This window comes from Nothobranchius furzeri, chromosome 4 (genome assembly GCF_043380555.1).
Source record: "Nothobranchius furzeri strain GRZ-AD chromosome 4, NfurGRZ-RIMD1, whole genome shotgun sequence".
Classification (NCBI taxonomy): Eukaryota; Metazoa; Chordata; class Actinopteri; order Cyprinodontiformes; family Nothobranchiidae; genus Nothobranchius; species Nothobranchius furzeri.
This window is the reverse complement of record NC_091744.1, coordinates 64,379,312-64,609,416: the sequence shown is the minus strand read 5'-3', so window position 1 is coordinate 64,609,416 and position 230,105 is coordinate 64,379,312. Positions and strand designations below refer to the sequence as shown.

At 41.2% G+C, this 230,105-nt stretch overlaps 21 protein-coding genes, 1 long non-coding RNA gene and 1 pseudogene across 37 annotated transcripts; 8 read left to right on the top strand and 15 right to left on the bottom strand.

Moving 5' to 3' along the window:
* Nucleotides 1–2,161: 2,161 nt before the first annotated feature.
* tmem276a (transmembrane protein 276a) lies at nt 2,162–5,356 on the bottom strand. The gene is made up of 4 exons (XM_015964255.3): nt 4,496–5,356; nt 4,037–4,150; nt 3,811–3,948; nt 2,162–2,990 (listed from the first exon to the last, which is right to left on the bottom strand). The coding sequence occupies exons 1-4, from the start codon at nt 4,899–4,901 to the stop codon at nt 2,743–2,745; spliced, it is 906 nt and encodes a 301-aa protein (XP_015819741.1). The 5' UTR covers nt 4,902–5,356; the 3' UTR covers nt 2,162–2,742.
* A 1,383-nt stretch (nt 5,357–6,739) lies between these two features.
* LOC129153565 (piggyBac transposable element-derived protein 4-like) lies at nt 6,740–9,936 on the bottom strand (annotated as a pseudogene).
* Nucleotides 9,937–12,046: 2,110 nt separating this feature from the next.
* spi1a (Spi-1 proto-oncogene a) lies at nt 12,047–14,060 on the top strand. Of its 2 annotated transcripts, none has more exons than XM_015964254.3 (5): nt 12,047–12,199; nt 12,519–12,612; nt 12,676–12,860; nt 13,382–13,511; nt 13,591–14,060. In XM_015964254.3, exons 1-5 carry the CDS (start codon nt 12,176–12,178, stop codon nt 13,899–13,901), a joined length of 744 nt encoding a protein of 247 aa, XP_015819740.1. In that variant the 5' UTR covers nt 12,047–12,175; the 3' UTR covers nt 13,902–14,060. The 2 variants fall into 2 exon arrangements, with proteins under 2 accessions (XP_015819740.1, XP_015819739.1); XM_015964253.3 differs by having other exon boundaries at nt 13,349–13,511.
* A 2,543-nt stretch (nt 14,061–16,603) lies between these two features.
* LOC107388510 (protein regulator of cytokinesis 1) lies at nt 16,604–28,809 on the top strand. Of its 6 annotated transcripts, none has more exons than XM_054732977.2 (14): nt 16,604–16,753; nt 17,522–17,654; nt 17,750–17,872; nt 19,973–20,206; nt 20,275–20,445; nt 20,517–20,666; nt 20,735–20,882; nt 20,971–21,107; nt 21,187–21,282; nt 21,393–21,539; nt 21,634–21,744; nt 21,831–21,938; nt 26,821–26,988; nt 28,428–28,809. In XM_054732977.2, exons 1-14 carry the CDS (start codon nt 16,743–16,745, stop codon nt 28,497–28,499), a joined length of 1,809 nt encoding a protein of 602 aa, XP_054588952.1. In that variant the 5' UTR covers nt 16,604–16,742; the 3' UTR covers nt 28,500–28,809. The 6 variants fall into 6 exon arrangements, with proteins under 6 accessions (XP_054588952.1, XP_054588951.1, XP_054588955.1 ...); XM_054732976.2 differs by having other exon boundaries at nt 16,622–16,753; nt 19,961–20,206; XM_070550348.1 differs by lacking the exons at nt 16,604–16,753; nt 17,522–17,654; nt 17,750–17,872 and adding exons at nt 18,519–18,633; nt 18,717–18,759.
* On the bottom strand, nt 28,725–30,692 carry LOC129153487 (ubiquitin-associated protein 1-like). Its single transcript, XM_070550747.1, has 7 exons — nt 30,678–30,692; nt 30,539–30,576; nt 30,325–30,466; nt 29,545–30,144; nt 29,292–29,462; nt 29,094–29,195; nt 28,725–29,001 (listed from the first exon to the last, which is right to left on the bottom strand). Exons 1-7 carry the CDS (start codon nt 30,690–30,692, stop codon nt 28,867–28,869), a joined length of 1,203 nt encoding a protein of 400 aa, XP_070406848.1. The 3' UTR covers nt 28,725–28,866.
* Nucleotides 30,693–31,131: 439 nt separating this feature from the next.
* On the top strand, nt 31,132–35,957 carry LOC107388509 (protein regulator of cytokinesis 1). 2 transcript variants are annotated; one of them, XM_054732982.2, is made up of 14 exons: nt 31,132–31,273; nt 31,904–32,036; nt 32,132–32,254; nt 32,833–33,066; nt 33,136–33,306; nt 33,378–33,527; nt 33,596–33,743; nt 33,832–33,968; nt 34,048–34,143; nt 34,254–34,400; nt 34,495–34,605; nt 34,692–34,799; nt 35,009–35,176; nt 35,755–35,957. In XM_054732982.2, exons 1-14 carry the CDS (start codon nt 31,263–31,265, stop codon nt 35,824–35,826), a joined length of 1,809 nt encoding a protein of 602 aa, XP_054588957.1. In that variant the 5' UTR covers nt 31,132–31,262; the 3' UTR covers nt 35,827–35,957. The 2 variants fall into 2 exon arrangements, with proteins under 2 accessions (XP_054588957.1, XP_054588956.1); XM_054732981.2 differs by having other exon boundaries at nt 32,821–33,066.
* A 10-nt stretch (nt 35,958–35,967) lies between these two features.
* LOC107388644 (ubiquitin-associated protein 1-like) lies at nt 35,968–37,941 on the bottom strand. Its single transcript, XM_070550349.1, has 6 exons — nt 37,856–37,941; nt 37,642–37,783; nt 36,862–37,461; nt 36,609–36,779; nt 36,411–36,512; nt 35,968–36,318 (listed from the first exon to the last, which is right to left on the bottom strand). Exons 2-6 carry the CDS (start codon nt 37,762–37,764, stop codon nt 36,184–36,186), a joined length of 1,131 nt encoding a protein of 376 aa, XP_070406450.1. The 5' UTR covers nt 37,765–37,783; nt 37,856–37,941; the 3' UTR covers nt 35,968–36,183.
* Nucleotides 37,942–38,708: 767 nt separating this feature from the next.
* Nucleotides 38,709–49,804, bottom strand: clpxb (caseinolytic mitochondrial matrix peptidase chaperone subunit Xb). 3 transcript variants are annotated; one of them, XM_054732975.2, is made up of 16 exons: nt 49,580–49,715; nt 49,379–49,458; nt 48,704–48,779; nt 47,935–48,095; nt 47,729–47,843; nt 45,468–45,622; nt 45,227–45,386; nt 42,741–42,782; nt 41,738–41,914; nt 41,486–41,650; nt 40,789–40,877; nt 40,488–40,652; nt 40,104–40,403; nt 39,882–39,974; nt 39,694–39,800; nt 38,709–39,600 (listed from the first exon to the last, which is right to left on the bottom strand). In XM_054732975.2, exons 3-16 carry the CDS (start codon nt 48,756–48,758, stop codon nt 39,510–39,512), a joined length of 1,875 nt encoding a protein of 624 aa, XP_054588950.1. In that variant the 5' UTR covers nt 48,759–48,779; nt 49,379–49,458; nt 49,580–49,715; the 3' UTR covers nt 38,709–39,509. The 3 variants fall into 3 exon arrangements, with proteins under 3 accessions (XP_054588950.1, XP_015819733.1, XP_015819735.1); XM_015964247.3 differs by lacking the exon at nt 49,379–49,458 and having other exon boundaries at nt 49,580–49,804; XM_015964249.3 differs by lacking the exons at nt 42,741–42,782; nt 49,379–49,458 and having other exon boundaries at nt 49,580–49,804.
* Nucleotides 49,805–51,222: 1,418 nt separating this feature from the next.
* LOC107388639 (serine-rich adhesin for platelets) lies at nt 51,223–61,686 on the bottom strand. 2 transcript variants are annotated; one of them, XM_015964244.3, is made up of 25 exons: nt 61,170–61,686; nt 60,513–60,564; nt 60,410–60,427; nt 60,272–60,334; nt 59,317–59,418; nt 58,645–58,725; nt 58,463–58,555; nt 58,315–58,389; nt 58,102–58,194; nt 57,933–58,004; nt 57,747–57,833; nt 56,611–56,703; nt 56,451–56,528; nt 56,333–56,371; nt 56,163–56,249; nt 55,998–56,069; nt 54,438–54,527; nt 54,263–54,352; nt 54,118–54,186; nt 53,093–54,040; nt 52,736–52,816; nt 52,558–52,602; nt 52,331–52,456; nt 52,099–52,249; nt 51,223–52,002 (listed from the first exon to the last, which is right to left on the bottom strand). In XM_015964244.3, exons 1-25 carry the CDS (start codon nt 61,491–61,493, stop codon nt 51,540–51,542), a joined length of 3,492 nt encoding a protein of 1,163 aa, XP_015819730.1. In that variant the 5' UTR covers nt 61,494–61,686; the 3' UTR covers nt 51,223–51,539. The 2 variants fall into 2 exon arrangements, with proteins under 2 accessions (XP_015819730.1, XP_070406448.1); XM_070550347.1 differs by having other exon boundaries at nt 58,315–58,383.
* A 1,747-nt stretch (nt 61,687–63,433) lies between these two features.
* Nucleotides 63,434–68,552, top strand: cyp19a1b (cytochrome P450, family 19, subfamily A, polypeptide 1b). The gene is made up of 10 exons (XM_015964243.3): nt 63,434–63,563; nt 64,472–64,651; nt 66,385–66,535; nt 66,624–66,778; nt 66,853–67,029; nt 67,145–67,259; nt 67,338–67,452; nt 67,526–67,688; nt 67,762–68,003; nt 68,084–68,552. The coding sequence occupies exons 2-10, from the start codon at nt 64,513–64,515 to the stop codon at nt 68,324–68,326; spliced, it is 1,500 nt and encodes a 499-aa protein (XP_015819729.1). The 5' UTR covers nt 63,434–63,563; nt 64,472–64,512; the 3' UTR covers nt 68,327–68,552.
* Nucleotides 68,553–71,159: 2,607 nt separating this feature from the next.
* Nucleotides 71,160–90,006, bottom strand: ap4e1 (adaptor related protein complex 4 subunit epsilon 1). Of its 2 annotated transcripts, XM_015964242.3 has the most exons (22): nt 89,708–89,794; nt 89,036–89,125; nt 88,595–88,666; nt 88,381–88,504; nt 87,834–87,907; nt 86,661–86,782; nt 86,416–86,575; nt 86,161–86,327; nt 86,013–86,086; nt 85,821–85,943; nt 85,620–85,729; nt 85,398–85,537; nt 75,067–75,179; nt 74,853–74,971; nt 74,365–74,667; nt 73,925–74,036; nt 73,708–73,846; nt 73,387–73,636; nt 72,723–73,247; nt 72,443–72,633; nt 72,214–72,374; nt 71,160–71,523 (listed from the first exon to the last, which is right to left on the bottom strand). In XM_015964242.3, the coding sequence occupies exons 3-22, from the start codon at nt 88,595–88,597 to the stop codon at nt 71,363–71,365; spliced, it is 3,171 nt and encodes a 1,056-aa protein (XP_015819728.1). In that variant the 5' UTR covers nt 88,598–88,666; nt 89,036–89,125; nt 89,708–89,794; the 3' UTR covers nt 71,160–71,362. The 2 variants fall into 2 exon arrangements, with proteins under 2 accessions (XP_015819728.1, XP_015819727.1); XM_015964241.3 differs by lacking the exon at nt 89,036–89,125 and having other exon boundaries at nt 89,708–90,006.
* An 8,188-nt stretch (nt 90,007–98,194) lies between these two features.
* gnb5a (guanine nucleotide binding protein (G protein), beta 5a) lies at nt 98,195–103,869 on the bottom strand. Its single transcript, XM_015964240.3, has 11 exons — nt 103,498–103,869; nt 102,896–103,032; nt 102,764–102,805; nt 102,292–102,368; nt 102,082–102,214; nt 100,609–100,752; nt 100,434–100,525; nt 100,300–100,348; nt 100,133–100,229; nt 99,286–99,452; nt 98,195–99,202 (listed from the first exon to the last, which is right to left on the bottom strand). Exons 1-11 carry the CDS (start codon nt 103,631–103,633, stop codon nt 99,191–99,193), a joined length of 1,086 nt encoding a protein of 361 aa, XP_015819726.1. The 5' UTR covers nt 103,634–103,869; the 3' UTR covers nt 98,195–99,190.
* A 1,012-nt stretch (nt 103,870–104,881) lies between these two features.
* myo5c (myosin VC) lies at nt 104,882–115,356 on the bottom strand. Of its 3 annotated transcripts, XM_015964237.3 has the most exons (40): nt 115,217–115,355; nt 114,863–114,973; nt 114,582–114,753; nt 114,346–114,490; nt 114,111–114,267; nt 113,865–114,008; nt 113,718–113,799; nt 113,509–113,616; nt 113,319–113,425; nt 112,989–113,254; nt 112,832–112,913; nt 112,621–112,761; nt 112,422–112,544; nt 111,202–111,285; nt 110,976–111,104; nt 110,800–110,897; nt 110,626–110,712; nt 110,447–110,558; nt 110,162–110,373; nt 109,913–110,078; nt 109,706–109,852; nt 109,474–109,638; nt 109,307–109,400; nt 109,143–109,206; nt 108,800–109,074; nt 108,652–108,715; nt 108,489–108,566; nt 108,232–108,412; nt 108,051–108,144; nt 107,899–107,962; nt 107,652–107,820; nt 107,492–107,576; nt 107,315–107,413; nt 107,078–107,232; nt 106,541–106,630; nt 106,314–106,464; nt 105,941–106,226; nt 105,690–105,864; nt 105,523–105,603; nt 104,882–105,448 (listed from the first exon to the last, which is right to left on the bottom strand). In XM_015964237.3, exons 1-40 carry the CDS (start codon nt 115,241–115,243, stop codon nt 105,296–105,298), a joined length of 5,223 nt encoding a protein of 1,740 aa, XP_015819723.1. In that variant the 5' UTR covers nt 115,244–115,355; the 3' UTR covers nt 104,882–105,295. The 3 variants fall into 3 exon arrangements, with proteins under 3 accessions (XP_015819723.1, XP_054588949.1, XP_070406447.1); XM_054732974.2 differs by having other exon boundaries at nt 107,315–107,576; nt 111,193–111,285; nt 115,217–115,356; XM_070550346.1 differs by having other exon boundaries at nt 107,315–107,576; nt 115,217–115,356.
* A 630-nt stretch (nt 115,357–115,986) lies between these two features.
* On the bottom strand, nt 115,987–136,203 carry LOC107388634 (unconventional myosin-Va). Its single transcript, XM_015964236.3, has 40 exons — nt 135,955–136,203; nt 135,602–135,712; nt 135,081–135,252; nt 133,689–133,833; nt 133,414–133,570; nt 133,188–133,331; nt 132,941–133,022; nt 132,717–132,824; nt 132,529–132,635; nt 132,183–132,448; nt 132,032–132,113; nt 131,813–131,953; nt 131,552–131,677; nt 131,197–131,280; nt 130,800–130,925; nt 130,566–130,663; nt 130,397–130,483; nt 129,480–129,588; nt 129,188–129,399; nt 128,961–129,117; nt 128,016–128,255; nt 125,277–125,525; nt 124,963–125,056; nt 124,737–124,879; nt 124,207–124,320; nt 121,302–121,430; nt 121,137–121,193; nt 120,819–121,046; nt 120,621–120,688; nt 120,101–120,175; nt 119,820–120,018; nt 119,644–119,737; nt 119,425–119,568; nt 119,190–119,344; nt 119,020–119,109; nt 118,797–118,947; nt 118,435–118,714; nt 117,046–117,220; nt 116,876–116,956; nt 115,987–116,795 (listed from the first exon to the last, which is right to left on the bottom strand). The coding sequence occupies exons 1-40, from the start codon at nt 135,979–135,981 to the stop codon at nt 116,643–116,645; spliced, it is 5,460 nt and encodes a 1,819-aa protein (XP_015819722.1). The 5' UTR covers nt 135,982–136,203; the 3' UTR covers nt 115,987–116,642.
* A 1,687-nt stretch (nt 136,204–137,890) lies between these two features.
* arpp19b (cAMP-regulated phosphoprotein 19b) lies at nt 137,891–139,380 on the bottom strand. Its single transcript, XM_015964235.3, has 3 exons — nt 139,206–139,380; nt 138,711–138,833; nt 137,891–138,625 (listed from the first exon to the last, which is right to left on the bottom strand). Exons 1-3 carry the CDS (start codon nt 139,245–139,247, stop codon nt 138,476–138,478), a joined length of 315 nt encoding a protein of 104 aa, XP_015819721.1. The 5' UTR covers nt 139,248–139,380; the 3' UTR covers nt 137,891–138,475.
* Nucleotides 139,381–141,615: 2,235 nt separating this feature from the next.
* Nucleotides 141,616–148,230, bottom strand: rsl24d1 (ribosomal L24 domain containing 1). The gene is made up of 6 exons (XM_015964234.2): nt 148,072–148,230; nt 147,042–147,155; nt 146,894–146,966; nt 146,734–146,797; nt 146,507–146,592; nt 141,616–141,974 (listed from the first exon to the last, which is right to left on the bottom strand). The coding sequence occupies exons 1-6, from the start codon at nt 148,150–148,152 to the stop codon at nt 141,898–141,900; spliced, it is 495 nt and encodes a 164-aa protein (XP_015819720.1). The 5' UTR covers nt 148,153–148,230; the 3' UTR covers nt 141,616–141,897.
* A 1,221-nt stretch (nt 148,231–149,451) lies between these two features.
* Nucleotides 149,452–163,330, bottom strand: LOC107388508 (protogenin B). Its single transcript, XM_015964081.3, has 19 exons — nt 163,187–163,330; nt 162,507–162,806; nt 159,034–159,178; nt 158,777–158,910; nt 158,395–158,691; nt 158,131–158,290; nt 157,766–158,013; nt 157,073–157,237; nt 156,650–156,955; nt 155,781–155,966; nt 154,098–154,193; nt 153,816–154,002; nt 153,600–153,727; nt 153,332–153,502; nt 152,805–152,987; nt 152,547–152,670; nt 152,335–152,473; nt 151,731–151,838; nt 149,452–151,652 (listed from the first exon to the last, which is right to left on the bottom strand). Exons 1-19 carry the CDS (start codon nt 163,251–163,253, stop codon nt 151,239–151,241), a joined length of 3,558 nt encoding a protein of 1,185 aa, XP_015819567.2. The 5' UTR covers nt 163,254–163,330; the 3' UTR covers nt 149,452–151,238.
* Nucleotides 163,331–167,971: 4,641 nt separating this feature from the next.
* On the bottom strand, nt 167,972–179,593 carry LOC107388630 (DNA-binding protein RFX7). Its single transcript, XM_015964233.3, has 9 exons — nt 179,240–179,593; nt 176,862–176,895; nt 173,773–173,858; nt 173,481–173,603; nt 173,272–173,388; nt 172,730–172,814; nt 172,434–172,641; nt 171,458–171,753; nt 167,972–171,371 (listed from the first exon to the last, which is right to left on the bottom strand). Exons 1-9 carry the CDS (start codon nt 179,368–179,370, stop codon nt 168,108–168,110), a joined length of 4,344 nt encoding a protein of 1,447 aa, XP_015819719.1. The 5' UTR covers nt 179,371–179,593; the 3' UTR covers nt 167,972–168,107.
* Nucleotides 179,564–183,822, top strand: LOC139069758 (uncharacterized). The gene is made up of 3 exons (XR_011520453.1): nt 179,564–179,698; nt 183,572–183,617; nt 183,684–183,822. It is a non-coding gene; the product is annotated as an uncharacterized lncRNA (long non-coding RNA).
* A 3,863-nt stretch (nt 183,823–187,685) lies between these two features.
* LOC107388629 (transcription factor 12) lies at nt 187,686–195,118 on the top strand. The gene is made up of 13 exons (XM_015964232.3): nt 187,686–187,869; nt 189,633–189,732; nt 190,554–190,696; nt 190,782–190,887; nt 190,958–191,028; nt 191,367–191,463; nt 191,550–191,623; nt 192,690–192,866; nt 193,530–193,623; nt 193,724–193,877; nt 193,969–194,198; nt 194,642–194,798; nt 194,981–195,118. Exons 1-12 carry the CDS (start codon nt 187,801–187,803, stop codon nt 194,794–194,796), a joined length of 1,470 nt encoding a protein of 489 aa, XP_015819718.1. The 5' UTR covers nt 187,686–187,800; the 3' UTR covers nt 194,797–194,798; nt 194,981–195,118.
* Nucleotides 195,119–197,056: 1,938 nt separating this feature from the next.
* Nucleotides 197,057–209,041, top strand: LOC107388627 (cingulin-like protein 1). 2 transcript variants are annotated; one of them, XM_015964230.3, is made up of 19 exons: nt 197,057–197,209; nt 198,873–199,769; nt 199,869–199,936; nt 200,726–200,831; nt 200,920–201,015; nt 201,105–201,253; nt 202,419–202,560; nt 202,642–202,854; nt 202,934–203,140; nt 203,214–203,318; nt 203,401–203,553; nt 203,726–203,896; nt 204,085–204,237; nt 205,309–205,398; nt 206,172–206,255; nt 208,175–208,299; nt 208,379–208,487; nt 208,566–208,729; nt 208,818–209,041. In XM_015964230.3, the coding sequence occupies exons 1-19, from the start codon at nt 197,072–197,074 to the stop codon at nt 208,894–208,896; spliced, it is 3,249 nt and encodes a 1,082-aa protein (XP_015819716.2). In that variant the 5' UTR covers nt 197,057–197,071; the 3' UTR covers nt 208,897–209,041. The 2 variants fall into 2 exon arrangements, with proteins under 2 accessions (XP_015819716.2, XP_015819715.2); XM_015964229.3 differs by having other exon boundaries at nt 199,842–199,936.
* Nucleotides 209,042–209,375: 334 nt separating this feature from the next.
* Nucleotides 209,376–213,390, top strand: LOC107388628 (aquaporin-9). The gene is made up of 6 exons (XM_015964231.3): nt 209,376–209,568; nt 209,701–209,827; nt 211,063–211,200; nt 211,322–211,440; nt 212,625–212,842; nt 213,050–213,390. The coding sequence occupies exons 1-6, from the start codon at nt 209,491–209,493 to the stop codon at nt 213,255–213,257; spliced, it is 888 nt and encodes a 295-aa protein (XP_015819717.1). The 5' UTR covers nt 209,376–209,490; the 3' UTR covers nt 213,258–213,390.
* Nucleotides 213,391–217,678: 4,288 nt separating this feature from the next.
* LOC107388626 (disintegrin and metalloproteinase domain-containing protein 10) lies at nt 217,679–229,273 on the bottom strand. 2 transcript variants are annotated; one of them, XM_015964226.3, is made up of 16 exons: nt 229,095–229,273; nt 226,705–226,855; nt 224,810–224,928; nt 224,529–224,687; nt 223,878–223,978; nt 223,317–223,469; nt 220,490–220,582; nt 220,231–220,414; nt 219,826–219,989; nt 219,541–219,724; nt 219,279–219,429; nt 219,006–219,189; nt 218,794–218,902; nt 218,483–218,703; nt 218,266–218,392; nt 217,679–217,923 (listed from the first exon to the last, which is right to left on the bottom strand). In XM_015964226.3, exons 1-16 carry the CDS (start codon nt 229,159–229,161, stop codon nt 217,733–217,735), a joined length of 2,358 nt encoding a protein of 785 aa, XP_015819712.1. In that variant the 5' UTR covers nt 229,162–229,273; the 3' UTR covers nt 217,679–217,732. The 2 variants fall into 2 exon arrangements, with proteins under 2 accessions (XP_015819712.1, XP_015819714.1); XM_015964228.3 differs by having other exon boundaries at nt 223,317–223,466.
* Nucleotides 229,274–230,105: the final 832 nt, after the last annotated feature.

The following is a 230,105-nucleotide window of genomic DNA, read 5'->3' as shown; positions in this document are numbered from 1 at the left end:
AGAGCTTTGCATTCTGGCTCAGGTCTCTCTTCACCACGACAGATCGGTACAACGCCCGCATCACTGCAGACGCAGCACCAATCTGACTATCTATCTCATGCTCCCTTTTACCCCCAAGACCCCAAGATACTTTTAATTTCTCCACTTGAGGCAGGCAGGAACTTGTCTCAGATTTAGAGGAGCCAATTCTCATTCCAGCTGCTTCACACTGGCCTGCAAACTGCTTCAGTAAGAGCCAGCAGGACCATCATCTGCAAAAAGCAAAGACTCAATCCTTCTCGAACGCCTCCTCCAAATCCACAAAACACATGCAGACTGGACTCCCCTAAAGGTATAGAGCTGATCCAGCGTTCCACGGCCAGGACACTTTACATACACATACAGTATGTTCTCCACACACATACATACATACATACACATACATACTCTTCACATACACATACATTCTTCTCTCACACACACTTTTCACACACACATTCATCCTTTTCTCTCTATCTCCATCTCTATCTTTCTGTCTGTCTCACTCACTCACTCACTCACACACAAACACACACACACACACACACACACACACACACACACACACACACACACACACACACACACACACACACACACACACACACACACACACACACACATACACACACACACACACATTATAAACTTTGCTTTTCTGCATTTTTCCCAATTGCTGAAAAGTGAAGCCACAGCAACCTGCCATGTTGTGTTTCTTATATATATTTTTTTATTCTTACTAAGACCAGTCATTTACACCGAGGAGATGGGGCTTAAAAACAGTACTGGAACCTGTCAGGGGTGATGCTTTGACTTCTGCAGATTAAGCTATGATATTACAGTAATAATGTATAAGACAGACACGCAAGCACACACACACACTCACACACACACAGATAGAAATGCACAGACACAGGCAAACCCATTGTAGCCCATCTTTCACCTTCTTGTTTCAGAAGGTAAATCATAGAATAACAGGATGAAGCAGTACATTTCTGCAGAATCGTAAAAATGAACAAACCAATAAACATGATAAACATGTTTCTTAATAAACAAAACTATTATGTGTTTTATGTTCTGTAGCTGGCACACTGAGTTGCCTTTGTGTAGAAAATGTATAAATAAATCTGTCTTGTCTTGTTTTGGAGACAATTGCTAAAAATTCTGCTGCTGTTGTGTCCTTGGGCATGACACTTAACCCTCCTTGCCTGCTGGTGGTGGTCGGGGGGGGGGGGGGGGGGATGTGTGTGTGAATGGATGATTGATACTCTGTAGTGTAAAGCACTTTGGAGTCCTCTGACTCTGAAAGGCGCTGTGTAAGTGTGGGTCATTTATCCATTAATGTTTGTAAAAAGATATTTGTTTGTTTATTTATTTTTATTTTGGGGGTAATTTTGTGTTGTTGAGGCTTGTTTTGGGATGGTTTTGAACCTAGCCCAATAAGACTTGAGTCACCCTCTAGATGTGGACTCACAAAACTCTGTTCTCCATTTGAATATAAAGCTGATCATGTTGCAGAATGTGGATTCTACTCAAAACATGTTTTGTTTTTACATTTGATGCTATTTTAGACAGTTAAAAAGCCAGGAGTGAGTAAAGTACCATCACATAAAGCATTCAATGACTTTTTATTATCTATCAGATTGTCTTGTTTACATTAATGAGCATACCTTTAGAGAGTTCACAATCAGTTTTGGTTAGTAATTTTTTCAATAATAAAAGAGATGCAGCTGGATGGGAAACCCCGAGGATGTGTGTGAAGCCAAATCGGTTCAGATTTCAGTGTATTTAAAATATCAAAGAGCCTCGACTGGAGTCTGGACTTCGTTTCTCATTGAGCGTGTCAGTGGTGTGTATAAAAGGGGATTTTATTTCAGCGTGACACAGAGCAGAAAAGGACTTCATTGTTTGTTTTTGCTTTATTTGGATTAATCTATTTCTGTCACTTTTCCCATTTGTTTTTGGTTTCTGACTCACATTTTGGCCGCTGACATTTACACATAAATTGTTCGGAGGCGGCTGCATAAAACAGCTGTTAAACCCAAATCTCAGCTGCTGTCTCTCTGCCTGTTGAAACACCAGTAAACTCCAGTCGGGGTGGGACGCCCACTAAAACATTTAGACTGCCTTTATGCAGGAATCGTTACTTTTGCATGGCTGTTTTATTGTTCAAAAAGAAAAGACATTTCTGGATAAGGGGGTTAAGACCCTCAACACAGTTTGGTCTGAACACTGTATTTTCCCCCTTAATAAACAAAACTGCATCTGCATACATACAGTTCAAAAAAGTTCATATTTTGTTCTGAATGGGTACGTAATGATACACATGATTGCCCTTTGAAATGTGATGAGACACATCCATAGTTTATCTTCAATACAGTTTGTTTCAAAGTTGTGCTATTCATCTTCTGCCATCTTCTTGGACTTTTGTCTCTTCTTCTCAAACTAGCAGAATTTACAGGAAGAAGTAATCATGTTCTCCTCCTGGAGAGCAGGCAATGACACTGGACAGTTCATTCATAAAGAGACGACTGAAAAAAAGCACCAGAGGAACTGAAATTCAGTCAAATGTCACCTCTTTATCATGTTAATGTGAGTGGGAGCCAGGTGTTTTCCTCTGGCTGAGCAGAGGCTCGCCGAGTCCCTGGATGAAAACTGCCTCCAGAGCAGGACTCATCATGGTTTCAGGATGAGACAGGCATCTGTTAAATGTGCTGTGGGTTGTCACACGCAGCCATTCTCCTGTCTGGGTTTGTGCGCCACGGGGGTGTGTGGAGGGTAAAGGGAAGGAGCCAGTGTGCACAGAAAACCAGCCAGCAATGTCAGGCCCAGTCCGCCCCAAGCACAGAACATGGACCAGCCATAGCCGTGACTGATGTCCTCTGGGATCCCGAACATGTAGCGTGGATAGCGGGACAGTTCAAAGTTGATCCCGGCCACACATGTGCAGAGAGAGATTATGCAGCATGTCCCTGATGGAGAACAAGAAGAGACAGAGTAAAATAGAGAGGTAATGCACTCAAAGTTAGGAAATTGTTTCACATTTAGCCCCTCCTAAAAATAAAAATAAGGTGTAACATTTTAGTCACATTTCCGCCTCTTTACAAAATTATATCTAAAAGTTTAAACATGAATCAAAATAATGATGTCAAAAATATTAATAGGATCAAATTCCTATCTATTTGACTTGGAATCTTTACAATCGGATCATTGAAATGTAAATATAAACTTTATATTTAACTAACATGCAAATTGAGATGTGGGAATAGGGTAAAGAGACCCCCTACTATCTCAGAGTATGATGTAAGATTTTATGCATTCCTTTAAAAAATAATCATTTGTTGGACAAAACCAGCAGGAACATTGATAAATGACACTTGGTCTTAGAATCAGATGGACTCTGAGCATTTCTTCACCCTACTTTAACTTTGGAGGTCTGTTTTACTTTTATAATAGTTAAATGTTCAATTTCAAACATCACAGGTTTAATGTTAGATTTGAGTCAACAGCCTACAGAGTCTATGAAGGCATAACCTTTTGGATTTGATTCTAAATTTTCAGCTTTAATTTGATACATGAAGATTTAGATGTGAAATGTTATTTTTTACATATTATTTGAAGCTGAAAGTGTTAAAGCAAAGAAGTTAATTGTGTGTTTTGTTGTTTTACACACAAATCCATCCAGTTTCATCCCCTCTGATGCGTTACCAAAAGCCACCATCAATAACAAACACCACACTGCCCTCCTGTGGCGAACCTGGGCAGTGTTCTTTACGTAAAACATACATTTACCTCCCATGAGGAATAGGAGTCCAGCCACATACTGCATCAGATCATGCTCCTGACAGCAGCCCAGCACGCCTATAATCCACCCGAACAGGATGATGGAAATGGCCATGCCTATGAAGCTGGCAGTCATCCTCTGGAGGTCTGCAACGCACACACAGCTTGACTCACTCTCCACAACAATTAATCTGACAAATAATAATAATAAACAGACAACATCGTGCAAACTCACGGAGCGCGTGCCACTCATCCTGCCTGATAGTCTTCGTCAGATTGATTGGCAGATTTCTGGGCAGCGCTGATGAAGAGTAGTAGTATTTTATTGGCGTGCAGCGCAGAACCAGTCCTGAGGATGTAAACAACACAAAGAGGATCAGATGAGGAGGATCCGCTGACACCCCCCACCCCCTCCCTCCCTCCTCCTCCTCCTCCACCACCACCCAACCATCCACCCACACTATTGTGGAGTATTCGCATCTCGAGCCTTCTGTTACTACAGTTAGCCCTTTTTGTGCCGAAACATAAAACACACGCACAGACACACACGCGCGCGCACACATGCACACGGGTGCGCACACACACACACAGCTAGATGATTGCACTGTGTAGTACTGCGTAGGCCTTGAGGGTCTGTGCGCAGCATCAGCACCTCGGACAGCGCCACAAGCACAAAATAACGCAGGAAACGGACCTTTAAAGATCAGGTCCTCCGTCTCCAGGTCGAATCCCTCCCGGTGGCACTTCCGCCACAGTCCGGTGATGGTGGAGTTGAAATGCCGACTGCATAGGGACTCCATGGCCGAGGCGGGAGGCAGGAAGAAGTGTCTCTTAGCCCGCAGCAGCGCGTCGCCCCGGACGCTGGAGCTTTTCCTCCCGGTGCTCCCCTCCATCGGCAGCATCCGAAGCGGGAGGTTGTTGTTGGAGATGTAAATGTAGCCCGGGTCGTTCCTTTTGTTTGAGTAATTCTTGCAGCGCTCCCGGTGCCGCCTCGCGTCCGTCTCGTACCAGTTGTCGGTGCTGATCGCCACGGCTATCAGTCCCAACGCGCAGAATGCCAAAAAGAGCCCAGCCACGGTTAAAGTCCTCATCGCAGCCATGTTCCATGCGCGTGTCTGGCCTCGGTGCCGTGACAGATCCACGGGACGGGAGGACTCCCCTCCTGGCTGCTGCTGCTGTCAGTGGCTGCTGCGCTGTGGAGGAACTTCAGCAATACGTGAGGATGTGGAGAGCGGATCCATCACAGAAACCTTCTCCTCTCTGGATTTCCTCCTATGCTTTTGAGTAAAGTCAGATTCTGTTGCGCAAAATAAATAAACCGAGGCCTGGACGAGCTGTTCGGGTTGCTTCCCAGATGCCTCTGAACTCGGTCTATTGATGCTGCTCAGTCCAGCACCTCTTTCCAGCAGATGGAGACAGAGCAAGTGTTTGGAGACACTTCACCTAGACCTGATCCTACTGCATCATCATGGACCAGGAAGAGCTTTAGTTTGTCAAGGAAATCCAAGAGGAAGTGTCCTCCAGTCCACCCTGCTTTCAATAAGCGTCTGTCAAATTAAGACAGCTGCTGCTGTCTGTCTGACAGACCATAATAAACACTAGAAACAGATGACTGCTTTGTGTGATGATGCAGGAAACTGTTTCATCACATCCCCTAGATCTGGTAAATTTCCATTCCAGCAGAGACTTTTCAGACAGATGTAAACAAAAGCAGAACACTAGGCAATTTTTCTCAGTTATACAAAAACACAAGGATGAAAATCAGGTTTATAAGAAAAAAATACATTTAAATTTAGTACAACTTTTATGTTTTCTCTCTTTATTTTTGTTTATTTGTTTATGTAGTTTTGAAAATAACAACTTACGCTTCAAATTAACTCCTCAAGTGTAAAATGTTTTAAAATAAACAACATTTAACCCTTACCCAACGTTTAAATTTTCTAACGTTAAAGTCATTAGAGCACAAAAAAATGCACTTAGAAAGCTTCCTTTAGAAATATTATATAATATTTCATAAGTCCCAATTTTTTTACATGAATTTCATCCTTGGCTTCAGCCCTAACAAAATATAATAAAATATGTGTGTGTTTCTCAGATTTAACCCCTTCATTGCCAGGTTTATTAGCAAAACCCGAAGTTTGAAAACTGTACAAAAAATGAAAAAATCAAATCATTTTTTGTGTGTTATGTCCAGATTAACTTTTTTGTGGGTAAGTTCTCACAGCCTTGGAGTGTCACAAATAGGCATAAAAATATTTTTTGCTCACTTTGTAGTTTTTGTGGAATGTCACATTTTCTAAAATACTCACGTTAAAGTCATTAGAGCACAAAAAAATGCACCTAGAAAGCTTCCCATAGAAATATTATATAATATTTCATAAGTCCCAATTTTTTTACATGAATTTCATCCTTGGCTTCAGCCCTAACAAAATATAATAAAATATGTGTGTGTTTCTCAGATTTAACACCTTTATTGCTAGGTTTATTAGCAAAACCCGAAGTTTGAAAACTGTACAAAAAATGAAAAAATCAAATCATTTTTTGTGTGTTATGTCCAGATTACCTTTTTTGTGGGTAAGTTGTCACAGCCTTGGAGTGTCACAAATAGGCATAAAAATATTTTTTGTTCACTTTGTAGTTTTTGTGTAATGTCATATTTTCTAAAATACTCACGTTAAAGTCATTAGAGCACAAAAAAATGCACTTAGAAAGCTTCCCATAGAAATATTATATAATATTTCATAAGTCCCAATTTTTTTACATGAATTTCATCCTTGGCTTCAGCCCTAACAAAATATAATAAAATATGTGTGTGTTTCTCAGATTTAACCCCTTTATTGCCAGGTTTATTAGCAAAACCCGAAGTTTGAAAACTGTACAAAAAATGAAAAAATCAAATCATTTTTTGTGTGTTATGTCCAGATTAACTTTTTTGTGGGTAAGTTGTCACAGCCTTGGAGTGTCACAAATAGGCATAAAAATATTTTTTGCTCACTTTGTAGTTTTTGTGTAATGTCATATTTTCTAAAATACTCACGTTAAAGTCATTAGAGCACAAAAAAATGCACTTACAAAGATGACCAGTTGAACACTTTATTAAAGCACACGAACAAAGAAAAAGTGTGTGTGTGTGTGTGTGTGTGTGTGTGTGTGTGTGTGTGTGTGTGTGTGTGTGTGTGTGTGTGTGTGTGTGTGTGTGTGTGTGTGTGTGTGTGTGTGTGTGTGTGTGTGTGAGAGAGAGAGAGAGAGAGAGAAAGAGAGAGAAACACAGAGGGGAGTGAGCTAACAGCTGCAGGCTGAGCACACAACTGTTGAGTGCTCCTTGCACACAGCCTGTCCACATGCATGGCAAAAGCGTGCATGCACGCTCCTCTTCCCTCTGCAAAGGTGGCATCTTTTCTTTGTCTGCTCCTGGGCTGGACCTGGCTCCACTTGCTGCTGCACCTCCAACAGAGCTGCAGCGCTGCTGGACCGCGGCAAGCGAGTGCGCCTCGCCTGGGCTGGTCTCACCATGGAGGTCCCAAGCTCCTGCAAGAACAGCCTTCGACGGATGCTCCTCTTCTGTTGGTTCCAGGCCGGTTCCACAGACAGCCACAGGACCAGGGCATTGTAGGCGCTCACATCTAACATGTTGCAGAAGAGCGACATGGGCCAACGTCTGGTCTTGCGGCGGCAGCTGTATGTTGCAACGAGCTGGAATAAAAATAAATGAATAAATAAATTACATATGCAATTAGGTTGGTGAATTATAATAAAACAAAATAAAATAAATAAATTACCTTGTCCAAGTTGTCAACTGCCCCTTTGCAGCGGTTGTAATCGATGATTACGGTCGGCTTCTGCTGCGGTCCCTCCTGGATCTGAACCTGATGGTGTTTGGTGCTGAGGAGCAGAACGTTCCGCCGGCGCTTTGGAATGTAGCTCACCGCGGTGGCGGTGGAGGTGAAGCCGAACAGGGAGGACAGAACCGCTCTGCTTTTCATCTGGAGCAGCTGTGGGGGCAACTCTGGCTTGTTGCGCCTAACTGTTCCCACAAGACAGATTTTTTTTTTAGCAGCTCCTCTCCAAGAACCAGCGAGGTGAAAAAATTGTCCGTGGTGAGTGCGGCCGCTCAGACCCTCCGTGAGTTCCAGCACCACCCGCTTCCCTTGCCCCCTTTCTGCCGGGGCGTCTCGAGTCGTCTTGCCCAGATAGGGAATAATCCCCCAGGCATAAGAAGTGGCCACATCGCTCACCACCCACAGCTTGATGCCATATTTTGCCGGTTTTGAGGGCATGTACTGCTTGAAGTTGCAGCGACCTCTGAATCCGACGAGCTGTTCATCAACGCAGACATCTTCACCGGGGTTGTAGGCGAGAGGGAGCCGGGCCGCCCAGAGGTCCCACACTTCCCGCAGGGGAGCGAGCTTGTCCTGCTGCACCAACCGGCGGGCTGCCCTGGTCAAGCGGTCATCAAAGCGCAATGTTGCAGTCAGCATGTGGAACCTTCCCAAACTCATCGTGGCTCTGAATATCGGCCTCCCCGTTTCCTCCCCCCAGAGGCTGGCAGATGATTCCCCACGGGAACGGTGCACACCAGCGAGGATGAGCAACCCAAACAATGCCCGGAGTTCCACGCGGTCAACGTCTGTCCAATCGTCATATTTTCTTCTTCCCTCTATATTGGTGTATTTTATTATTACATCTAGGATTGTTGTAGTTAAAAAAATCGAAGCTGTCCTCAATAGTTTGGATGTAGCTGACAGCGAGGCGGGTGATCCCACAATGGCGGACGTCTGGAGCCCGAAAGGGGATCCTGGTGTCGGGTGTCGGGGACCAGGCGATCCCGCTCTTTGATTGCCACAAAGGATGGTCCCATCTCTCCTCTGCAGCAACCACCTCCTCATCTGAACCTTCTTCCATTTCTTCCCCTGAATCAGGCCCTGGGGTAAAGGCCTGATCTTCAGCCTCTTCATCCGAACAAGAGCTGTCGTCCGTGGATGAGGATGAGGCTGACTCTCCCTCTTCCTCAAGCTGCTGAAACACCTCCAGGGCTTCATTCACATTGAATCTTCTTCTCATGGTTGCGGTTCAAAGAAATGAATCCTGATCTGAGTCTCATATATGTACTTTTAGTCAATTGGTGCACCTGTGTAAGCTGCCCCTACTGAATGTAAACAAAATTCGATTCTGCAGGAATTTGTTTTGAAAAACAAATGTATGCCTTTGAAGTTTTTCAGCCTTCATCTTAGCTTTCATCCATGCAAATGCTTTGTACTTATTGAAATAACATTTTGCAAAAGTAAAATTGTGAATGAGTATCTGAAATTTAGCAGAAAATCCTTTGATTTTTGATATATAGCATGCCTTTGATGAATATTCATGAAGTCAACAGAGTGTGAGAACCTGTGCCCCCCCCCCCCCTACACTCCCATGGCCCACACCTGCTCAACCACTCCAGATAATGATCACAGATCTGTCCTTTGAAGATCTGTAAAGTGCTTTGATACCTACATACACGCATGCCTGAACAATCACACACAAAGGAACACATGTCAAAATGCTATTTTGCAGAATAAGCTAATTTTGTACATTCAGTCAGGCTTATTTTTTGAAAGAACACTGAAAAAGCACAATTACCAAAAATTCAGAACACACACATGCAAACTATTGTATGGCATCTCTAAATAACACACAAACCATTTTTTTGCAAAATATGTATTATAATGGGCAGTCAGAGGTAAAGAAATACAGCTAAATCATTCAGTTTAAATGCTGGGTCAGCCATTGCCCTGCTATATATGGAGAAAGTATGCCATGTAGTGAAAAACAGTAAAAACTGCTTCTTACATTTGTGATGAGACTGTAAACACGGGCACAATCATAATTTTTTAAAATTATGCCAATATTTATGCTAATTAAAAATATATGATTTACATGAAAGTCAATGGCACAAAAAAATGCTTCAATGTGCTTAACTGTACAAAATGATTTCCACGTTTTAATAAAGTAGGTTGAATATTTTTTCAAACTTTTTTTTGTAATTCCTTCCAAAATACACATCCTCCATAAAAATTAGATAAATTGCATTAACATAGCCAAAGTTATTCACAAAAATACACGTGTCAGCACAAAAAAATGCTCTAATGTGAGGTAAGGGTTAAGGGAGTCTATAGCAGGGGAGGTTCCAGACTAACAGTAGAGGGGGTGCAGCTGCTCTGGGAGGGCACGTTTGTAAGAAAACATTACAAACATGCTTTTAAATATTTCAGATTTTACAAAAATATAATATTAATTCAGTTACAGTTACTTTGCATACAGCAGCTTTTCAATACGATTCAAAATATAAATATTTAGCAAAAAATATTCCATTAAATGAGTTCATTTTATCTCAGAGACAGCTTGAAAGTATTTGTCTACGCATCTCTTTTCTAAATTCATTCACATGGTTCCACATCTGGCATGAAGCTAAATTATGCCAAAGAAAATCTAAACTAATTCATGCTGCACTGCTCTAGAGGGGGAGGGTGGGGGGTGGTGGGTGGGGGGGGGGTGTCCAAGCTTCCTATCACGGTGCCACTGACCCACTCTGAACCCCCTCCCCAGACACCCTCCTGGTTTACGGTGGTGTTTTAAAGTGGCAGTAATGTTTCCTGTGGAGCAGAAAGCACGCATCCTTGGCATGACTCAGACTTTGATGGTCCTTCAGGTAATCTCGTCGAGAGAATGCAATGCTGATGCTAGTTTTCTGGCGCTGTAGTTACCAGATCTGCTCAAGGTCCTCCGCCTGCCAATGACATCAAACTATGGCAAACTATGGCATCTCTTTTTCGATTCTGTTCTTTCACATAGGTTTTAGAAAGAGTTTAGCGGTTTTGTTAGTAAATTTGTGTTTCTTGCTGTCTAAATGTTTTCGAACATAGTAACAGAACTTTTGCAGGCGCAGGGCCCTGCGGACCAGAAGGAAACATGGTGTCTCATATGGCGTGCCCCAGAGACTTAGACCTATGTAACTTAGACCAGATTTTTATGGTTATACGTTGCAGCTGCCAATAATTTTCAACGACTGCACATCATTTTAGTCATTTTCAACAAAATTCTGACGAATATTTCCAGAGACTAACGGTAAAAACTACACAGACTTTTTATTGCTGTCACTTTTGTAGTGTCAAACCTGTAAAATGCCCCTCTCACTAATGTATTACACTAATGCACTATAGTGTAAACACTAGTCCAGTGTCATGCTGTTGCTTTGTTAACACAAACAGGAGAGTTCCTCTCTTTATTAGTTTAAAAGAAAAATCTGTTAAAATATTCTGTTTGCTGAACTTTAAAGACTTCTTTTCCAATTCACCTCAGTTTATCAAAACCTTTGTGATGGACTGAACTCGTTCACACTGACTTTTCTATGAATGGTTTTAGTTTGCATTTTGATTATTTTTACTGGAATGCCACTTGAGTGTTTCTACCTTTCAACTTTTGTTTGTGGTCTTGTGTTCTGCCACCAAATATTATCCTGAATGTTTTAATGTTTTCGCAGATTAGAAAGTTGTTCATTTTTGTCAGTTCCCCCAAATGACCTCTAACATTTTACCTTGAAATACAAGTCCAAGTTAACATGTGATCATTGTTAAATATCATATTTAAAAAAAACTCTGACCCACCCAAGTTCTTTTTAAATCACAGCCCAGTCTCTAAACTTTCTCAGAAACTGGGTTTTAGAACACAAACAGCCCAAAAGGGCTCGGACCATTTCAGTCACTGGTTTCATTCTCATGGTCAGAACTTCCTCTATTGAAACCCGAATGTCGGCGCTAAAGAGGAACAAGCAAGACTCCAAACTTCACTTTTGGTTTCAGCTCCTGAGCACAGTGGCTATAAAAAATAACCATCCACAAATTAATCATAAGTGTTACTTGTTGCAATAAAAAAAACTGAAGAAAGGAAAAAAATCAATTTTTCTGCAGCTTTATGGATAAACTGTTTGTAATGTATTTATTTATTTAGTTATTTTAGACCAAACACAAATAAAATCAATAAAATGACATCAGAAATGTCTTCATTCTTCAGTCTTCATTCATTAATGCAAGAATCCCTGAAGTGTAACTTTTGAACAGATTCATTAAAATGACTCAACGTGTCCCACTGATCCAAAAGCACAGGATGTAAATGTTCGTGTAAATGTGATCACCGGCCATCAGGAAGCAGCTCGTCATATGAATCTGACTACAGGGTGATATGAATGCAGACTGCATAAAGTCCAGCATAGCTGATTTCTCACTTTCAGTTCCCATTTGTGTGTTGAAGTCGACGTTGCGTGTTTGTCCGTGAAGCAACAGGAAAAACTTCACTAAAAGCCTTAAAGTTGAGACTCTCATGCTACCTTGTTTACACGATGGAAGGCTTTGTCGTGTCGTCTGTAAGTGTTTTCTTTTTGTGAAATCAGACAATTGGTTCAGTTTGTGACATTTCAGTTTTTGTTTTACAGTTTAGTAGGACTTCTGGACAGTTTAATTTGAATATAATGCAGAAAAGAGTTTTACTTTATGTGTTTTACACAATAATATGTATTTGACTGAAACATTACTCCTTACTCTAATGAAAACCCCTATTTGTGGTTTGTGTTACATTTTATTACTCTTTAAAGCAAGATAAATGTGTTTTTGGACAAATAAACTTTAATAATAACCATATTATAGGGCTAATATAGGAAAATTATTCTTTTGTTTTTCTCAAAGGCCTCAGAAGAAATCCTTTCACATGAGGCTGAGACTTATCGACTGCCTGTGGACCTGTACCCCTACCTGAGTGGTGTGGGGGAGATTTACGAAGGTGAGGAAGATAAATTATATATTTAAAGAATGGAAAGGAGTTCAATATGTGTCTTTTTGATAGACCACAGATGGAACTTCCACTCTGATCGGGTCCAACCACCAGACTTTGAGAATTCCCCCGTGAATCACCTGACAGAGCTGCAGGCAGTGTCTCCTCAGCAGCTGATACAATCCTTTCGCTACAGCAGCGAGCCTGTGCACCTCCACCTGGAACCTCCACTCGCCCCTCTCTCCCTGCCATCACAGGTGAGTCCATGTGTGCACAAACACAAAAAGAAAAACGTTTGACACAATTCCTCATTTTTATTATAAGTTTAATCAAAACATCTATTTAAAAAAAACTGAAAATGTTTATTTAACTGAACATAATGTCAGTTTTACAGGATTCTTATTGTTGGTTGACAGTAATACTAATACTCATACTAATGGGAATAGATTGTCTAAGCCTTTATTACATTGTTTGATCCACATAAGTCTTTTAACAGGTGACATGTATTCAGGAGGTTTGTAAAACCCCAATTTAATCTAAACAAACCAAGTGCAGGATGTGGAAACACTGGGATGTTTTTTCTGAAATGTCATCCACACCATGTGGTGCTGCTGAGCATTGAAAGCTATTTTGGCAGAACTTCCTCTTTTGGTGCAATAGCCACATTTAAGCAAAAATGTCAAACAGCAAGCAATTGCAAAATTGCAGGAAAGAAGTTATGGCATGCTTTAAATTTCCCCTAAAGATCCCATATTGCACCCCATCCCTGTGCTACCAGTACCCACCCTCGGCTTCACCTGCACGCTACTACTCAGAGGAGGACAAGAGAGCCGTCAGCCCACCTCTGCAGGTCTCAGAGGGGGAAGACGAGTTCGACGACTACAACTATTCCTTCAGGAAAGACACAAGTATGTATTTTTCATTCCTCTACAACAAAGAAACCCAAATTACTGCAGCTTTTACAAATGTAATGAATTTTCCTCCAAGGCAACAAGAAGAAAATCCGCCTATATCAGTTCCTCCTGGACCTGCTTCGGAAGGGTGACATGGGTGACAGCATCTGGTGGGTGGACCAGGACAAGGGAATCTTCCAGTTCTCCACAAAGAACAAAGAAGCCCTGGCAACCCACTGGGGGGTTCAGAAAGGAAACCGCAAAAAGATGACATACCAAAAAATGGCTCGAGCTCTGAGGAACTATGGTAAAACTGGAGAAATTAAGAAAGTGAAGAAGAAGCTAACCTACCAGTTCAGCGAGGAGGTGCTGAAGAGCCTCTATTTCCGTCATTATCATCACTGATGAGGAAACAAAGGCTTTTATCAAAATCACATCACTAAACTGGAAAAGACTTGGTAAAAAACCAAAGTTCAGTTTGGTTTTCCACCCAGTCTCCTGATTTATTTATTGGTGATGCCACAGTGGCATTTTTGAATAAACATTTTCCACTCAAGCTAAAGTTTTACAAAAATCAGACTATGACACATTTTTACTTTTCTAAATATGTAAATAAATATGTGAAATTCTACTTTTTAATTCGTATAAGCATAAAACTTGTCTGTGTGCATGACACTGGATATATTTTGACTGACAGGACTTTAAATTATAGCTACAAAATGATATTGTATTATTTTAGGTCCTATTAAGACCGTGTACGGAAGAAAATAGAAGCGAACAGATTTAAATGTGATGATATTGCACCCACACACTGTGGAGTGCAGCACAGAATGAACAGCTGCAGGATTCTGTAGGATCCTATTTAATGCATCATTGAAATAGAAAATTCTACAATCAATGTTGTGCAAAGATGAAACACAAATTTGTCCTGGAACTGCAGCTGCAAGTATATTGTAAATGTGTGCTGAGAGGGTCTGAGCCTCTGAGAATACATTAAATGATGTGACCCTGGCTTCACTGCTGCATCTGCTGGGCTTGGAGGACACCTGGATGAAAAAGGACAATTCAAATGGATCAGAAAGGCTGTCAAGAGTAATGAAAGGGTTATCTCAGTCTGTAAGAGAATATATGAAGTTCAACCAGAAACATTAAATGTTAGAGAATCTGATTATATTTTGCACACGGGGAACAAGACTGAAAGGAGGAAATGAGTAACCGTATATTTTGACCAAACAAACCACCGGTTCCACTAAACAAAGGTGAAGGTAACATGTGCCCGAGCATCACAGTAATTGTTGTAGGAAAAATGAGAAAGTATAACAATAAAATATTACTAAACAATGTTTATCACTATAAAGAGTTTTTTTTTGCAAATGAGGCATATGTCATGAGGAAGGGGCTGTCCTGCGATGGCCTGGGCCTCTTTAGTTCCCCACGGGGGGGGGGGGGGGCAAAGAATGGACAGAAGCCAGGGGATGGAGGAGAGTAAGCCGGAGAATAAGAACACTGAAGGAGGAGAACTAAGCAGAGCCAAAAGCCCACCAGTCCTGAGAGAGTGAGCCTCCAACCTCACCCCAAAGCCATTGAGAAGAAATGGTTGATAAAGGAGACCTTGTTAAATTACAAGTTCCAAACAAAAAATTTTTTTTATTATTATCAATTTTTGACCTAACAAAGACTCATGACCCCGAAACTCCCAGCCCACTTTTAACCCTCTCAGGCTCAAAATAAGTTTTGATAAAAGGACGAACAACTAAGTCCTTCAGGGGTACTTCTGATTTAAAAAATGCTCATGAAATACGTATGTGGAGTAACCAGGTTTTAACGTTGCAAATCTGCAACGCCTGCTTCCAGAGGGTTAAATAAGAAACTCTTTGGATGAGTGGCATTAAAAATTTTAGGATGGCTGTGTGATGGGAACTAGCACTCTGCTTAGCATATTGTCATCTATAGGTATCACTCACATTCCTCTTGCCTGGTTCACCTCCTACCTCTCTGGCCGCATGTCATATAAATCCAATATCTTTCCTGTCTCTGCTGGTGTGCCCCAGGGCTCTTTCCTGGGGCCCCTTCTTTTCATCACTTGTCCTCTCCCGCTAGGTTGCTTTTTTCGGAAACACAACATTCATTTTCATTGTTACGCAGATTACACCCAGCTCTGACTCTCAACCAAACCCTCAAACTCATTTCCACCCTCCTCCCTGACCCTCTGTCTCCAAGAAATCTATTCTTGGTTTATTTCCAGCCTCCTCAACCTGAACAGTTCTAAAACTGAAATCCTCATGGTAGGCGCATCTCACATTCTCTCCAAATCTAACAGTTTTCCCATCTCTATTGATAACTCAGCAGGTACTCCCTCTCCTCATGTTAAGAGCCTGGGTGTCATTCTCAAAAACACACTTTCTTTTCAATCTCACATCAGCGATATTACCCGGTCTGCTTACTTTCAGTCTCTGTCCATCACTTACTCCTCTTACCACTGCCATCCTTTTCCACAGTCTCGTCACATCCAGGATTGATTATTTCAACTCACTTCTCTTTGGTTCCCCAGCAAATCCCTACAAAAACTGCAGCTTTTTCAAAACGCTGATGAATGTGTCATTAGGACTCCATCATCTCATCACATCACCCCCATCCTGCAACAACTTCATTGGTTGCCCATTAAACAAAGAGTCAGTTTCAAAATTTTGCTCATCACTTTCGAAGCACCTCATAACCTGCCTCCATCCTACATATCAGCCCTCATTCACATCGCCACTCCCGTCTGCTCACTTCGATCCTCTTCTGCACATTTAAAAAATAAAATGTATTATTATTTTTATACAAATATTATGAGAATAATCAACAAGTAAAATTACCAACTTTTTCTGTAAGGAAGACAAAACACCAGAATGTTACATATTATTAAAATAAAATAAAATAAAATAAAATAAAATAAAATTAAATTAAATTAAATTAAATTAAATTAAATTAAATTAAATTAAATATGAAGGACATGTCATAAAACTCCACACCTGAAGATGGCGGTATTTTAAGATGGGCCGTGAGTCACGCGGGGAAAAAAACTCATGACGTTTACACACTGGGCCAATTAGCGCCGAGGTATTTTTCTGTGCAAATTTTAAATTTAGTTGACCAACTAACGAGGAGGTCGGAAATAAATAGTCTTCGTTTTTAAACTCGAAGCGCTGTTTACATTTTAGGAAAATATTATTTTATTTCACCGTGGTTGGCTACATTGGCGACATGAGACTGAGGTGAGTGGTTTACTGCCGTAGATATTTCATATAAAGCCTTCATTTTGAATCGGCTAACGTTAATTGTTAGCTTGCTAACACTGACGGGCTAACAGCTGTTTGCAGTAAGGATAATTGAATGATACGTATCACAGCTGACCTTATTGAGCTTAGTTTCCTTCTTCAAATAGGAAAAGCAAATGTTGGGCTGCTGTTGGATTATTTGTGTAACTTGATCACCTTGCTCCAGGGTTCTGTCTTGATCTCATTCCACAGCCACTTGTATTAGGTGCAAATATTTCACTATATGTTCACATAAGCATCCCCATGACTGCAGTCATTGTGCCACGTAGTTTTTGATTTCTGATCCAATCAGGAATTGCCATCACAGAGGGGTTGAAATGCCCCCACAGGGGTGTATTAGGCGATGTCAGCCATGTAAAGGCACTTCCGGAGACCTCCAGAGAGTCAGCAATTATTTTTTGTACCCTGTGCTTCTTCTCTGCTTTTTATACATAAACCAAGATATAATTGAATCACTGCCTCATCGTCTTTATTAACGAAGCACTGTAATGAAGTTAAAGGGATTTGCCATTATTGAAAGAAGCTCTGGAGCGTCAGCTGCCCTTTGGGGTAAGAGCCAGGAAGGTTAGGGCCAGTCGTGAACTGGATCACCGGCCAACAATACAATTTCCTTGTGGATTAGAAAAATGCTCAATTAGTGTTAAACCTGGTTTTTTGACGACATTTCAACTTTAATCATGCTTATAAGTTGTTGCTTTTTCCCAGTGAGGTTCACGCAGCAGAGTCTGTGGCCTACCTGAACAGGTCGCTGGCCAGGCTGCAGGATATTTGGGAGGAAATTGGGATTCCTGATGAACAGCGAGTTCAGAGGACAAATGCTGTTCATAAACACACCAAGGTGAGTCCCACGGCCACATGTTAGTTAATTAGTAAGGTTGTTCCTGAGTCCCTCAGATCTAATACGACAGCTCGTTTGGTTCTCTTTGCCTGCAGGGTTTACTGGACAAGATGATCGAGGAAGAGGAGAGCCTGCTGAATAAATTACTGAAGAGCATCAAGGCATGTCGCAAAGAGCTTGCGAACTTGTGCGACGAACTACAGCTGCCTCCATTTGAGGTAGATTTAAATGAATATGTTTTTGCCACAGGCTGTAGAGCCTCCAGTGGGTGATGGGATTTGAGTTGCATGTTTGTGAGGTATCATTCTCTCACTTTTTTCTCTAGTTAAGGACATTTTCTCAATTCCAACTGAAAGTTTTCTTTTGTTATAAAAGAAATTGCTGCAATTTAAGCTGCACATTATTCCGCTTGAAATAAGACAGTTCCTCACGTGACAAGTAGAGCTGAAACGATTCCTCGAGTACCTCGAATAATTCGAGTACAAAAAATCCTCGAGTCAAATTCTCTGCCTCGAGGATTCGTTTAATTCATATTTAATTAATTTATGGCTTTGCAATCGCCCGGGGTCATGTTTCACCCGGACCGAAATAAGTGACGCACATGCCCACTGGACTGAATGCACACGCGAGTAGCGAATATAACTTAACTTTCTCTTAAGCCATGGCGGACAACTTTAACCCCGGTGGAGTGCGAAAAAGACAGAAAATGTCAAAGTTGTGGAACCATTTTTCACGTCGTAAGGTGGAAAACGTAGTCCAGTTTAAATACAGTAAAATGGATTTAGCCTAGCACAACACCACATCCTCCATGCTGCAGCACCTGTAAATGTCACTTCTGCAAGCGGACTCGGAGCCTCTACAAGATAATGCTTTTTAGCCTGTTTTTCTATATTTTCTGCGGACTCTGCGACTTTTTCGTTTGTAGCGCTCAGTTTCAGCTCACACCGTACATCTGGTAGCAACACGTCGGGCTTAAAATGTGCTAAAAATAGCAGTTTTTACACAACACGTCGGACTTTTTACTGTGTTATTGATGTCTGTTGTCCCTCGGGGTTTCTGCAGGAGGACACGGGTATTTATGAGTGGCGGAGGAAAACGAAAGAAAGTAAATACATGTTTTGTGATCAGTATAATTTGACAAAACCACAGCAAACATGCTTTTGGCAATCCTTGTTAGTGTGAGAAAAAAAGTGTGGAAATTAAAACGGACGTGTGTTAATAGGGAAACAGCCGGCGAGCTGTTTGCGCCGTGAGCGGTTCTGGTTCTGTTTGGGCCGCAGCCGCTCGCAGCGTTATCCTCCTAGTTTTTGTCTGACTTGCAGGCTAGCAGATTCTCGCACGAGGGGAAAATCGGCTCAGGTTTACTTATTTTTTGCACAGGCATTTGTTTACTGTGAAGTAAAGTTGAAGTGCTGAAGTAATGCAAACTAATTTTGAATAAAACTTGAATAACTGGCAATTGCTTGCTCATTTTAAGAGGTCTTTCATAATTATAACATGCTATTTGATATCAAATCAAATCACTTTTATTGTCACGTCACATGTGCAGGTACACTGGTACAGTACATGCGAGTGAAATTCTTGTGTGCGAGTTTCACAGCAATAGTTGTGCAAAAATACAGTAATGTAAAAACAAGTAAAATATAAAAATGGCTAATCTAAGTATACAAATGAATAAAGTAAACAATAAGATAAGAGATATAAAATGTACAGAGGTTGGCATGTGCAAAACAGTGGCATTAATGTACAGTATGGAGCGTGTAATGTTGGAACTTGGTGGAGCTGGCGACGAGGCAGCCATACTCGGCGCCATCTTGGCTCATCAATATATGATATAAAGGTTTACAAACACAAAAGGGTAATTTATTAGAGTACTCGATTAATCGAAAAAAAGATTCGATAGAGTACTCGATTACAAAAATATTCGATAGCTGCAGCCCTAGTGACAAGATAAAAATGATGTAACGGGAGTTGCTTTTGTTTGGACCTGTGATTGTCATGCCTCAGATGACTGGGGACCTTCACCTTCCTGCCTTCATTTGCATAAACGCTTGGGAATGCTATTTTATGTTGTGAACGCAAAACAAATCTGTTTATAAATTCTTGAAGTGAGCCAAGCAGACAAAAACTGCACTGAACTTTAGAGCCACAAGCTGTTTGAATGATTAAATATATCCAGACACATGCCGTCATGTATTTGGGGAAATGTGTGATGGCCTGAAAATACATTAATGGGATACATAAGATGTTTTCTTATCAAAAGCAAATGACTGGTTTCTGTTATTGACTGTTTATTGACTGTTTAGTATTCTGTGCAGGAAGAGGAAGGCTGCAGCACTCTGCAAACAGAGAAGAACAATCGGACCCGTCTGGAGGCGCTGAAGAAGCAGAAGAAACAGAGGATGGAAGAGCTTAAAGGCCTCGTCGCTAAAGACCGTGAGCTGTGTAATGTCATGTGCACCTCCCCCTTTAGTATCGACCAGAGTGCCGTCCCATCGATGCAACAGCTAGAGGCCTATCGCACCTATCTCGCCGATCTCACCAAAGAGAAGGTTTGCCCTTTTTCTCAGTTATTCACTAGTTTTTTATGGGGGGGGTTATAATATTTTAATCTTTACAGGAGTGTCGTCTTGAAGAATTTGTGACCATCAGAAAGGAGGTCATTGCTTGTATGGAGGATTTGGAACAGCATCCGGAGACCAGTTTTGAAATGGATGTGGTCTGTGAGGATGTGGATGCGTTTTGCCTCTCCAACGACAACATCGCGGCTCTGAAACTTGTTCTCAGTCAGGTCAGTGTCTTCATCTCTTTATTTTGTCACTGAGCAACATGAAACCAGTTGTATAATTTTGTTTCTTCCAGTTGCACGAGCGCAAGGCCGAGAATGAGCTCGTCTGCGCTGGTTTCCGGACAAAGATCCAGGAATTGTGGCAGAGGCTTCAGATTCCTCAGGAGGAGAGGGAAGCTCTCTCTGAACACATGGTCAACTCGAAGAAGAAAAACATTGAAGCTGTAAGAAGTCCACCTGAGGTTGTTTCAGGAAATACATCTACATTTTAACAGCTTTCTTCTGTTTCCAGCTCCAGTCAGAGATCCAGCGCTTAGAAGCGCTGAAAATCCAAAGCATGCAAAGAATCATCAAGGTCATCAGGGAGGAACTCGCTCTTCTGTGGAAGAAATGTTTCTACAGCCTTGAACAGCAGGAGGCTTTTCTTCCATATCATGATGGTAAATTCTTAAAGTTCACGTTTGACACCTGTACAAGCTGCAGACTTCACCAGGAGGACCACAAGTTCAGTGTTTCTTCTCTTGATAGATGATTTCACCGAGGAGCTTCTCAGCAGACATGAGGAGGAGGTCAGACGCTTGCAGAGGTACTACGAGCAACATAAGCAACTCTTTGAAGGAGTCTCAAAATGGCAGAACAGCTGGACCTTGTACCTGGAGCTTGATGTGAGCACACCAGTCTAAAACATGCTGAGAATCATTCTATGTGTGTGTGTTTGTTAATAAGTGTGTTTTAAAATATTAGAAAAAGAATAGCGATCCATCAAGGTTCAACAACAGAGGGGGGAACCTTTTAAAAGAAGAAAGGCAAAGAACCGACCTGCAGAAAAGTCTGCCTAAGGTGGGGTTACGTTAAGGTCAATTCTCTTCAGGTAAATGGAAAAGAAAAGTGCTTCTTTACGGCTTTAATTCTAATATATGTTGGATTGTTGTGTTAAACGTTTGAGTCAGGTGGAGAAGATTCTGAAGGCTCAGATTGAGGCCTGGGAAGAAGAGCATGGCAAAGAATTCCTGGTGGGTGGCCAGAGGTTTCTGGAATATGTGCATCAGCAGTGGGAGAAGCACCATGAGGAGAAGGAGAAGGAAAAACTTGAAAGAGTAGGTTACTGTTTTTTTTTATTATCATTTTCAAAGAAAATAAATCCATATTTGTTTTCAGAACATTATTAACCATTTGATTTTCATTAAATAGCAACTAAAGAAAAGTATACAAACGAAAGAGGAGATGCTGTTCGGGGCAACGGCGAGGACTCCATCTAAACGCCAGATGCCAGGAACTCCAGTAGCTGCAAAACTGAGAAAGGTAGGGAGTCCTCTGCAGGTTGTTCATGACACTGACTCAGTTTACCTGTGAGCGTAAAATTTACCCACGTTTTTTCTTGTATTTAGTTAAATGGCACCTCAACCATCTCTACTCCGAACAGCTTCCTTAGTCCCAGCCTCAGTGGAGCCATGTGCCAGTCCTTAATGCGGAAACCACCTTTGTCTGCCAGCAAGGTACACTCCATCATTTTTATGTTTACTTTAGTTCGTCTTCTTTATGTAGTGCTCATAATATCCCCTTTGAAACATCTCCTGTAATCCTCATATCCATAGCAGATGTCTATATATACAGTGGGGCAAAAAGGTATTTAGCCAGCCACCGATTGTGCAAGTTCTCCCACTTAAAATGATGACAGCGGTCAGTAATTTTCATCATAGGTACACTTCAACTGTGAGAGACAGAATGTGGAAAAAAAAATCCATGAATTCACATGGCAGGATTTTTAAAGAATTTACCGTAAATCCTTTAATACAGGCCCGGGCCTGTATTTGACTCAAGCTCATCAAGCTCCAGGCCTTTATTGGAAGGAGGGTCAGTATTAGAGGCAGGCCTCTATTTATTTGAGCAAAATGAACTAATGGTTCGCTGGAGTTTTTGACAATTAATATTGCTCCCACATTTTCAAAGTTAAACACATTTCTTTTAACAACGGTAGTTTCTGCTTCAGCCATCTCCCCCCTCCCCCTGCGCAGCAGCCGCAAACTCACTGATGCACCTGCAGCCTCTCAGAGTTCCTGCTGCTCTAAACATTAAAATAATTATTTCATTTTCTGTTCTTCACTTCTGATTACCTTCAATGGTGTCTGTTTGTTGCAACCACCAGGTACAAAAACTAACTTGTTTTTATTTGACTATTTTTCTGTCCTGTCTGTTTATTATCTTCCTGCATCTCCTCTCAATCCTAAAGAGAAACTGCTACCTGGGTTCATATTCACCTTATGAGTTACCTTTGAACTGCAGTTCTAAAAGATCTACCGACCGCAAAAACAGCGGAGTGCTCGCTGCTTGCCAGCCGCATCAGTGATCAGTGCGTCACCGGATGACAAGTTGATGCGCCCCGCTCCACAGCGAAATGCATCAGGCGCAAATAAAAGACAGAAAACATCAAAGGAAATGTACCAACATGAACGATCGCGTGCTAAATAATTTGGCAACACCTGATTGTTACTGTGGCCGTGCTCAGGAGGCAGATTACCGACCGCAAAAACAGCGGAGTGCTCGCTGCTTGCCGGCCGCATCAGTGATCAGTGCGTCGGAGGACAAGGTGATGTGCCCCGCTCCACAGCAGCGAAACACATCAGGCGCAAATAAAAGACAGAAAACATCAAAGGAAATGAACCGACAAACGATTGCGTGTTAAATAATTTGGCAACACCTGATTGTTACTGTGGCCGGGCTCAGGAGGCAGATCCGACCGCAAAAACAGCGGAGATAAAAGACAGAAAACATTAAAGGAAATGAACCGACATGAACGATCGCGTGTCAGTACCGACGCTCTGGCAGAGCGCGTTGCCCCCCCCAGCGCAGGAGCTTGTCACCTGCTGACAGCAGACTGCTGTCTTTTCCGAGGGCTGCATCTTGCCGGTCATTATCACATGACAGCGACTAGTCGACGACAGGCATAAAAAGTCACTATAGTGAAGTCGACTAGTTCATACAACCCCTGCTACTGCTCCCCAGAGTGTTCTGCAGCATAATCAGCACGTTCTCTTTGAACTTGATATCAAATTTTCACCTCCTCTTCGTCTCTGCACAGTTAAAGTTACCCTCGCGGTCTATCACTGGCAAATCAAAAGTGAGACGATGACACAACCGCCCCCCCGTACTTGCTTGTTACCACATTCCACCCGGCCACAATAAGAGACCGGCCATTATTCACCTCCGCTGACTCCGACACCGGCCAAAATTGGAGACCCGACCTTTAATTGAATACCGGCCTGTATTAGAGGATTTACGGTATTTGTAAATCAGGGTGGAAAATAAGTATTTGGTCAATAACAAAAATTCAACTCAACACTTCGTAACATAACCTTTGTTGGCAATAACAGAGGTCAAACGATTACTATAGGTCTTTACCAGGCTTGCATACACAGTAGCTGGTATTTTGGCCCATTCCTCCATGCAGATCTTCTCGAGAGCAATGATGTTTTGGGGCTGCGCAACACGGACTTTCAACTCCCTCGACAGATTTTCTATGGGGGTGAGTTCTGGAGACTGGCTAGGCCACTCCAGGACTTTCAAATGCTTCTTACGGAGCCACTCCAGGGTGTCCGCGGGGTTTTAAAAAGTATTAAAAAGTGATAAATAAAAATAGTCAAATTTAAGGCCATTAAAAGTGTTAAATTTGGTCTCAGAGGTATTATTTTTTCCAAGTTAGGTATTATTTTTTTTCAGACTAGCAGGTGTCGTATTCTGAACATCGACAGAGAAATATATTCCGAATGAAATGTTTTGAACGATTATAAAAATAAAACAAGCCGATTATTTGCTCCTCCCACTTGAGCTGCCCTGAGTTACAAATGAAGCGCTCCGTTGCCAACTTAGCGACTTTGACGCTATTTCCAACAGCTTTTCAGACCCCCTTCTTGACTTTTTAAATCTTAAAAGTACCTAGCGAACACCTCAGAAACATCTCTGGTAACCCTTAGCTACTTTCTGGATAACTATCGTCGACATTTCCTGCTGCAGGTTAGCTAAACACTCCGCCTGCGCTCCGGACCGTTCTTCAGGACATTAGGAAAGGGAATTATGTAGTGATGTGTCAGTCGCTAAAGAAACGGCTCTCGGAGCCGGCTCCCTGTTGGAGTAACCAGAGTGAGTGACGCACACCGTACCTGCGGGCTCCTGAGCCACTAAAAACGGCTAAGTGTGCGCGTGCGGCGCGCTAAACACACATGCAGTTTGCCCCGATTGCTGTGAGACCGGGTTGGGGGGTGGGGGGTGCAGCTGTGGTTGGGACAATTATTACATTAACTGATGGACTTGTAAATAAATAGTTTATAAATAAGGTAGAAATAAGTTCCTCACGCTGATAACTAATAACTAATCTCTCTGAGGACACGGTGCTAGTGCACTCTCCTACAGCACCTTGACATGACTCAATAAATGTTATGCAACATTTTGTGAACATTAATTTATTTGCATTTATTTGTTATAAATGCCACTGTATAATTCTTGCTGTCAGTATTTGCAAGATATTGGTATTTGGGTCTGTACGGGTTAGACTTAAATGAGTTAAACCAAGGTCTATAGCCCTTGGGTCATAAACTATGAGCTATAAGTATATTGGTCTTTTTATACTGGGAATCAGGAGTTCTTTTAGTGATCATCTTGTTTCTTGTTTATTTTTGCCCTGATTGTGCCCTGAGCAGTTTTATGACTGAATAAAAATAAATTAAAAAAATCTACATAAATTGAATAATCGTCTTAAATAATCGAGATCTCAATTTCAGTCACAATAATCGTGATTATTGTTTTTGCCATAATTGAGCAGCCCTACTTTAGCATATCCGGTCACATTATGATGACGTCATATTCAGCGGTCGTTCTGCATCATTTCAGGCCCCGTGGTCAACTGTCTGAACCGCTGAAAAGAAGTGCCTGGCATATTTTCTAAGTAAAATAAATATGCGCAATACGTTGTCAACATCAGTGAGTCTCTAAGTCTATGCTTTTTGTATGTTATATATGTTAAAATATGTGTAAATAGGTCGCTGATTAACACTTGCAATTTAGTGTTGTGATGGTTTTAAAAAAATTCTGAAGGTAGTAAAAAAAAGTATTAAAAAGTAGTAAATTTTACTTAAGGATTGCTGTATATACCCTGCACTCCTTTGTTGCCCGGGCGGTGTGTTTGGGATCATTGTCGTGTTGGAAGACCCAGCCACGTTTCATCTTCAAAGCTCTCACTGATGGAAGGAGGTTTTGGCTCAGAATCTCACGATACATGGCCCCATTCATTCTGTCCTTCACACGGATCAGTCGTCCTGTCCCCTTAGCAGAAAAACAGCCCCAAAGCATGATGTTCCCACCCCCATGCTTCACAGTAGGTATGGTGTTCTTGGGATGCAACTCAGTATTCTTCTTCCTCCAAACACGACGAATTGAGTTTATACCAAAAAGTTCTACTTTGGTTTCATCTGACCACATGACCTTCTCCCAATCCTCTGCTGTATCATCCATGTGCTCTCTGGCAAACTTCAGACGGGCCTGGACATGCACTGGCTTCAGCAGCGGAACACGTCTGGCACTGCAGGATTTGATTCCCTGCCGTTGTAGTGTGTTACTGATGGTGACCTTTGTTACTGTGGTCCCAGCTCTCTGCAGGTCATTCACCAGGTCCCCCCGTGTGGTTCTGGGATTCTTGCTCACCGTTCTCATGATCATTTTGACCCCACGGGATGAGATCTTGCGTGGAGCCCCAGATCGAGGGAGATTATCAGTGGTCTTGTATGTCTTCCATTTTCTGATAATTGCTCCCACAGTTGATTTTTTCACACCAAGCTGCTTGCCTATTGTAGATTCACTCTTCCCAGTCTGGTGCAGGTCTACAATTCTTTTCCTGGTGTCCTTCGAAAGCTCTTTGGTCTTGGCCATAGTGGAGTTTGGAGTCTGACTGTTTGAGGCTGTGGACAGGTGTCTTTTATACAGATAATGAGTTCAGACAGGTGCCATTAATACAGGTAACGAGTGGAGGACAGAAAAGCTTCTTAAAGAAGTTGTAACAGGTCTGTGAGAGCCAGAGATTTTCCTTGTTTGAAGTGACCAAATACTTATTTTCCACCCTGATTTACAAATAAATTCTTTAAAAATCCTGCCATGTGAATTCATGGATTTTTTTCACATTCTGTCTCTCACAGTTGAAGTGTACCTATGATGAAAATTACTGACCTCTGTCATCATTTTAAGTGGGAGAACTTGCACAATCGGTGGCTGACTAAATACTTTTTTGCTCCACTGTACCTTAATAAGGGTTAACCGTGTGTTGTGTTTGATCATAATTCTTATGTTGGTTGTGATGAGACCCAAATAAACACTGTAACTGTGTCCTTGCAGGGTCTTGGACTGCGAACACCAGGACGTGGAAAGATGCCCCGCATGTTGGAGCGAAACAAGGAGAACATCTGCCATGTGAGCAGAAATCCTCCCTGTGACACACCAAAGCTTCAGGAACCCCCCAATCAAACATTTAACTCCATCGCTGGCTCCTACTCGGAGTTTACGGTAAATTAGGTTTTATTTACATCGGTGTCTTAAAGGGAGCCAAAAGAATGAATATTTACAGATTATTTTAGACCAATTTTAAACACATTCATAAAGATCAAAGTTCCTCTTGAGTCATTTCAAAATAAAAAATAAAAACTTCATGAATCTGAATTTTAAAAACTTAAGTAATTATGAAAAGAACTAGAGGCCGACCGATATATCGGGCTAATATATTAATTTTTTTTCTATATCGGCTGAAATTATTTTTAAAAGCAGACATTTAAAAAAAAATTAAATCGGGCACCTGTGTAGACAACTGCAGCTGTCGGTACAAGATCGGCTCGGGGTCCTTCGACTGCCGATGACGTCAAAGTACGGCAAACCCACTCGGTCAAAATGCACTACACATCTATACTGTTGGAAAGAATTTAGCAGTTTCATTATTAAAATAATGTTAAGACGTACGTTTGTGTTTATAATGGTATTTGTAAAATAAAACACTATTTTATTCATAATGTTGAACTCCTCTTTGAGCACATCCCTTGAAGGATCATAGGTATTAGCAACACCTGTGAAATTGTATTTGCAGGAAAGAAGTGTGTCCCTTTTATTGAAGTATTTTGTGTTTAGAGTTTGTGACGTCTTGTCCATGCGTAGTTCAGTTACGCTCATAGCTGCTAGCCAAAACTCTGGAGTTAAAAGTTTTCTGGCTTTACTAAAATACCTGTCTGTACTTATTTGATTGATGGTAGTTTTACTTTCTGTTAGACTCCAAATGTAATCATTCAGCACGTTTCTAATTCATAATTTGTAAGAATGTAATCAGTGATATTAGCATTAGCATTCCTATGGGTTTTTCCACGAATATCAGCATTGCGCTAACCACTCGCTGCCAAATTGCAGCCTTTGCGATTAGAAAATCTCCTTTTGTCACATCGCAATTTAATTGCACATGCAGTTAATCGTTCAGCCCTAATATACATGCAGCTCAATGCTAAAAGTGAATTTTCAAAGAGGTAATGATGGATTTCTTTGTAAAAGTTGTCCATCTTTCCAACAGAAAGATTTGCCTGGACCTACGTAATTCCGTAAGGTTCATGTTCAGCCAATCAACTACTTTGACGTCATCGGCAATCGACGGACCCCGAGCCGATCTTGCACCCGAGCAGATCTTGTACCGACACCGCCACTACTAGACTGAAGAAAAGATCGGCCTTAATAATCTTCTTTAGATGTCGTCCATCGGCAACAGAATTCTTTCAAATCGGAATCGGCTTTTAAAAAACCTGTATCGGTCGGCATCTAAAATGAACATTTTCTCTATGACACTGAACTGAACAAACTACAAATAAATATATTAGCATTAGAGATTACTCCAAAAACGTAGTATTAAGTGATAGAATAAGTACTAGGAAAGCTGATTATCCAGTTAATGAAATGTGAATTTGTCGTTGCAGAGAGACCTCACCAAAGCCTCCAAATCTCATGTCCCATCTGGCCTGTTGAACTCCACCGTCGACTTTAAGTGACGTTAAAAAGCATCAGGAGTTGTGGACAAGAGAACTTGTAAACAAAATGTTATGAGGTTTTTTTTTTTTTTTTTTTTGTCCTGTTTGAAAAATGCTTTCTTTCAGGGGTTCTGTTTGGTGTGTGTGTGTGTGTGTGTATATTTCTATGGTTTTAAATATTTTACTGCTTCTTTATTTACTTTTAGATCTTTTTCACCTGATGCATTTTATCTGTGGTTCCACTTTATTATAGTAGCTCCATGGCTTTCCCTTTGAACCTGAAATGAAAGCTGCGTTTTTAGTCACATTGAGAATAAAGCTTTTTAAATAACTGGTGATCAGATTGTTTATACTCCAGTGGGTTGTATTCATGCTGCTGATGGCGTCTCTAAGCCATTCGGGTCATGAGTTCTTCTAGAGCCCTCTCACGGTGATTTTCATGAACAAGCAGCACTTCTTTGATTGCACTTTGCTGGAAGCCCATCTCGTTAAACTGGGCTAACAGGTGCAGGAACTCGGCAGCCTGAAACACAAATATAAATGTTACTTGTGTGCATACAGTTTAGATGCATAGCTGCTTTTTAAAATCTAAACTGTTAGAAACGTTGGGATCACCTTGCTCTCACAGTTCTGAAACATTTCCAACGCCTCTTCCACCTGTGCTTCATCATAACCCAGCTGACAGAGATGCTCACTAGAAACCAGGTAATTTAGGATCTAATAACGGGGAGGGAAATTGTTTATGGACCAGTTTTCCAAAGTGTAAATGGCATCTTTCTCATGCATTAGGTTATCAAGTGATGAGAGCCCTACCTTCTCTGGGCTCCGATATCCTGTTTTCTGCAGCGCCAGAATAGCTGTGCGTAACGGGTATCCCCTCTCTGTGATGGTTTCAAGTATCTCCCGCTCCTCCTGGCTGAGAGCTGTCAGAAGTTCTGCTGCAGAGTCGAGCAAAACCCCGTTGGAGGTGCTGGCTGTCAGGACCTGATCAGGGAAAAATGATTCATGTTGGAGTAGTAGAAAGAAAACTCCTCAGTGGTCTATATTACTTCATTCATAAAATTACATTTTTTCTGCGGTTTTTGACCACAGGTCCTGCAGAGGAGGGTCTCTGTTGCTGGAGTTTGGATGATCTGGCAGGAGGTGTGTTTTGGGAGTGTTTTCTACTCTGGGAACTCTGCCTCTTGCTGTTTTTCTGTCCCTGACAGAGAGAGCTGTGCTGTCCCAGGGCCCGCAGAGGCAGCCTGCAGTCTGGGAAAGATGGAGTACCCCTGTGACCCTGGATGATCTGGGGTGTATCGGGTTTAGCTCTGTGTGAGGGGTAGCCCAGGTGCACGTCCTTGACTCTGGACACCAGGTCTCTGGGTGCAGCACTGTGGGGTCGCTCTCTGCTGTTGACGCGATGAAGAACACCTTCAGCAGTGGTTCCATCGTCTTCATCAGAATCGGTTATGAGAAACTTGACGGTGCGATGGCGCAGCCAGAGAATGTCTGCAGAGCTCAGACTGTGGCTGCGAGCCCGAGGCCTGGGGACCCACAGATCACTGTCCCTGAGGCTGAACTTGTGAGCCCTCTGGGGGCTGCTGGGCATCAGCCAGATGGGAGGACAGGATGGAGAGACTGGCCACTGACCGGTTAAAATCCATTGCTCCAGGCTGAATCCATACTGCAAAAAAACATTTGCTTTAAGAAACAAAACATCCTGGAATGCATCAAATGTGTTTAAGGACCACTGATAAACACCTGGGTAGCTTCAAAGCCAAATAAAGAAATTGTGAGGCAGTAAACAGATCAGCAATGTCTGTATTCTACAGCAGCTAGAAAGACATTCATCTAAATGTATAACTTCCGTTTCTTGCAGAATCTGATGGCAGTCTGGAGCAGTAATCTCTGGAGGACTCAAAAGCTGCACTTCAACCCCCAACAAACCCATGGGGGTCTGAAAAGGGACGTCCTCTAAAATGTTGATCACAGCACCAACAAATAACCTGCATTCGAAAAATCAACAAAAAGTCAGGTGTTTCTCGTTACAGGCCGTGCTTTTGTTGCAAATGTCTCACCTGTCTGGATCCACAGCCGCCTCAGTCGTCAGGGGATGCTGGGAGTGAATCAGACAATCAGTGTACGTGATAAAGCTGATTACTAAGCCTCTGACATCAGCTGAGGGTTTGTTTACCTCAGAGGCCTGGTCAGATCTGCCATACAGAGATTCATAATAACGCCCTGTGTGTATATTTACTATTAAAGTATGTTTAAATGCTTATATCCAGTGAAAAAGACCCAACGGTGCTGCAAATTGTATTCTAAATCAGTGTTCTGTCTGTATGAGTTTCCATTGAAGTCCCATGTGTTCACACAGGAGGATTATGGAAATGCTGATGTATCAGTTCTCCAAGCACTTATTCTATCACTCTATCTATTGTATTTTTATACAAATATTACGAGGATAAACAATAAGTAAAATAACCAACTTTTTTTCTGTAAGGAAGACAAAACACCAGAATGTTACATATTATTAAAATAAAATGAAATAAAATATGAAGGGCATGTCATAAAACTCCACACCTGAAGATGGCGGTATGGTCGTGAGTCACGCGGGGAAAAAACTCATGACGTTTACACACTGGGCCAATTAGCGCCGAGGTATTTTTCCGTGCAAATTTTAAATTTAGTTGACCAACTAACGAGGAGGTCGGAAATAAATAGTCTTCGTTTTTAAACTCGAAGCGCTGTTTACATTTGAGAAAAAGATTTTATTTCACCGTGGTTGGCTACATTGGTGACATGAGACTGAGGTGAGTGGTTTACTGCCGTAGATATTTCATATAAAGCCTTCATTTTGAATCGGTTGACGTTGATTGTTAGCTTGCTAACACTGACGGGCTAACAGCTGTTTGCAGTAAGGATAATTAAATGATACGTATCACAGTTGACATTATTGAGCTTAGTTTCCTTCTTCAAATAGGAAAAGCAAATGTTGGGCTGCTGTTGGATTATTTGTGTATTAACTTGATCATCTTGCTCCAGGGTTCTGTCTTGATCTCATTCCACAGCCACTTGTATTAGGCGCAAATATTTCACTATCTGTTCACTTAAGCATCCCCATGACTGCAGTCATTGTGCCACGTAGTTTTTGATTTCTGATCCAATCAGGAATTGCCACAGAGGGGTTGAAATGCCCCCACAGGGGTATATTAGGCGATGTCAGCCATGTAAAGGCACTTCTGGAGACCTCCAGAGAGTCAGCAATTATTTTTGTACCCTGTGCTTCTTCTCTGCTTTTTATACATGAACCAAGATAAAATTGAATCACTGCCTCATCGTCTTTATTAACGAAGCTCTGTGATGCTTCTCAGTGTTAAACCTGGTTTTTCGACTTGACATTTCAACTTTAATCATGCTTATAAGTTGTTGCTTTTTCCCAGTGAGGTTCACGCAGCAGAGTCTGTGGCCTACCTGAACAGGTCGCTGGCCAGGCTGCAGGATATTTGGGAAGAAATTGGGATTCCTGATGAACAGCGAGTTCAGAGGACAAATGCTGTTCATAAACACACCAAGGTGAGTCCCACGGCCACATGTTAGTTGATTACTAAGGTTGTTCCTGAGTCCCTCAGATCTAATACGACAGCTCGTTTGGTTCTCTTTGCCTGCAGAGTTTACTGGACAAGATTATCGAGGAAGAAAAGAGCCTGAAGAATAAATTACTGAAGAGCATCGAGGCATGTCGCAAAGAGCTTGCGAACTTGTGCGACGAACTACAGCTGCCTCCATTTGAGGTAGATTTAAATGAATATGTTTTTGCCACAGGCTGTAGAGCCTCCAGTGGGTGATGGGATTTGAGTTGCATGTTTGTGAGGTATCATTCTCTCACTTTTTTCTCTAGTTAAGGACATTTTCTCAATTCCAACTGAAAGTTTTCTTTTGTTATAAAAGAAATTGCTGCAATTTAAGCTGCACATTATTCCGCTTGAAATAAGACAGTTCCTCACGTGACAAGATAAAAATGATGTAACGGGAGTTGCTTTTGTTTGGACCTGTGATTGTCATGCCTCAGATGACTGGGGACCTTCACCTTCCTGCCTTCATTTGCATAAACGCTTGGGAATGCTATTTTATGTTGTGAACATAAAACAAATCTGTTTATAAATTCTTGAAGTGAGCCAAGCAGACAAACACTGCACTGAACTTTAGAGCCACAAGCTGTTTGAATGATTAAATATATCCAGACACATGCCGTCATGTATTTGGGGAAATGTGTGATGGCCTGAAAATACATTAATGGGATACATAAGATGTTTTCTTATCAAAAGCAAATGACTGGTTTCTGTTATTGACTGTTTAGTATTCTGTGCAGGAAGAGGAAGGCTGCAGCACTCTGCAAACAGAGAAGAACAATCGGACCCGTCTGGAGGCGCTGAAGAAGCAGAAGAAACAGAGGATGGAAGAGCTTAAAGGCCTCGTCGCTAAAGACCGTGAGCTGTGTAATGTCATGTGCACCTCCCCCTTTAGTATCGACCAGAGTGCCGTCCCATCGATGCAACAGCTAGAGGCCTATCGCACCTATCTCGCCAATCTCACCAAAGAGAAGGTTTGCCCTTTTTCTCAGTTATTCACTCTAGTTTTTTATGGGGGGGTTATAATATTTTAATCTTTACAGGAGTGTCGTCTTGAAGAATTTGTGACCATCAGAAAGGAGGTCATTGCTTGTATGGAGGATTTGGAACAGCATCCGGAGACCAGTTTTGAAATGGATGTGGTCTGTGAGGATGTGGATGCGTTTTGCCTCTCCAACGACAACATCGCGGCTCTGAAACTTGTTCTCAGTCAGGTCAGTGTCTTCATCTCTTTATTTTGTCACTGAGCAACATGAAACCAGTTGTATAATTTTGTTTCTTCCAGTTGCACGAGCGCAAGGCCGAGAATGAGCTCGTCTGCGCTGGTTTCCGGACAAAGATCCAGGAATTGTGGCAGAGGCTTCAGATTCCTCAGGAGGAGAGGGAAGCTCTCTCTGAACACATGGTCAACTCGAAGAAGAAAAACATTGAAGCTGTAAGAAGTCCACCTGAGGTTGTTTCAGGAAATACATCTACATTTTAACAGCTTTCTTCTGTTTCCAGCTCCAGTCAGAGATCCAGCGCTTAGAAGTGCTGAAAATCCAAAGCATGCAAAGAATCATCAAGGTCATCAGGGAGGAACTCGCTCTTCTGTGGAAGAAATGTTTCTACAGCCTTGAACAGCAGGAGGCTTTTCTTCCATATCATGATGGTAAATTCTTAAAGTTCACGTTTGACACCTGTACAAGCTGCAGACTTCACCAGGAGGACCACAAGTTCAGTGTTTCTTCTCTTGATAGATGATTTCACCGAGGAGCTTCTCAGCAGACATGAGGAGGAGGTCAGACGCTTGCAGAGGTACTACGAGCAACATAAGCAACTCTTTGAAGGAGTCTCAAAATGGCAGAACAGCTGGACCTTGTACCTGGAGCTTGATGTGAGCACACCAGTCTAAAACATGCTGAGAATCATTCTATGTGTGTGTGTTTGTTAATAAGTGTGTTTTAAAATATTAGAAAAAGAATAGCGATCCATCAAGGTTCAACAACAGAGGGGGGAACCTTTTAAAAGAAGAAAGGCAAAGAACCGACCTGCAGAAAAGTCTGCCTAAGGTGGGGTTACGTTAAGGTCGATTCTCTTCAGGTAAATGGAAAAGAAAAGTGCTTCTTTACGGCTTTAATTCTAATATATGTTGGATTGTTGTGTTAAACGTTTGAGTCAGGTGGAGAAGATTCTGAAGGCTCAGATTGAGGCCTGGGAAGAAGAGCATGGCAAAGAATTCCTGGTGGGTGGCCAGAGGTTTCTGGAATATGTGCATCAGCAGTGGGAGAAGCACCATGAGGAGAAGGAGAAGGAAAAACTTGAAAGAGTAGGTTACTGTTTTTTTTTATTATTATTTTCAAAGAAAATAAATCCATATTTGTTTTCAGAACATTATTAACCATTTGATTTTCATTAAATAGCAACTAAAGAAAAGTATACAAACGAAAGAGGAGATGCTGTTCGGGGCAACGGCGAGGACTCCATCTAAACGCCAGATGCCAGGAACTCCAGTAGCTGCAAAACTGAGAAAGGTAGGGAGTCCTCTGCAGGTTGTTCATGACACTGACTCAGTTTACCTGTGAGCGTAAAATTTACCCACGTTTTTTCTTGTATTTAGTTAAATGGCACCTCAACCATCTCTACTCCGAACAGCCTCCTTAGTCCCAGCCTCAGTGGAGCCATGTGCCAGTCCTTAATGCAGAAACCACCTTTGTCTGCCAACAAGGTACACTCCATCATTTTTATGTTTACTTTAGTTCGTCTTCTTTATGTAGTGCTCATAATATCCCCTTTGAAACATCTCCTGTAATCCTCATATCCATAGCAGATGTCTATATATACCTTAATAAGGGTTAACCGTGTGTTTGGTGTGATCATAATTCTTATGATGGTTGTGATGAGACCCAAATAAACACTGTAACTGTGTCCTTGCAGGGTCTTGGACTGCGAACACCAGGACGTGGAAAGATGCCCCTCATGTTGGAGCAAAACAAGGAGAACATCTGCCATGTGAGCAGAAATCCTCCCTGTGACGCACCAAAGCTTCAGGAACCCCCCAATCAAACATTTAACTCCATCGCTGGCTCCTACTCTGAGTTTACGGTAAATTAGGTTTTATTTACATCGGTGTCTTAAAGGGAGCCAAAAGAATGAATATTTACAGATTATTTTATACCAATTTTAAACACATTCATAAAGATCAAAGTTCCTCTTGAGTCATTTCAAAATAAAGAAATAATAAAAACTTCATGAATCTGAATTTTAAAAACTTAAGTAATTATGAAAAGAACTAGAGGCCGACCGATATATCGGGCTGATCTATTAATTTTCTTTTTCTATATCGGTTGAAATTATTTTTAAAAGCAGACATTAAAAAAATATATTTTAAATCGGGCACCTGTGTAGACAATTGCCGCCACTACTAGACTGAAGAAAAGATCGGCCTTAATAATCTGCTTTAGATGTCGTCCATCGGCAACAAAATTCTTTAAAATCGGAATCGGCTTTAAAAAAAACCTGTATCGGTCGGCATCTAAAATGAACATTTTCTCTATGACACTGAACTGAACAAATAAATATATTAGCATTAGAGATTACTCCAAAAACGTAGTATTAAGTGATAGAATAAGTACTAGGAAAGCTGATTATCCGGTTAATGAAATATGAATTTGTCGTTGCAGAGAGACCTCACCAAAGCCTCCAAATCTCATGTCCCATCTGGCCTGTTGAACTCCACCGTCGACTTTAAGTGACGTTAAAAAGCATCAGGAGTTGTGGACAAGAGAACTTGTAAACAGAATGTTGAGGTTTTTTTTTTTCCCCCTGTTTGAAAAATGCTTTCTTTCAGGGGTTCTGTTCGGTGTGTGTGTGTGTGTGTGTGTATTTCTATGGTTTTAAATATTTTACTGCTGCTTTATTTACTTTTAGATCTTTTTCACCTGATGCATTTTATCTGTGGTTCCACTTTATTATAGTAGCTCCATGGCTTTCCCTTTGAACCTGAAATGAAAGCTGCGTTTTTAGTCACATTGAGAATAAAGCTTTTTAAATAACTGGTGATCAGATTGTTTATACTCCAGTGGGTTGTATTCATGCTGCTGATGGCGTCTCTAAGCCATTCGGGTCATGAGTTCTTCTAGAGCCCTCTCACGGTGATTTTCATGAACAAGCAGCACTTCTTTGATTGCACTTTGCTGGAAGCCCATCTCGTTAAACTGGGCTAACAGGTGCAGGAACTCGGCAGCCTGAAACACAAATATAAATGTTACTTGTGTGCATACAGTTTAGATGCATAGGTGCTTTTTAAAATCTAATCTGTTAGAAACGTTGGGATCACCTTGCTCTCACAGTTCTGAAACATTTCCAACGCCTCTTCCACCTGTGCTTCATCATAACCCAGCTGACAGAGATGCTCACTAGAAACCAGGTAATTTAGGATCTAATAACGGGGAGGGAAATTGTTTATGGACCAGTTTTCCAAAGTGTAAATGGCATCTTTCTCATGCATTAGGTTATCAAGTGATGAGAGCCCTACCTTCTCTGGGCTCCGATATCCTGTTTTCTGCAGCGCCAGAATAGCTGTGCGTAACGGGTATCCCCTCTCTGTGATGGTTTCAAGTATCTCCCGCTCCTCCTGGCTGAGAGCTGTCAGAAGTTCTGCTGCAGAGTCGAGCAAAACCCCGTTGGAGGTGCTGGCTGTCAGGACCTGATCAGGGAAAAATGATTCATGTTGGAGTAGTAGAAAGAAAACTCCTCAGTGGTCTATATTACTTCATTCATAAAATTACATTTTTTCTGCGGTTTTTGACCACAGGTCCTGCAGAAGAGGGTCTCTGTTGCTGGAGTTTGGATGATCTGGCAGGAGGTGTGTTTTGGGAGTGTCTTCTACTCTGGGAACTCTGCCTCTTGCTGTTTTTCTGTCCCTGACAGAGAGAGCTGTGCTGTCCCAGGGCCCGCAGAGGCAGCCTGCAGTCTGGGAAAGATGGAGTACCCCTGTGACCCTGGATGATCTGGGGTGTATCGGGTTTAGCTCTGTGTGAGGGGTAGCCCAGGTGCACGTCCTTGACTCTGGACACCAGGTCTCTGGGTGCAGCACTGTGGGGTCGCTCTCTGCTGTTGACACAATGAAGAACACCTTCAGCAGTGGTTTCATCGTCTTCATCAGAATCGGTTATGAGAAACTTGACGGTGCGATGGCGCAGCCAGAGAATGTCTGCAGAGCTCAGACTGTGGCTGCGAGCCCGAGGCCTGGGGACCCACAGATCACTGTCCCTGAGGCTGAACTTGTGAGCCCTCTGGGGGCTGCTGGGCATCAGCCAGAAGGGAGGACAGGATGGAGAGACTGGCCACTGACCGGTTAAAATCCATTGCTCCAGGCTGAATCCATACTGCAAAAAAACATTTGCTTTAAGAAACAAAACATCCTGGAATGCATCAAATATGTTTAAGGACCACTGATAAACACCTGGGTAGCTTCAAAGCCAAATAAAAAAGTTGTGAGGCAGTAAACAGATCAGCAATGTCTGTATTCTACAGCAGCTAGAAAGACATTCATCTAAATGTATAACCTCAGTTTCTTGCAGAATCTGATGGCAGTCTGGAGCAGTAATCTCTGGAGGACTCAAAAGCTGCACTTCAACCCCCAACAAACCCATGGGGGTCTGAAAAGGGACGTCCTCTAAAATGTTCATCACAGCACCAACAAATAACCTGCATCCGAAAAATCAACAAAAAGTCAGGTGTTTCTCGTTACAGGCCGTGCCTTTGTTGCAAATGTCTCACCTGTCTGGATCCACAGCCGCCTCAGTCGTCAGGGGATGCTGGGAGTGAATCAGACAAACATCAGTGTACGTGATAAACCTGATTACTAAGCCTCTGACATCAGCTGAGGGTTTGTTTACATCAGAGGCCTGGTCAGATCTGCCATACAGAGATCCATAATAAAGCCTTGTGTGTATATTTACTATTAAAGTATGTTTAAATGCTTATATCCAGTGAAAAAGACCCAACGGTGCTGCAAATTGTATTCTAATTCAGTTTTCTGTCTGTATAATTTTCCATTGAAGTCCCATGTGTTCACACAGGAGGATTATGGAAATGCTGATGTATCAGGAAACGGAGAACAGCACGATGCTTTGCAGAGATTAGCTGGTTACATAAAGGTGTGAGCTCACCATGCTAGTGCACGTGCCTGCAAATAAACTTCTACCCAACCACTGCATTTTCCATTTATAGATTTTATTTAGATATTTTAAACAATCACAACTTAAGGTTCACTAGGTTTTTTAGGGGTACGGCGGTGTTATAGTTTCTGTAACAGACCTCTGAAGATTTAAATAAGGTGTTGGAAGCATCCCAGGAAGGAAAATGAAGAGGAAAAACTCTTTTAGAAGAACAAATAGCAGCGTAGTTGAGTCAGACACCACCCAGCTGGTGTTTGGATTAAATGTGCATCGAGGTACCTTTTAGTAACAGGATATTACATCACTACAGGTGAAGTAGCGCTCTGACACCAGTGAACAAACTAAGAAAATGACAAACTGCTTTTTTGCAGAAGGCAATTTTAGAGCGGGGGTCCAGTTAAAAACAAGAATCTATAATTATTTAAAGATGGAAAACAAACTTAGTATCCAGATTAGGGGTGTGATTTGTTTATGTCAGAGGGTAGCATCAGCAAAACAGGATATGTCTTCATCACATCAAGTGTGCACAGTCTAATTCTGCTTTGTGGAGCAATACAGAGGTCTGTAAATAAACACTTTTATAAAACAAAGTGGGCTAAAGGAGGAAGCTGAACACTAGAAGAATCATTTCGGCTGAGCTGATCTCTCTCACTCCTTTGTTTGGTGTGCTGGTGTGTTTCTACTCCTCCCAACTGAAGCTTACGTCTCATCAAGCTCACAAAGACGGCCCGTGCAGCACAGCTCAACAGTTACAACCAACTTCACCAAGAGCACCATTATCACAATGGTGGTAATGAAAGAAACAACATATGGATGTGCTCCTGGAATACCATGCCCTCCTGACTTTAAGGCATCTTAACATCACACACACATACTTTTGGTACCCTCCCCCCAGTTCTCATGTGTACAGTAAGACACCCAAATGTCCATGTTTCCCTTTCTATTACAGCCAATCAGCACAAAAAATACAAACTAGCTACAAATACCTTTATGAATAAAATTGCATTATCTTTAGATAGATAAACTGTTAACAATCCCCAGAGATTGAAGTATTTCATTAAGGTCCACGCTGTGGGTGCACCGCTATAGAATTATCTGACACAAGAGACCAAAGGCTGTTTCTCTCTTTACTTGTTCATCTTCATCAGTGTCCACAGTTTATTTGTCAGGTGCAGTATTAAGAGTTGGTAGCAAACTCAGTATCCAAAAGGTTCATGTAATCTAATTATTTCAGCTAAAATGACTGATGTGGTTCAGACGTTAGCAGCATCAGCCTGCCGAGGCCAGTTTTCCTCCTCGATGCCGGAGTCGTACTCCTCCTCTGCAGACTCTTTAGCTGGAGCTCTGGAATTTCAAAGGAAAACCACACCAACATGGATCTTACTGAAACAGATCTATAGTATATGAATAGAAATGACCCTGCTCTGTGATGTTCACCTGACGTATCTGGGGTCTGACTTTCCCTGGACAACCTCTTTGTCCAGCTCAACAGCAACGATGTCCGAGTGCGGCACCTCAAACATGGGCTCAAGGAGGAGTTTTTCCTGTGTGCAAACGATTCCTTTACATTATACAGCAATAAACAAAATTAGCAAATAAAAACACTTTAGCTCAAAGTAACAAACCATAATGGATCGGAGTCCTCGAGCTCCTGTTTTTCTTTCCAAAGCCATTCTAGCGATGGCCCTCAGAGCATCTTGAGTCACGTTGAGTTCACACTGATACAAAAACCAAACTTTAGATTCAATATTTATAACATTTTAACCACATTACATTAAAGTAAAACTGACACAGAAGAGGGGATTAGGTAAAAAACATGTGAAGAGCAGAAATAGGATGACCCTTACTTTGTCCATACTGAACAGAGCCTGGTACTGCGGAACAACAGCATTTCGTGGTTCAGTCAAGATCCGGACCAACGTTTCCTCATCCAGACTGTGCAGAGGAACAACAACCGGGAGGCGGCCGACAAACTCAGGAATCATCCCAAACTCGATCAGGTCCCTGGCCTCAACGTGCTTCAGCAGCCGGTCCTTCTCCTCGATCTCAGCAACTGTGTCGGTCTCACCGCTGGTGTTAGCCAAGTCCGCCGCTGCAGCTGCTCGGCGCCCTTTTCCCAAGTTAGATGGGGTTCCAAAACCCAAATACTGAAGAGATAAAACCGATCACTCAGGAATCTCTCCTGGTTAGAGATTTGCTGACATACTTCATATTAGAAGCGTTACATTTACCTTTTCATTTTTTCTTCGGCTAATTATCCTGTCAAGACCGTTGAAAGCACCAGATGCAACAAACAGGATGTTGGTTGTGTCGACCTGCACCGTTTCACCGCGTAGTTTTCTGGAGTTTTTTTCAGGAACATTGACAATTGTTCCTTCCAAGAGCTTGAGCAAACCCTGAAAGAGAGAGGTAAAAAAAAATACTACAATTGCAAACCTTTATGTTTCTTATGATACATACATTCACAAAGAGACCATATTTTTGTTGTTTTTCTTTTTAGCCTTTGTTACAGCCGTCTGGCTAAAAACTGACCTGCTGAACTCCCTCTCCGCCCACATCTCTTAGCTGATGGATTCCAGGCACACTGCCAATCTTATCAACCTCATCCAGGAACACAATACCTGCACGTGACAAGACAGGACAACAGGATGGATTAATGTCCTACTGTGACAACAGACAGGCTCTGTCTTCCAAGACACGTATGGCCGTCTTTTTTTCATCCAACTGGCACAAAGAAACATCGGGAAGATGATTAGAACAAAAACAACCAGGAATGAAATACAGCAGCTCCTATTTTAACCACGATGAAACAATCCTGTTAGAGATCAGAGAGGTGTAGCGAGGTGCAGCTAGCCACTGCTGAGGATCATTTCTAATTTTACTTCTTCCATCTGAGACATGTGCATCTCTAGGACTGGACTTCAGAAGATAAGAGTGAAAAAGTGGCTACAATGCAACCTGGTAATCATCTTTTACTAGTAGTAATTATTACTCATGGACATAGTTACGGGCATGTTATTATATAAAATACAAATAAACACTGACAACATTCAAAGGAAGCACTTCTGTTTATTCACCGCTTTATTCTAACATGTGGTGTCACCATTGCAGTGTGGATTGTTTACGTTTGCTTGTCCTTCTTTGACATTCTCTTCCAGGTTCTTACTTAACACGTGTTAGTATTATGACACTGGAAATGAAGCTGCTTTTAAATAGTCCTTCTGCCCACCTTGTTGTGCTTTCTCCACAGAGTAGTTCGCATCCTGCAGAAGTTTGGCGATAACCGACTCGATGTCTTCTCCCACGTATCCAGCCTGAGTTAGAGTAGTGCAGTCGCAGATCGCAAACGGAACATCAAGACAACGTGCCAGAGTCTGGGCCAGCAGTGTTTTTCCTGTCAAAATGGCACATTTATGATGGATGCAAGCAAACAAACAAACAGGAACACTGTAATATATTATTAAAGCTCAGGAGCACAAACCTGAACCCGTCGGGCCGAGTAGTATAATGTTGCTTTTCTCCAGTTTGATGTCTGGGTGTGTGGAGTCCAGGACCTCCCCACCCCTCTTCTCCTGGGGAGGCTGCTGGCTGGCCTGCTGTTGCATGGTCGCTCCCAGGGCGTTTCCATGAGGACTGATCCCTGCGATCTGCAGCAGCTCTGCAACAAGTCAAACTCTGCGTTAGCGCTGTGAGCGAGAACTCGACTATCAGCCACAAGTTTGGGGTAAAGAGTCATTTATGCAGAAGCTTGCTCTGAGCAACAGTTTCCATGCATGAGCTAAAAACACGCGGGCAGTTCCAGAGGAGTTCAGAAAAGATGTCTCTGCTGAAAATATCTATGGTCTGAGTGTAGGACACAAGTCTGTCTTGTTTTCGTTGCCTGCCTCCAGTCAGTAGGACTGACCCATGATCCAAAGGTCATGTGAGATGGCCCAGCTTCTGTGTCAGGTTGCATGAAGTTAAAGGAAAAAGTCTTGGGTTGGGGAAGGTCACGTCCAAATGAGACAACGCAGTAATCCAACAAGCCATGAATAATCTGCTGTGTGATAAGTGTGTGTCATCTAGCTGTCATTACATCAGCTGGGACATAAGGACATCAGTAAAGTAGTCGTTCTCCATCTCTGGCGATTGATTGTATAAAGAAAATTAACAAATATCAAATAAATACACAGTTACTTTGTTCAGAAGGAAGAAAAAGTATAAAAGATATTTAGTAGAAAATTAAAGGGGGGAAGCTGCAAAAGTCTGACAGAAATTAACACAATTATTTAGTTTATTTACGCCTTATTTGTACAAACATTAATATCACTTGACTGTCAATCTCATAAGACAGAACACGTGTCTGAAAATGTGCTAAGCTCTGTACATTTTGGCATTTGTGCAACTGACAAACAGAAGAAACAACAGATTAAACGTGACTTTATGTAACTGCTGATAAGAGAAAGGCAGCGGGTCAGACAACAGTGAGGTGGTCAGTCACTTACTTGAGAATCTGTATTCATCCTCTCGTCTTCTCATCTCTAGCTCTACAAGGAGAGGATCAAATCATTTATCATTATGACTACCACATTATCAATGCAGCCGCTGAAGGAACGTCTGAACCACTGGGAGAAATTAAGATTGAACAAATGCCAAATAATACAGATTATTATTTCTAATGTAAGTCAGATGAGACTCTTTAATGTCTTCATACAGAACGTGCAATAAATTTAAATAATCAGACCAGGAGTGCAACAATACAGCGGTCTACATTTATACACTGCTCAAAAAAATAAAGGGAACGCAAAAATAAGACATCCTAGTTCTGAATATATAATTGAATGTGTTGAAAACAAAATCACACCAAAACGATTTATGAAAATTAAATTTATCAACCCATGGAGGTCTGGATTTGGAGTCACGCTCAAAATTAAAGAGGAAAACACTACAAGCTGACCTAGCTTTGATGTAATGCTCTTAAAACAAATGAGGCTCAGTAGTGTGTGTGACCTCCCTACAACGCCTGAGCATGCTCCTGATGAGGTGGCAGATGGTCTCCTGAGGGATCTCCTCCCAGACATAAAGCATCGACCAACTCCTGGACAGTCTGTGGTGCAACGTGGTGTTGGTGGATGGAGTGAGACATGGTGTCTCAGATCTGCTCAATTGGATTCAGGTCTGGGGAACGGACGGGCCAGTCCATGGCACCAATGTCTCGTGTTGCAGGAACTGCTGACACAGTCCAGCCACATGAGGCCAGTAGGCATGTTTCCATTACCAGAACTCCAGGGTAGCTCCTGGGATGGGGAACTTGACCAGGAGATAGGATGTCCCAGTCCTCTCAGCTGTTGTGTGTCCATTCAGATTCAGCCCTTTCAGAACTTGCAGATGTCAGCATATCACGACTACTGTGGCAGTGAGTGATGTCACTGATCAGCCCCAAAAAGCGCCCAAAATAACATTAATAATAATAATAAAAGCATTTATTTTATAGAAGTATATCATAATTATATCTGTTCAGAGGACAAGAGCAGCTCTGAGTTTTGTGAGACAAGCCCAGTTAATTAAGTCTGTGGGGGAATTTCCCCATTTTTCCCAAAGCTGTGAGGGAATTTCACCAAGTTTTCTGGTGTCGGAGTTACATTTCAAATGCAATCGGTGCTGATTTTCTTTTGCTTCCATTCCGCTTCACCAGCTACTCTTCTAATTTTACTGCTACCAATTGTTTTGGATGTCTGCTGATGTCATTTCCTACTGAGTTACAACCAGTGTGAGTTAACAAGAGATTGCGCTCAGCTACTCCAACGGGTCGTTCGGAGTACCTACTCAAGAGCAGGTACTCAGAAGGTTCCTGAACGGCCGTTCGGACGACCCGGTCAGGTGGAGACACGCGGATGTCAGGAGGTTCCTGTAAATCAACCCTGAAGTTCTTGTAGTGAAAACACACCTATTGTCTTGCATTAGGAGGAACCCAGGGCTAGCCGCACCAGGATACGGTCTCACAAGGGGCCTGAGGATCTCATCACGGTACCTAATGGCAGTCGGGCTACCTCTGGCAAGCACATGGAGGGCTGCTCACCATCCCTTACAGAAATGCCACTCCACACCATTACTGATCAACTGCCAAACTGATGTTGCAGCAGGTGGCAGAACTTTGTCCATGGTGTCTCCAGATTCGGTCACATGTGCTCAGTCAGTGTAAACCTGCTTTTATCTGTGAAGAACACTGGGCGCCAATGTCAAATTTGCCAAGCTTGGTGTTCTCTGGCAAATGCCAAACATCCTGCATGGTGTTCGGCTGTAAGCACTACCCTCACTGGTAGACGCTGAGCCCTTAGACCACCCTCATGGAGTCTGATCATTTGAACAGACAGATGTCCATTTGTGGCCAGTTGGAGGTCATTGTGCAGGGCTCTCGCAGTGCTCCTCCTGTTCTTCCTTGCACAAAGGTGGAGGTGGCAGTCCAGTCCTGCTGCTGGTTTGTTGCCCTCCTTTGACCTCCTCCACGTCTCCTGATGTACTGGCCTGCCTCCTGGTAGCACCTCCGTGCTCTGGACACTACGCTGACAGACACAGTAAACCTTCTTGCCGCAGCTCGCACTGATGTGCCATCCTGGATGAGCTGCACCACCCGAGCCACTTGTGTGTGTTGTAGACTCCGTCTACCACTAGAGGTAAGGCACTGCCAGCATTCAAGTGACCAAAACATCAGCCAGAAAGCAAAACAACTGAGGAGTAGTCTGTGGTCACCGCCTGCAGAGCCACTCCTTTATTGGATGTCTTGCTAATTTTCTATAATTTCCACCTGTTGTCTTTCCCATTTGCACAACAGCAGGTGAAACTGATTGTCAATGTTGCTTCTTAAATGGACAGTTTGATTTCAAAGAAATGTGGCTGACTTGGAGTTAAAGTGTTCCCTTTATTTTTTTGAGCAGCGTGTATACGTCTTTGATTGAATCTCATTAACATTTAACTAAACAGAAGTACTTACCACGAGGTGTCAAAGACGGCTGCTTTTCCACCTCGACCTGCTGCCGGTGTCCTGCAGGAATGTTGTTGTAGATGCGCTTGTAGTGATTGTACACGGCAACAGCCAAAACCTTTTTAGCATAAGACTGGCCAACAACGTATTTGTCCAAATAAGCATAAATCTAGATAAAATAAAAACAAAAGAAGGTTTGTATTTAAAACCCCAAGAGTATTTTGACGACTTACCCAATTGGGTTTCTTACTTTCTTGGGTGGAGGAGGGGGTTTCTGAGCAAAAGCCAATTTCACAGCTTCAGCAGCAGACTCCGGTTCTTTGTTCAGGCTTTTCTTAGAGTCCGTCTCAGACAAGACCACGAAAAAGTGGTGGCATTTCTCACACTTTACAAAGCGTGTTGATGCTGCAAAACAATACGTGCAAAAATAACACGTTAACATGCACAAATATTCATATGCTAGTGTTCCTACGTACAGAGCAAAAATAAATAAATTCATTGTATTGTATTAAGATACAACTGAATGATAGTTTGATAAATCTGGCTAAAACAAAAAGGCCAAAACAGAAATATTTTAATAAACTGCCCCAAAATGCTGTAACAATAGTGAAAGTGAAAGATTTTAGCTCATAAAGATAAAATAATTCCTAGTTTTAAATGTAGAAATGAACAGAGCTTGAATATTTCTTCGGATTGTCTGAGAAGTTCCTGAAGGCAGCAGCAGAAATCAGTACATCACTGAAACCCACACTTCTCACGATTATGTTCGTGGTTAGGGTTGTCACGGTGTGAAAATTTAACCTCACGGTTATTGTGACCAAAATTACCACGGTTTTCGGTATTATCGCGGTATTTTTTTTAAACGTGCTACATTTTCACACAATTAAATAAACCCTGTATGTCAGGAACTATTGTCCTCAGTTTGTGTCTACATTTTGCCTAAAATGTGTTATTTTGTAATTATGTTGTTTATTTGTTTACATTTTTCCTCTTTAGTCTTTAAAATACCAATATTTGCCCATAACTTCTTATTTTTGTCTGTTTGATGTCATCATTTTAAAAATATTAGATCAGATGAAACTCAGTACTCAAGTAGCCTTCTAATCAGATACTTTTTTACCCTTACTTGAGTAATAACCCCTATATCAGGAAAATATTGTCCTCGGTTTGTGTTCCAGTGAGCTTTGCAGATTTGGGAAAATGTCATCAGGCAGTAATCATTGTTAAATTCATAATTATTCTCGGAGAGAAACCAACTCTTATCTGTCCCTGGATCCCCGTAATGCATAGCGTCATTTCAACATGGGGGTGTCCGCGACAAGGTTTATATGCAGGTAGCGGCGCTGCGGCTGCTTTATATAGCGACTCGTTGCATTCTCCCTCAACCCAAATCCTCGGATCACGCATTTTAGCTAAAACGCTAACGTTAGCTTGCCTTGCGTTGACTGTAGAGTTGTGGGTGATGGTCACGCAGATGTGTCATGAGATTTGAAGCGTTGCTGCCTTTCACAGACACTTTTTCCTGCACGTGCTGCAAACAGGATAGCCGTCTTCTATAAACTGTCCCTCTGCATTCTTCAAATATCTAAAAGATGCCCGTACTTCACTTTGTCTTCTTTGAGGGATAAAAAATGTCCTCCTGAGCGCTGCCGTCTCCTCCTTTGGCCATTATTTCAGCTTTAGCTTCAAGAAAGTTTTGGTTGTAAACAACAAAGCGCGCATGTGCCGCCGGCAACTTCAGCAGATGATACGGTGGCTGGTAAGGGTCACCGCGCCTACATCACAGCCACGGTGAACCCACCGAGATAATAGTTTTTTTAAAAAGACGGTTATTATTATTGTCAACTTTTTTACCGGGGTTTACCGCTACACCGGTTACCGTGACAACTCTATTCGTGGTCCATGTTGTTGTGCTGGTTGTACTTCTTCTGTTTACCAGTCTCACAAGCTTTGAGATACAGGAAAATGTATCAGTTTCTGAAATGACTCCCTAACAAAAACACACATAATCCTAGCCTGATAATCTGTTTCTTCTCGTTCCTTGTTGTCAATGTTATCAGTAAACAAAAGCAGTTTTTATTGACAATAAAACTCTTTTTGACTCTTAGCTAGGATATTAGAAAATTAAAGCCTATTTCATATTTTGATATAAAATATTTATTTGATCATACTCGACTACATTCCTTTACAAACACAGACTATCATCCTCTAAAAGGAAAATGACACATTTTAGTTTTATTTTTGCTGACTGTCATTTCAACACACATGCCACTACTACTGCAGGCATGTTCAAATGTGGCACTTGGCCTGTGCAGCCCCTAACTACATTTTCTAGGATTATGATATACTTTGTGTGCTCAGATTTCTACTAAAATGGCGGCTATTTTTGAGCAGTAAAAATAAAACATAAAAAACAAAACCTCTAAGCTTCATGCTACTAATAATTTATTGTGTAGTGTTGTCTTTGGGGATGATTGTAAAAACTAGTTGAAGTGAGAGAGCTTTACTTACATACAAAGGTCTCTACATGTGTGCAGGGGTCTCCACATTTAGGACAGCGTAGCTGACTTCCACCTTTGCCTGATCCTCCAGAGCCTGATGGTCTCTTTCCCTCGCTAACGCTTTTCTGTGCACAGAAAACAGTGATAAATAACATGTATGTGTCTCCAAAGCTTTCTATTAACAAACTAAAATGGTGTACAGCAGATGAAGGTTACCTTTCCACAATCATTTCCGCCGTCTTTTGTAGTCCCGTCTTTAGCTGCGTAACAGACAGCTGTCTCAGAAAAAGTCCGCACACACACTCGTGGATGAAAATAGGTTTCCCGAGAGCCCTGCCGACTCAGAGAAAACAGCTGGATTCTGGAGCACGACAATCCTGTAAGACCAGCAACATCAGGTGTGCAAAATAAGTTACAATTAATAATATTCCATGTAGGGCAATAAGAAGCAGGTAAAAGCTTCCCAAAAATGTTTAAACTGCTCCTTATACCTCACACGCAACAACAAAAACATGCAAATGAACAATTCCTTAGTCAGTTTTTATAAAAATAAACACAAAGGAAAACTACATTAGAAATCCTTTTAAATTTTCACACATTACTGAAATAAAAACAGCAGATGATTCTGAAATGTGACGATTTTAAGTGGCAGGAAACGTGCATGTTTTTGATAATACTTTAAATTTTGATCAGTTTAACATCTATAAACAGATAAGTAAAACTCTGAAGATTTCACGGGAGCAACAACTCAGTTTTGGGTTTATTTTTGTGTTAAATCTACAAATTCACCACTGAGCAACACTACAAAGGGCTGTGTAACATAACAGGACAAAGTAGGGTTGGCTTATCTATAGCTACTCAACTCTTACAGTGTCTTTTTTTCCACCTGCTGTTGACATCAACTACATTACTGCCATAAAAAACAGTAATGTAGGTTAGCTGGAGCAAAGGTCAGGTGACTTTAGCCATACTTTCCTTTTCTTACCTCTGTGGGCAGTGCTAAGGAACAACCTTGCTGCTGAGGTGCATGTACAGGACATCTCTCCTTCTGTTTGAAAATCCTAAAAAACGTATTAAAAGCCATTTAATACAGAACAACTGATGAGGGTAAATAGCAAACAGATTACAAAAACAAGCAGAAGAGGCTGGTGTCCGGCCAAAATCTGTGTGTTTACTCTTGGACTACATTGGAATTTTAGATAATTTCATTAGTGTTGTCTGATGTGTATAATTGCCATGATCTTCTAAATAATTGAAACAAATATACGGACAGCAGGGCATTTTACACAAAAAACGAATGTGTTTACAACAGTGACCATATTTAAATGTCATTCCAGAATCTTACTGGCAATAAAATTACATTATGTTCCATTTAATGTAAACACTATAGTACAAACAAACGTGAAACATGTTAAATAATAAACAGAGTCCGATAAAAACTGTCAAGCTACATATTTTGCCTTCCCATCAGAATCGTGGAACATTTTATTCCTTCAACGTCACAGTTAGCATTAACTGAACAGGTAATAAACTGTGGAAAAATACAGCCGTGCAGGTCGTTATCAGTGTGAAATTAGTCTTTATAAATTAAATGCAACGTAGAGACTGCTTTACCCTAACTTGTGTTAATTAATAACAATAAAATAATAAATTAACCTACGTTATTAGTCGCGATACTTGATGGGTCGCTGTTAGCTACCTGAGCTAGGCCCAGCGGCCAGTGGGAAATGACAAACAACCCTGACAGAAGCCAATGCCGAGCAAGAGGTGAGACAAAACAACTTCACACTTTAACTAAATAATTTAATTCTCAGCATTAAATTATTACTCAGCATTTAACTTGCTTGACAGTTTTACTCACAATTTCCGATGAAAGCGTCTTAGCAGCACCCTTGGATGCCAAAATAAGAAAAATATGCTAGCTCACTACGAAAACTCTCTCGTTTTATTTTGACAGGTCAGTAACTCATGCTAGTTCTATAGGACTTGTTAAATATACCAAGAAGTTTGTTCCTTCAGGCCGTTATTTCCCAGGTGGGACACGGCCCAAAATGATGTAACGCCTGCTGTTACAAACTAGGTTACATCGAGCTAACTTACTAGCCTAGTTGCAAAGGGAAGCTAGCACAAGATGTTTAAACATGTAAACAGCAAAAGTAAGATGGACGTTCTATTCATGTCTACGTAACTTTGCTTATCCAGATATTTTGAGATCCAATAAAAACAAAAACGACTGCTGATGCGTTCAAAAACATCTCGTATTAAAAGCAACTTCATGACTGTTGTGAAATTCACCATAAAACAACGCATTTTTGTGTTTTATAAATATTAATCATAATAACTTATCTAACTAACATATTTTAAACTGTGGCAACCTACATCACATTTAAAATTACGCAACAAATAAATGTATTTTTTTCTGTGCAATTGTAACATTTGGGTAAACTTTTGGAGTAAAATTCAGAAGAAATAGAGTCGTAGAATGAAATTAAATTAGGATCATTGTATTCAAATGAACCATTCCAGATTATTACTTTCCAACAATCATCTTTAGAACAGAACATTTTGTTTTATTTATTTATAGCTGGATTTATTAGTATTTTTCAGCAGAGTGAAATAGATCCGCCAAACACAATAATTGAAAAAAGAAACAAACAACAAACTTGCTTTTTTGCTTCAATATGGAGGGCATGAAACTTCCAGACTATGTAATCACAATATTATTGGATTAACTGTTTTCCCATTTCATTTTAGTGACAAATTCTGGCCCAAAACAAATGTTGTTGAAAAAGCCTTGTTTATTGTAATTCTCGAAAAAGCAAAGAAAAAATGTTTCACAATTTTCTCAACATTCAGATTAAAGGAACATTATACACACAAATAAAATACCTCTATTTTAATGCCTCTTATAATGTAACAAAAGATGCAGCCATTTAGATATCTCCACTTTTATTAAAAAATTCCAAAAGCTTTTTTATTATTATTATTTGGAGCCCTTTCTGACCAAAATGACCTCCCAGTGCATGGCTACATGGATTAATCAGTTTCCGTGTAATGCAAATTGTCTGTTATTTTTATAGTACACAATCAGTTCAGTTTCAGTCTAAAGAAATACACCCTGGATGATTTATTATAAATGCTACATTTTACTACTTTTGGTGATTATTTATGTTTGTAAATGAACTGAACTGAGAACTCAATATAAATAACTGTAATGTGATATTGAACAAAAGTGAAAATATTTATAAACGTATGCAGGACATTCTGTGAATATCGATTGAACATCTTTTAAGAAGCTGGGATTATATCCTGTTAAAAATAAGCACCTCGTGATTTTTATCTTGAGAGGCACTATAGAAATGATACTTTCTTCTTCTTCTGATAAGATCTACATTTTGACTTGCGGTTAGCCTATCAATCCCGTGAAAAAACCATTGATTCTCAAAAGAGGCCTGTGGTAATATGATCGTTATTTACAACCTTTACACAGAAAAACATTTCAAATTGACCCAAATATAACTTTAATTTTTTCATTTACATTTTCTGCTAAACATAAAAGCAGCTCATTAGCTCTTTGAACCTTAAAAATCTGAGATTTGATTGTGTGACGTCTTTATCCACCAGCACAATAGATCTGGTCATGCTTTCGAAATCAATCAATGCTTATGTCAGTAAAGTACTCAGCACTCTTAGGGTCACACATCATTGCAACAAAACAAACAATAAAGGACAAAGTCATTGGAAAGCACACGCACACACACATCTACATATGTATGAAAATTGAATGATTTCATTTTTGTTTGATATCTAAATTTTTGGTTCTAAATGTGTTTGAATTTAATTTTGCAGGTGCTCACACTTTTGTCATTCCACATGTACAAAAGCTTTGTGTTTGGATAGTATGACAGCATAGCCAAGGTGCCACTGGCTGGTCTTAGATCAAAACTTGCATCAAGAGAAGATTTTGCTTTTAAATCAAAGGTGTAAGTCACTTTTTTGTCTATGTCGTCTGTGAAATACAGCACGCCACACACAATGAAAGCATTTCCTGCTTTGGCGGTGGGGTAGCCTGTGTTAATGATGGACTTCACAGAGAAGGAGTTGGCGTTGATCTCTGCAACCATGGTGTTATCGTCTAAGCTTGAGGCAAAGATGACCCACAGTCCGTTTTCATCCACAGCAAACTTAAAATATGTCTTTGAGTTGCGGAAGAGATAGGTCAGGTTATTATATTTGCTGTGTGGTATTACCACTGTGCTTTTTTTCCTTGAGTTCAAGGAAAACCTGTAAATAAACAAAAGATATTGATAAGAAGTGCAGTGAAAAGTCTATGCAACAATTCCAGATGCAACAATTATAAAAAAAAAATGTGACACTTACTTTATTAGCCTGTTTGTTCCTCCATTGTGGAAATAAAAAGATCCCTTATAAATAACATGGCCACACCCCTGATAGTACAGCCCGGGGTCTATAGTGTTGCTCTGTCCCTCCAGAAACGCTGAAACGTTCTGAAACTCGTGCAAAACTCGACCTGGTGGAATGAACGCTACTGTGTGAAAATCAGGAAATAACTTGGCTGAATGCAGGAAATGGTTACTGTTGCCAAAATCACCTGAGAAATGTTCAGCCAGCCAGAATCGATTGTCATTCTGTCGAGATGCGTCTGACATCCAGGCTCCAAAAGTTGCTTTCATATTGGAAATTTTCTCTGAGCAAGCAATGGTTTTGACACGGCAACCTAAAAGAGCAACAGCAAACATGAAGCTACAGAGATCAGTCCTGATATTCAGATAGAAATTGGCTATTTTTTATCTAAATTCAACCAGATGTTTTCCCCACTCTTTAAGTGTTTCTCGCCATTGATCTTGAAATGATTTGAAGAGCCTGTAGAAAAGGTCAAATAAATGTTAGTTGATATTAATGTAAAAATAATCAGTGCTTTATGTTTGGGAGGAAAAAGTCCTCACTGATCTTGATCTAAATCAACATTTTAAAGCTGGTGAACACAGCTTCTCACCATTTCTCACTGGTTTGTCAATAAAGTTTCCATTGCTGTTTGAAGTGGTCCTCCTTTGCTCCACATCTGCAGATGGTGCAGCTGTAGTATATAAAACATGTAGTAAACAGCTGTATCCTACACGTCTTTAAATATATGACTGAGTTTATCCTTATCTTAGTTAAGATTAAGGTGGTGGTTGATGTGAAGGAATTCTTCACTTTTAACTTTCTTCTGTTTAGCTGCATTTTTAACACTTTTAAATGTTGTTCTGACTTTGTTACGTTTGCTTTATTCCAGTTTTCGAGTCACTGTACAGTAAAGTTTTCTAAAATCTTAAATCAAAGTTTAATTTAACTTAAAGAATTAAAAATTTACCAGGTTTCTTTCTTCTGTTGAGGTGATTTTCTGAGTTTTTTATGTCAGGGAGAGATGGGGGGGAGAGAGAGGAGGGATTGGGTCGGAGGAGAGGAGGGGAGGAAGATTTAGGGAGGATGATGGGAGATGATGAAGAGGAGGGATTGTGTTGGAGGAGATGAGGGAAGGAAAAGGAAGATTTAGAGAGGAGGATAGGAGGTGAGGAAGAGGAGGAGGAAGGATTAGAGGGGAGGAGAGAAGGGGAGGAAGATGAAGGATGAGGGAGGAGAAGAGATGGGGAGAGAGAGGAAGATCTGGGGAGGAGAAGAGGGGAGGAAGAGGGAGTGGGAGATTTAGGGAGGAAGAGAGGATGGGAGAAAGATGGAGATTTGGGGAGGAGCAGAGGATGGGAGGAAGAGGAAGGTTTAGGGAGGAGAAGAGAAGGGGAGAAGGATGAGGAATTGGGGGGAAGAGACAAGGAAGGGGATGATGAATTAAGGAGGAGGAGAGAACGGGAGGATGAGTTAGTGAGGAAGAGAGACTTGGAGGAGGAGGATGAATTGGGGAGGAGGAGAGAATGGGAGGAGGAGGAGGATGAATTAGGAAGAAGGATGGAATGGGAGGATGAGGATGAATTGGGGAGGAGGAGAGAAGGGGAGGAGGAGGAGGATGAATTAGGGAGGATGATGGAATGGGAGGAATAAGATGAATTAGGGAGGAGGAGAGAAGCAGAGGATGAAGATGAATTAAGGAGGAGGAGAGAAGGGGAGGAAGAGGAGGATGAATTTGGAAGAAGGATGGAATGGGAGGATGAGGATGAATTGGGGAGGAGCAGAGAAGGGGAGGAGGAGGATGAATTAGGGAGAATGATGGAATGGGAGGAAGAAGATGAATTAGGGAGGAGGTGAGAACGAGAGGAAAAGGAGGATGAATTAGGGAGGAGGACGGCAGCATCTCTGGTGTTTTGATCTAAACAAGGAAAGCATTCGGTTAAACAGGAAATGAATGTAAACATCAGAATAAACGACCACACAACATGAATTTACCACTTATTATTCCACTGTTATTCACATGTCTGATGCCATCATGGCTGAATGGTTTTATTTCATTAGTGTCTGTGAGGAAAAAAAGATTTAAACATTTAAAGCATCTTCATGGCTGAAGTTTCATGGGAGATGACTGAGTTTCTACCTGGTGAAGATGTGCCTGACTCTGCAAAACCTTCAGAATCTAAAAGGTCCTCCAGTTCACGGCTCTCGTCTCCATGAAATAGTTCTAGATCTACAAAAATAAAAATAGGTCAACGTCATCATAACCATTCCCAGCACCAGCAGGTTTATGTTTCCGCCACATTTCCGTGGATTACCAGGTTTTCTTGTTGTGTCTAGATGATCATAAGAGTCAAAAACATTCAGAGCATCACTGATGATCCCAGCTGATTGTTGTGTTGGGGGTTCTGTAAAACAAGACAGGAGGAGCTAAAACCATCATATCTGACTAATTTACTCTAACCTATTACTGTTGTTAACGCTGAAATGTCACTTTATTTTTATAAATAATTTGTTTTTCATTCCTTATAGTTAAAAACGGTGAATATAACGTAATTTTTTGGATAATTTTCTCATCTCTTAGAGCACGTGTCAGACACAAGGCCTGCGGGCAACATCTGGCCAGATGTGGCCTGCGTAGCATTTTTATGTGGCTCGCAAGATAAATATAAAAAATATATTAAAACTGACCCGCTGACCGATTTTACCGCAAAGACTACAACTCCCATGATCCTTTGCGGTGTTAGCGCTTAGCCGAAGAGCCCCCTCCTTTGTGTTTTTCTGCTGCCTGTGTCTGCAGCTCCGACAAATTAAACACTCCTCTCACTCAGCGCCGAGTTTACTGAGCTGTTTGCCAACGTTAAAGCCCAGAAACGGAGATTTTAACCGCTCAGTAATGTGTTCACGACTGAAAGAGAAAGTTTTCCAACTAACTTCCAGACAGAGCTGATATAACTCCAACGAGCAGTGACACGCTCAAATCAGCATGACTCTGTGGCTGCTGTCGTTTTTATTTTTCCTCCCCTACACACAACAACGTGGTCAAGCTGCTCAGACATGTGAGCACCTATTGTCATCTAATGTTGTCATTATTATGATGAAGATGAACAAAACAACAGGAGTCTCCTCCTCAGCTCAGATCAGCCCCATGATGAAGCAAACTGAGCTTTAAATATTTTGGTTTTATAATCTTTTTCTGCTCCAAAACATGAAAGTTAATAGGTGAGAAATTGCATTTTCATTTAAGATAAAATTATATATTTATTTTGTTGTTGGCCCGTGAGAAAAGATTTAACCTGCAGTAAAACAGGAAGTGGAAAGGCTGCAGATGAATAGAATAGAAAATCCCTTTATTGTTCCTCAGTGGGGAAAACTAGATGCTAAAACAGCGATGACACTTATTACAGGAGAAAAAAAGGAGAATAGAAAATAAGAAAAATGAATAAACAAGAAAACATAAATCCTGAATAGATTTTTAAAATGCTGAATATACCACAAGTAGCGAATACCACTGATGTGTTTTATTTAAAATTGACTTGCTCATGTATAATTTGGTTATTTCACATTCAGTGTTAATGCAAAAATAAGTTTGTTTCCAAATTAAAAGGTTCAAAATTGCATATATGGCGATTAAGAAAATATGCAAATTTGCTGTTACTTTTTCAAAAAATATTAAGTTTGGCCCGTGACTTCGTCCCAGATGTTCATTTCAGCTCTGTGTGAATTTGAGGTTGACACCCCTGTCTTAGAGTATAAATGTTTAAAACAATAACAGAAAAGTTTTAAATTGGTCCTGTGTTTATTATGCAGCATCCCTATGTTTTTGTATCCTTTATAAAAGCTTACACTAATGAAAAATACAGAGATATCTTTTTTACCACTTTTCAGGCTAGTTTCACTGTCTCTGGTGTCACTGAAGACATCACTGGTTTGGTCTGGAGCAAGTAAACCTATAGAGTGAGATCAAATGTTACACATTACTATAGAGACTTGAAAGTTAAATCAGTTTTAAATTTCACATCTGGAATTAGTCGTAATCCAACCTGGTGATGATTTAATTGGTCCTTCTGTAACATCTTCTGTGTCTGAGTCATTAAAGGCGTGATGGATGCCATCTTCCTGGAATTGTCCTGATTGGGGGGGGGGGGGGGGTATTTTAAATTTTATTTATTTTTCTGTTTTACCTTTTTCTAGTTTGATGTGTTTGCTTTACCAGCATCAGTGTCATTCATGTGTTTTCCGGAGTTTTCAGCTGCAGGTGATGACAGTGATGATTTAAGTAGAAACTAATTGACTTGTTAATATTTTGAGTCAGTCACTAAGTGGCGTACCAGCTTCAAAGAGCCAAAGTTTCTGTAAGTCAGTGGAGTTGAAGACGTCCCTGGCGTGAGGACCTGAACTCTGTAACTCTGTTGGATTAGGGAGTGAAGTGAAGCCAGGTGAGTTATAATCTAAATTTAATGTAAATCAGTTATTAGAATCCAAACTGACCTGTGAAGAATTTATGAAAAACTTCTTTTAGATTTTGTAAAACGTCTTCGAACCAAGCAGCACAAGTGATATCTGGATGTGATGATTTCAACTCTGCAGAAAAGAAAACATAATGACAACAATTCAGGCAGGAAGATAGACGGGAATTCGTTCAATTCTTAGTGTTTTAAAAATTAAAAGGTCAAATTTTCATTAAGAAATTACATTCTACATAACATGCTGACCGGTCTCCATCCACCCTGACCAAAACCAACTAGAACATCTCTAGATCATCATGTTTCGGTATATTTGATGCTGCCAGAATGCACCTCAGAATGTCCAGGAGTTCAGTGATGTCCTAGTCAGGTCCTGGGAGGGGACACTTGAGGACACCATCCATCAGCTCACAAGGAGATTGCCCCAGGGGTGGCAAGCATGCATGCAAGCGGGCATACGAACCACAAAGGGCCATTTTGAGTAGCTGCAACAACGTTTTGGCAAACTGGATGGACCTGTTGCATCAGGTTTTGAGTTTAATTTTTTGGTGATTTTGATTTAAAATTGGCTGCATGGTGGAGCTGTTTGTAGCACTGTTGCTTTGCAGAAAGGAGATCACAGGACCGAATCTCGTCTTTCTGCGTAGAGTTTGCATCTTCTCACCATGCATGCACAGGCTTTCTCTGGGTTACAAAAACATGCACGTCAGGCTGATATAGACTCTAGATTTTCCCAAGGTGTGAACTGTGGAGATGCTTGCCGACAGGCAGGGCAGGTAATAGCTGAGGGCCCCCAAGCCACAAGGGACCACTAGAGGGCTTATAGACTTTAAAGTCAGAACCAAAATAGTAGTGAAACTGTATAAAGCTGTCATTTGACAGCACTGTTGGCTGTCTCACACTCCATGACGGGACCCTCCCCCGTCCCCCATACCCTCTGTGCCAGCAGGTATCTTTACTTGGGAACCCATGACAACTTTGCAGTACCACAATCCATTCCTCACCAGCTTGTATAACCGCATGAGTTTTGAGATCTGATTTGTTTTAAAAGTGTTCCTTTATTTATTTTGAGTGGTGTATCATTAAAGACATATAATGATGCACACATGTTATAATTTCTTTTTTTTTTTTTTTGCCTCCTTTTAAAGTTGTTTTTTTTACCAGAGACAGTTTCTGTGTCCAGATATTTCTCCAAGTCCGTATCATTCAGGATGCTGCTGGAGTTTTTAGCTCCAGATGAAGGTGATTCTGCAGAAATAAATAAATCATTAACCATTCAAATCAAACGTAACAACCATATTTTTAACAGAGTTTTTTAGGCCACTTTAAGGTTTGCTAAATTTATACCGAGTCTGAGATGCTGAAGCATTGAGTCGAAGACATCTCTGATATCCGGATCTGGACTCAGTGGCTGCATTGCTGGTAAAAAATGAAAGATGATCTGAAGGTGTGATTTTAATTCTGACTAAATTAATTACAAAGCCACCTAGTTGTGCAATAGAGTCCCAGAACTAACCTCCAAATATTTTATGAAAGACACCAATTATCATTTCTAAATTGGTTTGAACCCAGGCAGCACACGTGAGGTCTGAGTGAGGTGGTAGAAACTCTGTAGAAACATTAAAGATGATAAACAGTTTCAACAGAACATGATTCAAATTAAATGATCAAATCAATATTTTGATTCAGGATTAATTATACAACAGACATCCCAGCAGTGCCTTCTTACCTTCTGTCATGGTGCTTTCAGGAACATTCCTGCTGCTACTGAAAACATCACCGCTGCTGCCTGAGTTTCCTGTTGCTTTATCGAAACAAGATTATTTATTAGTTGTGTGAGGAACTTTGCAGAGTCAACATCTGGCCTTTCTTCTTACCCGCTGATGGAGCAGTAAGGTCCTTGCTGACATCTTCACTGTTGGTATGATTAAGTGAGACGTGACTAAAGCCCGGCTCAAGTGATTCAGACTCTAAAATATAAAAGCAAGTTGTGTTTACTATCTTTTGGGAATGGTTGTGATGTATTTAAATGTTTCTGTCCATGTCAGCAAAGACAAACCAGTTTCCATTTTCATGTTCAGACGTTTCTTCAAGTCATTCAAGTCCTGAGTGTATTTGACGTTTTCAGCTGTTATTGTGTCTAGAATAGAAAAAGGTGTTTTGTTCTTATATTAGCTACTAAACAGAAGCAACTCATAAAGTGAACACTGTAAAAAAGCTGCTTTTGTTTTCAGAAAGAGTCCCAGTGATCAGGAAGAGAAATGAGTTTAAATAGATTTGAGGGAATTAAAATTAAGCTTGAAAAAAAAAGTATTTCAGTAAATAAAAACAGGGCTGCGCGGTGGTGAAGTGGTTAGAGCTGTTGCCTTGCAGCAAAACGGTCCTGGGTTCGCTTCCTGCCTGGGATCTTTCTACATGGAGTTTGCATGTTCTCCCTGTGCATGTGTGGGTTCTCTCCGGGTACTTCGGCTTCCTCCCACAGTCCAAAAACATGACCGTTAGGTTGATTGGTCCGTCTACATTGTCCTTAGGTGTGAGTGTGTGTGTGTGTGCTTGATTGTTTGTCCTGTGTGTCTCTGTGTTGCCCTGCGATGGACTGGCACTTTGTCCAGGGTGTACCCCGCCTGATTGCCCATTGACCGCTGGAGATAGGCACCAGCCCCCCCCCCAGGCATCACCCAGGTGTTTGTCATTCTGGTGACTTGAGTGTAGATTGTGGCAAAGTGGGTACCTTTAGAAAAGTTGGTTTGATGAATCTGTTCTCTGATGGACGTGTGTCTCACATCAGTGGAACAACAGGCAGGACACGGTGGACCAGGAGGACCAGGAAGACCTTCATACATGCAGAAAATGCTCATTTACACAACATGCAAAGAAAACAGTACAAAAAGGTGCTTTTATTGTTTCAGGCAGTCATCAGTGGCCTAACTGCAACACATTCTTCCATCCAGATTAAGTCAGTCAGTGGAGCTGTTGCTTAAAACTTTAATTCTTCATTTAAAAAACATCTAATATTATCAGCCAATCAAAATTTTGCAGCAGTCTTGAAACTATCATCGAGCTACAGTTTGAGTTTCAGAATGTTTTTCCACATCAGACTAATTAAATCCTATCTAATGTGAAATATGCTGCTAAAGAATTTAGATTCCATTTTGTTGTTTTTTTAATAAAGAAAATGTATTTTCAACTGATCCCATCCTGTTGTCCCATTTCATTGGAAGTCTACAAACCATCCCAGCTGGTTTCTTCTTCAAATGCAAATTAAACCACCAACTGAAAATCTGAACAACCAAAAAACAAGACGAGCCTGAGATAATAGCCGGATCATGAACCTGTCAAAACATGACCGAACATGAAAAATCTCACAGTGAATTCAAAGTGAAACCGAGACCATTTGAGGTTTGAGTGCGTGAGAAAGAGATGAAAACTTTGGTCACACGCTGATTTTCTGGAAACAGAAGATAATTCAGGTTAATCAGCTGCACCCAACATTTGCTCCACGCGGAAGTAAACAGAGATGTGGCAGAGTGTCCTGCAGACGGCAAGTGGGACGGTCGTGTTATGCAATCATGGCTGAACAATGACAGACTGTTTGAAACATGGAAACTCTGACTTCTGGGTTTATTCTTCTGGTCAGATCTGTTGTGGTGTCTTTAGGTTTATAGAGACTCTAAAGCATCTCTGACCTTTCTTTCCTCGTTTTCCTTGTGGACCCGGTTCTCCTGGTGGTCCTGGTCTACCGGGTAAACCTGATGCACATAAGAGCTCATTTAGAGATGGACAAAAGGAAGATTAGCAGTAAACTGGATGAAGGTTTCTCTTACCCGGGGGTCCAGGTGGACCTGAAAAGCAGGACAAGTGTTATTTTTCATGAAATTGGTCACAATAAAAAACAATACTGGAATGAGAGGTGTTTATTATACGCACCTATTAAACAAATTCCTTTGGAGCTGTTACACAGATCCTGAAAGGCTCTGATCTGAAAATAAGCAAAAAATAATTAGATTAAACACAAAAGTTTACTTTAAAATAAAAAAGTGCCCATAATTAAAATTAAAACAATAAACACATAATTAATTGTTATAGTCAGTTATGATATTTTTCATTTTTATTTTCAAAATGTTTCTATGTTTGAAAACTAAATATTTTCAATTCATCTTTGTTTTGTGGTTCTAAAAGTTCAATTTAGGGCATGTTATGGTGTTTAGTTTTTCATGTTCACTGGATTTTTTTAATATAATTTTTGTTTGGTTTGCCAATAAAATCAATCTGGCACTTGAACTCCCTCTGAAACCACAATCTCTGAAGAGTTGCCAGTTTTTTTTTTATTTCTATTTCTTTAGGACTGAGGGAGGAACAAGCAGCAGGCCCACATTACTACTCAGGAAATACTCGAACGCTGACCTCCCTTAATCGCTGCAGCAGACGCCAGCATTCTTTGAATGACATGCATAAGTGTTGAATCCCAAATTGGAAAACAGGGAATGCTCCAGTCACAAATAAAAAAGATTAAAACACCCACCTCTGAGCAGTTATCTGAAGGCTTACTACAATAATCCACATGTAAACAGTGTTGTATCTTACTGGAAACAGAGAGTACGTCATCAGCATCAGGTGGTTCTGCTCTTGGCTCTGTGTCACCTCTCCATCCTGGTTGCGTCTCCTGCGGCGTGGTCCCCTCAGCTCTCCGGCATGTCTCAGTTCGTCTGGCAGGATGGTTGTTTGCAGCCTGCAGCTCAGTGACAACTCCTGCATCTGGGACTCCAGCCTGACCAGCTCCTGCACCAGATCTTTGTGTTGGATGAGCAGAAACACAAAACCCGCCGAGCTCAGAAGCAGCGGCAGCAGCACACACGTAGCCACCAGCAACAGTTTCCACTTGGGGAGGCTTTCGGTCCTTTCCTTCATGCTTGCTCTGTTCCCCGTTCCTTGGCCGTAAAGTGATCTGAGCTCTGAAATCCAGAAGCATGTAACTAAAAACCTGACAGGAGATGGTACGTCACAGGGAAACCACACTGGAGCTGCTGCAGAGGAGTAAACATGTCATAATGTGTCTGAGCGCCTACAGGAGGAAACACATGATGCATTGCGCAACATTCATCTGGAAAGCAGTTAAAATCTGTAGCCCTGCCTGATTTAGAAGCAGCTAGCAGACATATTTCAAGTATGACATATCCTGTAGACAGAGCGACACCTCATTATTCTACCACTCTCCCCTTCAACATTATGTGCAGTCCATCCCACTCAAAACTCTTTAGAAGAGGAATAAATAAGACAAGAACAAAGGACACACTGTCTGAGTCTACAAAAGAGCTTTTATAGGTCTTTTGGTAAATGATGTGTGGAAGTACATGTGTGTGTGTCAAACTATTCTTTTTACTAAAGCTTTTTCTTACATTTATTTGTTCAGGCATTTAAATATAAAGAACTAAAGCATTTCTTAGTGTGCCAGCACAGTAACTTCTCAAAATTCAACATCAGTATTAATCTAAGATAGGACAAAATCCCTTTTTATAATGTGTAAAACATGCAAAGAGACCCAAGAACAAGAAATGTTAAAGCTGTTGTTAGTGTCTCATTAGGATCACCATGGTACGTAGTACATCTGTTACATTTTGCAGACTAAATAATAAGCTTCTACGGACACGTTATAGCTATTTCGTGGCCTCAAAATAGTATTTCGTGGCCACAGTTTATTTATTTTTTGGACCATGTCATCAGAGGGGCTCCATAGTTATGTGTTGTCAGTGGTAGAGTCGCGTTGATGTTATTCAGTCAGAGGCGAGATGTCCAAATATCAGGAAATAAGATTGCAGAACCTGATGTCTGAAGCTCAGCTGTGATGTGGCTCGATTGGAAATGGTGCAGCGATGATTTATTCTACTGGGTACGATTTGTAAGGCATTCATTCCTACTAGAGACCACTGCAAATGCATTGATTCAATAAGTTGTAATAGCTCTTTGGTCAATACAAAACATGTTTATAACAGTTTCTGCACTAAATCCCCATAAAGAGATTTTGGTCAGACTCAGGCAACAAGCACTAAAGAGGGCGGGGTTTTCACCTGTTGTTTTCTATGGGGACTGTTTTGCAGCGTTTTGTGACTTTTGTCTGTCACACCAAGTAAAATCCACAGCACACACTAGACTGATTAAACATGTTTTAATGAACAATTTCTATTTTTAGTCATGATAACAGAGCAAAAGAGTTTTCCAAACAGATGCACAAGCAATAACATGTTTTATAACTTCCGTGTGTTGTTGTTAGAGAAAATTAAGTTTTCAAGCCCACTTGGTGCTGGAGCCAACTCATTAGGAACAAAACTTGAAGCCAATATCTTTAGATTTGTCAGTCTGGCAGCTATGCTCCGAAAGACGGCTCATTATGAGCTCAAAATCTACCAAACACAGAAATCTCTGAAGTTTACAATAAAATCTTACACATACATTTCAAAGTTTCTGCTTAGTTTTAAAAAAATCCTATTCTTTTCTTTGTTTTCCTGCTGAATTGCTGAGCGAGTCCCTGCTTCCTTTGACACGGGTCAGCCTGACCTAGCTAATTAAGTTCCCCTTGAAAGCCTCCTCGGTTGAAGAATTGGATCGTAGGGTTTCTTTTTGTACAATGGAACAAAATGTGTAGTAAGAAAGAAAAAAAATAACCAAGGAAATATCGCTCCTTTCTTCGGTCCTCAGAATAAAAACAATCGTATTTTTGTTGTTTTGAAGCTAATTTGTGGTTTAGACATGGACTCTCTGGCCTGTTTGCTGGTCTGCCTTGTAATAGTCCTTGAAACCTAAAAGTGGTAAAGTTTCCAAGCAACCAGGGGAAGTGAAGGACCAACCAAGGATTTATAAACACTTGTTCCACTGTGATTTATTTAGTAGAGGAATGTAGAGCAGCATTAAAACCAGAGAAGGGAGTTCTGCCTCTCTTCAAACTCCACTTTCACTTGTCAGCAGCAGGAAACAGACATAGAGGTGAGAAGCATTCATTTATTTGTATGATAACAAATTTTTGGATGGATAATTTAAACACCATTATTTTCTGCTAATGTGATCATTTATTTACAAGTTATGAGACTGTTTGCATTTTCTGTGACTTTAACTTTAAATTTGCACTATAAAAATAAACTAATGCACTTTATTCACAAATATTTTATATTTTTGAAAAATGTATTACATTTTCTCAGTTATATTTGTCTACTCATCACCTTTTATTGCACATTTTTCAATCTCTATCTTTGTTTAAAATGAAAATATAACAAACTAAAAAGTAAATTATTACTTAAATTTTTAAAATCCAAGTATTTTCACTGATTGTTGTATTTATTATATCTGATCTTCACTGCCGTTACCCAAATAAAACTGACACATTTTCTCCTATTTCTCAAAGAATTAAGAACAATTGTGGATTTTAATTTTAAAGCTGAGAAGATTTGCTATAATTTCACTGCAAAGCAGAATCCCTACTGAACCCAAAAACAGAAAAACTTTCCAGCTATACCATTTTTTTAATGCAGATTTCAGCGAATGCTCCACAAATCTGCTGATGTTTTAAGACGCAGAGTCTGATATGACATTAGCCAATTAGAAAACAAGAGACAGAGATGAAAGAAAAGGTGACTTTGATGGTTTTTGGCTGAGCTTCAAGGCAGCTTTCTGAGTAAATTGGACAAGTCTAGACCTCCCTGGGTACAACAGAGAGATGAATGGAGGAGTAAAATGTGGAGGGTGCTATTTCACTTTTAAAAAATGCTCAACGTGGGTGTGTTATAGTTTTAATGTGCCTTCAGTACAGACTTCCAGAAGGATTTGAGAAGAGTAAACAGAAGCTCCACAGATTGTTCTGGTTGCTCAATAAAGAAGATTGTCACCTTTTCTGCCAGCTTCCTGCTGATGCATTTGCCCAGCTGGAGAAACAAAAGTGATGACAATACCAGCGATGTTCACCACTGACCACATGGTGGTTTATTGTCTGTCTGAAGTCACCCTCCTCCTGGTTCTGCTGCTGTTTTTGTTCCTGTTCATCAACGCCTGGAGCCAAGCTCACCACTCCCACATACCAGGTACAGTAAAAAGCCAACATCCTCTTACAAAAGGAAAAACAGGATGTAAGAAGCTCTATTTGACCATGTTTTTATTTTAAATGTGTTCATTTGTTCACTTTAGTACCTTTTGATGCAAAATGACCAATACAAAAATCAAATTTTCTCCAAAAACAAAAAAAGAAAAGCTGTATGAGTGTTGGGGGGGGGGGGGGGGGGGGGGAAAGAATAGTGAAGCTGAAGCCCTAAAAGTCCCAAAGGCAATTATGAGGAAGAAGAGAAACACCTGCACTTGGAGGAGCGTCTAAAGTGTATTTCTTTTAGCACATTGTGACAAATACAGGACAATAATCTGTTTATGTATGCACTGCCATACAAAAAGAAATTTGCCACCAGAAATAAAGGTCACACACTAATTTTTTGTTAGACCACCTGTAGCGTTGGTTACAGCACACATTTGTTGTGGCGATTGTTTCCATGAGCTTCTGCAATGTCACAAGATTTGTTTACATCCAGTGTTGCATTAATGTTTCACCAAGATCTTGCATTGATGATGGTAGTCTGATTGCTGCACAAAGCCTTCTCCAGTACATCCCAAAGACTCTCAACGGGGTTAAGGTCTGGGCTCTGTGGTGACCAATCCAGGTGTGAAAATTACATCTCATTCTCCCTGAACCACTCTTTCACTATTTGAGCCTGACAAATCCTGGCATTGCCATCTTGGAATATGCCCGTACCATCAGGGAAGATGGAATAACCTGGTCATTCAGTATATTCAGGTAGTCAGCTGACCTCACTCTTGGAGCACATCCTGTTTCTGAACCTAGACCTGACCCACTGCAGCAACCCCAGCTCATAGCACTGCCCCCACAGGCTTGTACACTAGGCATGATGGGTGCATCACTTCATCTGTCTCTCTTCTTACCCTGATGCACCATCACTCTGTAACAGGGTCCATCTGGACTCATCAGACCAGTTTTAATAATGAGTTGGACAGTTTTAACCCAGTTGTAGTTGTTTCTGCATCTCCTTAGATGTTTTCTCTTCTTGATGCCAATGATCTGACCCTTCTCAAACACACTAACATTTTTTCCACGACCACCAGATGTGTCTTTCCACATGGTTGTTTAAGAAATGTGAAGCAACTCATTGCACCAGTTGGGGTTAAATAATTTGTTACCAGTTGAAAGATAATCGCCCATCAGTAATTATCCAATAGGAGGTTCTTACCTATTTGCTTTGTTAAATCCAGGTGGCGACTTTATTTTGACTAGACTATGAATTAGATAACTGGGTTGATCCATCCCTCTAACGCTGACCTCCAAATCTGAGAGTTGTTCCTGAAATTTCATTAAGCTAAATTGTGGTTTTGTGGGAAACAGAGGCGGAGTCTCATGGTAAAAACCACAAGTCTTGGGATCTGATTAAAGATGTTAATGATAACCCTATACAGAAGTAGGTGACTTGCACAGAGCACTAAGTTTTTAGGAATTTAAAAACATGTGGAAACCTGAAATTAATATAAATGATTTACAAAGTATGAAGTCACAATTGGTTCAAATTTCACAGACCCAAAAAGAAATTTCTTCCAAAAAAGAAAAATGTGAATGCTGACTCAGCATTATTATTTATCCTAGTATTCAGATTTAAAACAAAACATTAAAAAATAAATAAATAAAATAAACAGTTTTGATGCTCATCATGGAGTCCCCAGACAAAAAACTAAGTGTTAAGTTTTACAAACTTCTCCTCAGGTCCTTCTTTCCTGGTTGGACTCGGTCCACTTCTCTCCTACGCCAGATTCCTGTGGACCGGGATCGGAACGGCATGCAATTACTACAACAACAAATACGGAAGCATTGTTCGGGTTTGGATTAATGGAGAGGAGACCCTCATTTTGAGCAGGTACATCTATTAAAGTAAAACATTCAGAAGCTTCATTTAACCAAATAAATCAGTGGCTGGATCAGTGAAGGTTTGTTTTGGATTGCAGGTCTACTGCTGTGTACCATGTGTTGAAAAGTGCTCTGTACACGTCCAGATTTGGGAGCAAAAGGGGACTAGAGTGTGTTGGGATGGAGGGGAGAGGTATCATTTTCAACAGTGACATCCCACTTTGGAAAAAATCAAGGACATACTTTTCCAAAGGTAAAAAAATAATGCACAATTAAATCAGAGTTTCACACCATTTTACTAAACTCCTGCACCATTTCATGTCCCAGCTCTGACTGGCCCTGGCCTGCGGAGGACTGTGGGAATCTGTGTGAGCTCCACAGACAAACACTTGGACAACCTGCATGATGTGACTGACCCCTCAGGACACGTGGATGCCCTGAGTCTCCTGAGAGCCATAGTGGTGGACATCTCCAACAGGCTGTTCCTCAGGGTGCCCCTGAATGGTCTGCTGCACATTTTCAGCACATGCTTTAGTTTCTGACAGAAGATACATCTAAAAGCATTCTTACACTAAAGCCTGCTGCTCCTGATTCTTCTTTTTTGTTTCATATGACTCAGAAAAAGAGCTGCTTATGAAAATCAATGACTACTTTGAGACCTGGCAAACAGTACTGATAAAACCGGATATATTCTTCAAGATTGGGTGGCTGTACAACAAACACAAGAGAGCAGCGTAAGGACCTCTACACATCACACAAACCCAACATTTAGGTTTCTTCAGCATCATCTCTGTTGCTTTGTGCACTGTCAGCCAGGAGCTGCAGGATGTGATGGAGAGCCTGCTGGAAACGAAAAGAAAACTCATTAATGAAACTGAAAAGCTGGATGAAGATCTTGACTTTGCAACAGAGCTCATATTCGCCCAGGTCAGTGTCTTTTATCTGTGTCACAGAGAAACTCCTATCTGGTTGTGGATTGATGAGTTTATCTCGTTTTCAGAACCACGGAGAGCTCTCAGCAGATAATGTCAGGCAGTGCGTACTGGAGATGGTGATCGCAGCTCCAGACACGCTCTCCATCAGCCTCTTCTTCATGCTGATGCTGCTCAAACAGTACCCTGATGTAGAGCTGCAGATTGTGGAGGAGATGAACACTGCCATGAGTGAGCACATGTTAAACACACTGCGGTGATTTAGCTGGACATTGTGTCAAGCTGACAGGTTGTTCATCTGCAGAGGGAAAATCAGTGGAGAACCTTGACTATGATGGACTGAAAGTGATGGAGAGTTTCATTAATGAGTGTTTGAGGTTTCATCCTGTGGTTGACTTCACCATGAGGAGAGCTCTGGAGGACGACGACATCGAAGGCACTAAAATCAGAAAAGGAACCAACATCATCCTCAACATCGGCCTTATGCACAAGAACGATTTCTTCCCCAAACCCAAAGAGTTCAGCCTGGTGAACTTTGACAGCACGGTGAGTGAGCGGAGCGCTGCGGAACAACTTGGAAAAGAAAAACAAACACAAGTTTAGTCTCTACTTCCTGTGTTTGGCAGGTGCCCAGTCGCTTCTTCCAGCCCTTTGGCTGCGGGCCTCGTTCCTGCGTGGGCAAACACATCGCCATGGTGATGATGAAGGCCATCCTGATCACCCTTTTGTCCCGCTACACGGTGTGTCCCCGCCACGGCTGTACCCTGGACAGCATCAGGCAGACCAACAACCTGTCTCAGCAGCCTGTGGAGGATGAGCACGGCCTCACCATGCTCTTCGTCCCCCGCACACAGAACACTCAGCTGTGAAGCATGAGAGCAATGACATCCCCTCATTGCTGAGCAGGACGACATGTGTTTGTGTTAGACCTGCTGGTAAAGACATAAACACACATTCAAGAGGTTTTTGCCTTCGTTTCAACAGTGATAGTGGAATTTGATGAATCAGAGCAAAACACATTTAAATGTCTGACATAGAAATAAAGAAAATAAAACGTTAACAGGAAAACATACTATGGTTATATTAATCCTACTTAACAAAGATCATTTCCTAAATAACTGTGCTCTTTATTTTTATTTACTCCATTCCAATCATTCTTGAGTGATACAATCTTTACAGGTTTTGGGCTAAAACATGGTTTGCTAGCTTAGTCTTCCCCAACACACTGTGAGCCTTAAAGCAACACAAAATTTTTTTTTTAACTTTAATCTAGAAATTTAACATTGATCTCAGTGATTGTTGGGTTAGAAACTTAACCAGTTTCATATTTCACACCATATTTGGTCTAGGGGGTGATCATATACATGCATTACAGCTGTTAGCATCTCTTACTTTTTCTTCCAGGCTCTGCCAGTATGCCAGCAGAAAAGCAAACTTCTGATGTTTATCAATGTCAAGGCGCCTGGCCTGTCTTGCTAGACCAGGCGCCTTGCTAATGAGGACACTGTCCTTCCTTGGTCAAAGAAAACAGTTACATGGAACAGACTTACATATTACATATTCAACATAAATGTTTAACAACCTTTTTACTTTTTTAATTGTGTACATATTGGTTAGATTAAATATGTAAGCAAGCTACTACCTGCTGTAACAGCCACCAAAGCTGCAACTAGCAACCATTGATAACTGCTTTAGATCTAAAAAACATTTCAGATTTCAGTCCAATAGCTACAATTAGTTGATTTACATTTAAAGTGGAAATTTGTCCACGAAGTAGCTGCTGGCTCCTGATCCACCATCCTTTTGAAAATACAGCGCTGTATTCTGGGAAAATTTTGACCCAGAGACGGCAACAAGACACCTTGCATGTATCCTTGCTCAGTTAACTAAACAGCTAACAAGGAGAGGACAGGCGTCTCAGAAACACAAGAACACTGGAACCGATTGGAACATGCCTTAGCATTTCCTCATGACGTATTTCCTAGGCAACCAGGGCGGGACCAAGGCATCAAGGCAAGGTTCCTTGACACTGAGAAACACCCTTCTTCTTTTACTTCTTATGCATTTAATTGATGATCAGCAAATTGAACAAGCTAACTGCACAGAAAACAGCTAACAGTCGTAATGCATGTGTAATGGGCCATTCCCATCTGTACCGGGCCGGGTAGCGTAGGTTGTTTACATATCTGGGTGGCCTGGTATTTTTCCGGGCCAACCAAGGCTCATTCGCAGCCCTCTTCTCGAGGGGGTCTGCTTCAGGCCGACCAGGGCCAACACACCCACTGCTGACAGCAAATTCACACCTTCCATTAGAGCAAGCCTCTGATTGGTGGGTAGAATCAGCCCACATGGGCTTAAGGCAAGGATGTGTGGAATCAACCGGGCCAGGCTGGGGCCGACTGGGGCTACCTGGCCCAGGCCGACCCGGTACAGATGGGAATAGCCCATAAGAGCACCCCCTAGAGCACCTACCCCTCCACAAAACTGTAAAGTGCAGTATGTGGCCAGTAGAGGGCTGCAGAGTGGTGTCAAATATGAAACTGTTCAAGTTTCTAACCCAACAACCACTGAGATCAATGTTAAAGCTTTAGCTTAAAGTTAAAAAAAAAACGATTTAGTGTTACTTTAACTATCATTTAAGAGCTTTTTGTCAATTTGTTAGTCATTTGATTAAACTTTATCAAAAAATATTCTGATATGAAACTTTCCCGAGTACTCCTTTTCTTCACTGAACTAACGTGGATTCAACATGACCACCTGAGCCAAGATTTCTGGGACATGTGAGTGAAAATTCAGTCATTAAAGAGTCATTTCAAGTCTTTTCACATGAGCTGAATTTATTTATAATTTACTAGAATGTAGTGAGAGGCACTCTGAGAAACAAGAACTCTGTGCCACAGGCACAAATCAAACATGCCGCCTTGGCATCACAACGTAAGGCAAAAGGGTTCATCTAAGCAGCCTCGCACCATGCTTTAAAGTCAGTGCACGAGTATGACATGAGACAAAAATCAGACAGATTTCTCCTGTCTTAGTGAAAATATGACAAAAATGAGGATATAAATAAATGTTTTAATACTGAATAGATGGAATTCATACTTGAAGTGAAATGTTAGTCATATTTAACATAACCATAAGTGCATAGACGGTTTAATTAGATAAAAGGCAACATCTGTAAAGGATCAATAAGATAAACATTACTGTGATTAGGACAAAAATCCTTTACCACAGATGCCCAGCAGAAATAAGGAGGTGTTAAATCTTTAGGCAATAACAAATGTAAACACATACATATAAATATCAGCACTGACGTTCAGCTTTCTACCAAGATTTTCCTGTAAAGACAACATTCCTGTGATTTTCCACATAGTGAGCAAAAAATAAAAAAACAATGGTTTTTTTTTTCTGTCTTAAAATTTTAAGAAGTTCAGACAGTAATTGAAAGTAGATCAGAGCAATAATGTCACGTCTCAACTAAGATGAATGAAACATGTCTGTGTAACATTAAATTACTCCACTGGCACATAAACAATAAAATTGACTTTTTAACAAACCTCTAGAGTTTTTAATCCCTGATTGTTCTAGACACAGAATGTAGATTAGAAATTAGGACAATTTATCTTTTTACAATTTGTAGATCTGGAAAATGGGAAAAAAGAAGTTAATTGTTTATTAATCCTTTATAAGTCAGAATAAATACAATGGTGCTAATTTAAGGTCATTATTAAAGTATGACAAGATATTCTGGACTTCTATCTGCATTTAAGACCTTAGTGTTGTTTTAAAACAAACCAGGTTTCAGCCCTGAGTTTATTTACCTGCCACGGCTTTCAAAGCTTTTTTAAATTGTTTGTAATTCATCAAAGAAACCCATGATCTGTAAAATAAAAAAGTGAAATCTCTGCTCAGCTCTCCTGTAGCGCTCTCTGACAGTGGTAGAGGAGGCAGTCGGGCAACTCGGGGATGGGGGAGCGCAGCCACACCGCCAGCATGCCAGCGTGAACGCGACAGTGCAGGAGGCACGGCTGATCCTGTCTGAGGCAGCAAGCTACAATCCCTTCGTTTCCTGGGAAACAAACATTGTTGACATCACTCAGTGGTTCAACACATGCAACTGCAGGAACACATCTGAAATCTGCCAAATAGCTCAAACAACTATTGTTTTTTTTAATAAACAACTTTATCTAATGCTTATAATAAAGGAATATGTTTTATTTTACACAAGAATTACATCATTTGAAGGTAATTTATGTATTTATGATCCATTTGCTTTTCAGCTTAGTGAAATTATTCTACCTAATCACTTGACATTTCTTTTCTAATGATTGATTGAAAGAATGATGAATTAAAGGAGATTGGCATCAGTTTTAAATCATTTCTATAAAACTTCAATAGAAAGCATCAAGTAACCTTTTTACAATGCTTTTACAAGACCTTGCAAACGCGCTTGTTTGTTTAAAACGCTGAAATGAAAAAGCTGCAGAAATTTTAACATGCAAATCTTTTAATAGTGTCGTCTCCTAAACTAAAGATCAAATCACAAAATAAGTAAACAAAAAACTAAAATCCAGCAATCAATCTCTACTATTGCTAAAGTGCTGATAAAATAATTATTCATCTCTGCAATAAAGGAGCGTTAAATGTTTGAAAGTCACAGCTCTTAGAGTACTCAGGTCATTTATTCCTACTTTTTTCCTTTTATCAAGAATAAAACCTGAATATTATAAATCCAGAGCTCACACAGATGCTTCCTTACCTATAATCTCTACAACATGAAGCTGAAGCTTGTCCTTCAGCACCTTCAGCGTAGCGGTGAGCGGCTCCTCCGCGTCCATCATCAGCGGCAGATTCTGCTTGGTGTCGTGTGAAAAGGCCAGCCACATTGTCCCGTACTCCTCAGTGGAAAGTCTCAAAGGTCTGCAGGACACATGTCAATGTTATTTACTCATCGTCAGCGTGACCACACCTTTAAAAACATGTCTCACCTGAGGAAGCTGGTTAAAGGAATTCTGTGTGAGAATTGTGTTTCCTGAAGCGAATTATCAGGAATCTGGTGCGACATCATCCCAGACAGCACAAAGTAAACCGAGGGACTCTTCACCGTTAGAAAATACTGACACACCACTACGCCGTGGCTTTTTAACTCCTCTACTGGACTGTCACACACACAGGACACCTTAACAACAGAAACGTTACAGGAAATGTTACGATTCATAGAAAATTATTTGATTAAACTGTACTGATCCTTTAAATTGTATAAATTACCTCAAGTTCCTCACAGGTGACTTGAACTTGAATCTGCTGTATGTCATAATCAGACGAGCTCTTCATGAAGACGAGAAGCACTAAAGAATCGTCTTTTTGAACATGACAGGAAGACAGATCCAGGCTTGGGCTGGTGCATAGGGGAGTGATTTCTGAGTGAGGGAGTCCAGAAAGTTCTGCTGGAAGATGTGAAGTGAGACACGAGTCTTTAGGTCTGTCTAGCTCTTCGTGTGGAGAAGAACCGGCTGCTAATGCGGAGTCTTCTCTAAGTAGAGTACTTTTTATTCCCTTCATGTCTCTGTCAGGTAACTCTACTTCTCCATTAGCAACAGTGAGGTCAACAGAGCTTAGATGAGTCTGTTCAGGTGAAGAAATTAGATCTGAGGAAATGCTGGAGTCCAGCAGCAGGTGACCCACACTACTGGGAGGAGAAACCAGTGGGTTCTGCGTGCTGGAGGGGAATGATGCAGCTGGATCTTTGAGTTTTCTTCTGAATCGTTGAGATGTTTGCTCAGATTTTCCCATCTGTTAGATGAAAAACTTTAAATTGTAGCACACATTTGTATAAAAGCAACATTTTAGAGAACTAAGGACAGAAGGCCCTTAAATATTTATTTCACTTCATTTTCCTTCTACAAACAGATTCATAAAACCATGAACTGACCAGACACACGGAGCTCTGGGAGGCCAGGCCAACGAACAGTGAGGATGCCAGCTGCTGTTTTTCCTGTTCACATTCGGGGATTGGTGTAGGAGTCTGGCTGTAGGAGGCGTCGCCGTCACCCTGCTGAACGAGAGGCTGGAGCGGACTGGGAGCCTCGACCGGAGCAGTTTCCTCTGCAGATTCTCTCTGAGCCAGATAACCTTCTTTCCCCCAGACCCTCCTCACTCCATCCAGCTTCAAGGTTGTGGAGCTGAAACACAAACAGGGACTCAGCATTGCGAAATAAAGAAGACAAACAGACTTCCAGCTGAACCTACATACCCGCCTTTGTGTGAGTGATCCGTGCGGTCGCCTGACAGACCAGAGCTCACGGACAGCAGCGTAGGGGACTGTCTGTCTGCGATGCTGCAAGAGGACATGCTGATAGGCAGGGACAGGCCATAGGGCTCCAAACTCAGTGCTGAGACGCACAAAACCATCAGAACACACCCAAACAACACACCAAACTTGCAGCCAAAATAATTTTCACACATTCTACCTTTGGATCGGGACAGTTCCTCCTGTCTTTGATGGGGAGGCTTATAGGGAGCGGCGCCTGCAGCTAGCGCTTCTGACACAAATCCATCCAGAAACGACAGCGATGAATCTACCTGGAAACCAACGTAAACACAGCAGCAATAAACCCTCTAAGTGAAGCTTTAAACGTTCACTGAAACTGTGTCTCATCTGCAACAACCAGACCAGTAGATCTTCCATTTGAAGTATGATGTATGCTCTTTAAATGACTGAAGCTGTAGCTAAAAGCAAACCTGAACCTTCTGCAGACATGATGAAACAGCTGCCCTGATTGATGCTGATATTCCTGCTCTCATTAGTTTGGTTCCTCTAATCAGCTCTGTGTTAACACCAACTCCAGCAAACAGCAAAGAAAACTAAATAATCGTCTGTGTTTCTGCTCGGTCAGTTTTGCAGCCTTACCTCCATGGGCTCCTGGCTGACACCCCGAGGTAGCACCCTGGCCTGTAGCTCAGGGTTTTGGCTGAGGTACTGCAGCTCCTGAGCTCTTTGTCGCAGCATTGTGTCCATGGAACTGCTGTATGTTTCAGAAACCTCCAGAGGCACGGAAAGAGGTGCTCCACCCGAGCAGAGTTTGGTCATCGCCATGAGGATCCAGCTTTTAGTCTCACTGCTGGTGCTCTTTATATTCAACAGTTTAACCAACAGCCTCAAGACCAGATCGGGCTCAACATCCTCCCGTAAATGAGAATATTCTCCAAGAACCTGAACATAAAGAGTTCACAATTAAGGAATGAAATGTCATTTCATCATCTGATCCTGGGTAAATCACTGGAACATTCTTTTGACACTTACAGCAGATCTAAACTCTTTGTTTCTTTTTGTTGAAATGAAAATAGATTTTCTTTATTTGTGTTGTTGGGTGATCCCAGTACTCCCAGAACACTCACCCAGCAGATGGCCTGGAGGAAGCGCTGGGGCAGCTTGCTGGGCTCTCCCTGAAGCAGAGAAATGTAGGAGTTCACCGCAAACAGCCTCAACTTCTTGTTCTCCTCCTCATCATCAAATCCTGTGTCATAGAGAAAATAATAAAACTACATGATACTTGAATAGAAAACCATTAAACGGTAAACTTAGATCAAGTTGAGCTTGGTTTTAGCTCACCTTCTGAGAGCAGTTTAAGGAAACTGTTTGGGATGTCGGGCTGCAACGTGTCTCCGCCTACAGAGAACACCGTGTTCATGGTCTCAACAAACCACTCGTTGTCTGGTGCATATGTGAGAGGGTTTATAGGAAAAGGCTTTAAAAAGCAACAATAGGTTGATTAGTGCTTTTGCACTTTGCAACAGATTACAGAACAGCTGCGATGTAATTTTAAACAAGCTGAATGAGAAGAACCACAGCTGGAAAACAGAACAATGAAAATGACAGGGAGAAAACCAGAAGAAAGACGAGCAAAACAAACCACAGAAATGTGAGACATTCAATGAAATAACAAAGAAAGCATAAAGAAATATGAACCAGTCAAAAAAGTATCTACATAAAGATGTCATTTAAGTAACAAAAGACCCAAATAAACTTACTAAAGATGCAAACGGATTACATGGAGATACAAAACAACGGCAAAGCTTTAAAACTGTTCAAATGAGCCGAAATAAGGCCAACTATAAAAATTTGCATTTCTTGCAGAAATGCTGTTTGAATGCTGGATAGCTGAAACTAAGAAAAACTGTCAAAATGAGCTGAATGTATTGAAAGATGTAGAAGCAAAAAGCACCAACAAGCAAATAAAGCACAAAAAGTAAGTGAGGAATGGAGAAAAATAATCATAAATAGCAAAAAACTGAAATCTGTGAACATTGTATAAAAATCTGGACAGCTAAAATGTCTAAACACCTGTTATTTCAGTTGGACAAGTTTAACAGTTTAATCTTTACCTTTAGCTGAACTGTGAAATTAGCAGCTTATGCTAAATTTGGTAACTGATTGCTGAAGTTGTTTATTAGTTGAAGTGAAGCTGAAACTAAGCTAAACTGGCAAATGAGCTGAATGTAGTGAAAGATGAGAAAGCAAAAAGCACCAACAAGCAAATAAAGCACAAAAAGTAAGTGAAGAATCAAGAAAACTAATCCTAAACAGCAGAAAACTGAAATCTGTGAACAATGTTTAAAAAACTGGACAGCTAAAATGTCTAAACACCTGTTATTTCGGTAGGACTAGTTTAACAGTATAATTTTTACATTTAGCTGAACTGTTAATTTAGCATCATATGCTGAATTCAGAAACTGATTGCTGAAGCTGCTGATTAGCTGAAATGAAGCTGAAACTAAGCTAAACTGTCAAAATGAGCTGAATGTATAGAAAAATCACTAACAAGTGTAATAAAGCTCAGAATATAGGTGAAGAATGGACAAAAAATGCTAAACTGCAGAAAACTTTAATCTTAGAACATTGATTAAAAACTCGAAATTTGAAATGGTTAAACATTTGAATGAGAATAGTTTAATGGGTACATTTTTACAATTGGCTGAACTGTGAATTTAGAAAAAAATTGCTGATATCTGAAACTGATAGATTAACATATGTTCAGACTTGATATGGGATGAATGAATGAATGAATGAATGAATGAATGGATGGATGGATGGATGGATGGATGGATGGATGGATGGATTTATAAGTGGATGGATGGATTCCTTAGGCCAAGCTGATTAATTTGATGTATCACATGTGTGGGTGTGTAATTCCATTTAGCCAGAAGATGATTGACCTCTCTCAACCAATCAGGGAGCTGGGAGGGAGCGGGGCACTTTCCCACCTTATGATGGTCAATCAAATTTAACTTGTTTCTAGTTTTAAGTACAGATAGTTCAAAAAGATCAAAAACAGGAGTCTGTTATTGGCTCAATATTCAGCTTTTTATATTCATTCCTATGAGACTTGGTTAAAGTGATTTGTAGCTCCTTGTGCTGCCATGGTAACAGATGACAGGAATCTGCTTTAATAAAGCAATGTACAATGTCACATGACTCTATTAAACTTTGAATAACATTTCTATCTTAAAGTATGTTGATACAGTTGTGTCGAAAATGTTATTAAATGTTGTCGCTAAGCACATTGCCATGGTAAAGCAGAACACAAAATCAAGCTAATACAAGACTCCTGGGACCAAGCAGGTTGAATTGATGTATCATATGTGTGGGTGCATATTTCCTTTTAGGCAGAAGAGAATTGAAAACTCTCAGTCAATCAGAGAGCAGAGAAGGAGGGGGCGGTTCCTGCCTTCTGACTAGTGTTAAAATGTCAGCTATGCTGCTAGTTTTAAGTGTATAGAGCTCAGAAAGATAAGAAACAGCAGTATGTTAGAGGTTTAATATTAGGCTTTTCACATTAATTTCAATGCGACTTGTTTGGGGATATCCTTATGCACTTGTGTTACCATGGTAACAGATGACAGAAATCTACTTCAATATACTTATGTTCAATGTGCCATGACCTTTTTAAATTTTAAATAATGTTCGTATGTTAAATTACTTTGAAACAGTAGTGTCTAAAATGTATGAAATGTCATTGCTAAGATTGTTACCATGGTGTCAGATAACACATTTAAAATTTAATACAAGATTTCTGAGACCAAGCCGGTCATTTTGATGTATCATATGTATAGGTGCTTGATCCTGCTTGGACAGAAAATAGTTGAACATTCTCAGCCAATCAGAGAGGAGCAACACTGTTTTCCCGCCTTTTCCCCTGGCTGTTGGAGACATGCAGCTGTACTCCTATTACTGAGAGAAGCCATTAAATCTGTCCTTCAGAAGTGAAATTGGACCTGTCAAACTTCTCATCACCATTCGAAAAGTACTGCACCGATTCGAAATTTTCAAAAAGTGTGAGCGGCAGAAGGCTTTGGTGGACATCTGAATGAAGTCTTGTGTGTCTGCCACGAATGTTTTAGAAGATATGGAGAGAAAATTTCAGCTGTCTGTCGGCCACAGGTGCCTTTTTTTTAAAGGGGTTTAAATGGAGGAAAGCTAGCACAGTCCTCCATCTGAGGCTTGTAGCACAAAAAATGTGATACCAACAGCAAAACTGAAGTCATCACTTCGAAGCAGACAAAATAACCTAACAAATTTGAGAATATCATTAGTGTACTATAAAAGATGTGGTCGGTGGAAATTTTTGTTTCAAGATTTCATAAATCATGCAGTTAACAGCTGCTCAGATGCCATGTCAGACCTCTGAACGTCTCATCAACATTCAAAAACCGCTGCACCGATTGAAAATTTTCAAAAAGCATGACTGGCAGAAGGCTTTGGTGGTTATCTTTGTGAAGTCTTGTGTGCCTACCATTAATGATCTTGAAGCTATGAGGAGAACATTTCAGCAATCTGTCAGCCACAGGAGCCTATTTTATAAGAGGTTTAAATGGAGGAAAGCTGGCACAGTCCTCTTTCTCACGCGTGTAGCGCAAAAACCGTAAAACTTACAGGAAAACCAAAGACATCACTTTGAAGCGGACAAAATAGCCTAACGAATTTGAGAATATCATTAGTGTACTATAAAAGATGTGGTCGGTGGAAATTTTTGTTTCAAGATTTCATAAAATCATGCAGTTAACAGTGCTCAGCTCCTTAGATGTCATGTCAGAGCTCTGAATGTCTCATCACCATTGAAAAACTGAAGCCCCGATTGGAAAAGTTCAAAAAGCGTGAGTGGCAGAAGGCTTTGGTGGTTATCTGTGTGAATTTTTGTGTGCCTACTTTGAATTGTCTAGAAGCTATGACGAGAACATTTTAGCTGTCTGAAGCCAATCGGAGAAGAAAATCTCAGTTCTATTTCGTCTAGTCTTAGCCCTTAAGCGAGCTGCTATTGGAAGGATGATCTCCGCATCAGCCAATCATGAAGAGCTTAAATGTATGCCCACCAATAGTGGGCCCCCTCGTGGTATATAACCGCAGTGACCCCACTGCTCGCCTCCTTTTTCTCTTCATGCCAAGCTGAGAGCTTCTTAAAGAGCAAATTTATCCAGAAAGAGCAAGATTATCCGAGAAGACTTACCAGCCATGTCCAGTGATGCCAGACCCTGCCCGACCTGCCAGTCGGGCTCCATTTCCAGCGGAGACCTGCACGCTAAGTGTGAGGTCTGTCTCGGGGCTCACCACGCTGGCCTGGCCTTGACCCCGCAGGCCTCGTGCCCGTTCTGTGCCGCTCTGCCCGTGGCAGAGAAGATTCGCCGGGTCGAGTACTTCACTCCCACCGCCGACGAAGAATTTCCGGTGGCTGACTCGTACCCGCTGGACAAGGCGTTGGATTTCTTCGACGCCGGTCAGGAGCCGGCTGGCTTCAACCGGCTGGATGACGTCACCGACAGCGAGAACTACGACGAGGCGGCATCCCTCCTAGACATAACGGAGGTCGATGAGCTCCGCCCAGCGGGTCCTTCTGCCCCAGTGGCTTCTCGCTCCTCCCTGCCAGCAGTAAGAGCACTGCTCCAGGAGCTGCCTGCCATCATTTCTGCGGCAGCAGCCCACAAGGGGCTAGCTGTGCCGGAACCAGCCCCGCCTGAAGCAGATGATTTGGCGGGAATCTTCGGGGCAACTCAGACACGCTGTCTAGACCCTATTTGGCCGCGCTTTCCCGCTGCTATGAGCTGCTGGTCTGCCGCCTTCTCCGAGCCTGCCAAGCTCAAGGCGCCAGTCTCCACCTATGCGCCCATCACCAAGGTCGAGGGGTTTTCCGACCAAGGCTGGCCGTCCGTTCCTCCGCTAGAGCCGGACTTGGCCTCGCTGTTTGGCGCCAAGAACCACCTCGCTGGCCCGCGAGCTGTTCCCGCTTCAAAACATGACCAGCTGCTGACGCGGCTCACCGACCGCGCACATCAGTGTGCCTTTCAGACCGGCGCTGCAGGGAAGAACATCGCCCTCCTTGCCTTCGGCGTCTCGAGGATGATGGAGGAGCTGGAAGCCCCCGAGGAGTCGAAAGCCGTCATTACTAAGACTGCTGATGCTATCCTCAATTTGTGTGCTGCTGTGCTCACCGGTTCTGCTCGCATCGCTGCCTGGCAGACCCTCATCCAGCGAGCGATCTGGCTCAAGGCCCTGCCCTCCATTCCGGAACATCTGCAAAGGGAGATGCTGGACGGCCCCATCACCACCGATGTTCTGTTTGGTCCCCATCTTAGGGGCGTCATTGAGAGGGCTCAGAAGACGGCCGAACTATCGGCTACGGTACGAGACCTGGTTCACCCTCGGTCAGCCTCGCACTCCGGCCGTTCTGCCAGAGGATGGGACGAACGGCGCGGAAGCTTCAAACGCCCAGCTGCACCGTCCGCTCCACGGAGCCGGCCTCCCGCTTCGGCTCCACATCAGCGGGACCAGCGAGATGGCGGGCAACGGTTCCGGCGGGGCCAGCAGACGCCGTCTTGGCAGTCCCAGGTGCACGAGCCTTGCCGAAAGCAGCCACGGAAGTGACTCTTTGGGGGGAATGTGTGTGTACATGATTGTAATGATGTTGATGTTGGTTTTGAAATAAAACCCAAAACATGTCACTCAAAGAGCACAATCCTACAGTCCTCCGCAGAATCCTCTGCCGAGTTCTCACACATGTTCCCCACACCAAGCACTGCTGCACGCATACATGTTCCTGCAGGCAGTCATAATATACGGCCAACCGTAAGGGTGCGCTCCATTTGCGCTCCGGCCCCAGCATCCGGCCGGGCCCAACTCTCCCAGCTCTCACTACATTGTCGGGTGGGGCGAGATGTCAGGTCGCTGTCTCGACCACGCGCGGCGGCACAGTGCGCAGCTTCATCCGCTGGCACTCTGTCGCCCCCGTGCACAGGCTCGGCTCCCACTCGTCCTTCACTCTCGGACTCCACGCTCCGCGGTGCGGACCAGCCTGTTCCAGCTGTTTCGCACTCGCCCTTTCGAGCGCAGCCCTCCATGGGTCGCCCCCAGTTCTCTGGTACGGGCGACGGCGGTAAGGGCGCATGCACAACCCTCAGTCGTTGCTCACGTGACCGCGCACACGCGTCCACTGTCGGAACGCGCGCACGAGTGGCGCCGCCTTTGTATCATGAGCAAATGGATTTCGGACACCATTCATTGCGGTCACACACTTCATTTTCAGGTCACTCCACCTCCCTTCAACGGGATCGTGGAGACGACGTTCACATCGCAAGTACAGTCTCAGGCCCTAGAGCTGGAGTTGCGGGAACTTCTGTCCAAGGACGCTATTTCACGAGTCCCTCGCGGACAAGAGCTCTCCGCCTTCTACTCCCGCTACTTCATAGTACCGAAGAAGTCGGGAGGAATGAGACCGATTCTCGACCTGTCCCTGTTCAACTGCTCCATAGCAGTAATGCATTTCCGCATGTTAACGATGAGACAAGTCCTGGAATATGTGCGCCCCGGGGATTGGTTCACGTCAATCGACCTGAAAGACGCATACTTCCACATACCAGTAATTCCAAATCACCGGAAGTTTCTGCGTTTTTCGTTCAAGGGAGTTCAATATCAGTTCAATCGCCTCCCTTTCGGCTACTCGCTAGCCCCGCGCACCTTCTCCAAATGTCTGGAGACCGCGCTGCAGCCACTGCGCACGGAGGGAATGAGGGTTTTATTTTACTTGGACGATCTTCTCCTGTGCGCTCGGTCCAAGGACGAGGCGTCACAGCAAACGAGGAGGTTGACAGAGCATCTGTCGACCCTGGGGTTTTCTATAAACTGGGAAAAGAGCTCCGTTCTTCCATCCCAGTCGATTGTGTATCTCGGGGTGGAGTTGGACGCCTCCCTAATGAGAGCACGTTTGTCGCCTGCAAGAGCGGCAGATCTCTCCATGGTGATCTCCCGTGTACAACCCCGCAAGATCGTGAGAGCCCTGTTAGTCATGAAACTCCTGGGCATGATGTCCGCAGCCCATTCGGTGGTGCCGCTAGGCTTGCTGCACACGAGGCGCTTGCAACATTGGTTCACCCGCCTCCGGGTGCACCCGATACGTCAGAAGAGACGTATGTTGAGGATTCCCCCTTCAGTGGGCGGGGACCTCGCTCACTGGGGGAACCCCTGCATCCTCTCACGCGGGGTTCCCATCGGACGTCCTGCGTCACACGTATCTGTGTTTACGGATGCATCACTGTCGGGGTGGGGGGGCACGTGCTTGTCCCATACGGTGGCAGATCGTTGGCCCTCCCACACGCACGAGCACATAAATGTGTTGGAGCTTATGACAGTGAGGAATGTGATCAGACACTTTGCTGCCCTTCTCGAGGGCCGTCATGTCGAAGTTCACACAGACAACCAGGTGGCGGCAGCCTACATAAATCGCCAAGGGGGAGTTCGATCCCTCCCTCTGTTGCATGTCGCCACAGATTTACTGTGTTGGACACATGTCCACCTGCTGTCCATCAGAGCCATCTACATTCCGGGGGTCCTGAATGTAGCGGCAGACATCCTGTCGAGAGGGGGACCCCGCGACTCCGACTGGCGTCTGCATCCCGCACTGATATCACAGATCTGGATCAGGTTCGGGGAACCGTCTGTGGATCTGTTTGCGGCTCGCGAAAACGCTCAGTGTCGCCTGTGGTTTTCCCTGAGTCCCCGGGACGGACCTCCGCTCGGGGCGGACGCCTTCTCACACCAGCCCTGGCCTCGAGCGCTCCTTTATGCGTTTCCACCAGTCCCTCTGATTCCCCGTCTCTTAGACCGAATTCAGTCGGAACGGCTCTCGGTGATTCTGGTGGCTCCCAGGCGCTTGTCCGCGTCATGGTTTCCGGACCTGCAAGCGCTAGTGTCCGGCTCCCCGTGGAGGCTCCCGTGGAGGGCGGACGCCCTTCTCCAGGCAGATGGAATAATCAAACATCCTCCGGAAATAGGCCAACGGTTGTGGGTCTGGCCGCTGAGCGGTCACGCTTAGAGGCTTCTGGGCTGCCGCATGATGTGGTCGCCACGATTCAGAGTGCGCGGGCGCCCTCTACCATTGCGTCTTACGCTGCTAAATGGGCAGCTTTCCAGAAATGGTGCACAGAGCGGAATGTTCAAGCGCTCTCCTGCCAGCTGGCGGATGTCCTATCGTTTCTGCAGATACTGATGGACAGGGGCCTCGCCTTCAGCACTATTAAAACATATGCTGCAGCTATCTCATCCTGTCACCAAGGGTTTGGAGATAGATCTGTTTTCAATCATCCCCTCACAAAACGTTTTCTAAAAGATGTCAGGAGGAACAGACCTGTGTCCCGCCCGCTTTTTCCCCAGTGGGATCTAACGGTGGTTCTGCACGGCTTATCCAAAGCCCCATTTGAACCCTTGGACCAGGTCTCACTCAAGTTCCTGTCACTTAAAACTGCATTGCTGCTAGCGCTAGCATCAGTTAAGAGAGTGAGTGACCTGACCGCCCTTTCAGTGGCTCCCGCATGCCTCAGGATCCGGGAAGATGGCGGGTCTGCTGTTTTATGCCCCAATCCAGCCTTTGTGCCCAAAAGCATTAATGCTTCCTTCAAATCCAGGTCAATTTCATTGGCTGGACTTTTTCCTCCTCCCCATAATTCTGAGGAGGAAGCGGCTTCTCACCTTCTCTGCTCGGTGCGCGCGCTTGTACGGTATGTGTCACGCACTTCGGAGATTCGTCGTTCACAAAACCTGTTTGTGCACTACAGGGAGTCTTCCCTTGGTCAGGCGCTGTCGACCCAGCGTCTTTCGCACTGGCTGTGTGAAGCCATTTCCCTCGCTTACACGTCATCGGGGCAGGATTCCCCTGAGGCACTCAGGGCTCACTCAGCCAGGGGGATTTCCTCTTCGATGGCGCTCCACAGTGGTGTGTCGATGGAAGACATTTGTCAGGCTGCTTCATGGGTTTCATCCTGTTCCTTTACTCGTTATTATTTACGAGATGTGTCTTCAGGTTCCATCACTCGTTCAGTGCTTGGACCCCAGCAGGCTGAATGAATGCTTATGGCACCTCATTGGCCTTGCCGAGATGGATTTCATCCTCTCGTGGATGATGTTTTTTTAGTGAGGGCCCCTCTCTTATCGTGGCTGCCTCAGTCTTTAAGCCTGGTCTGAGGCTGAACGTCCCTCACTAAAGGAGATTGATTGGGTGTGTCCATTGGTTGTGTTAACCAGTGTGGCGTAAACCCATCCAGCTGCGCTTTATTCCAATAGCAGCTCGCTTAAGGGCTAAGACTAGACGAAATAGAACGTTGGTTACGTATTGTAACCCCAGATTCTATGAGTCTAGTCGCAGCCCTTAAGCCACTTGGCCCCACTGGTTATGATGGAATAAGAGCCATTGGAGGCGAGCAGTGGGGTCACTGCGGTTATATACATGAGGGGGCCCACTATTGGTGGGCGTACATTTAAGCTCTTCATGATTGGCTGATGCGGAGATCATCCTTCCAATAGCAGCTCGCTTAAGGGCTGCGACTAGACTCATAGAATCTGGGGTTACAATACGTAACCAACGTTTCTTTTAACGTGTTTCAGTGAGAGAAAATCTGGGTCTCTCCTCTTTCTGGGGCTTGTAGAGAAGGAACAGTAACACTTACAGATAAAATGAAACCCATTCTGAAAAGCTGACAAAAATTCCCACTTTTTGAGATATAATTTGTTTTGGTAGTCCAAACGGTCTGGGGGTAGTAAAGAGTTGTTCACAGAAGATGTGAAGTTCAAAAGTTAGAGTGCGGAATTTTCAGTTTAGAGTGGTGGGAAGCATTTTTAATTTTATTTTAATATTCTCAAACAAATGAACCGTACGACCGCAAAGTTTGGAGTACAGTCAAGAATTATAGCTCAAAACAAAGGTATATTCGTTAGCTGTAAGCCAGCGTGTGTCTCATTTCAATCGGACCTTAGGTTCTCTCAGAACAACACCAGAAATGGAGTAAGGGAGGGTCACCGCTCCTATCTTTCCCCATTATAACTTTTGTGAATTTTTCTGAAAATTTCAAGTCGTACCTCAACTTCTACCTGCGATTTAAGAAAAACCCTAAAAGATATCAAAAAGCCTCTTTAATATGTTAAATAGGAAAGTCTTGTGAGTTTGTTAAACTTTGAATGAAGTCTCTAAGTTAAAGGGAACCCAATAGAGCTTTAGGTCAAAAAAGTGATAGGAATTTGCTGAAAACTGACCAATCCCATTCATTTCAATGGGGAAATTTTCTCAGAAAAAGCTTAATAACTCGAAAAATTTTAAAGATATCAATGCCAAAAGTAATGGCCGGAAAGAGCTCAACAAGCTGAACGTTTTGATATAAAATTGTTGAAATAGTTAAAAATTTGAAGGAGTTGAAAAGTGTATGGAAGCAGAATAAGAATGAAGGAAAACAGGAAAACAATGGTTTGAATTCAAACAATAAATATAAACAGGAAAACAATAGTTTGAATGCTTAACAGCATTCAAACAAATATGTCGACAAATTTGGTAGTATAGAATGAACAAAACATGTAAAACCAGATATCAAGGTTACCACACACAAATCCCTCATCGTGTTCTTTAAGGATATTTTTCTGCCAGTTCTGCCACTTTCCCCACAAGGTCTGCGGTGGTGTGATCCTCCTTATTGATGCTCATAAAGTCCAGCATCTTCTCTACGATTACTGTTACATTCTGGTCGTTAGTTATCCGAAAGAGTAGCTCCAGCGTCTGAAAGAGAACAGAAAAGTTTCCATGATGCTCTAAAGGATCTTTCTACAGCCACCCAGCCTACGGCTGCACTCTTGCACACCTCTCGCTTTATGATGACATCGGGGTGATCGAGACACTCGATAATGGTCATCTGATGCTGCAAGGCCAGTCTGGGATCCTGATGGACCACATAGGTGAGAGCCTTCAGGCCTGCAAGAACATGAGAACAATGTTTTAAATCTTGTTGTTTTTTAAATAAATGATTCATGTCAAAAACAAAGTCCTTTTTAGTGTTTCTTACCCAGATACTTTAGATTTATCCTCTGTGACAGAACAAAATTGCCGATGACCTTCGCAGCTTTTTCCAAAAGCTCAGATTTAGGATGAATTGTGTAAATGCATTTTACACACTCGTATAAAATAGCTAGAACAGGAAGAGATGTGTGAGTAGACGAAGGAATGCTTCAGTCGTTTTAATAACAATTAAACAAACCATAGGTGATGTTGTGATTCATCTCTGCTCTCCGTAAAGACTCATCCAGGATTTCATACATGACCTCACTTGTGCTGCGAGGAGCAAGGAGACCAAATTAATCACAGACATCCAGTTAAAACTGAAGACGAGGTGAGAGATGAATTACCTCTGGTCACTTTTCCCAAGTAGGGAGAGAATTCTGAGAAGCTGGATTTGAAGCCATGGAGCAGGAACACTGTGATAGTTGAAATCCATGGGAAGTTTTCCGGCCACCACTTGCTTGAGGATTGTGACAAAACTTGCGGTGAGGTCCTTGTAACTTTCTGGATTCTCCTGTAAGAAAGACACTTTTCAGCACCACAGTGGCTCAAACTGTAATATTTCTACTATTGCTGGATTGTCAGTCTGAAACACCAGCTACCTGAATCAGCTGTAGGTAGATGTGTAAAGAAGCCGACATCACACCGGGGTCTTTGTCACACAGCGCTTTACGAAACCTGTTGTGAATGTGCTGAACTTGATTTGGGGCAATCAGGTAGAATTTATACAACGCCAGGACGGCTTTTCGTCGAATGATTTCCCTACAAGTTTGTGACAACAAACACTCGTTAATCAAAAACGTTCAAGCAAGACCAAACTGAGAAATTACCTGGGAGCACATCTTACTTGGAGTGGTTGAGCTTTTCCTCCACCAGAGGAAGAATGGCAGGAATCATGTCTTTAGGGAACATCTGGCTGACAACAGTGAGAGCCATGCACACTTCAATCAGGTTTGTACTCTGGAGATCCTGCAGGTACAAAACACACTGTGTAACTTCGTTGTGACATGTTTTTGACTGATTACATCAGCGTTTATGAGCTGACCAATAATATTTTACCAAACTAAAATAGGTACTGTAGACTGGTGAAACTAGCATTCTTGTGTCTGTTTATATAAATGTTCTAATTCTGCCTCAGGGGTACTTTTCTACTGAAGTTTTATTATTAGTTTATTGGTAAGCGAGACAAGAGGACACCGCTTAAAGGTGCAGAAGGAGGTGTTTTTCTGTGGCTTTTTTCCACGTTGCTTGAATTGCTCTTCACGTGCTAAAGGCAACCGGTAAATGAAACTTTTTCCAAAAAAAAAAAAAATTTGATCACCTCTGAAACATACAATTTTGGAAAAACCTCATCCAATCATGTGAATGTCTCGTTCTTAATGACTGGGTCCATCAAACTGAGAAGCTGAATGGGAAGCGAAGCCAGAGCTGAGCTAGCAAGTTCAGAAGAAACCAAGAAAGCTGAAAACCGTCTTTTTCTTCACCATAAAAACTACACACTAATGTAGCTAGAATACTACATTGTTATACAGTTATGTAAGTGTGTCACATTAAGAATTTTGGGAGAGAAAGGGATAACAAAAATGTAAAATTGAACCCTTGGGAACAAGCACTGTGCGTTCCCATTGTGCTTAAGAAAGGGTGTTGGGTCTTTGAATTGTGTTTCTTCATCAAACAGCCTTTTCAGGTACTCTGACCCCAGCTTTAATGCGCATGACAAATAAAAGTAAAAGAAAAACAAATAACATCTTAATTGAGATTTCTCTCATCACTAAAATCATCTCGATGGAGTTGCTGACAAAAATTCTTGATCTCAAACGCTGTTTTACAGCTAATAGTTGAGTAACTGTAAGGTCACAACACAGCACCATCAGGGGGACATGCTGGCTTTCTATAATATAAAACAACAGAGCCTAATAATCTAATACATATGACAAATTCCACAATTCTTGAAATTTCTAAAAGTGTTTCTATATATAGTCAAGTTTTTAATAAAATACTGTAAAGAACAAAGACCCACCTTTAGCACTGTGTTTACCAGGAGAAGCAGCAACTCGTGGCTTTCATTCAAAAACAAGGAAACAGCAAGATAACCTGAAAAACACACAATAACCACATTCTAGGTTCTTACTGGTGCTTGGAATCATTCAGAGTGCTGAATTTTTACAAGCTATTCTAAATGATTTCAAAGTCATGAAACTGTGATGTGATTTGGTTTTAGAATAATGATATTTATTTTCATTAGAAACAGTAACTGAAATTATGTTTATATGTTCTGTTAATTCATACATGTGTAAAGAGCTGCCGTTGTACGATTCAGGAAAACCTTGAAAGTGCTTGATTTGTTCATTGGAAAAGATGAAATGACCCTGAAAAGTTGTCATTATGTTAAAAATATTTATAAATAAATTAGAAATTTCTAATAATTCAGCTTTAGACCTTGCAAATCTGTTGTGTTACATTCTTTGCAGCTTGACTATGTGCAAGTTTCATGACTATGAAATGATCTGAAGACTAGAAGAGTGTTTTAATAAAGTAAAAATGATGAAAATGGAGAAACCACACACCAACTCTCTTCTCCAGGACATTCCCTTGCTGGGCCAGTTTAATGGCATGAATATAACTGAACGTTGCCTCGTAGCCCAACATCTCACAGTAGATGGTTCTCACCATGAGCTCCTTCATCTGCCTCTGAATCAAATTATGTCCCAGAAATAAACAGATCAGCAAAGACTTTAGGTCATTTGTGTGAAAGATGATATAAGGAAACCGGAGCTGTACCATGGTGGTGTTGGGGGAGGACACCTGCTCTTTAATTGATGATAGCTCACGCTGAATTAGTTTCTCCTCCTCCTGTAAAGAAAGAAATGCAGAAAAAAGACTAATTAAATCAAATTAAAAGATAACTGCTGAGACTACGTTGTTCTGCTGTCTGTCATTCATAATAAAGGAACAAAGTGCATTCATAAGTACACATATAAGATGGAGGACTGAAGATAACTCATACAGTCAAAACTTAGGATATCATTATAAACACATGCTCAGGAATTTTTAGATAAAACTCAAACTAAATGAAAACACCTAAAAAATATAATCTATTCAGAACTATTACACATGTTTGAGGGTCTAATTTTAGCTTTAATGTTAGTTTTATTGGTAGTTTTAACCTAAACCTTGAAAGAATGGTTAAATAATTTAAAAGGTAACATAATATTTATGCACCTGAGTAAATTTTAGGATAACGAACAGAGATTCTCATGACTGTGGCTCTGTAAACAGGTGACAGCTCAGTCAGATCTCCAAGTTCAAACACTGAAAACAGGGAAAATTAAACAAGCAGAAAGAGATTTACTGTGACAAGAACTAAACTGTAATAAACAAGATGACTGAGTCGGGGTGTGTTAAAAAAAAGACTTGGAATAAAGAATCAGCTAATATTTTGATTTTTCAGATCCTTCAAGGATTAGTGTATTGGACACTTGAATAAATAACAGCTGTTTGGCCGGAAGCTACAGAAACTAAATGTTATTAAAGTGGATTTAATGTTAGTACCAGTTGCGAAGATTTCTCAATGCATTGTTTAAATTTTGCATCAATGATATGATCCCACACTAATAATACTCGGCTTATGAACGGCATCAATGGTTCTCGTCTGCAGCTCACTCTAGAAAGCCTAATTTCTGAGGTAAACACAAGCACCTGAACGCACCACAAAAAACAAGTATTTTTCTAAACCCTTTTAAAAGCTGCCTTTTAACTTCACCACAACAAGCTGCGTGTAAAATCTGCCAGAAAACGAGTCAGCACAACGAGCACATATTTCATAGGTCAGCTAAAAGGGAACATAGCAAGCTAGAGTGGCAAGGTTCAGCGCGCTTTACCGGACCAACTTACATGTTTAGATGTTAGTTCAGTAATTCCTCTAATGAGGCTTCCTAGCTTGGAGTTGGTGGATAGTTTCGCTGAGCCAGGCTGAGAGTCTAAAGAGAGGAGGCTTGGCAGAGCTGTCAGCGTCTTCTCCACAACATCGCTCATTTTAGCAGCAAAAGCAGAATTTAGAACCGGTTTTCTTCTTAAGACGAACCGATTTTAAACCATCTATATATGCACAATGAAACCGTATTACATAGTTATCTGTAAAACATCTAAATAGCTATATTAAGTAAAAAAACAACATTTGGTGTCGGCCATTATTTTTGAATGGCAGACCGGCCTGTGGCTACGTCACTTCCGTTTAGATTAAAGAAACTTTATTAACAACTTTGAACTTAAGCGTTAACAAAAAGTTCACTTTAATGTGTTTTTTTGTTTTGTTTTGTTTTTTGTTCTTGATATAAACCTTTTTGTATTGCCAGTTATACTAAATTAATATTTATTTGGAATGATTCAGGGCTTCCAACGCTTGTAGTGATAACTGTTATGGCTCTGCCCACAAGTGGGCGGTATTAGGTTATCTATTTAAGGGTGGAGGAGAGTGTTGATGAGGTGAGGTCAATGACAGACAGCTGGTGAAGAAAAGAAATAAACATCTTTTGCAAAGAACATGAAACATCGTGCTTAATTCAAGAAACATTACATGTTTCCAGGAGTAGGGTTAGCCATGGACAGTGTGAGGCCTCAGGACGCTGTTGTCCGGAGTGGAAATGTGGATTGTGAATGGTGTTCATTCAAGCAACGCTTCATGCTGTATTTGCAGGCTGTTGGACTGGATAGGAAGCCTGATGTTCGCAAGATTGCCCTGTTGCTTACAGTGGCTGGACCCCGAGCTGTGGAGGTGTTTAATACCTTTGTCTTTGAGGATGAGGAGGACCGGCACAAGTTTGTGTTGCAGAAGTTTGACGATCACTGCTCACCGAAAAAAATGAAACATTCGAGAGGTACGTGTTTCGTGCACGTTTGCAGCAGCAGGATGAAAGCTTTGATGTCTTCCCGATGGATTTGAAGTTAAAGGCAAGAACGTGCAATTTTGGAGTTCTTCAGGATTCGCTGATCACAGGTCAAGTTGTGTTTGGAATACATAAGAAAGTGAGAGAAAAGCTGCTGAGAGAGACTGACCTTACGTTGAGTAAAGCTGTGGATATTTGCCATGCGTGTGAAATAGCCCTACACCATGTGAAAACTTTTGGTGATGGAGTGAGGGAGCTGGGAACGGAGCTTGATGTTGCAGCTGTTTCATACCAACAGAAGTGCAGACAGGACAAAGCAAGATCATTTTCCTGTCCGAGATGTGCGACGCGACATGCACTGAGACAATGTCCAGCATTTGGCAAGATGTGTAACAGCTGTAAAGGACTTAATCATTTTGCCAAATATTGCTTTTCTAAAATGAAGCCTGAAAAGCATGGTCCTGTACACACTGAGGATGAAGCTTCTCTGAGTGATACTTTCTTTGTGTGCCTTGTGGAACGTGATGCTGACGTGTCTCCATCTGCTGTGACGACTGATGTAAATGTGGATGAATGGACAGTGCCACTGCTTGTGAATGGAACTGTTTTTCCTGTGAAGTTGGACACTGGGTCGAAGGCTAATTTGATAAATGAGCGTGATATTGAAGCCATGGATGTGAAACTGCTCTTTCATCCAGCATCTAGTACCCTCAAAGCCTACAATGGCCAATCCATCACCACCAAAGGCAAGTGTAATCTCACGGTACAAGTTAAAGGTAAAGAACACAACTTGATGTTTATAGTTGTGCCAGAAGGTGATTCTTTGATTGGAGATGAAGCATGTGAAAGGCTGGGTTTGGTCCAAAGAGTTTATTATGTCATCGGGGATCTGCACAGCAGCACTGAAACTATTGTTGGCCAATACCGGGATGTTTTTGAGGGTTTTGGGGCCTTGCCCTTCACATATAAAATACATCTCAAGGAAGATGCCAGACCTGTTGTTAATGCTTCTAGGCAGGTCTCGGGTGCCCTGAGGTGCAAATAGAAACAAGAACTCGACCGGATGACCCTGTCAGGAGTCATACAAAAGGTGGAGCTCCAACCGAGTGGGTTAATTCCATGGTTTGTGTCAAGAAGCCTAATGGTGACCTGAGGATCTGTATGGACCCTAAGGATTTAAATGACAACATAAAAAGGGAGCATTACTTACTTCCTACCAGAGAGGAAATTGTAAGTGAGATGTCTGGTGCAAAGTTGTTTTCCAAATTGGATGCGTCCCATGGGTTCTGGCAGATTAAGTTGGATGATGAGAGCTCTAAATATTGTACTTTTAATACTCCCTTTGGGCAGTATCAGTTTGTGAGGATGCCATTTGGAATTACATCAGCTCCTGAAGTATTTCATAGAACTATGGAGTACATCATTGAAGGGCTCAAAGGGGTACGGGTGTATGTGGACGATATCATCATCTGGGGAGCGACTGTGGAGCAACATAATGAGACTCGTTGGAGTACTACAGAGAATCCAGGCAAATGGACTGAAACTGAATAGAGCGAAATGCCAATTTGGTGTCAGAGATATAGTTTTCCTAGGAGACCAACGATTTGGGGGCAGGTGTCAAGCCATATGACAGTAAAATTAAAGCAATACTGGAGATGGCTCATCCTGAAGATAAAAAAGTGGTTGTCCGAGCCCTTGGAATGATTAACTTTATTAGAAAGTTCGTTCCCAATCTGTCTTCAAAAACATTGCACCTGAGACAGTTGCTGCATGAGAAACAGGAGTTCAAGTGGACTGGTGACCATGATGATGAATGGAAGCAACTTAAACACATCCTTATCTCTGAACCAGTCCTAATGTTTTATGATCCCCAAAGACAAACAAAGATTTCCACAGATGAGTCGACCAGTGGGATTGGAGCCGTACTCCTGCAGCATGATGGGGATAGCTGGAGATCGGTTGCGTATGCATCACGAGCGATGACTGCAACTGAATGTCGTTATGCACAAATAGAAAAGGAGTGCTTGGGACTTGTGTATGGTTTTGAGAAATTTCATAACTTTGTGTATGGTCTCCCCAGGTTTGTGGCTGAAACGGATCATAAGCCTTTGGTATCCATTGTAAAAAAATAAATAAATAAAAAAAAACCTTAGTGAGGTATCACACCACCTTTTAAAGGCTCATGATGAAGCTTCTCAGTTATGATTTTGAGCTCATCTACACACCAGGGAAACAGATTGTTTTTGCTGATGCTCTGTCCAGGGCTGTTCCGCTGCATGGTGCCCAGAATGTGGGTTCCATTCAATCAAATCAAAGATAATTTATTAATCCCAGAGGGAAATTTGAGTTTCAGTACACACAATTCAGAGATCAGACATACATGGGAAAGACACGATTGGTGACTGTGGTCATTTGCAACCCTGAGTCGCGCTACCTTAATAGAAATAAGAGGGGTTACATGAGGATTGGTTCAGGTGGAGGGGAAAAAAGACACTTCAGAGCTACCCTCCACCAGGAGGGCAGCTTTGCTCTGCAAAAAACACTTCAGACAGATATGCAACAGACTTCAGACAACACAACATAAGTGTCCACTAGGTGGGGTGGTGGGTTGGGACCATCCCCAGTTCAGTTCCTGCAGCCACGATAAGCAGCGCATTTCACCTCAGTGTGGACTGGGGGAGGAGCATTGAGGGTTGGAGGGTTGCAGTGACCCTGGAACGTTTCAGCTGCCTTCCCGCAGTCCCACCCAGGCTGGGAAAGGAGACAGATTTGAGCTGCCATAGCGACGGCACATTCCAAATATCTTCTGAGGGGGGAGTTTTCATTGGAGCCTTGCAGGCTCAAGGGCACCAGATTCCGATTAGAAATTGTTTTGGGGCCAGACAGAGATAATTTCCTCTCTGTCTTAGTTTGTTGGTCCTCAACCTCTCAAAATCCCAATAATGGACATTAATCTATCCCAATCTGTGCTGATTCATTCACTCTCTCCTTGATGGCATCCATCTTTTGTGCCAATGAATGAATCTCGGCCAAAGTCCCAAGCTTACAATTCATCTAGACAATTATTTGAGTCTGTGAATTCACAGTGCGGTGCAAACCATCTCTGAGCTCCAGGATCAGGCCAATATTCCTCGACAGCTCGTTAATTTTCCGGTAAGCCAGGTAGCCTCCAAGGCCAATGAGCAGGAAACCTGACACCAACACCATGAATATACAAACATCTTCAGAGTCCTCCACAGACAGCTGAGATAAACAAATCAAGTTCCACTGTTTCCAGGAGTCCATGATGTGTCCAACTGGGTCTGTCCCGGCGGGGCATCCGGGAGCCCCTTCTCCCGTTCTCATCATTGAAAAAGTTTTATCAATGGCATTGAGGGACCAACTGACGAGATCCATTTGCCTTGAGGATAAGATATGGAGAGGAGGAAAAAAGCGTCTGCACCCTCCAAGAGCCGGAAGAAAAAGTTCCATTCAATCAGAGGTGGAGGTCCATGTGGATATGATTAAAGAGTCCCTTCCTGTGACAGACAGAAAATCAAAACAGATTGCTGATGAAACTGCCAAGTATGAGATCCTCCAGTCCAGAGAGTTATGAGTAAACTTCAGGGCGAATGGCCAAAGGGGGAATGTCAGAAGTCCTTTAACATCCGAGCAGAACTGAGTGTCGTTGATGGACTTATATTCAGAGGACATATAATAATAATTCCAACGTCTATGAGACCTGAGATTCTGAAGAGGCTGCATGAAGGACATCTTGGCAGGGAAAAGTGTCAAAGATGAGCAAGGTCAGTGGTTTATTGGCCAGGGATTAACGCTGATATTAGAATGGTTTCAGGATGTGGGACCTGTCTGAAGTATCACATGACACAATCCAAAGAGCCAATGGTGCTCACTGATCTACCTGAAGAACCTTGGCACAAGGTGGGGACTGATTTGTTCCATTTGGATGGAAGACATTACTTGTTAGTGATTGACTATTATTCCAATTATCCGGAAGTAGTGGTCCTCCCCAATATTTCTGCTGTTACTGTGATTTCACATTTGAAATCAATTTTTGCCCAACAGGGGATCTCTCATGTTGTTTACAGTGACAATGGACCGTGTTACAGCTGCCAAGAGTTTCATAAGTTTGCTGTGGATCATGACTTCCTACATATCACCTCAAGCCCACTGTTTCCTCGGTCCAATGGGAAGGCCGAAAAGGGGATCCAGATCGTGAAACATCTTCTCAGGAAGGCGAAAGACAGCCATGCTGACCCCCATTTGGCTCTGTTGAGTTATAGAGCCTCACCACTTGAACATGGTGTGCCCCCTGCTGAGCTTCTGATGAGACGAAGATTGAGGACCACTCTTTCATTCAGTGTCCCTCATGGGGTACCCCAGGATCTAGGGTTCCGAAGAAAATATCTGCAAATGAGACAGAAGAGGAATTATGACAGGTCAACCAGATCACTGGAGCTGCTGGTCCAGAATGATACAGTGAGAGTTGAGGATTCCAATCACTGGAGTAGGAGAGCTGCTGTTTTGGGAGAAGTTGGTCATAGATCCTATGTGGTCAGGACCGAAGATGGCCAGACATTGAGGCGCAAACGTCATGACTTGTTGAAGACTCAAGAGACTCTTCAGGGACAGGACTTTGATGATAGTTCATCTCTTGTTGTTGAGCCGACTGCACGGCCTGGTTTGTCAGCAGGGATGGCTGTGCAGGACAGTGTCCCGTCAGCAGAGGGAGCCACATCTGAGCCAGTATCCTGTGGGCTCAGGAGGACAACTTGCATCATTAAGCCTCCAGAGAGATTGAATCTTTAATAGTGCATGAAAAAAAGAAGAAAAAAAAGAAAAAAGTTTTTTTTGTGGGACAAAGGGGCATGTAGTGATAACTGTTATGGCTCTGCCCACAAGGGGGCGGTATTGGGTTATCTATAGGGTAGAGGAGAGTGTTGATGAGGTCAATGACAGACAGCTGGTGAAGAAGAGAAATAAACATATTTTGCAAAGAACATGAAACGTTGTGCTTAATTCAAGAAACATTGCAACTCTAACACAATTTTATTTTATTGTTTTTATTTAACCTTTATTTATCGAGATGAGTTGATTGAGAATTAATTCTCATTGACGATCTGGCCAAGAGGCAAGAGTGTGAGTCTGGTGTGAGTGTGAGACCGACCATGTGTAGCATAGCATAGCATAGTTTATTTATATAGCACATTTAAAATGCAGCATGGGAGCTGCCCAAAGTGCTGCACAGGCTAAAACAAAACACACCCATTACAAGGAGCTAAAACTAAGGATAAAATCTCAATTAAAAGCAGAGAAAACATGAATAATAAGAACACATTAAAACAATGACACAATAAAACACTAAAACGAGTCACTGTCTAAAAGCCAAAGTGTAAAAGTGGGTCTTTAAACGAGATTTAAAAACCGCCAGAGATGGAGCCTGCCGAACTCCAATGGGCAATGAGTTCCATAGCTTTGGGGCAGCATGGACAAATGCTCGTTCACCCCGCGATTTGAGCCTCATCCGCGGCGTGTGCAGCAGCAATAGGTCAGCCGACCTCAACGAGCGGGTGGGCACATATGGAGTGAGAAGGGCAGAGAGGTAGGAAGGTGCCAGGTCACTGAGCGCTTTAAAAACAAAAGTCAGTAACTTAAACTGCACTCTGAAAATGACAGGGAGCCAGTGAAGATGTGCCAGGACAGGTGTAATGTGGCTACGTCGGTGTGTACCCGTCAAGAACCTGGCAGCAGCATTCTGAACAACCTGCAGCCGATTCAGGGCAGAGTCCGGAACACCAACGAGGAGGGCGTTTGCATAGTCCAGGCGAGAGGTAATGAATGCATGAATGACTGACTCCAAATGCCTCCGTTTCAGGATTCGTCTGAGGTGAGTAAGGCGGCGAAGCTGATAAAAACACGACCTCACTACAGAGTTTATCTGTGGGGCCATTGTGAGTCCAGCATCCAGCTTGACCCCGAGACTCGTCACACACTGTTTGGGGTTAAGGGTTAAAAGGTCACAAACAGGGTGAGAGCTATGGTGGTTGCGGGGGTCAAAAACAATAAACTCAGACTTCTTTTCATTCAGTTTTAAGAAGTTGGATGCCAGCCAGCCCTTCACGTCATCCATACATGCAGCCAATTTCGAGCCCGCATTTTTCTCGTCCATTTCCACGTATAGCTGACAGTCATCTGCGTAGATGTGGTAGCTCAGGCCATGCTGATTCAGGATATTGCCCAGAGGCAGAAGGTAGATTGAAAACAGCAATGGCCCAAGAACGGAACCTTGCGGCACCCCCCAAGGCAGTGGAAGACTGGAGGATGCACAGTCACCAATCTGTACAGAGATGGTACGGTTTGATAGGTAGGAGCGGAACCATTTAAGCGCCACCCCCGTCACCCCAACCCAAGACCCATGTCTCTCTCACGCCACACCCCCAATTTCTTACACTAAAAAGGTTAGTCTGTTTGAGCTACACATTCCTCTGGCTACTGCGCTACAAGTTCAGTTTTATCCATATATGGTTTAAATCATCGACATATATGTGACATATAAATTGACTTTATATGAGCGAGAAGAGGGAATTGACGCCCTCCAGCGGCGAAAAGCTAGAACAAATCTGGTTGTTAAAAAACCAATTGGAGAACATTTTACTTCTCTTATCGCAATGAAGCTGGAAAATATAATGCATTTTTGTCTCTTGTTATATATATATTTAATATATTAAGGAGAAGAAGGGGGAAACAAAGAAGATTAAGAACTTCACTCACAAAGTTACAATAGTTAATAAAAGCAATTCATTTAAAGGATTTCAAAATAAAATAAATACTGCAGCGATTTGGCGTTTGCGACAGAACCTCGCTCCAACAGGCTTTTCTCTTTTAATTTAGCTAAAAAAAATCGTATTATACTTACGTAACAATTTTTAAACCAATGGTTTTGTGCAGTGACGAAACGGCCATCAGGGTCACCGGGACACGAATGTTTCCCGTATTAGGTCAACTAGATGCGAATACGATAATTCAACCTGATTTTCGAGATTGAGAATTTTACTGCTCTCTGCTGGACGAACTTTGTTTCTACAAGAAGTTCATAACTATAACCCAGTGCATTAGTCATTAGCACTTCCTGGAGATTCCTTCAAAAGAAAACATACTTCTTAAAACTAAAACAGAGTTCAAATTAGTGTTAGCAGCACTAAAACTCAATCAATCTATTTTAATTACCTGCGTTCAACATAATCAAATTACTGAGCTAAAGCAGGAGCAATTAGCAGCTAGCTACAGACTAATGTATCATTTGCTTTTATTGAAAATTACATATTTGTGGATTGTTGATCTGTGATTTCATTTTTAAAAGACTGCCGCAACTAAAGCGCCCCCCACCCCACCTACACACACAAAATTTAAATAAATAAAATCTCACTCCAAGACTTTTTCCCTGATAATAAAAAAATCTCTGTAATATAAAGATAAAGAATGACAGACACAAGAGCAATATTCAAAATTCTGTTTATTATGTTTGTAATATTCTGAATAACAGTCCCTTGGATATCTGTACACTAAACTACAGTAAAATAATTACAGTGAATGTGAACTTTACAGCCATCAAAGCTGCACAGGAGGGACTACATTTTCCTAATCTCCCTAAATGTAAAACCACAAGAGGGGAACCACAAAAATAAATAAATGCATAAATAATGTGGTCAGTTGTTACTGAATTCGTAGACTTTTTGGTTTCTTATACAGCAGAAAAGTAAACAGGAAGTGAACAATTTGTATAACTAAAGATAGAAATCAACATGAATGTAAAACTTTTTATCTACCTTCTTAGTATAAGTATGACAGGTGAACCATCATTGATAATAGTGACATTTTTGTCTGTTTCTTTGAATAATAGTTCAAATTAGCAGATTTTTTTTTGTATTTAAGGCCAGAGATTTCTCTAGTCCACAGCTCAACTGGTTTAAAACTGAAATATATAATTTTCTGTGCCTTTTTTAAAACTTCATGGTGTTGACTTCACACAGAAGGGGCTATCCTATCCTCCCTCTAGGTCCAATCAGTGATATAATCAGACTTATTTAGTCTTCCTTCTCTAAATGCTTTTGCTCTTTTTATTACCTTGTGTAAATTAAATAAATAGCTAATTTCCTTTCAAGTGGACAAATGTAATAATAACTTTACTGAATCACTTCTAGCCTAGACCAATGCAAGTTACTACTATTTATATTTTCTTCATTTTTTTAAAATAAAAGTTGCACCTATATTTCTGTGCTATTTTCTTTCAGTTTTAATGAAATGTAAGCGTGCCATTTGGTTTAATTACTCTTTGACATGTAAATCTATCCTTGTCCAGGAGACTGGAGTATGTACAAAGCTATTGAAATGCTCTATCTACATCCAAGAAGTGTTTCCATCTCTGTGATTGTTTTCTAGCAAACAGAAACATCAGTGTGTCTTCAGCATCTAGGTCACTGTGGCTCGACGCTCAAGCCCAGATCTGAAAAAGGAAAAAGCAGCAATCACTGCAGAAGTCACTGAAACTTGAAAAGTTATCTCAGAGGTTACAAAAAAGTCTCATACCCGAAGAGTGTGATCCCAGGATCCTGTGCAGAAGGCCGTACCATCGGGAGAGACACGCAGCGTGCTGACACGGTTCTCATGTCCAAACAGAATAGAGACCCGTGTTCCTTTGAGAACATCCCAGACGTTTATAGTGTAGTCGTTGTACCCACCAAACAGTAGCCGTCCTGTTAAAATGAAAATACACACAAATCTTTTCAGCGATCTTTAAAAAGTAATAATTGTAAGCAAAGAAAGAGCCAAGATCCTCAATATTTAAACGTGTGGTTCCCTGAAAATTTTTTTTTTATTATTTCTGATTATAAAATCGGTCACTCCGAGTTTTCATGCAGGCTGAACATGAAAACTGTCTTCACACCTACCTCCTGCATCAGCTTCTGATAGAAAATACAGCGAAATGCTAGGATCTGAAAATCCTCACATATCTATGTCACACTGGATTTGTACTCATGGCCTCGCCCATCTTGGCTCGCGCCCACTCACAGGAGGGCTTTCGTTTGTTTTGTTGTTGTTTTTTTCCAACAAGGAGAGAGAGCGGAGAGTGTCCTGGTGATGGTGACTTTTCAACACGGCTGAACACGTTCTGTGAGCCAGTCAGAACTGAGGTGTGGGCATATCATTAATAATAATGAGCAATCCAGCTGTTTTCAGCCCACCTCTGCACCAGTAAACTTCTGCATCTCAGAACAGAAGCAGCATAGCTTTTTTTAAATTTAAATGACTCATAAGGCATTGATTTATAATAGAGAACACTGCAAATGTATTGAATAAACAAGTACACCACACCTTTAAATAATATTGAGGATCATATATTCAAAAGTAGTATTGAAGGGAAATAATATCATACCACTGAGTGAGAAATCAACACTGGAGACCCCAAATATGATGCTATCTTTGGAATAAATAGCCACTTCTCTATCTGCCCTCAAGTCATAAAGCCGACACTGAAACAAAAACAACCGATTTCAGTTTACTTGAAAATGTCCCTTTGAGGTGTTTAACAGTTTAACTTACTGTGGCATCATCTGATCCAGATGCAAAAGCATCTCCACTTGGGTAGTATCTATTAGAAAAAAATTGGGCTACATTATAAAACAAAGTCAGTCAGAATAGCAATCACGTTTTTTCTGATCAGGACCGTGACTCACCGCACGCTGTTTATGTCTGATTCATGAGTTTCAAAGGACTGAATGCATTGTCCTGAACGCATGTCCCACACGTTAGCCTTCTTATCGCAGCCCTGCAGAAACAGGAAAGATTAATGCGACTCCGGCAATGAAAATCGTCCAACATTTAAATAAGCAGCACAGAGAGCATGCTCACCCCTGAAACAAAAGTGTTTCCTGTCTCAGACGGAGCCAGGTCCAGACACAGTACGTCTGCTGCATGTCCATGGAAACTCTGCAGCAGCTGCCCACTCTCAACATCCCATAATGCACATGTTCCATCACCACTGGATGTCAGGATCTTTAATACAATCAGACAAAGAGAGGAAAGGTATATGCTTACTTAAGATGATGGTGCTACGAGAGTAATGGGGTGCTGATTGTCAAAGTCCATCCATCCATCCATTTTCATCCGCTTATCCGGAGTCGGGTCGCGGGGGCAGTAGCCTAAGTCGAGAGACCCAGACTTCCCTCTCCCCAGCCACTTGGGCCAGCTCCTCCGGGGGAATCCCAAGGCGTTCCCTGAGACTAATAGTCCCTCCACCGTGTCCTGGGTCTACCTTTAGGTCTCCTCCCGGTTGGACGTGCCCGGAAGACCTCACCAGGAAGGCTTCCAGGAGGCATCCTGACCAGATGCCCGAGCCACCTCAACTGGCTCCTCTCAATATGGAGGAGCAGCGGGTCTACTCCAAGCCCCTCCCGAATGACCAAGCTTCTCACCCTATCTCTAAGGGAGAGCCCAGCCACTCGTTCTCTCGGTCACTACCCAAAGCTCATGACCATAGGTGAGGGTAGGAATGTAGATCGACTGGTAAATCGAGAGCTTCGCCTTCTGGCTCAGCTCTCTCTTCACCATGACAGACCGGGACAACGCCCGCATCACTGCAGATGTAGCACAAATCCACCCATCGATCTCACGCTCCAGTTTTCCCTCACTAGTGAACAAGACCCTGAGATACTTAAACTCCTCCACTTGGGGCAGGACCTCATTCCTGACCCAGAGAAGGCATTCTACCCTTTTCCGAATCAAGACCATGGTGATTGTCAAAGACATCAAAGTAAATTCAAGAATTAACCTCTAAACTTTATTACATGAAGCTTTAAAAAACGACATTAAAAATAATAAATATTTAGATTCAAGTTTGTGTGAAGCTATATTTAAATACCACTATAAATGCATACATTTAGCTGACATTCAGATTCTGATGTAGAACTGAAGTAGCCTTCCAAAATAAAAGCTTTTATTTGTTTATTTATAACATTTATTTATTTATGTCATCTTCTTCTGTTTTTAAGCTTTTTCAAAATATTTTGTGTAAACACATCACATTTTAAAATTAGATTTGAATACCATGATGCATATTTAGTTTAAATTCAAAATGAATGTTCAATATTTTTATGTGAATATATGTTTAAATATTTAGACATACTGTGGTGAAAAGGGGGTTTTAACATTTTTACACCCCAGTTTCACTATTTACTAAATATGGCTGTAGCTTTTTAATTTATTACAAGCCAAATGGTGAAATGTCATGTGACCAGGACAATAAAACAGGAGTGAATTATTAACCAAGTCAGGCATGTGCAGCTGCTGCTTTCATCTGTGATTTTTAACTTTGTGCCTCCTCACCTGCATGTCTGAGTTGGTGAAGCTACAAGCAGACAGGTAGTTTGTGTGCATCGCCACTGACTTCTTCTTTGCAGCTAGGTTCTCGTTTTTATCCAGAGACAGAGGATACACAGAGCATTTATTATCCAGGCCCCTATGGCAGAGAAAATGAACATGGTTTATTAAAAATAATCAAAGGATTATATGTCAGGAGGCAACAAGCATACCCACCCACAAGCTACAGCGCAGCCAGATGGAGCGTAGGCACAGGCCATCACCCAGGTGCACGGCATTGTCACAGCATGCTCCTAATAAACATCCAATCAAAAAGCAGCATGAGTGGGACAGCACTGGGGAGAATTAATCAGCTATAATTAAAATAAAACCTTGAGGTTTTGAAATTTGTTCTAAACACATAAAAAAGGTGAAGAGAGAATAATCTGTTAAAATGTTTCCTCTTCCTGCCAAGTAACCCATTCACTAACCTCCCTCTTCAGTAAATGGTATTTCTTGGACAAAGACATTTAGATCTAACTTCTTATTGTTAATGTGCATTGTCTGAAACCTTTATAGCAAGTTTATGGTGCCATGGCATCCCAAAAACATGTGCCTGATCAGTTCTGCTCCTTTGTTTTTACAGATGTAACACGTAATCCCAGTGGCTTTGATGTTTTTAATAAAGGTTTTGCAATAAATGGATTACCTTGTTGGTGGTGAAGGCATCCCATACAATCACTTTTCCGTCCTGCACCAAAAGAGATGGATGAGTGAACAACCAACTGGCTCTAGCTCATGAACAGTCTGATCTCTGTAGCTGAAAGGTGAAATGTGTGACCTGTGAGGAGCTGACGATCCTCCTCTTGTCTTTACACCAGTCCATACACAGGACCTTGTTGCCATGTCCCTTCAGGGTTCTGCGGGTCTTCATGACAAACTGACCCAGAGACTCCACCTTCTCCGCCACCTGATGCACTAATTACAACAAACACAATAGTACTAATACTACTAGTAATAATAATGATTATTATTATTGTTGTTGTCATTTCTGGTAGCTGTAAGGATTGATTTATATGGTCGGATTAAAATAATCCGTCTGATCTGTTGTAAATAGAAATAATCTATTTTTAAAACGCCATTTTCCACGTTTTTTATTATTTTAGTTACAGTTTTTCAAAATTCCTCAGGCATCCTATAAGACAAGAGCTCCTAGGAGGAAAAATCAGGATGGAAACATTCGTTTAACATCGGAAAGCAAACATAGTCTAATCCTCACATCCGGCCAGTCAGATAATTAATCCCAACATCCTGTGGACGCTACAGGGCCTGACTTCAGTCTAAAACACGTCACACAATAACACTAATAAGAGTAAAGTGTTATTTATGCCGTCATGGTGTGAAGAGAGGAGTGATGGAGGCCTCTCCATTTTCAGGACTCACGCTCGACATCGTGCAGCTTGGCTCTCTCCTCCTCCAGTTTCGTCTTCAGCGTCTCCGACTCGGTCTTCAGATGAGCCAGAGTCTCGTTCAGCTGTACCTCCTGAGTCGCCATTTCAGGGATTGGAGGGGATCTCATATATGTTGACTTTGTGCGGGGAGCGACGGACAGCGGCTTACAGCGGAGCTAACAGCTGATGCTGCTGCTGTCATGACGTCACGGGGAGACGATGCTCCTGCTGTGTCAATAGAGGGAGGAGGATCTACTTCCTGGTGATGAGGCTGCATCCTTAGCAGCGCCCAGCCTCACTACTCTACAGATAAATACATTAGCTCACCGCCGCCTGCGTTACAAAGCAATAACGCGGTCTGTCTGCATTCATGAGGAAGTGTGCAGAATAGCATGATCAGTGTGCTGTTAATGATGCAAACCTGCGTGCTTCTGTCCAGAATGCTGACTTTTATGCAGGAACAGGATCAAATTGAACTATCTGGTGGTTAACGTTGACTTTGTAATAATCGATTTTGTTTGATTTTGCAATCTTATAACAGTAATAGACAAACAATTGTAAATCCACCACCAGAGGGCAGTAGACATGAATAGGAATGGCAGGTTTGTTGACGCAGGTATAATGCTGATACTCCATCTGGATGCTTTAAGACTATAAGTGGTTTGATTTGCAACAATTGTTTACAAGGCGTTAATATTTACTAATTTTTTGGGGGGTTCTATACCACTGGGATATAGGACTTTTCAGGACACGCGTCTAAAATGACAGTTCCTTCCATCTGTCTCTCACCAAAGAGAAAGTGGTGAATTGCAAGGATATATTGACCTTAACGGCTGTGTTTAAAATGGTTCATTTTAAACTAAACAGTTTACATTTTGAATATTGATCATTTTGCTTAGTGTGTATTTTTTAAGTTCATCTTCCACTTTAAACCCATCTAAGCATATTCGAAATGCAGGAGGACCTATATAAGCAGTTCAGATGTAACTATGACTGAGATCCATGTTTTGTTGCTTCCCAGTGTGTTTATTATCTGCTTGAAAAACAGCACCTCCTAATAAAACACCAAAAGTGACGGGAGAAGTCGTTCACTGCATAGACATCATATTGATCACAGATATCAGTGTCTGTGGTTTGCTTCACTGGTGGCTGTTTACATGGAGCTTTACCAGATGTTGCCAGATATGGAACAAGAATTCTACAATTTTGGTGCTGAAGGTCCACAACCGTACAATTTTGAGTCAACTGTGACACCTAATGCTGGTAGTCAAGAGCGATTATTTCATTTCAGCAACCCGCTTAAAGTCTCCGCTGTCAGGCTCCCTGCTAGCCAGCTGGACTTGAGAATGAGTTATTTTTATGATAAAGAACATTGGTAAAAACAAGGTTTTTAATCACTTTATAGAAATAATTTTGCCGTACATAAACAAAATGTAGCATTGGGTTGCTATAACACACCTGTTTGAGGTGTTAAAGATTAATCATGATGATAAAGCAACAATTTTACTGTCCAACTGACTGAAATCTAATGAAATCAATAAAATTTATAAAGCATTGATATAAACTGTTATAATACACACACACACACACATGTAATTAAGACCTAAAAATGGCGTGACAAAACTGCAAGTTTATTTACTTAAAAGCTAAAACGAAACATCTTTTGAATCTAGATCACTGAGAAGAAAATTACTTCAGTATTTCTAAATCCTTCTTACATTTATATTAAAAATTCTTTAAACAAAGGCCACTGGAGAATCAGCAAGTCATGAAGAGTGAAAGGTCAAAGGTCAGATCTTGGTCAGGAAGTCCAGCTGAAGGCTGCTCGGGACCTGCAGCAACTCGAGAGCCATGGAGGAGGAACAGAAAGGAAACGTGACCTGGAAACGATGATCTGTGTCCAGCATCAGCTGTGAAGACCCTTCATGGTCCTGCAGTAACGACTGCAACAAAGCACACAACTTTAGTTTTAATAAAAAGTAAATACTTCATAAAAATCCAGCACATTGAAGCTTGCCTGAACTCTGCGGACAAATGATGATGTTACTCTTTTCTCAAAATCATCTATGGGCGTGTAGGAATTCAGAATCTTGACAATCTGCAAAATACATTTGAGTTTTGCCTCCAGAGTTTAAGAAAAGTTATAAAAAGCAGTTAGATAATAAATGTTGGCGCACGAGGTACCTGAACAGGGCTGAGCTCGGTGCAATTGTCAGCGATCTCTTTAGCGTCCTCATCAGTGGACTTGTTGACTTGCAGCAGCCAGGCAGCCTGAGCCAGCGGCCTCAACGTATCGATGGCATTAGAGCTCTGTAGCTCCTTCTCCTTCAGCCACTCCTCTAGATAACTAATGTTACATCTAAAAGAACACGGCTACGTTAAAACCAAAGCTTCCTTTTTTTCCTTCAGATTTCAAAAAGTTGAACCTCACTGACCTGATCTGCATCCCTTTCCTGCAGGAGCACATGTCTTTGCGGAGCATGATTTGGTTAAAGGTGGTGGCGCTCACCAGGAAGAACAGCTGTTTGATGGACTGTTTGATGAGGCACCTCTCCATGCCGTGGTGGCTCATAGCGGCGTGGAAGTTGGAGAGCTGCTGCAGGATGGAGGAGATGGTGTAGCTCTCAGCCTCGTTGTAAACGCTGTTGGAGCGTTTTCTGAAACCCGTCGGTTTCATGCTGGAAATTCCCTGTAGACTCTCGTGCTCCAGCATTCCAGGAACTATTAAGAACACAAAAGCACGAGTTAGTTTAACTAAAAGAAAATTTTTCTGTATGTGGTGATGCTTTTATTCCTTTCTTCAAACACCAATAGCGGGAGCGAGAGTCTTCTGCATGACCCTGATGAGCTGGTGGTAGATGTGTATGGCCAGGTCGCTGAGAATCTGTCTGTGTTCGGACAAATCAAAGTTCTGCAAACAGTTCTTTTTCTGCCGAGGGGTGCTCTGTTTCTGGAACTCCTGAAAAGCAGGACGGTTCGATTCTGTGTGAGAATACGCAGAGGTTCAAAGTGTCTACAGGTGAGTAAACTCATACCTCCTCTCCACTGTACTGTTTCAGACAGTTGAGCAGCTGGTATGTGTTTGAGAGCCAGAAGGACAACAACTCCATGTTTCTGTGGTGAGACTAAAACAGAAATAAATACCTCGGATCAAACGTCTCAGACAAATCAAACTGGATCTTCCTCAGTTTGAAACATCTTTCATCAGCATTTTTCTACAGCTAGCATAACACAATATTATTTTGTTTTACTCAAGTGGGTCAAACCAGATCTGTTAGTAAGCATGCACATAGGACCAGCATGCCTGTTTTTGTTTACTGCCCAAGCAGGGGAGGCAGCGATGAGTAATGGAGTTAATTACTGGCATTGAATAAATAATCCACCAGCATCTATTTTAGTATCTATACAAAAGACTTTTACTACGTCCCGTGGTGCACCTGTGGCTAGTTTACTTTAAATATTCATAATTTAAATGATTTCTAAATCATTCATTTCTGTTTAATTGCACACATTCTTCATACATGCCATACAGGTCCAGGGGTCTTGGACAGAGGATGGAGGGTTTTCCTCACCATGACGACCTTTTTGATGGCAGTAATGATCGCGTTCATCAGAGACTTGAGTTTGGTGTCGTCGTTCAGGTAATCTGCATGCCGCACGCACATGAACAGGATGTGAGCGGGCAGGGTGGGGATCATACTCACCACCACCCCTTTGGGTTTCAGGTCTGTGGACAAACATCATAGCTCACACAGCTGCTCAAACTCAACAAAAAGCCCCTTAAATACCATCGTTAGAGAGTAAAGTACCAAGGATGATGTTCTGAATGAGCCGTGGTTCGTGCTCTCTCCTGTATTCCAACATGCCGAGGAATTCTTTGGGAATAATGGATGTTGTGTTTTGTTTTGCTGCATGAGCAAAAGATGAATGAATAAATAAAAAACATTCAATTAAAAGACAACCTGTTGTAGAATCTGCAGCTCTACCTTTCTGTGATGTCTCCAGACACTTTATTTGATTCTGGAGTTTCTTTATCAGTCGGTCTTTCTGGTCCAGCTGCTCTTCAAAGTCCTGGAAAACAAAGGAAATGTGTTTCTGCCAGTTGGGAGGACATTTTAAATCTCCCTCTCTGACCCACAAACACACCATGTTCTCAGCAGTCAAGCGTGACGTCTCCTCCCTCAGTTTGTTCTTTGCTTCTCCCTCCATCAGCTGCTGCCTCTTCAGGTGAGCATTCTCCTCCACCAGCTCCTCGATCCTCCCTTGGAGCTCTCCTTTTGCCTCCTCCAGCTCTTTGGCTTTCTCCTCAAAGTACCTGAAACACACACATCGTTTAAAACATGATGAAAAATCCTTTACATGAGAAGCAAACTCTCCTGAAGAGCGGGCTTACCTGCGCTGTGAGCTTTCTTCTGTAATCTTCCTGTGAAGAACGTTCCTTATCTCCACGTTTTTCTCTTTTAGGAGACACAAACAGAAGAGTGGTTATGAAACTGAGCAGAAAGGAGTTTATTTTTGTGAGATTCTGACAGGAAACGCGTCAACCTGCTAACTCTTGGCTCTGATCCCTGATGAGGCCTTCCAGCTCCTGCTTTTGTCTCTGCAGCTCAGAAACCTGCTGTTTCAGCTCCGGTATCACCTGTGGCGTCACATTAAAACACACTTCACACCAACGCTCTGCGTCCCATCCTTATCCATGATGTAAGCTTGAGATTCATTTACACACAGAGTTCTCGCTGCTGAGCCTCGACACTTCCTGGCGAATATTTTCGTTGACGTTACTTTTTTCCTGGAACAGATTTTGCAGCTTGCCGTTCTCATTTTGAAGGTGGTCCATTTTTAGTATCAAACCCTCCAATCGAGCTTCATAGCTCTCCTTCTGCTCCTTCTGGTGGTTTTCCAGAATCCTGCAAACAATTATGAAGTTTTGTGTAAAAATGTAGTTACCCCGCTGATTGTAAAGGATCACAGTGAAACGGAGACCTGGTGGCTTCTTGCAGCCCCTCGAAAGCCTTCAGCAGATCATCTGGTTCATAAATCTCAGAGTCGTGTGGAGTTAGCCTTCACAGAAACTATGTGTGAGATGCTTTTCTTAAAAGATGAAAAAAAATCACAGAAAAGACACAAGAAAAAAAAAAAGATTTACCCCAAAAGCTTCTCCTCTTCTACAAGACCACCAAGAATCTGTCTCACAGTCCTCTTAACCTTAGCTGCAGACAAATATTCAGTCATTAGACATTTCATACGAGTCAGAAGTTTGATTTTTATTTTAAGTGAAGGTTTAACATCTAAACCTGTTGCTTGTTCCGACTGCTCCTTCATCTGACGGTCGAGGTTGTTCCTCTGGTTCTGGAGGTTGTTCAGATCTCTGCGCAGCTCAGGAATCACCTTGACGTGTTTGGTGAGCTGAACGACCTGCTCCTGCAGGTCAGAGTTCACCTGCACCCCCTCCTCTATCCTCCTCTGCAGACCAACTCTGTCCTCCTTTAGTCTCTTTATCTCCTCCTTTAGAGCTTCCACCTCCTTCTCGTGGTCCTGTTTCTGGATCTCAGAGTTGTTCTCCGCAATCCTGGTTTGAAAAGATGTACGAACGTCAGACGGATGGATCCACGTGTTGCATATTTTAGATCGACTTACTTTCTAAGTCTGGCTTCATTTTCTTTCTCGTCCAGAAGACTTCTTTTGACTTGATCAAATTTCTCTGTAACGTGCAGCAAAAACAGTCAAAACAATGAAGTTGCCTTAAGATCTTTAGAAAGCACCAGTGTGTAATGAACCAATGCATAGAAGACTCTGTTTACCTTTAGATTCTCTGATAGAAGCTTCAAACTTTTTCTCCAACATCTGCTTTCCGAGACTCAGGGACTCCATTTCCTTCTGAAGCTGAGTGATCATCTTAAACAGTAAAAAGCTGAAAATCAAGCTACAAACTCAGAAGAACGAACTGAGATTAAACCTTCAGACTGACTAGAGTTGCTTCCTCCTTTGATCTCCTCTCGCTTTCCTCCAGAGAAACCTTCTGATTGGTCACTTTTTCCAGCTGTATTTCCAGGCCTTGCAGTCTGTCCACAGTTTGAGAATTGGAGTTGGCCAAACTGGTCAGCCTTTCCATCAAGCCACGATTCTCTTTACTCTGTTGGGAAGCTTGTGATTAGCTAGTTGGAATGAAACCTGAAAGCTGCCTTCAGAAGCATCCTCACCTGCTCTTCGATCTTCTTCCTGAGCTGCTGAACTCTGTAAGAGAGCTGGACGTTGAGCACCAGCCGACGCATGGTTTGAAAACGCCGGCGCACCAGCCACGCTCTGGCGTACTTCTGTAGAATCAGAGCTTTGCGCTCCTCTATCATCTGAAAAACATCAGAACATCAGTATTCCAGAATAATAAATAATGAATCGACTGTTGTTACCTTCTTGTAGCGTTTTCTGGCCATCCAGCCCCGTGTGAAGGCTTGGATGGTGACGGAGGCCGTGCGGACCACCTGGTAGATCCGCTTCATGCGGTATCCTCTCCAGTGTCTCTGGATCACCACAGAAGCCCAGCCCTGCTTCAGTGTTGCAGCACTCACCGTTTTCCTGCATGTTTAACAGCGCTGGTCAGCTTTAAAACTTACATTCTAGAGAAAAAGCAACAAAACTGTAGCATGAACGAATCTAACCGGATCATCCGCTTTCCTCGGATGTACTGTTGAAGGATGATGGCAGCATCCCTCATCTTTAGGTACTTCCTCCTCTGGCTCCATCCACGAACGTGTTTCTGAATGCTCACACAGGCTCCTCGAAGTCGATCCAGACGAAGCTTCTCTAGATAAGCTACCTGACCAGCTCGGAAGAAGATCTTTGTACGGCCAAATTTGTACTGGTTGGAATCCTGGAGATGAAAACAAAAAGTGCAGATCTTGATGATGTCAAATCAAGAGGCGCATAAGGAACTCGGAGCTGACCTGGATCAGCCTCTGCAGCACATTTTTGCAGGTTTGCTTCTTGTCACTGCGGTCTGCCTCTACATGCGACATCAAGATACTGTATCGGCTGTAAAACTCAATGTATGTCCACCTGAAACACAAAAGCCACGTTAGACAGTGAAGAAAAGAGAACCCATCATTTACACAAATTACCTGACCTGGATGGGTAGCTCTGCGCACTGATCCGGATGGTTTCAAGGACTCCGCATGCTCGCAGCTGCTGTACCACTCTCCCAGAGTCATACCTGAAAACGCGAGCAAACACTAAAAACTAGAACACGAGCTGAGCAAAGAGCTAATTGTAGGAATTCAAAATTGAAGAGTGTGTGTACTCAAAAGGAAGCTTTTCATCATTAGGCTTAATGCAGCGGACATAGTGAGGGGTGGTGGCGTTCAGAGTTTCCATCAGTAAAGACAAGGAGCTGCAGAACTACAAACACACCCAAGGAAACTTTATTGAGTTCAGTCTAAAGCGAGCAGAATGAATGTAGAGTGCAACAGCCTCCACCTTATCTCCCACAGATGTTCTCAGCTGCTTATTGGCTGGTTTCACTGAAGGCCTGGCTGGCTTCACTTTAACACTTTTACTGCTCGATGCTTTTTGCTCCTCTTGGAAAAAATTTCCCAGAAAAGAAAACTGGGAATATATTCAAACAAAGAAACATGTTAGGGGAAAAAAATGCCATTAAAGTCATCATTTTAAGCAAAAAAGGGAAAAAGAGAACCTTGATCACCTTACTGGCTCTCATTGTGTCAACAAGTTCTTCATAAAGGGCGTCTCGGTTCTTCTCAAGAAAACCTCTGCACTGATATTCCACCTGTTTAACACCAGATCGGTTATATTTGCCTATTTCTAGGTTTATAAGAGCCTTTTTAACAAGTTGAGTTCTCGAACCCGGTTTCATATTTAAAAACAATAAATGATAAACATTTTAATCACATTTGCCAATAAATAGAATTTAAATATGGGATTTCAGTATCAACCATTACTTCATTCATTAGGCTGAAAAGGTGAAATAAATCAAGTGATCTCAGAGAAATGGCCACTAAAATACAGAAAAGTTCCTGGACACAAGTTTATTGGACCTTTGTATTAATTTTGATGGTACGTAATTATACCTTTAATGTAATAACTTTGTAGGATAAGAGAATAAATGTGATTGGCTGACTCTCCGGTCATTTTCATCCTGTCTGAGTTTTCTCCAGAGCCTCGGGCTTCCTCCCACAGTCCAGGGTATCTGCAGGTTTAAGGGAGCCAAATTTAAGACTTTTTAAGACCTTTTTAAGGCCACTTTGACCAAATTTAAGCTGTTTTTTTTTTTCATTACATTTAAGCTATAATTTCCAGCTATTGCCTGGAACCGGTGCTAACCACGTCACGAACTTGGGATTAACCATCCAGTTACCATTAAACTTGCACTTCCCCATGGCGCAAGCTCCCACTAGCTTAACCAGCTAATGTGCTCATCTAAAAATAGGCCCCTTTCACAACCAACCGAATGTGTACGGTTCCACTTACGCCAACATCATACACAAAAAATGCTGAACTAACTAGAAATTCACGAAAATTTTATAGAAATAAAATAATCTTGTTTATTGGGTCTTTGGTTATTTAAGACCTTTGGAAACTGTATTTAAGGATTATTTGTCATTTTTAAGGATTTTTAAGGCCTTAAATTTGGAAAAGCAAATTTAAGACTTTTTAAGACTTTTTAAGGACCCGCAGATACCCTGCAGTCCTACAACATGCATGTTAGGTTGACCGTTTCTTATAAAGTGACCATGGTTGTTGGCGTGCATTAGCTGCTTTTAGACTAAACTGTTGTAAAGGCTCTCTGAGGGTCAAAAGAACCGGAGAGTTTAAATACTTCAGGTGTGATTGGAGTAATTCTTCTGTGAGCGGTGGCTGTTTTGAAAGCTACACGAGGTGTACGCTTAAGCTACTAGACTCCACCTTGTCAGCAAAGTGCTGAATCACAAACGCCTCATTTGATAACCTGGGCTTCTCAAATAAAGGATTGGCATCCAGGTAGTTGTACAGCTTCTGCAGCCAGCTCTGGTCGGTTCCTTGAGGGAACTGTAAAAGGAAAACAATATTTAAACACAATTAAAAGAAAATCTAAATGTTATATTTAAATAAGTTCAAATCTTACTAAACATTCTTCATCAAGCAGATCGAGGATCCCCATCTTGGCTTCAATCAGGTCGATGACGGGCTGGTTGTCATAGAAATCTATCAGTGTCCAGGGAATGTCTTCTTTCATGTACTCCTCCTGCTCCAGCTTGAAAACATGCTGAAGACAAAACAGCAGTGACTCTCTGAATGGATGACGTTATGCGACAGCGGGTGACAGATCTGCGTACCAAGTTAAACTGCTGCTGGAGCTTCTCGTTGGCGTAGTTGATGCAAAACTGCTCAAAACTGTTAATGTCAAACGTTTCAAAGCTGAGGACAAAAAACAAATTATAAAGAGAGAAGAGACCAGCAGAAGGCAAAAAAATAAAAACTCATTAGCATTACCCATAAATGTCCAGAACACCTATGAAAGCATGCTGCTTTCCAGGAACTTGCAGTGCTGTGTTGATCCTGCTGATGATGCAGTCAAAGAGATGGGCGTAGATCTGCTTAGCCATAGCATCTCTGGCAGCTAGCGCTCGCTCTCTGGCCACCGGCTTCACAACCGTCTCAGCCACCAGAACGATTCGTCGATGGCACAGCCAGCGCACCAGCATGTCTGACCTCACGCCCAACAAGTCACACAAAATGGCAAGATGGGGATCTCTGGGCTGCAAAACACACACATCAAGAACTCTACTTAACTCTGGTAATGTCTAAAAATCAAAAACCTACTGGAACCGATGATCGGTCATCTCCCAAACTTTTGATCTCAACATTCCCCAGATGAAGAATTGCTGCTAGGACTTTAAATATGTCTGACTGAAAATCTTCTTTCAAACCTGTAAAGACAAAAAAGGCAAAAAGAAGCACAATAAAGCTAAAAGTGATCAGAATAGAGGTACAGATAAAGCGCTGGCTTTACCCAGCAGTGAAAAGGTCCGTCGAGTCTCTTCCATGTCCTTTTTGTCATCTACACCGTCAATGGCGATGTCACCTCCCATACAGGTGTACCTGAATTTATCTGCACTTGCTGCCAATCAAAAAACATATTACTGTAAGAATTTCTACAGGTAAAATGTACACGACTGCACTTGAGATCTCCTTTAAAAGGAAACCAGAGGAAACACTCACACAGTCTCAGACTCTTGAACTCTGATGACTCTGCACAAGAGCACATTTGGTAGAATATATGATAATTACGCTCATTCTCTGCCTAGAAAGAAAAAAAATTATTATTTTAATGATTAAAAATGAAAAAAATCCTCATCTCATACACACCTGAAAAACTACTCTGGATTTCTCTAATAGGTAAGTCCTCATGTTGGCTCCAATGATCCGGTACCTCCTGTCGAAGCTGATCTCTGTGTACTTTCCAAATCGGCTGCTGTTGTCATTTCGAGTGGTTTTTGCATTTCCTATTGCCTTAAAGAAAACAAACCAAATCATAAAGATTCTGAAATGGCATCTTTTTTGCCACTACAGATAAATCAAGAAATGTGTCTTATTTTAATAAAAAACATGTACCTCTGTTATTGGATTAGATGCCAACACTTTGTCCTCAACTCGCGTTTTACTCCCAGATTTGCTCACAACAGCGAAGTACCTCATCGCATATCGAGCCGACACCGTTTTACCAGCTCCAGACTCTCCGCTCACAATTATAGACTGGTTCTTGTGATTTCTGAAACAGAAAACAAAGAGATAGCATACTGCTTTACCCATTCCATATGGTTTAAGTGGCTCTCTGAGGTCGTATTACCTGGCCATCTGCTTATATGCTTCCTCTGCCACAGCAAATATATGGGGGTCCATGTCGCCCATGTTCTGCCCAGAGTAGGCATTAATGATTGCATCTCCATAGATGGGAAGCTGTTTATAAGGATTTACAGCAACTAGAATAATCCCTGGAAAAGAGGGGACAGAACAATATGAGCCGGCGACTGTCCACGCCTCAGCAAACAGACATAAAAGACTACAAGTTTCTTGCAGCCTTACCACAGTAGGTATAGATGATCCTGGATTCAACAAATCGCACTTTGAGATTATGCAGGACTGCAGGCTCGTGGAGGTAGCTGAGAGCTGTGAGGTCATTCTCACCCACCAGTATGTCCGGGTTTCGTAGAGGAGGGAGGCTGGGTTCAGATGGGTCAACAGGGTACTGGTGCTCCTGTTGGGAGGGACAAGTTACACAACAATCAGGTCAGCTGCTGATTCTCTCCCCCGTTTAAGGCATTATAGTTCCTTGTAAAATATTTTATCTGTTACATTTTGCTTACAGTGCCATCTTCCAGAAGTAATCCAAGGGCATTTTCACCAGGATGGAAATCTCTTGTGATTTCAGCGGACTTCCACACATGTTCTGTGTCTGGTATCCACACTCTGTTAAACTGAAGCAGGTCAGGTGAAGACAGAACAACAATGTGTAAACCAATCATGCTATGCTAAACGGTTTATATTATTAAACTAAAACTTCTACAACATGAGAATAAATCTAAAACAGTTGGTAAATGTCTTCTTTTGAATTCCTGTGGATCCACTCAGCATTAAATGTGCTGGAAGAGTTTCCATATGTCTCCATTAACCTAAACACATCAAACATGTTACTAACAAAGGAAAAATGGAGATTTTACCTTCGTGTACAGTTCTAGTAAAGCCATCTTTGTTCATCGTTTCAGCAGCTCCTCCAGCCTGTATTTTTACCACCTGTTGTTTCTCTGTACTTCAAGTAACCCACGAAGTCCCTCCCAGGACTACACAAGACATTCAGACAAGTTTACTAAAGCCACGTTCACGTTTCCGGACAATACTTTCAAAATAATGGATGTACGGAAATCTCCAAAACAAAGCTAGCTTCCAAGTTCAGATCATTTATCTATATTTTCTACCAAGTGGTTTTGAAGTTTTATTTATTTAATAATTCGATGTATCATATTTCCATTGACTATAAAAAGTTGATTATAGTGATTCGTTTGAAGGTGGGCTTTTGAAAAATATATTTTGAAACTCCGACAGGAAACGACCGGGTGTGTGTAATCTTTTTCTGTCCGACTAGTCGTACACCTGATGGGGAACGTCAGTCTCCGCCCTCCTGTCTTATGACAACGTGGGTGTGCTTGATTAATCAATGATCCGAACTACAAAAGAAACCGGATATAAACAATCTACTTTTTTCCCCGAAAATCACACACACACACACACACACACACACACACACAAAAAAACATGTGTAACACAATTCACACGGAAAACAGATAAACAGTGAATTACTTTAAATGTGCACAGAAATGTTCTCGTTAATCTTTGCTTTCTACATACTTAAAATTCATTAGCTATAGTTAAATAAAAGTTAGTTCAAAAATGGCCAAAATAAATCAATTCTCAAAAATCGAGATCAAGTTCGCTTATGAGTAGATAAACATTTATTTCTCAATATTATATTAGACAATGAAAATACAAAATAATTCTATCTTATTAGAGAACTAGTCTTTTACTCTGACCCACAACAACATGACTACTTAAATGCAAATCTATCTTTATTTTGTTTCCTTCTGCTTGTTCTGGAACAAATACCTTAACTAGAGCAGTTAAACATTTTTATGGAATGAATACAAAAGTGCAAGATTCTTAGAATTTACATAAATGGCACTGACATTTTAATATTGCACATATTTGCCCATTTTATGAGTTTTAGACATGAAAACACCTCGATTATCTGCTGACATTGACATATTTAACATATCAATATGTGAAATGTCACAATCCGGACCCTCACCTACGTTAAGGCACTGTCTGCATAACAATGTTCAAAACTGACAGCAATAACTGTTCAAGAGATGACCTCTGAGAGACCATAAACAATTTTCTCTTTGGTGTAACATTTGTAAATATAATAAGGGAGAAAAAAAACAGATTCATAAAATAACCTAGTTGAGTTTCGTGGCACTAATTCATCATTGACATATTCTTGCAGATACAAACTTGGTTGAAATAAAACTTTGTCTTTGGTCTTTCTGGTAAACAGCAGACATCTCAAAGTGCAGTCTTCAAAAGTTTGACCTAGATGCGTGTAAGGAATCCCAGATTAAGGCTAGCGGGGATCTGAAGGGTCTCCAGAGCGACGGAGGAAGGCGTGAATGGGAACACAACCGAGAAGATTTTCTTGGCGTCCATTGTTAAGGTGGAAGACGTGTTCTTGTCTTTTAACAGACTCTAATAAATTAAAGAAAACAAAGGATAAATCATGTGGCTACATGCATGTCTGAAGAAACAAACCTCAAAATTAAATTTACTTTAATAGTTGCGATGAAGGTGGTGGAGACCCGCTCTTCAAACTCAATCACCGGCGTGTACAAGGTCAAGATTTTAATAATCTGTTGGGAAAAAAAACAAGCAATGATCAAACCAGTTAAATATTACCAAATAAATGGATGAACATGTGGCGTAGTTACTGATGCTGGACCTGTGCTGTGGTGAGGGCAGTGCACATGCTGCAGATGGCTTGGGCGTCTGCATCAGTCTTTTTCTTGATCTGTAGAAGCTGAGCAGCCTCAATCAGAGGCTCCAAAGTCTCCTTTGCACCACAATTACTCAGCTCCCGCTCCGTCAGCCATTCCTCCAGCTGCCAAACATTGTACCTAAAAACACAGATTCAAATAAAGCCCAGGTTATTTACAAATTTGTGAGTTCTACATGACTAAAATAATTAAAATAGTTCTTTACATATTTTCTCCAACCTGAATGACTTCAAAATATTACAGATGTTAATGTATTTGGAAACTTTTTAACAGAATAAGAACAAAAATAGTTTTGATTTAGTGTCGAACTGCAATAAAACACAACACTGACATTATTTACTCTGGATACATCTTTTCTCACAGAATATATAAATAAAACGTTAGTAGCAATAAAAAATATCTAACTGTCATTGAAATTCAGATACAAAACTTTAAAATGTTTATTCAGTATTTTTCTCCAGTGTGCTTTTGTTGAAGGTAGCATAAATGTTCTGTTATTACAGCTGTTTTTTGGTGCTCCATCTAAACAGAAGAATTTGTTTAAAGAATATTTTTAGAGAGATCAAATCTGCCATTTTTAATTGGGTAAACAAGTTTATTCATTTCTAAAAACCTGGAGTAAGTCTGTTATATTTAATGCATTTTATACTGATCAGCATTTATGTTACAAAACTATTTATGTTTAGGAAATTTGTAAAATATAATTATGTCTAAAAATGTTCAGGGCAGTTTTAGTATCACTAAAAGTAGGTTTATGAAATTATAATATATATATATATATATATACACATATATATACATATATATATATATATATACACATATATACATATACATATATATATATACACATATATACACATATATATATATACACACATATATATATATATATATATATATATATATATATATATATATATATATATATAATGTAAACACATGAAATAGTTTCACATTAAATGTTGAAACAAGAGTCTAGATCACGTTTATTTAATCAGTGGCTATTTTGTGTCGACTGGAGAAACCTTAAGTGGAAAACTGGTGCTTGAGAGTGAAGCTAATGTAATCTTACAGCGAGAAACAGTAGAGATCTTTGTGAGAATATAACTTTCAGATATTTGGTTATATAATTATTACGTGTGGACATTTCTGTGTCCATGATCTCCCACCGACCTCGCTCATCAACAGAACAGAGATCTGATACCGGTCATTCTGACTACCTGATAGTAAAAGCAAACATTTACACACATCAACCCTATGGATGTGCATCATACACATATAAAAACACTAATATAATGGAATAAAGAGCATTACTGTGTTGCTTGCAGCACCTGATCTGTAGGCCTTTACTCCACGAGCACATGTCCTTCCGCAGCAGCAGGTGGTTCAAAGTGACAGCACAGATGATGTAATACTGCTGCTTGACCACCTGTTTGATGAGGTCCGAGTCCATCCCGTGTTGACTCATGGTGGTGTGAAAGAAGGTCAGGCGCTGCAGGAGGACCTCCACAGTCACGGCCTCCTCGTGGAAACTGGAGCTCCTCTTCCTCAGGCCTGTGGGTTTGGACCCTAGAACTCCTTGTATCGTCTCGTGCTCCAGCATGCCTGCCACTACACAGAGGATATCAAATGAGCTCAGACATATTGCAAATTTTGTTTTCAATTCATGTTAGAAGAGATGATGTCATCTCACCAATGATGGGCAGGATGATGTTCTCCATGCATTTGATGAGCTGACGGTAAATCTGGATGGCCAAATCTCCCAAAACCTGATGGTACTCTGACAGCTCAAAGTTAACCAGGCACTGCTCATTCTGCTTAGCTGTATTTTGTGTCACAAAGACCTGCATCGCAGAGATTCAAAGTCTATTAAACAACATATAGTGCTGTAAACATAAGAGCAGAGTCAACATCACCTCTAATCCACTGTACTGCTTCAGACAGTGCATCAACCTGCATGTGTTAGCCAGCCAGAATGAAACCACCTCCAAATCGTTTCCTTTCCTCTGTAGAAAAGGTTTAGAGATCAGAACATAACAAGCACACGGGTCCTTTTATATAGCAAGACCAAAGCTAAAACCTGCACCTTTATGACCCCTTTGATGCTGCTGATGGTGGAGTTCAGGAGAGAGATGACTCTCTTGTCGTCATTCACATTGTCTACATAACGGAGGCACATGAAGAGGATGTAGGCAGGAAGCCCTGGGGTAAAGTTGACTGCTGCACCACGAGGCTTCAGATCTGAGAAGAGAAAGAAACTGAGTGGGTAAAAAAAAGTCTAACTACTTTAATTGTTGTGTGTTATTTATAAACAAACTGACCTATGATCAGATTCTTGAACAAGCGGGTTGTGTCTCCTTCCTTGAACTCCAACATACCCTGGAACTCCTTCTCCTTACGGGGAATGTTCACCGGCCTGATGGGAGTGCTCATCACAGAGGAAGTATTCATCTGCTGAGAACTCGCTAAAAATAACAGGATTAATGATGCGTCTTCATCAAAAACACGACGACTCTAGAAATGTAGTTTCACTGAATTACCTTCATATTCTTCCACCTTCTTCATGTACAATTTAAGCTGTTTTTTTAATTTGCGTACGATTTTGTCCTGATGTTCCTGTTGCTCCATTCGTTCCTGAAATTATTCAAGAAAAAAAGTTATTTATACACATTTTTTGAAAAGACCTGGATATAAAACCCCAGTAGACCAGACCCACCAGGTTCTCAGAGGTGAGACGTGTGATCTCGTGCTTCAGGGCTGCATCGACCCGGGCGTCCTCGGGCAGAAGGAGGCTTTGATCCAACAGCTTCTGCTGCTGCTCCTTCTCAGCCCTCAGTTTGTTCATCTCCTCCACAAGCTTCCCGTTTGATTCATTGTGAAGACGCTCCTGCTCCTGCATCTGACACTCCAGAAGTCTGCAGGACGAAAGCTAAAGGTTCAGGTCCCCATAACATGAATATGTTTAAACACATTAAATACAGAACACTACACCAATACCTGTTTGTCTCTTTCAAACCCTCATAAGCCAACCACAGCTCTCCATCTTCATTCAGTGTATGAATGTTAGAGGACCTAGAGCAAACAGAACATGAACACAAACACACTAGTCTCTGATGAAAAAGTTAAAAATGTCTGAAACTGGAGCGTCAAACTGATGAGCAGCTAAAACATTTTTAAAAGCCGTCTTTAAAATCAGAGCATTGTGTCATTGTGAGAAAATGTCACCATGTAAACATCTACTTGTTTCAGTTTATACATTTAGTTGGGAGTTTAAAAAGCTACTGACAAGTTTGAGGCTTTCACATGCTTTTTCTGTCTCTCAAAAATGAAGACCAATTGTTTTAACTATTTGGTTATAATGTCATACCCATAGACACTGAAGTAAAATATCAAATTCTAAATAGAAACATTTAAGTACAGAAAGTTGCATAATTTAAACAATAATCAAGATCGTCTCGCAAGAATGCAATTTAAAAAACACTAGCAAGTGGAATAAAATTAAAACCAAGTTTCCCACCTTTCATGATCCTGCAATGAAGGAATTTCATTCAGTTCCAACTTCACACCTTCTCTAAATACAGAATCCTAGACATAAAATACAAAATTATATCAACATCTCTGTAATTGTCTAATTTATCAGAAGATTTTAGCACAAACAGTAATTTCTTTCAGAAAAATTAAAAACTAAAGCAGATGTGATTGTTTTTTTTCTTACCCTGTGTTTTAGAGCTTCTTGACGGACCATGTGTGAGCGGAGGAGCAGCACCTCCTCTTTTCTCATCTCCAGCTCCTCATTGGAGGAATTGAGCTGCTCTAGTAAAAGGTTGTAGGGCGCTGAACCAGGAGCAGGAGGTGCTAACTCCCTGGTCTCACTGGTGAGGGACTTTCGAAGCTCATTTAGATCCTGTTTCAGTTTCTTGTTCTCAGACTCAAGTTCGTGTCGCTGCATTAAGAAATGGTTTCATTTTTGACATTTTTAGCATGTTGACACAGATAAGTTATCTCTAATGGTAAACAGCTGTTTAAGTCTCACCTTTATCTTTTCTAAGTCCAGTTCTGTTGTGCCAACAGTTTTTTGCTCCTCCACCTCCTGTTTAAAACAGACAATGACCCAATTTTTAGTTTTAAAAACTAAAAACAGATTCATAACATTTAATGTTTTTACAGCAAAAAAAACCCAGGTGTTTGTAATTTTTGCCTTTTCCTGTTGAGCTTCTTCTCTTTTATCCAGCTGCTGCCAAAGTGATCGATTTTCCTCCTCTAGTTCCTTTACCCTTCTCTGAAGCTTGAGGAGGATTGGCAGGTCCACTTTAGACATGCTTTCATCCTGAAAAAACACAGAAAACATCAGTTAATACAATTCTGTTTTAGTATCTGTTTGGAGGAAAGAACAATGTTTTTGGTCTCCATTTGAGACAAGAAATTATTTCTGTAGCCTATAATGTATTGTTTGTAATGGGAGGTAATCCATGCTTATAAGATTAGATAATGCATTCATAGGTGTTGTAGTAACCACTGAGTTTTAATTCTACTCTTATATGTGGACATTGATAGCCTATCTTGCTGCTCTGAGAAGACAGTATTCTAATTGCAATGGTGCAACTCTGAGAAAATAAGTTAAACACTAGCTAGTTATTAGACTTTAAGCTAGAGCTTTAACATGATTATTGAGTTAGAAACTTGACCATTTTCATATTTGACACAACTCTGTCACCCTCTATTGGCCAGATACTGCACTTAACAGTTTTGTGAAGCAGGTGAGTGTCCTGGGGGCGTTTTTTACCTGTTTTACAGCTGTTAGCTGGTATGCTAGCAGTTAGCAGCAGTTAGCTTTTTCAGTTTGCAAATCCTCAATAGAAAAAAAGATGTTTGCTGTTTTGTTACCATCATGGCAGAGCCTGGAAGTAAGAGAGTAATGTCTTTGGAGGCAAATCAAAGAGCTAAAACCAGAGTGAAGATCAGCACAGCCTACACTAGTTTGAGGGAGCTAAAGGAGGCTACAAAATCAAGGGCTGATAGTGACCTGGCTTTGTTGCTACTGGAATTGTAAGTAATAATGTTTATTGTCCAACAGTGTGGATCGTTTTACTTTGTGGTTTATTTTAGTATTAGTTGTCTCGTGTTAGTGTTTGCTCATTGTTAGCACTAGCTACAGCAGGTTGCAGCAAGGTTGTGAACAGCTGTAATTCCCCTTTCAACCTGTAGGGCAGAGGAGCAGGAAACCGCTCAGTGTTACTTTAAAGCTGCTATAGCAAATCTACTGAACAAGCTAGATTTTAAACGCAAACATAGTCACGTTACACCCCCTCCCCTCAGGCATCTTCCCTAAGACACTTCTTCCAGAACCAGACACCCACATTACCAGAGGAAACTAGTGCTAAACACCAGTACCCATTTTCTAGATCTAGATGTCTTTTTTAACGTGACAAACAGACGGCATCCTTCTTTTTGGGACTCTGGTAGTTTGTCCTAAAGTGGTAGCAGCCGGCTGTTTCTCATTTTCTGATGTGAGCTGATAACCTTTCACACCAGTGGTGTTCTGTTGCAAAAACGCTTGTGTGTGACGAATGGAAAACCCTGGGAATGGAGGAAGTGCAGTGGTTCGGCGAGACCGGCCAACTAGATGGTCCGACGCTTTCGGTCTAAAACGTGTTATTGGCGGAGGTTTTTAGACAAATGCAAGAGAATAATTTCATGAATTATTTTTTCATATTTTTAATCTCCACAATATATTTATAGCTATACCATTTTCTTTTTGAAAAAAAATGTTTTAAGCTAATTTGTTTTCCCAATTTGCTTTAGGTACTTTAACGCACAGACATCCTAAAGCTACAAACAAAATACTAGAAACAGAATTAGAAAAAGTTTAAATTAGTATAACTTGTTTGAAAGGAAGGCCAAGAGAAAAATGTAAACCAAACAATGCAAAACACAGCAGCTGGTTAGAATGAGAAGTCAGATATTTGAAACAATCTTTATCAATATTCTAGTCTAACGTGAGTTAGTTAACAGAGTAAAAATGGTTCAGTTAAGGTCCAGGGCCCTCATTTATCAACCGGTCCTATATTCCTTCCTATGAATTAAATTTAGTATGTTCATATGAACGAACGTCCAAAATCCTGATTTATTAAACAGGAAATGGACACTCATGTTCCTTAACAATTGACTTAATACCACCTGTGCTTACCCAGGTGATCATGTTCATTTATAGTCATTTACATAAAGAAACACCCAAATTTAACCATATTTGGTCTTGCCCCGACCTCAGCTCATGAGGGGAATCCCTGCTTTCTTCCCAAATAACTGTCTACAGCTAGATTGAGGCTCTGGCTGCCGAAATAGAAGAGCATGTAACAAGTTTCAGAAGTTGTAAATGAGGTCGGGACAGAGGTTGTTCCCGGCAGAAACAAAGAAAACATTTCAACATAAAATTGAATTTGATTAATTGTAGAGTAACGAGATATCATTTACATTGTTGTGTAAACTACTGTACGCATGCACATTCTACTTGAAGTTAGTTTTGTTGTTTGGAAATGTTGGTAGTTTGGGGGGGGGGGGGGGGGGCGGTTTGGTGCAGTTTGTTGCTCCACATTGGGCCCCAAACCACGGCATTGCTCCAGAAGGTTCTCTTAAAGGGAGATCAGTGCGCTCAGGGAAGACGTGATCCCTCCAGAGTGCTTACTCTACCAAATCCTCCAATAACACAAGATCAGCCATGCTACAATGTCAAATTCCCATCAAACACAGGTGTCTTTTATAAGTTCCAACTCCAGTTATGCGATAAAGTGGTTTCTCCAGACATAATTACTTATTGGGTAAAAATATTTTCTAGATGAGGAACACACATGGATGACTGAAGACTTAGTATTGCGGTTCCCCCGTTCTACCACTAGATGCTGCTCGTACGCATGGTTAGAGCTGTTCTTATATTTAGGAACATTTCTATGCATATGTACAAATTGGTAAATACCACGCAATGCATATAATTGTTCAAACACACGAAATACGCACAGATCTGTTCATAAGTAAGGTTGATAAATGAGGGCCCTGATGTTCATGTTTACTCCCCATCAGTAGGAGCTGCCACCTATTTCACACATTACCTCTGTTTGAATGGAACTGTCCTCTCCTTCAGCAGAGATTAAACTCTGAGAAAACTCAGAATAGTTACTGCTGTAGTTGGAGTCTGTCCGTTTGTGACTAGATTTGTTTGAATCCTTGTTCAAAATGAGAAAAAAAAATGTATTTAGTTCATCGTTAAATCAGAGTCAGTAACACGTAAGACACACACACACACACACACACACACACACACACACACACACACACACACACACACACACACACACACACACACACACACACACACACACACACACACACACACACACACACACACACACACACACACACACACACACACACACACACACACACACACACACACACACACACACACACACACAAATTAGATTCATAAAAAGAAATAACTGCTCCAGATAACAAAACTACCTAAAGTATTAATCTCCTAGTAAAGATTTTTCTTACAGTGACTGATTTGTCCTTAAATACATCAAATAACCTTGGGTTACCAACTAGTGATTAAGACAAGAAATAAACTCAAATTTCTCACAATATTGAGACTCATCTCTTCTTTCAGGTCTTTGAGTCGTTCCTCTAGTTGCAGGTGTTCACTCAGCAGGCTTTGGTAGCGAGAACGCTCCTCAGTCAGCTCCTTCTCCAGCTGTCCGCTGCTCTCAGAGCTGGATTTAATATCTGAATCAAAACAACATTATTTTACTTATAGCCAGGGATTATTTGGGTTCTGTGATGGTTTTAAGGACATTTTTTTTAAATACCTGCTAACTGCTGAGCTTGTTCAGAGACTTTTAGGTTCAGTTCATCAACGTTGCTGCTAAGGAAGTTGTTCTTTATATTAAGCTCCTCTATCACCTGGTAAAAGGATTTATAGATATGCCTTTAGAAATGAGTCATAATGTTAATACATTTTGGTGTAAAGAGAACAAAATTATTTAAAAGTACATAAAAAGTGTCAATTGAGCTTAAAAAGACACTGAATGTCACCGATGTTATTTTACTTCATTTCAGGAAATAAATCTGAAGTAGAAGAGTCAGATTTGTGTACTCCTGGAGCGCCTTAGAGCAGACCTACCCATTGTGTTTGCTCCTTGTCAATCTGTATCTGCTCCTCCAGGTCCTCCTTCTCTCTGCGGGTGTTTTCCAGCTCATGCTGAAGGAAGGAGAGCCGTTCCAGCAGAGAGGGAACCGTCTCTGCTTTGGTTCTGGCCTCCTGCTCCGATCTGCGTAGGTTTTCTATCTCTCTGCTCTGTCTGTCTGTCTCAGTGGTGTGGGTCCTCTCCTGGACACTCAGCCTCTCACTGAGCTCTTGGTTGTCTTTACTCTGCAGCGAAAGACAAACACATGATTTGCATGTGATTAGACGACTCCCAGTGACCTAATGTTATTCCAGTTTAAACATGTCTAATGATTCCAGAGTAAAACTGTGACTCTAGAGCAGTGGTTCTCAATCCTGGTCCTGGAGGGCCAGTGGAGCATGCTTTAGTTTTAACTCTGTTTCAACACACCTAAGTTCAATCAGCAGGGGTCTCATTTATCAAACATTGCATAGAATCCTTACTAACACCGTACTTGAGCTCAGCAAAAAAAAGAGAGGGTGCTCGCTGCAGAACTACAAAGGCGGAGCTGCACCATAAGGTGGAGCTGCACCAGAGTCAGCCCCGCCCATTCACGCAAACTCAGCCTAGCCCACTGACTTCCGTTTTTGTTTTCAACTTTATCGCAAACTGACCTGACCCACATGAATTACGGCTGTTACTAGTTTACAGTCGTTAATGCTATGTTCTATGCTCCAATTAAACAAGATAAATATAACTTGCTACATGACAAAGTCTGAATATATCCCGAAATAAAAAAAGTTTCTCTTAGCGAATATCTGCCCACAGCCGCTCTAATAAAACTCCTATACAACAGCATGTACCACCACCATGTGGGTTCTGTTAGTCCAGTGGCAAGATCGTTTGAGTTAAGTTTTGCTTTCCCCTCAGCTGATGCTGGTTCGATTCTCGGTGGGGTCGGCAACAATCTATTTAGCCAGCTGAAACATTGAATTTGTTCATATTTTAGTTGTAATGTTCATTTTCAGCAAAATATTTATGTCTCTACAAGTTCTTTGAATTTGGTCGTTCCTAAACAGCATTTTAGTTGAAACTCTGCTCACAGATGGACTCACACTGGCTAAATAAACGAATGAATAAATAAAAAAAACACATTAGTCATTATATGTTAAACGGCATACCAATAAATTGTTGTAAACATAGTACTGGCAAGTGTAGCTAGAAATGAGGAAAAGAGATTATAGGATATTTCCACTGCTGGGAGGCGAACCCGCGCAAAACTGCATGTCAACCTGACACCATCACCACTACACCACCATATCTGATAAAAACTAGGTGGCGTTACATTTTATTATGCTATTTAGTGTGTCTTTGGAGATGGGATGTATGGTTTATTGGCGGTGTCTCAGTAGAAGTCATTTCAGAAATAATTTGTCAGAAAATTCACAGAATATCCAGATTTGAGAACCAAAACCAGACCCGCTTCGGGGGAGGAGACCAAATTGAAGCTGAGATGGGAAGAAAATGCATGAATGAGGCCAAAAATGGCTTTGGCGTGTTTCTTATGAGGAAATGACAATATAACATGATTAAAAGTTCCAAAAGTTAGATTTTTAATTATATGGAACCTTTACAAAAACTGTTCAATTCACTTCTCAACTCCGTCCTCAATCTTGCATTTTTTAGCCATAACACCCTCTTTGGTTCCAGAATGCTATAAAGCCTGACAACTGGAAGGAATTGGACTGACTCTGATAGAATGGGCGGGGCTGATTCTGGAATGGGCGGGTCTGACTCTGGTGCAGCTCCACCTTCTGGTGCAGCTCCGCCTTTGTGGTTCTGCAGCGAGCACCACTTGAAAAAAAATGCACTCACGCCAAGTAGGTTTGTGATCTATCAAACATGGAGTACGCACAGCTGCACGCAATCTCCACTTCATAAATCGGAGACTAACGAGAATGTTTTTCAGCTGCATTTTAGTCACATCCCGCCCTCACCACGCCCACTTACTGCCATAAATAGTCAATGCAAAGTGCCTTGTGGATCTCATGCATATACATAAGCCGGCTGTTGCAGCGCTCCGCCAATGACATGGCGACCGTAGATCAAGGCAGATCAAGGAAGCGCAATTTCACAGAAGCAGAAATTGAGGTACCTGTGGGTGAGGTGGAGAAATGAAAGGAAGTGCTTTTGCAAAACAAATAAGAGAAAATCCACGGAGTGGCACAGCGTTGCTGAAGCCATCAATGTTGTGAGTTCTTCAGAGAGATCTGTGGCGGATATAAAAAAAAAATGGTCCAATCGAGATTCAATACCCAGACTCCCAGGTGAAAGTCACATGCGCTAACCAGTCACCCAAACAGAGATCTCCCTTGTCCAAGTAGGCAGGGCACATGATCAATCGGGTCACAGTGACAGAACACACACTGTCACAGACGCATGACATTCTGTCTCAATCTGCCCCCCTGCTGATATTCTGCATTCCGTATTCTGCGCTTCAGGCTGTGTGTGTGTGTGTGTGGGGGGGGGGGGGGGTCTTGTTCTGTGTGAAAACGAAGCAGTACAAGTAAGCAAGCTTGATGAATGAGGCCCCAGGTAATTAACAGGTTTCTGCAGAGCTAGATGAGGTGCTGCACAGGTGATTCAACCACTGAATAAAGTGTGTTGGAGTAGAGAAACAACTAAAACATGCTGGATACTGGCCCTCCAGGACCAGGATTAAAAACCAATCCTCTACACACTCCCATAATTCTCACCTGCTTGTTTATCTTGAGCTGCAGCTGCATGATCTTGTTCTCCATGCCTACATTGAGTTTCTTGAAGTGCTCCACTGAGCGTGCCTCCACTTTCAGCTTCTTCAGTTCTCTCCTGGCCCTCATGCGGCGCACACAACTCTGCAGCAGAACGATGTCCGATAGCGCACGTTTGTAGCGATGCTTGGCCAGCCAGCGTCTCCCCCACTTCTGAATGATCACTGCTTTGTGCTCGTACAGCAACTGGGAAAACAGACGGGCATTAAATCAGAGCAGAAAGTGACATGACCATTAACTGATGAAACTCTTTGGTGCAAAACATACTTTATGACAAAAAACACAATGATTTAGACACATCTCAATGTGACATGGGACTGTTGTCCAGATGGAGGAGGCTGCTACTGCAGAGGGAGCAGTTGCCATGTGAGAGAGCGCTTGTGTGAAAGCAGCTAGATTTTCAATGGCATTTGTGATATCCTTAAGAGTTTCTGGATGTAGATTTTCCCCAAAACAACAGAGCTATCTTTGCCACATAAAAAGGGTTGCCTGTAAGTAGTCTTAACATTATGTCCAATTTACATAAACCAGGAAGTAAAAAAACAACAAAGCTACTAGAAGGACATCTAGAAACAGAGATAAACGCCAAACTCTGGGTTGCCAGATCAGGTTTCATTATTTCAGTAAAGTCACCATCGTATCCAGCAGCTTCTGAGTGTTCAACAAGTCAGAAACCATTCAAGAATTTGTTTATTGTGTCAAATGTGCATTTGTTGCATCTTATTTTGGATCATTTAGTAGTTAATAATGTTCTCCAGCAAACACCTAAAAACAAACTCTAAATAAACACCCAAATTTAAGTTTTGCTGATATTATCAAAAGTTGAATTAAATCAATAAAATCATACAGCAAGAGATTCAAATGTCAATTCTTAACTTTTTTATTCTTTACCTTATAGTACTGCTTTCTAGCCATGTGAGTCCTCCAGGAACACTGGATAGTGATAGCAGCAGAGCGCTGCTGCAGGAAACTTCTCCTCCTCGCCCACATCCGAACATTACGCTGAATAACAACAGCTGCTCTGGTCTGACGCACAAACATGGCGTACCTGAAACAAATTAAAATATCATTAATTATTTTATTTATACTGCTTCTCAACATTTATTCTTTACACACACCTGCGTGCTTGATGACCCCGAACATGTTTCTGGATGATGATGGCACATTCTCTCTTCCTTAGATACTTTCTGCGGGCGAGCCAGCAGCGGATCGTCTTCTGGATGCGAACACAAGCTGAACGTAATTTGTCAGAGCGGAGCTTCTCTAAGTAAGCCACCTGACCAGCCCTGAAGAAGATCTTGTTTTTGCCAAACTGGTACTTCTCTTGATTCTAAAAACAAATTTAAAATGTAAGATCAAGTTCAGGATTTCAGGAAACATCCACTTTACTCTGCTGTATTTCATACACACCTTTATAAGTTTCTCTAGGAGATTTCTGCAGGTTTGTTTCCTGTCAGGAAGCATTTCTTTGTGTCTTATGAGGACACGGTAACGATTGAAGAACTCCTGATAGGTCCATCTGCAAGATTCATACAATATTAATTAGGGGTAAAACGGTACGCTAAAATCGTATTCGGTTCAGTGTTTTGAAGAGCTCAGTTCGATTAATTTTCAGTATATTATTATATTTATTCATTTAATACCTGAAGTGACTCCTATAGTGAGCAGAACCAGGTGTCATTACAGGCTGCTGATCTAACATGATGTCTTTAATTATTTCACAAGGTTATTTGTGCAGCTATGCGCGTCATGCTCATACAGGCAAGTGTTGCGTTTGACTGTTTTTATTTCTGCAGCGAGCCTTAAAAACTCACCTCACACCACCCAGAGTTCCTTCTTTAAACCTCGTATTAAATAACGAGCTTCCTCCGCGCCGTATTTATCATCGTAGGATGAAAACTTTACATCATTTGCCACAAGGGGAAATGTTTAGCAGATGTGTTTGTTTACATTTTTGCCGCAGCAGGGTCTCTACAGGCATAGACGTCTATGGGCTCCACAGTAGCAGCGACAGCCAGCTGGTTTGATCCGCTCTGAAAGGCGTTGATCAGAATTTGCAGATGACATTTTTTAAACGGAGATCGGGCGCGTGAAGCCATCATGCGTCACTCAATATAGCATCTGTGCGGAAATTCATCTAGGAACTTTTATCCGCTGCACTTAAATCACGCGAATAAAAATGAATTTAACGGAAAAAATAAACCGAAAATGTATGCAAGTGGGCCGAACCGAAATGATTCAACACTAACATACTATTCAATACTAACAGTAAATGAAGAAAAAGACAATGATGCTTTAAACTTTGGGTGATGTCGCATAAATCATACCTAGATGGGAAGCCTGCAGCTGAGATCCGAATCGTTTCCAGGACACCACAAGCACGAAGCTGCTGCACAGCCCTCACAGGGTCCAAGCTTTATAGAACACAACATATAAATGAATATAAAGAAACTTAATTTGTGGTAATATGAAACAAAACAACGGATGAATCCTCACGTGAACGGGGCTTTAAGGTCATTTGGTTTGATGCAACGTACGTAGTGAGGTGTTGTAGCATTAAGTGTATCCATCAGTAACTGAAGTGACTGTCGAAACTGAATAAAAAGTTAATTGAACATAAGGGTTAATAAATATCTATGTCTTCTAACCCTTGATACTGACTCACAGAGTCAAACTTTTAAAATATCCTTTTCTAAACCTTTTTTCATAATGACATGTGTTTCCTCTCACCTGCATACCAACAGTCTTCTTGGTTTCCCTTAGAGTCTGCCCAACTTTTCCAATGATGCTGGATAACCTGCTGGTAGAAGCTGTTGCTTTGTCTTCCTCCTCACACAGCTTTAGCAGCAAATTAAACTGAAAAAGATCCATTTTAAAGTTTAAAACAATAAAACTGAGCTGTCCCTGAACTGCAGGTGGCAGTGTTTCTAGTGTGAAACAGAAATGCCAGTACTTCCTCCAATAGTTGTGCCTGAACAATTCAAGGGTGTGTGCCCACAAACTTACAACACCAAAATTAACCAAGAGCCTTTTCCTTTAGCTTTTTGGTCGTCAAAGAGGAAAATAACTCAGACATCCACAAAGAATGTCTGACTGAAAACTGAAATGAAACAGCACATGGTTTCACCTTGCTCTTTTTCAGCACATTGATCTGTTCCTCGTTAACTGTGTCCTTGTTTTTCTCCAAGAAGCCCACACACTGGTACTCCACCTGTGCACGAGAATGAGACGTTTTAAAGTTCTGAATCCCTACAGGTACAAATACGAGTCAATATGAGAGCAGAAGTTTGAGTCCAAACATTAGCAGCCAATGAGGTGAGAGAAACCTTCTCCAACCACTAGCCTAACCTTTTCCAACTGGAAAATAAACGTGAAGAAACACGGAAAGGTAAACACAACATGTAAAGGCCCTTTATTATGAGCTACACAAACCAGTGGGATGAAATCACCACTTCACCATGAGTCACAAAATGAATTATCACCTTGTCAGCAAAGTGGAGGATGATGAAGGCCCTGTTTGATAACCTGGGTTTATCAAAGTGAGCGTTCTGCTTCAGCAGGGTGTTGTACAGTTTCTGAGCCCATGTGTCGTCTGACCCTTTGGGCATCTATGGAAACAGGAAGAGCTGACACATCAGTTAGTCATTACAGCATTACTCACAACCTCCACACACAGCGCCGTGAAGAGTCCAGGGAATTGAGGAAAGACTTGCAGCGGGACAGAAATAGAATTGGCATTTTACTTTGCACTCCTCATCCAGAAGGTCCAGGATGCCCATTCTGGCCTCGATGAGGTTGATGCAAGGCTGGTTGTCATAAAAGTCAATCAGTGTCCAAGGGATCTCCTCTTTCATGTACTCCTCCTGCTCCAACTTGAACACATGCTGCACAAAGACAAATAAACAAAAATTCCTGAAACATTTAATTTTTTTTTAAACAAGCCAAGAAGAAAAGATTGATACCAGATTGAACTGCTGCTGGAGTTTCTCGTTGGCATAGTTGATACAAAACTGTTCAAAGCTGTTGATGTCAAATGTTTCAAACCTGGGAAGCCAAATACATGCTTTAATGTCAACACACATCATTCAGCTCATCTGTTTTAGGAATACATACCCATAAATGTCAAGAACACCAATAAAGGAGTGTTGCTTCTCTGATGACTTTAAGGCGCTGTTAATGCTGCTCACAATCCAGCTGAAGAGTTTGGCATAAATGTGTTTGGCTAAAGCGTCCCGGCCGTGGATCGCATTTATTTTGGAAACAGACTTAACGAAGGTTTCTGAGGCTGTTTTGAGCTTCCTGTGACATAACCAATGTGCCATTTCTCCACAAGGCACCCCCACGAGCTCACAGAAAACGACCAGGTGGGCATCGTCTGGCTGGAAATAAACTCATGTTAAAGATAACGAGTAGACAAAAAAAGACAATGACATTTGGTGAAAGAGTAACCCGTGGTTACCAGAACGCTGCATCTATCTGCAGACTCCTCCTTCACATCCACATTGCTCAGATGGAGAACTGCTGACAGAATCTGATAAATGTCCATTTGGTTACTTTCATCAACTCCTACAACGTGAACAACAAAAACACAAAAACATTTCAATCAACTGTATTGATTAATCTAAAAATAGATCTTTGTATAAATACCTAATATTGTGAATGCCCTCCTGGTGCTGCACAAGTCTTTGGCATCATTAACTCCATCTATGACTAGACTCTCACCCTGGTTGGTGCAGCAGAAGTCATCTGCACAACCTTTCAACAACCAAACGTGATATAGTACTTTATAGAACTATATAGATATAAAACCTTTCAGATTAATGCTTCACAAAATCTGGTAAGATAAAACGTGTTTTACAAAAGGCACAGACCTAACTTGAAGGCTTTGAACTCTGGTAGATGAGAGGAGGCACACAATTGATAAAATATATGGTAGTTTCTTTCTCCATGGGCCTAAAATAAATGCAAATAGATGTTGAATGGTAACCAAGAAAGGTGCTGCCAATGCATTCAGCAGGATTAAGCTAGCTAAAAGAGAACCAATCATTACTTTCCAAAATAAAAACTTGTTTTATTATATAAACTTAATCCAGTTGAGAACATATGGGTGTAATTTACCTGAAACACAACTCTGGACTTTTCCAGTAAGTAAGTTCTCATGTTGGCACCAATGATACAGAGCTTCTTGTCAAATCCAATCTCTATGTACTTCCCAAAGCGACTGCTGTTGTCATTCCTCGTTGTCTTGGCATTCCCAAAGGCCTAAATTAAATAAAGATGTGTGTGGTTACCAAGATTTCCCCATTTTCAAACCGTTACATTTCGCTGCGGCGGTAAATGTTACCTCCATGATGGGATTGGATGCGAGAACTCGATCCTCTACATTGGCTTCCCCAGAGGAGCTGCTGACTGTGGCAAAGTAACGCATCGCGTACTTAGCTGACACCGTTTTCCCAGCTCCAGACTCACCACTTACTATGATAGATTGATTTTTTTCATCTCTGCATGTGAATATGAGAACACAGCAGATGTCGATTTGAGTGTCTTGGTTTTATAAGAGACAGTCACGAGCATATTGTTGCTTTGATGGATTTTATGGTTTAGAAGGTTGATGAAAACCTGGCCATCTGCATGTACGCCTCCTCAGCTACTGCGAATATGTGGGGGTCCATATCCCCCATGTTCTGCCCACTGTATGCATTGATGATGTCAGCTTCGTAGATGGGCAGGCTCTCGTAAGGATTGATGGCAACCAGGACAATTCCTAAAGACGGCAAAGAAAATCCCAAATTAGGATCTATGTTTATGTTTATTTATTTAGCAGACGCTTTTTTCCAAAGCGACTTACAATTTATAACCTATAGGGCACGTTGTGATCTGTGGGGGGAAACCGGAGTACCCGGAGGAAACCCACGCATGCATGGGGAGAACACGCAACTCCACGCAGAAAGGCCGCAGCCGAGTTTCGAACCTGCAACCTTCGTGCTGCGACGCAACAGTGCTAACAACTGCGCCACCACGCAGATCTACTGTTATCCATCATGTTCTTAAATTATTCATCATACTCTTTAAAGTGGTATTTCGATGCACTTTATTGCTCCCAATTAATTTAAGCCCCACAGAAATATTCCAAATATTAGTTAGGATTTTATTATAATAACGTTTTTGCTGAAGAAAATATATTTTGTTCCAAAATATAGTTTCCGTTCTTCAAAAATCAGTTTACACCATGTGTCGATGGTTTACACACTATCTGACTGCTACTAAAATAGTGGAGTCCCAAGGTTAAAGAACAACAAAATACTTTATTTACCACTAAGATTGTGTGATATAACTAAGTGAAAACCTCCATGATTTTATCCTATACTCAATCATTTATAGAGCAAAACACAGCCTGCAGTAATCACCACTGCACAATGATGTTTGTGAAGAATAGATAGAACCAGGTTCTAAATGATGAGCAACATTGGCAAATAGGTTAATGTGTGTATGTAATCTAACAAATCTGTGTTATCTTTTTAATATAGCCTTCACAATAATGGAGATCGTATTTGCTGCTTCTGTGTCTGTGTGACAAAGAAAGGTGGAGACAGAAGGGTGCAGAGAGCTGAGGAGAACAGGACAGCTGCAGGCTTCCAGATGCCAACACATACATAACACAAATGATGCTAATATTATCATTGAGCTATAAGCAACTTCTATTCAGATATGAGATTTTTGTTATTATTGTACATTTCTATTTCCCACACATCTACAAAAGATCACAACAAATCAAACAGAAGAATACAAACTGGAGTAGAATCAGAAAATGTGAAACAACCAAAAACATATGATTAAAACCTGATTTCTCCCATTATTAGCCATGTTGGTGGTGTGTTCCTTTAAATGCAGCCTGCATGGCAATAATCAACTTAATGTTACTGTAGATTATGTCAGCACATGCAGTGATCTAGACTCCAAAGTCTGCAGTGACAGTGATAGTGTGAGTCAAAGGAAATGAAGCTCATTTACCACAGTAGGTGTAAATCAGCCTGGAGTCAGTAAAGCGGACTTTAAGGTTGTGCAGCACTGCTGGCTCATGAAGGTAGCTGAGCGCTGTGAGGTCATTTTCCCCCACCAGGATGTCAGGGTTTCTGAGAGGGGGTAGGTTCTTGGTCTGTGGGTCAATTTTATGTTGCACTTTCTAGGAAAATGGGGAAAAGGCCTTTAATTATAGAGCAATTTTAAAAGAGAATCCCAAAACCTGTAAGGGCAACACACAAAAATGTAGAAAAAAAATAGAAGTTTAACACAAGTATGGGAGCATCAGTGTGTTTCAAGTTGAAGCTGATCCTGTCTTGCTCACTCAAGATAATACTTCCACCTTATTTCCATAGCTGGTGTGCATGCCCAAACCTGATACCATACCTCCAGGTAGCAGATGTTCTGAGACGTCCCTTTCAACCACACACACTCCCAGATTTCTGGGTTTTGCATGGAATGTGTGTATTATGAGATGTCCTTTATCACATGAGCTAATGAGTCTGTCTCACCGTGCCATCTTCCAGCTGTAGAGACAGTGTCAGGTCACCTGGAGTGTAATCTTTGAGAAGCTCTGCTGATTTCCACACTTCTGCTGCATCTGGGAGCCACACACGGGCATTCTGGGCAAAAGGAGACTGCTTTAGAGCTGCTCGAGTGGAAAAAGTGTATCAGAGTCAAAGTAACGGGCAGCATGGGTAGTTTTAATTATGATTACGAGGACTAAAAAGTTTTTTTAATGAAAAAAATGTACTTTGGAAAGACATGAGTGAAATTTTCGAGCTGAAAGTTAACGGACTGGGTTAAGCTAGGTAGGAAAGATAAACGTTGACAGCCTTCAGTCTTGTTTTCAAACGCTGCTTACCTTGGAGTAAAGTTCAGAGGCTGCCATGTCTTTAATTTGCTCAGCGAGCCGTCGGAGATGTTACCTACCCACGGGCAGCGGGGCTAAACATTGTGAAGGCTCCCAGGGGAGAAAACTGTTCACCTCTCACTCAGGTCTCTCCTACTGAACTCGCCACGCTCTGAGCGACCGGTCTTCAGCTTCAACGGCTGTCAGTCAACTGCGCATGCGCACACGTGTTTCTACTGAGCACCAATCATGCCCCCCAGCGGAACAAAAAATAAACAAATTTTTTTTTTACCTGTGTAGACAGCCAACAATGCAAAAAATAACAATATACAACACAACAAAAATTTGGAATGATGTCTTTAAAACTTACAGGATCCTCACAATCCCAAATTTCAAAGGTCAATATGGCTGCACCATTATCATGTTGGATTTGGAATTTATTAGTATATGTGTATTACTTTGCCATTAGTCTTTCACATAGATATTGTCCTGATAAAAAAATGAAATAAAATATATAAATTAAATGTTTTCAGGTTGATGAGACAACATGTCTCCAATCATTTTGGCTTTGTAGGGCTTTAGAATTTGTTTTTGACACAGAAAAAATATTCTAAAATCAAGTAAAATGGGTTTTTCCAAGCTGCTGCAGTCAACCTAGCTTTTCAATAGACCTCAATTATAGCTTTTTTGTTTGTTTGTTCCTTATCTGGGTTGCAGGAGTAGTATCTCAAGTAGGGCATCCCACACAGCCCTCTCCCAGGCCACCTCCACCAGCTCCTCTGGCAGGACCCCAAGGCGTTCCCAGGCCAGATTGGAGATGGACTTGCTTCAACATGTCCTGGGTCGACCCAAGGGCCTCCTGTCAGCAGGACACGCCCGAAACACCACCTCAGGAAGGTGCTCAGGTGGCATCCTGACAAGATGCCCAAACCACCTCAGCAGGCTCCTCTCGATGCGGAGGAGCAGCAGCTCTACTCAGTCCCTCCTGAATGTCCAAGCTCTTCATCCTATATCTAAGGCTGAGCCCAGCCACCCTCCAGAGGAAACTCATTTTGGCCACTTGTATCCGTGATCTTGTTCTTTTAGTCATTGCCCAAAGCTCATGACCATAGGCAAGGCTGAGGATGTAGATCGAGAACTTTGTCTTCTGGCTCAGCTCCTTCTTCACCACAACAGACCGGTTCCCAATTCGCCTAGTGATCTCCCGCTCCCTTCCCCCCTCTGTCGTGAACAAGACCCCAAGATACTTAAACATGAGGCAGGACCTCTCTCCCGATCCGGAGTTGGCAAGCCACCCTTTTCCATTTGAGAACCATGGTCTCAGATTGGAATGAGAATAAGCACCTCCCATAGATGTTTTGTTTAATAAGAACCTTTTAGAATGTGTTGTTTAGACACTTGGAGGTTAAGTTTAACCACTTTAAAAACAGATTCTTGTATTGTTTTAATACATAAACCTCATTAATTCAGTGTGAATTTTTATTTTCCTGTAACTGTACACATTTGTGAATGTCTATAAGGGCATCCAAAATAAGACGCCTTTTATGGTTTTTGTAGTGTATGCATTAGGCCAGTGGCTCCCAACATGGAATCCACGATCCCCCAAGGGGCTCCACAAACTGTTGCAGGGGATCCCCACAATTTTGTGTGTGCCGAGTTAGTGAGGTTACCAAGATTATAGTTGTAAAAATTACCTTTATAAAGTCCAGATAACACACCCAATAGTACTTTCAAAACTCCATGTAAGAGGCATAACTCTGTATGAAGGTTTTTTTAATTAGTCACTATTGTGTACATGCCTGAAGGAGTTAGGGTTGGGGGCTTGGCTTGTCTTGGACACAGGAAAAAAGGTTGCGAACCACTGCATTGGGCAAGCAAAAGTTATCCAACTGTATAAGAAAATTAAATATAAATATGTGAGAAAGACAAAAAATACTTTACAGGAATGTTAAATATTATGCAAAAAAATTTATTTACATACAAAAACATACAGTGTTTGAAGACTAAATGCACATGCACACTCCAGACATCCTGGAAGTTTCTTCTCATGAAATCCCAATCAAAATTCTGTCAGACGGCAAAGAATATTTCAGACTGCCAAGATTCTCACAGAGACAGCAAATATTGCTTGAGAGGAACAAAGGTTCATTACTTTTAAGGCCATTTTTAAGGTTTGGATGAGGTAAAGTTCAGCAGCATGTCATTGTAAATTAATGTTATGAACTTGAACTGAAGTTTTTTGCACTTTGAAGGCACATAATTTTAACAGACTTTCAAAATAAAAGACGTATTTGCAATGATGTGAACATCCGCATCAGCTCTGTTTTTGCTATTAGACAAATATGAAAGCACATAACCCTTAAAAGCAAACAATTTGTTAAATCAAATCTAAGTTTATATTTTAGCAGTCAGTTAAGATCTTGAAATGTTTGGGGGGATTGTTAAGTCACAGTTTGTCAATGGCAAAGGTAAAAAAAAAAAAAAAAGCAGATAAGTTTAAAGTGGGAATGGTAGCAAAGCTGTGAAAGTGATATCAAACCGCTAGTTTGCTGGCCACTATGGAAGTCTTTCTCTGAGGCAGGTCCTGAGGTGTTGGAATGTGTCCTCCTGTGATCTCAGTCTCAGGTTTGTTCTTCATTTTAGCTTGGGCCATGTTGTAATCCCCAGAGTCAAAATACTTTTGCTGGACAAAGAAGATGATTAAAAGTAAGAATATTAAGTTTTCACATTGTAAAATGTCTCAAATGATGACTACATCAAATACACACCCCTTTTTGAAGTCTTTTCCTGAAGAGGTCTGAGCCACCGGGCTTGGCCCCTAGATTAGGATACCTGGCCTTCAGTTTAGCCACTTCTTCTTTCTCAAGGCTGATGACTTTGTCCTGCATTTCCTGTTGGCATCAGGACAGTGTGCATTCAAAACCAAACATAATATCTAAACCGGTTTCTAACACTGCAATGATTTCCAAAATAAATTCGCACACACATTGTCCCACAAGTCGTCTTGTAGCATGCGTGTTAATACGGTAAACAGACAGCTAAAAGGAAATATAGCCAGCTAAAAAACGCTCATAACTGTGCTTTTGTTCGTTTAGACAGCAACTGTGTAAAAATATTAAACAGTAAGTAGTGGCAATTTGGCTTCACAGCAGTAGCATCATTGTATAAATCAGTCAGAGGTTACAGGACAACTAGCTTACGGTTTGCGGCTTATTTAATTTTCTAACAACTTTTAGATTTACAGTTGCAGGTCGTTCACTTACCTGTTCCTCCAAGGTTTTCACGCCTTCAACACCCTCAGACATGGTTGTGCCGAAGTCTTGAATCAGTTCACAGGCTAGCCGAGGATAAAGCCGTCCAAGAAATGCAGCTAGCAGCTAGTGTCAGGGTCAGGAAGCCTGTGTAGCAACAGGGCGAATAATCGATGCCAGAGCCACACAGGATTTGTCCCCTCCCTTGTGCCAAAAAGCTGCCAAAAATGATTAGCCACCGCGGGATCGCGCACGGTTAGGGTAATTGCATTTCTTGACGACATTCCCCAGGATTTCGCCTTAAAACTCGGCATATCTAGCAATATGGACACTGAGAAAGCAGAGATAACCTCGTCCGGTACTTAAACAGATGTTTATCACGGATATTAGTTTTTTCCAGTTCGGAAGTTGTTTTAAGTGTTGCTATTTGTCTTAAACGTTCACAATGAGCATATATTAATCCTTTTTGTAATATTTGCGATTGAAAGATGGTTTGTGGTAAGAACTGGCTTTCTTTATGTTACAGCCTTGATACTAAAAAATAAAGTGAAAAATGGCGCCCTGTATTGAATGTAAAGTCAAAGTTGTATAAATGGAAATACACAATTCTCCAGCGATGATCCCCCCCCTCCTTTCTTTAGTCCACTTGACATGGAGCCACAGTTAACTAGTTTGGTGCATTTTTACTTGAAAAATAGTATTTAAACTGATCAAGCTTTGGCTTTACAATGAAACTGTGTAGGTTACTATCTATACATTACTTTGCTCTATTTAAAAGTAACAAGATAAAAGCACTTCAGCACATAAAATTAAGATTGTCACTTGCCAAATAGTGACTATACCCTGTTTACCTATAAGAAACGCCTCAAAATATCTTTAAATTCTTTATTGATGATTTAATTGTACACAACAAAAATGGCATTTTACTTGCCAAAAGTGACTGAATCGCTGTTTTTCATGGAGGCTAAAATTGACCAAATAAGGGTTTTATGTATTATCTGTTGATGTTATTGTACTCATACTGTCTACTAAACACCCCCAAAATGGCAAAAAAATAGATAATTTCCCTTGCCAAAAATTGATTACAGGGTCCTGGTCACCAGTAAAGGGTTACATTGACCTAAATATTACTTTATTATCTCTTGATGTTATTAGTCCCATCACAGGATGATGGGGGGGGGGGGGGGGGTGTCTACTGGGAATACCACTTGAATTTGGAGTACCAGGACCACAGTCCCTGTATGATTAGTGTCAGAGCTTTGCCCAGTGAGTCACACTCATTTCTAGTAAGGGTTGGACTCCGCCAAGGCTGCCTTTTGTCACCGATTCTATTCTTAACTTTTATAGACAAGATTTCTGCACAGTCAAGGTGTTGAGGAGATCCTTTTTGGTGGCCTATCAGGTCTCTCCTTATTGCAGATGATGTGGTCCTGTTGGCTTCATCTGATAGTTATCTCCAGCATTGACTGGAGTGGTTCGCAGCAGGGTGTGAAGCAGCTGGGATGAGAATCAGCTCCTCTAAATCTGAGACCATGATCTTGTCAGAAATGGGTAGAATGTCTTTTCCAGGTCAGGGATGAGGTCCTGCCTCAAGTGGAGGAGTTTAAGTATCTCAGAGTCTTGTTCATGAGTGAGGGAAAGATGGGAGTACAAGATCGATTGGGTACTTGGTGCTGCATCTGCAGTGATGAGGGCAATCAACCCGTCTGTTGTGGTGAAGAGAGAGCTGAGCTGGAAGGCAAACCTCTCGATTTACCGGTCGATCTACACTCCTATCCTCAGAAAGAAAACTAGCTTTTAAATAGCACCCCTCATGATAAAAACCATGAGGCACTCATCTACGGTCACAAGCTTTGGGTCGTAACAGAAAGAATGAGATTGCAGATACATGCGACCAAAATAACTTATCCGCACGGGCTCTCCCTTAGAGATAGGATGAGAAGTTCGGTCATCTGGGAGGGGCTCGGAGTAGATCTGCTGCTCCTCCACATCAAGAGGAGCCAGCTGAGGTGGCTTGGGTATCTAGTTAGGACGCCTCCCTGGTGGTTTTCCAGATCTGTCCAACTTGGGGGAAACCCCAAAGAAAGACCCAAGACACGCTGGAGGAACTGTTTCTTAGCTGGCAAGATAATGTCCTGAGATTCTCCCGAAGGAGCTGGTCCAAATGGCTGGGAGATGGAAGTCTGTGCCTCTCTGCTTAAGCTACAGCCCCCCTGGACCCGACTACAGATAAGTAGATGATAATGGAGGGATGGATAAATAAGATTTTATTTTAGTATAATACATGTTTCAAAGCCACAATTTTAGGTGTTTTCATGCCCAGTTTAACAATGTATGCCTTTTTAAATTATTCTTAAACCTGCTTGAAAATTTAAAGATGGCAGCAAACCTTTAGAGTACCACAATCAGAGAAAAACAAAAGTCCTCGAAAAGTGTCATTTTATTTGTGGTCAGTAAACGATTGACAATGTTTATGATGTTGTCAAAAAGATGCATGAGCAAGTGAGTTATTTAATCACGAAAGCTAGTTATTCACATAAGAACTGGAAGAAGGGATTTGTGGGGTCAACATCTGCACTCACTACACAATCTTAAACTCAATGCATTAATTTGTCTATTCTGTTTATTAGCAATATGGATTCCAAATGAGACTGAAAACCAGTCCAACGTGCACCAAAGTGCAAAACAACATTTAGGCATGAGACTAAATATCATCATCCTCCATTTCCACGTCTTCTTGTAGCTTCTGCACCATCTTGTCTTCCATCTGTTTGGCTTTTCCTGAAAAACAAGAAAAATGCAAAACACTAAAATCACAGAATTCTAATGAGCCAAGTCATTTTGGCATATTTTTCCAAATGAAACAGCAGTTTAAATTACGGTTTCACCACTAGATGTCGCTGGGGTTCTGTGAATGCCTTGGAACTTAGTTTAACATGTCTAAAGTATTTTAGTTTTTGTTTTCCATGCATTTTGTAGGATTTACAAGCGCACAAAATTAAAACTACATTTGAATAATTCAGTTTTAGAGCGCTATGATGTCATTTCATGTTCCCCTTGGCTCAGAAAATACAGTGGGGCAAGAAAGTATTTAGTCAGCCACCGATTGTGCAAGTTCTTCCACTTAAAATGATGACAGAGGTCAGTAATTTTCATCATTGGTACACTTCAACTGTGAGAGACAGAATGTGAAAAAAAATCCATAAATTCACATGGCAGGATTTTTAAAGAATTTATTTGTAAATCAGGGTGGAAAATAAGTATTTGGTCAATAACAAAAATTCAACTCAATTCAGACCTTCTCGAGAGCAGTGATGTTTTGGGGCTGTCGCCGAGCAACACAGACTTTCAACTCCCTCCACAGATTTTCTATGGGGTTGAGGTCTGGAGACTGGCTAGGCCACTCCAGGACTTTCAAATGCTTCATTCCTTTGTTGCCCGGGCGGTGTGTTTGGGATCATTGTCGTGTTGGAAGTAGGGTTGTCACGGTATGAAAATTTAACCTCACGGTTATTGTGACCAAAATTATCACGGTTTTCGGTATTATCGCGGTATTTTTTAAACGGTGTTGCATATGTTCAGAAAGCATTGATAGTCCTGTTCTACACAAACTGAAATAGTTTTGAAAAGGTTTAACAGTGTTTATTAAACCTAAAATAACACAAAGCCTTAGCAAAAGTGCAACTTTTCACAAGTAAAGGAACAAATAGCTTCTTTTTCTGGAACATGTTACAGTAGTCAGTGCAGGTTTAAATTAAACAAATCCAAACATTCAAACCATAAACAATATGTAAACAAATCAAAGAAACACCACTTGTTTTCTCATATACTTGTTTTCTTCATTATCAAAATGAAAATCTAAAACTCCAGTCCACACTTGCCTTGAGCACTGTACAAGTCAACCTTAAAAAAAATGTATTTAAAATAAATAGCCACTTTAAACAAATTACTAAAATAACTACTACACTATGTAATCAAATCCAAACGTTCAAGTATAAATGGCATTGAATAAGTAAACAAATCAATGACAAGGAACTAATTGTATATTTCTCTTCATCATCAACAAATAAGATGCTTCATCCAGCAACAGGGTGTCCGTGACACGGTTTAAATGCTGGCAGAGGGCGCTGCGGCTGCAGTATATAGTGACTCGTTGCATTCTCCCTCAACCAAAAGTCCTCACGTCATGCATTTAAGCTAAAACGCTAATGTTAACTTACCTTGCACTGGCTGTAGAGACGTGGGTGATGGTCACGCAGATGTGCCATTAGATTTGAAGTGTTGCTGCCTTCTGCAGACACTTGTTTCCTGCACGTTCTGCAAACGGGATAGCCGTCTTCTATTAACTGTCCCTCAGCATTTTACAGAAATCCAAAATATGACCATACTTCCAATTTAGTCTTCTTTGAGGGCTGATGGATGTCCTGGGCGCTGCCGTCTCCTCCTTCGGCCATTATTTCAGCTTCAAAGTTTTGGTGCCGTTGCAAACTAAAAAGTGTGTGTGCGCGCCGCGGGAACTTCAGCTGAAGCGACGGTGGCTGATAAGGGTCATCGCGCCGAAACCGCGGCCACGGTAAACCCACCGAGATAATATAGTTTTTTTAAAAACTGGACGGTTATTTTTATTGTCAACTTTTTTACCGGGGTTTACCGCTATACCGGTTACCGTGACAACCCTAGTTGGAAGGCCCAGCCACGTTTCATCTTCAAAGCTCTCGCTGATGGAAGGAGGTTTTGATTCAGAATCTCACGATACATGGCCCCATTCATTCTGTCCTTCACACGGATCAGTCGTCCTGTCCCCTTAGCAGAAAAACAGCCCCAAAGCATGATGTTCCCACCCCCATGCTTCACAGTAGGTATGGTGTTCTTGGGATCATGCAACTCAGTATTTTTCTTCCTCCAAACACGACGAGTTGAGTTTATACCAAAAAGTTCTACTTTGGTTTCATCTGACCACATGATATTCTCCCAATCCTCTGCTGTATCATCCATGTGCTCTCTGGCAAGCTTCAGACGGGCCTGGACATGCACTGGCTTCAGCAGTGGAACACGTCTGGCACTGCAGGATTCGATTCCCTGCAGTTGTAGTGTGTTACTGATGGTGACCTTTGTTACTGTGGTCCCAGCTCTCTGCAGGTCATTCACCAGGTCCCCCCGTGTGGTTCTGGGATTCTTGCTCACCATTCTCATGATCATTTTGACCCCACGGGATGAGATCTTGCGTGGAGCCCCAGATCCAGGGAGATTATCAGTGGTCTTGTATGTCTTCCATTTTCTGATAATTGCTCCCACAGTTGATTTTTTCACACCAAGCTGCTTGCCTATTGTAGATTCACTCTTCCCAGTCTGGTGCAGGTCTACAATTCTTTTCCTGGTGTCCTTCGAAAGCTCTTTGGTCTTGGCCATAGTGGAGTTTGGAGTCTGACTGTTTGAGGCTGTGGACAGGTGTCTTTTATACAGATAATGAGTTCAAACAGGTGCCATTAATACAGGTAACGAGTGGAGGACAGAAAAGCTTCTTAAAGAAGACGTTACAGGTCTGTGAGAGCCAGAGATTTTCCTTGTTTGAAGTGACCAAATACTTATTTTCCACCCTGATTTACAAATAAATTCTTTAAAAATCCTGCCATGTGAATTCATGGATTTTTTTTTCCACATTCTGTCTCTCACAGTTGAAGTGTACCTATGATTAGGGCTGGGCGATATGGCAAAAATAGAATATCACGATTTTTCCAATATTTTATCACGATTTTGATTTTATAACGATTTTTTATCCGTGAATAGCATAACTTCAATTGCGTATTAAAGAAGAGAAACATTGAATAAATAAACATTTATTCATATTAGGGGTAATCAACACAGTGCTAACACACTTATATTTTAAACTCACACCAGAGATGATAAAAGCCCTGAGAGAAACAATTACAAAAATCAGTTTTTCTCATTTTTCAAGTAACTTAACATAAATTAAAATCGTAAACATATTTAAAGTGCAAACATGTCAATTGCAAACGTATTGTGCAAACATTAACTTGTTCAAAATACTATGTAGCTCCCAGTTGCTCATGTAGTGGATAGTTAAGCTCAAATACGGCTCTGATGTGCAGCTGGACCAGAGATCGCTTGTGGTAGCAAATAACTGCGCATTCTGAATATTTTCTGCAACTCTCACTTTGCATTCAGCGTACATGCGTGGAATGGCGGTGTTAGAAAAATACTTGCAGCTGGAAAACTTGTAGCGCGGATCCAATGTTTTTATCATTTTCTTAAGTCCCACTCCTACTGTTCGCACGGGACAATCTTTAACCAAGTGGTACGTCACTGCATCTGTCACGCTGTTTCATCGTCTGCTGTCTCTGTCGTAGGGAGTGAGTTTTGTGAGTGTTTCTGTTAGCGTTTGCTGCCTGAAAGCAATAGCTGCTGCCGCTGTAGCCGCAGGCTTTTTAGCTTTAGCTGCCAGCTGGCTCTCAATGTATTGTTTGGGATGCCTTCTTTTCAAGTGATTAAACAAGTTTGTGGTGTTTCCATCACTTACCTTGACGCTCTCCTTGCAAATGACGTTTCGCTGCTCTTTGTCATCTGGTGAAAAACCAAACCAGTTCCATATAATGGACGAGGCGTTCCTCTTCGGAACGAAAACCTCGTTGTCGCTCTCAGCCGCGGCCGAAGCCATGTTTGTTCACACACAGGTGAAAACAAGCGGGGCACTAATATATTACTATGACTCACTCTGATTGGTTAAGGGTCAAACAAAGGCGTGTCATTCGCCGGAGGTAAGTTCCCTTTTCATTCAGAGGCAGAATTTCAACAGCAAAGCTGTGAATCGTGATAAAAAGGTCTCTCAAAAATGACAGACCGTCAGATGTGTAGATCGTAAAACGGTCTAAAATCGTCATATCGCCCAGCCCTACCTATGATGTAAATTACTGACCTCTGTCATCATTTTAAGTGGGAGAACTTGCACAATCGGTGGCTGACTAAATACTTTTTTGCCCCACTGTATTTATTGATGCAAACAGACAATATTGTGCCAATTAAGACCACTTAAGATGAGAATTAAGTACTTTCAAGTCTACCAGTGTGCGTACTAGCAGGCCAAAGCGGCGTTCCTTTATTTTGTAATTCCTATATTTGATCTAAACTGAAGCAAGTAAGCCAACAATTTGTACATCATTAATGTCCTTTTCTTTGAACAAAGGCTGCACGTTGAACAAGTTCTGTTAAATCTGCAGTAGGATGCCTTATTAAATCAAATTCACATGATTCTTCAAATATAGTTTGACCAAGAAATAATTCTGATGCTGCTTTACCTGCATGGGGAGCTTTGATGAGGTGAATATTCTTCTTCACTTCGTTGATGGCCTCCTCCTTCTCCAGCTGTTTGCCCTTCTTTAGTCTACACAGAGCAGAAAAAATTATCTGTAACCCTTAAAATCAAAGATGCTTTTAACAAATCTAAACATAAATGTAACAACATCAACCAAACTAATGTAAAAGACCCTTGAAGATTTATTCTCCTTAAGAGACGAAAAGATACCTGTTCATGATAAATCTCGCCTGTCGTTTCTGTTTTATCTCCTCCACTCGTTTCATTGCCTCCACTGTAAAAGTAGTAAAACAGTGAAACATGAATATGCTGTTCAGAAGGTCAATAGCATGCTTCCATCCATATGCATGAATAAGAATTAATAAATTACCTGTCTTGTCCCAAATTCCTCTGTTATATTTCACTGGAATATTTCTGCGCTTCTCAAACTCCAAAGAGTTGTCCTGGAAGAAAAATTTGTTTCGTGATTAAAAAGTGCATAAATTCAGAGAAGCCCAAAACAAGAATAAGCAGCTCACCACTGTCAACTCTTTTCCGGCTGATTTTCTGAAAGCTTTGGTCCATCTGGTCTTTCTTGGGTTTCGTTTCTTTGTGAAGTTCTTTTTGCATTTCGATCTGCAAAATCTAAACATCTAAGAAAAAATAAAAACACTTAAATTCAGATTTTACTTAGAAAAATGTATGTCAATATACACATGATGACTTTTTATGTGGTACCAATAACAATATATCCCATTATGTTTTTGGATCAAAATACTTTAGCTATTATTTATTACAATCATGCGACATTAGCCAATATTTACAAACAAGTAAAACGTTTTTAACTGTTTAAACTATAGAAAAAAGATGCACTAACAAAAAGCAAGAAGAATATTTAAATTAAATAGAATGTTGATGTTTGCATCTGAAACGGATATAAAAAACAGCTGCTAGACAGTGCCTTTCTAAAAATACAACATCCAATCACGGAGGTTTGTGAGGGCCATTGCCACCTGCTGAGGTAACATTTTCTATGTTGAATGAAAAGTGTTTTACAAGTCTAAGTGAAAAACCTTTAATACAAGTTACAAAAGTTTAGTTCAACTGCAGTCTGTCATTGTAATGAAAACTATTGTTAGAATTACAACGTATATGGTAGACCAAAAATTAAAATAAAGCGCAAGAAAAAAAAACGCATCACAAAGGCACTGAATATAAATTTGAAGATGATTTAATTGATGACGTTTAACTCTAATCACTCGTCATTACATCTTAACAGCAGGGGGCGCCCTAACACTATAGTAAACAAAAATGAGGCCCAGAAGTTTTATTTATTCCGTAAATGTTGATCGAGTTGAAAACTCTTAAACAACATTACTGCGATTTGGTTCAAATCTGATTTGTTTTCTAATTTTTTGATAGTTCTCGCTATCTCGTTATTAAGTTTCCACGTGATCGATTCGTCCACGTTATCAAGCTAGCAATAGCAGCCAGCTAACGTTCCCTTATTAGAAACACGAGCGTTTGCTAAATGTACAGTATTAATCTGATAAAATGACAGCTCTTTACCTTGCAGTCGTTTCGAACAAACATCACGCCATGTCCAGGGTAGACCGGCCCAGAGCAGAAATAACACTTTTCGATACGCATCTTGGCAGCAGAAGAGCTGCGCGTGCGGTTAATGAAAACAAGACCGAGCCCGTCCCAGGTTTCTTCTTCTTTATAAAATGGCAGCTAAAGTCTCTGTTACAGTTCTGCTGCCCCTGGTGGTATCTTAAAATTATTTCATCCCTGTATTTCTGTTTTAACATTAATAAGTACCAAAATATATTAGATAATTGAAAGTACATAGATTTTCTTGTACTTACGTTAAAAGTGACAGTATACTTCAGTATAAATATGACTTAGTCTGTAAATATTTGCTTAAAATTGTGTCTATTGACAGTTTGAAATCCATTTCTGACAAATTTGCAATAATTGATCTTATTTAGAATATTGCTTAAAAAATTTTGAAGAAAAAACAAACAAAAACCCTAAGAAGTCTCAACAAGGGCTGGATTATATAGAAAAAAAGCTTATCAATAAAACATCATATTATGATCATGTTGACCGATATAAATAATTATTGATAACTATATGAATAATGTCAAAAATATATTTGAAGTGCAGCCCTGGCCATCTTAGGCCATTATTTTATGACACAACAAGTTGGTTGTATTACCAGGCTTGTTTTTTATCGATTCTCTGTTGCAAACCACCGTTGTTTGTTTAATCATGAAAATATTGCCACACCAGTGAAGTACTATAACCTTTTTTGGAGACAACTTCTTCCGCCTCTCCTTGCTACATCTTATTGAAGTCACATTGCTGTCTGATTAGGTTTGAGAGGGGAGGGCTTGGTGATGTGTTTTTATTGGTTGGGTATAAGTGATGACTAGTATGAAGCTAGCCATGGACGGAATTTTCACTTTAGAAGTGTGTGTGTGTGTGTGTGTGTGTGTGTGTGTGTGGGGGGGGGGGGGGGTGTTATCTTTGCAGTATGTTCTAATGGGAAACAGGCTTCAACACAAATGGTTGTTTTCTGCTTGGTCCTAGAGCTCAACCAGTGTCAATTTAATATAGCGTAATATTGTTTTTGGATGGTAAAAAGTGCAGGGGTCAAACCTTGACTTTGGAAAAAGTGGGGGGGACATGCCCCCCCCCCCCCCCAAAGTTACGTCCATGAAGCTAGCCAATAGGCTATAATGGAAAAAATAAACTTTTGATAATCTTTTTTCCTATTGAACCATGCCTATTCATCGATATATATCGTTATTGAATTATTGTCCAGCCCTAGTCTCAACTAAGGTTTAAAATAAACCTAAATTCATGTCTTCTTGCCACTTGCAACCTTAAAAAAAACCCAGAAATAATTCAATACAATGAAACATAACAAATGAAGATTTTTTTTTACGAACAATTTTATTACCTAATCTTTGTTACAAGGTTCAGAGTATCAAAAAAGTCTGTTTGCAACATTTCAACGCATAAAATCTTATATTTTGTTGCTCACTTTGGTTTAAAAGATGTGTTTTGGTACTCAAAATCAAACATTAGAAATCTTAAATAACATAAATCTACATTCTACGTCTAACTACAAAACCTGTGACAGCAAATTTTCCAAATTCATCTCACAAAGTAATTATCCACCTGGCAAAATGAACTTTAGTCAAGACATGTTTTTGAAAATGTCACATTACAATTTGAGAAATGTTTTTGTTTACAACATTGTGCTAAAAAGACCATCTAAAATATTTGAGTGTAACCCAAAATTTGTATGAAAATTCAAGGCTCTTACATGTCACGCTTACAAAAATAAGATCAATGGTAAACGGTCTCTCTAGTAGCAAACTCACTGGAAATTAGCACTTTTGAATGCAAATGATGTATGAAATGTAAATGAAAAAAAATCACTATATAACAGAGACTTTGACATCCTTTGGTTAGGATTTTTAGTATTACAACGATATAAAAATTGATTATGTTGCTCTTCACAGAGGGTTTCCAGTATGATAGTCAGAATCCTTCACTGTCACTCCTGGACAGGGAATACACCAAAGAGAGTAAGATCATTTATGAATTGTGATGAAAGAATTTCTCAAATAAAAACAATTCTTAACATTCATCACTGGTAGGGCACATGGGATCTTTGGTTTAGTGACGATTCTTTGCATCTTTGCACGGCATCGCACCAAGGATCAACTGTATAAAATAAGCTGTACCCATCTGAGGAAGAAGACAACTCTTTGGATAATAGCATCGGCATTCCCGCTGCATTCAGCAATGGTCTAGAAGGCAGATGGAGCACAAGGCTTGTGTTAAAGCTTTCACCAGAATAAAGCACTAAATCACATTTACAAAGAGAAACCAGCATCATTTGAAGACAATTTTACATCTCTGGCAGCTATTAGTAATAGTTTGGCAAACATCAGCTATATTTTTGGTTACCTTATATTTTCTTTTGGATCATCAAAATTCTTTGGGTACAGATCATTTGTGTCTTTGGATCTAACCTTTGTTGTAAAGCCTTTTGTATAATAAGACAATGTTAAAGCTTTGAGTTCAGTGCACTAAAATGCCAAACAATACTGTTTCATAAAGCTAAAATAGTCTGACATACTAATGCACTTGTCATCTTCATAACAAAGACAAAAAATAAAACAAAAGCTCTTTTAACCATGAAAAAGAGAATTTAGGATGTAATTTCCTAAAAGACGTTAGAAGACACTGAAATAAAGTGTTTTCACTTTGTCCCCCTGAGTGTTAGATAATACTGCAGAATACGTGGTTAAAGGGAGGTAGTAAGTATTTAAAAAACAGAAAGCTGAGGTAGATAATCTGTCTAAAAGGTGGCTCCGCTTTATCTTTCACTCCAGTGGGGAAGGACTTAAATATATGTATCACAGTTCCACTCTGACATTCTTTTTAAACATTCATCATGGGTGAGCTTGGGTTAGGACAGACACTGCCAAACACACATACAGGTAGAAAGTTGTCAATTAAAAAAGGGAGAAAATTAAATTTCATGGACATTCATACTAAATCCTAAGGAACGTCCAAAGCGAAAGCACGTTCCTTCCACTGCAGCAGCTGGCTTCCTGATCCCATGTGTCATTTTGGGGCTTCTCTCAGGAAGTGAATGAGGTAGAAGTGGCGTAGCTTTGGCCGCTGGAGAGCAGACACAGGCCTGCAGAGATTCAGGTGCTTGCTGCTTTGGAAGTGTGCAGGGTAGGATGAGAGTCATCGGAGGTGCCGGACAGCCAGGAAGCATCAGAGGCAGACGGATGAAAGGGATGATTCGGCATCCTCTCTGCTTCCACTTTATAATACGGCTTCAGCTCTGAACCGGCAGGACCACTGTCTGATTCAGATGACTCAGCTCCTGAACTGAGGGTGGTTTGTGGGTGGCTCATCTCCCCGTTGCTTTCTTCGTTGGAATAGTTTCCAGAATCTCCCGTCTCCTGACTGCCCTCGCCGGCGTGAGACTTGTTCGAGTGAAAAGGTCCGTAGATGATCTCCCGGGAAGAAGGAGGCAGAGGAGCTGAGCCCAGACGTTCGTCATATCTCAGGACAGTTTTACCAGCTTCATACAAGCTGGCTCTAGTCTCAACCTGAAGAGACAGAGACAAAATGAAGACACAGTCCAAACAAACCAGTTTGAAAAATAAACTTAGTTTCTTGTCACTTACATCAGTTCCAGGTGGGTTTCTGATCTCTTTTTTGAAAAGGAGCCATCTCCTGCTTTGGATTTTGTTGCTGACTGGACCGGCACTGTTTATGACAATATTACATCCACCCTGCAACAATTATATGACCAAGATGTTAATGGCTGATAGAAGATAAAGTAACGGTTAGGGATGTAAGAAAATATCAATATGGCAATATATTGCGATATTTTTCCTGTGATATTATATCGATATTTAACAGCCAATTATCGAATTTTTGGAAGAATTTACATGCAAACTTTTGTGTATTTTCTTTTTTTTTGTGCAATTCAAATGCCAACCACTAGTTGGCAGCAGTGTGCAGTTGATTTTGTTTCCACTATAAAAATGTAAATCCCTTTATTATGGTTCAGATACCTCATGTTCAACATGTTAAGTATCAGTGGACTGTTTATGGAATACATTCAAATATTGTCTGGCTGCATGTATCACAATATATTGTGATATATCGTATCGTCTCCCCTGTTTCGTATCGCCAGAATTTCACCAATACACATCTCTAATAACTGTGAGACCTGTAACCATCAGCAACATTCAGGAGCTTTTTCACTTTTCCCGTTTTCCTCACCTTAGAATCCATAAAGTGATCACTAATCATGGGTAGAAAGGCCTCCATGTTCTCTGGGCGGTAGTCATTGGGCAGAGGCAAACCAGTGAGTGGACCTTCAGAAGCTCCCACAGCAATCACTTTGGAGCTAGAAGATTTTCTGTAGGTCACATATCGATGAAGTTAGTGAGCATTCTTTCTTTTTTTGACTTCTGCACAATGATAGTTGGTACCTTGGCTTTCCCTTGCTGATCAGGATCAGGGCACACATGGCAATACAGGTTAAGGCAATGCTGACACCAACCATGATCCCAGTCATAGAGCGCTGGTCTATGTGGTAGAGGCCGTCAGAAAACACTGGAAGATAAAAATACATAAGCTGTAGTCAGAAGTACGGACATTAGCAAAAGGCTTTGCTACATCTTAACTTCAGTCAAGTCAAACTAAAGAATGTGATCACTCTCTGTTCTTCAGTGTTTCCAGTTGCTGACCTGCTGGATCTGGGGAGTTTTCAGAGTGCCTAGGGTTCTTGCTGCGATGGACAAGTCCATGCTTTAGTGCCAGCTCCACAGGCTCAGAGAAAGGTCCGTCACCGACCTTGTTGGAGGCACACAGCTTCACCAGGTAGACGTTCCCCTGCTCCAGCTTCTCTAATAAGGCCATCGTGTGACTTCCTACAGAACAACAAACGAGATTCAGAAGAACTATTAATAATGCACACAAAGTCATACAGTTCGTGTTTAAGTGATTGGTTCATGTCATATAATCAATGAAATTCAACAGAGAAGAATTTACGAAATAACAAAATTATTAACATGGCAAAAAAGCATTTCATTTGAGCCCCCAAGTGGTTTCACAGTGCTTTAAAGAACAAATAAATAAATAAATAATTTACAAGCTTACTAATTATAGTCTTTAGAAATCTAATATGAGGCACCATTTTGTTGTTTCTGATTAATATCTTTGACTTTACAAAGCTGCAGTTTGACCCAGTTTTAATAGGAAATGGGATGCTCACCCTCCCTCTGTATTCGTTGCCAGTGTCCAGCCATCCAAGCTTTCTGTGATGCGTACAGGATGCTGTAGTGGGTGACCACCATGTTAGGCTCCGAGAGCTCCCTCCAGGACACCAGAGCAGTGTCGTCCTCAATCAGAGTTACTCGCACTCCTGCAGGAGCTTGGCTTGGTGCTGCAGACATAAGAACTGATGGTCATTTCAATTTGCACACTAGAGAGAATGCAACATAATCCTGGTGGTGTCATGCTACTTGTGTCCATTTTATTACCGGCCGGCAGGGTCTGATGGTAAACAACCGAACTCCAGGGACTCGACATCTGATCCACATGCAGACGCACGACAAACTCATATCGAGTGTTTGGAATTAAATTCCGAACAGTAACACTCTGCTTGGTACTGTGAAGGAAAACAATCATACATTTAATGCATCTTAGGGAATGAATAACGCAATGGTACGAAGATGCAGCATTTTAAAGGAGCTTACGTTTGCAGGTAGCGTATGTCTGAGACATTATGAGTGCCCACGGGTGTGTAGCGAACTGTGTAGCTGACGGCTTTTCCAGCAGAAAACGCAGGATGACTCCAACGCAGAGAAACGGCAGAAGAATTGCTGGTCAACACAGTGACCTGATGTGGAGGAGGAGGGGCTGCAGCCACTTGGTCTCTAGCCGCTGAAAGAAGAAAACAAAAATCACAATTATTAAAGCGATGAGAGCAAGATTCAGAGGCAAACTGATTGAAATAAACGCCACGATGATGCACTCACACACACATCCTGGAGTGCTAATGGTTTGGTCCGTCTGGTGACCATCTCCTGCTTTACCGACGGCCAGAATCTTGACGTGATACTTTCTTCTTGGATCTGGAACATACAAGGAAAAAAAACTTAAAAAGAGAACTAAAAAACACACACCAATGTCCCTACGATAAAAAAAGCAGACATGAGAGCACTGAGCAGCAGGAGTGAACGTCTGCTTGATTTAGCTGCTCAGAATAGGTCACGCATGGACAATGCAGGGCCTCCTGCATAACCTTAACATGTCATTTATCGTGTGTTGTTCTGTGTGAAAGCATGAGAAAAATCAACAAACCCTGGGGCCCAGTGACACAGCTAGGAATAGATTACCACCACAAACCTGTTAAAACTAAATGTGAAGAAATTAGACTTTTAGGTGAGTTACAAGAGCAAAAACTACACACCTAACACAGGAGACGTGAGATGTACAACACTGTCTGAGTTTTGGACATAACCAGGAGCCGGGAAGATCACCGAGGTCTCTGGATGAGAATGTTTCTGAGAACCCACCATTACCCCAGGCTCTAAATCACGATGTTTTTAAGCAGCGTTAAGATTTGTTTTACGTCTAACATGTGAAGGGTCAGCCTTTAGGTACTGACCAATGACAGCAGAGTGTCCAGGCTCATTTTGGGGGGCTGGGCTACGGGAAGTGTTCAGCTGCTGGGATCCTAGACCCATGGGACTTTGTGGGGGTTTACTGGGGGTCACCAAGCCAGGCCAGCGTAGAACAGAAGGAATCTGGGTGCACAGTTGCAGGACAGGAGGTGGGCCCCTTTTGCTTCCCCTTTTCACGGCCGCTGCTTTTGTGTTTTAGCCTTAAACTTGGGACGGCAGCATAGATGACAGAATCAGTAATAGCAATGAACATGAATCCAAACAGGAAGTTATTAAAGTATTATCAGTAAAAAACAAAAGGGGTTTACATTTATATAAAGTTACAGATGCATATAATTTAAGTAAAAATGGAAAGTCACAGTAAATCTACTCAACTGTCCTAATGATGGTTTGATGTCAAATGAACATAAACTACTAGACTATAAATAAAAGGCTACATCACATGTTTCACTTTTTCGCACTATAGTTCTGGTCAACGTCGCTCCTGGAAAGCTGGGGTTTATTTACATGAACGGCACAGATGACCAGTAGGGGTGGGGTCATTAATCCAAGACTGCTGTCTCACGGCCAGAGGTCAGAGGCCAAGGGCTCGGACCAGATTTGGCTCATCCCAAGGGTCTTTGTTTGTGTGCACCAGAGTCCAGCTAAAGGGAGGTGGTGGCCAGGGTCTTCCCAGAGCCGGTCTGGCCCAGGACGGAGCACAATGGCTATGCATAATTAAGCAAGCCTCTGGATGGGAAAGGGTGGTGGGAGGGACATCTGGTTACTGACCTCTAACCCCAAGAGCCTGTTCTCAAACAATGTTGCAGGAACACTGGAGGAGGCTGCTGGTTAAGTAAGAGAGGTCAGCTCATATTGATCAGGACAGAGGGTGAAAATGCAAATGCAGCAACTGCCCACTGAATCAAATTAGGTGATGCAAAAAAGACCCATGTGAGTGAGAACCCATCGGTCACTCAGATCTAATTGGTAGACATTCAAACAGATAGTCAAATACATCCATGTACGTCTTCTCTTTGCCCTCTCATTACTCACCAAGTCCCCCAATGGTGTGGGTGAAGGTTTGAGCCTGGAGCACGATGATAGGCTGCTCCGGTTGGCCTTCCTCATGGTAGCACAATCGAAAACCCCGAACAACCACAGAGTCAGGGGAGGTCTGCCAGCGGGCCACAATGGAGGTGCAGTTAAGAGGCTCAAGTTGAAGAATGGGGGCTGAAGGCACTGAGGAAGAGAGGATGAAACAACAAGCATGGGGTCAATACAAACTTAAAGGTAGAGTATTAAAACAGCACAGAGAATACCTAAAACTAATTCACCAATATAACAAGACAGAGACAGAGAAAAGTGAATGATTTACATTCAACTGTGAAAAATGTACACTTTAATTTACAGCTTGGTTTGTAAAACCAGCTACCAAAAAAAAACTTATTATCAAATCCAAAAACTACCTTTTCTGTCACTGAGCTCAACAACTATAAATACAAGCAGAGTGTCTAATATTTCCTCCAGACAAAATTTAGCTATGGTGGACAAAAACCTCCCCCCCAACGCAGCAGGTCATTAAAATAGGCAATTCTTTCCCCCCATATGGAAGCCTGAGGCCCTCTCTTTATGACCCGTGACTGAGGCCACTTTAACATCACTGACAGCGAGGGGCAAAGGTTTCTGGGTAACCATCACAAAGACTGTGGGACAATGCTACAAGAGCAAACTCTAATCATATGCCCAATACACCACATGAACTCTGGGAAACCAGAGCATCAATGCAGAAATAAGGCAAAGGCTTAAAGAAACCAAGTTTCACCACCACGGTTACCTAATGTTTTACCTAAGGCGAACCAACATGTACATAAATATTTCACAGTTTGTTATTTTAAGAATTCCCAACAACACGTCATGCTTACCCTTGTTGCTGGAGATCTTGGTTGTACGGTGTGAAGTCCAGGCTGAAGGTTCACACCAGCCCACACGTGTAGATGCAGCCATGCGGAGCAGGTAGATGGTGTCAGGCTGCAGGCCAGCTAACAGATACTCAGTGCTGTTCTGTGGCAGCTCCACGTTTGTGAGTGTGTCATCAGAAGCTGTGCGATAGGAAAGTCTGTAGGCTAAAACTTGCCCACGGCTAATCTTGGCCGGCAGCGGCTGCCAGCTCACGTGGATGTCCGTCGAACTGTGGCTGGTCAGAGTTAACTCCGGAGTACGCAGTGGTACTGCAGAAAAGCATGGGAGTCAGTTAATTACAACACATGGTTAGTTACAGTACTCTAGCTTAAAGTTTAAAACATTTATCACTACAGAGTCTGACAGTCTCAGTGCCTTGTGCTTACCATCCTCCAGAGTATGCTGACTGACTTGGTCTGACATTCGACTGGCTCCCATCGGCATATAAGCCACGATGTAAAAGCTGTAGTTTCGCGCCGGCTCCAGGTCATCGATGATGTAACTGGTTGTGTCGTTACCGATAACAACCTGGTATTCTTCGTTGTTTAAACCTGACAAACAAACAAAAACAAATCATCTGGTGGTCAAGCATACATGAAAAAAATATTATAAAGTAATGCTTACAGTTTCTGTGTGATGCATTTGTTTATTTACACACGTGTAACACAAGGCACTGACTCCTAACTGTTTTATGACCCACTAAAACAACCCTCATTAAACATGTAAAATACTCGGCTTTACAGTTCCCTAACAATAAGTTTAGAGGTTAACTCTGTTGGCTTGCAAGACTGTAACATATTTCAGTGGCCTGTCCCTTTAAGAGGGAGCAGACGGAGCTGGGGAGCGGACAAAGGGCCGGCCAGGCCTGTTGTTTTTTAAGTTAAGTTGCCATTCTGAGTCACCCTTGACCTCGGCTCCATGCAGCAACAGCAGATGGCCCCCAACCAAGAAAAGCTGATCACACAGTGATGTAGCGTTCTAAGGTTTACAGCGACTGTGCATCTTTTCATACTGCTGTTCCTCAAAGTTTGTCATCAAGCTCTAAAAAGGATAAGATCTTTGCCTCATCTTAGTCTCACCTTCTGCCTTCATATAGTGGATGGAGTAGGCAATGACTTTGTCAGCATTGTAGAGAGGTTTCTCCCATGCCAGTAGGATGGCTGAGCTGGAGATGGTCTCAGCATGGACGTTTCTTGGCGCACTGGGCCTGTCCTCAGACATGACCACTATTAGGCGGGCCAAGGACAGCACAGAACCCTGCTCATTCTCTGCTACACACTGATAGATGGCATCATCCTCAGGGATAATCTGGGTGATTACCAGCTTACTGTGAAACAAATAAACAAGAAAACATAAAGGTATGTTCTTTAGAAAGAATGTTTACATTTTTTTTTATTGTATTTAGGTAAACACATTCTGAGCCATCACTCCTGATAAAGTATACCTGTTGTACATCTTAATCCTCCCATTTAGGTGAACCAGCTCTCCATTCTTTAGCCAGCTGATGCGCGGTGAGGGCACTCCCTCTGCTTGGCACATAAATCGGGTGGTGCCTGCTCTTGGACGGGTCTGGCTCTCAGGCTTTTCAACAATGGATGGCGGCACTGAAACACATATTTATGATAAAAGTTGATGAAAACACGGTCTGATGCGTACAATAATAAATACTTGCATCTAACACTTCAGAGGTGTAAAGAACGTATGGTACCTAGAACTGTGAGGTTGGCAGCAGCAGTAGTATGGTTGCGAGTTCCGGGTGTGGTGGCCCTGCAGAGGTAGATTCCACTGTGTTTGGGGTTAACATCAGTAATGACCAGGTTCCCATTGCCCAGCACTTTGGCGTTGTAAACATCAATGGGTTTACTGTCAGCTCGGCTCCAGGAGATGATGGGGGAAGGATTACCTGTGGCCACACACTCCAGCACCACAGTTTGGTGAAGGGAAGCTGTAACGTTCTGAGGTCCAGCAATGATTTGGGGCTTCTGATGGGGTTTAGGGCCTAGCTCTACACAAGACAGAAGAAATGTTAATAACATTGTTATCTAAAGTGAGTTAATGCTCATTAAGTTGTGCTCATCCATTTACTGTACCTTTACTGACTGTGAGTGTGGCCTCTCTACTCTTTAAACGGCTGGCGATGTTAGTTGCCACACATCGATATCGTCCAGCATCTTTCAGTTGCACGTTGTGTATTTGAAGGACTCCATTAAACAAAACTGTTATTCTAAAAGCATAAAAATTCAATTTGAAACAAATTTTAGGTAAATGTAGCCACTAGTACTATTTTACCAATGCAAACAGAATGCTTACAGTGGAGTCTCAAATTACTGAAAGTGTTTGCAGGTACCTGTCTGTCTGCAGTGGCAGCATGCTTTGGTTGAACTCCCAGGTGATGGTGGCTGGAGGAGAAGAGGTGACTGCACAGGAAAATCGAGCCACAGAGCCTTCAGACACCACCACGTTAACAGGGTGCAGCTCAAACTCTGTGATTCCTGTAAAAACAATAATACACATGTCAGAAATGCATTTTTCTTTAAAATCTCACCTAAAACTATTGTTTCTGAAGATGCGTCGTTCTAGTCATACGCCTGTTTTTGAAGAATGTTAACTCATCAAATGAGAAGAATTGATCTCTGTAAGCACTTGCTTTTGTGCAGATGAGGAATAGTGTCCCATTGTGATTAGCTGGCCAGATCAATGGATCAATTGCAAGAATGACAGTGAATGATGCATCATTATAGAGATAAAAACTAATCAATGCAATTTGCATTAAAAGAATAACAATATAAAAGATGACAAAGGAAATGCAAATATAAGTAAAACTATGAAATAGAAAGTACATAAATCATAAGGTTTTCTGCATCAGAGCATAATGTAATGCATCTGATCTCAACCATATAAAACAATCTTCTCTTTGGTCTCGTCAGTCTGCAACAGAGGACCCTCACTAAAATGCTTTAACATTGTTTTTCAGTGTTACAGAAGTTTAGTGAGGGTTTTCAGATGCAACTTTGCTAACTTCAGCAAAATTGGAATGAATTTTTTTAAAAGAGACTTTCTCCTGCATTGTAGGCTTTTTCTTAACTCACTATTATTTAACATTATAAATGAGACCTATAGACACAAATGTAGCTCTTGTATTTTTTTAACCTACTTTTCATACTACTGCATGGTCTGAACTATGGGTGAACTTGAAATTGTCTTAGAACTGATACATTCAATCTTAAAATTGAAGAATATTTGACTTATTCTTCACCACATCAGTTCTGCACAGTCTATCATTCTGCTGGACCCAGAAAATGATCACACTAAGTTTACAAATCTCTAAAAACTCCCAACATAACCCTTTATTCATGCCCATTCAAAAGTCTGTCAATAGTCACCAAATAAGCGACCCCCCCCCCCCCCATCTGCATTTACGTGAGGCCCACTCAATCCCATATCATCAATGACCTTAATTCATTAAGGTGATAAGTCCCTCCCTTCCCCCCTCGCTCAAGGAGAAGAAGTCAATACCATGTTATAGAGAATCAATACCCGTGTTGTCCCTCTGAAACTTCACGTTTAAACCCCGCAGCTTTAGGGGAGCAAAATTACCGAACAATGCTTTACTTAGGATCAAATGATTTCAGAATCTACAAACAAACAGGCTATTCTGCTCTTGAAGTCAACTAAACCTTCTGCCATTACATCTTGTAAGGCTGTTTGGTGATTGTTTGCAGAACTTTTTCAGGGACTTTCAACGAGATTAAGATGCTAAATCATACTGAATGTCTGGTGGTAGTTTTGTCTGTTCAACAACAGAAGACTGGTAAGCACTGTGAAATGACACAACTAGCAAGACGTTAGAAATATTAATATAATCTAATACAGCTTGGACCAGTGATGCAGGTGGTGGGTGTGGTCTATCTGCTAACATGGTCACGTCTGTGGAAAAGAACAAATCAATGTTTAGGCCAAGCAGCACAAAGGTTCTCTGAAAAGGTCAGCGCTCACTTCAACCCCCCCCCCCCCCCCCCATCAATTCTGCCCCAAAACTGTGGCCAGATCCAAATGTTTACCAATATTCTTAAAAAATTAGCTGAAAAAGAATTGTTTGCTTTGAGCCTGAGATCACTGTGGACTCTGGACTCCTTTAAAAAACAGTGAAGACTCACTTGTTCAAGTTGGCTTTTGTATGACCTTCTTCACCACTCTATTCTGCTCTCCCCACCTATTCCACCTTCCTCAGGATCCACTGATTTCCCCCTTTCCTAGTCACTTTCTCTCTTTCTTAACATTTTTGTAATCACAATTGTCTATTTTTTTTGCTCATTTTAAATATATTTTTTAACCATTTTCTAAATTATGTTTTATATTTTCACATTTTTTGTTTTTGTGAAGCGCCTCGTGAGAGGCGCTATAGAAATGATACTTTCTCCTTTGTTGTTGTTAGTTCACATTTGCAAATGTGTATCGTCTTATTTTGTAAATATTCTATGACAAAACAGCTGAGATGCAGAGTGATGAACTCCGAAGGCAAAAATAAGAAAAAAATCTTTAAAGATGTAAAACTGTTTCTGAAGACTGAAACTCCCCAAAGTTGGAGATCTGGGTCTTTTTGCTCACATCACAAAGCTTTGTTCTTGATAGGCTAGAGGTCGGGTCTAGTGAAAGTGATTGTGGTTAGGGGGAAAACAACAGCCCCCCCCCCCCCCCCCCCCAGCCAGAACAGGCCTGTGACATCACAAAGCCTCTCCACTGCTGACCCCCGACCCCTGGGACCTCTGGACAGAAGGGGAACGTAAAGGAGACCCATCCTCCACTCTCAGCTGACCAAAAACTCTTTCACTGACTCAGACAGAAACCAAGACTAAACTTGAATTTGGATTCTTTATGTGAGCAATTTGATTAGAAGTTTTTTGTTGTTTATTGTAGATGACAAAAACCCACAAAGAGCTCAATGAGATGTTTCCCCCTGCAGACGCGTCACTATTAATATAAAATATCCTTTCTTCTTCCTCTAAACCTTCTCCGCCATGAAGTATGGATAGTTTTTAAATGTTGTGGATTAGGTCATTTAGCGAAAATCTTTCTACTTCACTGTCAGTGTCAAAATCAGCAAACTGCAAGTTCCAACCTCGTCTCCATGACACCAGCCATGGGATATCCTTTCTAAGACCTTTAAAAAGAATACACGGTAGACCAGGCTCACTGAATAGAAGCAGCTGTCTTGCCCTGTGATATGTGGACAAACAAATGCCCTGAGATCCAGCCTTTTCTTGCAGGGCAGTCGGGGGCACAGCAAACAAAAGCTGAAAAGGCAAAAGGCCTTTCAGAGATTCCTCTGTGTAGCCGTCCATTCTGCAACTACACAAAGCCCTGGTCCGAAGTCACAATGAATCCTGCAAACATTTAAACAGACAAACTGTGGTCATTTCTAACTTTTTACTGGTGTTTACGTATTACCTTTATATGTGGACAAGTGGCACCATTCCTCAAAAAGTAAAGAACTACAAACTCTGGACGGCCTGTTTATAGAGCAGTTATGAGGTTTTGAATTGACTCTCTAGTCTATTCTGTCTCCTAAATGCTCCGAAAACTAGCCTGCCAACATGGAAACCCATTTAAGTTTGTTTTTGTTTTGTTTTTTTTGCTGTGAAACAAAAAAGTGTTCAGGACATCTGCTACTTATAATCCATGAAAAGCTTGAAAGTTGGATAGCATGGAAGTAAACATAACCAGAGAGTGGAACCAATCACCATCGGTAAAAAAAAAAAAAAAAAAAAAAAAAAAAAAAAAAGTCAGCAGCAACTATTTGGTTTTACTCCTCATACTTACTTGCGATAGTCAGATGTGATCTTTGGCTTAAGATAGCTCCATATCTGTTTTGGGAGAGGCACTGGTAATATCCTTCATCTGAATCTTCCTTGGTATGCTTTATCTTTGGTATGAACAAGGAGCCATTAGGCAGAAAATGTATGTGTTCACTTTCTGCCAGTCTGATCCCATTCTTGAGCCACCTGATGGTGACTGGAGGCTGTCCATGTGCCTGACAGTCCAACACAGCAGGATCCTTTGGTAGAACAGTAACATCACTGGGTTCTGTGATGAAGGACAGCTCACTAAAACATAAAACACCTACAGGAAGAGAGTGGTGCATTAATGAAGGGCTGGAACTGTCTAAAAAAAATCATAATTATGATTTAATTGACTAAACTTTTTTCCGTGTCTAACCATTTTTTTCTCACAAAAAGTGAATTATAATAAAATAATATATAATATAAAAGTGATGTAAAAGTATGTGATTAAAAAATACTCGTCAAAAATAGAACCAATGGGAATCACAATAAAGCGTCAGTAACACAACCTTCCCCTTTTACGCTTCGAGTCACAAACAAATCCGTTTAAAAACACATGAAGCATAAACAGATAACATCTTTCACCAGGTGGGAGTTGTGCACAAATTAGCCATTAAATGATAAGATACTGGCAAGTATACAAAATAATACAATACTTACTCGTTAAAGGAATAAACAACACAAAAAGAAGCCAGCTCCGGCTCCATTTCATCTTAAAATTGGCCATTTATCCAGACTGTTGTGTCATTTTCCCCCTCAGAGAGCCGCCGGTCCCCAGCGTGCTACCCGGTCGTCCTCAGCGTCACTAGTGAGGCGGACAGAGGACCAGCCGCTCTACCGGGGGCCGGGGAGCTCGCCCCACCCATCACGCATGCGCAGTGACATTAGAAGCGGGGCCCGGGAATGAAAACAAAACATGTGATTTGCAATAATCATCTATTAAACAATTGAAGATGAGAGTGAAACGAAAGCACTCTTCTCAAAGATCATTCCTAATTTTTAAAATCTTTTTTCATATTTTCTAAATAAATGTTGGTGTAATTTGTGTCTGAATGTGTTTTTCTTGGTGTAAGCTTGTCAGGTTTTATGGCAACATAGAAACACATGGAAGAAAGGATTACACCTGATATATTTATTGGTGTAATAATGTTATTCCAATGTTTCATTTAAAAGTTGTCAAATCTGCCTACAATTTTTGGACGTTTCTACAGCATGTATACAATCTAGTTCACTGTTTTCTAATCTAAAGTGAGCATCACAGAGTGTATAGAACGTAATAAGCCTTTAGCTCAAGTAAATGGATGTCTGAATCTTAATTTACCACTGGCAACAAGTACATTTGCAATATAAAATTTTACAAGAGCATCCACAGTGATAATTGTCATTTACCAATGTGTAAAAATGTATGTCTGAGCAGCATCTGCTCTTTCCACAGATCCTGGTAATTATGAAAAGATATTGATGGCTGCAGGTCAGCTGCTTAATGAATTCATATATTGATCCAGCATCCCTGTTGACAGTGACCCTCCCTTTTCACCAGCCCTCATTCTGCAGTGACACAATGGGATCCAGCTGGTATCGGCTGTGCTGTATCAGCAAAGCACTGATCTAACAGAGCAGGTAAATAAAGTCCTCACATTCAGACTGCTAACTACCTTTTACGTATATCACAATTCTCCCATCTTTCCTCTACTACATCTATAAATGTTTCTAATGGATTTTTGCCACAAGCTTGAACCTTCAGACTTCAATATGCAATCAAATGAGAAGAGCAGAGTTTAATTATGTATTGATTACAGCCAGCTATTGATTGAATAATTGAAAGCCTTATAGTTATAATTTAAAGCTCAAAATGGCTGTCAGATTTATCACATCTGATAATCTGTTTATTCAGTGGTGTGGATTTTAAGGTTATTTTATCAAAGATAAAAAGAATTTCTATGCTTACTTAAAACATATCTTATGGCTTTAGTTTAAGTAAAGGTTTCTATATTTGGCATTAGTAGACAAATTATTTGAATGTAAGCTGAGTAACCCCAATATTTACGCACAAACTTGATTGGAGTATTTAATTTATTACTAGTATTTATTTTTCACGGATGTAAAAAGGCTTCATTCACTTTTTGAAACGTCACTTAACTGCAGCAAACTAAATAAATGAAGAATAAAAGTCCACATATTCCTCTCAGAATCATTTAAATCCGATTGCTAAACGTGTTGTGGAAGCAGAGATAACCACCGCGCTCCACATGGCTAAAAGTCCGGCTGTTGGGCCACAATCGATAGGGTTAAGGTCATTAACATGTTATGAATGCCACGAGGCCCTGGGAAAGCAGAGCACATGACCACTGATGTGAGCTCCGATTGGCTGGAGCTTGTCTCTAGGAGAGGCCATCCCCCACTGACCTAAGATGTCAATTGATGAGTTGATGACCTCTGACCTTGTGGTTAGGGTGTGATGGAGAGTTTGCATTTGTTTCACTGGACAAATAATATTTGTTTAGAATAATTAAAAAAGCAATGTTCAGTTTGTTTAAATGAAAAAATAAACCACATTGTAGATACATTCAATAATATTTCTATTTCTATATATTACTATTTTGTTTTAAAAGGTAAAATAAACCTAATTTAAAAGTCGCTGTTAAAACCAACTAATGTTTATAATCACAAGATCTTACAGCAATTCTTCCTTTTTATTTATGCTTAGAAGAAAGATGTTACTTTGCATTGATAAAGTACAAAAACATCAATACTTAAACACAAGAATATTCTTTAAAAAAGTTTATTGGCTTTTAAAACCACTTTAAAAATCTCACCAGTGAGTACTTCCCATTGAAAAAAAGAAACGACGCGTTTGCAATATTAACAAGCTACTGTACATTAAGCAGAACACCAGACAACAACACAGAGGAGGGTTTCTTTTTTCCTTTTCTTTGTCTACTGGTAGAAACAGACAAGATAGTCAAACATGGTTGGGTTGGTAAAAGGTAAAGAATCAGAGTCACTGCTTGATGGAGCTGCTGTAATCATAAAGAGGTGCATTTCCTTCATTCTAATTCAAATATCAGTGCCATTTTGTTAAAGAAAGAGGAAAAAATGTTTCATTTTATTCCAAAAATGCCTTTTTTTCTTCAAAACAATAAGTAAAAATGTCAAAAAACATAAAATATAGAACATTAACTTAGTAAACAGCACACAAACACAAAGTCATGTAACTCATGAAACTAGCACTGCCAGTCTGGTTAACAGAACCTGCCCAAATCACAGAAGACAGTGGTTACCAAGATTACAAAGTACAACAGAAGTCATCATACATGCGTGCGTACAATCATTTATCAACAGGATGAGCATGTAGGTTTTAAGAGTTTTTTTTTTAGTTTTTTCCCTCAATGCTTTGTATTCTCGTGTATGAGAACGAGTAAGAAATGTGTATCTCACTGAGATTAATGCACATTTTGCTACAAGACAATTAGTCATTTTCTGACAAATCCATTTATTTTCCTTACTCCTCTTTTCATAAAAAAGTGTTTTCTTATCCTGGGCCTCCATTGTTATTTTTGTCCATAAAGATGTGACAAAGCCATGTGTCATAAAAATTTAGTGCAATATATACGTGAACCTCCTAAGTTTGTTTTTTAAAAATCCTGTGTCTGCTGCTAGACTTTGAGCACAACGTCACAGAGGAGTCTGCAACCACTTAACAATTTCACAACTTCTTTTTTTCTCCATGCTATTGAACCTGCTCACAGCGCACGCCACTTCTGTAACTGCAGACTCCTATTAACTTTGAGCATTAAAAAAAAGAAGTAAAAATAAAATCAGCAAGCGAGACCAGACAGCTTTACTGTTACTACGACACACTGAGCCAGAAATGTAACACACAACATACAGTAACCTTGCCAACTATAAATCTGTTAAGCTTTTTTTTCTTTTCGATGGCACATACTTAGCTGGATAATGGCCATAATATAGTGTCTTGATACATCAAATCTCTATGTATCTATTCTATTTACAGATGGAGCTAAACATGACTTGTACACATTGACAAATAGCCAAAAACTAAAGCAAGCATCCTACTGTTATCACATAGCCTACCTGGCTAGCAGTGATGATTTCAACATGCTTTCAGGTCCATGGTTACCTATAAAACAGGACGGTGACCATTTCACAAACTTACAAACTGTACAGAAGATTTACGCAACTTAATCCTTTTTTTTTTTTAAACGATCTCTGAGGCTTCCCACTTCCCATTGGTGTAATATATTGGAGTGCAATAATCTCTTGTGATTCTCAAACCGATCGTCTTTGGTACGGACAAAAGGCCAGATCCCTGCAAACATAATTTTCAAGATGACATCAAAGCATCAACCTCATAGCGAAGCCTTCTCCATACTGTTGATTTTTCTGACTCAAGCTGGGAGTTTAGCATGCCACGAAAACTATAAAACAAAACGAAAACAACATCTCATGACTGAAGTACGTCTGTTGTGGTTTTATAATTTCCCTCTGGAATTAATAAAGTATTTTTCAATTGAATTTGAATTTAATTGAATTAAGCAGAAGCATGAATTTCTCTACATCAATGAAGGATGAGGGCACACACAGTTCAGTCGTTAGCCTACGCAACACGAGTCTACTCTGTAAAAAAAGAGAGAAATTAGGAAATAGTACTGAAAATATCAGAATAACAGCTGCCTTGACAGGATGAAGCTCTGGATGATGAAGCTCTGGATATCTTAAACTATATACAGTTTCTCTTGAGCATAAGGCCTTAAACTTTGAGAATAAGGCAGCCAGTTGTTGATTTCTTTAACCCACAAAGTGGTCTGCATCTCCAACTCCCACCCCCTCAAAATGACTCGTATACTCCCTTTGTAAGATATTAAACAGTACAAGAAGTATAGGCTTTGAGCAGTTTCACTCTTGGACAAAGCTCAGATGTGAATCAGTTCTCCACTGATTTAGCATATGATAAAGTATAAAGATAATGTCAGAAATTCAGCACCTGGGAGCTTAAGATGCTACCCTTGTAATATTTTGATATGGCAGGCAAACGTACTACAACTATTATGTGCATAATACTACAATACTAATATTGTCTCCATTTGGTTGAATTGCACACATTGCAAATAGTACACAACAGCATACGTTTTTGGTGAAGTTTTTTGTGCCAGATTTCCAAACCATCTCACCTTCCTCCATTGTTCATACGGTGTAAATATTGCATTACTGAAGTTTTACCCTTTAGAGAATGTTCATAGCACACAAACGAGCCTTAAAATCGCCGGCCACCGCTGAGTGCTCACACTCTTCACTTGAAATGCTTACGTTTTGATTTCAGAACGGGGAGAGGGGGCGGGGAAAAAAAGAGGGTAAATACTGAAATTTTTTTGGCGACAAAATAACAAAGAAAGGAGGAGATAAACAGTGGGAGAGATTTTCTGGTAAGCCTGGCACTTTTTTAACAGAACAAATGGCAAAGTCCAGACAAATCCCAACAAACTGGTTTCAAAACAGATATATTACATATGCACCGAACCAAATGACAGAGAACAGAAGTCATACAGAGTAAATTATAACGTTAACCCAGCATCTCTACTGTGGTAGGCTGGTCTTTGCTCTCTAGCCAGTCGAAACCAGAGTTCACAGTATCACTGCATATCTGCTGAAAAAGCGGGTCGTTCTTCAGTTCTTCCAGTGTCGAGTCTTCATATTGTTCCTGCTGCTGGTTGGGATCAAATAGCAAGTTGGGGTCCAATGTGTTAAGGTCAGTGATGCTACTGGACAGATCTGAGGTCAGTCTGATGTCATTTGAGAAGTCAGAGGCCACAGCGTTGAGCTCTGAAGCTACCTGACCAACCAACTGGGAACTGGGGTTGAGGCTGTCCTCCCCCAGCAAGTCTTTGACAGTGTTGTTGAAATCAATCTGCTGCTGCTCATCCTCCACCTCCTGCTGCTGTGTGCTCTGGAGGAGGAGCTGTGGTTGTGTCTGCACAGGATCCTCTTGGAGCTGCTGCTGCTGGTCTTGCTCCCCAGGACCTACTTGTGCTTGGTTGTCCCCAGCAGAAAAGCTCACCTGCTCTCCACTGCCAGTGGTGAGGAAGCCGTGCTGCTGGAGCTCAAAGGCAGCAGGGCTGGAGCTGACAGGCAGCTGAGCTTGGTGAGCTGTTCCGCCTGCGAAGCTTGGCGTGGTCTCCAGGATCTGAGTGAGGTTCATGCGGGCCGTGTAGTTGGAGGGGAGGTTGTTGATGCCCAGGCCGCGAACAGATTCGTCTCCATCAGCTTCCATCTTGCTGAGCAGAACATTAGTGATCTTAGATGCGTTACTCTGACCTTGCACAGGCAGCATCTCACTCTGCATCATGATGGTCAGCGGTACAGACTGACTACGCTGCACCATGCTGTGGACGGAGCTGACTGCCTGGCTGTTGGACAGTATACTGAGCACTTCAGAAGTGATGGGGGAGTTAAAGGGTGAGATCACAGCTCTAGCTGTTGTTGCAGTGCTTGTGGTGGTGGTCGGAGGACCGGTGTTGCCACTGGAGTTCCTCTGCCGTACGGCAGGGCTAACGCTGCGGCAACGAAAGGTACTGGATGTGGATGAGGTTGAAGCCTTGTTATCCAACGGCGCCGGCACAGCGAAACTCTCTTGTTTGGTGGGAGTGGTTACACCTGTTACCTGCTGCTGAACTGGAGAAATGGGCGTCAATCGGCCGAAGTGAGCAGCATCCGGCCTCGACTGAGACTGAAAGGACTGGCCAGGAATCGCAAACGCATGAGGTTTACGAAACTGATCGTCTACCAGGTCCTGGTAGCTTGGTAGAATGCCTATGCTATGGTTGGACAAAGGACCAGCGGCGGTGCTGTTGTAGCGGTTGTTGATCCACTCCAGCTTGGCCTTGTCAGGATGTGTAGCCATGGGCCTCTGCATGGGTTTAACGGGACTACTGGAAACAATACTGGCATCATGATACCCCGTGATGCTGGAGTTAATGGGTGTGAAAGCAAAAGGGTTCCTGCACTCCACTGGGCTCGGGGGCACGCTGCTGCTGCAGTTTGACAGCGGTGTACTGATGGGGGTGTGACGACCCATGGCTCCATCCACAGGTGTGATGGGGGCCATGCGAGAGCAAGGGCTCTCCCTCGTCAGGGTGTGCGTGAGCGTCATTTCTGAAGTGGGCGTGGGTGTTGGGGTTGGTGTTGGTGTCGGCGTGGGGGTTTGAACAGGTGTGGTGCTGCTGTGGGCAGAGTGGTAAAAGGTAGAACTGGCTTGATGAGCACTGAGGATGGAGCTCTGACTGTTAGTTGACTGACCCTGGAGGGACACGTCAACGCAATTACCAAACAGACCCTTCAGCTTCATCTGCTCCTCCATTTGAACCAGTTCCTCCACTATGCTGTCCTGGGTCATGTCATCATCGTTGAAGGGGAAATAGTCCATGTTGGGCTGAGATCCTGCAAAGTCCACCATCTCCTGCGTGAGAGTGAGCTGGCCTGAGGCCTCAGAAGGTTGAGTTATCATGGATAGCTGGTCGGAGGAGGCTTGCTTGTGTTCTGCTGGTATTTGCTGCATCTCCCATATTGTGCTCTTTAACTCGCTCACAGAGGCTTCGTGTGGTCCTGAGTTGGCTGGTATCGCACGAGGGTCTCCGGTGATCTGCTGCAGAAGTGCCTGATCAGACGTGTTGCTTTCGGCTAGTCCAACGGTGGTATCGATGCTGATGGAAGGGTCTTTGTGTTTCAACCCCAAATCCTGCTGTTTCACGACCGTTTGCGTTCCTTCTGTGTGTGTGAGAGGCGCGTCCGTAAGTGCAAGGATCTGTGTGGGCCCTGTTGGTGTGTGTTTCGCAGTCCCTTTGCAGGGGGCACTCTCTGGTCTGGCAGGAGTTCCTGGTCTGGGAACCCTCTTCATTGCAGCACTGACCCCAGGTTTGGGATTGTCAACGACAGCAAGTGGTTGCTGGGAGATAAACACCCTCTTAACAGGGATGGCGTGGGACTCAACAGCTGCACGCTTCCTGGGGCTCTTGGAATCCAAGCAGGGATCCTTGGATGTTGGGGTAACAGCAGACGAGCCATTAGACGATGTGTTGCCATTGGAGTTCTGATTATCAACAGTCAAGTACAAAGTACTGTCATGGCAGTTACTGTTATTGCTGTCCAGAATCCCAGCTACAGAGGTGGGAGTTGAGTCACCTTTCATTCTCACCCCCTTTTCTTGTCCTGGAGAACACTTGATAAGGAAGCTTGGCTCACTTGCAGCCCTGAACTTGGCCACTCTGTCCTCTTTGGCGCCACCGATAAGTTTCTCTGCACTAGAGTTGTCACTTCCAGGTTCAGACAACCCTTTGGTGTCTGCAGAGAGGATCAGGGTGGATGCTGCTGTGTTGGGTCTGATAGCAGGAGACTGAGGGGTGGCTAAATTTCCACTTTGCATCTGCTGGGAATCATCTGAAGCAGCCATAACACTCACGCCGGCTGAGGCTGGTCGCACAGTTGTGCTGCTGCTGTTGGGAGCCAGAGCGATGGCCGTCATCTTCACAACGTTTACCGAGCTGACGTGGGGAGTGGGCATCACGGTTTTTATGGGGCTGTTGGTGATGAGCAGAGTGGGGGGAGAGCGCAGCGTGATGGCACTAGTGGCAGAGGGCTTGGGCAGTATCTGGGCGTACCGCGTTCCGTGTCGGGCAAGCCGGTCTCCTACAGGACTGGCTGGAACATTCTGGGGGGTTTTAGGAGACTGTTTGAGAGTCTGAGTGACAACTTGGAAATTCACAGGCAACACTTTTCCTTCTGCTGTCCCTACAGGGCTAGGGGAGGTCATCAACTGCCTGCTCCTCTGTACCTGGAGGAGCAATATCACATTTTAGCACATTTAGACACACAAAGTCTCTTATATAATTAGTGGGAGAAAAATAATCCATCAAGTACCGTGACTGGGCTGGGAACAGCTGCTACAACAATTCCTATGGTGGGCTGAGGGGAGAGCAGAGCAGGGCTGCCGCAAGGGATGGTGGGTCCGGGGGTACTGGCCTCAGTTCGCTTCACCTGGGCCTCTGTAGGCAGGGGGGAGTGGAGCTTCTGCTCCTGCTGCTTTTTATGGATTTTACGTTGCAACTGCTGCTTTGCATCAACAGAGGGAGAGGGCAGGGTCTTCACCTGGGGCTGGAATGAGTTTGCCTCAGCCGTGGGCACGAAGGCAGAGGCTGGAGTCGGGGTCTTCATTCCTGCACAAGCACAAACATGTCAAAAGAGCAGATTCATCCGATATATTGCTGCCAAGAGGTAATGAACACAAACAGTTGAATGTTTCTATGTGTTCGGCACCATGGACAGTGGCAGAAATTATTATTTGGAGCCATTTTACATTTTTCAATATGAGACTGAACTTTTTAGAGTTAAAGAAGCTCAATTAAAACTAGACAAAGATGAGACAGGAAGTAACAGAGCATAAAATCACATTGTGATGTTGCATGCCACCATTATCTGTCAAACAGAGTTAAAAAGTCACTTGCAATATGCGTGGGCTGCCCAGAAACCCCGTTGAAAACAGGTCGCGCATATAAAAGTTGAAACATGTTTTCAGATGCAAAAACACAAAAAAAAAAAACTCTGGAAAAACTTTGATACAGAAAATGAAAACTTAAAAATAACTTTTTGGTTTAACAGAGATTAAAATGTTTACAGCAGATAATCATGATGGAAATTCTTTATTAAGTTAAATGTTTTAAATTTAGAAAGAAAAATAAAAAAGTCCTATTTTTTTACTCCTGTATTGTAATATAAAACAATTTCACTAAATGAAAAGGAATAACAATTTATCATTACTGTAGCTAAACTCACACCCATGGTAGATGACTTGTTTATAGAAAAACAATAGATGACCTCATCAGAGGGTTTTTTTTACCTGTGGGTGTTCCAGTCATAACAGTAAGTGCAGCCATGGACTTTGTACCAATGTAGTGACTATTGAGCAGGAAGCGAGCCAGGTCCTCCACGTTGTCAAACTGACGACTCAGGACCTTTTGAGCCCACTCACACACCAGTCCACACGCTGCAGATCTCATTTCATCCTCAGCGCTCGGAGACTGGCCCGACGACTCCATCAGCTCACACTAGTCAAACAGAGCAGCAGGTTTACAGACCAAAACTGGTCTAAAGGTCCGACTCAAGTCAAATGTTTTGCAGCTTACTGCAACTTACCCCATCACCAGACTTCTGCAGATCCAGGTTGGGTAAGGATGGCATGTGAACAAAAGCTTTCTTTCTTAACCCGCTGTAACAGTACGTGCAGAGGAGTTAAGGCACCTAACAGAAACCTGGGTGGACGCTTTAAGGCCAGAACACAGTCGAACATCCTGTTATTCCTCCATCGAGCCATAGTGTCTCTTAATTGGTCGTTCTGCTGCTTGTCCAGATTAGGCATCAGGATGCATTTTTATTACACTTGGTGGATAATTGTGGCTTGGGGGCCAAGAAACGAGTTAATTTTGATGCAGATCAGAATAATTTTTATAAAAAAGATTTGGTGAAGGCTGCGCTCTTGTTGGCTTGTTAAACAAGCAGTTCTGACGATGGACGTCTACAGCTTTTCAAACCAACACGACAAAAAGAATCTGAGTTTCTGACCTTCATCATTCAACTTACACTAAAAATATCTCCTACATCGTTCAGCTGAAGTGTATGTTAGCAAGACAAAACAGTTACAGCACTAAAGGACAGGGTTATATAAAATGTAAGGATATTTGGATTTGCCCCTCATGCCCAGACGGCGTGCCTTCATGTTGGGAAAAACATTCTTCATGATCTTCCCAAAGTCTGCAGCACTCAGAGGATTGTAGCCAAGATTGTCACAGTAGCTCCTGAAGGACACAAGAATCCACACGAGAGTCTAATAAAACAAAGCGCAACACATTCTAATCTGTTTTCAACATATCCTCCCTCCTGAACTCACTTGTATTCATCATACACCTCTTGCTTTGGGAGGGACGTCTCTGGGTGCTCTTCTAGGTGATTGCGTATCCAGTTGAATGCATACATCTGTTGAGTACGGCTTGACGACATGGAACTCTGATCACTGAAACAAAAACAGACCTGGTGAGCGGGATAACCTTTGGTTTATGCATGTATACCCCCCCCCCCCCCACACACACACACACACAAAAAGCAACATCCTTTTAAAAAGAGGCTCAGTAGCAGTGTTAAACTTAAATTAGGTGATTTAATACTTTTCGCGTGTCACAAACCTTTTATCATTGCCACTGCTGGGACCAGAAGGCAACTTAAGGTAGAGGTAGAGTTTTTCGATGTCTGTAAACTTCTCAACATCTTGCTGTAAAAAAAAAAAAAAAAAATTAAAAAAATCACTAAATAATTTTTAATTAATAGAATTATGTAGTGGTGTAGAAGAAAAAAATCTTTTGGTGAAGAGTAAAGAAAGACGAAGCAATCGCGTTCCCACAGCTCTACAGCGAGGTTCTCATAAAATACACAACAGGGGTACGATTTAAACGTAACACACAGCGGCTCAACCATCTCGCCACTTTAAGCTCCCTTCAGCTTGATTCTAAGAATGGATTCATGTCACCTCTTCCTCCTCTATTTGCCTCTTTGTTGCCATGGAAACCCATACTTAAATGAATGAGGTGAGAGCTGTCAGCCAATAAGCAGTGAATGAAAACACTGTTTACTACACTCCACTGTTGCGTGTCTGAAATAGCTGTTGGAAATTAAATCAGGCCACTCATTTATTTTCCAACAAAAAAACATCATACTAATAATTTTATTATAGCATTTTGGATACAATTCAGTATTGTACAGCGGTAAGAAAAATATTCCGAACATCATTAGTTAAAAAATATATACATTTGATTTTTTTTTCTCATTGTTTATTTTTTAGGATTTAATTAAAGAAATCAGTACTGATGGTATAACTATAAGAAGCTCACCATTAAACTATATTTTATTTTATTATTGTTAATGAAGAGGTGTAAAATCCTTGTTAAAGCTTTATACAAATACTTTTACAAGTTCAGTTATTTACAGAATGTATTTTTAAAGTATTATAATCTGTTTCCCTGCTGATCTGAACTGAAGCTAAGCTAGGCTAAAATACATTAGATGCATCATTTTTAGTCACAAAGCTGCAGTTTCACCGTTTACTGCACTTTAGTGTTTTTATTAGCCCAAGAAGATCCAAATTAATTTATAAAAATACAAAAAGTCCCCCCCCGCCCAAAAAAAAAATAAGATAATTGGACCAGAAATGTTAGAGTTCCACAAATTATTGTTTTCACTGTTTAAAATGATTTCTTCCCCAAACTTTGAAAGTAATAAAAGCCACAGGAAGTGACCCGTTTGTGCAGAGGCAGATGGAGATTAGCTGGAGACACAAAAAGTGTAACAAAATATCCAAATGTATTGGAATTGAATGATTTTAGACTAATAACACTTTTGAGTGGAAAAATTACACTCTTGTCACAATTTATTTACCAGGTGTCTTAATTATGTCTTAAATGTTCACATTTTTTTCCCAATTTATTTCATTCTACTTTTGCTGCTCACCAAATGCAGATTCTCTCTTTTTTATGTCTCCAGTCTGCAGCAACTTATTTTCATAGCTCACAAACCCAGTTATGATTAATCAGCTGTATCCAGTTATTCTTACAATTAAAATCTAATCATGCACGTTTCTTATATTTCAGCCCTAAACGTGTAAGATATGTTGAGTAAAAGGAAACTGTACCTTTTTGTGGTTTAATGTGTGAAACGATACTGATGATCTGTAGGAGGATCATTTATCAGTTGGAGAATAAAGCTGTCAAGCATCAGAAGTGTTGAGATAAAATAAAATAAAAGTTATTTTTGATTTTAAAAAATTGACAAAGCTTTTTCTTGTTGCTTTTATTTTGCAGATGAATCCTGCTACGATGCTTTTCAGTTCAAAGAAACCCAAACTGCATAAATAGACTGTCTGCATGTAAGGTCATGCAAGGGGATTGGAGGTAAATCTGTAGGAAAAATAAAATGGCATAGATTTGTAAGAAAATGCAGGAATAGAACATAATTTATTTGTATTTATTTACATATTTATTTACATTGATCATCTCGAGCTGCACAGTGGAGCAGTGGTTAACGTTGTTGCCTTGCAGTCCTGGGTTCAAATCCCAGCCTGGGTTTTTTTCTGCATGGAGTTTGCATGTTCTCCCTGTGCATGTGTGGGTTCTCTCCGGGTATTTCGGCCTCCTCCCACAGTCCAAAATCATGACTGTTAGGTTGTTTGGTCTCTCTAAATTGTCCTTAGGTGTGTGTGTGCGTGATTGTCCTGTGTTGCCCTGTGATGGACTGGCAATCTGTCCAGGGTGTACCCCGCCTGCTTTCCCGGAGACTGCTGGAGATAGGCACCAGCCCCCGCGACCCTGTGAGGATAAGCGGGGAAAGAAAATGGATGGATGGGTTCTTCATCTTAACAGATGTGTGACTGCTGGCTCACAAATGCCACAGAACAAAATCCTTACTGTTTTAACATTAAAAGATTATTGTTTTGTGTATTACAGTCATGCATAGGGTTGCTTTATAGGGAGCCTAAGTCTCCTCCCTTTCCGGTCGGCTCATGGGTCCCCAGAAGAACGAAAAAATGCAAGTCAATGGTGCGAAAAACTCTATTTTCTAATCCGCTTTGCCTTACGCCCTGGATCGCACATATGTAGTACTGCAATTTAAATGAAAAGTAATGATGGGTGTTTCAACCACGCCAGTCACGTACTTTGAGATTTATTAGCTTGTAAAAGTTTGTAATTACCAGGACTACAAACTAGAAATCGGCACGTCCCATATGTGACGTCATCACACAATCTCCTCTTCCCTAACGTAGCTGCTACTTACAACATGACCAGATTTATGGTGGTTCTTTCCTCCTGTGGGAAGTTACAGCGATTTTCCCTCAGTTTTCTCCGTGTCTGGTTCGATGACATCACTTTCGTGAAGCGCATTTGTAGTCCTGGACTTATTTTCACACAAAACCTCAAATACTGTTTCCCCCCGTTCGAAAATAAGCTCGTTCTTGGTATCTAAATGCGTCTTTAAAATTCACGGACATCATACGTGAAATCCATGGCACAAAACAAGCGGAATTAGAAAATAGCGTTTTTAGCCCCGTTGACTTGCATTCATTTTTTCCGTTCTTCGGGGGCCCGTGGTGCAAAGGTAGGTGGGCGTGACTTGGGCTCCCTATGATAATTTACACAACTAAAAGTATGAGAATAAAATAAATAATTAGTTTTGCTGAGAGATGTAACAGATGGTTATTAAATGAAAGAATAGATGAGAAACTCACCAATATGCTGTCCACTTTTGATTGTACAGATTTGCTGGAAAATGAAAAAGAACACAAAATAATTTATTAAAAATACAATTAAAAATTAATTCAATGAAACATATGTAGGTGGTGCCAATTCTCAATGTTAGGTTTCTGTAAAAAACAACAACAAAGCTAATTCATATTAAAGGCAAATTCTTATTAAAAACAGCTGAAAGCCAACAGTTTCAATGGATTATACGTCAACTAGAAAAAAGTTACTCTATATGAGAAAAGCAGCAGGTTGCATCAAATCTTCCCTTCAACAAAATCTTCCATCCTGAGCAAGCACAGGGCAACAGTGGAGAGGAATAACTCAAATTTAACAGGAACAAACTTCTAGAAGATCCAGGATCAGGCCTTGACAACTGCGAATTTAATTATTTATAACTCCCTTTGCTGAAAATATTACATGTCAATAAGAAAAACAGTTATCCTGGCAACATTGAGACTTTTTAATAAGGTTTAACCACTTTCTCACATAATTTAACAAACTTCCTACCTAACGGTAGTATATTTATCGTTTTTCATTTATCAGCCGATATTAGTCCTTAGTAAAGCCAATTTAAAGTCAGGCACATCCTCGGGCAGCCCGGTACTGCTGCAGAATTTAATTTAAATGTATTTTTACAATCACAAATTACATCTGCATAATAAATATATTAAATAAACTTTATTTAAGTGTCTGATTTTAACACTGAGCAGTGAATAAAGTTAAGATTTAACAGTTAGTTAAATTCAGAGTTTTAAAGCAGATTCAGCTACAGAAATGTTGTGCATCAACTGATGTTATTAGTGACATTTCAGCATGAAAACAGGGTGAAAATGTCTATCGACCCATTAAAATTGGCAATACACATCGGCCATCGGCTGACCACACATATCAGCATCAATATTGGCAAGAGAAAAACCACTATCGGTCAACCTCTATTTTATTATATTGCTTTTGAGGTCTTATTTATTGCATTTACTTGTATGACTGCAATGCAATTGATTCTATTCTAACGCACCAAAATAATAAAAAATTTGGTTTAAAATATCTAAAATTGAGTCAAAAAATTCACATTACTACAGATCAGCACCCATCTAATAGGTGAGATTCAAATTAATCTTTCACATTTAAAAAAATATACATTCAGACTAAAAGTCAAAGTTATTTTAGTGCTGTGATGGATGTAGGTCAATATTTTTAATAAAAGACAACAAGAACCAGATGCACCAGCGTGCTCCAGCCTCTCCTGAATCTCACCTGATACCTACCTGACCCCATGCCTGTCTGATCACTATATGTGAATAAATGTGCAGAAAAGGGGCCAAATTTTTATTCTGGGAACTTGAGGTTAACAATCAATATGGTGAGAATAGTCGGCTGAATTATTTAGTGAATGAGGATGAGCCAGTGACAACAAGAGGTGTGTTCTGGTGTGTTTATAACTCCTGAATGACAGAATCTCCATGTGACGCGTGGTCATAATGCAGTGGCATTAATGGTTGCAATCAACATTAGCTCCAGTTTCAGTGACGTTTGTCTGAACAAGAAATTAAATATATAATAAGGTCTGTTTTACCCAAAGTGGACATATTTACTGGGAAATAAATAAGCACAACAAAAGCACAGATTTTACAAACCAAAGCATTCTAATAATGTGCAAAAAGAACAGTAACCAGACTCTGAAACAGCTAAAAACATTTGGCCCAGCCCTCTTCGCCTGTTAGGGTAATTTTCCTCCTGTGAGGTGATTTTGCAAATTTAGAGCATCCAGCTGAAAATGCATTAGGCACACACAAAAGCAGCTACATAACTCCAACACCAGAGATAAAATCATCAAAGCAAAGACCAAAGTAGTGAGAGATTTTATGTACATTTCATTCTGAGAAAATGTATTTGTTTTAAATAGATTGTGTATTTTTCATCAATTTTTTTATCAGACACCATGAGCAGCTTGTTTTGACAGAAATGCTCTCTACATTCACCTGCATGTGATCTATGAGAACATTTTCTAAATGCATAAGGTGCATATCAGAATTCCGCGCCCGCGCGTGTGCTTGACACCTGTCATCCTGAACATCAGCACCACCGGTGGGTTTGGTCTCATCTATTATAACATGGCCTCCTGTGGCTCCATGCTAATGATCGGAACTACTGCTCCTGCCACTAACCCGACGTTACTGTGTTATTAATGCGGCTACACGCACCCAACAGCCTCCTAAGACTTGCCGCGGTCGGACTCTGGTGAAAAATGAGAGGCTGTCTCGAGAACACTCGTGTTATTCTCGGCCGCTTTGTGCAGCCTCCCTTCCAGCTAGTGAAAAGGACAGGCAGCCAACCAGTGTGGCTGCTTCTGCTTCATCCTTACCAAATTGAATTCTTTATTTTGAACTGTAGCGCGTTAGCCTCGGGCCCTTGTAGTCCTGGCACCAGCGCTGGAAGAGAGCCTAATCCCGAGGCAGGCTTCTGACCAGGTTGTTGTTGTTGATCATCAGCCATCGCGATGGAGGGGTTGGTGGGGGAGCTTTAACAAGTAGGCCTCATCCCCCGGCTGTGCGCTGCACCGGACCCACCGCTGCTGCACCGGCTCAGTCAGCTAGGACAGCCCGCTGAATCCAGCACAGAGCATGGCTACAAACACGGTGTTCAGACCCACACGGAACGGAACCCAAAAAAATAAAAGCACAGCCGGGCATACAAAAGGCATTTCGCAGAGGAGTCTCTCCGCTGCCGCAAATAGCACGCCTGCAGCAGCCAGCAGCAGCTACAGACGAGCCGAGCTGCGTCAAGACGCATGTACGCGCCATCGATCAAACCGGAAACGAGGGTAGGGGCTCCTTCAAACTAAAACCTAATCGAAAAGACCACTTTTGAAATAATTAAGAATTGTTCATTTTAAACATAATTTCTAATTGAACTAGATAAATTGCATTTCTTGCAATGTAAGGAATATGTATATGTTTATATACATTATGCATGCATACATACATACATACATACATACATACATACATACATACATACATACATATATACATACATACATACATACATACATACATACATACATACACACATACATACATATGCATGCATATTGTGTAATTAGAATAATTAATATAATTCCATCTTCCTTTTCTCTAAGTATGTGCTGTGGCAAGTGAATTTCCCTACTGTGTTTTCAAATAATTCTATTCTATTCTATTCTATTCTATTCTATTCTATTCTATTCTATTCTATTCTATTTTATTCTATTCTATTCTATTCTATTCCCACCTCAAGAAATACATTCAATACAATGACATACATCTAGTTAATGAGAAGACACGTTTCTTTTATCCACTGAATATTTCCAGTTCTTGAAACACCAAGGTTTTTGTTCACAGTTTATTTAAATAACGTAGTTTTGTTTTCTCCGCAGATGCTTGTAATTGCAACGTTTTAATTTAAAAGTCCTAGGCAGGACATTTTTGTAATGTCATGTCTAACTTGACGTTGTGTACATACTGCAGTTCTATTGTCAACCAGCAGGGGCGCTGCTGCAGGAAGCCGATTGATAAGATAGTGATAATGACGGGTAAACAGCCAGGATGATATCATTTTATCATGGAAACGGACAGCTAACGACTCGATCCCAGTATTAGTGGGCATGTTACTGTTTTTTGATCCATTGACCAGAATCAATATATTTTAACAGCATTCACAGACGGATTGTCCTAAAACTGTCTTTGCTCATCAAACTCCTTCCCCCCACCAGCGTGGAAATCTGATACTCATCGAACAAAACAAAACCAGACTGATTTTAATTAGGACAAGCCGTACTCGATATTGTCAAAACATTCATTGTGTCACAAACCTGACATAAACACGTGTCAAAAATAATGGTATTTTTTTCCCAATTAGACTTGAAATGGTCAAAAATATTCAGCAAACATCGCTTGAAAATAGACGTGTGAAAATTCAAGAGAATGAAGTCACCAGGTCATAAAAACAAGCCCCAAATAAAACGCCTCCACCATGACTTATTTAGCGCTGCCACCTGCTGGTGGAAGCAGGTAATGTTACTCCTGCTGCTCTCTTCATGGTCATCAAACCTTTTAGCAACAGACACACACTGAGAAGGTATTTGTGAATAGACATGTACACCAATGTGAGGTCATACTTCTAAAGATAAGATAAAAATCAACCATAAGTTTTTAAGTTGTTGTACAAAAAGAAGTTTCACTCTGGTGAAATGCTGGAACTATATAAGAAGTATTTCTCATGTAATTACGACTGAGATCTAATTATAAAAGCATGTTTTTGTGCCTCCTGTAGGTTTCTCATCACCTGCCTGAAAAACAGCAACTTCTAGTAAAAAACGAAAGTGACGTAGAGGGAGGGTGGCTACTTACGTGGAGCTGATTTTTCTGGAGGGTGTGTATTTTGGGGGAATTATCAAAACACTTTAAATTGTTTATTTAACTCCGTTTAATAAAATTTTGACATAATCTGATAACATCCTCCTTCAACATATTTTTGTGGACCAGCAAGGGTCCAAACAGTATACAAAAAACCGACCCAAAGCACATTGATTAAATTGGCAATTGATTCGTGATAATTGGGTTTTGTTTGCTATATTATTGTGTATGGTTGTCCAATGAATTTCCTACCATAATATAATAACACTATTTGTTACATTTATGTATGAATCTGGATTAATAAAAAGCAATTTCTTCCCCAGTGATTTAAAAACTGAAATAGATTAATTACACACTGATAAAGTTCAAGGGAGAAACAGCAACAACATTACCTGCTTCCACCAGCAGGGGGCAGCACTAAATCAATCTGGTGGAGGCGTTAAATTCAGGGCTTTTTCTTTTTTTATAACCTGGTGACTTTCTTTTGAATTATCACGTTTATTTACGAGTGTTTTGGACCATTTCAAGACTAAATTGAAAAAATTGCCAATTTTTACATGTTCCTGTTTATGACATATGGAATGTTTTGGGAAAAAGGAGTTTGATGAGCAAAGGCAGTTTTAGGACAATCTATCTGTGAAAGCTGTTAAAATATTCTGATTCTGGTCAATGGATCAAGTAACAGTAACGTGCCTGCTGGTACTGGGATCGATACACGAGCTGAGAGCTTCCCATTTCCATGATAAAATGACATTATCCTGGAATGTAATACACAGTTGTGAAACATGTGGCACCTATATAGTTGGACAATTTGGCAGTTTATGATAGGGTTAACTCAGAGACAGAGCACCACACACACACACACACACACACACACACACACACACACACACACACACACACACACACACACACACACACACACACACACACACACACACACACACACACACACACACACACACAGTCACACAGACATGTTGAAGCCCTAAGATGTCATTTCAACGAGAGCATGCAAAACTCAGTGTGAAGCACGAGGGCGGAAATGTCATAATATGGGGTCACTTCACTGAATTGAAAGTTGAAAAACTTGTTTTCTTTAGCTGCTAAAAAATATAGTTTATAACAGGATATCAGATTTTATTTTATATAAAAGACGAAAGTGATTGGAGTTCCAATGAACGAAAAAACCAACCTTTTTTACTCTCATAGTTTGTTCAACTAGTCATTCATCAGTGGTGTGAGAGAATTTGAGGATTGTTTTGTTTGGGGGGGGGGGGATGTAAATAAAATCAAAAGATGCAAAGTTTCCTTGTTAGTTGATGTTTTCTCACTTTATTTTTGCCCCTCAGTTGCTTCTATTTTGGACTGATTTGCTTGACTGTCAGTCTCATGTCACTTTTGATCTGTCTCACGTCTCCTGCTTGTGTCCTTGCTCATTCCTTTAAACGTCAAGATTCACTCAACACTCCTTTTAGTAAAAGCAACTGCCACTTTTGTGACTTTATTTGTTTACATTTGTAAAGAAATGTGCACTTCAGGGTCACATCTGCTCAGGCTACATGTTATTGTTAGAGAAAAAAAACTTCTCTATGGTTTTATGAGTAACTACCTTTTTAAACAGAAATCTGAAGAACACCTTAAAACACAATCAGATGTTCGTGTAAAATTCATTTAGGTTTTTACCAGTGAAAAAGAATATTGTTTAGTTAAAGCATTTACAGAAATCACATGGACAATATTTTAAGACAATCTTAATTTCAATTTGTTTCACTGTGTTGCCTTGTACTTAAATTTTAGTAACAAATACTATGAAAGTTTTTTAAATGCATTTTTTCACATGTACCAACCCAAATTACCACTAATGACCAAGTAATATTTCAAAATCACTCTAAATAATTAATTTTTATTCCACAGTTTCACCAGTAATCCACATTCTGATTTGTACATGTTCTGTTGTTGGGCTGTTTTCTGATGCCTGACGGGATTAAAACAGTTTAAGGGTAAAAATGTCTGCAAATTATCAACAACAAAAAAACTGAAATCAATTTATTCTGATTTGATTTCTGTTCTGTCCTATTGGAAAAGGTAAATCCATGGTTGTATTTTTAATGGTGAAATTTCTTTCACAGGACATAATTTTAAATATTTGGTGTTAAGAATCACATTGAATTACATGTAAAAATGTCCTTTTGCTGCATCTCAGAAACAAATACTTGACTGATTACAGATCGGTCTCCAGGTCAGCTCTCCTGCAGGTTAGACACCTTGATTATGTGGCTGACCTGTGTGTTTTTCAGGTGTTGGTGAATGTGGGACGGCTGGGTCACTACGGTGAAGAAGTCGGTAAGTCTAGCTCTCACGTGCGCCTACAGCCAGTCCAATCCTCTTACGACCCCCTACTTCCTGCAGCACTCGGGCCAGAAGATGAGATCAGCTGGGTGTGTTCAGGTCTTATCCTGAAGACATTGTAGATCCTCGGCACAGAGTCACGCCAGCAGGTAAACACAAACCTGCTCACCTCTGCTCACAGGTGTGTTTGCTTTTATAGTGCATTCACAAATACATCCCTCAAAAAGTGTTTTTTTACACTTTTGCAAACTTCAGCTAAGTGAAATAGTTAAACTTAGGTGTTTTGGCCAATTTTGAGCAAAGGAAATAAATTAATTTAGTGTTTTTAAGCACAATGTACACAAACATCGGAAGGTAGAATGTGAGATTTCAGATTTTGTTTATAAAATGATACATGAGTGAATTTTGGTGGGAATATTTAAACTAAGAAATATTATTTATTTCACTCTTTTGAGCTTTTCATCAGTTTAGTTTAACATTTCCTAAAATGTCTGTGACATACAGGAGGCCTGGCCCCAGGTGAATCCATCAACTGCTGCATAAAGGCTCTGGGGATCCCCTTGTTGGACATTTCTTTGGCCATTTTCAGCTAAATAAATGGGAACAAATTGTGTTTTTGTGACTGACTGCTGTGACTAAACAATCAGATTTTAAAAAGTTTCTTGAGTTTACAGTCCTTTTAGTCCAAAGATCAGAGTGAAATGATGTAACATTAAAAAAACATTCCTCAAAAAAAAAAAAAAAAAGCAGCCAAAAAAAAAACCTCAAATGAAAACTTAGAAAGACCTCCAGTGAGTCTGAAGAAAGCCTGATCAAGGCCACATTAGGAGAACGCAACGCAAGTCCGACTCATGACTAGGTGATCATGACTTGTGAGCGGTTCTGTTTGTCCGCTTTGCCCTCAGTTCTTATTCTGTACCAAGATGAAACGTGGGAGTCCCAAGCCTTGACGTCACTTGCACAATCTTTTCCAGAGCCAAGTGTGTTTTTTGCAGATCTCATTCCAGGTTCTGTTCCCGCCCACTTCCTAGCATCCAGTGGAAGAAAGGATGGGAAATTCTGACGTCATCAACTTTGGCGCAGCAGGACGGAGGAGCATGCAGACCCTCAGGGTGCCGCGTTTGGTGCCCATGTGTTTGTGCCCTGTAGATGGTGAAATAGATGGTGCGGTGCTGCCCGCCTGTGCTGCACCTGCGTCCCAGCATGCTGATTGATCAGTTTGGTCATGTGGAATGTCACCATCTGCTCCCCAGTCCCTCTCACCCCTTCTTGTGTGAATGCCAATCACTGGCAGGAAGATGGTTATTTAAGCCATGTCAAATCAGGCGCATGACGATGAGCAATGTGCCAAAAACACTCAGACTGTGCTGGAGATATAGCATGGACAACAGCGTGTTTCATACTAAAACTGCAAAAATTCAAGCTTGCAGTTGTTTGTTTGCACATGTTTTAGCTCCTTATTCATTCCCTCTCCATCAACGGCTCTTTTTTAACCCTTAATGGCCAACAGCGTATCGTGGGGGGCATCAGTAGCGACATTCTTCATTGCTGAGCCTCACATCCAGTGACATTTCAACCACAAGAAAAAAAAAGATATGCAAATATGATCTCATTAACATTTGCATTACCTGTTTGGATAATCACACTGCTGACAAGATGGCAATTAACCAAGATTGATGCAAAGTTCAGGGTGAGGGGAGGAAATGAGCTGGCTCCTGGATCAGACATGTTTGTCTTATAAAGGCTCAGTGTGTCAGATAAGTGGACTGATCTCTGTCAGAGGAGAAGGTCACTCACTGGTGCAACTAGATTTTTCCTTCTTTTACTTTTTAAAAAAGGGAAGAAATTCTGAATTCTGTTTTGCATTTTAATGTTTGCATTTTCCTCCTAACGCTCAATTGCACTCAAATAAAAACAAAATCCCAGCACTAGTAAAGACTAGAAATGATGGTGTTGATGAGGACAAAGTAGCTGACCTCCTAACCCAGTTAGCACAGGTAGCATGGACAACAAGGATTAGACTTTGAGTTTAAGGAAGCTGACAGCAGCTCACCTTTGGACGGACTGAAATGGGAGGAGAATCACGTTTGGCACCGCTAGAAGTACGATTCTTGTTTTTGGAACAAAAAGCCAAACATCCTAATTTTACAACTCAATATTACATTTATTTATTTTTTTCTTCCAATCTCCACAATATGAAATTATAAAAACACCAAATAGTTTTTAAAGTTTAAACTTACAGTCATCTCATTAAGACCGTGACAATTAGAAATTCTGGTTAAACATTTAGATTTAAACAAATTCTCTAACAAAAAATCCTAAAAAATATGGAGACATCTGAGAAAGAAACTTTAAAATGAGTAATTATTAATGCATCAAATAAACTAAACTTGCAGAAATGTTTGTTTTTCTTTTTGCGTGTTTTTAAGAATTCATCTGTTATACAGTTGATATCAGACTGACAAGCATTAAAAAGATCATCTACTCCAAAGACAACATTAAATGCATGTTTTATGCTGCAGGTTAGGTTTGTCCAAGTTGTGGCCACCTCGGTATCCAAAATATCTAAATCACCTTTGTGGTTATTTACAAACAAACATGGTGGCTGTTTATAGTCCTACATATTCTGTCATTAAAATCAATTATAGTCCTACATATTCTGTCATTAAAATCAATTATAGTCCTACATATTCTGTCATTAAAATCAATTATAGTCCTACATATTCTGTCATTAAAATCAAGAAAGATAAATTTGACAGGCTGTAAAATCATGATCAAAGCTGAACCAGCAGGAGTTTAAACAACAAGAACAACAAAACATCAAGAATCTGTTTTATTTTTTATTTTTTATAAACGCTGATCCAAGCTTTTACTCATGCAAAAAGTGAATGCATGTCTGAAATAAAAGCATTCCCTGGAGGACTGAACATTTCCACCACCTTAAAACCCAGATCATCAAGGCAAATTTAAGTTTTAAACAGAAATAAATGAAGCGTTCCTGAGTTTGTCCTCATCTCATCAGATCTGCTGTGGGCTTTTGTGTGAATACTGACGTGTCAGTAATGTGTTTCGGATAAACACTTGGATCCTGTCTCAGTGGGAAATGTTTGATTGGATTCTTGTGAGGTTTCTGTCGAGCACGAAGTGTTGCCAGGACAGGGTGTCACACTGTGCCTCTGAGCACCAAGCCAACTGCATCTTCTCCCCTCTCAGATAGAGTTTCTTCATTCATGCAGCTCGTTTGATGCTTGATACAAACATGCTTGTACTCTTATTGTGTAATTTTGCTTCTTCTTTTTTTTTTTTTTTTTAATTTGTTTCTATTTTTGGTAAAAACCAGCTCAGAGGCTGCAGACAGCTGATCTGACCTCAAACAGAAAGAATTACTGTTTTAGGTTAGGGTGTTGGTGTAGACGATCACCCAGACAGACCAGATGACCTCTGAACTGTGCCGTGACACACGTGCCTTCAAATTAAGACTTGATTCTATTTGTAAATGTAGGTCAGACAAGGCTGTAGTATCCCATGTTTACTGGAAACCTCTACCTGTCTAACAGGAGATTATCCTGGTGTCGTCATCACTGCTCAGTGAGCCTTAGGAAGGACTTCTGGACATGATTTGACACCGACAGCGCGAGTTGATGCTTGAAGAAGCGTGTCTAAACACTCATGATGCTTGTGTTTTTGTTCTGTTTTGATTATCTTCCTATGGTCCTAATTTGGGAATTCCCCCATCCTCAAAGATTTGATGTGATGACATTTAACAAGTAAAAACTACAAATGTCATAAAAGCTGAAAATTGCAGCAACATTATGTTTTGATTGCTGGGTTATTCCCTAACTATAAACAACAAAAGAATGCTGATGAGACTGATGCTTGATGCAGATCTTTAAAGTCTCTCTCTCTCTCTCTCTCTCTCTCTCTCTCTCTCTCTCTCTCTCTCTCTCTCTCTCTCTCTCTCTCTCTCTCTCTCTCTCTCTCTCTCTCTCGGCCACCCCCTCTCCCTGCAGCCTGAAATGGTCCAGCCCTGATTTGCATAAGTTGTCTGCGGGGTGCTGCATGACCAGCAGGGGTGAGTTAGAGAAGGAGTGCATGTGGACACATGAGCAGAGAGAGAAAGAGACGGACAGAGGAGCTGTGTGTGTGTCTGGAGTGGTGAACTGATCCGGTCAGAGTTATGTTCTGTGCTCATCCTGGATCCGGAACGGGAAACAACCCATCCATGTTCTGCTACAACATGAAACCTGTGAGTATCACTCTTTCAAATTATAAATAAATAAATAATAATAAATCTGCACAGATCAGACCACATGATAGCGTCGGTGAGGAAGCTGTCACTTCATTCTCTTAGATATTGTGTTTATTTATTGTCTTTGCAAATTTTATATCATTTTTTCTAATTTATGAGCAGATTGATAAAAGTTTTTTGCTATTTTGTCAGTTTACTTGTGCTTGTAAGTTTATGAGGTCGTCTACGCAGCACACATAATGTCATTAGTTCATTTGTGTGTTTGACTTGTTTAGTGTAAGAAAGACAAGTAAAAATCTTTATTTTTCAGCTTGTTCATAACTGTAACAATTAAGATTTATAAAAGTTAATGCTAGGTCTAAATTACACGGAAGGATTTAAGTTGAATTTAAAACAAGAACAATGCACACACAAAAAAAATCGACATTTTAAAATAAAAAACTTTCTGCATCAAATTGAACTAATTTATAAAGCTGCTACATACCTCTGGCTTTTAGTTTGAGGCTAAAAAAGCAAAACTTGTGTTAAATTGCCACAGTGAGACTTCCTGTTTGCTCATGTAGTCAAGCCTGGCAGCAGAAAACATCTTGACATGAAGCAGATTGCCTCTATTTCTATTTGATTTAACCCTGCTATGCTGGAGCAGTCCCTCCACCGCTGCAGCCATTATCAAAGGCAGCTTTGATCTCCGACAGGCTAACCATATCCAGACATCGAGTGGATCACAGAGGCAGAAAATTGGTTGCATGTGGTCGGAGTTGGTGGAGCAAAGCGTGGGCCTTGAATAGCAAGTTGATGTTTCACTTATCTCACATCATGATGTTTGTTTACAAAAGAGGAAGAGCTGCTGTTGCTTCTTTTGTAGGATTGTGTGCTCTGTCACTTCCATAAAATAATGATTCAATGTGTTCAGTTTTCTTCTGACTTTCAGTTTGAGCTGTACAGATAAGAATAAAAAGCTAAATCATCATTTGTGATCCCATGATTGATGGCTCTTAAATCAATGCTATGCTAAAGGAGGATGCCATGGAGATGGCCCTTCTTCAGCAGGGGCCAGAGAGGGCGTGCTTGGGCGGGGGTGTGTGACCATTATTAACGGGTCGCCTGCTATGCTGATGGTAAGGAGGACAATTGGCTTTATCCTCTGCCATATGCTGCCCACGGCGGCTCAGACGGGCCCAGAGTCGACGGGGGCTCTTCTGTTTGGCCGAGCCCACAATCACCATGGGACTCGTGCCAGCCAGGGTCACGGCTGCGGGCGTGCGTGTGTGGCTGCAAGTGTGAGCAGGAGTGTGTTTAATAGGCTGCTTTACAGAACTTGTCGTCCGGGTAACTGACACCCCATTGACGCTGCACAGAGAGGTTTATTTTCATTTCCTGGGACACATCAAAGCAGCAGAGAGCTGTGCAGGTGCAGCCCAGGCCTCTCGTGGGTCTGAGCGAGCATCTATCTGTGTTTTCTTACAAACGCAATAAAACACTGAAAATATAAGTTTCAATGATAGTTTATTTAGTTCGATTTTGAGGCAAGCCGTGTTCCAGTCTCCTGAAGCCATGCAGCTGAGCCTGATCGTGATTAGTGCAGGGATTTCTCATGGTGAATGGTTCCTAAATCCGGATGAGGAGGTGCATGGATCTGCAGCTTACGGATTATCACAGTGGCTCTAAGTGTGCTTCAGCTCGCAGCATTCAAACATTCGTGTCAGTCAGATGGTTCTGACGGCTTTAGACATACTTTGTTATCTTATTTATCTTTCCAGGTCTACGGGCAGTCCCCCAGCACCGACAGCATCAACCAGAGCTCATCCTCACAGCCATCAAACAAAACCCCCAACAGTGTGTTTGCAAGCACGTTCTTTGGTGAGTGCAAATCCTCTGATTACATTTATCCTTTCAATGCACGATTTTCTGCTGTCAAACTGTTGGTTAGTGGCAACAAAATTCAAGGTTTTATCTCAGTAAAGAGGAGTCAAACTATTAGACCTGTTAGTTACCCAATCTGAGAACAAGACCAAGATGTAATCCTGAGGTTTAGACATCATTATTGCATTTGCACACATTTCCATTCATGTTTTCCCATTCCCTGTAAATACTCTGCCATCTTTTTAATCCACTCAACACTTTTATATATTACATTTTTTTCTTAAAATGTGTATATATTTAATATTTTGAATCTTCTGTCTTGTGTTTTCTTGATGTTTACTCTTTAAACATGATTCTATTCTACTCTATTACTTAAAAAACCTCAGCCAGGCAGCTCCTGTCATTTGTTTCATCATTCGTTCACACCTTTCTGACACCTTGAGTTGCACAAATGTTGTTTTTTCACAATTTTGTCACATGTAAAATGATGTAAATATAATATTAAATGACCAATGTGGTTAAAAAGTCACAACAAAACAACACAAAATACCTAAAAACAGATAGGATTGTATAAAATAGCTCAGGAACTTCACAATACGAGCTGAAAAGCCACAACTGCGCTCAGGTTAATGAAAAAATGTTTTACTAATCCTAAAGGGAAACTAAATATGATTAAAGAAAAAAAAATCTCAATTAAAGACAATCTAATATAAAGTGGCCATGAAAAGGGGCAACAACCCAGCAAAGATGCAGCTTGGCTGATGCTGTTTGAGATGCAGTTCCACCTCCAGGCAGTAACATTTCCGTCTTCATTTTAGAGGGGATGAGCAATTCGCCTGACATCTGGAATGCTGTAAATGGACTCAACCAGCAAGGCTATGAAGGTGCGCTGGGAGCAGCCATGAGCCACCAGCCTCAGGCGGGGAGCTACAGCAGCCTGCAGCAGACACTCAGTAACCTGGTGGGTCCTCCATCACCCTGGAGGTTTACATCGAAGAGCTTTTTGACCCCGGTGGTTTAAAGCTGTGTGTTTGCTGTTTGTTCAGGACTTCTCTCCACACTCAGTGCTGCCTGCTGACATGAACAGAGGTCTTCCACCAGTGTCCACCTTTCATCGTAACAATCCTCACACTCCGTCAGAAAATTCAACAGGTGAGATTTGCTGCTTTCCACAGTTTGTTATATTTTTATATTGAGTTTACAACAACAACTTTTTATACAGTCTCAGGAAGCCATGGAAATGTGTCTGGAGCATCACAGACGGGCGATACTTTGGGAAAAGCTCTGGCTTCTGTAAGTATGCACCACCTCAGTCTCATTAGAGCAGCTCATCTATGCTGGGTTATGTTCACACAGTCAGGTCAGGACATAAAAGAAGGGCCTCAGAGCCCCAGAGGAACAAAGCAAACCCTCCTCCCTGCCACAGACGGGGCAATGCATATTAAAGAAGGACCACTCTCATGAAGCAAGACACTTTATTGGCTGCAGAGCAGTGAAATGACAAGAATTGATGAGTTCAGTTCGGGTTACAAGGGGAGCTCCGAGGGTTGTGACAGCGGCAGTTAAAGCTCACGCAGAAATGACAAGTTGTGCTTTTAAAATGATCCATTTCTACTCCTTCTCTGTGTCAGATTTATTCACCAGATCACACGAGCAGCAGCTTCGCCTCCAGCTCCTCCACACCGGCAAGGTCTCCCTCCCCACTCCCAAATGCTGCTGAAGCTACAGGTAAACCTGAGTCAAACACGCAGCTCCATCATGCATTTTACATTATGCTTCTAAATGTTCTGACTTTTCTTTATTTATCATCTCAGGTACCAACATGTGGCCTCGCAGTTCAGTTCAGGCACCCGTCTCACCCCCCTACGAGTCCGCTCTCATATCAATGGTAAAGAACTTCCTTTAAGTTTAAGACGATGTTTGAATGACAAGTCCAATGACGTTTTACAAAAAGTCAAATAATCATGTGAAAAAGGAAATAGATCCTAAAATATAAAGCTGGATATAGAAAATCTAAACAGTGATTCTCACATAAACACCATAAATCAGTGTCAGAAGTAACATTAATAAAAAACGATCGCTTGTTAAGATATTTATAGATGCTTTTTTTGCTGTTTAAACTGTTTCATCTGACATTTTCCTTAAATTTAGTTATTGTTAGGAGAAAATGTTCCTTTTGAATCGTCCCAGTGTTTCCAGAGCAAGTTTTCCCTGGATTTGGAGACAAAAAAAAAAAACAGATTTCTACATTCCTTCAAACAAATATAGAACATTAGGAACTAAAGCAACATCTCCCAGTTCTGTTCCAATAAGTACACAATAAAATAGGGATTATGTCTAAGAACAAGGGGTTGTAATGGATTTAAATTCAATCGTTGGAGTAAAGTTTATTGACAGGACTGGCTCTGGGAATAAATGAAAGAATCTGGTTGAACAAATAAAAGCATAATTACAGAGAACTTCCTGTCTGCGGCACCAAAAATGAAAAGAATGTTTTTCAGTCACCCTGAAAATAACTGATTCCCCCGAATGTTAGTGTTCATGCTAAATCTAAAATAATTTACTCATTGGCAGTGGCTTTGTGTAAAAGATGGACAGAGATATCCCGGACAAGCCCCACATACGTTAAATGGGTGCAACAAAGGGGAGGCACATCATAAGTAGAAGAGAACAAACAGTAATTCAAACTGGAGAAAAAGTTCAAATCCATATCAGATGTTTGCATTATGGGATGTGGGGGTCAGTCAGATCCATGGTGTATGAATGAATGAATGAATGTGTATAATGTGTAAAAAAAAACACAAGATTAACATCAGAGGCGATAGAGTGTTGCTGAGAAACACTCCTGTAATACCACCAAGAAAAATACAATGAGCCTATTTCTAAATTTACGGAAGTCGTAATGTTTTTCGTTTGCTTGAACTGGATGCTGAAATGTCTCCTGATGTTTCCAGTCTCAGGTGGAGGACCGCCTGGACAGACTGGACGATGTTATCCATGTTCTGAGGAACCACGCCGTGGGCCCCACAGCCGGGCTGCCCGCTGACATCCACGGCCTGCTGAGCCAGACCCACCACGGCCAGCCGGGCTCCGCCAGTGCTCCGCCACTCACCTGTCACGCTCCAGCCATGGTTAACAAACACTACTTTGAAGTATTTAAAGCATGGCAGGGCAGTGTGCATGGAAATTCCAACGTGTGTCCAGGGTGTTCTGTGTCAGGAATTTTCCACCGGCTATGTGGTGTCTCTGAAATCAGAAACAAGGCACAATGGGGCTAGCGTGGAGTATGTAAAGACTGTAATTCCACAGTGTGTGTGTGTGTGTGTGTGTGTGTGGGGGGGGGGGGGGGGGGGTGATGAGGACAACAACACTCCCACTCCAACATGATTCCCTGTCAAACAGCCCAGAGGATTTTAACACAGCTGGAGTGGGAGTCTGCAGGGAAAATTGTTTTAGGTCTAATCCTTTGGGGGGGAGAGTGTATTAAATTCTTCCACTCTTAGTTTTTCTCCTAAAATATGTGTCAGATAAAAGTAGATCATTCACAAAAAGAATTAAGGGAACGTTTAAAGATTTTTACATGAGGGATTACTCTGGTCTGAGATTAAATTAATTCTGTTAATCTACTAGTTTCAAACTGAGAGGACAGAGTCGGGTTCTGGGTCTTCTGAGACCCCGATTGGACATGAAAAGTGACTAAGTGAAGATTTAACCACTTTAAGATTAAGACATGGTATCTTCATCTGGATACTCATCAATTAACATGAAGGGAATAATTGTGTTTGTGTCATAAGGCTGATGGCGTCGGTGTGAACAACAACCACTCAGCCTTCCAGAGCCACCCGTACCCGGTCAGACCGAGGGCTGCGCTCCTACAAGGAGGAGGAGGTGAGGTGCTTCCTTCCATCTTGTGGATCAATCTACTTACCTTGTTTATCTTCAGTTTGGAGTTGACTTTTCTGCATGTTTTGTGTGCGGTCTTGTACAGGTGGTTTAGGAGTTCAGGAGGACCTGGAGTTTAAGATGGAAAGCAGAAAAAGAGAGGAGATGATGTACATCAATCACGGTCACAGCTCAGACAGCCCGAGATCAGACGAGGAGAGTGAGCACAAAGGACATGAAGAAAACACTGCAAGGAACAGGTGATGACTCATCCGCTCTTCTTTTTCCAAAGAGGAAACGTCAGACAAGCAACTGACTTTGTTTCCTTGTTTTTATCTGTCTTTACTGTAGCATCCATGAGGATGAAGACCTGAGCCCAGAGCAGAAGGCCGAGCGCGAGCGTGACAGGAGGATGGCCAACAATGCCCGTGAGCGTCTGCGTGTGCGGGACATCAATGAGGCCTTTAAGGAGCTGGGTCACATGTGTCAGCTGCACCTGAAGAGTGAGAAACCGCAGACCAAACTTCTGGTGCTGCACCAGGCCGTAGCTGTGATCCTGAGCCTGGAGCAACAGGTCAGAGGTCAGTGCATCATCAGATTATCCTCTGGGATAATGCCACCTTACAGGGAGATGACAGGATCAACCACATCTCCAACATTAGTCAAAGACTTTCAATTAACTTTTTCTAAATAGGGATTTTGCCTCCTTTTGCAGAAGTTGAAGCAAATGTGACCACATGATGGCAGCATAGTAAGCTGTAAATAACAACATGGTCACATGAGTAAAACACACTTTGTGCAGAGCGCTGACATTAAAGAATAATACAAAATTGAGCATGAACATTTGATTTTAGAGCTACTTGTGCCCTACAACAGCCAAAAAAGCAGAGCAAAGGAGACAAAAAATGTGTTTTAATTGCATTTTAAACATTTGTTGATGAAAACGACCCATGTGCTTGCACGTTAGATGTCCGAAACAATTCCTTTAGCAATGTGCCGACTTTGAATTTGCTGCATCCTGCAGAGAGAAACCTGAACCCCAAGGCTGCGTGTCTGCGGAGAAGAGAGGAAGAGAAGGCCTCCGCCATTATGAATGATCCACAGTCTGTGCATCTGGCTTTTCATCCTGGCCTGACTGAACCGTCTAACCCCATGGGCCACCAGAGCATCGGACTCTGAAGGTTTGTCACTGAAGTTTGTTTTCATCACAGTTTTATGTCAACGATCTGTTCAAATGATCTCAATCCAGGATATTATAAGGAAAACAGTTTTTAAACTTCAGCGCCTTGAATTAATGATGAAAACAGGATATTGTTAAGTTTTATTGCCATTATTTGTGACGCTGTGTTTCTTTGGTGTCCAGATGCTGAATGAAGACCATGCAGGAAAGCCCAGCTCTGACAGCTGTTCAGAGTTTTCTGTAAATTCAAACCAAGCAGACTTCACTGAACAGACCAGAATGATGCAGTTAAACAATCATTTCATCTTCTTCCAAATGGACTTTAACTCTGTGCCTAAAACTTTACCTGTAAAACAGACAAACGCATTGTAAACTGCAAATGTTTTGTACATATTTTGCTGATTTATTTATTTGTCTGTCTCAGCTGATCAGAATAAACGAGCTCTGGTGGTTTTCATCTGCAGCCTGAGAGCAGCAGATGCCGACGGGTTTGTGACGGAACATTTCTGCGGGTCACACACTTTTCCACTGAGCTCCGATTCGTGTTTTCAGACAACATATTTATTTTTATCTGCGGTGTGCGTGAGTGTGTGTAAATATCGCAGGGGTTTGAACATTCTGTGAATGAACAGATCTCCAAGAATGTTCTTTAACAAATCTTTTCCAAAGCGTTTTATTTAATGTTGTTAATTCACTACTGACATGATCTCTGGTGGACAGAATTTCTTCTTCTCTGTGTATTTATTCCTCCTCAAAGGTACATTGTTGGTGCATGTTTGAACTTTTAATAGAAATTCTCTTTTTTTAATAATAGTTTATCTTTTATACAAATATTGTGAATTTAATACTTTTTTCTCTTTTTTGTGTGTTGTTTATTTCACTCATAAGGACTGTTTTGTGACGTTTAGTAGATGTAACTGCAATTTCTTCTCTGAGCAATATGATGTCATAGATCATACCACCAAACACGTAATCATTAAACACAACGCCAGTTTGACAAACTCCTGCTACGAGATGTAATATATGTGTACAGTTTGAAGGAAAGGCATGAGTCAACAATGAGGCAATAAATGTCTTTTTCCAAGTCATTTCTGTTTCATCCCAGAGATTTAAAACGATCAGGTACAGATAATGTGCTTTGCATTCATAATACAGTCAGAGTTTGTACAGAACCTTTGAAATCCATGAAATCTCAGCCTATTTTCAGAATACACAACATTCGATCATAAAAGATAAACAGAAAGCTGGAATTTTCAGGAAAAAAGCTCTTGACAACACATTATATGTTCGGCAGCTTTCAGTTATTCAGAAGCAGAATGTTTGAGGTTTTTTTTTAAATAAAAGAAATGCTGGAATAACAATAAAGCAAAACAAAACATATAAAAATACACATATGTACACACACAGTTGCTCATTACACAGTTTGCAACGTTTTAACTCTTTAAAGCCGGATACATGAAATAACGACCAGAAAATTTACTTTTTCTAAATATTAATCTATTTATAGGCTAGTATAAATAAACCTATGTCAAAATTATTCAACAAATATGAGGCAAATATATAATCTTTCAATTGTAAATTAATGTAAGGACATTTAACTCCTGCAGTACTTAGATCTTCTATAAGGAGGTAGAACACTTGTGCAGGATTTAGTGGAGCAGAAGTTAGGAAAGTACTAATCCTGATAAAAGGCAAATGTGCAGCAAATATGACGTTAAAAATACAGATTTGTATTTGAGATCTGAAGAAAAAACGTAATTTACTTGTTTTTATTCACTTACACGGATACTAACCAACCACTAGGGCAAACGCTGCTCAGAAAGAACAAAAACTATTTAAAATATTTTTCATATATTGCTTTGGAGCCTGTTTATAAAGGATTTTAGTGCAACAGTAATATAAATAATTAAAAAATAATAACGACATTTCTGTTATTTGTGTTTTAATTATATTTTGTGTTGAGCACTTTATTTTACTTTGTTATATGTGTGTGAAACTCAAGTTTGATGGGAAACCGGATGACAAAAATCTAGAGGTTGTTTTGTAGATATTTACATGATTAGTGATCAATCATGAATACAGAGTGACTTATAAATCTCCATTTTTTTTTATCTTTGCATATGGATCCTGGCTGTTTGTAAGCAACAACAACAACAACAACAACAACATAAGTGCATAGACCAGTCGGGGGACGCATTGATTTTCTGTTTGATCATATTTACTTGTCACTGGATGGAAATTAGATTTACATGCTTAACTCACGGTGACGTAATCATGGGTGGTCACGTGACCAGGCGGAGCAGCGTGAGCGCTCCTGAGCGGGGCCGGGCGATCGCCGCTGCCCGCTCACAGACCAGTCCGCTCGTTCAGAGGAAGAGGACTCAACCCCGCTCACCGGATACGCAACAGTCGGTAAGTTTCTCAGCGATTGCGAACAACATCTGCTCAAAGTAGCAGAATCATTCGAAACGCCACATCTGGAGCGGATAGGAAAGGGCAACTTTTACGGATTTAAACTATTTTTAAAAAGTTGATGCTTAATTTTCCACTTCCTTCTACAGTTAGACGATCACTGCGCCTCATAAACGATCTTATCTTTTGTGGGAGCATTTTTGTTGTTGTAAAATTAAATTTATATTAGAATTAAAAAATAATCAGTGGATGCTCTTAACTAGGAGTTCTGACACCTGAAAGCAAATATACACAAAGATACCGTAGACCTGAAGGTTTTGTGAGTTTTATTGGTGTGAAAATTAAAAATAATTTGCCATAATGCAGGGGTGTCCAGACCTCTTAGGGCCAACATTGTCATGGAGGCAGGACCCCATGCACCAGGGACAAAATTACATATTTTTTCTTAATTGAAAAATAATTCAAAGATATTTTATTGAGATATTTTCACTCGTGCAACTGAAACATAGGCCTCAAATTAGAAAAAATAAACCGTTAAAAAGTGTAGATTCAAATTTAAAGGGAATTCCATCCATGCAGAAATGAAATTAGGGGCTGAACAAAATCACTCAGTGGGTTGCAACTGGCCCATGTAAATGAACAAGGACCATCTGTGTCCATCATTTAGTGTTTTTACTGCAGCATGCGTTTGAAAGACAAGTTCATTTATAGTCAAGATGTAAACTTTCCAATTAGTCTCCATTCTGGTTCGCCACTTTGCAGCACTAAAAAATAATTAAAAAGGAACTATTGAGGATTTCCCCAGCAGCAAATAGAACTAAATACAACATTTGCAAGAATACCCAGTCTATTAAACATTTGTTCCTGGTTTGAAGGAAAGAAAATGTTAATAACCACATAAATGAGAATAAAAATGTCTATGATCTTTAGTTTGGGTGTGTTTTTTTTAAATGTTTCTATTTTCAGCCTTTATTTTATTAGTTTTTTTCGTCTTTGTTTATTCTATTACATTTCTTTTCTCCTTTTCCTGCAACCAATCCTTTTTACTGTGTCATCAGTCGCCCTTATTATGCCTCCAGATTACCATCAACACACCCTTCCTTGCTGATAACTACATTACTTATGTCTTTACCTCCTGCCTTTTTCTTTCTTGGCTCCAATAATAACTCTGATTTGTGCTTTTCTGCCTGTTTTGTGCTGTGTTTAGGTCCTCGTCTCGCTGTGGACTGTCACAGGACGGGGCTCTTGACATGATACGTTATTGTTAGCTACACAACACCTCTTGTGTTGGGTTGTGTCTGCCTCATAGTAGTGTATTTGTTGACAAGCATTTTCCTCAAGTACTAAACCATGAAGTGGGTGACGACACCTCAGTGTCTTCGGCCAGTTGCGATCGTCATGCCGTTGCTTCAGCTTGAGCTGTACAATAGTGCCCTGTCATTAGTACACAGAAGGAGCTGTTTCCATGCAGCAATATCATCCGCAGCACTCGCTTATTCTGTCTTCATGGCTGCAGCTGTGAGTGGAGCTCCCAGGATGTGTCAGCGTGCTCCAGTGTTTTGTAAACAGTTTGTTTACTATCATCAGTACTACGTTTTCAGTTCACTCTCCCATGCAAGACCAAACAGCTTCCATTTACCTTCTGTATTTGTGTTTTTGGTAGATTACTGGTGAATCCATCAGGGACCGAGGCGAGATGGAGTCTCACGGGCTGAGCGCCTCCCTGGATGTCAAGAGGGGCTACGTGCTGCAGCACAGTCCCAGAGGCAGCCAGGATGGCCTGTTTGGAGTCAGGGTGCAGGTTCAGGGCATCAAAGGTCAACCTTTTGTGGTTCTGAACAGTTCTAGCCAGGACAGCCACAAGGACATCTCTGTCATTACTCACCAGGCAGGGTACAACCCAGGAATGGTGAGAAGGTCTGTGGATGAAAGACAGTCTCCATCTGAGACTCAGAGGACTGCAAACTCCTCCGGCTTTTATTATCAGAAACCAACAGGGGGCCCAAGACCGTATGACCCTGAAAGTAATGACATTGTCTTTGGTTCCACTCCTCAAAATGCCAAACCCAGGATCCCTCTGCCTGCCGAGGGTCCAGCTGTAGACTCAGCTGACGTGACGCCTCCCTCAGATGAACACGGTTCTCCACAGTTCCCCAGCTCAGTGGACACAGACTCCATCATGTCTGTCGGTAAGTTAATAAGCCAGTTTAACAGCAGCCTGCGGAGAGGAAGAGGACCAAGGAACAGACTGGACCCAGAAGCTTGTCGGCGGTCTCACAGTGTGGACAATAGATCTTCAGACTCGTCCTCCCCGTCTCCATCTTCTAGCAGAGCCTCCTCTCTGATAGGCATCAGGGGAGAAACCTCCAGTGGGATTTATCCTCCTGGCTCAGCCAGAGCACAACTCCTTACAGGAATATCCCCTTCGAGAAACAAATTGGAGGGGAACGAGGCCAGAACACAATACAGCAAAGAGTCTGTGTCTCCAAAAGTAGAGAAACCCTCAGTTCTCAGGCTGCGTGGAGAAAAACCAGATGGATCTGATGAAAGAGACACACAGGTAGAGTTCTGCTTCGGTCCAAAGTCATCTTTGATCAGGTTATATTATATTCGTTATATGTTTTCTAACCAGGTAACTCCTGATCTTCTGAAAGGACAGCAAGAGCTCTCAGTAGATCCGCCTGAAGATACGACAAAGCAAATACTGATCAAGTACCTGAAGAATGGGTAAGAATTTCAAATATGACAGCACTAGAATGAGTGAAAGGAGCTGTGTTATTGTTCAGAGGACAAGCTGGGTCACACACACTCTAACATGAGCATTTATGACATTGTGCTAACAGCTGTAAAATACACGAGCAGCATCTCTAAAGCTCACTGAATGACATGTTAGATGTTGTTGTTCAATATGTGTCAAAAACCAGTGAATAAATGAAAACATGCTGACACTGAGGGTTATTTCAGGGTATTTTAAACAAACAAAACTTATCCTGTGTCTTAGAAAGATTATCTCATTGGTTCTAGCTGTCAGAGCCTAAAAGTCCTCCCATTTTCAGCTGTTAAAGTCTGACGGCAAAAATTTTATGTTTGAAAAAGAAAAAAAACTCCACATTTCTGCTTCAACTCACCTGTGAAACACGGCAGGGTTAGAACTATGGTTTGGGCTTGTGGCATTGACCTCTGGTATGGGAAAAGTGGGTTATGGGAAAATAACCTAATTCCTTATAAGGATGACATCCATAGTGTTTTAATGCACCTTTTCTAGTGATGAGTTTGAATTTGTGGCTGTCCCAGCTGTGTGTACTTATGTGCACAGTAGTCAGGAATGCAGAGCATGAACATTTTTTTTACTGATAATAAAAAAGTAAAAAACTACCTGGCTGCTTTGTGCCAGTTTGATAAAAACAAAAGCTAAATCATTATTTTCTGCTGTGACGCAGGTCAAAGTGAAAGAAGCAGCTCCACTAGAGTCTCCACAGTGTCACTGTGTTTGTAAATCATTGTTTTGCCTCTCAGGACAACAGACGATGACTCCACCACCGAAAGAAAAGTCAAACTGCTGCTTGAAAAGATCAGCAAGCTGAAGTGGAGGACTGCTGAGAGTGTGGAGGAGGAGGAGAAAGTGAGAGGTTTAATCAGCGCTGAATCAAGTCATTTGTCTGACTCCTGATAACATTGTGTTTTGGGATGTCCGTTTGGCTTTTTTGCAGAACCATGCAGCAGAGACGATGCTCCTGCAGGAGAAACAGGCAGCTCTGGAGAGAGAAGTGTGCCAGTTAAAACAAAAACTGGAAATTGAGATTAAGGTGTGGCACAAAACTCAGTTTATGCTCCTTCACCTCTAACAGCTAGTTCCTGTAACGGATTGTGATATAGTTTTTTGTTTACTGTGCAGAATGAGATGATTTTAGCCAAGGCCTTTGAAAAAGCCAGGACTGATAAGAAGAAACTCCAGGAGGATTTGACCAAAAGTCAGACAGAACTCTGCAACCTGAGACACAAACTGGCTGATCTTGAGGCAGAACTCCGGTCCACCCAACAGGAGTAAGGATGTGCTGCATTTTTACTCATTTTCTGTTCAGTTCATGCTCCTGATCAGGACATGTTGTGGTCAGAGATGAGCAAAGTGGATTAAACAGAGGACTAAAGGCGGAGGGCCAAGAATTTAAAAAATGTACAGCAGATGAACGCTATCTGGAAGTAAAGGCTGCGATTAACAAAGTCTCTCATATTTAAAATATGAAGGTTCTCTACTGATCTTCCTGTCTTCCTCATCTCTTGAGTTTAGAGCTTTGCTTGAATGATTCATAGGTCGAAGTTGAGTGACTAAAAGAAAAGACATTTCTCTGAAAGTAGTCAATTGCTGGACAAAAATGAGCGGAAGAGCATTCAAAGTCTGAAGAAAAACTTTGAAAGTTTTCCAAAAACATTGTTGACCAATGCCATACTAAAAGATTTACATGACTGCATGGAATAAAAACATAAAGGAGTGTGGGTCATTTAAAGAGCACATATTATGCTAAACTCACCCCTACATCTTCTTGTTCTGCCATGATGGTATCTATTGCTTCTATAAACACTCCAAATAATAAAAAAAAAACCTGCCCATTTGTTTAGAGTCAGTGTTCAGTTTTAGGATTTATGTGCCTAAAACATGTTTCAAAAAGTGCCTTTTTGTGATGTCACAAAAGGGGAAATTAGCCAAGAATCACCTCTCACATGTAAGAGAGAGCTTCTACTGGAGGAGCTGAGCTCCACTCCAAGCTCCTCCTAGATAGCAATGTTTCTCAGTTCAAACCAGGGACAGGTGGGCGTAACCAGTTCCAGCTTGTTTTCATAAAGTGACAGAGCCCTGAAACGACTCATTCTGGAAGGTACTGAAAATATCAAGAATAAAATGACTGAAACTGCTTTATGCAAGAGCGCTGTTAATCAAAGAACTTAATAAACGTGTTTTCTATTGACCTGTAGAATTATAACTTAAGAAAAGAGTCACAATATGTCCCTTTAAAAGTTTCACACAGTTCTGTAAAAATAAAATTAAAAATCATACGTCTCATCTCAGTGCTTCAATCCACAGCCTGCCCTGATGTGCTTTAGTCATTCAGGTGAAGTGTGATGGCGAAAATATTTTCTTTTAGTGCTTTTAATGTATTTATATAACTTAAAATCAAAACACACGTTTCCTGTTCCTGTGTCGTGTTGTCAGAGTGAACCAGACGAGAACGGAGAGAGAGCGATCTAAAGCTGAGATGAAAGACCTCCAGCTGCAGCTCTCTGAGATGCATGATGAGCTGGACCAAGCCAAGGGAGCAGAAGTGATCAACACAGAGAAAGAAGTTCTTCTGAAGGTAAAGTAGAACCTCGTGAACCCAAAACTGTACAGATTTGACCAAAACCCTGACTCTTTTTGTTTGATGGGTGTTTGTCAGGATTTGGCACAGCTCCGCGTGGATTTTCAGGAGCTCCTACAAGCTAAGGAGGAACAGGAGGAGGTCCTGCAGCACACAGAAAGAGAGTTCAGTGCCCTGAAGGGGGAGCTCAGAGAGGAGGTGGAGACTCACGATAAATATATGGCAGCTTTGAAGGAGGAATATGAGCAAGAGCTGGGCAAGCTACTAAGAGATTTAGAGCTGGCTAAGGAGGTAAATAAAGATATTCGTCCTTTAAAACAGTTTTAATGTGATTTTTATAAACTTTGATCATCTTTATGCTGTCCTGTAGAGCAATGCTCAACTGGGTCAGGAGAAGGCCGAGGCAAAACAGGAGAGAGGTGCAACAAAGGCGCAGATGAAGGAGCTGATCCAGGAGCGGGATCATCTGAAAGGAAAAATCCGAGAACTGAACAGTAAGGTGGATCAACTAAACCAGACCATCCAGGAGCTGAAAACCACAGAGAGGCTGGTGGAACAGAGAGCAAAGCAGCTGGAGGTGAGGAGAACATAGAGACTCAAACACCTGAAATGGTTATATTTCACAGGCTGTGATCAGTGTTGTTGTTCAGAGGGAAAAGCTCCAGGTGGAGGAAAGTCTGAAGGGTGTAAGGAGAAACGAGGAGGAGATGAGTCAGTCTAACCAGTCTCTGCTTTCTCGCCTAGAGGATGTACAGGTAACGCATACCTGTTCAGAATCACATGACATCCAGACGTGGAATGGCAGCTCTAATGGATTCTTTTGCTTTATGTTAAAAGAGTAAGATGACCAAACTAAACCATGAGCACAGGGAGTTAAAAGAGAAGCTGAAGGAGGAGAGGAAACAAATGGAAGAGCTGTGGAAGACCAAGGCAGAGCTGGAGGATGAGAGGAGGATGCAGGATAGAGCTATGGAGCAACTGCAGAGGAAGGTAGGAGGTGGAAACCTGCTGCTTTAAGGTCAAATCTTGCTTAAATCCAGAACCAGATGAGGTTCTGTTTTCCTAAGCATAGGGTCACGTGAGGTGAGGCAATGATTTGTGTGTTTACTGACTTTTAAAAGATGTCCACTTATCTGAGCTGTGTGCTTATCTTCCTGCTCAGATGAATAACATCATGGAGGAGTGTGAGGCCTCCACAGATGTTCTTCAGAACCAGGTTGATGAGGCCAGAGAGAGGAGTCAGAGGGAGTTGGCTGAGCTGCGGAGACAGCTGCAGGAAAAGGGCGCAGAGCTGGAGAAATCCAGAGCGACGGCCCAAAAGCTGCAGGAAGAGGTGTGGTGCTCTGTCTCTGATTCAGCAAACTGGAGATTCAGCTGCTTTCGTAGCCAATAAAAGCAAAAGTCAGCAACATGTTCAGAATTTAACTTCAACTTTTCTGACTCTCATCTGCAGCTGGAAACTCATTTGAAACATGTTTTACCTTAATGGCTATTTTTACCACTGGTCTGTTCTCCGGCCAGCTCCTTCCTCTGGTGGAGGATCTGCAGAGGTGTCGCAGGGAGCAGCAGGAGGCCCAGATGAGGAGCCAACAGCTGGAGCAGAGGGTGGAGGAGCTGGAAGAAAGGAACGCCACCTCGCAGGAGGATCGAGAGCGGCAGGTCAAACTCCTAGAGGTAAAGATTTACTCAAAACTCCCCAAAAATATCCGCATATGAACCAGAATTAGGATCCTTTAAAGTCATAAGTCACATTAAAGTCTTTCCCCTAATAACCGTAACAACCACAATATCACACATATCCTGTAGAATCTAAGATTTCCTGTTAAGATTAAAATGTTCCCAAAAACGGTATGAAGAGCTGGTTTTGGTTCGGTGAACAAGCAGAAGGTTTACCTCAGTATTTTAAAACTCAACAAAGGAAAAAGCTCAAAGTGAAACCTGGAGTTTATCTCATATTTGTGCTTTTCACAGCTCATTTCTTCTGTTTCCACCACTGAAAAGAAACACAAACTAAAACAGAAAAACACTTTTAGACATTAATTTACATAAATACACTTCTATAGATTTATTATCAGCTGTGGTTCAGAATTAATTGTTTTTTTTTGTATAAGAAGAAAATATGTTTAATTTTCTCTTAATTATATATTATATATATGGTGTCCAGCAACATTTTTTAATTTATTTTATTTTATATACTTTTTGGGTAGTTTTAAAACGTTTAAAAAAAAAAAAAATATATATATATATATATATATATATATATATATATATATTACTTTGCTGTGATGAAAATATTTGAGTAAGACAATGAAAATGATTTAAATAAGTACTAAAAAATACCAGTTTGTATTTTAGAGTAATTTTTAACCACTCTTATGTGTATTTTTAAATTAATCATACAATATATAAGCTGCATTAGTGAAAATGAAGTGCTGGTTTCTGTGACCTCTGACCCACTCGCTGCAGAGCTGTTTGTCCTACTGATGACAAAAAGTTACTGTGAGCACACTCAGTGTTGACACTGCCTATCAGCTGAGGAAGCTTGTGTTTACTGTAACAAGCTATCGGACCATCTCACAGCCCCCCCCCCCGTGCACGCACACACACACACACACACACACACACACACACACACACACACACACACACACCTCTGGTTACCTTTGCCAAACACTCACTGCTGCAGAGAATCTGCATAATAAATCTTTGGTAACGGTGTTATCAGTGATGTTCCTCTCTTCTCAGGAGCGAATGCATCACCTGGAGGAAGATCTGAACGATGAGCACAGCAGTGCTGACCGCCTGATGGAGCGTTTAGACAAAACCAAAGAGCAGGTGAGGTTTATTTCTCCTGTGACCTTAAAAAAATATCAGTGATATCATTTGTCGTCCTCCTCCACCATGAAGACTCAGCCCTTCATCTGTTTTTATTATAAACACATGTACAGCTGGGTTCTCATGTTTCTTCTCTGGTCATGAAAACTGCTGATCAGTGGACCCGTTCTGCCTGTGAAGATTTTTACTTATTTGCTCTGTCAGAGCTCACTTTAACAGACGTGATATAATCTTCATTTATGCCATCACATCTTTGGTGCGCATGTGAAGTAGGACGTTGTGCTTTGGAGTGAAGCCCCTGCAGACTATTTGACAGTTTTGGGTGGAGGGTAGAAGGAGGAAACGCCCTTCTCTAGGCCTCTAGATGTTTATCGTTAGTAACGAGAGTTCATAGATCTGATGCTTCCCACATTTCCTCTGAGCTTCAGATTCACATTGAACACGTGTGTCATGTTTTTGTCTTTTTTAATAACATCTCACGGTACTTTGGTCAACACTGATGTTTGAAAAACACTTGATAGTCTTATGTTCAGATCTGTAGGTAAGCACTGATAATGTCTCAGTGTCATTGTGTCTGAACTCATGTTCTACTGTGCATTGCTGTGTATTATCATGCGTTACTATGTGTTACTGTGAGCTATCATGTGTTACCACGTGTTACCTTGTGTATTTGTTACCATGCATTATTATATGTTACCATGAGTTACCACGTGTTACCATATAGTACCACCTGGTACCGAACCATACCATGTGCGACCATGTGTGTGTTGCAGATGGATCAGATGAGGAGTGAACTGCTGCAGGAGCGAGCGACTAGGCAGGACCTGGAGTGTGACAAGATGAGCCTGGAGAGACAGGTAATGATCCGAGTCCTTGCACCGCCACGCTGGACAATTAAACAAATAACGAGGGATTGAGATTAAAGCTGCTACAACAAATTTGGAAAAAAAATAGCTTAAAATTTTTTTCGTGCATCTAAACAACATTCCAACATAGTATAGGTATAAATATGTTGAGGAAATAAAAATAAATGAATAAAAATTTAAGTGATTCTCTTGCATTTGTCTTAAAAACCTCTGCCAACACCTTTCAGACCAAAAGCAACTATCGGTTGTTGGACTATTTTCGATCTTGCTGAACCACCTCACTTCCCTGGGTCCTTTATTCATTACGCACTTGCATATTTAGCAACAATCCACTGCTGGTGTGAGAATTTTGTGGCTCAGTAATATCAGAGAAGGAGAAGCAGTTGGCTGCTACCACTCCAACTTTAGGACAAACTACCAGAGTCCCAAAAAGAAACTCACCATTTTAAGTTACAGACAACTAAAGATGTTTGGATCTAGAAAACAGGGTTTTTGCACTATCTTGTTTCCTCTGACAATATGGGTTTCCGATTCTGGCTGAAGCATCTCAGGGAAGTTACCCGAGGAGAGGAGTGAGTGTTCCTTTACCGCATTTGCGTTTAAAACTTGGATTGTTTGCAGATTCGCTATAGCAACTTTAACTCTCGGTTTACAAGAAAAGAAATCTGAGCTATTTGGGATTTGCACATGCTCTTCCTGCAGAATGGATCTAGGTAGCTTTTCTATAAATAAAAAGAAGACAACAAACCATCTTGCCAAAGTCAGGCCAAGGAATTCCTTTTTGGAAGAAAAAACAGCTTAAAGAGATATTCCACCCCTAAGTGAAATTTTGTCTATTTCTGTTTTCCCGAGTTAGATAAGTGAAAAAACAGCGTTTTGTAACCAGCGCAGTAATTCTCCTGGTCTAGCAGCAGTCCATCCGCTTTAGCTTAGCATAAACAATGGAAGTGAATAGCAGAAACTAGCATTTTGTTTGCAAAAGTGATTATAATTACTCAATAATGATACCAATTATTCCTGGTGAGCTCAGTAATCATGTTGACTGCAAATGAAAAGTAAAAAGTAACACGAAGTATTTCCAGGAGCCGATTTAGATTTGGGACTACATTACGACAAAGCACCACTGTAAGCCGCCGCTGCGTGGCGCGTGGATATAACACAGCGTTCGAAAAAGACAGACTGCTGCTGGACCAGAATTACTGCTCTGATTACAAAATGCTTTTTTCTCACTAATCTAACTCTGGGGAATACGGAGATTGACAAAATTTAACTTAGGGGTGGAATAGCCCTTTAAATCTTCAGAGATCAAAATGAAACAATAATATACTTAAAAAAACAAGTGTGAGAAACATTATTACACTTCTATAACAAAACAACTTTACTTCAGCTTTCACGCAGGACTAATTTTTCCTAAAGGGACAGAGAAAATGAGACGAATCAAGCTAACAGCTAATCTAACTGCGGCTAATCTGAATTCAGTCATCAAAAACAAGCCAGACCTTTAAAACTTCATAGCAGCTCGAATAAATGTTGCATCAGAATCCACTGATTATTTACATTAGACACTGTCTTTGTGGTTCCATTGTTCTTTTTGCACGTCTCAAACCTGAATGTACCATCAAAACATGTTTGTGGATTTAAACTTTGTGATTTTTGGGAATAATCTCGTTAAAAGATGAAGCGTGTCTTTTAATTGTAGACATGGGATGAGTCAACTTTTAAAATCTCGTCTGGTGGAACAGGTTGCTTAATATTGATCATTTTCATGTTTATTGTTTTTACTTTCAGAATGTGTCCTTCAGATTAGCACTAATTAACACCTATTCAGTCAACCTTTAAATGGAAACCTTCAGTCTTTGTATTAACAATAATTAAAAGACAAAACTTCCAACTCATGTTTCCTGCGTCAGAATAAAGACCTGAAGAGCAGAGTGATTCACCTAGAAGGATCACAGAGAACAAATCAAGACGCGTTCATCTCCAAACTAAACTGCCGGATCCAGGAGCTGGAGGAGAGGCTGCAAGGAGAGGAGAGGTGATCTTCTAAAAGGTCTGAGACATCACCTACAGGAAGCTGCAGCAGGGACGTAATCTCTCTGTGCTTTGGCTCGTAGGGACAACAACAACATGCAACAAGCAAACCGAAAGCTGGAGCGCAAACTGAAGGAGATGAAGATGCAGACGGATGAGGAACATGCCAACCTGCAGAGCCAGACAGAACAGGTAGGAGCGTCTGAGAACGCAACGTGAAAACCCCAAAACCAGAAGAGAAGACTCATATGGTCATGTCTCTCTTTGCAGCTGAGCCAGAGGCTGAAGACGGCAAAGAGACAAATGGACGAGGCAGAGGAGGAGATCGAGCGTCTGGAGCATGTTAAGAAGAAGATGCAGAGAGATCTGGATGAGCAGATTGAGGCTAACGAGCAGCTTCATGTGCAGCTGAGTTCCCTGAGGAACGAGATGAGGTGATGTTCTGACTTTAAAATACTCCAACACCAAATCACGTTGTTGTGGCACTTTTGTACTTTATTTATTATCTATTTATATGAACAGACGTAAGAAGAAGTCACCGGCCATCATCAAAGTTCTGGAGGACAGTTTGAACGACGTGGACGACGTTGGCTCCGATTGATGTGACAAAAAGTGAAAAACTTAAATAAAGGAGCACATATTCTGGACTCCATCAGCCCATGTTGAATGTGAGGAAATCTTAACATGATTCAGCTCAGTTAACAATTTTTCATTCTGCCTCTACAACTCAGTTGCTGCCCTCTTGTGGAGACATTTATATCTACAAATATAAAGTACATTTATTTACTGATATTTTTTTAACTAATATACTTCTGTGAGGGAACTTAGAATTCTTGCAGCTACTAAAATACATTTTTAAACATTTTCCAGAGTGTGAACACCTCCTGATTGTCATGAAGCTACAATAAAAGCACTTATATCTGACATTTCTGCAGATTTGACTTCATTTCCTAGCAGACACAGCACATATTAACATTTATATTTTACAGTGAGTCCAATAGGAAGCTGCGTATTTGTCCATTTTCCTCTTTGGCATATTTGGCATCAACTTTCTAAAGTGAGAGTTGTTGAAACGGATCAATAGTCTGTGCTGAGTGGCTGCAGGCCAGGCAGCAGAGGTGGAGATTTGACTCCAGAGGTTCTCGCTGCTGGACGGGTGTCAGTTTTTACCACTGAGCTACGACCCAAGAGAAACATGAGGCAACACTGTGCCCTCAAACATGGAATATTCAAAGAATTCCTGGCAGAATTCCTTGGGACTTTTGTCTTGGTTGTAAGTGTGATTTTTGTTTTTAAATCAAAAACAACATGGAAACGTTGTTTCTGAGATGCTTTGGTGATATTAATCTGGGTATTTTTTCAAAGTGGCGTGTTAAAAACTTGTCTTCCTATGTGTGTATGTTAGTTGTTTGGCTGTGGCTCGGTAGCTCAGACCGTGCTAAGTCGAAACACTCTTGGAGAGCCGCTCACCATCCACATCGGCTTCTCCGTGGGCCTCATTATGGCCGTGTATGTGGCTGGTGGAGTCTCAGGTAAATGCAAACACATGTTGCTGTTCATGCAAAATTACCAATGGTACATCTGATTGCACAAGTGTTAATCAACATTTATAATCAGAATTTGTCTTTTCTAAACAGGTTTTATTTTATTTTTGCTGCCTCGTGTGTTTAAAAACATAATAATTACTAGATTCAGCTCTTTTGTCTGTTCTGTCAACTTTGCTGCTCATGAGGATTTGCCAGCTTGTAGTAAAAAGAACATTTTATGGCTCCCTGTCCTGCCATGTGCCACCTCGGCAGCTCCAGGATCAGCAGGGACGTGCCAACTCTGTCCACATTCAGTGAATGCGCTCTGACCATTGATTTACCAGCACAGGATCACAGCCTCTCTGCGGTCGTACATAACCCGGGGCAGTAAATGTCCTCCAACCCCATTGATCAGCGGCTTCTGTCTGTGACAGAGACCAGACTCAGGCCAGCAGAGCAACCATAGCTGGTGCCAGAGCAGAACCACTAACAGCACAAGATGGAGACAAACGCTTTAAAAATGTGAACAAAACTTAGATATAAGAGCTGGTTTAAGGTAGATATTTTTGTTTTTTGCAGATAAAATTATTATTTAATGATTTTTTTTTATTTTATGACCTTGTAAATGTAGGGAAAGCACACACATACACACATATTACAATTTGCCTTGAAAAGAACAGTCTTCAGTCTTCTAAAAAATAAAATGTAATGTACAAAAGGAAACACAACTGCTCAGTTTTGACACATTTGTACCAGCAGATTAACAGATTTTGCAGTTTTAAATCCAGGAGCTTCAAAACTTTTATTAATTTAGTCACAAAACTAATTTATTGTTTTCAAATTTGTGAATAACAGCAAATCCCTTCATATTTGTTTCAATGAGCATTACAATATCTTCTGAAAACCTGTAAATTGTATGTAACTGACTTAATCTTGTTGCTGATTACTGATTTACGTGCACGAGTGCAACATAAATCTACTGTAAGAAAGCTTTTATTTGCTCCTAGATTAATGTTTGCTCGTGAATTTCTGATTTGTGACCATTATTCTGTTTCTCTGCTCCTGAACATATATAATAAAACCCTCAACCGTGTGTGTGTGTGTGTGTGTGTGGTGGTCTGCCTCCCTTCTGCCAATCTCGTAAATGTGACAGCCCCAGCTATTGATCTTTGGGACATTATTCCAGCCCCCCATCACCCACTGCACCCCTCTGTCACTTTTTGCTTTGTCCCCTGTCCCAGGGGGCCACGTGAACCCTGCTGTGTCTCTGGCCATGGTGGTTTTGGGCAAGCTGAAGATCTGGAAGTTCCCCTTCTACGTGATGGCCCAGTTCCTCGGTGCTTTTGCGGGAGCCGCTGCGGTCTTTGGATTATACTATGGTGAAGTATTTTACAACGTGGGCCAATTAGGATTGTAAAAAGTCAACACTCGATTTCAGGAAGATCATTTTAACCACAGGCTCAAAACAGATCCTCAGCTGTCTGTTTGTCACAAACGCAGATTCATTTATGGACTTCACAAGCGGGATTCTGTCAGTGACGGGAATCAATGCAACTGCTCACATCTTTGCCTCATACCCTGCTAGGCACCTGTCAGTTCTTGGAGGCTTCATCGATCAGGTGAGCTCTGGTCCCCATGACCTATTGACCTCCCCTTTTTTGTGCTCTGTTGCACTTATTAAGCTTCCAAACATGTCAAAGTAAAACAAAAAAAACTGCTAATGCAGCATTGATTGCCCCATTTCAAACACCCCCACTTTTGCTTGGTTTGCATCAAATGACCTATTTCCTGATAACAGGAAGCTCAGATCCACTTCCAGAAATATAAATAAAACAGAAAAACTATTGCTGAAGCTATATTTTTAGCATTATTGCTACAAAACTGAACTAACTTTCCATAAATGTTTAAAAGTAAACATGAGTTGAAGCATTTTTCTTTATGCCCTGACTTATTTCTTTTTAAAGAGCAAGTCACCCCCTACAAGAAACTTACTCCACTCCAGCTTCATGTTTGAAAAATGCAACAAATGTTGTTGCCTGTCAGACTGAGAGAGCAGAGCTGCTAACACATACACAGGCTCACAGCAGCATTGTGACATCATAATGTACCAGCTAACATCATTGTATATCTCTCAGCCACTAGAGATGGCAGATTTAAATTCAAATGTAGTGCAGAGTTTTTACCTCTTTTTAACACTGACAGATTTAGGCAGAATATGTAAATTTTAACTAAGATGCATTCAAGTGCCAAATTATTGACTACATGCAGGATTAGACACTCATTTATATAGTTTATCAGCAAAAAAAAAGGTTGATTTGGGGGTGACTTGCTCTTCAAGCATGTTTGTATTATCAAATGAAAGATGTCGGGGGTCACATGTCTTGACATTTGCTCTTTGTGAGTCTGAAGTTGAAAAGTTTGGGATCCACTGATCTAGAGGAAGTTCTGGTCATAAATATTATTACAGAACAGCCAGCACAAGCAGCTCCATGAGTGTTTCCTTCCCTTGTTTCCTTCAAAATAAAATCGCTGCTGTGAATTAGACTCATGACGGCCCCACCAGCATAGTAATTTAGGGTTACGCTGTGTAATCTCTGTTTAATTGAAGTTGTAGATAACTGTATATATTCTACATTGAATAACATGTTTTTTGTTGCAAATTATCTTCAAAGTGTCTAAAGTACAAGCAACTTGTTAAAAAACACAGGCCGTGTTTTGTTTAGCTTTCCTCTTATGGTTAGCTTCTACAGATCGATACGTTAATGGTGACAGCGATCCAATAAGAGCTGTGCTGCTCCTGCAGGTTGTGGGCACAGGTATGCTCGTTCTCTGTATTCTTGCAATCATCGATGGTGGAAACATTGGAGCTCCGAAAGGCGTGGAGCCGCTGGCCATTGGCCTGATCATCATGGCCATTGGTGTGTCCATGGGACTGAACTGTGGCTACCCCCTTAACCCAGCCCGAGACCTAGGACCCCGACTGTTCACGGCGGTGGCCGGATGGGGGATGGAGGTCTTCAGGTATCACAGAAATTTGAACTGACCAATAAAATCGTGCAAAACATCTTAAACTTGAGATGAAACAATGGATTAATAATGAAATCAACCCTGACAGCTGTGTTATGTAATGTCACATGCCATGTGCAAATGTATGTGATGCTTTTGAATGATCCAGGGACGGCGACCTGCAGTGACCTCATCGACTCTTTGCTGTTTTTGTTCTCGCAGCACTGCAGACAACTGGTGGTGGATCCCAGTAGCAGGACCCATGGTGGGCGGCGTGGTCGCAGCCGTCATCTACTTCCTGCTCATTGAGCTGCACCACGTCCACAATGAGCCCGAGAAAGCTCATGAGGAGGACGAAGAGGAGGAGGAGGAGGAAGAGGACGAGGACATCAGTCTGAAGGACAAATATGAGATGATCACCATGAGTTAGAAAGAGACAGAGCATCACACCTGACTGGTTTTTACCTGATGAGGAACAGCCAGGAGAGTTCAGTAATAAATCCTCCAGGCCGCTTCATTCTCTCTAGAGATGCATTTTTCAAATCAGCACTGAAACCTCTAAAAGTGAAATTACCAAAGAAATACTGAATATTTTCCAGCTGAACAACCATGAACTGTTTTCAGTTTCAGTTTGAATTTCTGTTTTTATAAAGGTAGGAAAAATTCATTCCTGTTACATTTTAACCTAATTGTTATAAATAAGTCACTGTGTATGTAGAAGTCACTTTTACATACACAGTGTCACCCCTTGTGTTTTTATTACCAAATCATGTTCTATTTTTGTTTATATTCTCTTCACACCACAAGGATCTCTCCTTGATGTTGAGTTTTTGTTTTCAAGTATTTTACTCATTAAAATGTATATAAATATCATATTTTAAGAAATATTTCAGCTTATTTTCACATCTCACTTTTAGTTTGACATTTGAACATTTTACATACTTGATCTAATTGGTGTTACTGAGATAAACGGCTAATACAGACCCACATGTGCCCATGAGTGTGATCCGATAATGCTCAGACGTTTAGTTTCATCATGTTACAGCTGATCATGTGCAACAGTTTGCACCTGCAGTGGATAATTACTCACTTCAGTATTGTGTAAATAATCTCTAATATCTGCGTATCCATGGACGTAAATTTGGGGGGGGGGGGGGGGCATGTCCCCCCCACCTTTTCCAAAGTCAAGTTTTGACCCCTGCACTTTTTACCATCTAAAAACAATATAAAGCTATATTAAATTGACACTGATTGAGCTCTAGGACCAAGTAGAAAACAACCGTTTGTGTTGAAGCCTGTTTCCCATTAGAGCATACTGTAAAGATTCAACCCCCCCCCCCCACCCACCCACCCCCACACACACACACACACACAAACACACACTTCTAAAGTGAAAATTACGTCCATGTGCGTATCTCTCAGAAATCACACAAAGCGACAGGAACGATGTTACTACCAAAATGAAAAATCAACAACAAATCAAAATCTGGAGCAAATGCGTGGCTCTAGAATGTGATTTGTTATAATTCTGTAGCTGTCACAACTTATTTACAATGCTTTAGGTATAAAACCAACCAGTGAAGAATAAAACAGGTGTTGCTTTCATTCATCAGAAGTCATAAAATAAGAATTGATATTTCAGAGTTCAGTTCTCTGCTGTGGGTGATGTTGAAGTGTGTTTTGTGACGTTAATGAAATAAAACACCAACCTACTTCAGAAGTTCCTGTTTAACACTTTCAATAAAGCCAGTGCTCCCTCTGCTGGTGATGGTCATGCACTGCATTCATCACTCATTCTGATGATGAAAAAATGAACATTTTACAGTTTCCTCCATCTATTTGGTGAGATAATCTGAACTGATTTTCATCCTTTCTTTTAAAATTCACGTTTCTGATGCAAGATTCAAGAGATTCAAAGACAGTTTATGAGAAATAAAAAGGGCATGATGCTATGAACTGAAATTAAATGCAAAATAATTAAGGACAAAAGAGAAATAAACTTCTTTGCTAAATTTAAACATTATCTGGTTTTCATCCATCTATTTTCCTCCACTCATCGGGGGTCGGGTCACCGGGGCAGCAGAGAGGCCCAGAATTCCCTCTCCAGCCACCTGAGCCAGTTCCTCTGGGAGTATCCTAAGGTGTTCGCAGGCCAGATGAGAAACATAGTTCCTCCAGCGTTTCCTGGTCTTCCTCTAGGTTTATTTATTTTAGGATGCAGAACTGCAACAAGGGTTTCAAGAACTCCATCAGCTGGACTTGATTCATTTTTCAATCTACATTTTTAATAAAAAATATGAATGTTGAGAGCCTAAAATGTGGATTTTTTGGGGGGCCAAACCACTTTAGGAATCACATTAAAAATTACTTCACAAGTTGAGATGCACTTGCTGACATCCCATAGTACAACCCCACAGTGTCTGATGCTCATCCTAACTGGATCCATCTTATTTCTCCATAGAAACCAGAGAACGCACACCTCAGACAGCAAAACCGTTCGGTTTGATTTTTGAATGAGTCTTTTAATTAATGCATTTCAAGTACTCCAAAAATTACATCTCTTTGCACAATACAATTTGAAACGTTTTTTAGTAAAAATGTTCAAAGTGAACAAAAAATTTCGAGTACTGTATAAAACACAGTGAACATTAAAATCAGACAGTAGTTTTTAACTTTTTAATCTTGTGTTCTTACGGCCTACATCACCTACAACATTTCAACTCAATTTGGACATGTTCAGTGCACGTTTACCTAAAAAAAAAGTTTTCTTTTTTTTTTACCAAGACCGTGAAATTAAAAAGAAAGTAAATTTACAGGCATTTTTCTTCTGCTCGTCTACCCAAACCATGCCACGGGATAAGAAAGACAGAAAAAATGAGGATGTAACATTAAATCCATCACACTGAATCAAACATTTTTCCCCATTGATGATGGAAGTGAAAATGAGCAAACTGCAGATCAATTAGCACATAGAACATAAATAACTTAGAGAGGGAACCCTGTCACGTATGAACAAGTTACTCTGAATTAGAAAAACAAACAGATGTATCAAAATGTAGTTTTTCAAATTAAATGAAATCTCTTTTCCAAGTACTGTACAAGTTTACAGGTAAAATTCTGACCTGGGAGATGGAATTGAAATAGATGTTTTGTACAGGCATGAGAATAACAGCATTCCCAAATCCACCTGCTGACTCCCCTCTAGAGCACGTGTGACTTAGACCTGTGTAACAAGCATGCATTTAAAAGTAAGTAGTGTCAGGATTAAATAAAGTCATAGCAAAGAAAACCTTCATCTGAAAAACATTTGATGCAAAACTGTTATTTCACTTTTTCCTCCTCGTCACAGTATGGCATCCTGCAGCTTATTGTACAAAACAACCATTTGTTGCAGTAAATGGTGACAGAAAACACCCGAGGTCTCATACACACACACACAAACTTCCCATTTGTTCACTTAAGACTTCAGAAACCTCCCAGGTACTTCCTGTGTCAGAAAACCTGCACACACACACACACACAGTCACATGGACGTAAAGTCATGAGCTCTTTAGGGGACTCGGTCTTCAGTGGGTGTGACAAGAGACGGCAGCAGGCGTTATAAAATCGTGACGTCACAAATCAAAGCAGCCTCTAGTAATCCTGCTGCTTATGAGATAAAAGTAAAAACTGCAGAGTGGATTACAAAGATCACAGACCTCAGTCCGTTTAGTAAATTTGTCCGCATGCCCACAATGAAAAGTTTTAATAAAATGACTTAGTCACAATTGTTTTGGTTTTTTTTGTTGTTATTTTTAAAATTCATCTCCACACTCATGTAAACCAACATAATACACTCTTGTTTCTACACTACTCCACATCAGCCTTCACTTTCTCTCGTCTCTGTGAGATTTTAGCTTCGGTTAGTGGTTACTCGTTCTTCATGATCCAAAACAAGTCGATACGAACGGCAAACCTGGCGATCCCACGTCTTCGCCTCCTTCGTTACACAACTTGATCAAAACATGATGTTAGTAAAACATCATAAAATAAAAAGATGAGAAAAGTCTTGAACAGAAGAGGCTTAAATGTGTTGATACGGTGGCCTTGAGCCTCAAAATCAAAACCTATCAGTCTAATAACAGGAAATGAAATCTATTCGACTAGAACTGCAGAAAGTCAAATCCTTAACATCACCGTCCAAGGAACTCCTTCATTTATGTGTTAGAAATCCTGAGAGCACTAACCGAAAAAATTTAAAATTAAATAAAATAAAGAAAAAAGTGAAGAATTACACATTTACAGTAGAAGAAATAGTTTGTTTTCACTTATGATACACTAAATATTTACAGTCACATGCAGAAAACTGTCTGCACGGGACACCAGAGCCTGTGTCTCTTGCCGTTTGACATGTGTACGTCATAAAAGTGCCGTGAATCCTCGCTGAGAGTCTCTCATTCTTGGCTAGGATGGCAAAAAATGATAGAAAGAAAAAAAGAAAAGCACAAAACAGCTCACCGGCAGCACCCACTCAAAGATGTTGAAACAGAACCAAAATCACATCACAGAATGTACTAAAAGCTACACATGATTCCTTCACTCCTTGGCACTCCTTAAAAAATAAAAGAACATAAAATACAAAGAAAGAAAGAAAGAAAGAAAGAAAGGACGATGGAAAACGGTGCTAGATCACACTGCATTGGAAATGGCTGATGGTCGAGTCCACTCCACAAAGAGCCGGTCCAGTTGCTAGACAGTGTTCACTCTTAGTCACGTCTAAGTTTTGTCTGCAGGTGGAGGATATGACGACGACTAACAACCATGTCAGGCGTTTCTTTGGATGGAGTGACGCTTTTGTTTCCCACTGTAGGCACAAGGAGGAGCCAAGGCATTAGGGAGGGTGGTGGGGTGGGGGGAGGCAGGATCTCAGCGTCTCATCTGGCCCATCTGATAGTTCTCTCTGGGCTGACGGTGGTGTCTCTGGGGCTGCGCCTGCCGCTGCGGCTGGCCCCGGGCTTGTCGCTGGCCGCCGTGGCCTCCGTGGGCATGCGGGTGCTGGGATTGGTGCTGCACCTGGGAGCTAGCATGCTGCTGCGCTCGTCGCCTCTTCAAAGTGCCTGTAATAAAAATGATGCTCAAGCTGAGACCTTTCAAAAACAGAAAATGGAGCTAAAAAGACTTGATGCAAATCAGAGGTGGGTGCACTAATATCTTATTACCATCTGTTCTAATTAATACTGTTGTACATGCACGCACAGTCACTCAAATGTGCTGCAGCTCAAAAAATAAATAAATGAACAGTTGTCATGCTGAGAGGATTTTCTCCTCTTTCATAATCAAGATGATTACAGTTTGTGTAATTAAAACTAGCTAATCTGATTAAAACGTAAAAGAGACAGCTACAGTGCTGAGAATTGTGTTTGCAAAAGTACATTTTTTTTGTACATCACTGTTCTCACCTGGAAGAGGTTTGGGAGGGGGGAGTTTAGGATTGCTGCTCGGTGTGTGCACACTGCAGATCTTAATGAAACCTGCCATGAGCATGATGAGGGCAATGCCCATCAGCAGCACGGCCCACCAATGAGCCTAGAAGAAGAATGGAGCACAAATCAAACACAATCGATGAAAAGCCTCCTCAGAAGGACACGCTGGTCAGGTAAGAGACGGGATACGCACCACTATCCACTCTGCAATGTTCTCATAGAGCTCTGGGTTGAAGATGGCCTTTTTTAGCCTGGCGAGCGGTCCGTCTGCATCCACCAGCCGGCACTTCATGAACACGTCACAGTAACCCTTGAAGTCGTTGCAGGGTGAGCCGGCTGGCAGAGTGGTGACTTTCTTATTGAAGAAGCGAGCCAGGCGCTCCGACCCAGTGCTGCTGCAGGTGTTTGGGTTCACTGTGGAGACAGGTATGCAGATCGTCAACATAAACCAAGTGAGGGTGAAACGTGATGTCCACGGTTGAAACACAAAGGTGGATGACTCACTCTTTTCCATGCAGCAAACATGGCAGAGCTCAGTCTCATCCTTTCCATCTTGGCTGGCACACGTGCACGCCTCTAGTCCGTACTTCTCACAGATGGAGCCGGAGCAGCCCTGTGGGGGAGGAGCATGAGGACAGGCGAGATCAAACACTGGTATGAAAATAGTGTTGCTATAACAACCGGCTCCCTCAGGTGTGAAGTCTCAGGTCGCTCACCCCGTTGAGACAGACTTGAGTTTCGCCGTGGCAGGCGGTGAAGTTGGCCTTGGGCTCAGACGTGGGGCACTGAGCGCTGACGCCATTACACATCCCCTGGTGAGCACACTCGGACTCGTCTCTGCACTTCTCGTTACGACCCTTATAAATGCACCCGCGGGTACAACAAGGACCCTGGCTGGGGCTGATGGGAAAAGAAACACAAGTGTGGAGTAAGGAGTAGCCACACATGAGCAGCGAGTTCTGACACAGGAAGTTAAAGGCAGCAGTTACCTGCAGACTTTGTTGGGCTTTAATTTACACTTCTTGTTGTCAGGCTGGTTGGCATCATAACAGCAGTCGTCTTTGCACTGATCGCTGTAGCCGCAGTCGCACTCTTCCCCAGGCTCCACCAGGCCGTTACCGCAGATGGGCTGACCGGACTCTGAGGGACAGAAAACAGAAGCAGAAGGTAAAAAAAAACCCCAAATAAAAACAATATCAGGGCTGTGTTGGCTTCTTGTCGTTTCCCCATTCAGGTCCAAATGAAACATACCAACAAAACAGTTGCCCCTCTTTTTCTCCAGCACCTGGCTGATATTGCGAATGCTACAGACGGAGAACTTATTGTTGTTGAGCTTGTCTCCTGATGTGGCTCTGGCATACATGATGTAATTGCCCTTCTCCTTCTTGTCTTGGCTCTTGGACTCTCCAGGGGTGCACTCGGATCCGGAGTCATGCTTTACCGTGAGAAGGAGCAAAGAAATCAAAGGTTAGAGGAGATAAAAGTTTATGGCTCACACATTCTTTTGTAACAAAGCACAAAAGTGCCACAACTTACCGGGGAGCCAAAGTTGTGTCCTACTTCGTGTGCAAAAGTGATATGAGAGACTTTTGGAGGTACGTGGGAGGCATAATTCTGCACAGTGATTATGCCCGTGTTGAGAGACTTCCTCTTTCCATCTGAATACAGCTTGCTCTTCTCACAGATTCCTCCAGAGCTCCCTGTGAAGGAGAAGTTGGAACAAAACCATCAAGAAGAACGGCTTCATAAGGAGGACTTTCCTAATTGAAGGCGGGAAACATGAATAAATTCATCACACGATAATGATATAATTCAAGAATGTGCATACATTGGTTTTTGAAGCTGCAGCTGAATTAGTCATCATTTGCAATTCTAAAATGAATCAGGACTTGTATTTATTCTGGCTGAATGTGGAGCTGAGGCGACGGGATCTTCGGTTACCTGAGGGGGCTCCCACCCAGGCCAGTCCCAGTACCCCATCATCAAAATCCCTGTCGGTGAAAACGTAAGCCAAGCAGTAGTCATCGTGGTTCTGCTCCGAGTTCAGCTCCAGGAACTTCTCCACCCCGATGTTTGCAAAGCGGAATGGGTTGGATCTGTCTTTCTCGTCATTGGTGGTGTTTATCTACGCAGCAGGACCATCAGGAGGTCAGACGAAGGACAGACGGAAGCAGCGACATCCTGTCAGTGAAACACTCACCCTGATCCTTTTCACCATGAAGCTGATGTTACGAATTCCTGTGAAGTCTGTGCCCTGATAGATTGCATCGATAGCTTTGACATGACTGGAGATCTAAAAGTAACAGAACAAAAATAAATAAATAAACAAGACATTTTCTTGTGGCCCCAAATGATGAACTTGTGTTTGTTTTATGAGAAAACTTCGATCTATTGATGTGGAAATCTTTCACCGGCCTCCGGTGGGGATCATCCTCACCAGTGCTAGTGATGCAACAGGACTCAATAAATTCATCAATAAGGCCGACAACTAGAACCTGGAGATGTTTGAGAAGGTCACTGAACAAACTGCTGTCCACCAGAGACGACCCCCCACCCCCACAGAGGAGCTCTGCAGCCATGAACAGCTTTTCAGGAAAACATTCACACTTCTCCATCTCTGAGTAGAAGGAGAATGTCGGATTTCTTCAACATGTCAATAATGCATAGTTTGTTTATTTTTTTCCATACTGTTTGTTCATGTTATTCTCCAAAGCACTACTTTTAGTTTCATTTTCCTGTATTTACTGCTGACAGACCCTGAGGTCTACTGTTGCCAATATCTGATTCCATGCATCCATCTAGAGTTAATGATTACACTAAAGATGATGTAGTTTAAATAACTACTATCATAAGCTCACTGAAGACACATTTAGCTGATAAATTGTAGTTGATTCATTGCCATCCAGCTCAATCTCGTATGTTTTTGTCTAGCTGGACAACTCCATTCACTGTATTTAAATTTCAAACATTTCTTAGAGAAAAGGAACTTATTTTTCTGCTTCTGACTGGAGACAAACTGAAATGACCTGCCATGTTGGAAACACAGAGATGCTCTGAGGTGATTTGGCCGGTATCACTACTGCCCTACGTTTTAGACTTCCAGAGAAATCACCTGCTCAGTAGAGCTAAAGCTGGGTGACACAGAGAAGCTGCTCTATTCTGACCACTGCAATATTTATCCATCATGATGACCAAACCTTTTCTGATACGCCTCCACCCAATCAAAAACCAGCCATTTACCACTTAAACCATCGTTATTGTTGTGAATTGCATAGTGTTAACACATTAAAGCTCAGAAAAAGAAATATGCACTAATAAATCCTATTGCCTTCAGTTGCAGGATTGATTAGAGTATAAATATATATATAGTCTTTTGTCTTAGTTCTAGCAGGAGTTCCTGGCCTGGTGCTTTTGTGTCTGTGTCCCCTTCCTGTCCTCTCACGTCTCAGCTGGTCAAGGCAGATGGCCTCCTTTCCTGTGTCTGGCTCAGCTGGAGGTGTTTTCCTGTTAAAGAGGAGTTCTTGCCTCTCTACTGAGGCCCGTCGCCCCATCGCTTAATAAAAATCTCAACTGAACTGAATGGCATTTAATGGAATTTGTTGGTGTTCTTACCCAACCTTTATAAACAGTGTTTCTTCTTGAAGGAACAAAAACGACAAGATAAAGATCAGCTGATGTCACACGAACATGTCCGATCTGCCGGCACTCAGATTATTTGATGGGGGTGACTCTTCGCTACGACAATACCAAATGTTATCCAAACATATGTAAAACTGACTGAGCTGTAGCCGTGTGTGTGTTTGCTGATGTAGAGCAGAGGAAGAAATCTTGGATGAAATTAACCTAAACGGATTTAAACGAACATGTAACACATTTTTTCCTAAGAGTTTAATTAAAATCTTCCGGGGTTTAGGAGATATGCTAGCTAGTGCTACAAACAAGCGCTCACAGGCGAAAAACATTCTCACACCATCTGCTTCTTAACACCAGGCAATAGCTGCTCTAAAACCACAGATATCTAATGAACTGGGCCAGAACTTCAGTTCCTGTACTAGAAATAACTGAACTCAACTTGACTGCATGGAGCTGCAATTGTATTCACTTCCTGAAGAGTAGAGCCCGATTTTTAGGGATGGGAAGAATGGGATTTTTAATGGCAGTCTGACTCTTTGGGCTCCACATGATTCAATTATAACTCAGAGGGTTGTGACATGACCATATAGTTCTCGATACATCTTTCCGGCTCACCACACCTCCTCTCTACAGTGACTCAGTAAAGTATTTTAATTACTCAAAATAAATTCACTTCCAAAAATTATGCAGACATTTTTTTCCACACAAACAGGTGATTTGGCCCGTATCAGGTAGTGAAATCCCAGCCTTCACCCAGAAATGCGTCAGGACTTCATCTCGTATTGAATAACGTGAACATTGAGGAATTCATTGAGGAATGAAAAAATGAAAAATCAGAGACCCTTACACTTTAGCAATAGTGAGATCTAAAATAATATGAAAATGCCTGAGACAAAAATTCAAACTATTGATGAATAAATAGGAAGTTGCGTCTTAAAAGGCAGAAATTCTCTTTTAGCCTTAAAGAGCCCAAACGTTAACCTAACTGTAATTATATGTATTATATTCATTACAGTTCAGTTTAATTCCAAATATAATCACAGCTAGTTTAACCAGAGCGTTGTTTAGGCCTCTATAATACCATCTACTGATAAAACACAGACTCTCTCTGAGAAAATGCTGATATCTAGGGAACAACTTCAGGAGTTAAAGAGAGAACAGCCGCTGTTAGAATCAGACTAATGTGTCTACTTAAACGCTACAATGACTCGATTATTCGAACTAAAGCAGCACAGAAACATCCAGGCTAAGAGCTCCCAACCAGGAGCAACACTTTGTGACCTTCACCCATCTCTGTTGTGTTTAAGTGTTTAATAGTCAGTCATGATTCCTCACCTATGCTTACTGCATACGAGCAGAGCGGGTGTCTCATGGGATGTGTGCCAGGGCCTTACCTGAGCTATAACAGCTTCTCTGGTCTTGTAGTATTTGAAGAAAAGGTGGTCGGTCTGAATGAAAAGTTGGCAGGTGTTTTTCTCCGCCTGGGCCATCCTCCTCTTCCTCAGCAGTACCGGGTCATTAGAGTCAGCATCGGCGTGCAGCTCCTGCTGTGAGCGGCATGTGTGAGTGAGAGTTAGACGTGCACAGTTGAATAAAACATATTTATAGCATTTTCCGCCAAAAGCTGGGTAAATAAGTAATGAGAGGTATTTTTAGACTGCCGTTGTGAAGCTGTACAGTGTTGGTGAACTGGATTTCTGCATGCTACTTTAAGGATTATAGCAGGAAAAAAGAAGTTAGCACTCATAAACTGTGCAAATGCAACAGGGACTTGTTCAGTGTGAAGATCTACTGAGAAGAAACGTCTTAAACTAGAGAGCTCAAATAACTGGCACAGCTGGAGGAATCATTGTAGTTGTGAACTAGTTAATAATATGATACAAAGAATATTATTGTGGCGCAAATTTTGACATGTTCTGAATGTTTTGGCTTTTACTTAGGTGTGGTGAATTCACCTTGGCTGGCTCCTCGGCAGCAGTGGCTTGATACTTCCTCATCTTTTCAAACACGGAGCTATCAGCACAGCCTCCCTCTGGGCCGTACTTGTGTGGGTAGTCTGAGTGACAGAGGCAGACACATGCACCGTTTGGATTATGGAGACGATGCTAGCTACTTAACCCCCTGAGTCATTCTATTCCGGTTGCTATTCATGATCAGCTAATGGAAGTACTTATACACCACTTGATACGCCTAGCTTTGCTGTGTGAGCTGCTACTTTCCTGTCGCGTTCATTAGCGACTCCTCTCACCACCCTGTTTAATTTGCCCCTCAGCTACTTGCTATGTGTTCACAGACTATTTGAAATTATGGAGTGCTGGTGTAGTGAAGTGTACTCTGTGCTCACGATTAGGACCAACATTGTGTAGACTGTTTAAATAAGCCTGAGAAAAGGTTGTGTTACTCAGCTAATGAGCACCTCGGGTATCTCTGATCAGCACCTCGGGTATCTCTGATCCCTCGGGGGGGCACTAGTCTGCCTTCATCAGCTCAGCGGTCCTAACCTTACACTTTCCCACTCACGCATTTACATAAGCATGCAACAAATTACACATTCAGGAAAACACCCTGTCAAGGTATTGGTGTGGGTGCAGACGTTGGAGACTCACGTATGTCATCCTCGTGGTACATGACAGAGTGGAAGGGCACGTCTTTGTCCTCCAGGTATCGCTCTGCAGGCTCCACGTAATAAGTGCCATGGTAGCTTTGTATAAAACCCTCGAACTTACCATCTACAATGGATCCGTGAGTCAGAGTACCTTTCTCACCTGGGAAATCAAAACCAGTTGCTTACTTTGTGTCAAGTCACCTGAATTATTCACTCAATCGGGTCATTAATGCAGCCCCACAGTGAGATATTAAAATAAGTCTGGTAAAACTGTTGTCTTACCATAGATTTCACCCGTGTAGATATGAGAGGTATCGTAAGGAACCTCTTCTCCTGAAACATCCACCCGTAAATCTGGGGCAAACAAGGACGTGTCCCTTTTCATTCGTAAATTGAAATGTCTGAGAAGAGAAAGCAACAATGTGAGCTATAAAGACAAGAAGTTTTCAGAGCATAAACCTACATTTATATATGGATATGCATTTGGCCTCAATAAAAAAAGAAACAGAAGAATGCAAATGAGAGGGGGAAGGATAGACGCCTACACACCCGCACATCACCACGAGTCTTTTTTTTAAACATCAAGCAGCTAATTACAATTAAATATATCAAAACCTGGAAAAGGTTATCACAGATTTAGTTTCTACTTTTAACAAGGATAATGTCCCATTCGTTTACGTGGAGGGGTCTAGTAACCGTTAATGCTCATGAAGAAGAGAAACTTAGCCTGCATTTGGTCAAAAAGCTAACTAGAAATTTGAACACCACACTCTCTCGTGTTATATTTTCTTGATTAAACAGCTGGTAAAGAAATTAATTTAGACTTTTAAGCAACATCAGCACAATTTTTTTTTAACTGAATTGTCTTGAGGTGTTTAATTAAAAAAGCAGGATTTAGGTAGTTATCCAAAGGGAATTTTCGGGGGACAAATGTGCATTACATTTAAATTGAGAAAGTATTTACCTGTAAGACCAACATCAGTAAAAATACTGTAAACATGGGAAAAACGTCACCTTTGACCACAGAAGTAATACAAACCTGTGGCTTTGTTCTGTTTCAGAGGATATTTCACCTCCATGTTTGGATAATGTTCCCATTCATAAGTAATAATCACTGTAGAAATAACATGGAACATTTAAAAGGTCTTTACTTTTCACTAAATTACGACCCTGATGGGTTTGACGTGAATCTTAACCAATCCCCATGAATCCATGTGTAAACACAAGACTCCAACCTCGTGTGTGTAAAAAGCTCGTTTTCTCCGAGTATTAATCTGAAACGCCAAGACTATTTTTATACGAATCACTTAAAAGGAATAGCAACAAAGCTGCAGAATGTGGAGTGTAGGCCCAACAAATGCTAGGGATTTCTTGGCATTTAACCAACTGATGAATCATTAAGTTTCTACTGAGCTAAATAAAACTAACAACAAACCAAAGAGACACAAATAAAGTCCAGATTTAAGTCAAAGTTAAACCACAATATCACTGACCACTTGAACAGACTTTCCACCTCAGTGGAGGTGCCTTCCTACCAGGAGTGTTTCAGATACAGCAGCTGCGAATGCGTTTCATACAGCTCATTTGGCAAGATAACGAAATCACAAGACCACCGCAAGATCTTGCGTGATTTTGCGAGTTCACGTGATAACACGCAAGGAGCAAGACTGCAGCATGCATCTAAAAGGTCTGGTTTATTTTCTGCTCTTTTCACCTCAGCTACTGAGGTGTCACAGGTGGTGACGCATTTTTAAATAGTTTTTAGTGTAAGAAACTTTCAAGTATCTTATTTAGAAATTTTTGAATGATTTACACTGCTCTCGTGTTCGACTTTGTTTCATGCTAGATCTAAACAGCTGAATTTTGATACGTTATGGAAGCGTAGCGTGTAAAAAATATACTTGAAGCGTAACTTTAGAGCCACGACCCAATGCTGAGATTCCCCTCTGAGCGCCCGGTAAAACCAACTCACTGAATATGGTGGATGTTAGCAGTGTTTTGCGCTTAGTGGACATCACGAGCTCTGTATGCATCCAGTGGAAAGTCGGGATAATAATTCCAATTATAAAGCTGATAAACAATATAAACAAATATGTCAGTTTGCAAACAATTAAGGATGAACAACATTGGTTCAATCACATTAGGTCAACATCTTTGGGAAAATGAAGCTGACAAACCTTCCATGAGCGTGAAAATCTAAGTGGATGAACTTGTCTTCGTGAATTAGCGCCCTTTTGGCTCTCTGATGTTTGGTGTGAACAAGCTCTGTGTTGTAGGACAAGCCTTCATAGTGTCGGATGTACTTGTTCAGGGGATTCCTATAGTGTCCTGTGTGAAGAGAGCAGAGGAAAGCCTTGTTTCTAAAATGAAGACAATGTTATGTTTGTTTTGCAAAAGCAACCCTTCCATAAGTAAAAGCAAAACAATGCAACAAAAGCAACCTTCTTTTTCATCTTTAGTAAAATCTTGTAACAAAAATACAAGCTTAGTAGATAAGGTCCTCAACTGCCACATTCCCATTTTCTTCCCAGGACTAAGACACCATTAAACATGCGAGAATCTCTCAAATAACAATCTTACAATCAGGAAAGACAGTGAAGCTCTTTGATGACCCACTAAAAGACGGATCAAATCACAAAAACCAAGCGCAGGTGATTAAAAATAAAAAAAACTTTACTGAAATTTCAGTTCTGTCAAAATGTGTTCAAACCCCAGTTTATGTCCTTTTTTTGTATTTTTTGTGAAAAGAAAACAACTTCATGCTGGGGATTTTTACTCGTACCCTAGCAAAATTACTGCTTGCTTGCAATAATTTAGGTATGTATTGCCCCCTATCGCCAGGGAAAATGCACAGTCACTTTAAAAAAATTCTAATTAGACGTTTTATAAAATTCTGGATTAACTGGAATCATTTTAATGGATCTAACTCTGTTTGCCAAATCAAAATGAGTATGCAGCAATCCGTTACAAAACTAAAACGGTTGTCTTCTTTTTAGAACACGATGTTCTGCTGAGGAAAATTAAGGGATTCCGACATTATCACTGAAAATATTTGCTTAATTCCTGACATTCCACAGCAGAACACCCTATGATGTAACAGGAAATATGACTCGATATGAAGTATTACGCCAGTATCACCTGACTTTCCTAGTACTCCGTGGTCATAAAGTTATGGGTGATTTGTGTGGAACAGCTACCGCCCTGCCATCCTGAATAAATAACTGATTCAATGAATATGTAAGAAGTGTCTGTTGGGATATTTTTGTAATGCAGCATTAAATAAACAAAAAAATTACAGAAAATATTTATGTTGAGTGTTTGAAGGCTGTAATGTATTCAGATCTAGTGAATGCCAGCTTTAAAGCTGCGCCCAACAACATCAGGAGCGTTACAACATAATAATTTCACTGCCAGAGGAGTAGGTGGTGGATTTGAAGGGGAACATATACTTAATGTAGACTGAATAACTGAATTTGAAACAAACATCCTGTCTTAGTTTAGGGAAACTATTCTGTGCAAAGGATAATCATGTTTTAATTAGAAATTGAGCATGAAAAGTTATTTTAAATATCATCTTCCAGTTTAAAAAGGGGTGATATGCACTTGCACCTGAATAATGAGGCTAAATTTAATGATTAAAGTAAATTTACGTATCAAAGAAAAAGGGCAGATTTCACCTACCTCACTGTTCATAAGCAGTATGAAATATTTAGGTGGTAACATTAAATTTTTCATTAAGATGACTGCGAGAAGTGAAGAAATTCATGGCTATAGCAGAGAACTTACTTAATCTGTTAAGCCTTAGAAAAAGTGACAACCAACGTGATTTTTAAACATAAATCAATGTTTTAAAATCACGTGATATTCAGTGCTTTGATTATTTGACAGCAGACCTTGAACTTTAATGAGATATTCATAAGAATAAGATTATTTATTTTCATTAAAAGAGCAACATATCTACCAGCTGCAGTAAAGGGCGATGCCATGATTAATACTTCATTTTACGTGTGATGTTGTTGTTTAAAACACTTTCACTGAACGTTATTTCTCTAATAACTCTTACAGTTAGTCAGACAACAGATGGAAACGTGAGATAGCATCGCTGACAGCAAAAAAGCATAATCTCTTCAAAAGTGAACACATACGTCCTTTAGTTGTAGTCCCCTTCGTAACAAAACTGTTCCCGTTAACTAGCACCGAGCTAACGGTCCGTTAACCCAGTCTCTGCATCTCCATCTCATAACAATGGCTGTCGGCGCTGTTCGCACGGTAACAACAAAACCGACCCAAAGCCCGATGATAAAAACGGTGACAACACACAAAAATAACTCACCACAGTCGCTTTATAACTATTAACTACGCCAATCTGGGTTAGCTTTAACACCACGTATCTTTTACTGGCTTGAAGTAATACAGTGAAAAGGGTGCAGTCCTCCTCACAACAAGCAGGCCCTGCTGATCCCTTTCCGTTAGCTAACGGGCTATCGGGATTTCTGCTCATCTCAGCCGCTGCTTCGTGCATTTATGGGACAACCCGCAAGGTTTTCCCTCAAAATGCCCCACTCACCTTGAGTGTAGTTTAGTAAATAAACGAAGAGGAAAACTTTAAGGGGTAGAATATGTGACAAATCCATTGTTAGAGCATTGAGACCGATTTCACTTTATTGTCCTATTTAGATAGGCGCAGACGCCCTGTGTGTTTATTGCAGCTTCCTCTCATCGCCTCCTCTCGATCCTGCGTCGTGACGTCAGACGCAGGGAAGCTGGGATCCCTTCCCCCAAAATCATGGAAGATCCCGTACTGGACACATAACTGTGATTGGCAGACCATTGTAAGATATAATCAAACCACAATTTTGTCTCTTAGTTATTGTTCCATTGTAAGATATAATCAAACCACAATTTTGTCTCTTAGTTATTGTTGCATCTTAAAATGATTTCACTAATCTATCTATCTATCTATCTATCTATCTATCTATGCACATTTCTGGACAGATGTCTGACGGTTTTCCTGGAATCTGCTTTAGCCACTCCTCCAGTTTCTCAAGTTCTTCTTTGAGGCCCCGGCACTTCTGTAGTTTCTCGTGCTCCTTTTTCCCGATGTTGCCATCACTTGGTATTGCCACATCAACAACAATGGCTGCCCTCTGTTGTTTGTCCACCACTACATCGGAGGGACCGGTGCCGCCTGTGCTCGGCAGCCTCGCCTCTGTCAGTGCGCCCCAGGGCAGCTGTGGCTACATTGTAGCTCATCACCATCAGTGTGTGAATGTGTGTGTGAATGGATGAATGATACACTGTAGTGTAAAGCGCTTTGGAGTCCTTACTCTGAGAGGCACTATACAAGTGCGGGTCATTTACAATGTCTGGTTGGTTCACCATCACCATTTCGTTGGTCTGGATCTGGAAGTCCCACAGGAGCTTGGCTCTCTTGTTCTCAAACACCTTAGGGGGTGTTTCCCACTTTGACCTTGGAGCTTCCAGTCCATACTCTGCACAGATGTTCCTGTACATGATGCTATATATTTATATAAGGTGAGCATTCTGGAAAAGTGGTGGCTGAGTGCCTGGACCTATA

Coding starts and splice junctions, on each gene's coding strand:
- tmem276a (XM_015964255.3), bottom strand. CDS start 4,901: ATGGCTGCGATGAGGACTTTAACCGTGGCTGGGCTCTTTTTGGCATTC. Junction 4,151..4,495: donor GGAGGACCTGATCTTTAAAG/GTCCGTTTCCTG, acceptor TTACATCCTCAG/GACTGGTTCTGCGCTGCACG. Junction 3,949..4,036: donor GGATGAGTGGCACGCGCTCC/GTGAGTTTGCAC, acceptor TGTGCGTTGCAG/ACCTCCAGAGGATGACTGCC.
- spi1a (XM_015964253.3), top strand. CDS start 12,176: ATGGAAGGCTTTGTCGTGTCGTCT. Junction 12,200..12,518: donor AAGGCTTTGTCGTGTCGTCT/GTAAGTGTTTTC, acceptor TTTTTCTCAAAG/GCCTCAGAAGAAATCCTTTC. Junction 13,512..13,590: donor TTCCTTCAGGAAAGACACAA/GTATGTATTTTT, acceptor TTTTCCTCCAAG/GCAACAAGAAGAAAATCCGC.
- LOC107388510 (XM_054732976.2), top strand. Junction 17,655..17,749: donor CTGTTCATAAACACACCAAG/GTGAGTCCCACG, acceptor CTTTGCCTGCAG/GGTTTACTGGACAAGATGAT. Junction 21,745..21,830: donor TAGCTGCAAAACTGAGAAAG/GTAGGGAGTCCT, acceptor TCTTGTATTTAG/TTAAATGGCACCTCAACCAT.
- LOC129153487 (XM_070550747.1), bottom strand. Junction 30,145..30,324: donor AGATTCTGCAAGAAACGGAA/GTTATACATTTA, acceptor GTTTTTTTGCAG/TATGGATTCAGCCTGGAGCA. Junction 29,002..29,093: donor TTCAGAACTGTGAGAGCAAG/GTGATCCCAACG, acceptor TTTGTGTTTCAG/GCTGCCGAGTTCCTGCACCT.
- LOC107388509 (XM_054732981.2), top strand. Junction 33,528..33,595: donor AGAAGAAAAACATTGAAGCT/GTAAGAAGTCCA, acceptor TTCTGTTTCCAG/CTCCAGTCAGAGATCCAGCG. Junction 35,177..35,754: donor GCTCCTACTCTGAGTTTACG/GTAAATTAGGTT, acceptor TTGTCGTTGCAG/AGAGACCTCACCAAAGCCTC.
- LOC107388644 (XM_070550349.1), bottom strand. CDS start 37,764: ATGAACATTTTAGAGGACGTCCCTTTTCAGACCCCCATGGGTTTGTTG. Junction 36,780..36,861: donor TCAAAAACCGCAGAAAAAAT/GTAATTTTATGA, acceptor TTCCCTGATCAG/GTCCTGACAGCCAGCACCTC. Junction 36,319..36,410: donor TTCAGAACTGTGAGAGCAAG/GTGATCCCAACG, acceptor TTTGTGTTTCAG/GCTGCCGAGTTCCTGCACCT.
- clpxb (XM_015964247.3), bottom strand. CDS start 48,758: ATGTCCTGTACATGCACCTCAGCAGCAAGGTTGTTCCTTAGCACTGCC. Junction 41,651..41,737: donor ACTCGGCCCGACGGGTTCAG/GTTTGTGCTCCT, acceptor CCATTTTGACAG/GAAAAACACTGCTGGCCCAG. Junction 40,653..40,788: donor GCGGAGAGGGAGTTCAGCAG/GTCAGTTTTTAG, acceptor TCTCTCTTTCAG/GGTTTGCTCAAGCTCTTGGA.
- LOC107388639 (XM_015964244.3), bottom strand. CDS start 61,493: ATGAAGGAAAGGACCGAAAGCCTCCCCAAGTGGAAACTGTTGCTGGTG. Junction 54,528..55,997: donor TGAAACTAGCCTGAAAAGTG/GTAAAAAAGATA, acceptor CTTGTTTTACAG/AACCCCCAACACAACAATCA. Junction 54,041..54,117: donor TAACAGTGGAATAATAAGTG/GTAAATTCATGT, acceptor TTCCTTGTTTAG/ATCAAAACACCAGAGATGCT.
- cyp19a1b (XM_015964243.3), top strand. CDS start 64,513: ATGACAATACCAGCGATGTTCACCACTGACCACATGGTGGTTTATTGT. Junction 66,779..66,852: donor AAGGACATACTTTTCCAAAG/GTAAAAAAATAA, acceptor TTCATGTCCCAG/CTCTGACTGGCCCTGGCCTG. Junction 67,453..67,525: donor CAGAGCTCATATTCGCCCAG/GTCAGTGTCTTT, acceptor TCTCGTTTTCAG/AACCACGGAGAGCTCTCAGC.
- ap4e1 (XM_015964241.3), bottom strand. CDS start 89,848: ATGAGCGATGTTGTGGAGAAGACGCTGACAGCTCTGCCAAGCCTCCTC. Junction 86,576..86,660: donor GAAAAGCTCAACCACTCCAA/GTAAGATGTGCT, acceptor ACAAACTTGTAG/GGAAATCATTCGACGAAAAG. Junction 74,972..75,066: donor CCTTAAACTGCTCTCAGAAG/GTGAGCTAAAAC, acceptor TCTATGACACAG/GATTTGATGATGAGGAGGAG.
- gnb5a (XM_015964240.3), bottom strand. CDS start 103,633: ATGAGATCCCCTCCAATCCCTGAAATGGCGACTCAGGAGGTACAGCTG. Junction 103,033..103,497: donor CAAGCTGCACGATGTCGAGC/GTGAGTCCTGAA, acceptor TGTTGTAATTAG/TGCATCAGGTGGCGGAGAAG. Junction 100,753..102,081: donor TCACCAACTCAGACATGCAG/GTGAGGAGGCAC, acceptor ATTGTATTAAAG/ATCCTGACATCCAGTGGTGA.
- myo5c (XM_054732974.2), bottom strand. CDS start 115,243: ATGGCTTTACTAGAACTGTACACGAAG. Junction 110,898..110,975: donor GAACATCTGTGGGAGATAAG/GTGGAGGCTGTT, acceptor GTGTGTTTGTAG/TTCTGCAGCTCCTTGTCTTT. Junction 109,075..109,142: donor AATGAAGCCAGACTTAGAAA/GTAAGTCGATCT, acceptor TTTTCAAACCAG/GATTGCGGAGAACAACTCTG.
- LOC107388634 (XM_015964236.3), bottom strand. CDS start 135,981: ATGGCAGCCTCTGAACTTTACTCCAAG. Junction 120,689..120,818: donor AAGAAGCTCTAAAACACAGG/GTAAGAAAAAAA, acceptor TTTTATGTCTAG/GATTCTGTATTTAGAGAAGG. Junction 116,796..116,875: donor CCTTCATCGCAACTATTAAA/GTAAATTTAATT, acceptor TTAATTTATTAG/AGTCTGTTAAAAGACAAGAA.
- arpp19b (XM_015964235.3), bottom strand. CDS start 139,247: ATGTCTGAGGGTGTTGAAGGCGTGAAAACCTTGGAGGAACAG. Junction 138,834..139,205: donor TGAAAACCTTGGAGGAACAG/GTAAGTGAACGA, acceptor TGATGCCAACAG/GAAATGCAGGACAAAGTCAT. Junction 138,626..138,710: donor GGAAAAGACTTCAAAAAGGG/GTGTGTATTTGA, acceptor TTCTTTGTCCAG/CAAAAGTATTTTGACTCTGG.
- rsl24d1 (XM_015964234.2), bottom strand. CDS start 148,152: ATGCGTATCGAAAAGTGTTATTTCTGCTCTGGGCCGGTCTACCCTGGA. Junction 146,967..147,041: donor CCGGAAAAGAGTTGACAGTG/GTGAGCTGCTTA, acceptor TTTTTCTTCCAG/GACAACTCTTTGGAGTTTGA. Junction 141,975..146,506: donor CATCAAAGCTCCCCATGCAG/GTAAAGCAGCAT, acceptor CTTGTTTTTCAG/GAAAAGCCAAACAGATGGAA.
- LOC107388508 (XM_015964081.3), bottom strand. CDS start 163,253: ATGGCCAATTTTAAGATGAAATGGAGCCGGAGCTGGCTTCTTTTTGTG. Junction 158,014..158,130: donor AGGATTAAGATGTACAACAG/GTATACTTTATC, acceptor TTTGTTTCACAG/TAAGCTGGTAATCACCCAGA. Junction 152,671..152,804: donor AAACTCCCCAGATCCAGCAG/GTCAGCAACTGG, acceptor TTTATCTTCCAG/TGTTTTCTGACGGCCTCTAC.
- LOC107388630 (XM_015964233.3), bottom strand. CDS start 179,370: ATGGCTGATGATCAACAACAACAACCTGGTCAGAAGCCTGCCTCGGGA. Junction 173,604..173,772: donor AGCAGTGGCAATGATAAAAG/GTTTGTGACACG, acceptor TTTTTGTTTCAG/TGATCAGAGTTCCATGTCGT. Junction 172,642..172,729: donor TGCAGAAGTCTGGTGATGGG/GTAAGTTGCAGT, acceptor CTGTTTGACTAG/TGTGAGCTGATGGAGTCGTC.
- LOC107388629 (XM_015964232.3), top strand. CDS start 187,801: ATGTTCTGTGCTCATCCTGGATCCGGAACGGGAAACAACCCATCCATG. Junction 189,733..190,553: donor GTTTGCAAGCACGTTCTTTG/GTGAGTGCAAAT, acceptor TCTTCATTTTAG/AGGGGATGAGCAATTCGCCT. Junction 194,199..194,641: donor CCTGGAGCAACAGGTCAGAG/GTCAGTGCATCA, acceptor TGCATCCTGCAG/AGAGAAACCTGAACCCCAAG.
- LOC107388627 (XM_015964229.3), top strand. CDS start 197,072: ATGGGTGGTCACGTGACCAGGCGGAGCAGCGTGAGCGCTCCTGAGCGG. Junction 199,770..199,841: donor CTGATGAAAGAGACACACAG/GTAGAGTTCTGC, acceptor TTTTCTAACCAG/GTAACTCCTGATCTTCTGAA. Junction 202,561..202,641: donor AGAAAGAAGTTCTTCTGAAG/GTAAAGTAGAAC, acceptor GGTGTTTGTCAG/GATTTGGCACAGCTCCGCGT.
- LOC107388628 (XM_015964231.3), top strand. CDS start 209,491: ATGAGGCAACACTGTGCCCTCAAACATGGAATATTCAAAGAATTCCTG. Junction 211,201..211,321: donor GGTCTTTGGATTATACTATG/GTGAAGTATTTT, acceptor TCACAAACGCAG/ATTCATTTATGGACTTCACA. Junction 211,441..212,624: donor TTGGAGGCTTCATCGATCAG/GTGAGCTCTGGT, acceptor CTGCTCCTGCAG/GTTGTGGGCACAGGTATGCT.
- LOC107388626 (XM_015964226.3), bottom strand. CDS start 229,161: ATGGATTTGTCACATATTCTACCCCTTAAAGTTTTCCTCTTCGTTTAT. Junction 226,856..229,094: donor TTTACTAAACTACACTCAAG/GTGAGTGGGGCA, acceptor CTCTTCACACAG/GACACTATAGGAATCCCCTG. Junction 219,725..219,825: donor GACACAACTTTGGCTCCCCG/GTAAGTTGTGGC, acceptor CTCACGGTAAAG/CATGACTCCGGATCCGAGTG.